The following is a 243,793-nucleotide window of genomic DNA, read 5'->3' on the forward strand; positions in this document are numbered from 1 at the left end:
CAAAATCTGGGGCAGAGGATGCAAAAGAGGGCTCAGGATTTGTCAGGAGGCTGAGACTTTAGGACTGCAACATCCATAATCCACAGCCACCATAGGCGAAGGCGAAGGCTAAGACTAAGACTAAGACTAAGGCTGCGGCTCCTGGGAGCTGCTCTCCATCCACCTTTGAATCATTGTCCATCCTTTGCTCTGAAGCTTCAGTGGAAACTGGGCAATGCAGTCCCAGGGCTAAACTGGACTGACCCTCCACTCTTTGGTCCACTTGCTAAGATAAGACATAAAGATATAAATATGTGAATAAAAGACTTGGCCATTTGCAGAATTTTCAGTCACCTTCATCAGCTTAAATCTACTTTTAAACTCTCTTGCTCTCAGATTGCCTTTTATGTTTTCAGTCTTTCTGGATTAATTGTTTAAATAAAGTGTTGTGGATGGTATCAAGCTTCCAGGATGCAAACATACAGATATGTTCCTAAACCGGTCATCCCATCTCCCATTGCCTATTCCCAATAAGCTTCTCAGGTGTGTGACTGGTCTGCAAATGGAAAAATGATCACCCAAGAAACCTGGCAAAACCAGAAAAGCTCTGGACAGCCTTCAGCAAATCCTTTCTGCTTCTGTTTCAAATTCAGGGGATGAAATCTTGCATGTTGTTGAAACCGATTACAAGAGTTACTACATCTTCCACAGAGAAGGCAAGAACTACAAGTATATGGTACTCTACGGTACGTGGCAAAAGATGGAAACAGTGTCCTGTTGTTACAGACTGCCAAAATAAAGCTGCTTCGGGTCTCTTTGGAGGTATTCTGTTTAAATGATGCATGCATCCTAAGAATCCGGGAGCTGCACCAAAGCTGCACTCCAGTGCTTAGGAATGGAGTGTGGCTTTGGTGCAACCTCCAGACTCTTAGGACCCATGCATCATTTAAATAGCACACCTCCAAAGAGACCCAAAAGCAGATTTATTTTGACAGTCTGTAACAGGCCTATAGCATTATATTAGTCCTCAATGTTCCCAAGAGGAAAACATTGCATTTCCCAGTTCAGCTGAGGCAAAAGCAAACTGCTGCAACCTTTCAACCTTATGACTTGTTCCTCCTTGATATCTACGGCTGCCTTGAGCACAAACTAAGGACGATGGAGAGAAATGAGTGCAAAAGTCTGGTGCAATTGGACAAAAGGGGAAAGTGGCAGGAAGAGCAAGGAATAGAGTGGTCAAGTTACAACTGAATGCAAAAGTTACAAATGAGGATGGAGCCACAAACTGGAGGAGGATGCAGCTGTTTGCTTTTGCCAGAGATGAATGGGAAGGGCAGGTTTCAGCCCCTTCTTTTCCCCCTTTTGTTGAGTTAATGGACTGCAAAGTTCTTTTGCACTTTGGGTTCAGTTTGCATGAATTCAAAAGCTGAGGATGAAGGAGGAAAGGGGGAGAAAGAGAGGAAGGAACTGTGACATTTACAAGGAAGATGGGAAGAGTGCAAGGGCCAAGGGTCAATCGGGACTGTCCTTGTGAAACTGGGACAATGGGAGGGAATGGGTTGGAAGCGTGTTTTGAGAAACAAAAGCCTTAAAATCCTAAATCCCCTGTTTCTTCTTTGGGTTCTCAGCCAGAACAAGAGAAGCATCAGACAAGGTGAAAGAGAAATTCAAGAAGCGTGCCTCATCTCTGGGGTTTCTGGCAGACAAGATTGACCCCATGAGTTTGGCAGGTAGAGAAACCATGGGCCTTTGGGGATGCTTCCTCTTCTCTTGGTCTGTAGTAAAAATAAAACAAAACCCACTTAACAAAGCAATCTTTCTTTTAAAGCCCTCAGGCAAAGAATTGTGTAGAGAGCCACAAAGTCGTTTTTGTACACAGAGCAAAGGAGAGAAAGACAAAGATTTCACAGCCTAGTCCTCTTTGTGGATTTGCTTGTTTACAAGGCTATGGCTAGTAGCAACCTTTTCATGGGGGCAACCTTCCTGGGTTTCCTTATTCACACCCTTTGCATGGTGCCTTGCTAAAACCTGCAAGCCAAACTGCAGTTTATAATGCACAGAGATCAGGAAAAGGAAAGTTGGCAACCTTTTGTGACACTTAAATGAACATCCCTCTGTGATTATGTTTGTCTCTTTCTTTCCACAGCATGTGCAGAGCCAAAAATATACGTAGATTAAATCCATGGCCTGGAAGCCCAGATGTCCTTTTCTGTGTTGTGTTGACATGGAAAGTAGATCCTGACACTGATAACCCCCAAATGGGATCCAGAGTAGATGACCCCAACATTTGGAAAGAAGACTAATGGACCATGAGCGGATTGGAAGGAACCAATTTGGTCGGAAGGGAAATAAAACCAGAAATGACCCAAAAATGCCCACTGTGTCTTTTTGCAACAACAGTAAAAATAAAGCCATAAATGAAATCCAACAACAAAGTTCTCAGTTGCCTTCAAAACATTGTACAGTACACATATATTTCTAGAGAGGGTTTCCATACCAGGTATTTAGAATAGAATAACCATGATTTCTTCATCTACTTTACAGCAGAGCTTGGGAGTGTTGCCTTTTTGGGATTGGGGCTCCCATAATCCTCAGACAGCATGCCGTTTGCTGGGGATTCTGGGAATACTAGTCCCCCAAAGGGCTCTGAGAACATCTTATGACACCTTTGTCCATTCCGGGGACAGAATCCTGTTGGTCAGGAACTAGAGCAGTGATGGTGAACCTATGGCACTAGAGCCAGAGGTGGCACTCAGAGCCCTCTCTGTGGGCACATGTGCCATCATAGCCCCAGCACAGAGTTCACGAGAGTTTGTTACTGGAAAGCCAGGGGGACATGGCACTTTGTGATAAATAAGTGGGTTTCGGGTTGCAGTTTGGGCACTCAGCCTCTAAAATGTTTGCCATCACTGAACCAGAGTAATCCTACTGAATCCATGGGATTTACTTAGGTGCTGAATGACCCATCCTTCAATTGATTCAGTGGTCATGCTCCACTTAGGTCTAACCAACAAGGTCCAGGCCATTCAGGTGGACAATCATGGTTCCCCTTTCTTGGCAGGACATCTGTCTCTGGCCAGAGCGTCCCTGGAGTAGTCTCCTGACCCTTCTTGAATCTTGTTCAGAGGAGAGCAACCAAGATGGCAAAGGTCTGGAGACCAAGTCCATTGAGGAACAGCTGAGGGAGCTGGGTCTGTTTATCTTGCAGAAGATGAAGTGAGGAATGAGTGGGTTCTGGTTCTTGTTGGGCCAACAATGTTAGAAGCTAGAGTCATGCGCTCCTGGAAGGCAAGCAGAGGATGCCAACTAGGATCGCAATGATCCAAAAAGGATAGCAGGCACAGACCCCTCCAGAAGGTCATGATGAATTGATCCTAATGCCAGGACATTCAAGGTGTATGAAAGAGACGATCCTGGCACTGGTAACCCCAAAATGCTGGACATGATCCACAGGAGATGAATGCACACAGGCCAAAAATGCTGGAGACGAGTGTCTTGTCTCTTCCAAAATGTTCTTGGTAGTACAAGATAATAATGCAGGTGGCCAAAGGTGCTAAAGGTGCCGAGGAGCCTTCATCCACAAGCATCTGGCAATCTTGGTTGATGGTCAGATATGGGATCAAGGCGGTCATCCTTGGCGGAGGCAAGGTATCCTAACGTTCCCTCAATATGCTCACCGGCGGAACAAGGACTTCTTGAAATAACTCCATTATGTTCCACCTGTCCGACACCAAGTAATTCATTTCTCAGTTGCCATTGGGTGGAATAATTGCTCGGATGTTTGCTAGGAACTGGAGAAGGGATATAAAGCAGGGCCCCAGTCTCCAAATGCTGCAAAGCGACTGGAGCCGGTGCAAGAGAAACCCTTCCAAAAATGAATGGAGTTCTCCTGAGGCAGATTGCGCTCTTGCTTCCCAGTTACTGCTTCCTTCGGGTTGCATCCGAAATCGCTGTAGTGGCGGACTTTGACTTTGAGAAGGTAACTGTTTCTGGGGTTTGTGCACGGGACTGGTTTCGGGCTGGGCAAAGAAGGACGTCTCCCACATTTCGGGTCCATGTCTAGTAATCCACTAACTTCTTTTTCCTAGTTTTCGGGGGACTGGTATCCGGTGGCAATGATAACGGACCAAGGGAAAGTGAGGGTTTATGGCACCCATATTGTCACCTATGAGGCTGAGTCACCCAGAAAGCTCTTCATGTCTCTGGACTACTGGCAGTAAGTCGCTTCTGAATTCGGTATGCCCTGAATCTTGATGGATTGTCCCAAAATCGAGTAGACCTAGTCATTGTGGAATGATGTGCCCCTGGGGAAGCACTGCACAAAAGGAGAGTTGCTTTGGAAGGTGGGAGGTTCATCACATCCACAAATTATTCCCCCGCAAACCTCCTTGCAAGAAGAGGACCAGCCCTGAAGGCTTGGAGGAGGGCGAGAAAAGGACCCTGTTGCCCTTGATTTCTACTTGCAGGGAGAAATCCAGAGCTCTGATGTTTAGTGTAGGAAGCAGACTCCTTAATAAGGATGCTTGAGAAATATCATGCCTTTCTTCCCAGTAAAGGGCTGTGTCGAAAAAAGTCCTATCGTCTCCACCAGACCAACCACCCGGGCAAATACACCTTGACCAGTAAGTAGGACCATCTCCTTCTCCTTTTGGTTTACGCTTGGTAACAAACCAGAATCGTTTTCTTTTTAAAAGGGTGCATTTATTTATAGGTTGTTCTTGTTGGGTGCCTTCAAGTCTTTTCTGACTTATGGCGACCCTAAGGCAGACCTCTCCTGGGGTTTTCTGGGCACAGATGAGGTTTGCCATTGCCTTCCCTTGAATTTACCCCGGATCACCCACTGGTTTTCTGTGGCCAAATTGGGAAGCCAACCCTGGTCTCCAGAGTCGAAATCCAAGGCTCAACCCATTACACTGGGATCCCAAGGCCCTACTGATCCAGTGGGTCTCCTCTCCCTGGAACTAAGAACGGGGATTTCTCATTTCACAGCTTGCTAAAGCCTAAACCTGGCATGGTTTCTCTTTGCTCCGCAGACGGGGACGTCTTGATCATCATGGAGACGGACTACAAGACCTATCACATCCTTTTCGCCAAACAAAGCAACAAGCGCGCCATGCATCTTCTCAGTAGGTCCCTCAGATATTGGTTTGATTGATTTATCAATTGATTGATTTAAATGATTGATTATGTGTCGTTTTTCAGCCTGCCAGGGACCCCAAAGAGATCTGCTGTCCTCAGACAAAAGGCATTATGGTTGGACCTCCACGTTTGTGGCTTTGACCTTTGCACATTTGATCATTTGTGGTTTGGATTCATATGTCCTCTCTAGGAATCTCTAGGTCCTCCAGTGCAACTCTGCCATAGAGTTGTGCTGGAGGACCTAGAGGTTCCTAGAGAAAAGGCTTCTCTAGGCATTTGTTGGTCCTCCAGCATGAGTCTATAGTCAGTCTCTGGTAGATGTTGACCATAGAGTTGACCTGGGGATTCCTAGAGAAGTGTTCTCTTAGGTAAAAAGAAGAGTCTTCCTTTAATTTGTGTATTTTCCACATTCATGGAGGTCCTTCACCCCCAACCCAAGCGAATGCGGAGCAACCGCTGTATTGAAAACATTAAATAGAAGCAGGTATGGCTGGGAAAATGGTTATTTGAAAAGCAGCTGAAACAGTTTCATACACACACACACACACACACAGCAAAACAACCAGAGCATCTTTCCAACCTCAGTAGTGACTTTCTCCCCGCAATCAACATAGGGCTCAGCTGTGCAAAACTGCACTCTGACACAAGCGTTGTGTAGCACAAGTAACGCATAAGGATGTTTGCAAAGGTTGCAAAGGTACGGCTGTCCTGCTTACCTCTCCTGAGGGCAGCACAGAAAGGGCAGATGCCAAGGAATAGTCCAGAGCCCAGTCCAAATTGCACAGCAAAGGGCAGAGGCAAGAGCATAGTCCCAAGGCAAGTCCAGAGAGTCATAGATCCAAGAGCAAGGGACCCAAGAACAACAAGGCTGTAAGGATCCTCTGCAGCTGGAGGTCTTTTCAAAGGCCTCTGCTTCTCTCTGCTGAAACCTATTACTCTCCTAATAGGAGGCTCCTTGACCTTTCCCAGCACCTGCAGCCTGGAGTCCATAGAGCCTGCTGTTTCTCCCTCTGCAGCAGCTTCATGCTGAGCCTCCTCTGGGACCAGATCTGGCCCTGTCTCAGCCTCCTCCTCCTCCTCTTCCATGTCTTTGGGGTCCGAGTCCTCTGACTGTGCCTCTAAGTCAGGCCCAGGTAGGGATGCTATATCCCGCCTGGGGGCGGGACTTTCCCGGTTTGGGGCGGGTCCGCACGGTCCCGCCCCGGTTTGGCCCCGCCCCCGGGACACCCCCCCTGCGACGGACGCCAGGCAGGGAAAGGAGCCTGGAATGAGCGAGGCCCATTCCCTGCTTGGCCTCCTCCGCCGAGGGAGGCGGCCTGGCTCTGCTCCCCTCTTTCCCGGCCTCTGTGAAGGCCAAGCCTCCACAGAGGCCGGGAAAGGGAGGGGGCTGCCCGCGATCGCAGCGATTGTGGGCGCTCTCCTCCCTCTTTCCAGGCCTCTGTGAAGGCCAAGCCTCCACAGAGGCCAGGAAAGGGAGCGGATTCCTTCTTCGCTTGGGCTCCGTGAATGGAGCCCAAGCGGAGAAGGAATCCTCGCTGAGTGGAGGGATTCTTTTCCCCTTGGGCTCCGTTGGCAAAAACGGAGCCCAAGGGGAAAAGAATGCCTCCCTGGGGGCGGATTCCTTCTCCGCTTGGGCTCCACAAACGGAGCCCAAGCGCAGAAGGAATCCTCCCCTCAGCGAGGCTCTTTTTCAAATGTAGGACCCCCCCCAAAAAAAGGTCCTACATTTGAAAATTTTGTCCTACATTTGTCCCAGTTTGGAGGTCCTGACTAATGGCAACCCTAGCCAGGACCCTCCAGGACACTGCCAAAAATTGAAGGCATGCCAAAGATTTCTAGGCCAGGCCATCCTGTTGCTACAAAGCCCAAAAGACAGGCAGCTGAAAGGACGCTTTGTGCCCAGCATCATGGCACAGTTGGTGCCGGTCAAGGAATGAGAAGGCAGTGGACTGGGCCCTTGCCAACTTCAGCCCTGGCCTTGGGACGCAGGTCTCTCTGTACCCCTCCATCAATGTTAAGATCATCATCATCATCATCATCATCATCATCATCATCATCATCATCATCCCTCTCTCCTCTCTCTCTGTTCAGGCAGGCAACGAGGAGGGTCCCAAAAAATGAAAGACATCTTCAAGAAGCTGGCGACCCTCCATGGGTTCTCCCTAGACAATATTTATTATTCCTACATACAAAGTAAGTACCGAGGACCCATGGGGCCATTATCTCCAGGGATGGAGGAAATAAGACCTCACTGGAGGGTTGGGAATTGCGTGGCCATTCAGATCTCGTTGGACTACAACTCCCAGCAACCCCTATCCACCACTTGGCAGCATCAGAGAGATCCAGGGTACCCAAGCCTAGAGTGCCAACTGCATCCAAAAACCCATTCTTTCTTGGTCTGGGGATGTTTTGCACCCAATGGCTGCTTGGGAGGTGGGTTGGGGGTACATGTGTCCCCCAAAATGGGTGCCAAAGGAAATGAGATGCCATTCTCCATAACCAGCAAAGCACAGCAAGAGAGGGGGCTGTCAGAGAGTTCAGCCCCCCCCCCCCCCCGAAATGCCATGGAAGCTCCTTTCCGCAGGGCAAGGGGTTCTTAAATGCACAGGATCAGGGGCCATAGGAAGCAGTTGGCAACCTGGTGAGATTTTTATTTTGCTCTTGCAAAGGTGTTAACCCTCTCTCTTTAATTCCACAGATCCTTGCTATAGCAGATAGGTTAAATACCCTGGGAACCGCCGGTGGGAAAGGATGCAAAGGCATATATATCATCAGATTTGCAACTTGGATGGTGAAGACGAGGCACAGTTCTTAACCATTCCTAGTTGGAAAGAACGGAAGAAGCAACAGAAAGAACAAAGTCAGAAAGAACAAAGCCAAACCCACCGTCAAACAGTCCTTTACCATCAAGAAGTTCTTTCTGATGTTTCAGTGGGATCTCTTTCCTTGTAATTTGAACACATTGGTTCGTCTTTTAGTCTCCGGAGCAGCAGAAAACACTTTGCGATGAGATCCCTACAGATATTTAAAGATAGCTATGATATTTCCAACCATCTTTTGTCTTCTCTGAGCTAAACATCCCCAGCTCCTTAAATTATTCCCCATGGGGCTTCATGGTTTCCAGGCCTTTCACCATTTTGGTCACCCTCCTCTGGACACACTCCAGCTTCTCCAAACCCTTCTCCAAGCCAGACATCCCAGCTCCTTAAGTTGTCCTCATAAGGCTTGGTCATTTTGGTCATCCTTCTCTGGACACCTTCCAGCTTCTCAGTCTCCTTCTTGAACTTTGGAGTCTGGAACTGGACACAGCAGTCCAGGAGAGATTTGACCAAAGATGGACTACTCCTTCCCTCGATCTGCAACCCAAAGTTGCATTGGCTTTTTGGGCTGAAGCATCACTCTATTGACTTGTGTTTAGCTTGTGATCTACTGAGACCCCTTGATCTTTGTACTACTTTGATCTGTGGCTTAAAAGAAATAAACTATTAAAATACCCAAGACGCACCTACGTACAGCACCCATTATATCTGTATAATCCCAAATTATTAATTTTCAAAGTGGTTAAAGTCATGAACTCTATGACGAGTTTATCAGCTCTCCTCCAAAGAACCTGCCATGAGCAAATCTATGGGGTGCACATTTTTAAGATGTGGGGTTTCGAAGGCCAGGGCCCATCTCTTATCAAGTGCATTCATGGCTCAGATCCAGCATCCATCCTTCTGAACGTTTGTGGGACCGTTGGGTCACTCGTGCTTTCCAAGCCACCTTTTAGCTATGGCATAAATGATTTTCTTCCCAAACTGAGATGTCCCTTTAGATCAGGGATGATGGTCAACTGTCTGAAAAGAGGGGTCACCTCTGAATATAGTTATTATTTTATTTTATTTATTTGGAGTATATCAACCCCATTCTCAAAGCATTCCTAATTTGACAGTTCCCTGCCTTTAGGTTTACAATCCAAATATGCATCCAATCCCAAAACAACAATAGGTCCTCATCTTTGCAACAAATTGCACCTTCTCAATGCAGTTTTGCAAGGCTTGGGGTGGTTTGGAGATACCTGGATCTTGTCGGTTAGACCCAAATGGAGCATGAGCACTGAATCTATTGTAGGATGGGTCAGCTAACACATAGCCAAATCCCATGGTTACAGTAAGCTTATTCTAGTTTGAACTGACCAATAGGATTCTGTCCCTGGAATGGACCAAGGTGTCATGAGACTGTCCTATGAAAGTCAGAGCCCTTTGGAGGCAAGTATTCCCAGAATCCCCATCCAATGGCATGCTGACTGAGGATTATGGGAGTCCCAATCCCAAAAAAGATAACTCTTTAAAGCTCTGATGAAAAGTAGATGAAGAAAGCATGGTTATTCTATACTAAATACTTTCTTGTAGGGTTTCATTCATGGCTTTATTTTAATTTTTGTTGCAAAAGGGCACAGTGGGCACTTTGGGGTCATGTCTGGTTTTATTTCCCTTCAGACCAAAAGCCAAAGCAATGATGCACTCAATGGTCATATTGGTTCCTTCCATCCCCACATGGTCGAATGGTCCTGGTCTTCTTTCCAAATGTTGGAGTCATCTACTCTGGATCTCATTTGGACCTTTGGCGGTTTTCAGTGCCAGAATCATCTCTTTTTCCATCTCTATGACACAGAAAGGCTCTCCTGGGCTTCCAGGCCATGGATTTAACTTATGTACTTTTTTGGCTCTTCGCACTCTGTGGAAGGAAAGAGACAAACATGATCATGGAAGGATGTTCAGTCGAGTTCCAGAAAGTTGCCAACTTTCCTTTAACTGTGCATTAACACAAGAGCTTGGCTTGCAGATTTTAGCATTGCATCGTGCAAAGGGTGTCTGCTGAAAAGCAAGCAATCATTTCTAGTTCATTTCTGTCGACTGTCTTTAGACTCTATCCCCCAAGGTCCACGGAAAGGGCATCTCTTGACCCCACTTCTTCCATTACAGGACTCCGGGACCAGAAGGGAAGGCCAGGGAGACCTCAGGGCCTCCAAACATCAAGACAAGACCAAGCCCCAACTCTGACTTTGCCAGGTTTCCATCTGTGAAATGTTGGAGAGGTCTGTGGATGGCCCACAAAAAATCAGTAGCCGGCATTGTGACTAAACAAGCCCACAATGTTGCCAGTGTGCAAACCTTAGTAGCCAACCTTGCTCTGTGTATTGTGACTCTGCTAGAAATGTCTTTGCCTGCAAGATATGCGGAGGCCTTAAAGATAAGATTGCTTTGATTGCTTTGTACAGTCAAGTTTCTTTCCCGCTCAAGACTGACAGATGATAAAGCATCAAAAAAGACAGATGGGTTCTACCTTCCAAGCGGATGGGATAAATCTTGTACGGAGGGAATCCCAGGGATCTGGCAACGCTCTTGAATTTGTCTTTCACCGTTTTCGACGCTTCCTTTGTCCTGGCTGGGAACCCAAAGAAGGAAAATGGTGAGAAGAATCTGACAGTTAGGATTTCAAGGCTTTTGTTTCATCAAAACACACTTGCAACCCATTTATTCTTGCCTTGCGCCTCCAGGTCGTTTCTCATTTATGGCGACACTATCATGGGGTTTCCTTGGCAAGATTTGAACCCTGGTCTTCAACAAGAGTCATGGTCCAGCGTTCGAACCCCAACACCTTCCTCCAATGGTCCCAGTTTAACAAGGACACTCCTGATTCATCCTTTGCCCTTCAACTTTTTCCATCTGCTTTTTAAATGTCCCGGTTCCTTCCTCTCTTCCTCCCACTTTCCCCCTTCATCCTCAGCTTTTGAATTGCTGCAAACTGAACCCAAAGTGCAAAAGTAGTTTACAACCCATTAACTCAGCAAAAGGGAGAAGAGAAGGGGCTGAAATCTGTCCTTCTCATTCATCTCTGGCAAAAGCAAACGGATGCATCCTCCTCCAGTTTGTGGGTCCTTCCTCATGTGTAGCTTTTGCATTTATTGGTATCTTGATCATCCTTGGCCTTGCTCTTCCTGACACTTTCCAATTGCACCAAACTTAGTTGGAAGTACAAAAGTCATTTGCACTCATTTCATTCCAGGATCCTCAGTGTTTGGTCAAGGCAGCCATAGTTATTACAGAGGAAAAACACATCAGAGGATGCAGCAGTTGGCTTTTGCCTGATCTGACCGGGAAATCCAAGATTTTCCTCTTAGGAACATTGAGGACTAATGCAATGCTATAGCCCCCATATTGCAACACGTACCATAAAGGGACAGAAGCTGGTTTTCTGGTTTTTCTCGATGGTGAATGGCGTAGCTGCTGTAATCGGTTTCAACAATACGGACGACATAATGCCCTGCATTCGAAACAGAACCGGAAAGGATTTTCTGAAAGCTGGCCGGAGCATTTCTGCTTTCCCTGGGTCACAATCTTTCCATTTCCACACCAGTTTCACAATGACCAATAACACACATATATACTTTTTTAATCTATATCTTTATTTGTTATCTTAGCAGGTGGACAAAAGGAGTGGAGGGTCAGTCTGGAGTAGCACTGGGGACTGCATTGCCTAGTTTCCACTGCGGCTTTAGAGCAAAGGATGGACAATGCTTCAGAGGTGGATGGAGAGCCGCTCCTAGGAGCCTTAGCCTCTGGTGATGGTGGATTATGGAAGTTGTAGTCCTACAGTCCCAGCCTCCTGACAAGCATTGACCCCTCTTTTGCATCCTCTGCCCCAGAGTTTGGACAAGTTACTTTCCTGTCCTCATCTCCATCTCTTTCCACAGCTCTCCAGCCATAGATTCCTGCAGCAGCCAAGGGTTGGACTATATGGCCCCAGGGCATCCCAACCCTATAATTCAATGGGGTTTTTAAATAAGAGATGACTGAGGAAATCATCTGCCTTCAATCCCATTCAAAAAGCAGAGGCAAAAAGGTGTTAGACTTACCCTCCATCTTGTATTTCCCCGGCTTCTCAAATTGCATTAGGGAAACCGTTTTCTTTTTGCACTTCGTTTCCTCTCTGGAAATAAAGAGTTGGGGGTTGCTACACTTCCATAGTAAGGCAGCCCCAAGGATGGAAATGGGGCACAGAGAGAAAAGGATCCATCTCTGAAAAGGAGAGAAGCATCCATCCCTCCCTCGATTCCTTCTCTCCTTCTCTGACATCCTCTGGAGCAATGCTTCCCAAATGTTAGTCCTCTGTTTTTGACTTCAGTTCCCAGAAGCCCCATCTGACATGTCCAAAAATCAGGAATTATAGGACCTGAAGTCCCAAAACCCTGGAATCCCAAAGTTTGATAGCCGCTGCTTTAGGCTACACTGTCATATTTTGAAAACCTTGTTATCTACTCATTCATGAAAACTGCTTTTGGACTTGGGGGCACTTACACAGGAGAGTCCATACTCCAGGTCAAGGTGTTCTTTGTCTTGAATTCGAAGACAGGAGCCCCGGCCGCATAGTTTATGGGATGCCCTTTGTTTGCAACTGCTGAGATGGGATACCATTGCCCTGCAAACTGGAAGGAGAAGGAGAAGAAATGGGAAGGATTTGGGCCTCAAAACCAACTGTTCAGGAGATGACCATCCACCCAAGAGGTTTAAGGAGATCCACAAAAACAAGCTTCACTTTGCAAACCTAGAAGCCCATGTCCTGTTTTTGTTGTTCTTGGTTGAGAACAGGCTTGAGGTATCTATGAAATAACTGGTTGGTTTGTCAATTCGCTCATTGCAAAACTTGCTTGCTTGACTGATTAGTCAATGAACGAATTAATGCATTAATGCAATGCATTGCAATCCAATCGAATGGTAGACAGAATCCCCCTAGAATATGCTTTTCCTGTTCCCAAAGCCATATGAAAATAATGGCCTGTTACAGACTGCCAAAATAAAGCTGCTTTGGGTCTCTTTGGAGGTATGCTGTTTAAATGATGCATGCATCCTAAGAATCCGGAAGCTGCACCAAAGCTGCCCTCCAGTGCTTAGGAATGGCGTTTGGCTTTGGCGCGACCTCTGGACTCTTAGTTAGGACCCATGCATCATTTAAACAGCATACCTCCAAAGAGACCCAAAGCAGCTTTAGTTTGGCAGTCTGGAACAGGCCAATGACTCTTCTATTCTAGAAAGAAGTGATGCATTCAGGACAGAAGCTGATGCTTCCTCCTCCAGGAGCCAAATGGAAAATTCAGAGGAAGGAATCCACTCCCGGCTTTGCAAAGACCTCTCCGCATCTTAGAAAAGATATCCAGGGGTAGCCATGTTGGATAAGTACAGTTCATAGCACCATCCAAAACCCACAAAACAGGGGAACCTTTACTGGGCTGACCAACATACGCATGACGTCTTCTGCAAGCCTTTGGAACGCCATTGACTTCTAGCCAGTGCATCTCTGAAAGCTTGAAACGCATAAAGTGTGCGTTTGGGTTGTCCCAATAAATGTATTGTTCTGTGGATTATGGATGATGCCATCCTCCACATCTCTGAAGGGTCTGAGGAAGCTCTCCTGATGCAGAACTGATTTCTCCTTCTGGATCCATGCAAAAGGCCAATGCTTTTCCATTGCCTTCTGCCTTTCCACCTTCCCATCTCAGGACCATTTGGATCTTACCTTTTTGAGGTCAAACTTGGGTTGTATGGGGATCTCAGCCTTGACGCAAAGGAAGCCTAAGGCAGACAACAACAACACAACTCTTCTCAGTGCAACAACATTCATCTTGGCCAGAGCGTCCTTCGCAGGATTTGCATCACCCTTCAATGGAACTGCCTTTCAAAGGTACCGTCTTATATTTTTATGACCTTCCCACGAAGATGGCAACGGTCATCCAAGCATTTCCGCCCAAGAGCCAAGAAAAGCTCTTTATTTCATAGGAGAGGAAGGAGAGAGGAACATAACGGGGTTATTTTGAGTAATTCTTCCTACGCTGGAGTATGTTGAAAACCTAGAACAACCTGCCTTTGAAGGGAACGCTAAGGACCTCTCCTTGATCTGATATCGGCTCCGTTGCAAAGAGAGAATCCACAGACCGATCCCTTTTGCTACATATCCCACCCTTGATGGATTCTGGGTTCTTCCAATATACATACAAGAGATGCTTCACTGTTGGAATAATATTTATTATTATTATTATTATTATTATTATTATTATTATTATTATTATCCAGATGGGACTGCAAAGTCCATCTGTGCTTTTTTGGAAGAGGAAGGCAAGGAGATGGAGAGGAAGCTGCCATAGCCGTCTGCAGAGATGTTGGGGTTCCCTGCGGAAAGAGAGAAAGGAGACCCTGTGATCTCTTCTTTGATTTGAGAGAAGAACTGGTAGACGCATCCCAAAGTTGTGGCACGGCTTCCTTGAGATCATTAGGAAAAGGCCCCCCATTCTTGCCTTAGGAAGGCACCAATTTCCTTGCCTTGCTTTCTTAGGGTCACAGAGATGGGGGTCTCCCATCCCATCTGTCAACATCCCACCCATAATTCTTGGATCGGCCCATTTTTACCTGTGCTTATTCCTGTGGACTTGTGCACAGATCTGCGGAGGAAAAGAGATGGCATGGCATCAGACCAAGGTGCAAAACCAAGCTCCATGGAGGAAACACCTGGCATGGCTGCCAACTCTTCTTTTGAGAGCAAACAGTGCTCCTCTGCCCATAATCTAGAAGGCTGTGAACTGTGTGAGTGTGTTCTGGCTATGCTCCTTTGCCCTTAACAGCCCTTATTTAATGATAAATAATAATAATAATAATAATAATAATAATAATAATAATAATAATAATTGGTTGCCTTGGTGGATGACCTATAGCAGGAGCTGGACAGTTGAAGGCATCCTTGTTGGTCTTTCAGTGGCATTTTGTAACACTGACCAAAGAGCACTGCTGCCCCCCCAACAAACTACAAATCCCAGAATTCCAGAGCACTGATCTCTGGTGGTAAAGCGGTGTCAAACTGGATTAATTCTGCAGTGCAGATGCAACCCTGGAGGCTTCTCCCTTTCTTCGTCCTCCTCTAAGGAACCGTGTAAAGTAACTTCTCTTACCCGCTTCGCGCAAAGGGAAGAGCTGCTCTGGGTTCAGATCCAACAGTTTGACAAAGGTCACAAACTTCTGCTTCACATTGTCAGATACTTCTTTTTCCTTGGCTGAAGAACAACCCGAAATAGAGAGAGTTGGCTTGAAAAATATGGCACAAGGACAGTGGACAAATGGACATCGTTCCCCAGATCCAAAACCGCAGCATAGGTAGCTGAGGCTACCTGGCAGGGTCGTTTTGAGGACAAATGTAGGACCGGCCATGCTTTCTACATCACCTCAATATCTCTATTGAAGATAAGATACCAGCAAATTCTTATTTTAATTCAAATACAGCAAGCTCTTGGTATCTACTTGAGTCTGATTCCAGGACCCAAAGTCCATGGATGCTCAAGTCTCATTAAATACAATGGCAAAGTAAAATGGTGTCCATCTATAAAATGGTAAAATCAAGGTTTCATTATTGGAATTTATATATTAAAAAAAATATTTTCAAAGCATGGATGCTTGAATCTGTTGATACAAAAACTGAGGATATGGAGAACTGGTTGCAGTATTGATCTCCTGGGTGACCGAGCGGTTGTGGTTTTGGCCAGTCAATGAGAGGACCTTTCCAGTTAGGGAACTGGGAAGACGATACCATCTCTGCAGGAATGACCTTATCGCCGTCTTATCTGAAAATGTACCATACAAATACACCTGGAGTATATCCCCCTTTGCGTAGTGGCTGAAGTGGTACGTGTCGTAATCTGTGTCCAGCAAAGTCACAGTCCCCAGGCCATCTATTCAGAGAAAACCAAAGCAAAAACAAGGCACCTGTTAACCCAAGGGCAAGGAAAGGGATTCCTGGAAGACAGACAGACAGACAGACATATGGCCATTGCAAAATCATAGAATCATAGAATCGTAGAGTTGGAAGAGACTACAAGGGCCATCCAGTCCAACCCCCTTCTGCCATGCAGGAAATCACAATCAAAGCATCCCCGACAGATGGCCATCCAGCCTCTGCTTGAAATCAAAGTAATCAAAGTAAATAATACAATACATATACAATTTCCTGGAAGGAAAAAGGTCTTTAGTTTACCTGGCGTTGAGAAGACACCTGGCCGAATCCTGGTCAGGACAGAATTGACCAACTTGCAGCTTCCGTCTCTGGAAAGGAAAGAAGAGCATGTCGGAGTAGTCATGGCTACTCCAGAGAAGGGTCTTGTGGACAAATTGTGACCCAGATGCCCCTAAAACCCTCCTTGGCTTCAGAGGTTGCCACCCTTCCTCCTCTACTTGAGTAGCCATATTGTCAAAGTGGGGTTCGCAGCTAAAGAGAACCCCAAAACGGCCTCTCCAAAATCCCCTCCGAAGCACAACAGAGACACTGACCACAGCCATGGAGCCAACTTACTGGGGGAGCTCTAGTTTCAGAGTAACGTCTCCGTTGGGCAAGAGCTCTATAGTGTAGGCATGGATGGGTATCTTGCCAGGGTCAAGTTTTGCCGTCCAAACGGGATACCACTTCCCGGCCAGCTTAAAAGGAAAAGGAAAATAAAGGAGTGGAGTTATGAAGTGGGTGTCTTCCAGGAAATCTGGTCCCAGAAATCATACTGGGAAGGACAGAGAGATGTTCCTGCATCAGGAAAGAGAAGAGCAGGTCAGTGTCTTTCAACAGCTTCAAAGCTAACTCTATGCCCATTTGAAATGGAAGACTACAGTCATCATATCATAGAATCAGAGAGTTGAAACAGAGAAGAGACCTCAAGGGCTGGATGACCCTTGGGGTCCTTTCCAACTCTTTGAGTCTATGAAGGAGACTATGGTCCTTCAGATAGCCCTGAGACATATAGAGAACCTGATGGTCAGCGTCCAGACCCCCTTTGAGGTCAGTGTCCTTTAAAGGGTCCTTCAGAAGTTACCCGTTGGATGTCCACATCTTCCTTTACAGGGACCTCATCAGCAGCATTAGGTCCACAGAAGCAACCCAGAAGAACGGTCAGCACAGCAGCTTGCATCCTTGAAGCGGCCAGTTCTTTCCACCACCAACTGGACAATCCTTTTCCAACGGGTCAATGATTCTGCACCATATATATATATATATATATATATATATATATATATAAAATCACCTCCACCTCATTCTGAACCCGTCTCTGATCCAATCTGCTCTGTTTCCAAGAAGGAAGTAATGCAAAAAGAAATAGCGGTGGGAGGATAATCAGGTATTTTCAGCTGTGTTCCCAGCTGGGAACATTGCAAATTTTCACTCAAGACGACTGAATGCTCGATTCTTGTCCCATAAAGTGTGGGAAGTTGTGCATCTATGAAAAGAGGTTCACCATGAATGTGACCCACTAATGGACTGTGATCAAAAGCTTCTGGGACGGTTTGGGTATTCAGAGGACGTTCCTCACGATGACCGCTCAAATAATAGGAAGATGCCAGCTAAAGATTAGGAAGGACCTCTTTTCTGTAAGAACTACTCAAGAGTTGACTTTCTTGGAGGAGGATGGACTCTCCTCCTTTGAACACCTTTCTACAGAGGTTGGGTGGCCATGTCTCATTTGTCCTTCCTTTGTGTATTTCTGCATGGCAGAATGGGGTGGGAGGAGATGGCCTTTGTGGTCCTATCCAATGCTGACACTCTATGGCAAAAGACTTTGGGCTTACTGAACTTACACCATTCATGGTCAAGATGCTGGAATAGATGCGCCTTTGATATAATCCTACAAGGCTCGTTTTTTAAAACCCTAGGAATACCTAGTCTGCACTATAGTCTACAGAGGTCAATGGTATACATTCAGTATTAATCTCCTTGATTGGGGAAGACCCATTCAATGGAAAGGACTGGTCAATCACCTCCGTCCAGTTTTGTTGCATGGCTGGAAACATCATGACGCAACTGGCGAGTTTTAGGTTGAAGGGTCAGGGCTCACTTTAGCTGAAGATGGACAGCAATGGGAAAGAAAAGAACAGGGACTTCTCTGCCTTCCTTGGGCCTCAGGAAGGACTAGCACCTTTCCTTGGTAACATCTCCTGCTCTGGCCTGAGATTCACAATGACCTCTCCAAGGTCTGGATCTGGCGGTCTGGATTTTGCAAACATTGCAATGACTGCCATTGACTTGAGGGACATGGAAAGTGCCACCAGGGACCAGAGATGGCCAGAAGGTACTTTTTATGCTAGTCTGCATCCATTCTCCAGAGGTTGCACACTTGCTTTTCGGACATTGTACAATGTCATAAGGTGCAAATTTGTGTCAGCTTTAATGCCATACAGACACCTTTCCCTTGCTCCGGTCCTGACATCTTTCAGAGATCGCAGGGCCCTTTGTGGCACAGACCTGTCTTGTTCATACTTTGCAATACATTGCAACCTTAATCTGTTTGGGGTGTTTCGATTGTGTCTTCCTGCATGGCAGAAAGGGGTCTGTGGCCCGTGTCCTTGTCTTCCAAGTCTATGATTCTATGGAATTGGCTTATGGGCATGCCATTGGGCAAAGGATGAGCATAAAGCAAGGAGTGCGGTCTCCACAGAAGGAAGGAATGAGGAAAGGGACAAACTCTCAGCCCCAGAAGGCTAGGAGGTGCCTATTGTGTGGACACAGCATTGCAAGATACACATATCAACATAGACACACAGTGGAGGAAGCCCATTGCAATGGTGCTTGGAGAAAGTTTACACTCGACATGGTGGTATTCATGGCATAAGAAGTCTGGAGATTTGGGGATCCCCTCTTCTCATGCTTTGTATTCAGAAAGAGAGAGGAGAAGGTGATGAGGAGGAGGAGGATAGAGATGACAAACAATTGATAGACCTCGGAAGAGATAGAAAGAGAAACCACTCCAAGGACGTAGCCAGGATTTTGGGAAGGGGGGGTCCAGACTAAGTGCCACCATTATAATGGGGCTTGGGTGCGGCGGTGCGGCAGCACACACCATTCATTTTATCTAATGGAAGGGGGGGTCCGGACCCCAAGACCCCCCCCCCCCTTGGCTACATCCCTGCACAGACCCTTTCGCTAACCATTCCTCTCTTGATGTATTGTGGATTCTTCCAACACACATACAAGAGAGGCTTCACTGTTGGAACAATTTTTATTTGTATTATTATTCAGATGGGACTAGAGGGCTTTTAGAAGGCAAGGAGATGGAAGGGAAGCTGCCATAGCCGTCTGCAGGCCATTCTGGGAGATGGAGATGATCCCAATCTGGACAGATGTTGGGGTTCCCTGCGGAAAGAGAGAAAGGAGATCCTGTGATCTCTTCCTTGACTTGAGAGAAGAACTGGTAGACATATCTCAAAGTTGTGGCATGGCTTCCTTGAGAACATCAGGAAAAGGCCCCCATTCTTGCCTTAGGAAGGCACCAGTTTTCACAGGGATGGAGGGGACTCCAAGGAGACCCCAGGGGTCATCCAAACCAACCTTCCACTTTAAGACTTCCCTGAGAGGAACTTCTCCCCCTACCTTCTGCTTAAAAACCTCCCCAAAAAGAGAGACCCGTCATGCCAAAGAACCTTTAGTGCCAGGACCCTCTTCCTATTCTTTCCCCAAAAACTCTCAAGGAAAGAGAGCCCCTCAGGAGCTGAGATGGTGGCAGCCATTGAGGAGGACATAAGGAGACCCCCTTTTGCCTTAGAGGCTGCATTTCTAATCCGGGCACCCCCCCCCCCCCCCCATTTTTTAAAAACCTGTCATACATTTCTTTTCTGCTGACTTCTGGTCTCTTTCTCTTACAGTTGCAAAGAGTTTGCATTCCCCAAAGTTGGGACTCTTCTACCCAAGAAACCCAAAAACAGTTTTGCAAAAGCCAACTCCTGGGTCCTGAATGATCTCCCCATCATCGCACCTCTTTCTGAGTAGCTGGACTGGTCCATCTTTTCCTATGCTTCCTTTGGTGGGCTTTTACACATATCTGTGGAGGAAAAGAGACCAAGGCACGGCGTCAGACCAAGGTGCGAAACGTGGCTCCATGGAAGAAGCACCTGGCATGGTTGCCAAATCTTCTTTTGGAAGCCAAGAGTGCTCCTCTGCCCAAAGTCTGAGAAGGCTGTGTGCTCTGTGTGTGTTCTGGTTGTGCTCCTTAACAAGCCCTTATTTACTAATATTTAACAATGTTTATCACACTATATTCTTAAAGTGCTACTATTCCACTTTGACTCCTCTAGCTGCCTCCTGTTGCATTCTGGGATTGGCAGTTTTAAGGAGGGGTATTTAGAATTCTAAGGCAGGGAAGTTCTCTGCCTGAGAATTCTAAATACTCCTCCTTAAAACTGCCAATCCCAGAATGCAACAGGAGGCAGCTAGAGGAGTCAAACTGGAATTGTAGCACTTTAAGAGTATAGTGTGATAAACATACAGATTAATAACGTGCTCTTGTTTAATAATAATTATATACATAGATAATGACAGCAGCAAGATTAAGGGGCAGAAAGAGCATCTGTTTTAATACTGTAATAATTAATCCTGCTTCAGTTTTGCATGTTTTTAATTGCACTGCATTTTTATATTGTGAGCCACTCTCAGCCCCAGTTTTGGTAAAAGGGCAACACACACACACACACACACACACACATATATATATATAACTAAATATACTACTACAGTACTATTAATTCTAATGCTAATAATAATAATTAGTTGCCTTGACGGATGACCGATAGCAGAAGCTGGACAGTTGGAGGCCATCCCTGTTGGTCCTCCTGGACCTTTCAGTGGCATTTTGTAACACTGACCAAAGAGCACTGCTGCCCCCCCAACAAACTACAAATCCCAGAATTCCATTGCACTGATCCCTGGCAGTTAAAGCGGTGTCAAGCTGGGTTAACTCTGCAGTGTAGATGCAGCCCTAGAGGCTTCTCCCCTTCTTTGTCCTCCTCTAAGGAAACATGTAAAGTAACTTCTCTTACCTGCTTCACGGCGGAAGAAAAGCTGGTTTGGGTCCAGCCCCAACTTTTTGACAAAGGTCAAATACTTTTGCTTCACAGCATCGGACACTTCTTTTTTCTTGGCTAAAGGATGACCAAAAACCAGAGGGAGATGGCTTGGGAAATATGGCAGGAGGAGAGTGGACAAAATGGACATTACGCCCCAGATCCAAAGCCTCAAATCCCTGGGGATGGCCTTTGCGCTCAGATGGCCAGTGCTGGGCTCTGGAAGGTGGCCACATTTTCCAGGGCATGCCCTACATTTCCAAAATGTCCTCCATTTGGAGCACGACTAAGAAGCCCATTGAGCAGCACTGTCTTTGCTATTATTCCCCTTCGAGAAATGCATCTGCTTGGCAGCAAATAGGGGAAATAACTTAATACTCGACTGAGTCAAGGGTTTGTTGCTAGCAAAGTACCATTTTAAGCCTTGGTCTTGCTCTGAGTTCTAGATGTCTATTGCAAGGCAACAAGGCATTTAACAAATGCAAGTTCACCCAGAAAATACGTTTGAGTACATAATCAAATATAGTATGTGTAATGTACTATAAGTTCATCAGAAAAATACGGCTGAGTACATCATAAAATATACTATAATAATAATAATAATAATAATAATTTGTTTTATTTATATACCGCTATTCCAAAGATCATAGCGGTGAACAGCAAGTAAGCTAATTAGCAAGTAAGCTAATTTGCCCCCAACAGTCTGGGTACTCATTTTAGCGACCTTGGAAGGATGCAAGCCTGAGTCGAGCTTGGGCCCTTTTGCTGGTCTTGAACTCGCAACCTTGTGTAATATGTTACTATGTGTAATACAGCTACAAATAAACCACACAAAATGAGTGTATATTTATACTAGCATTTTTAGCTTTTATTTGGGAATCTCCTCCAGTTTCCTTGACTGTCCTACGTTTTGAGGTACCTTGTCCTCCTTTGCAGTGAAGGACGTCTGGTCACCCTGATTTTGGGGCTGCGAGTGGAAAGGTCCTGGAGATACCTTTTTATGGTTGGATGGCAACCCTTCCTGGCAACCTTCCGATTTGGGAAACATAGTACATAGTATTATTATTATTATTATTATTATTATTATTATTATTACACACACTGAGGACCAACCCATTGCATTGCTAGACCAATGGTGCTATGTGAAAGCATTCCTCTATGATGTATAGCTGCATAAAGACTACCTCACAGGGTTGGTCTGAGGATAAGTGTAGGACCAGCCATGCCTTCAAAAGTAAAAAGGAGGGGGAAAATACCCTCAAATTCTCATTTCAATGGTAATACAGAGAGACCTCTGATGGGATTTGCTTCTGGGACCCCAAATCTGTGGACCCAAAATGCAATGTGGTATTATTATTATACTGGTCTCTAGGTATCAGCTAGGATTTGGTTCCAGGAACCCCCTCCTTGGATACGAAAACCCATTGATGCTGAAGTCTCACTAAATACAATAGCATAGTACAAGGATGTCCATACATAAAATGACCAAATCAAGGTTAGAATCATAGAATCATAGAATAATAGAGTTGGAAGAGACCGCAAGGGCCATCCAGTCCAACCCCATTCTGCCATGCAGGAATCCAAATCAATTCATCTCCGACAGATGGCCATCTAGCCTCTGTTTAAAGACCTCCAAGGAAGGAGACTCTACTACACTCCATTGAGGGAGTTTGTTCCACTGTCGGACAGCCATTACTGTCAGGAAGTTCTTCCTAATGTTGAGGTGGAATCTCTTTTCTTGTAGCTTGCATCCATTGGGATTTGTATATATTAAAAATATTCCCAAACCAACCCAAGGATAAAAGAATCGGGGGAAACGGAGGGCCGGCTGCAACAGACATATCAGGGCTGTGCATCTTGCCTCTCAGTCAGAGGACATTTCCAGCTGGAGAACGGAGGAGCCTACAATGTCTCTATAGGCATTAACTTATCCCTATTGAGAAAGCGTACCGTACAAATGCAGAAGGTGGGTGCCCCGCTTGAGGAAGTGGCCGATGTAGTACGTGTTGTAGTCGGTGTCCACCAAAGTCACAGGTCCCTGGCCATCTGTTCAGAGAAAGTCAAAGCAAAAACAGGCGTTTGTTGACCAAAGGCCAAGGAAAGGGGGTCCTGGAAAGAGAAGTCTCCTTGGTTTACCTGGGGACTGGAAGACTCCATTCTGCACCTTGGTCACAACAATTCTTTGCAACTTGCAGGCTCCGTCTCTGGAAAGGAAAGAAGAGGAGGTGAAGGTAGCAATGGCTACTCCAGGGAAGGTCACAGATTGTGACCCGGATGTCCCTAAAACCCTCCTGGGCTTCGGAGGTTGCCACCCTTCCTCCTCCAAGTGGGGTGCGCAGCTAAAGCGAACTCCAAAATTGCCTCTCCGAAATCCGCAGCAGAGAGCAAACGGTCCACCGGTTCAGGCATAGAGAGAGAGAGAGAGAGAGAGACTGACCACAACCACGAAGCCAACTTACTGGGGGATCTCTACTTTCAGTGCAATGTCTCCGTTGGGTAAGGGCTCTATAGTGTAGGCATGGATGGGTATCTCGCCAGGCTCACGTTTGGCCGTCCAAATGGGATACCACTTTCCGGCCAGCTTAAAAGGAAGAAGGGAAAGAAAAGAGTAAAGTTACAAACCGGATGCATTCCTGGGTGTTACTTACTTAGCAGGGAATTTGGTCCCAGAGGCAGAAGAACAGAGAGATGTTCCTGCATCAGGAAAGAGAAGAGCAGGTCAATGTCTTTCAACAACTATTTTATTCCAAACTATCTCTATGGACGTGTGAAATGGAAGACTGAGGAAATAGTATCGTAGAACCACAGAGCTGTAAAAGATGACCCTTGGAGTCTCTTCCAATTCTATGGAGGGAAAGTATGATCCTTCAGAGCCATATAGAGAACCTGGCGGCCAGTGTCCTTTGAAGGCTCCTTCAGAAGTTACCCGTTTCATGTCCACATCTGACTTTACAGGGACCTCAACGGCAGCCAGAAGTCCACAAAAGCAACCCAGAAGAACGGTCAGCAGAGCAGCTTTCATCCTTGAAATGGATGGTTCCTTCCGCCACTTGCTGGATAGTCCTTTTCTGATGGGTCAATGGATCTCTGCCTTTATATAAAAGCACCGCCACCTCATGCCTATTCTGAACCTGTCCCCTCATTTAATCTGCCCCATTTCCAAGAAGGCAGGGATGCAAAAAGAAATAGCGGTGGGAGGCTAATCAGATATTTTCAGCTGTGTTCCCAGCTGGGAACATTGTACATTTTCTTTCCAGAGGACTGCATGCTCTTCCCATAAAGTGTGGGAAGTGCATGAAAAGTAGTTCACCATGAACATGTCCCACTGATGGACTTTGATGAAAAGCTTCTGGGACACTTTGGGTAGTCAGAGGACATTCCTCACAATGGCCACCTAAATGACAGGAATGCAATTTTGCCATGCTTGGGGAGATGGTGGAGATGCTGTTGAAGACTGAACCCAGGGCCTTAAGCATGGCAAGTGTTTTCTCTGCCAGGGAGCTACTACCCAGGGCCCCCATTGCCCACCAGCACCATGTTCCCTCTCTCTGCCTCTTTGAGAGGGAAGCCAGGAAGAGGGCAAGGCAACCAAGGGATGCCAGATTCTGCAAGATGATGGAGAGGCATAAGGAGGAGGAGGCTCAGAAGGCCAGAGGGAGGAGATTGGGGCTGCCATGTGCTTAGGCTCTTCTGTTCATGCAGGACTATGTTTAGCAGAAGATGGACAGTAATGGGAAGGGCTCCATTGAGCCAGATCGGGGGGGTTCCCTGTCTTCCTTGGGACAAGGGACTAGCTCCTTGCCTTGGTGATGGTGACATCTCCATCTCTGGCCTGAATGTGGGATGATGGAGCCCATCCAAACCCAGCTTCACAAGGACCTCTCCAAGGTCTGGATCTGGTGGTCTGGATTTTGCAAACATTGGAATGATTGCCATTGACTTGAGGGACATGGAAAGTGCCACCAGGGACCAGAGATGGCTGGAGGGTAATTTTTATGCTAGTCTGCATCCATTCCCCAGAGGTTGCACACATGCTTTTCGGACATTGTACAATGTCATAAGGTGGAAATCTGTGGATGACGCTCTCTTAGTTGCAACTTTAATCCCATACAGACACCTTTCCCCTGCTCCGATCCTGAGATCTTTCAGAGATTGCAGGGCCCTTAGGGCACAGACCTGTCCTGTCCATACTTTGCAAAACATTGCAACCTTCATCTGTCGGCGGTGATTCGATTGTGTCTTCCTGCATGGCAGCAAGGGGTTGGGGACATAGTGGCCCTTGAGGTCTCTTCCAAGCCTATGATGCAATGGAATTGGCTTATGGTCATGCCATTGGGCAAAGGATGAGCATAAAGCAAGGAGTGGGGTCTCCACAGAAGGAAGGAATGAGGAAAGGAACAAGGTCTCAGCCCCAGAAGGTGCCTATTGTGTGGACCCAACACTGGAAGATGCCCATACCAACACATACACCCAGACACACGTTGAAGGAGACCCATTGCAATTGTGTAGGAGCAGGGAAGGTTTCCATTTAACATGGTGGCATTTATGGCACTCAACCCAAAATTAGAGGATAGGAGATTTGGGGAACCCCCTCTTCTCATGCATTGTGTTCAGAAAGAGAGGGAAGAGAATATGAAGAGGAGGGTGATGGGGGTGATAAATATTTGATAGACACGGAGATGGCGCTGGAATAAATAGACCGATCCCTTTTGCTATACATTGCTCTCTTGACGGATTCTGGATTCCTCCAACACACACACAAAAGAAGACAGTCTGGAGAGGCTTCACAGTTGGTGTATATCATTGTTGTTATTATTGATAGAGAGAACATTTCGGCTTTTTTGGAAGAGGAAGGCAAAGACATGGAAGGGAAGCTGACATAGCTGTCTGCATGCCATTCTGTGAGATGGAGATGATCCCAATCCGGAGAGGTTTTGGTTTTCCCTGTAGAAAGAGAGAAAGGAGACCCTATGATCTTTTCCTTTGAGAGAAGAATTGCTAGATGCATCCCAAAGTTGTGGCATGGCCTCCTTGAGATCATTAGGAAAAGGCTACCATTCTGGTCTTAGAGAGGCACCAGTTTTCTTGCCTTTCTTTCTTAGGATCACAGGGATGGAGGGGACCCAAGGGGACCCCAAAGGTCATCCAAACCAACCCTCTACTTAAGCCTTCCCTGAAAGGTACGTCTCTCCCACCTTCTGTTTAAAAACATCTCAAAAAAAGAGAGAACCCCCATCTTACCAAACAGCCTTTGCCATCAAGAAGTTGTGCCTATTCTAGGAGAAAGGTCCCAAGATGGCTGCAACCGTTCAAACGAACATAAGAAGAACTCGGCTGTTGGCTGAGACTTTACGTTTCTAATACAGAGCACCCCCACTTTTCTTTTTATTAAAGTCTAATAAATTTCTATTCCACCGAGTTGTGATTCCTCCTGGTCTAGAGTTGCAAAGAGTTTGCAGTCCCACAAATTGTGCTTCTTCCAGCCAAATGGAATGTTAGAAGAACATCAGCTCTGGGTTCCTGAATGATCTCCCCATTACATCTATCAACACCCCAGTAGTAACTCTTGAGTTGGTGCATTTTTACCTATGCTTTGTGGTGGCCTATGCTTCCTCTGGTGGGCTTATGCACATATCTATGGAGGAAAAATAAGAGACGGAGTTGCATCAGACCAAGATGCGAAACTTGGAGGACATCTCATGCCAAATGCATATGCGAAAGACTCTTTTGAACATTTGCACAGCAATTGGTTGTATCTATTGTAACATATGATACAAAAGCATTTTGGCTAGAGTATTAAAATGTATATCTAAGGAGTTTATCACACTGGGGCTGATTTCGGCATTAAAGTGAGATTAAAGCTCATTTAAAACATCCTGCACATAAAGCGGAAATGGCAAGTAATGGCATGAATGATTATCACACACAAAGTGATATCGGAAATGCATCGTCACTGTAATCCCAGAAGTAAAAAGATGCGTGTTACTGCAGTTAAAAGTGGGGTCAAACCGGATTAATTCTGGAGTGCAGATTCTCCCTTCCTTCGTCTTCCTCCAAGGAACCATGTAAAGTAACTTCTCTTACCCACGAGGCGCCAAGGGAAGCGCCGGTCCGGGTCCAAGCCCACAAACTTGACCAAGTTCAGAAAGGTGTTCATTGCTCCATAGGTCACTTGTCTGTCCCTGGCTGGACAAGAGGAAGAATGACCCAAAACAGAGGGAGATGGCTTGAGAAAGATGGCACAAGGAGAGTGGACAAACGGACATTGTTCCCCAATTCTGAAGCCTCAGACCCCTGGGGATGGTCTTCATGCTCAGATGGCCAGTGCTGGGCTTTGGAAGGTGACAAGAGGTCCTATATTTCCATCTCCTTTCCAGGAGGAATTCCAAAATGTCCTCCATTTTGAGCCTGGCTAAGGAGCCCATTGAATAGCACCATCTTTGCTATTCCCCTTCGAGAAATGCATCTGCTGAAATCCCGAAAGTAAAAAAGATGCACATTGACGCTTCTTTGCGACCGCTTTAACAGTGGGATTTGCACAACGTCGTGCGAAATCATTTCACACATAATTACACAAACCCCCCCCCCCCCCCACGGGACATTCATGGAATAAACTCCTTAGAAAACTCACCGTACAAATGCACAAGGTAGGTGCTCCCCTTTGTAAAGTGGCTGATGTGGTAGGTGTAGTAATCCGTTTCCATTAAGACCACAACTCCCTGTCCATCTATTTGGGGAAGACCAAAGCCAAAACAATGATCTATTAATGCCGACGCAAAGGAGAGGGATCCCTGGAGAGAAACGATCTCTTTGGCTTACCTGGTGTTGTGAAAACACCTGGCTGTTTCCTGGTCAAAACAGCTCTGCTCAACCTGCAGCTTTCGCCTCTGGAAAAGAAAATGGAGGATGTCTGAATGGCAACAACGATGATGATGATGATGATGATGATGATGATGATGATGATGATGATACAATATCTAAAGCACGGGTTTGAGCTCCTTTTGACATGAATTAATGGTCTTTAAAAAGCCTAGATGGAAAGACCCCCAACGGTCTTCCGGAAGAATCTTGCCTTCATTAATAGATTAGGTATAGCAGATTTGTTGGCGATATTTAAAAGAAACCTCTTATAAACAGGAGAGGAAGAGAGCAGTTCCAGAAAAAGCAGGTGTGATGCAAGATGTTTATGGGTAAGGAGGACAACAGGACACATTATTATTATTATTATTATTATTATTATTATTATTAAACTTTATTTCTAGAGCGCTGTAATTATACACAGCGCTGGTCGCTCCTTGCGCATTAGAACTCCTCCTTGAAGGAAGGTGGAAATGTGGGGTGTGTCCTGGGAAAGGAGGACGTTTGGGCCTGAATGCCTCTTGGGACCCTCTTTGGCCTCGGAGGTTGCCCACCCTTCGCCCGCTTCTTGGATAATTATTGTGCCCAAAGTGGGGGTTTGCAGCTTAAGAGACCCCCAATATGGCTTGGGCCTCCAGGAATCTGGGCAGAGCAACCGGATGTCCTAACCGCAAGGGAGGATGAGGCAATGCAAAATTTAGGACATTACCCAACAAAAGCTAAAAATGCTCATGTAAATGCAAATGCATGCTCCTTAGTCGTGATCAAAATGGAGGATATTCTGAAATTCCTCCTGGACTGAAAGCTGGAAGGGAGGACTTCTGGTCACTCTGAGTCCAGGGGCTAGAAATCCCTCCCAAAGCAAAGCGGAGACCAAACAATGTCCATGCTGAATTGCATAGAGACACACCAACAAGAACCCTGAAGCAAACTTCTTCTTCTTATTATTATTATTATTATTATCATTATTATTAACTTACTGGGGGATTTCCAGCTGCAGAATAATGTCTCCGTTGGGCAAGGGCTCGATGGTGTAGGCAAAGACGGCTCTCTCGCCACGGTCAGGTTTGGCCGTCCAGATGGGATACCACTTCCCCGCCAGCTTAAAAAGGAAAGGAATACTGGAGTCAGTTTTCTTGCACCGAGAAAAACCAATCTATTATCTATTATCTCAGTCGACGCGTTTAATAGGAAATTGGGTCCCAGAGGCACAAATCGCACGGGAAGAAGAGAGAGAGGGTTCTTCAACCAGGAAACACAAGAGCAGGTCAACATCCTTCGGACAACTCTTTATTCAGTATTAACTCTATGCACTTGTGAAATGGAAGACCGAGGTCAGGTAAACCAAACCCCAAAAGGTGGTTGGCCATGGTGACCCCCCCCCCCCCCCAGATTTCCCTAAATGCAATCTTAGGAGAAGGGATTGCCTCCTGAGATGCCTACTGAGATGGGATTGCTTCAAATCCCATGTTCCCCATTCCTCCAACTTTGCAAAAGCAAAGAAGACTTTTCCACCTTTGAGGCTGGCTGAGCCAAGGCCTCTGCTGCCAGGGATGATGGTGGTGGTGATAGTGATAGTGGTGATGATATTTATATCCCACCCATCCATCCCCATAGTCCAGGATTCAAGGTGGCCTACAAAGGTTAAAACAAACACAACTCAAAATAATAATTCCACTTCATGCAAATGTGGAAAACACAATTTAAACAAACGATAGAATTAAAAGCAAGGCTGTTGAAAAGAAAACAAGAATAACCCGAACAAGGCATTTATTTCGGTCCTCCTTCTATCAGGGCAATATGGAAACAACCAAGTGGTGGAAACAATGCTCCAAATGAAAGGACAGTGAGGAAGGCAACCCTCTAATCTCTCTGGGAAAAGAAAATGGGGGGGGGGGGGCAATCAACAAGAAGGCCCCATCTCCCAGCTTCCCACCAGATTTGGAGAGACATACTGGGAGATGCAAAGCCACACAGGGAGACTTTGGTCCTTCAGATAGCCCTGAGCCCTATTGGGAACATGACGGTCAATGTCCTGACCCCCTTTTAAGCCTCCTTTAGAAGTTACCCGTTCCATGTCCACATCGTGTTTTACAGGGATATAGGTACCATGACACAAACAAGCATGGCACAAACAAGCCAGAAGAACGGTCAGCAGAGCAGCTTTCATCCTTGAAGTGGCCGGTCCCTTCCACCACCAGCTGGACAATCCTTCTCCAATGGGTCAATGCACCTGTGCCTATTCTATATATATATCTATCATCACTGCCACCTCATGCATATTCTGAACCCGTCTCTGAACCAATTTTCTCCCTTTCCAAGAAGAAATAGTGGTGGGAGGATGATCAGATATTTTCAGCTCTGTTCCCAGGTTGGAACATTGTAATATTTCTTGCCAGAAGACTGCATGCTCAGTTCTCTTCTCATAAGGTGTGGGAAGTGCATGTGTGCATGAAAAGAGGTTCACCATGAACATGTCCCACTGATGGACCATGATCAAAAGCTTCTGGGACGGTTTGGGTATTCAGAGGACGTTCCTCACGATGACCGCTCAAATAATAGGAAGATGCCAGCTAAAGATTAGGAAGGACCTCTTTTCTGTAAGAACTGCTCAAGAGTTGACTTTCTTGGAGGAGGATGGACTCTCCTCCTTTGAACACCTTTCTACAGAGGTTGGGTGGCCATGTCTCATTTGTCCTTCCTTTTTGTATTCCTGCATGGCAGAATGGGGTGGGAGGAGATGGCCTTTGTGGTCCTATCCAATGCTGACACTCTATGGCAAAAGACTTAGGGCTTACTGAACTTACACCATTCATGGTCAAGATGCTGGAATAGATGCGTCTTTGATATAATCCTACAAGGCTCATTTTTATAGGAGTACTTAGTCCGCAGCATAGCCTACAGAAGTCAATGGCATACATTCAGTATTACTCTCCTTGATTGGGGAAGACCCATTCAATGGAAAGGACTGGTCAATCACCTCCGTCCAGTTTTGTTGCATGGCTGGAAACATCATGACGCAACTGGCGAGTTTTAGGTTGAAGGGTCAGGGCTCACTTTAGCTGAAGATGGACAGCAATGGGAAGGAAAAGAACAGGGACTTCTCTGCCTTCCTTGGGCCTCAGGAAGGACTAGCACCTTTCCTTGGTAACATCTCCTTCTCTGGCCTGAGATTCACAAGGACCTCTCCAAGGTCTGGATCTGGCAGTCTGGATTTTGCAAACATTGCAATGACTGCCATTGACTTGAGGGACATGGAAAGTGCCACCAGGGACCAGAGATGGCTGGAAGGTACTTTTTATGCTAGTCTGCATCCATTCCCCAGAGGTTGCACACATGCTTTTCGGACATTGTACAATGTCATAAGGTGGAAATTTGTGTCAGCTTTAATCCCATACAGACACCTTTCCCCTGCTCCGGTCCTGAGATCTTTCAGAGATCGCAGGGCCCTTGGGGCACAGACCTGTCCTGTCCATACTTTGCAAAACATTGCAACCTTCACCTGTCGGGGATACTTCGATTGTGTCTTCCTGCATGGCAGAAAGGGGTTGGTGACATAGTGGCCCTTGAGGTCTCTTCCAAGTCTATGATGCAATGGAACTGGCTTATGGACATGCCATTGGCCAAAAGATGAGCATAAAGCAAGGAGTGGGGTTTCCTTACAAGGGAAGAATGAGGAAAGGGACATGGTCTCAGCCCCAGAAGGCCAGGCGGTGCCTATTGTGGGGACCCAATATTGCAAGATACACATATCAACATAGACACACAGTGGAGGAAGCCCATTGCAATGGTGCTTGGAGAAAGTTTCCACTTAACATGCTGGTATTCATGGCATAAAAAGTCTGAAGATTTGGAGATCCCCTCTTCTCATGCTTTGTATTCAGGAGAGAGAAGAAGAGGAGGTGGAGGAGGAAGATGTGGATAGAGATGGGAAACAATTGATAGACATGGGAAGAGATACAAAGAGAATCCACAGACCTATCCCTTTTGCTATATATCCCACCCTTGACGGATTCTGGGTTCTTCCAACACACATACAAGAGAGGCTTCGCTGTCGGTATACTATTTATTGCTATTATTATTCAGATGGGACTAGAGGGCTTTGTTTGGAAGAGGAAGGTAAAGAGATGGAGAGGACGCTGCCATAGCTGTATGCCATTCTGGGAGATGGAGATGATCCCAATCCAGAGAGGTTTTGGTTTTCCCTGCAGAAAGAGAGAAAGGAGACCCTGTGATCTTTTCCATTGAGAGAAGAATTGGTAGATGCATCCCAAAGTTGTGACATGGCTTCCTGAGATCATCAGGAAAAGGCCACTATTCTGCCTTAGGAAGGCACCAATTTTCTTGCCTTTCTTTCTTAGGATCACCGGGATGGAGGGGACCCCAAGGAGACCCCAAAGGCCATTCAAACCACCCCTCTACTCAAGGCTGCCCTGAAAGATACTTCTCCCCCAACCTCTGCTTAAAATCCTCCCCAAAAAAGGGAGAACCCCCATCATACCAAACAGCCTTTGCCATCAGGAAGCTGTGCCTATTTTAGAAGAAAGGTCCCAAGATGGCTGCAACTGTTCATAAGAACAGGAGAGGAACCCAGCTGTTCGCTCAGGCTCTACATTTCTAATATGGATCACTTCCACTTTCCTTTTTATTTAAGTCTAATGAACTTCTGTTCCACAGAATTGCAATTCCTCCTTTTCTAGAGTTACAAAGAGTTTGCAGTCCCACAAACTGTGGTTCTTCTACCCAAATGGGATGTCCATCGTCTAAAACAGGTTGCAAGAACATCAGCTCTGGGTTCCTGAATGATCTCCCCATTGCATCTATCAACACCCCAGTAGTAACTCTTGAGTTGGTGCATTTTTACCTATGCTTTGTGGTGGCCTATACTTCCTCCGGTGGGCTTGTGCACATATCTATGAAGGAAAAATAAGAGACGGAGTTGCATCAGACCAAGATGCGAAACTTGGAGGACATCTCATGCCAAATGCATATGTGAAGGTCTCCTTCGAGAATTTGCAACAGCAATTGGTTGTATCTATTGTAACATGATAAGAAAACATTTTGGCTAGAGTATTAAAACATATATCTAAGGAGTTTATCACATTGGGGCCAATTTCGGCATTAGATTAAAGGGCATTTAGACCATCCTGCAAATGAAGTTGAAATGGCAAGTAATTGCGCAAATGATTATCACACTGCGCAAATAAAGCGATATAGGAAATGTGTTGTTATCGAAACCCTGGAAGTTAAAAAAGATGTGCATTAATGCTTCTTTGCGACCGCTTTAATGGTGGGTTTTGTGCCACATTGTGTGAAATCGTTATGCGTAATCACACAATTTTTCTGGGGTATTCGCGGGATAAACCCCCAATCATTAAACCCAGCAGCAGGATTACAGGACAGAAAGAGCATCTGTTTTAATACCATGTACTATTACTAATAATGTAATAACTGATTCCTATTTCAGTGTTTCAGTTTTGCATGTTTTCAGTTGTACTGTATATATTTTTAATATTGTAAGCCAATCTGGGCCCCAGTTTTGGTAAAAGGGCGGCATATAAACAAATAAATATACTACTATTAATACTAATACTAATAATTGGTTGCCTTGATGGATGACCGATAGCAGGAGCTGGACAGTTGGAGGCCACCCCTGTTGGACTTTTCAGTGGCATTTTGTAACACTGACCAAAGAGCACCCCCCCAACAAACTATATATCCCAGAATTCCATAGCACTGAGTCCTGGCAGTTAAAGCAGAGTCATGCTGGACCAATTCTGCAATGCAGACACAACCCTGGAGGCTTCTCCCCTTCTTCTTCTTTGTCCTCCTCCAAGGGACCGTGTAAAGTAACTTCTCTTACCCACTTCGCGCAAAGGGAAGAGCTGCTCTGTGTCCAAGCCCACAAAGCTGACCAGGTCCACAAAGGTTTTCATCACTTCTTCGGACACTTGTTTTTCCCTGGCTGGACGAGAGGAAGAGCGGCCAAAAGAGAGTGGACAAATGGACATTATGCCCCAGATCCAAAACCTCAACCCCCCAAGGATGGTCTTCGCATTGAGATGGCCAGTGCTGGGTCTCTATTGGAATGATCTTATCTCCGTACAAACCTATAACATCTCCAAAGGAATTACTATCTTATCACCGTTTTAGGAGCTTATCACACTGGGGTTAATTTCAGCATTAAGGAGAGATTAAAGCGCATTTAAAGCATCCCGCAAATGAAGCTAAGATGGCAAGTCATTGCGCAAATGATTACCACACTCAATTGCGCCAATAAAGCGACATCGGAAATGCATTTGTCGCTGAAATCCCAAAAGTAAAAAGATGCGTGTTAATGCTTTTTTGTGAACACTTTAAATGGAGGGATTTGTGTGACCTTATGCGAAATCGTTTTGCGTGCAATTACGCGATTCCTCCTCCCCGGGGTTATTCGCGGGATAAACTCCTTCGGAAACTCACCGTACAAATGCGCAATGTGAGTGCCCCCCTTTGCAAAGTAGCTGATGTGGAAGGTGTCGTAATCCGTTTCCATTAAGACCACAACTCCCAGGCCATCTATTTGGAGAAGACCAAAGCCAAAGCAATCAGCTATTAATGGCGATGCAAAGGAGAAGGATCCCTGGAAAGAAATGATCTCTTTGGCTTACCTGGCGTTGAGAAAAGACCGTGCCATGATTTGGTCAGGACAGCTCTTTTCAACCTGCAGCTTCCATCTCTGGGAAGGAAAGGAGAAGATGTCTGAGTAGCAATAATAATAATAATAATAATAATAATAATAATAATAATAATAATAATGGCTACTCCAGGAAAGCGTCTTTACTTCTGGACAAACTGTGGCCAGGTGCCATAACTGCAAAGGAGGACAAGGCACTGCAGAAGGCAGTACATTCAAGAAAAATGGAAGACATGCCTCAATAAAACCCAGAAACACTCCTATAAATGTAGATTCGTGCTGGGCTTAAGTGGTGTAGAAATGTACTTGCTATTGCTATTGCTATTGTTATCAGTCCTGAGCAAAGCCAATAGTCATCTGAAACACTGGAGGCTCAGCATATTCCTAATCTCTGCAGCGGCTAGAAGTGAAATTGCAAGATGCTGGAAGACGGGGAATTCTTTTTGCTCCTTCCCAAGGTCTGTTTTGTTTCTATTGCTTGTAAGTTTGTTATTGAGGCATTTCCTGGGAAAGGAGGACATCTGGTCACTCTGAGTTCAGGAGCTAGCAATCCATTCCCAAGCAGAAAGCAAACAGTGTCTGCGCTGAATAGTATAGCTATAGAGAGAGACACTGACCGCAATGCCAGAGCAAACTTACTGGGGGATTTCCATTAGCAGAGCAAGGTTTCCGTCGGGCAAGGGCTCAATGGTATAGGCAAAGACAGCTTTCACGCCGGGGCTATCTTTGGCTGTCCAGATGGGATACCACTTCCCAGCCAGCTTTAAAAGGAAAGGAATACAGGAGTGAGTTTTCTTGCACTGAGAAAAAGCAATCTATATCATATATCTGTATCAGTTGATGAAGTCGATGTGTTCCCAAGTGTTACTCGTTTAATAGGAAATTGGGTCCCAGAGGCACAAATCTCATAGGAAGAAGAGAAAGAGGGTTCTTCAACCAGGAAACACAAGAGAATTAAAAGCAAGGCTGTTGAAAAGAAAACAAGAACAACCCGAACAAGGCATTTATATCGGTCCTCCTTCTCTCAGGGCAATATGGAAACAACCAAGTGGTGGAAACAATGCTCCAAACAATGCCAACGAAAGGACAGCAAGGAAGGAGACCCTCTAATCTCTCTGGGAAAAGGGTTCCAGAAAATGGGGGCAATCAACAAGAAGGCCCTATCTCCCAGCTTCCCACCAGATTTGGTGGGACATACTGGGAGATGCAAAGCCACGCAGGGAGACTCTGGTCCTTCAGATAGCCCTGAGCCCTACTGGGAAGCTGACGGTCAATGTCCTGACCCCCTTTTAGGCCTCCTTCAGAAGTTACCCGTTGCATGTCCGGATCACCTTTTACAGGGATATAATCACCACGACACAAACAAGAGCGGCACAAACAAGCCAGAAGAACGGTCAGCAGAGCAGTTTTCATCCTTGAAGTGGCCGCTCCCTTCTTCCACCACCAGCTGGACAATCCTTCTCCAATGGGTCAATGCACCTGCGCCTATTATATATATATATATATATATATATATATATATATATATATGAAATCACCTCCACCTCATGCATATTCTGAACCTGCCTCTGATCCAATCTGCTCCCTTTCCAAGAAGGAAGTGATGCAAAAAGAAGTAGCAATGGGAGGATGATCAGATATTTTCAGCTGCGTTCCCAACCAGGAACATTGTAATATCTCTCTCCAGAAGACTGTACACTCAATTCTCTTCCCATAAAGTGTGGGAAGTGCATGTGTGCATGAAAAGAAGTTCACCATGAACATGTCCCACTGATGGGCCATGATCAAAAGCTTCTGGGACGCTTTGAGTATTCAGAGGACGTTCCTCACGATGACCTCTCAAAGGATAGGAAGATGCCAGCTAAAGATTAGGAAGAACTTCTTTCTTGTAAGAACTGCTCAAGAGAGGTTGGGTGGCCATTGCTCAGGAGTCCTTAGTTGTGTATTCCTGCATGGCAGAATGGGGTTGGAGGAGATGGCCCTTGCATAGGTACCCAGCATGCAATGGGTAACTTGGGAAAGGGGTCAGGACATTGACCGTCAGATTAGAGTCAATGCTAAGACTTTGGGGGGGGGGATTTCTTGGTGAAAATGTCTGGTTTGCTGCACCATTCATGGTCAAGATGCTGGACTAGATAAGACTTTGCATGATGATGATAATCCTACAAGGCTAATCTTTTAAAGCCTCCGACCCTAGGAATACTTAGTCCACAGTGAAGTCTACAGAATTCAATGGGATACATCCAGTATTCATCTCAAATGGAGTAGACTCATTCAATGAATAGGACTGGTCACCTCAGTCCAGTTTTGTTATATGGCTGGAAATATCATGATGCAGCTGCTGGGTATTAAGGTGGACTTGAAGGGTCAAGCCAGCAGAGGTCATTTAGGAAAGATATTCAGGGGTAGCTGCGTTGGCCATACCAGCAAAATACAAGCTCCAAAGCAAAAATGCTTTGGAAACTTGCAAGTTGTATTTTCCACAGTTTGCTCGACCAATGAAGGGTCTACTCTTTTGCGGTTTCAGATGTGATTTAGTTATGCCCATCTAATTAAAGTAGTCAATGTAAGATATCAATGATGGTCTTCAAACAAATGATTTAATGGGTTAAGGATGGGTGCAGGAGAGATGGTGCACTTTCTTTCTTTCTTTCTTTCTTTCTTTCTTTCTTTCTTTCTTTCTATGCAGTTAGCAATGAGCCTTTCATGCCATCCTCCAAAGCATTTGACCTTTCCTTCAGCTTTGGACACAACGCTGGAAGATGCTTGCACCAAATAGTCTAGACTCTGCCATTCCCTTCCCTTCTGTTTGGAAATTCAGTTTGGAAAGCCAGCCTCAATTCTCCTTGCAGCTTCCAGCAAGAAAGGGGTCATTCCTAAGCTTTAGGATTTGTGGCGCTTGGGTCAAATTTGAAGACTGGACATTTGAAAGCTGCCCCCCCCCCCCATTTTTGTGTGTTCAAAAAGAGAGAGAAAGTGGCCTTTCCTATCACTAGAGCTGGAAGATACATAACTGAAAAGTGGATACCTGCATTCGAATACATAGGGCAGATGTTTCCCACAAAGACCCCTATTTGGAGATGCCTATTTGTAACTTCCACTCTTAGTTATCTTGCAAGAATCTTCCAAGACAGAGCCAAGGAAGCCCAGGGATGTTTCATGAGTCTTTTTATTTATTGATATGGGATTAGAAAGCTCAGATAGGGGAATCTTTGTGGAAGATCATGGGGAAGGAAGCCACCGCCGCTGTCTCTTTGCCCATCTGGAACGGTGCGCAGGTCAATATTCTGGAGACCTTCCCATGTTCCTTAAGGAAAGACAAAAAGGACATCCCGAAAGTGGCTCTTCTGCTTTATTTACACATGCAAGGAAACTATATAGATGCCCATCTCAATGTGGCCACCTATTTCCCTTCGTTCACAACAGATGTGAACCCGACACCATTCTCAAAACACCTCCAACCCACAGATAATGCTCAGCGTTTTACCTATATTCCTTCCAATGGGGTTGTGCACATATCTGTGGAGGAAAAGAGACGGCGTGACATTAAACCAAGGGGTGAAATTTGGCTTCCAGGGAGGAGGACACAACCAGCAGAACTCTCCAGAACCCAATGTAACTGCCAACTTTCTTTTAATTAGTTGGCAACGCTCCTCTGCCCAGGTTCATATGATGCTGCCAACTCCTTTTTTTTTCTTTGATACTGGCTGTACTCCTCTGCCCTTAAGAAGATTCATGGAAAGTGGGAAAATAAAGTTGAATTTATCTTTATGTGGTTGCAAAGTGCAGCTGAAGTTCTACTCCTGCTCCTCCTCCTCTTCCATCTACTCTGGATCTACTCATTCCCACTTACAAAAAAAGCGGTTTGCAATCCGAATCGATGGATCGATTCAACAGCGGAGCATGGTTCCCACTACATTTGCTTCGATTGCATTTTTTTCCACGTAAAATAACCCACTTGCGGTTCACATTCACAAACAAATTGATTCAAAATGGATCCGGTTTAAAAGGTAGTGGGAATGAGTCCCTACTTCTCCTCTTCTTCCTCTTCTTTTCTTCTTTTCCCTCTTCTTCCATCCTCCTCTCCTCCTGTCTTTCTGGCCTCCTCCTCCTTTTCTTTCTCTTTCTCTTTCTACTTCTCCTTCTCCTCTTCCTCCCTTTCCCTCTTTCCCTCCTTCCCTTTTCACAGCAATGAAAGCATTTGCATCGGCTCCTCTTACTCACCATTTGGGCGGAAATAGAAGAGCTGCTCGGTGTTGAACATCAGGTTTTGGGCAATGGCCAGAAAACGTTCCTTCACCTCCGTTGAATAGGCTTCTTCTCTGGCTGGAGAAGACACAACTGAAGGGTCAGCCTTGGTCATCTTGACACGGTGGGACCAGAGCCGTCACCCCAGTCCTCCCAGTCATGAAGTTAGATATTTTTGGAAGGGCAAAGGCACGTCCGTCGCATACCCCTGTGGCACCCATCCCGCCCAGGGAACATACTGTAGAGATTCAATATGCGCTCGTCCTCCATTTTGACATAGCTGATGTGGTAAGTGTCATGATCTGTCTCCACTACGTAGAACTGGGACTTGCCATCTGCGGAAAGAAGACCACAGAAGACCTGTTATTAACCCAGCATTTCATACATACATACATAAACAAACACACATATGGTTCTGCCCATGCTTTGGAGATCTTCCATGGAGGCCCTGCGCTCCATCCCACCATTCTCAATGGGGCTTCTGGAGCGAACATGGAAAACGGGGGTCTTCTTGGTGGTTGCCCCCGGGATCCTTGGAATCTCCTTCCCAGAGATGTTGGACTGGTGCTTTCTTTGCTATCCTTCCCTTTGTAAGTGAAGATGTTTCCATTGAATCATTGAATGCTAGAGTTGGAAGAGACCACAAGGGCCACCCAATCCAGCAGTTCTTTGAGGGCTGACAGCTCAAGAGGAAACGTTCCTTGCATCTTTGGTTGGTTTCCATTCCAAAAAAGGGGGTGTTTGGGAGTTTGGGGAAGCCCTCTTCTCTTTACCTGCCGTCTCAAAAACGCCGCGTCTCACGGTGTACAGGACGACTCTTTTCAGCCTGCAGCCGCCATCTCTGGAAAGAGAAGGATACGGTCATGGAAGAGGATGCATTCCATCTTGGGGAAGATGGCCACCAATGTCCAAACCATCTCCTGGTTGGAAAAAGCCAGTTGGGTCCAAGATCAATGCAGGGCAGAAGGAAGGGATCTTTGGCCTTCTTCATTGTTGTTGGACTCCAATGCCCATCAGCCTGGATAGTGCTAAGGGATATGGGAACTGAATGTCTGGAAAGCCTGCTACTTTTTGAATTTAACCTTCTGCATCTGTCTAACACCTGGACAGCTCAGGCTCACAGAACGGCTGCATCAGCACCACAGAAATAATCCAGTTTGAGACCACTTTAACAGCGATGGTTCATCTGGAAAACTGGGATTTGCAGTTTGTTGTAGAGCCAGAGCTGTCCGGAAGAGAGGGCTAAAGGTCTCACTGAACTACAAATCCCATAATTCCACAGCGTTGAGCTGTGGCAGTTCAAGTGGTGTCAAACTGGATTATTTCTGCAGTGCGGGCGCAACCAATACACGAAGCCCTACTTACCGGGGGATTTCTACTTTGAGGACGACATCTCCGTTGCCTAAGGGCTGAATGGTGTAGGCATAGACTGCTCTCTCCGAAGGGAACTGCTTCACTGTCATAGCAGGATACCATTTCCCAGCAAGCTTTGAAAACAAAAAATCAGTGAATCATTAATAATTTCTTGAAATCAGGGAATGCTCCATAAGGACCGTTAGTGGCACCCTTTGCCCAGCATCTCTCAAGCCTTAGGAAAGCTGATGCAGATGCAAGGACTGGATTGAGAGAGGAGGCAATTCAGACAAAGAAGAAACCACTGGTCTTGGCGCAGAAGGAAAGAGAAACCAAAGTGCCCTTGCAGATGGCAGTGGTGTCCGATCGCGGAACCATAGACTTGGAGGATACCCCCAAAGACCATCCAATCCAACCCCATTCTGGGAGTTGATCTTCTCCAAGCCCCACTTGTCCCAACCCATAACTCTGTAGGACCTGCCACATTCAAACCACAAAAGCATCACCACCAGGAAAGAGGCTGCCTGAGATGAGACCATCTTCCACAACGATGCGCCATCCTGGCCTCCTTGGGAGACCCTTTGGCCATTACCTTTCTCCAGTTGAAATCTGGTTGCACAGGGATGTCAAGCGAAGCACAAAGCAAACAGAGAGAGGAGAGCACAACGCTCAAGAGCACAGCATTCACAGTTGAAATCGTCATTCTTTGGTCTTCCAGCTGGGGAAAACTTTTGCAAATGGCTGAGAAGAACCTCACCGCTGGCTTAATATAATTTCCCAAAGTTGATCTGAGTTGGTCCACCTTATCTCCAGGAACGGAGGTGTGTTGAGAACAAACGGTGGGTGGAGAGAGGCTGTTACTATTGAGATATAATTACTCAGCGGTGGTGGGCATGTTCTAAACCTCCTTCAGGAACATGGTGTGCCCAGGGCAACCCACCTGCTATGGACGCCAAGGACAGGTGCTGTGGTCAGATCTCTCCAAGCCCAGCATGTCTGGAGGGTCAGCGTCAACCTGGAACATGACCAAAAACTTCCCAGTGCTTTGACAGAATTTGGAATGACATCCTAGGGCTAGCATCTTGCTAGTAGTACAGTATAAGTCCACCTTGTATCTACAGTATGCCTATCTAGTGTTTGGTTGTGATGGAGGTGGCTATTCTCTTCCATCCATTGCAACAACCCAGATTTGCTATTGGGCTGCTGCAAGCCCCTCATCTGTAGAATGGCAGAGCATGAACCCAGGGTGGTTTACGTTAGTGATTCCCAAACTTGGGTCCTCTGGGTGTTTGGCTTATGACTAAACCATCCATGGACACCTCCCTGGAGGAACTTGGCAGGAGGTCATCCTTTGGCGTGAGCTTGTTTTCTGCTGCTAGGACACAAATCACGGGGTACAAATGACAAAACAAGAAATCCCACCTAAACATTTGGAAGGACTTCTTGACTATTTGACACTGAAATGCAGACTGCCTCAAAGGGCGGGGGACTCTCCTTCTTTGGAGGCCTTTAAGGTTGGATGGGCATCTTTCCAGAGTGCTGTAGTTGCATATATCCTGCATGGCAAGGGCTTGGATTAGATGGCCCTTTAGGGTCCCTTCCAAATCTATAATTCTATGTTCTTGTGCCTGGCTATAGCCAGATGCCTCCCTGATCCTCCTGCTTTCTACCAATGGCCATTTTGGGGGGAGCTGGAGAGTCTCAATGGTAGGTCCAGGAGTATTGAATAGCCAATTATAGCAGCGTTCCTGATGCAGAACTATTGCACTGTGTTGCAGCAAACTGGGGCCTTAGCCTAGGTACTAAAGCAACAGGGAACAGTAAACAGACAGTGCCAGCGTGTAAGCTTTGCAAACACTCTTTTTTAGAAGCTGATTTTTGAAACTGCAATGTAAATAGTTTTGCTTAATATGCCGGTTTATTACTTCGATTAATATGGACTTTAAATCGAGATGACTCATAGGCAATCAGTAAGACGCATGCACAATTGCACATAGAGTTGATTCGCATGTAAGATACATGTAGGCACAACCGATTTTGCAAATTGTTCACTTATCTCTTGATATAATCACATTGTCCCCTTTTCTTTTCAAAGCCCCTGGAGGAAGCCATAAAAATATATCCAGGCCGAAACGTGTCACCCTGTTTTCAAGAATAAAATCGCCTTTCTTTTCCGCATCCTAAGGTTGTGTCTCTTTTCTACGCCGTGTCAGACGGCTACAAACAAGGGAGCGTGGATGAACTCTGTGCCATCCAAGATTTGTGTCCCATAAGAACGAAGGCCAGCATTGCAGATGGCTAAACCAAGGGCCTGAACTTCATCTCTGAACGCTTGTAGGAATAGTTGTACCCTTTGCCGGTTCTCCAGTTCACTCCATCAGCAAAGGACTGGTGGGCTCCCAGGTAGTAAATCCCATTGAGGTTGGAATTGTGGCAGGCATTGTACCACCAGGCGCCTTTGTACGTCTCAGCGCATTTGTTGTTCCCAGGGTCCTGTTGCTTGTCTTTGGTGGAGAAAGGCATGTTGTTGTGGCCGGACAAAGAGTCCCCTGGGAAGAAAGAGGCGGCGGCGGAAAACACCAGTTACTTTAAGTGCCAACGAAGCATTCAAATCATCACTAAGCTAGCCCTTAAATGAAGCAATGAGTAATTTCTGTAAACGTCTTCCTCCTGTGAGAAAGTTTACAGAAACTGTGAGGTTTTCGTAGACCAGGACTTATTCTGTGCAAAATTCGCACTGCGCAGAAAATGGTATTTCAGCCACAGAAAGGGCATTTTATAAGTTCTCAGTGACAGCATTTCCTACCCAGAAAACAGCATTTCTGCACAGAGATATTGTTTTCTATTGTTTTTTGTGGGGTTTTTGGGCTCCATGGCCATTTGCTGGAAGAAAATAGCCTGAAAAACCCACAGAAAACTATGGATGCCAGCTATGAAAGTCTTCGACTTCACATATTATTTTTGCTTGGAGTCCTATTGTTAATGCTCAACCCATGTCACTATGATGCTGCATCTCAATGGGTACTTTCTTCCTTTGGATCAATCAGAAGTAATTGTAAAATGGCCCGTATTTTTGGTGCTATAATAATGCACATTCTCTATCCTTTCCTAGCCACAAAAAGCGAGGGAGGAAATCCTCCAAATAAGTACCTGCCGTTCCTTCCACAAAGCTCCCAAACGTCAGCCGGTATTGATCCGTTTCTCCCGAAATCCTGAAGGCTATGTATTTGGCAAATGTGTGTTGGTTGTCGAAATCGGTGAGGTCAACGCGCAACTCGTTCTCTCCTATCCAGAACAAAGAGAAAGAGAAGGGAAAGAGTTTAGAGCAGTTTCAGATGAAGTTTTATCACACCGCCATCCTGCCTCAATCCCTAAAGTTTGCAAAGGTTGCCCAAGTCATGCAATCTTCCTACATTACTCCACCGGTCTTTCGGTATATGTTTCCTTTTGTGTGCCATTCAAGTCATTGTAGACTTAAGGCAACCCTATCATGGGGTTTTCTTCCTTCCTCTGAGGCCGAGAATGAAGGAAGAAGAGATATGCAACTTACCCAAAGAGGTCAAGAGGCTGAGGTGGTCATTTCCGAGCCAGAACTCCGTCATCTGGCTTCCAAAGCCCCTTTTGTAAGCGTTCCAATCCCGGTAAAAATCCACAGAACCGTCTGACCGCCTTTGGAAAACCTGCAAGGAAGCAAACGTTGGACCATCATGGAAAGAAATCTGGCACATGGCCTCCGGAGAAAGGTGGCCAAGATAGTGAAGGACCTGGAGACCAAGCCCTATGAGGAACGGATTAAAGGGGTTTGCATAGGAGAAGCCTGGAGAAGAGAAGGCTGAGATGGGACTTGATGCAGCCATCCCTGGAGAAGATAGAGCTAGCTTGTTTTCTGGTCCTCCTGAGACCTGGAGCAATGGGTTCCAGTTACAAGGTTCCACCTAAACATTAGGAAGAACGTCCCGACTGATAGTGGAAACAATTGCTTAGGAAGGAGGTGGTGGACAGGTGGACTGTCCATCTTTGGAGGTCTTTAAACAATAGTTGGGTGGCCACATCTCAGGAATGCTTTAACTGTGGGATTCCTGCACTGGTATAAGGTTGGATTAGATGGCCCTTGGGGTTCCTTTTCCAACTCTATGATCCTATGTTATACATTTGGAAGCATCTTCTCCACTCCTCCCCAGAGAAGTCACTAAGGGCCCACCTTAATTGTTTGAGCAAGGATGCACAGACAAGCATTGATGTGCAAGGAAGGATATGATGGAAGACTTCCACCACTCCTAGAAAGGAAACCATAGACCTGGAAGGAAGTCCAGTGGTCATCCAGTGGTCATCTGGTCTAGCTTGCCTTTTTGAGTTTTTTTTTAATGGCAACATTGTCCAGGAATAGGGCTGGAATTCTTGCCCATGCTCACTAGGAAGTTAATAAAACCCCTTGTCTTTGTTCCCCACCCTTGAGCCACCCTGAACCCGGACTTACGACCCATCCTCCTCCGTCCGTGTCCATGTCGCAAAGCACCGTCAGGGGCTGACAGTTCTGGGGGTAGACAGTGTAGAACCACTCAGAACCACTCCTTTGGCCAAGAGGTCTTTGCAGTTTCTGGCACCTGGGCAAAAGTCACAAGCAACACAACAACAGCCATGATGGGGGCATCTCAACAGGCTCCAGTCCCACTGGCAGCTGCAGGGATTGGAAGAATCCCAGCTTTGGAGGATGGTCAGTTGGGTTGGCCCTTACCTTGTCCACACTGGACTTCATTCAGCTGTTGCTGTGCTGCAAGAAAGACACAACCAGAAAGACTGGAGTTGGAGTCGGAGAGTCCAGAAATAACCATTTAACTAACCAGCAAGCTAAGGAAATGACAAACTAGCAAGCAAAGCAGGTAACTACCTCCTATGTTAAATAAGTGGCAAGATAACTACAAACCTATCCAACCACATAGCTATCTAGCTAATTAGTTAACTATCTAGCTAACGTAGCAAGATGACAGAGTGACTGACTAAATAACTCTAAATGCAACTGAGGAAGTAGACTGAAGCCTAGGAAAGCTCAACATCTTCCTTTCAGTTTGAGACTCAAAGGTGCTACATGCATGGTCTCTCTACACACTGACTAAATAACTATTCACTTAGTGATCTAGCTAATTGGTTACCTACCTAGCTAAATTAGCCAAATGATTGACTGACCGACTACTATCCACTTAGCTGTCTAGCTAATAAGTTAGCTACTTAGCTAATTTAGCTAGATGCCTGACTAGCCAACCAGCCAGAGAAGGAGACCCTGCCATCTCTCTGGCCCTTGGCTCCAAGTCAAGGACCACCGTGGGCCCTCCATATATACTCACCTATTTTCCCCGGGGGTCCCGTCTCTCCCTTTTCTCCTGCAAAGAAGAGGAAAACCCCACAATATTCCTGTCTCTGCTGACATTTTGCAGATGCATGATGCATACACCTCTCCCAACAAATTAAGACCCCAATAACCAAAGCCAAAGCAAAGCTCTCCATTCCTGGACTGAGTCAACCCTTTGCTTTTCCTGATTCTCCCAGACCAGCTTCCAGCTTCTTCTTCAATCTCCTAATGGTCTGAAGCCAGAAAAGGGAAGGGTAATGGAGCAATGCCTTGGAAAGTCCCTATTTTTGGAGAACAGCTCCCAAAATCCCCTGCAATCCCAGCCCCTTAAGTAAGACCTTGGAGCAAAATGGACTCAGAGTGAAACAAGCTCAATTCTCCATCCTTCTCTCCCAGAAGACAGCATTCTTTGGTTACCGAAGCACTTTCCATCCAGTTAACTTCCTTCACCTTTGCCAAATATTGCTAGCATTTCTGCAAACTTTGGGGTTTTCCCCAAAGCAGCCGCAACTTCCTTTTTCTTGGTGTGTATCTGGAGGCTGGAATTGCAAATATGGACCTCTCTGTGCTGCAACAAAACGCTGCAACATGTTGCTCATTGCAAACCAAGGACAGGAAAAAGGAGACTCCTGTCAGTAGAGTGAAGCCTCTGGCTTCATTGCAAATGCAAAGATGGGCCCCAAACTTTTTGGAATCCAAAAGTTGCCTCATTTACTTGTTCTTACCTTTTGCTCCATGGGCACCTGGCTCACCCTTGTCTCCTGCATTAAAGGCAAACAGAGGGGGAAATTAAATAAAAAGAATGGGCCAACATCTCCAAGAAAGGTAACAAGGTATTCTTTCCCCATGAGATCAAATGCTAGCTCTGTATAATCACTTTAATGATATATAAATAATTATGGGATCAGTGAAGGAATACACTTTCCCAAACTCTCTCCAAACTGCATGGTTTTAAAGCATCTCAAACTGGTTTTAAATGGCTTCATGCTGTCAAATTAATACAGGTCGGGTCTCCATTATTATTCTTTATAATGTTTATTATTCTTATAAATTATTTATACTGAATTATTCAATGTTTCGAGTCTGTGCAAATCATGCTTGGTACTTTACATTGTTCTGAACCTCTTTGGATAGATCTGACTTGGATATAGGTTAAGGACATCAATTATTTATTAAGAAATAAGAAAGAAGTCGGTATCTTTTGTCATGTTACCTTTTGATCCAGGAGGTCCACTTTTCCCAGGAAAGCCTGCAGAACCCTTTTCTCCTATTGGGAAGGAAAAAAAGAAAGAAAGAAAGAAAGAAAGAAAGAAAGAAAGAAAGGTCAAAGTAGTGTTTTAAAAGGAAGGCAGGACTGCCGTGCCAGAGAGCATGCACAGAGGGCTTCCTTGTGGTCACTCCATTTGAAACCACTGGAGATGTTTCCTCCAATGTCCACACAGCCTTTCGCAAACATTGCCTTGGGTTCCCAAGAAGCCAGAGACAGGGTCCCTGTCTGAGCCCAGCACCCCTTTATTCCCATTTGGACCCCTTTTGCAAAGGACGCACCTCTTGCACCAGAGACGCCTGGGTCGCCTTGGGGCCCCACTAGGCCAGGGACCCCTGGACAGCCCCTCAGGATGGCCAGCTTCTCTTCTCCGGCCAGACCCACGATCTGCACATCTGTGGAGGGACAACAAAGACCATCACTCCCAGGAAGGGTCCCAGTAATGTCTCCCCAAAACTCAAGGCCCCTCCTTCCCAGTTTTGCATGCGCTTCCTTCCCATCATGGCTGCTGTGCATCCCTCCCTTGGAAACCTGCTTCTGCAATGCAGCGGACAGTCAGCTTTCTCAAGCTTCTAGCTCTCATCATGAGGTTATATGGACAAAGTTTTAAAGAATGAACCCTCTGCATTGTCACAAAGCTCTCATGAGGTTGCATAGATGAAGTCATTTTAAAAATGCAACCCTCTGCCAAGGGGCTCTTGTTTAAAAGGTCTGCAAACTCCTATCCAAATCCCTTTGCAACGTCCATCACTTGGTAAGTTGGACTGCCTTCTCCAAAGGCAGATGCAAGACTCACCTGGGCAGGTGTCACTGGCAAAAGCACCAGCAATGGCTGCCAGCCAGAGCATAGAAAAGAGGTGAATTGGGGCCATGTCTCGTGGTTGCCCCTCGGACGCGTCTCCTGGCATCAACCCTCTTGAGCTTTTATAGAGAAAGAGGAAGGCAATGTAAAGTCAACACAATTGCAGCACCTGGGGCCTCCTCTTCCTTCTTCCTCATCCGCTGCAACACTGACGCAAGACCAAACCATTTGCACACTCGCTTGTGGACCAAAGCCTTCGCGCGATTCAAAACACTCAATCATACTCAGAAGAAAAGAGGGCTCTGGGCCATCTCCCAGAGAGATTGCAAGGGAAACAAACCAGTTGCACGAGGCCAGCTCTATCCACCAACATCTAGACTTCTTTGGGCAAGATATAACCACAGAATCAGAGCTAGAACCCAAAGGCCAACTAACCCAACTCCTTTTCGATGCAGAAATAGCCTTCATTAATGACCGCAGTTGGTTCAATAGTAGTTCTGTGCTCCACAAATGGATCACTCCTGCTATGGTTTGGAAAAAGAGGGGAAGATGCACATCTCATGCACTCTTAGCTGCATGTTTTCAGAGGCTCCAGATAAAAAAGGTTCCCATCTTCTCCCTTGTATATTATTGAAGATAAATATGCTGTGTTTGGTCCATCTCAATAGCTCCCAAACTTTGCTCCTTCAGCTCTTTTGGACTCCAACTCCCAGAGGCCCCAGCTAGCAGGAATGCTGGGAACTGGAGTCCAAAACACCCGGAGGACCAAAGTTTGGGATTCGCTCTCTCTAACGCATTCGTACTGGTTTGGATATTAGAACAAAGGTGGTAAGGGGCTTTTTATAGGGTAGTATATTAGTGGAAATAAGGTGAGGAGGAGGAGGAGGAGGAGGAGGAGTAGAAGGGGGCGGGACCAGACTGGAGCGCACTGGCTGTTGATTGGCTGGAGAGAGAGAGAATGATGGTTGAATGACAGTTGGAAGGCGAGGAATGAGGAGCGGCAGTTGCAGTGTGAAGGTCTGGATCCGAAGGTACAGAGATGGTTCTGGCGGCTGGGAAGAGCAGAGATGGAGTGGCCCAAAGAGGGGCCCAAGGGTCGCATGTGGCCCCCATGGCTAGCACTGTGGCCCTTGGTCCACCAAACGCTCTGGACCGTCCTCTCCTTGGACCAAGGGAGGGATGAAGGGTCTCCAAAGGGGTCTTTTGGGAGGAGATAGGGTCAGAGTCAGGGTCAGCATTAGGGTTAAGGTCAGGGTCAGCGTTAGGGTCAGTGTCAGGGGTCTGGACTCTTAATGTCATGTGATGCTGGTTTTAAAGGGTCTGTATATAGCTTTTGTTCTTTTTAATGTATTTTAATTTTTTAAAATTATTTGGTGGTTTAATTGTACATTTTATACCTTCACAACGTTTATAGTGTAGTTTTAATGTCCACTGTTTTGAAATGCTGCTCCCCGCCTCGAGTCCCATTATAAATTAATAAGGAAATTTACTTCCTAAAGAGAACCGATATGAAAAATGCACGACGATGATTCCCTTTCCTAACCTCCTGTTTTTTTTATCAGCACGACTGGAACCATTTCCAAAATTTCTGCCGCACAGATAAAATTTGGGGATGTGAGGAGAGAGTAAGTCTCAAACCTTTGGGGGAAAAAGGCTCCTCCGCCGGTGGCGCAAGGAAGCAGCGCCTGCAATGATGGGAGTTGCACTCCTGAGCCTCACACTCGCATGGCTGTGTTTGGTTGCCGCGGCCGTCGATGTCCCCGTGGTGGAAAATTTGGATGTGCAAAAGGTAAGGGTTTGGAGCGATGGCCAAAGGCAGGGTTATGGCTGGACATGAAGGAACCAAAAGTAATGACCGCAGGCGACTCACTGTTTTTGCTCCCTTGAACCAATCTGGCCATGAAACCCCCCTTGGAGTTGCCGTATGTTGAAACGACTTGAAGGCACACAACAACAACAGGAAAAAAGGTGGCTCTATGTTCCCAAGTTAATTGACGAACGCACAAAGCAACAGAGGCTGTGGCAGGTTGCTTTTCCCTGAGTCTATGGGAAAGGAGCATGCGCTTTTCATGCCTCTCCTATTCCCCAACTAAGTTAATGGCCTGCAAACTGCTTTTGCAATTGGGACTCAGTTGGCAGCAAAATGAAGGGGAAAGTTGGAGGAAGAAAGAGAAACTGGGACAGTTTCAAAGCAGATGAGAAAATGGGATGGAAAAGGATCAGCAGCAATGGGGACTTTCCCTGCCAAATTGGAAAGTACAAAGGAAGGTCTTCAAACCTTGGAAAAGCAACAATGGCCATCCTAGATGTGCAACCATTGGTTGGTTGGTGTGTGCGTGCATATGCGCATATATATATATATATATATATATATATATATATATATAATTTGCACACCTTCCCTCTTTTCCCAAATGGCCCAGAGTCCAAAGCCAAGCCTTTGCCATTGTTGCTTTGAATGACTTTGGAGAGGTCTACTCTGCCTGAATCTCTTCTGTACTGAGTTGTCTTTCTGGATTTTTATTTTCATTCTTTTAATGTCAGACCCTGCTCTTTTGTCCCTTTCTTTCTTTCTTTCTTTCTTTCTTTCTCTCTCTCTCTCTCTCTCTCTAAAGCTTGCAGGGAAATGGTACCCCATCATCACAGCGAAACGTGAATTCATGCCGAGGCCAAACTACGCATACACAATAGAGCCCTCAGAGAACGGAGATATCCTTCTCAAAGTAGAGATCCCCCGGTAAGTTTTGTGGATGGTGTCCTTTTGTGCCGGTCACCTCCACTGACCAGTGTGCTTTGTGCGTTGCTATGGAATTGTGGGGTTTGTGAGATGTTTACTCTTCTCTCTCAGAGAGCCCTATGGCCCCCCAAGAGACTACAAACCCCATGGTTCCATAGCAATGTGTGGCACCTAACAGCCGTGGCCCTCCTTTCCTTTCCAGATTTGGAACCTGCAAGATCCAAAAGGTTGTTTTGCACACTGTGAGCCCCAGCGTCTTCAGCATGGATGGTAAATGAAGGGGTTTCTCCATCTTGTGGGTCAGAGGAGAGATGGACGCCAGGACAGAAGGCCTGTCCATACCTCTGCCTCTGTCCTCAGCATGGGACCCAAGTATCTCCAGCCGTTCTTGACCATCTTGGACTGGGTTTTTTGGGGGAAGTCCTGCATCCACTTTCCAGGTGCATGGAAACCATGGTCCACCCAGCTCCCCCCCCCCAAATGTCCAATTGCAGCTGGAGGAATATGGTCCCCCAACCTCTTTGTTGATTGACAGAAGGTTGATTTCTAACTTTGGCCTCCTTTCCACAGAGGGGTTGACCACCATTCGCATCGTGGACACTGACTATGACACGTACCTCATCATCCATTTCACCAGCGAGAAGCTCGTCTACCTCAACCTTCAAGGTAGGAGCAGCCAGCACGCGATGCAATGCCATGCCATGCGATGGGCGGCTGCGTTCGCATGCCACTCTTCCCAAAGCACCTATTTTGGAGAGGTTGAAATAGCATAAATTGTCTTCCCGCTCCCAATGTTAATGCCATTGCCCTCAAAATGAGAAATCTGGGGGATTTTCTCACTCCCTAAGGATAACATTTTTGAATTATCTCGCACGATTAAAGGGCATGGACAAATCTAAAGTTACCTTTACAACAACCGTGTGAGGCAGACTATGCACTGGTCATAGGCTATCTGTCCATCCATCCATCCATCCATCCATCTATCCATCCATCCGCCTATCTGTCCATCCATCTATCTACCTATCTGTCTGTCTTACTATCCATCCATCCATCCATCCGTCAGCCCATCAGTCAGTCAGTCAGTCAGTCAGTCAGTCAGTCTGTCTGTCTGTCATCCATCCATCCACCCATCCATCCGTCCGTTCATCCATCCGTCTGTCTGTCTGTCCGTCCATCCAGACCCAGCAACTATAATCTCCATCTCTTTCTCTTTCCCAGGAAGGCAAAAGGATGTTCTAGACCACGTGAAGAGAAAGTTTATGGCTTTTGTGGAGAAGCTGGAGTTCAACCCGGAGCGTCTCTTCTACCGCCATGATATGGGTAAGAGCCGCCAAGGCTTCATTTCGAACCCCCTTTAACCATGTACCAAATAGGAGAGGCAAAAGATAGGGACGTTTTGAGGATTGCAACTCCCAGCAGCCTCAGCTACTGGCCAAAAAAGGGGTTTGTTTTGTTTTTCCAAGAAAAGGTATTTCTGAAAGGCTGAGAAAGACTGTAATGTGAAAAGAGGGAGATAGGCATGCAAAGCAGAAATACAGATGGAAGGGGTAGGCTTTGTTGCAAACAGACTGAACACCAGGGTTTGACAGCCCTTAAAAATGAAGAAGATGGAAATTGGGAGACAATTAGCCCCAAAAATGTCAACAGCAATAGCCCCGCTGGCTCTTAGCATTCAGAGATCCTCACACACATTCAAATAATAATGATGATGATGATAATAATAATAAATAATAAGCATCCACATCTCTTTTAAACATATGCAGTTACTGCTGCTGTTAATAGCACAGGAGCCTGGCCTGTTTTTAAAAGCTGGCAACCTTATTAGGGTCCCACTCCCAGGAGCCCATTTCACATCTTGGTCTCTTTTCCCTTTTGCAGATTTGTGCACCTACCCGCCAGCTGGAAATTAGGTAAAATGAGCAAAAGTCAAGAATGGGGGTCGACATTGGGGGTTTTCAGGGGGAATCCACTGCAGAATCCCGGGGGCAATTTTGGGGGTCAAGGTCCCACAACTCAGTAGAATGCAAATCCTCTACATTTGCAACAATTTGCAATTTTGGAAGGCAATGTCAATAGGGGCATGCAAAAGGTGTGGGCTACAATGGTTAGTACTTTAGATGGGGTTGAATAGCTGGTGGGGCAGTCACTCATTGCCTGTCCCAAGGCCCCTCTACTTTAGATCAGGGCCACCATTGCACTTGTCTATTTAATGGGACTTGAGCATCTGTCCATTTTGGTACCTATGGAGTGTCATGCAACCAAACTCCATCAGAAACCAAGAGCCCATTGTAGTTGAAACATTCTTGGAGGTTCATATTAACACTGACATATGCAAGTGCCCTCCTCTTTAAGCTGCAAGAGACTAACATGGCTAGGACTTTGAATAAAAGAGAAGAACGACTCTTTGTGTCCTTTTGCAGGAAAAATACGAAAGCTCTCTGGACTTCCATCTGCAGACTTTCCGGCCGGACACAGAGATGACCGCAGTGGCTGCGGCCTCCTTCCCCTTTTCTCCTTCCCACCATCTTCCACTTCTTGGCTTCTCTAATTCTGTTTAAATAAAGGAATGATTCATTGGTCTTTGGACGGAACAATAAAGTATCTTATCATTAACTATAAAAATTACAATTACAAAATACAATAGTTCATGCAATGCATTGCTTACCACTGGCTAGTCCCAGAAAATGCAGAATGCCAACAATCCAGAGAAACCAGCAACCACTCTCTCCTATATCTTTCTCCATCTAGTACCTTGTGAGTATATAGAGAGACTCCAACAGCCCTTTGCAACACCTGCTGCTGCTACTACTGAGAGTATTGGCTAAAGCAGGAGGGCCTTGCTTCTGACAAATACTTAGAGAGTAAGCATAAAGGGAAATGCAATAAAGGGAAATGATAAGAAGGACACACTGCACAAATGTGGTAGTGAGGTTGAATAACATATGTGTCTGTAGGGAAGGTTGTTGATATAGCCCTTGGATCTAATGCCTAAAGGAGAACCTCCTTTTACCTGGATGGCTGTGGTGAGACATAAAACCCAGTCCTATGGGTGTGTGTTTTTCCCTTCCATTACTCAAGCGACATGCAAAATATTGACGTTATCAGACATATCAGGAGCTTTGGGCAAGAAGAGGACGCACAGCAGCAATTGTGGCCACTGGACCGTTGACCAGCTGGCCTTGTCTCTATGGGATGCAATGGACCGTAGTGGACACTGTGTCCCAAAGGCCTCCAGATACTAATGCCCACCACTAGCGAGCCATTACTTCTGAAAAGAAACACACTCTCCCTTTTGCAAAACTAGTTTATTGGAGCAGACTGACTTGCATGACCTTTTTGGGAGGAACACTCAAGTGGAGGTAATAAAGCCAGGTGGCATTGAAGGGCTGGGATCTCCGGCCCAAATGTCATAGGAGGAAGGGTTTCAAGGATGGAAGCCAGGCAGCTCTGGAGGGTCATTATGGTCTATTTGTGGCTGCACCAGTGTTCGGCCAGGACTGACATTCGAAAGGTAATGGTGGGTCACTATGGTCCATGTGTGGTTGCACCAATGTTTGGCCTGGCCAGGACAGACATCAGAAGGGTAATGGTGGTTATTATGGTCCATGTGTGGCTGCACCAGTGTCCAGCCCAGGCTGACATCAGAAAGGTAGTGGTGGTCATTCTGGTGTCTGACCAGGACTGATCTAATGGTGGGTCATTATGGTCTTTGTGTGGTTGCACCAGTGTTTGGCCAGGACTGACATCAGGAGGGTGGTGGTGGTCATTCTGATGTCCGGCCAGGACTGATAGAATCATAGAGCTGGAAGAGACCGCAAGGGGCATCTAGTCCAACCCCTGACATAATGGTGGGTCATTGTGGTCCATCTGTGGTTGCACCAGTGTTTGGCCAGGACTGACATCAGAAGATATGGCTAGAACACCATCACCATTTCCCTCCATTTGCTCCTGTTTTTAGCTGACTGGGAAATGGTATCCCATTGCCATGGTAAGAGCGGACGGAATAAAGGAGGAAATGTATGCCTATACGATAGAGATTGTCAGCAACGGCGACATGTTCCTCGTTGTGGAAAAACTCCAGTAAGTTTCTCAGGAGCTTCTGCAAACCTTATCTTCTGCGTTTGTGAGTAAAGTTGGAGCAAATATTCGCTACACTTTGCTTCCTGCAGAGTCACGGGTTTCCAGTCCTGACTCTTGGGGAGATTAAAGGAGCCGTGCAAATTGTTTGCAGTTATTTCAGGGAATTATCCTATGCAAAATAAAAATAAAAATAAACCCTATGTAATTTTCCTGTGCAAAACCCAGATTTTTTTGTAATTCCCATCAGCCCCCATCCGCAAGGCTAAGGGCCTGGGGATGATAGGAGATGTTGTGATCATGTGGGTGAGGCTGTCCTTCATGGAAATGCAATGATCGCTCCTCTCTTCTCCAGACGCGGACGTTGCAAGGAAATGAAGACAAATTTACATGCTATTAAGAAAGTTTTCATGACAACAAGTAAGTGTGATAAAACACGCTTGTGATGAACTACAACCTTGTGTAACTGCGTGTCAGATTGCAAAGTTGTTCCAACTCCATTTCTGCAAACTTAAATCGAATGCAGGTATTATCATACATACATACTTTATTGCTTTTGGCCAATGGCCATTGCAAAATCAAAGTAATAATACAATACACATAAAATTGAATGCAGGTATTATGCCTTGGACAAAACTCAAACCGGTTCCATAGGGGACTCTACATATGAGCGTCTGCGGAAATAACCCAGTTTGACACCAGTTTAGCTGCCACGGCTCAATGCTTTGCAATTCAGGGGGTTGTAGTTTTGGGAGCTATTTGGTCTTCTCTGCTAGAGAGCTCTGGTGCCACAGCAAACTATAAAGCTTAGAATGGAGCCATGGCAGTGAAAGTGCTGTCAAACTGGATTACTTTGGCTGTGTGGATGCGGCCAAAGAGGCATAACTGAGTGCTCTGAAGCCATGCTGAGTCATTTTCCAGCAACATCTTGGCCCCATCCTTCCCCAGTGAAGGTCCTGCAATTTCCACCTCAAATCCCATCTTTCCAGATAAATCAATGAGTGAAAACATTCTGCAAATATTTATCCACATTTTTTCTTATTCTTCTCTTTTTTGGGGAGGAATGAGGTCAGACCTAAGCAGCCTGTCTTTATCTTCGAGTCTTTATCTTCAAAAACATCTTGCAAGGCAGCCTCCATTAAAGTTTTGGGGGGAAACATCTTGCTCATCTCTGAGCAGCCATTTTGTGGCCCTTTTGCTCCGCAGGCGCCAAGGACATCCTGAGGTTCGTGGAGACGGACTACAAGACCTATCACATCGCTCTTGCTCAGCACGCCAAAATGCTAGCCTTGTTTCTTTACGGTACGTCTCCCTCATCCAAAATGTTTGAGACCAGAAAGTGGTTTGGCTTGAGCCAAAGTGGCTTCAAAATGGATCGCTTCTGCGGTGCGGATGTGGCAGAGAAAACACCGTTGTGCCAAATCTGTTGCCTGGAGCACCTCAAACCCAACAAGGTGCAGATTCAACAAAAGCTTTATTTTAATGCATGGGGGGGGGGGGATACACTGCAAGGGAATAGGTTTCCAAAGCAGGCTTCACAGTTGGCACAATGCAAGGAGACGAAAAAGGGGGCACAAACTATCGTCTTTACGTTACTACCCGAAAAACAGGCATCAAGCACAGGCACTTGGACCCTGATATTCCTGGGCATCCGATAATAAACTTACTGGGGTGGTATATTAATATGTACATATATTAATACATATTAATAAGTCTCCACTTAATAGCAATACCCCTGTTATCACATTCCTGCCAATTCTCCTCTCTTGTTGCTTTCTGCTCCTTTGCAGACTAAACTCTGAGCAGCAGCAAAAATAGGGTTTTGCTTTTGGGAAATGAAATAAGCTGGGCCTCTGCAACCAGCCAGATGGGTTTTGGAGTCAGGACCAAGGTCGGGTTGTCTTTTAGCTTTTGCATCGTTGGCTTCTTCAGCTCTGTTTGCTTCAGCCTTGTTGTGTAATCTACTTTGGGAGAAATATTACACAATCCAACAACCACATATAGACAACCAGAGTCGTTTTCCTACCCTCTTGTTGGGCTTATCGGGTTCGTGCCTTGCTTTCTTGCCACCAAGGATGGCACCTTTGGGGCTTCCTTTGGGGACATCTTGCAATGCAAAGCCCCTGGCATCTCTGTCCTCTTGCAATGGCCTTCCATGGTCAGCTCTTGACCTGACACTTTCTTTATGTCTGAAGCCAGGAGAAAAAAGGTGCCGGGAGACGTGAAGAAGAGGCTGAAGGAGCTGGCTTTGAAATATGGGTTCAACCCCAAACACATCGACTACAAACCTCGAGTTGGTAAGAGAGACTCAGCTAAATGCTTGTCTTAGGATTCTTCTCATCTCCCTTGGTTTGCATGGGAATGTTTTAATGAGATTCTCCCATGCTCCTGCTAGCAACAAAAAGGTCGGGTTGCCTCTTCTTGAGTCCCATTCTGACATTATGTTCTCTTTTCCTCTGCAGTTCTGTGCTGAGGTCCGTCAGACCCAAATCAGGTAAAATCGGAGAAACCCTGAAGGTTCAGAGATAATCTGAGAACCCATCATCCAACATATAAAAGCCCTTGCAATTCTTAATAGTCCCTTTTGCTGGAAAAAGGCTGAGAAAGGGGATGTCGCTCTTGTGTGCCTTCAAGGTGTTTCTGACTCTCGGAGACCCTAAAATTGTGGGGCTCCTAACATCTGGGAGGGGAGGAAGATAAAATGGTCATGACATTAAGGTATATATTTTTCCCCCAACATCTGAATTAAAGCAGAAGATACAAAATTGCCCCAAATCTCTTTCTCTTTTTGCAGGGAACAACTGGGAAGTCTTCCAGAGTTCTGCAAAGACACAGAAAACATATTTCTTGCATTTTGTCCCCATCATCTTCCAAAAAGATTTCCTTCTTGGTCTCTGTCTCAGCCCACCTAGACCAATAAAAATCAGTACCCAAATATCTTCCCAGGGTTGCGTTCTTGCATCTGTGTCAGAAGAATCTTGCAAAAGACTTGAGTGATATTCGCAAGAGGGAACTCCTAAAATCTTCCCGTCTTGCGCACCTTCCACTTGTTCCTCACTTATGGCAACTATTACATTGAGCAAAGCAGGACATGATGCTGGCTCTCTAGTGCATTGCGCCATCGCTTATTATCTCTTTCAAACTGCACCATCTGACTCCTTCCTGAATGACAGAGTCCCCTGAAGAATGGTTGGATCGCTTGCATACTATCTATTTCGTTTAAATAATTTCAGGCCACTTCTCAGCCAAAGCCTGCAACAAATCAAAACCAAATGAGAACAATCTCATTGCAACATACAAATGAATAATGCACACAACATCAAAACCGCATCAAACCCATTGCAAGCATCATCATCATCATCATCTGCACGCAAAATGTACCATGCAAACACATACACTTCATCCTCCCTCAAACTTGGTGACCTCCAGGTGGTCAGACAACAAGTCCCATCATCCACAGCCAGCACAGCCATTGACTTTGGGGATTATTGTCTTTCCAATCTGGATGGCACCCTTCTGGGTTGAAATTGCACCCCAGTAAATGAATATATGGGACTTTTCTGGGGCCAACCAAAATGCACAATATAATACACAATGCAAGGAATGGGACCTTTATGGGGAAAACAAAAAAAGTGCAATATGCATCATGCATGGAACGGGACCTTTATGGAAACAAGTGTGGAATAGTGATTTGGGTATTGGATTAGGACTCTGGAGACCAGGGTTCGAATCAGGAATTAAACCTGGATGTCTTTGGGGCAGTGGGATTCCTTTGCAAGGCAGCAGTGGGGTTTGCTGTTGTCTCCATGACTGCCCTACACCAATTTTAATAGTTGCAAGCCTTTGGGGTGTCTTGGTCTTGCAAAGCTTGGAGTCCCTATTTAAAAAACGGTACAAGGCAGCAAATACCCCATGAATAATCACATCCTCAAAAGTCAAACCTGGGAATGCAGAGGTCCGACTGGAAATATTCCTCTAGTGTCACCCAATATATGTGTCACTTTGCATGCCGAAAGGTGTGTTGTGTGGTGCAGCACCCGGACACTTGTCTGCCTTTCCTTGTGCAATTCTGGGGAAGGAAGGCGCAACCTCTGGAATCAAGCAAACCAACTGGATTCCAACCGGCATTCCCAGCCTGAGACCTGTTTCAAAATGTGCTTCCTTTCTGCCTCTCTTTTGCAAAGTTGGGGTGCCCCAGTCTCCCCTCCAAGGCGTCTCTCATGCAACCCCATTATGAAATGGGTTCAGCCATCCTTGCCATCTTTCCAGTCCAACAGCCAGGGCCAGGCGCCGCTCTGGAGGCGGGTTGTGCGGCTTTGCTGGATGCCACAGTTTCCTGAATGGCAACATTGATTTGTGGGCTCACCTTGCAAGTCGTCCTCTCCCACACCTGGAGGCTGCTGCGCCATTTAAGACGCCGACTCCGAGTCTTCCTGGGAAACACCAAGGAGACCCACCTGGAGGAACATCAACCGCAAGGTAAGGAGAATTAGCCCCGATCAACCAATCTCCCCGTATTTACTAACCCCACCACCTGAATCTCTACCTGCCTGGTCTTAGGAACCTGAAAATCTCAAGTAGGATCTGGGGATGCTGGGCTTGGAAATGCAGAGATGTACCCAACACCTTCAGATGCATGGAGTGAACTGGGCCTAGGCTTTGGTAGACATGGTCCACTTCCTCAGATGTATGATCTGGACATAAGCTTTGGTAGACTTGGTCTCCTTCTTCAAATACATGGAGTGAACTAGGCATATGTTTCTTCTTTCTCAGATGCATGGAGTGAACTGGGCATAGGCTTTGGTAGATGTGGTCGATTTCTTCAGATGCATGCAGTGATTTGGACATAAGCTTTGGTAGACATGGTCTACTTTACAAGATGGACCTTTGGTCCTTCCTGGGCACCAGTTCCCTCTATGCATCTGAGGAAGTAGACCATGTCTACCAAAACCTGTGCTATATATCCTTCCTCTCACTTAGTCTCAAAGGGACCAGAAGATCCCTTCGCATGCCGATTTTCCAATGCATTTGCATTCCATCCCCAGAAAGACATTGCCAAGTGAGCTCCATCCCTTCAGCCTTTTGGATTTAGACCAGTTCCTGGTCCAAAGGAGGAGACCCATCATCCACGATATGGAAGCCGTTGTCTTGCTGCTCCTGGGACTCATCCTCCCCGCCGTTCCCCATCTTGTGGCTGGGATCCCTGTGCAGCCGCATTTTGACTACAAGAAGGTAAGCGCTTCTCAGAAAAGGGGTGTCTTTCTTCTAAAGAGGGGTCCAGGGTTATTACTTCTCAACGGAGAACCAGTAGTGGTTTGAGTGTTGGACTGGGAAACTGGGAGACCAGGGTTCGAATCCCTGCTTGGATATGGAAACCCATCTTAGGCAAGTCACACTCTTCCATGTCAAAGGCAAAACTCGAGTTATTTCATGTTATTGGTATTTACTGTAATATTCCCAGTATTTCTCGTCTTATAATTGTCTTTATTTTGTGTCACTTTTGTCAGATGCATGCACAATATATCGAATTTTTCCCTTACATGGTCTTGCACTTGCATGCTCTTCCTTATTACTGCCGTTCTTTGCTTTCAAATATATCTTATATTTGTGTTGGATTTTTCCAGCCATGAACCTGCAAAAGTGCACACATCCCTAATTATTTTCCACCTGGGACCACTACCTGTCCTACTAGTTGGGGGATTCTGGGAAGAGTAGTTCCCCTCCAAAAAGCCACCTTTCCAAGCTCTTGCGTACACAGAATTGCTCTTCTTCCTCCCTTCCTTGCACTTTACAACAGCCCTGCGAGGCAGGCCAGGCTGAGAGAGAAAGCAAATGAATGTGAGAAAAGTGTTGAGCCAGGAAGAACTACAGCCTTCTCTGACATGAAAGACTGGGTGCCGCCACTTCACATACATATTGTGCAACTTGTGTCTCTGGCTTAATGTAATTTATTTTGCATGTTTAATTCCTTGCAAAACCTGTCCTATGAGTCCTGGCAGTCCTTTGCATGGAGCCATCATTGTAAGGTTTTGCAAAGCCTTCCTCTTGTCCTGGGTCCAAACGGCTTTTGTCTTGCAGGAAAAGCCCGTCCTCTCATCCGCCTTGTTGCCTCAAAAGCAACACAAAGCAGAGTGTGAACCATATAAATAGTCCTCTTCCACCACCATTTCATGAGGCACATCCCTGTCACTACAGAAGTAACTAAAATTACAGTTAAATTGCAAAAGGAATGGAGTTATCCCCCATTAAGTTACAACTTTTAATGCAACCTTAGTTATAATGACTCTAGTGGTGAAAGGAATGAATTTAAAAGCAATTAATTATTTGTAACTAGTTATTTTGGACTGGATTTTGCAATAATGATAATGAAAAGAAGAGATGAATTCTGCCAAATAGCCAGGAGAGCAGTTAAGTGTCGGACCAAACCCAAGCAATGCTAAATCCCTGCCAAGCATTGCTCAAAGGAGCCATAAATTATATTTTCAGTGTGCCATCATTATGCAGTTTGATAATACTTTATTTCTCCTGTGGAATCCTGGGATTTGTAGTCTCCATATGGGTCTCTTTGGAAGGATAATGCGGATTCCTTCTTCCCAAGTTGGCAGGGCTTTGGCATCGCCTTGCCATGGTGGCAAAGGGAGAAGACCAGTTCATCATAGGACCTGAAATCCAGATTTCGCCCATGCGGAAAGGAGACCTCTCCGTGGGAATGAACTTCATTGTGTAAGTGGCTTTTTCACTTTGAATTCCTTTTGCATGCATTCAAGGAAGGAGGAAAGTGGGAGGGAGACGGAGAAACCGGGACGTTTTAAAAGCAGCTGGGAAAGTGGGAAGGCAGAGGATTGATTGGGAATGTTTTTGCCAAATTGGAATAAATGGAAGGAATGAGTTGCATAGATTCCTGCAGACAGAGTTAAGCGTTGACTCTGCTACGCAACCTTTGTGCCAAAGTCCAACACTGCACACAAGTCAACATGCCACTGAATGCACAACTCAATGCACAATACAATGCACAAAAGAACTGCATGGAGACAACTCTGTTTTTGCAACCTTGGGCCGAATAGGAGTGTTGTGCATCAGACAAAAATGTCCAAAAACTGAACTTAGGTGTGTATGTAAGTCATTGTGGGCTTAGTGTCCCCAAAGCCCCAGAAAACTCTTTACAGATTTGGGTTTAATTTGCAGGAGATTCTATGGTCTCAAAACAAAACAATTATGGGGAGAAAACCCAAGTTTGGGTTGGGAAAGAGAAAGCAAACCCCTTACTTTGGAGCCAGATGTTTAATGAAAAGTTCTGCATCTCTGTTTCTCGCTTGCAGGAGACTCGCCTGCCGGTTTATTGATTTCCGGTATAGAAACGCCGGCCAACCCGGAGTATTCAATGTTTATCGTGAGTAGCGCCTGCTTCTTCCATAGGGTCACCTACCCCAAATCCCCTACAAATACTGGAAATGCACTACATACACTTTGGAGATGAAAGGGACCCCAAAGGTCACCTAATCCAAACTCTCACAAATGTTAGAAATGCATTGCACACATTTTGGAGATGGAAGGGACCTCATGGATCCTTCCATGTATACCTTTCCTTACTGGGCATCCTGGCATCTCCGTAAGGTGCTTATTACCTTATTTAGAGGCTTTCTATAATGGTAATGCCTTAGAAATTTTATTCCGCCTGATAAATCCTTTCTTCCTTTGGTTGCAGATGCAAACGGGGACCTGAGCACGATCCACGTTGTGGACACGGATTACAACGGCCACCTGGTCCTTCACACCGAAACCGCAGGCAACTCTGCCCTGTCTCTCTTTGGTAGGCTATAAGGATATTCCAAAATATCACCCCCCAAAATGGTCCAAAAAGAGGGCTTCTTGAGTGTCAGGAAACTATGAAGAGCTGAATCTTAAAGTGCTTTGGAAAAGTGACCCTTTTTGGACCACAGCTTCCAAAATGCTCAGCAAGTTGGTTTAGGGGGACTCTAGGGTTTAAGTTCAAAAAATGCAACTTTGCAATAAGGGGCTTGTTCTGCGCAAAAGACACATGTTGAGATTTCGCACGGAAAACGTTTGTGTACCAAAAATAACATTTCAATGCAAAAAACGACATTGACTGCAGAGATAATAACATTTTCCTACTAACCACAGAGAATAATTCAGAAAAACTGTGCAGAAAGCCCCATGCACGCATCCCATCCACGTGCAGAGAATCCCATGCATATTTTGCACAGAACAAGTTACCAATTGCCTTCTAAACAACCTGCGCAAGGCACAAGGGCCAGGCTCCAAATGGTTGAATTTATTTCTCCTTGCATGGAATGACAAAATGTGTGAAGATTGCATCCCTAATGATGTGTAATTTGGAGAATTTTGCAAAGCATCGTGGTCCAAAGTGCAAATTATTGCTACCAAAATTCATCATTCAGGCCTTGGCATCCCAAGTGCAAATACGTTGTGCCAAAGAGCACTGTCTGAAATTAGCTTTTTAATATTTGCACTGCAAACCAATTGCTTTATTGGTCTCTTTTATTATTCTTTGGAGTCAGGGGATCGGACGCGCCGGAGAGCCTGAAGAAAATGTTTGAGGATTACGTCAGATCGCTGGGATTCTCCAAAACGGATATCAAGTACCAAAGTCAAGATGGTAAGAGAAACCCCTCCCTTGTATTTGTTTCCCTTTGGGTTTATTCCACTTCTTTCCTTCTTTGCTTTTGCAGGTTGATCCTTTCTGTCTGTTTTCCTTCTTGCAGAGCAATGTCCGCTTTCTCGGCCGCGGCCAAAGAAGAATCAGAGATGAGATTTGCAACCCTTTCGCCTCTGGATGCAGATGGCCAGAAAATATATCTCTATATATCTCTATGTATATATTAATGTATAATTTTACAATCAAGGGATCAGAAAACAAAACCCAACCAAAACATATATATATATATATATATAGTTTACCAAACTGTTGATATTTTAAAAAGTTATTAACACAGTCTTTGGCTGCGTATATTTCTGCAAGGCAAAGGGAATCGGACTAGTCCTGCGTTTGCTGGATTTGATGCCATTTTGCATTTCGTCCAGAGCATCTTTCCAATTTATTCCACAACATCCCCATATCGGTTCTTTTTCACCGCGGCTTCTGCTGTGTCTTTGGGATTTGAACTCGGCAGCGCTCCCTCTGCAAAAGGAAGAGAGAAGGAGAAAGAAGCATTGCAATCCTTTCTTGCAATCTCACCGGGCAATAATTAGATTAATCTCCTTCTTTATCATTGCAAACCTAAAGTCACACAGGGTTACGTGAAAATAATGATTCCCAAACTTTGGTCCTCCAGATGGTTTGGACTTCAGATCCCAGAATCCCCAGACAGCTTGACCAACAGTCAGGAATCCTGGGAGCTGAAGTCCAAAGCATCTGGAGAACCAAAGTTTGGGAATCACTGAGTTGGAAAGTCCGTAAGTGTTGTTTGGAGAGAGGGTCTCTGCTTGTCTCTTCTTGCAATGATTCCCAAACTTTGGTCTTCCAGATGTTTGGGATTTTAGTTCCCAGAATTCCTGACTGTTGGTCAAGCTGGCTGGGGATTCTGGGAACTGAAGTCCAAAACACTTGGAGGACCAAAGTTTGGGAATCATTGCGAGAAGGGACAACCAGAGACCCTCTCTCCAAACCCAACACACCCACGCAGGGGCTTTGCTCACCTTTGGATGCATTTGGGGGTCTCTGGTAATCCGTTTCCAGGAAGATCCACAAGTCCGAACATTTCTGGGTCTCCCGTTGGGTCACTGCGTAACTGGCGACTGAACCTAGGACTGCAAACAGAGTGTTGATTCGCACAAGGAACCGAAAGGTTTTAAATCACGCTTTTGTGGTCGTGTGCCTTCAAGTCATTTCTGGTGACCCCAATGCAAACTGATTTTAGGATTTTGGGGGGAATCTGAGAGTGTGTGACTCCTGCAAGGGGGATTCAAACCCTGGACTCCAGAGCTGTAATCCAGCACTCCAACCGCTACATAATGCTGGCTTTTTAACCACAGTTCCATGCAACTCCAAAATGACTGGTTGCAAAGCAAGGGAGAAGGGAGGGACTATTGGTCCCAAAATCCTCCCCGCCAGTGTGGATTTGGGGAGTTATAGTTCCAAAAAAGTAACTTTTTCCAAGCTTTGGCTGATTCCCAAGTCAGATTTTCAGCAAAGGAGTTTCAAGTGCAAAATTAAACACTGCAACAATATTAAATATTCATTTCATCTTCAAATGGGGATACTGTGGTTGCTGACCTCAGAACCAAGGGAACAAAAGGTAATTCTTTGGACTCTAGGTCCCATGATCCTTCTAATAAAGTCTCCTGCCTCCAAATCGGGGCCCAGATGAGATCAAGGCTCAAAACCCAAATATTTTAAAGGAAGAGTCCCTCGAAATACTCACCGAATGAGACCAAGATGTTCCAATGGAGCGGATAAGGCATTTTCCGGTTGAGTTTCTGCAGAATGAAGGCCACTCCGGAGCCTTTTGGGAACAAGGGAGAGCCAAGTTAATAACAGCAATAGCACAACAACACAAATATTAGCAGCAATATCACAACTTGGAGTGATGCACCCATCATCCCCAGGATAAGGAAGGAGCAGCTGGATGTAGCCAAAGGGGAAATATGGAATAGGATTGTGGGTATGTTTGTGTAGCTGGTTGCAAAAGGTGGACAAGATACACAGCTGTGGTTGGGATCCTATGGAAAAGGTTGGACATTTTACTCATGGAGTTGGTGCCCTTGCACACAGTTGTGCCCTGGTGCATTGTGAGTCAGTTGCACACGTGGCACTTTGGTTCAGTTGTGCGATGCTGCCAATCTACACAAAAAGTTTATACAGTGCAAATTTGATGCAGGATAGCATCCGACGCTTGCAAGGAAATGGAAGATGTCTGCAAGTCTTAAATTTCTGGACCCAAAAGTATAATGCAGCTTTCCATCCCTAGAATAAGGGACATTATTATTAATAAGGGGCATCTGACAATCCTTTAAGGGACAGACTTCCTGGCCACCAATATGGGGCCTTCCTTCAAATAAGGGGCCCCTGACTGTCCCCAAAGGGACAAACCTTCCATCCTGCAAAAAATACAATAAAATAAGGATATTAGTAATAATAAGGGAGAGTTCTATAAAGGACAGGCTTCCCATCCCTCTATTAAGGGGCAGCTGCCCATCCTCTAAGGGTCAAGCTCTTTGGCCTTTCAAATAATGGCCATTCCTTAGAAGAAGGGGCACCTGGGAAGCGTAACCCATGGACACCTGGTCTCTCCGGCCAGAGTCCACTGAAACCCCAAAGGACCCCGAATGCCAGTCTGGAGAGGCTTCAGCCACCTTTCCTTCCCCATCCGGCAGAGGTGCCAGGCCCCAATATCCGCATGCCCTGGGCCTCACCTGTGACAAAGGCCCCCATGCCCTTCATGAAGGCATAGGACTGGCAGGCGGTGTACTCCTGGAGACCCTGAAAACCAAAGGGACCATCATCATCATCATCATCATCATCATCATCATCATCATCACCATCCTCAGGGTCCGAAATCTCCCCATCGGGGACCCAGTGAGTGACCCACCTTCTCTTAAAGAAGACAGTTCTGCCATATTGTCTCTCCATTTCTGTATCATTGACCAGTCCCAAAATAAATAAGTCTGGTGCCAAGGCGGCATCTAGTTTGAATATTTCCCTTATGGTTGTATGCATTGCCACCTGGAGGTTCTCACTTTGGGGCACTCCCTCCCTCCCTCCCTCCCTCTTCCTTTCTTTTTTCCTCCCTCCCTCCCTCCCTTCCTTCTTTTTCTTTCTTTCCCTCCCTCTCTTCCTTCCTTCCTTCCTTCTTTCCTTCTGGAGCCCTTTCTTCTCCTTGAACCCAGAACTGTCCTCCTCCTTTCGGGGGCGAGAGAGAAAGCGAGAGAGGGACCCACCGGGTGCCTGGCTGCCACTCCTTCTTCCACGCGAGAGATGCCCACGTTCACCATCCTCCTCCTCTTCTGCTGCCCTCCTGAGTTACTGTTCTTTTGCAAATGAAGACTTCAGCTCCCAGAATCCCCCACTCATGCCCAATGGGAGTTGCAGTCCAAATGCCTCACATTGCATTGCATTTGAATGTTCTGCATAACTGTCGTCATCACTAAGAGCTGCTCTTTCTGACGTCATCATCTCCCCAAACCCCTCCCTGACCTGGCAGAGGAAGAGCAGGGCATGCTGGGACCTGTAGGCCTATGCCAGGTGGACCGCGACTCCCAGCATCCCTCAGTGACAGCTGCTGGAGCTGGAGAAGGTGCCTGCTGGGAGTTGTAGTCCACAAGGGCAACTTTCCTTTCCTTGGCAACACTGGCCAGGTGTTTATTGCTGCCTTTGGAGGCTTCTTTCCCACTGGCTGCAAAGCCCTTCTTGCAAAGAGAGAGGCAGAAGCGGGCAGGCATTCCCACGAGACGTGCTGACACGCATCTGCTATGGCTCTCTGGGGCCCCCTCCGAGTGATTGAGGGCGAAGCGGGGGATGATGGGCGCTGCCTCCTCTACCTTTCCCAGGAGTCCCCTCCGAGGATCCAGTGAGTGCCGAAAAAGAACCCCCATAAATAACATCCACACTGCGGAGCTAATCCACTTTGACACCGCTTTAACCGCAGCTTCTGACCCTTTCCTACAGGAAACCCTGGGGCTTTGCAATGCTTTTGCTTTGTTTTGCAGCACTCTTTGGCAGAGGAGGCTTTGCAAAACTACAAATCCCAGGGTTCCCTTGGATGGAGCCACAGCACTTAAAGCGGCCTCAAACTGAGTGATCCCTGCAGTGTAGACAAGGCCAAGTAAGCCTCAGGGGATTTGCAAAAGCTGCCAGAGACATTTGCAAAGAGGGGGATTCAAGGAGCAGTAAGTCCCCCCTCTTGTTAATTTTTAATGCATGCCTGGACATTTATTTGTTTGTGCAAATGTTTGCTTCCTTGTTGATCCTTTGCTATATGCAGCTGATCCCTTTTTTTCAGGCTCCTCTGTTACAATGTTTAGCGTCATTCCAAAGCGAAAGTGTTTTGCATCCAGAATTGTATCCAAAAAGAGCCCTATTGGCAACATAGAGTCAAACAGAAGCCTTTCCCATTAATGGCATCCAATTACTTTAACGTTACTAAGTGTATCTTCACAGGGCTTTCTTTGCAGGAGGGTTGGCTCTCCATTCGGGGATCAGTTCCAACAATTCAGTCAATAATTCAACAATTAATAAATCTGCTGATGGAAGTCATGTCCCAGAATCCTCCGGCAGTCGTCCAACAAAGTAATTTGACCAAAATCTGAATTTGTTATTATCTATCTATCTATCTATCTATCTATCTATCTATCTATCTAATTTCAGCATTGGAGATTAAAGAACATTTAAAGCATCCTGCAAACAAAGCGAAAATGGCGAGTGATTGTGCGAATGATTATCACACACAATTGTGCAAACAAAGCATTGTCGCTGAAATCCCAAAAGTAAAAAGATGCGAATTGGTGCTTCTTTGCGACCATTTTAACAGCGAGTTTTGTGCGCCGTCATGTGACATCGTTTCATGTAACTGCGCAATTTCCCCTTGATGTTCACACTCTCTGGCCTCCTTTCCCCGCAGTCTCACCGACGCTTGCGACTTGTGGAGTTGTGAGATCGCAGCGGACAAACCGGGCGGCAATGTAAGTACAAGCGCTTTTAAATTTCCAAAGCAAGGATCTTAAGTAGTGAGCTACAAAATGGACTGATATATAACTGAATTTCCTTTTTCACATTCAGGACACTATTCTCCGTTTCAAGTTTAAAAAATTGCCTCTTTCATAAAAGGTAGACTATTCCTGCAACTTTAGGCTCCATCCACATACAGTTTTCCAATGGTAATAAATGGAGATTTGAAACCAATCTCTGGACAAAAGTCAGCCTGGTTCAGCTTTTCATTCTGTCCATAATCATAATTAATAAATAATAAATAATCATGCCAATTGTTTTATTTCTTGCCCTTTTCTTCTTGCAGTCTCCTGAGAACGGTCTGGGTCCCTCCAAGGAGAGCGTTTCCAAACTCAGGTGATGCTCTCCAAGTCTTACTACTTTCCCTTTTTAGAAGACCTTAATTCGGATTAAAATCCAGGATATTAAATTAGTAGAGCCTGGAAACTTTGCCTTTTTGTATTTCAGGTCCCAAAATCCTTTGTTTTATTTCTTGGTTGGGTAACAAAAAAGGTTTTTTGCAACCCTAAAAAATGTTAGGTGATCACAAAAGATGGGGATATTGTCCTCTGTAGGACAGGGATGGACCCTATATTTGTATTTTCTGAAGACCCCCCAAAGTCCTTCAACTCACCTATTTAAAAAACCCAACAAAAGCATGACTTTAAGCCAATTTTTGCCCCCAAATCATTGGGAAATCCACCCCCAAATTGCATTAAAACACATGAAAATACTTCCCACTTCATCCCCAAAAGTACCTCCAAAACCCATTACACCTGCTTTCCTCTACAGTCCCTCTCAAAATGGCAGCCAGGAGTTACATGACATCACCTGCTGCCATTTTGGGAAGGATTGCAGAGGGAAATGGAGGTGTTTTAACTTGGACTGGACCTTGGCCCCATGGGGAGGGGACTTCGAAATGAATTGATCTTAATAATTGGTGACCCCTGATCCTACTCCATCTTGAAGTCTCTTTCTAGCTGTGGGCTTTTCCTGAGCGTTGCGCCATGTTGGCCTTTTTCCTTCCGCCATCTTACCATCCTTTCTTTTCACAGAGAGGTCTTGGTGCGCCAGACCCCCACCCTGACCCTCCGCGACTCCGTGGCCACCCTGCGCTTCCAAGATGGCGGCCAACGCTTGGCCTTTGACCTCTCCAAAGTGCCCCTCTCTGAAGCCAGGAAGCCACTCCAGGAGCTGATGTTCGGCTTGGTGGCGCGGGTTCACGCCTTGGAGGAACGCTTGCAAGGTCCGCTTTGTGCAGAGTCACAACGGGAACATCGTCAGGGAGCCTGGCAAAATTGATTGATACAGAACAGATTACCAGCCCTCTTAGCATTTTGGAGATCTGGGAATGTTTTGGGAACCTGGGATTGCCACCAATGGCTTCATGTCAGTTTAGTCCAAACTTTAAAGGAGCGATCCAATATCCTCCAGGATTCAGTCCTAAATGCATTTGTTAGTCCTTTGGGGGGAATGTCACTTCTCCAGGATGCAAATTTCCAAACAGATTGCATTTAGGATAAAAGATATTAAAGTTTTCCAGGATGCAAATTTCCAAACAAATACACTATTTAAAGTTCTCCAAGTTGCAAATTTCCAGATAGATTGCATTCAGGATAAAAGACATTATTTCAGCTTTGAAGAGGCAGAGAAGAGAGAGTTCATTTTCCTTTCACTGATACATTGCAGTTTTAATCTATAGACCTTTCTTTAGCATGGGCTTAAAAGAAATTTGTGAAGCAACAAAACACTGACTATAATGGAGAACCTCAGCTGTGTTTTTTATTCATTGTGATGGTTTGCACTTTGGGCTGTGTCTTGGTTTTGGCCAGTTTCCTTGTGAGTTGCATTGTGTCCCAGTTTTGGGACAAAGGCAAGAAATAGACCAAAGAAACCAATATTTCTGACCGCTTTTCTCTTCCTTGCAGAAAGATCGGCTTCCGCAGCTCCATCACCGGTCAGCAGCCCAGAAAAGGCCACCTTAAGAGGCCAAAGTATCTTTGCTCCAGGTAGGTTTTGGCACCTGCTCCGAACTACATTTGTGTGTGTTTGTGACGCACTCAAAAGGGAGGTTTCCCTGGTTTGCAGCAATGTGCAATTTCTAAAGTGAAATAACCTGGCGACTCCTCTCTGCATTTAGTCAAGAAAGTGCTGTTCTTAAAGAAATGTTGTTGTTGTTGTTGTGTGCCTCCAAGATGTTTCTGACTCTCTTGGCGTTTCCTGGCAAGGTTTCTTCAGAGGAGGAGCATGGCTATTGCCTTCCTCTGAGGCTGAGAGAGTGGGACTTCTTGCCCAAAATAGTAGTCACCTTCCTTCTTCTGGGTTTTTCCCATTGCAACCAGATATAAGCCCCGCAAAGTGCAAGACCGGAGCTGGGCAAGCGTCCACAAAGAAACGGCTCCCGGGAGAATCGCTCATCAACCCTGGGTTCAAAAGGTAAATGCCACTGTGTTGGTGTGCCCTTAGTGCAATGCCACTACATTGTGGTGTTCATAGCACACTGCCACTGTGTTGGTGTGCCCTTATCACAATGCTGTCATGTTGTGGTGCCCTTAGCACACTGCCATCACATTTTGGTGCTCATAGCGCAATGCCACTATCTTCTGGTGTCCTTAGCGCAATGCCACTGCATAGTTGTGCCCTTAGCGCAATGCCACTGTATTGTGTTTGCAACCCTTTCTCTCTCTGTGTTTCACTCTAGCAAGAAGAAGCCAAAAGGAGTGGATTTTGAAGACCCTTGACTGTGCCCCAGATTGATTTCCACATCTGAATTCCCAAAGAGCCCCTTCCTGGGTTAATTTTAATGAGCTGCTTTTAAAATATTTATTGCATAAATGAATTTTTTAGACACGATTGCACACAGCAGAAGACATGTGTGGCCTGTTGCTTATTTTACAGTCAAAGTGGATCTCAGAAGGAACGTCACAAGACGGCCTCCTTCCCTTTTAAAAATGAACGATGTCTGAAGCAATAAAGCTAATCTTATCAATACTTTCTTATCTCAAGTCTGCTTCTTAACCAGATGCGCTACTGCCCTCTAATGGCTGGAAGAAAGAAATCAACAAATGGTGTTGTGTTTTGAGCTTTCGACTATGACTCTGGAGACCAGGGTTCAAATCACGGCTTGGCCATGTCAACGCAATGGAAGACCATGGGCAACAAGCCACACTCTCTCAGCCTCAGAGGATGGCAATGTCAAATCCTGTTATAGAAAACCCACTATAGTTTCTCCTTAGGGTCTCCGTAAGTCAGAAGCGACTTGAAGGCACCCAACAAAAATGCTGGAAAGAGCCCAGGGAAATCTGCAAAGATGCTAAAAGTGTTCCCTGGGAGATATAGGAACAACTCCTTTATTTATTCTAAAGAAGGTGGCATCATCTGCTAGAAGGGTGATGTGTAGTTCCCCAACCATTTTCCTCCATTGTGTGACCATAAGCGTGGTGCAGCCATGATGGAAATGGGGAAATGGTGCCATTGGAAAGAGGGGCATGAGACCGAAGCCGGGTGCCCTCCATCAGTGTCCACTTGGGTCAGTCTCTGTCTGTGGTTCAGTGGCTCTGAGGAAGGTGGCCAGAAGCAATCCAAAGTGACGGGCAGCTTGACCGCTTCTGTTGGCCAATGGCCATGGCTACTCCAGTGGCCGGACCACCCCGCGGTAGGCCTGGATGATCTCCTCAGCATTGGGACAGGTGTACTTGAACTCCTTCACCTCGGCCGCACTGTCCAGGTAACGCCAAACACCGCGCAGCTCCTTGGGGATGCCAGATTGGCGGTAATGTTGGCACACGACCTGAAGGAGGAGAGCCAAAGTCAACGGAGAAGGTGGAAAAACCCCAAATTAAAAAAAAGAACACTATTATTTTTACCTAAGAGAGGACCTCTCTAGGAATCTCCAGGTCCTCAAGTGCAACTCTGTAGTCAACATCTGCCAGAAGTTGACCATAGGATCATGCTGGAGGACCTAGAGATGCCTAGAGAAGTGTTTCCTCTAGGAACGTCTCAGTTCCCCAGCACAACTCTATGGTCAATTTCTGGCAGAATTGCGCTGGAGGACTTAGAGATTCCTAGAGAGAACATATTGGTCAAAACAACAAATAATCAAATCCACAAAAGTCAAAGTCATAAATGTGGAGAGCCAATTGTAATCATCATCATCATCATCATCATCATCATCATCATCATCATCATCATCTCCACATTTGCCCCAGGATGGTCAGCCCATGGGCCCTGGTCAAGGCTGAAAGTCTTACGTGGACGATGTTGAGTTTGGGCAGGAGGCCGCAGTCAGCCAGGGTCATCTGGTCTCCATCCAGGAACCGCCGCCGGGAGACGATGAGGCTGGGGTCCCGGACCAATTCGTAGTCCAGGGGGTTGTTCAGGTAGTTGTCCAGCTTCAGGAGGGCCTTCAGGAGGTTCTTCTGCAAGACTGGGAAAGAAAGATGCAAGTCCATTCCAAGGCCAAAACAACGTTGGACCCAAATCCCCACCTAGTTGTCCACTCTATTCTGGCTTGACACCCAAGAGTGACCAGAAAGCCACCTTAGATCTTTGGAGATCTTAGAAAATTGTCCAAGACTGAACAGGTCCCAGCCTGGGAGAAAGGCATAAAGGACTTATAAAGACATGATTCCCCAACCTGGGACCCTGCCGCCCTCACCTTCGTCCTGTGCAGGTATCGGGTTCTTGATGTAGGCTGAGAAGCGGTGGAAGACGTCATTGCCGGCGATGGAGGACTCTTTGTACCTGGGAACCAGGCTGGGGAAACTGGAAGGGGAGAGAAGATGGGGGAGACCCAGAGAGATTGCAATATGCTGGGGATCGGGGCAGAAGGTGGTCCTCAACCTCCTTGCAGGCGCGGGCGGACATTTTGTCTCATCATGCACAACCTCCACTTTGGGTCCAGCCTTTACAACTCTATGGCAATTTCAGTGCTCAAACCCACTCTGAAGAAACTTCTCAAGAAAAACCCATTCTGCTTAGGGTTGCCATAAGTCAGAAAAGACTTGAAGGCACACAGCAACAACAATTGTGTATTCTTTCATGGCAAGTGGTTGGACTGGCAATTGGTCCTTATGGTCCCTTCCAAATTCATGGATTCTAGGAAATGCTTTGCATTTTCCAAAGTGACATATTCTAAGCATGGCGTTCCAGCCCCAGCTCTACTTCATTTCCTCCCCAATTGCAGACACACACTTTCTAACACACACACACAACTTGGCCTGGACTTGGCTTACTTTGGTGGCCCCAGGGTCTCTTCCAGAAATTCTTCGATTTTGAGGGTGTCCGTTTTGGGCTCTCCGTCGTACAGCAACACGGGGAGCTGGGCTCCGGGTGCAAAGTCCTTCAGCACGTCCAAGGACCTGGAAATGGAGAGCAAGGAAGCTTGGTTTTGGAGGCCAGGAGAACCCAATCAAACCTTCTGGGTGCCGAGTTCCAGGGAAGACATAAAGGGAGACCTGAAAAGCTGGGCCACCGTCTGGACTTTGGTGCAGCTCACAGGCTTTCAGCACCAGTCCTAAATTATTATTATTATTATTATTATTATTATTATTATTATTTGTATCCTGCTCTTTTCCCACAACTGGGACTCAAAGAAGATAATAATAATAATAATAATAATAATAATAATAATAATTCCATTACATCTTTCTTGAACGTCCACTGCGTCTCCTCCTTTGAGGGTAATGGCACCTGGTCATCCTGGCCCAGGTTGGCATGTGGCCTTGGCCTTGACCCATGGAGAGGGGTCTCTCACCTCTTGGTGTCCACTGTGGTCAGCGTAAAGGGCACTCCTTTGAGCAGCAAGATCATGAAGAGCCGCTGGCAGAAGGGACAGTGACCGATGGTCTCTCCATCGTCGCTCGCCTGCGGAGGAAAAGAACGAGGGTCACCAAAGAGCCTCCTTTTCCGAACCCCCCCAAGTTGTTGTTGTTATTATTATTATTATTATTTATAAAGTGCTGTATGTTTATACAATCAATTAAAATAAAATAAAGGCCTGCCAGTGGTGTACTTCCTACAACAAACAACGGGGATTAAGACATATATTAAACCAGAAGCAATTAAATAAACAGCACAGGTTAAAACAGCAGAGGCTCACATTCATGGAAGGCCTGGGAACCCTCCCCTAGAAACAGGATTCTTTGGCATTGCAGCCGCCTTTTCCATTTGGACACCAACAATGTGAGGCCAACAACAACAACAACAACAACACAATGTTGTTTTCTTGGTCCCTTCTGCACTTTCGTATTTCATGGACAGGATGAGAGAGAAACGCGTTTTGCAAAAAATGCTGTCTGCATTTTGGGGAAACCGGTTTGGGCGAGGTTTGTTCCTGTGCGCATCGGACGATGTGGGCAAGGGAGGGTTTGCAAAGCATGCCAAGCGCATGGTCTTTATATTGTATATTTTATTACATGTCTTATTTTATCTTATAGAGCGGGTTTGCTCCAGGGCTGGGCTGGCCTTGCATCCTGCTCTGTAAAACCTATAATCGAGAGGAAGGGCACTTTTCAGAGTAAAGGAAATCATCATAATTATTGTTGTTGTTGTCTCCGCAGAGGAAGTGCATCAAATTGGTCTGGCATTTCATAGTAAATTAAAGCCCAAACAAACAAACAAACAAACAAACAAACAAGGCTCAGGATGAAAGGCTGCAATTAAAACCAGATCCAGATGCAAAAAGGGACGAATGCAAAAAAGGGAGAAGGAAATGCAAAGAAAGAAAAATGAATGAATGGGAAACCCAGGGCCCTAAGGGGGATGATGGGAGTCATGATTCCTTTTTAGGGGCGTCAATAATGGGGTGCAGATTGCACAAATTTTCACTTTAACCAAATGGAACTATTTAAATGCAAACACATTTAGGCCGTGCATATAATATTGCAATTTAAAAGTCTAAGTTTAATTTTGCTAGGCGCTTGCGATGGATTTACGGATCACACAAATTTTCACCTTAACTACATGAAACTATGTAAATGCAAAAGCATTGAGATTGTAGGATATTGCAATTTAAAAATCTAAATTTTAATTTTGCTAGTGCCTTCTGTCACAACGACTGCCATTACATTCAACAATACATGGAAATTATGACATATATATATATATATATATATATCATTTTTTAAAAAACACGTTTCCTATGCTACATATAATTACGATTTATGAGTAACGTTAGTAACAAAAAAGCATTACTATGGGTTCTGTATGGTGTCAAATGGGAGGAGGAAGTCAATGGAGTGACCGCACCAACTGACCCCAACCTTACTGACCGCTACTGGCGACAATCCCTCCATTTCAGAAACATATTGTTGCATGAGATTGCAATTGCAACATTTCTCCCTTGTGGCCACAACACAAAACCGCACACCGTACCAACATTTTGCAAGGAAGCGACGGCTGTTCTTTGTCCCCCGCGGCATCTCTGCATCCCCCCAACTTGTAGTGACCCCAGTTAACCTCTGCGGCCGAATGGTGTGCTCACCTTGACAAACAGCTGGAGTTTGGAGCTCTCCGCCATCCTGAACCCCCGTCCCACCTGCAAAAACGAGGCACCTCTGTCTCAATGTGTTTTTATGCACCGGACACACCCTCCGCAAAGCTCCACCGGCAGCATTCCTGACCTGGCCTTGCCTCAACGCCCTGATTTTGCAGATGCTTTGCTTGGAGGAACTCCCTCTTTCGCTTCTGCCTTGGCAGAATCCGGGGGCTGCTGGCAGAAAGTCCCGGGGATGCAGCCTCCATCGTCCATCCAAAGGGACCTTCGGCCTCCCTTCTGATACTCAAAGTGGACCTTCGGGGTATTAGTGGACCTTCTCCTTTCTTTCTAATAATCAAAGTTGACCTGAGTATTAGTGGACCTTCAGCCTTCCTTTTAATACTCAAAATGGACCTTCTGCCTTCTTTTTAATAATTGAAGTTGACCTTCTGACTATTAGTTGATATTCTGCCTTCCTTCTAATAATCAAAATGGACCTTCTGCCTTCCTTCTACTAATCAAAGTGCACTTTCTGAGTATTAGTGGACCTTCTGCCTTCCTTCTAATACTCAAAGTGTACCTTTTGAGTATTAATGGACTGACACTCTAATCAAAGTTGATTTTTTGGGTATTAGTGGATCTTCAGCTTTCCTTCTAATACTCAAAATGGACCTTCTGCCTCCCTTCTAATAATGTAAGTGGCCCTTCTGAGTATTAGTGGACCTTCTGCCTTCCTTCTAATACTCAAAGTGTACCTTCTAAGTATTAATGGACTGTCTGACACTCTTATAATACTTAATCAAAGTTGATTTTTTGGGGTATTAGTGGACCTTCTGCCTTCCTTCCGATACTCAAAGTGGACCTCCTGAGTTTCATTGGACCTTCCGACATCCTTCCAATACTCAACCTCCTACTTCTCCAGAGTCATGGCAGCAACATGCCTGGCGTTGTGCTTTGACACCAGAGTCCTCCTGCATTCTTCGCATTCCTCATTGCGTGGCTCATGCTCAGTTTCCGTTGCGAGCGATGTGCCATCAATGGGAATGATGAACCTCATACGGGGAACGCAGCAGCCCTGCCTCTCTTTCCACTTGTATATCAATATAAACACACTCCTTTGCCCTGCCTTCTTTCGACTTTCGCCTCCCCTGAAACCAAAAGGGCGAGAGCTACACATCCAGGAGCATAAAAATAGCCATAATATTTCGGTGCTGGATTATGTGACTCAAGCAACCTTTCAAAGGCTGGCAGAGATGGATTTAGCGCCTGGTATAATAATAGCCACAGCCAAAGGTGGTTCAGATATCTATTCTGGGAGGAAACCGGGCCCAGCACTTGCAGCCCTATCACTTGCGCATTACTCTGCCGTCTTTTTTTCTATTCCAGAGGATTTTTTAAATAGAAAAAATATTATAATTCATTAAAAATACAATTCTGTTCCTGACGTCACAAAATGTTAACAACATCCACAGTCAAAGGGAACTCAGATATCTATTTGGTCCAACGCTTGCAATTTTACAACTTGCACATTTTTCTCTCTTTCTTTGCATTGCAGAGGGTTTGTTAAACAAAATGTCATGCAATTCATTTTTAAAAAATATGATTCTATTCATGGTTCCCCAAAGTGAGCCTTTTAGGCCAAAAAAGGGGGTGAGTTGCTTCTCCTGGAAACCTCCAAGGATGCAATTTTTTTGGCAGCCGTTTCCTTTAGAACAGGGAATCATATGTGGACTACAACTCCCATAAACCCTAACCAGGGGATACTGGGAGTTGCAGTCCAAAACCAGGGAACATTTCCAAGATCCCCCTCCCCACCTTGGTCTAAACCCCCTAAAATAAGCTGAAGACCCCCGGCTGGTTCTATAGAAAAACAGACTAGACAGATTTTGCAAATACTCCGGGAGTAGAACCACTGAATAATCAAACTACGATGGACTTCCTCCAGCAAAACAACAAACCAAACCATGATGTTATGCAACCATCTGAGGGCATTTTGGGGAGTTGCATTACTTTCCCCTTTTGAAAGCAACTGTGTTCAATTTCTCACCCTTCTTTTGTCATTCTGTTCTTTCCGGACATTGCAAGGGATGATGGCATTTCATAAGGACTCAGGTCGTCTCAGGTCGGTTATGACATTTTTATTAAAACAATAATGATATATTCACAGTCCGTCTTCTGCCTGGGTCCCATGTCCCTTACTTTTGCCTTTTGCTAGCAATATACAGGCTGCCCTGCACAACAGGGCTGGCGTTCAACTCACCGTCGGATGCAGCAGAAAGGATCCCACATTTTTGCAGACCTGCTTATATAAAGTCAGAGCATTCGAACTCTGGAGTCGAAATATCATATCGTTGAATAACAACAACAATTCAATGATCCCATCCCAAGGAATGCAACTGGCTGGTTGCTACAGATCTCCCTTAAAGGGACCCAGTTTGGACTACAACTCCCAGCATCCTGGTTGCAGGATTCTGGGAGTTGTAGGCCAAAGATAAAAGGAGATGGGTAAACTTTTCCAAGCTTTCTCAATCTCTCTCTCTTTCCACCTTGGTTTAAAACATCGGTTCCCAAACTTGGGTCCTCCAGATGTTTTTTGGACTCCAACTCCCAGAAGCCCCACCATTAGGAATGCTGGGAGCTGAAGTCCAAAACATCTAGAGGACCAAAGTTTGGGGATTGCTGGTTTAAAGCATGAATAAGACTTGTGTCAACCTCCAGATGTTAGTGGACTACCATTTCCCAGAATTCCCCATCACTTGCTGGGGCTGCTGGGAGTTGTAGTGCAACAAGATCTGGAAGGAGTGCATTAATTTCATCCTTGTTGAAATGAAAGTTTCTCTCTCACACACACAATCAGACACACAAACACACTCCTCCGCAGAATAAATAAATAAAAGCAGAAACTTGCACTGGATAAAAATCACAAAACTGTACATAAATGCCTCTCCCACATCTGCCTGCATTGCAAAATATTAAAATACAATTCATAATCGATCAATCAATCAATCAATCAATCAATCCATGTTTTGGAGGAAGCAGCCCCAGTTTGGCACAGAGTGGATTCGTTCTCTAGAAGGAACCTAGGAAGTCGGATTCCTTCTTGCTGGATCGGGGATTCTGGGAGTTGCAGTCCAAAAAAGTAACTTCTCCAAGCTCTGGGTAAATACCGACAGAGGTAGCCCCGACGGTCCCAACTTGTAGTACAGTCCAAAAGAACAACAAAAAGAGGTGGATGTTTTCAACCTGGAACGAACGCCAGATGTCCGAACGATGGAGAACGGAAGAGGATGGATGCCGGTTTCCATGTTTTATTGCAGGGGAAACCCGAGGATGATGCAGAGCAGCAAAGGACGATGTCTAACTAGAGGAGACCCATTGAATCAAGGGGCTGGCTCCCTCCTGATCCAATGGATCTACAACAACAGGGCTTACGTGGCTTTGTGCAACTCTCCTTCTTGCATTTATTGCCATCCACACATGCACACGCGTTGCTCAGGACCAAAGGTGTCAGAGGGACCCTGAAGATCCCCTTTGCTAGAGAGGAATCCCTGCAAAACTTAGCCTCCCTCAAACAGGGACACACAAAACCATCAACCTTTGCACACAACCTATCCCAACATCCACGGGTGCAAAGCAATTCATTTGCTGGAAGAGGCAGTCTTCCTTCCTCCCAATCCCTTTCCTGCTTGCAAGCATCTGAGCCAGTTGCTGCTGGAAACAGAAAAAGGAGAGACTACAAGAAATGGGAGACCCACGCCACCCCTGCGAGGCGGGCCTCTGGAAAACAAGGCCAACGTCTGACAACCGGTCGAGAGTTCGAGAAGCAGGATTGTCACGAAATAGAAATAAAAACTGCTGGTGCAAGGTCTCCCGCCTGCCACTGTCATGCTGTATTGGTGTAACACGTTGCTCAGAGTTTTCAGAAGTGCAAAAAAAGGTCGGCCGGAGGCTGGCAAGGGTCTCCGACGGAAGGCAGGCGGTCCTTGGAAGGATCCGCGGGATCCCAAAGACGGAGCCGAGGGATCCCTTCCAGTCTCGCCCAGTCGCAAAGCCCTTCTCTGGACATTTCTGCCTCCAAAGGAAGCCATTCCAAAAGCAGATACATTCCACGCGTTTTTGGCCATGAGGACTAGTAGCATTAGTAGCTGCTTCTTTTGTTGTTGCTGTTGTTGTAGTTGTTCAATGTTTTAGAAAAAAGGGAAACGGTTTTGAGGAGGAGGAAGATGAGCAGCATTTCATGATCAGTTCATTTCTCTCTCTCCCAAGAAAGAAGCTAGGAAAGAGAAACCAGAGTTGAACCAAAAAGCATGAGATTCAACACCATTTTGAGCAATGAGGCCCAAGTGAGTAAGAGAGGCAGTTTGCAAAAATCTGCAAAGAGCAGACAAGAGAGCAAATCCCTTTTTGCCCTGTGATAAGTCACCCAAAAAGATGGAGACATAGGAGCAAAGGAGGTCTACCTTGCAGGGAGAGCCAGACGATATTTGCTTCATTGTCTGTGTCTTGTCATGGTTTAGCCTCTTGTCCACCTTTTTGGCACCCCAAGCCTTCCTCCAAATCCATAAATGCAAACGATTCCACTTCCCAACTCTTCCTCCAAAGAGCTCCACATGAAAGTGCATAAAATGTCTGTAAGTCAAGCGATGCCGCAGCAGCCAAACGAGAAATGTCCTCAATGTAGTGAAAGACATACATTCCTTCAAGGATGTTCTGATACTTTGGGGGCCATTTTGGAGTGACCTGAAGTGGTGTCTCCTTCACAAAGCCACCGTCCCAAGGACAATTGGTAGGAAATGGACACCAGAAATGCAACACTGGAGCTGACCAATAGAAGTGTCCTTTGGTGTGGCCAAACCATGTGCCTCCCCAAGTGGCCGGAGAATGGAGAATAAGGTGATCCTCTCCTTCCTTTGCTGTGTTTTTGCATGGATGGAGCAGAAAGGGATTGAGGAAGGGTCCTGTGCTCCAAGGTGGTGCCTCATGGTGACCAGCAGAGTAGCCTCTTGTCCAGGGCAAAACTGCCAAGGCTGGACACTTCCTCTGCTGACCCCATTCCTCCTTCCAAGGTTTCAGTGGTGGATGGTGGGGAGGGTCAAGGATGGCCAAGGGCACCGATGGAGGAAGGAATCCGTGGTTCCAAAGCCAAAGAAGGGGCTGTGTCCCCCTCAGTTTCTCAGCAAAGTGTGTCTGTGTTGAAGGAGAGCTGGGCCTGCAAGAGGAGGATGAAGAAGATGGAGGAGAGGAAGAGGAAGGGGAAGAAGGTGCAAAGAAGAGGAGGAGAACAAAGAGGAAGAGGAGAAGCAGGAAGTGGAGGGGAAGGAAGAAGAGGAAAAGGAGAGAAAGGGGAAGGAAGATAGGAAGAGGGAGAGTTTGGTGAGGAACTACAGATCATTGGTTGAGAATTCTAATAATTATCCCTACACTGCAAATCCCCAAATCCACTGCATGGACTCACAGTGAAACCATGGTTCTCTAATGGTGCAGTCTGCAAGGACCCCCAAGAACAGCCAAAGGTTTGCTTCTAGTGTTGAAGACACCTCCAAAGATGCATGCCCTGAACCCTTGCTTTGCATGAGTGCCTCTAGACTCATTCATCCCTGGAGTTTTCCAAGCGGAGTATCAATCTCCTATTAACCCTTCCAGGAACTCCCTTGGGAGCCACCTTCACTCCTAGGGCCCTTTGTGCAGTTTCTCCCCATCCTTCTCTCTTGTTCACCTGCCCTTCCTGCCAAAGCTTCTCTTCATCCTCAAGACCTCTTTGCATTCTGAGTTGTCCCCCTGCTATCCCTGAATTTCTCCATTCCCATCCCACCACCTTCCCTGCGCTCGAAGCCCCTGCTTCCTCAGGCAGCCAAACCAGGCTCCCAGCTGTTTGCTGCCTAAGCAGCCTTCCTGGTGGGACAAGGCAGGGCAGCTCAAGGCGGCGCAACCACCTCCAAAGCCACGTCGGCTGCCTTTCTCCTGGCCACTCACCCTCTCCTCCTCAAAGCTGATCAGTCCCTCGTCGTCGGTCTCCAGATCCTCCGGCTCCTCCACCACAAGGGACCGCAGCTCCGTTGGCGCCGCCCGTGGCCGAAGGAGGCTCAAGAGGCGCTGCAGAGGGGACTCCATCGAACAAGCCGGGCTGCTAGCCTCCTGCTGCTCCAGGTTGTCGCTCTGCTTCTTGGCAAAGTTCACAAAGACCTGGGTTTGGAAAGTGTCAAGAGTTTGTAAAGAGTCAAGCCATCCAGACACAGTTTTCCAGACACTCCACCCCTCCCATCGTTCTCCGTCAGGGTCTTGGATAAACTGTATTTTATTATTTTATTTGCAATCTTTTTCTTTTTAATATTGCGATTTCCCTCGCTCCGTTGACACCTGAGACAGTTCCAGAGAGGGGACCCTACATTTTCCCCGTCCGCACTTACATTGTCCAGTGTGGTCTGGCTGACGGAATAGTCCTCGATGCCCAGGATGTCCACTACTTGCTCCATCTTGCTGAAGACCTGGGCCAGAGAGATCTGCTCGGACTTCAGCTGGTATTGCACTTTTGTGTGGTGCCTCTCCTGAATTGGGGAGAAGAACAAGGAGAGACTAGTCCAACCAGTCCATAGCTGACCAATCATCGGCTGCAAAAGTTCCCTCGCTCTTGCTGTGATGGATGAAGACCCTCCAGAAAGAGCAGAGGAAACCAGCTTTCCCCTACTTGGCACCCTCTGGACTACAACTCCCATGATGCCCCACCTACATCTGTGTTTTGGCCCAAACTTTTAAAAGGAGCTATGTACAAGATGCTGGATGTATGATGAAAACAAGAGTCCAGAAGCACCTTGGATTGCTCCCTTGATGCCAGCCCCTCAATTCCTTTCTCCAAGAAACAAAACCTTTTGGACTCCCTTTGCTCCAAACTGAGCCTCACCTTGAGGATGGCTTCCGGAAAGTTCCGGTTGAAGAACCGAACCACCTCTTTGACGTTCAGGCTGGATTTGGTCCGGACCGTGATCATGTAGCCATCCCCAAACCTGGCCAGGAGGAGATCAGGAAAGGGGGAAAGTCAATACCATTTTCTTTCTATGCATAATGTTTTGTTACGTTGCAGGGAGCAAATCTCCCGCTGGTTTTGTCCTTACAAAACCTGGAGATGAATATTTACAGCAGTTTTCTATGCATAACAATTCCTCTCCAACATTTCAGGACATTCAAATACGGTCAGATGAAAAGTGACCAGTCCTTTGCCATATGCGCCAATAGCATCCTCACCTGGCCCTTCGTCTCACCTGTTCTTTAGATGCTGGATGCTTCCCAGGCACTTCAGCCGGCCATTGACCATGATGGCCAGACGTGTGCAAAGGGCCTCGCACTCTTCCATGCTGTCAGAGACAGGGGAAAAAAGGGAAGGCTTGTATACATGTGGTTTTGGGGGGTTCAGTTGCAAACTAGCCAAACTGGAAAGCCCTAAGGGAACGCCCATCATCTCATATTTTGTGCAAAATGAGAAGTTGGTGGTGGGGGAACCCTAACAATTTTTCTCCCCATTGGACTTTGTTGTCTAAGGTCACCCAAATGGTGCTCTGGGTCTTCAGAAAGCATGAGGGCTGGCATAGGCCTTGCTCACCTGTGCGACGTCAGAACCACCGAACGGCCGGTTTTGATGATGTCCAAGATCAGGTTCCATAGGAAACGCCTGGCTTTGGGATCCATCCCCGTAGTTGGCTCATCCTGAAAGTAAAAGCGACCATAGGGTTGGACTAGTTATTATAGCAAACCCTAAGACTTACATCACTAGGGCAGGGCCCACGCATTTATTGCACATGGAACAGCATCTTCTGCAAGGAAAATAGTACTTTGACACAGAAACACTCTGTGCAGAAAATACTGTTTTCTGCCCAACGAAAGCATTTTCTATGCAAATCATGTGAATTTTATGCAAAACAAATCTACAACTAGAGCATTTTCTGTGCCAAAAGCAGCTCAGGAATTATTATTTCTGCATTGAAATATTATTTTCCACAAATAAAATGCTGTTTTCTGCACAAAATAAAAAAGTACAAACTTGGCACAGAAGCAATCCAAACAGTCATGGTTCTCATCAGCCCAGGATTCTTCTCATCATCTTTCAAATATGCTTCAAATATTTTCTAATATTCTTTCCATGCCTAGGGTCCCCCAATATATAAATATCTAAATTTACTACAATCACTGGGGTTATTATTTGGCATCGGAAAAGCTGGTTTTCGAACCTGTTTCCTCTGTAAATGAGAAAAAAATATTTTGTCTAAGGTGCTGCAATCCAACGGTTTTGCCACTAAATGTCAATAGAGAGCTGCTGGGTTCAATTTGCGTAAATTTGCACCGATATGAGCTCCAAGCAAAAAGAACAAAGTATTGCAAGACTGGTCATTCCTGAGCACTGTAAATGATGGTGCTGCCATGCGCCTCGCCACCCTGACACCTTTGTTCCTCACCAGGAAAATGAAGGCCGGGTAGCCGATCAGGGCGATCGCGGTGGAGAGCTTCCTCTTGTTGCCCCCACTGTAGGTACTGGCAGGTTTGTTAGCATATTTGCTCAACTCCAGCTTCTTTAGTGCCCATTTGACCACCTGAGGGGAGAGAAACCAAACGGTCAGCCAGACGTTACACCAGTTCTAGGCTCCAGACCTTTCTCAAAGTTAGAGGTGGACCTGGTTCTCCTGGCTTTGGGCAATCTGGATTAGATACATCCCAAACTAAACCCTTCACTCAGCGTTTACTCACCCGTTCCTCGTCCTTCCAGGGAATGCCCCGCAGCCGGGTGTAGAGCTCCAGGTGTTCCTGGGCAGTCAACTCGTCAAAGAGGGCATCAAACTGCGGACAGTAGCCCAGGCTCTGCTGCACTTGGAGAAGGTCCTTCAAGATGCTGCCAAGAAAGAGATGCTCAGAAGATGCCCAACGCAGAAGCCAACGCCATTTCCTTCAAAGGAACTCAAAATGCGTTCTAATGGTCAAAGTGTATCTCTTCCATGCTGCATGCATTCCCCATAGGGTCATTTTTGCAACCCCTTAGTCTGCCATCTCTGCCCTAGAAATACCCCAAGTAAGAGAGCCCTAAAATTTGAGGTCAAGGTGTGCATTGTAAGACACTGATAGAAAGCAAGAATGCTGTCTCCCAGTCCTTCTGCGCCACTTTCAGAAGATTGCTACCAAAATGCCTTGGACATCTCACAGGCAAGACATGAAAGCACTAGCATGAAACCCCTTTCAACCCCCCTGAAGGTCTAAGTCCAAGTCAAGTGTTTCTAATCAAGACATTGGTTTTAACCTATATTTTGACTTCTATTTGCCCCTTAAGAGCAACTGTTTGGTGGAAAGTTGGGAACACATGTAATGAAGAAAGCAAAGCATGCATCCAATTGTTGCCACATCTTGTGGCAGGGAGTTCTCCCCAAGAAAATTATGACAGGTGATGAAAAGAGGAAGCACAAATCATTCAGTTTTGGGAGGAATCATGGCAACATTTGGTTTGATTCCCCCAGGAACAGGGTGCGAGAGACCCAACTTCTTCTCTGTGGTTCCTCAAAGACGTACCTGTGTCCATTGATGAAGGCCTCGCCACCGGTCGTGCTCTCGTCCCCCGTCAGCATCTTGAAGGTGGTGGTCTTCCCGGCCCCATTGACCCCCAGCAAGCCAAAGCATTCTCCCGGCCGGACGCCCACGCACAGCCGGTCCACCGCCAGGATCCGGCCAATCTTGCGGGATTTGTACACCTGCCACCCAGCAAACGGAAGGAGACAAAGGAAGACCTTGACGTTAATTGTGTTTCTCGCTCAACGCGTGTCCCTCACATGATTCACCATGATGGAGAGGAGAGGACGACAGACCCTCACCTTGGTGAGGTTCTCGATCTTGAGCATGTCATTGTCAGCGTCTCCCCGCAAGACGCGCCGACGCTCGTTCGCCACATCTATGTCATCTTCGATGGGTTTGGTGGACACCGGAAGGCGCCTGGGTTGGAGAATGCGGAGCCAAAATGTGGAGGTTGAGGGGAGGATTTGCACATTGTTGTTGTGTGCCTTTCCGACTTATGGCGACCCAAAGGCAAATCATGGGCTTTTCTTGGCAAGGTCTGTTCAGAGGAAATTTGCCATTGCCTTCCACTGAGGATGAGACTATGTGACTTGCGCAAAGTCACCCAGTGGGTGTCCATCTCCGAGCCAGGATTCGAACCCTGGTCTCCAGAGTCTTAGTAATCCAATGTTCAGACCACCATGCCATGCTGGACATACATATTATTGAAATATTTCTGGATTTAGGGGTGTGAGGACAGCCAAAAGTGCCCCATCGCTCTCAGAGAAAGAAAGGAAAAGACCACCCCAATGTTCACTATCGTAATTCAACCAACCAACCAACCAACCAACCACTTATTGACAGAATAAAAGCATCTGAATTAAGGGTTTGAAAGGTTTACTTTAAAATAGTTTGGGCCCTTTTGCAAACAGAATGCCATGCTTTTAGGATCCTGAGATGGGCCTCCTCCTTCTTCATGGCTTTATAGATCATAACAGGACAGACTATAGAAGACAAAGGAGGCTCCAGCATTTGACCAAGAAGACCCTTCCCCAGCCTGGAAGGGTCTCTGCCCTCAATGGGGAAACTCACTGTGGCTTTCGTAGGAAATTATACTGGCACATGATGGTGATGAAGAAGCCCACAAAGCCTTCAATGGTCATGGCAACCAAGCCCCGGGTCACGATGTCCCACTCGAACGGTGACTTCATCTTGTCAAATTGACCTGGAAGAGGAAATAAAAGGAAGGGAAGGGGAAGACTCAATGGGTGTTAAAATTTCAAATACAGTGCGCCCACATCATATACAGATGCCTTTTATGCGGCCCTGTGCCATTTACTGTATGGCGCGCATGCCCATGTTGGGCAACATACCAATCTTGGCATAGTATTCGTTGATGTATTCGTTGTAGGCCATCTCCATCAGCCCATGGCCCAAGTTGTAGTTGGGGAAGATCAGGAAGCAGCTCTTCAAATAGCTGTTCACCACTTTCAGGTCCTACAGAAAGAGGTCATAACGATTCAGGAACGTTAGAGGGATGCTAGAGAGAGCTGACGGTTCCATGATGCTAAGGAACATAGAGGTTGTAAAACATCTACCAGCACCCCATTATCTGAAAGCCATCATGGTGCATTGGATAAGGGCTGTAGTCAGGGACAGCAGGATTCGAACCCTGCCCTGGCATGGAAACTCATCCTAATGGAGAGCGACCACAAGTCAGCATCAACTCATAGGCATATCACAGCAACAGAAGGCAAGTATCTAAATTATCTGTGACTTAGTGCTGAACTTTGGCCCCTCAGATATTGGATTGCAATTCCCATAATCTGTGACTACTTCCTCCTTGGTGCCCTCTGCTAGCAGGGCTGGTAGGAGTCAAGCTCATCAATATCTGGAGGGGGCTGGAAATTTCCATCCAAAACTAATGGCATCTCCATTTAAAAGAAATTGTTTGGTTTATTTTTGTTGCTCTGTACCAATGGCTCTCACTACATCAAGTGGCAGGGAGTCCCATGCGTCCACTGCTTCCTGTACAAAGAAGCCCTTTGCTATGTTGTCAACCTCCACCTAGGCCTCTCCAGTCTTCATCTCTACCCTTTGCCAGCAAGGAAGGGTTGGGGCCCTTCTCACCTACCCACCCATTTGCCTTGCCAACCCACCATGCCCACCATCATCCCCATTCACCTTGTCATGCTCAAAGAGCTGCAGGAGGAAGGTGGCCACGGTGGCCGTGATGCCGATGAAGAGGTTGATGACGATGAGGAAGACGTAGGCGGAACTGGGCACCTCGAACCAGAAGGACGCCGGGTACATGATGGGCGTAATGGACCAACTGGAAGGAAGAGGAAGGAGAGAGGCATCAAACACTCCAAAGTCTCAACGGCACCTTTCTCCACCACAACAAAATAATCTCCAAATTTTATCCACATTTCTGTCCAAAATTAAGAGCTCTTTCTTTCCCCACCCGCCCCATTTGAGCAGAATTATGTAATTCTCTTTGTCAGCTTTCCAAAACCAACCAAAGGACCCTTGTTCCTAGTTCCCAGGGGGGTCTTGGTGCTGCTCCCCGCACCCTGCGTATCCCAATCCCTTGCAACCTCTTGGAGGGCAAAACTATGTCTCCCTGCCCCTGAGAGTGCCTTGGCTTCTAAAGTTGACATACCCATAGAGTAGGAAGAGGGAAAGCACGGCCGGGAAGTTGGTGGGCGAAGTGTAGGCCGGTAAGTCAAAGACGAAGAGGATGATGATGCAGCAGGTGGCCGGGACCAAGTAGTTCAGCTGCAAAGAAGCATTCACAACCAACAACACAAAGGCACTCAAAATGGGAGGAAAATGTCAGAACAGGCAGGCAATTTGATAGCTGCTTCGTGCCTTCCCAAAATCAGATCAGGACCTTTGTATGTCCCTAGAATATGAAAAAGTTCCCCCTCCTTTTTTGGATAACAACTCCCAGAATCCCCCATCCAAAGGAGACATGCAAAAGTTGTTGTTGCTGTTATTATTAGTTTATTTTCTTATATCCCATCTTTCTCCCAATATAGGGACTCAAGGCAACATCTATAGGGTTGGAAAAGTCCCCCTCCCTTTTTGAATGACAACTCCTAGAGTCCCCAGATGACAGAGGACATAATCTGCGGGATTACGGAGGTTGTAGTCTTTAAAGAATAGGAGGGGGGCTTTTCTTTAAAACTCTGAGCTTTCCTAAGGCTCTTGCCCGCCCAATGCCAAAACCCAGAGCAACCCTTGAGGAGAGCCAGCCTGCAAAAGTACCATGTCCCAGACATAGTTGGCCAGCCAATAGATGACTGGGTCACAGCCGCTGACAAACTGGAGGTGCTTGGCTTTGGTGGACTTCTCGGCCACCAGGAAGACCACGAAACTGGCTGGTACAAAGGACATGGCCACAATGATGAAGATGGCAATGACCACGTCGGTCCCTTGGAGGCTGCACAGAAGAGAGAAAGGGATAGATAAGGTCAGTTGGGGATGGTCAGCTGGGCCTGGCTGTCACAACTGACCAAGGAGTTTCTGAAGCCCAGTGCAACTCTATGGTCAACTTCCAGTAGACATTGGCCATAGAGTCACAGTGGAGGGCCTCCAGATGCCTTGAGCGGCTAAGTCTCTAGGCATCTGGAGGTCCTCCAATGCAACTCTATATAGTATGTAGAGAGATCTTGTAGCACCTTTGAGACTAACTAAAGAAAGATGTTGGCAGTGTAAGATTTAATAGACGTGTCTACTTCCACAGATGCATTCGGTCTGAGGTCTCAAAGGTGCTACAAGGTTTCTCTGCATACTATTCTACAGACTGCAGAGCAAAACGATCAATGGGATACATACAGGTAATCCAAGGAGAGGCTGGCGCTGGTTTTGTTCATGGGGTGGTTGGTCAAGGTGATACCTGGAGCAGAAAAGGAGATGATTTATCTGGGAGAGCTGTTTTGTGCTCTAGGCAGAGCAGGTCAGTTACGAAACCACCTTTATCTGTGGTTTCACTTTCCATGGTTTCAGTTCCCCGTGGACTGAAAATAATACATAGTCCTCCCTTATCCATGGTTTCACTCTCCACAGTTACCCACAGTCAATTGCAGCCCCAAAATATTGCTAGTATGGCATTTGGGACTATCCATGCTTTCGGGCACCCACTTGGGGTTTTGGGAACGTTTTTCCCATGGGATTACCATACCAAATAAAATACCAGGGCTCCTTGGGTATGTTAGTTCCTATGTTCCCAAAAGTATTGGCTTACCGTAGGCAGCAGGGTTCCCCCTGCTCTTAGGCAGGTTGGCACGAAGGATGGCATTGTTGAGGGTGTTAAGGTAAGTTGGCATACTGTGGTAGCCCTTGTTGTTGTAGTATACCTGCGGAGAGACCAGGAGATGAAACAGATTATAGTTCCTTCATTCAGAGTACAGTGTTGGATGAGCATCATGTTAGGTATGCTATGTTTCATGCAACAACGCTGCAAGGCAGGTTAGGCCCAGTTAGGGTTAAAAGATCAATACATCTGTGCCTTCCAGTTGCCTGTTGACTCATGGCGACCCCACAAATCTCATAGGGATTTCCTAGCCTGAAGATTTACAACCAAGTGGCAACACAACTGGGGGTTTCCTACCTGGGCGGTTCTCCGGACGGCGATTTTCCGAACCATAGGAGGTGCCTTGACACCAAAGGATGCTGGGATGGCTTTCTGGATATTGCCAAAGGTCACTGCTCCGTACCTGTCAGTGAAAGACGGGCAGAATGGGAACCCATTTTTGCAAAAGTTTGCAAATCTGGCGAGCAGGGGGATAGCCCTGGCTCTCCTCAAATTGGGCAGCCTTTCCCCACTACCGAGGGATGGGCAACTTGGGGGGCTAGGAGGATACATTAGTTCCCTAAGAAACATTGTGAGGCTACATGTCGCACCATATCCCCCACTGCAAATACAGAACAGACCCCAAGCGCACACAAAAAACAATCACCACTGGTTTACTTCCAGTTTCAACAAAGACCTAATAGCGCAGGATGGCTCCAAACCATGACAAAATTGCTCCCATGTGGACATTGAATGCCACAAAAATGGCCATGAGTCCACATGTGGTCCATAGGCTGCACCTTGCACCATTGCATACCTGTGCAGCCGAAAGCGATCTGAAGTATAGAGCAAGTACTCGGAGACATTGCGCCCTGTGATGTCCACCAAAATGTCTCCAGTGACCACTTTCATCTGGGGCGGGTGGCCACCGACTCCACTGGGGCAGGAGAAGCCAGTGCCCTGCATGGAACAGGTGCACTTGATGGGTTCATGGACGATGCTGGGCAAGGAAGGGGCAGAGGTGACCGTCCCTGGAAGGAGAAGAGCAAACCAGGAGGACTTACAGCCCAAGGAGTCCACATTTATTTAGTTCATAACCCACCTTTCTCCCGACACAAGAGTCAAAATGGCTAACCAAAAAGGATAAAACAAAATGGGGCTTCAAATCTAATGATAAAAATAAAAGTATGCAGAGAGATCTTGTAGCAACTTTGAGACTCACTGGAAGAAAGAAGTTGGCAGCATGAGCTTTCCTAGGCTTCAGTCTACTTCAGAAATGCATCTGAAGAAGTAGACTTTAGTCTAAGAAAGCTCATATTGCCAACTTCTTTCTTTTAGTAATGCACCTGGGGGAGTAGACCTTAGTCTAGAAAAGCTCATGCTGCCAACTTCTTTCTGCCAGTGAATCTCAAAGGTGCTACAAAATCTCTCTACATACTCATTCTACAGACTAACATGGCTATATCTTTGATAAAAATAATAACAATCAAACACCATTAAAAAAGCTTTCGTATTACAGTGTCATTAACATGTTAGTGACTACGATGGTGCGAGAGGCTTTCAAATCATAGCAACAATCCTGCCATTAAAGCAGCATTGCAATAACACAAACTCCTGTTAATGCAAAATGCCAGCCAATATTGCTTTAATGATGGGTTGAAGACGGGATCTGTGCGACGCCATCTGAATGTCTTTTGCACAGTCATGGTCAATCATGCTATTTAGATGGAATCTGTGCGACGTCGTCTAAAGGTCCTTCCTGCGATTGCATGGAAAGGACAGCACAGGAACAGGACAAGGATGGGATAAACCCCATATGATAATCTCCATTGTGTTCGAATTCTTGGCTTTCGACTAATTGATTTCGCCCATGAACAACTTCTAGATGGGATGTCAACTAGGCTGTTTCCCCGCTTTTACCTTTGATGGCGGAGGGGTACGGAGTGGAGTTCCAGGCGCGGAGCAAGTCCTCATCCAAAGAGAAGGGGTAGTCAGAGGGGGCCGGGGATGGAGGTGGTGGGACGAAGTTGGAGAGCGGAAGGCCCTGGGTGAAAGAGTCCACGCACATGGCATCAAAGTACTTGGCCGCCAGCATCTTGGACTCGTTGCTGTTGAGGTTCAGGGACTGGACCAGTTGGTCCAAAGTGCTGTTGAAGGCCGTCTTCAAAACACAGGTGGCCCCGACTCCGGACGGTAAGTGGAAGGTCCCCACCAGCTGCTGGGGGCTGGCGTCTGGCGACAGCTTCATCCTGGGAAGATTTTGGAAGGAGCGTTGGGTGGTTGTTGTTGTTTTCACAAGAAAGAAGAACATCATAGTGCAAGATGGTCATCACCCATTTTGCACCGTTTTCTAGTACTCAACAGCTAGTTGTTGTGTGCCTTCAAGTCTTACCTGACTTATAACGACCCTAAAGTGAATCTATCATGGGGTTTCTTGGCAAGATTTGTTCAGAGGAGGTTTGCTAATGGCTTCCCTTTAGGCTGAGAGTGTGTGACTTCACCAAACTCACCTTCCAGTGGGTCTGGAAGCACCACTGAGCCACACTTCTGCCCAGCAAGCACCCTCTGGATACTTTGGACTGCAATTCCCATTCGAGCTTGACAGATTGGTTTTGTAGTCAAATACAATAACTGCACTTTTTCACCCTTTAAAATATTTTGTGCAAAGTATGTTGGGCTTTGCAAAAAAACACACTTCTTTGTCAGGGAAGTTGGGGAGCTATTTGCAAAGTCGTGAAATGTGAAAAATCTTACAGGAGTTAACCACTTTCTCAATGAGAAAAATCTGATCAGATCTTTACATCTCTAACGTGAAGCAGAAACTTATTCAGAACATTTCTTTCCACGAGGAAGAATTTGCAACAGGAACAACTCTCCTCCCTATGCCTGCAAGCCCTTAGATGCCATCAGAGCTGGGATGGTAAAGAAAAGAACGAGGAGCCCTCCTTACCGGTATTCGTGACGTTCCTCGTTGGCGTAAGGGATGAAGTTGCCCTTGGGTTGTGTGTAGTTGTGGTATTGTGAGGGCGAGAGGGTGAGCGGTGGCAGGTCTCCTGTGGAGGAAGACAGGTTGGGAGACACACAAAGTCCATCACCTTTGACTCTCTAGGACAGGACAGGAGTGGACATCTAGACACTTTGTGCCTTCCTGGTGGTTTGCATTATGCATTTTGGCATTCCCAGAGTAACCCAACATGACTTCCAGCCACAATCATGGCCAATTTTCAAGCATTTACATCTATTTTCCTTATGCTTTTGGGGGGTTTAGTGGGCTTAAGGGAAGCAAACCATTGCACTTTGGACACTGACTCTTTTCCTTCCTCTAGAAGGGCATCTCTTGACCTCTGGCTTCCCACACATTAATGTCCATGCAAAGACCCCGAAGCTAACATGGCCTTGGAAGGAGACATGCAACACATCTAGAGCTGAAACTGGGCTCCACCAGTTCAATTCCCAGAAACCCCTGCCAGGAATTCTGGGAACTGTAGTCCAATGCCATCCAGAGGGCCAAAGCTTCTGAGACCCTTACTCCTAGTGTGCCAAACTTTGGACTAACCCAATGGGGGACACATACCGATCTCCGGCACAGAGAGGGCGACGGTCATGGCCACGCAGACGAAAAAGGCGGGCAGGAGGATCTGGGAGAAGAGGGCCTTGGTGTTGCGCTTGGCGCAGTGGAACCGCTTGACAATCAGCCCGTGGAATTGACGCAGTTTGAGCCAGGAGCCCTCCAACTTGAAGCTCCCTTGACCCACCAGCGTTTGCTCCTCTTCCAAGTCGGCCTCTTGGTCTGCAGAAGGAGAAGAGGAAAGGAGGAGGCATGGCAGAGAGACAGACGGCGGAGCCCAGTTTCAGCTCCATTTGGGCTGAAGGTCTCCTTCCAAGGCCATGTTGGCCTAGGAGAAGGAGCTTCAAAACTCAAAGTCAGTCAATAGAATATGAATCAAATAAATGTACAGTGGTACCCCGGGATACAAATTGACCGCGTTACGAAATTTCCGGGGTACGAAAAAGTTAGATTTAAAAAAACTGTTCCGGGTAACGAAAGATTTTTCGGGTTACGAAATTAATTTCGGCGCGAAATTCAAATCGGAAGCGTGGCTAGCGGCTTTCCAGCGCCTTTTCGGGTTGCGAAATGTATCGGGTTACGAACGGTGCCGCGGAACGAATTAATTTCGTAACCCGAGGTAGCACTGTATTAATAAATACAACTCCTCCATCCCTAGCACTTCCAATGAGGAGGGACCAAGGTAGCTTAAGTCCAACCACATCTAGAGCACTTTATGAAACCACATCCCTTTAATAAAAGAGCATTTTATTGCCTCTTCTTACAAGGGCTGTAAAGGATAACTGTATGCAAGAACAGAATATCTTCTGATAGTGTGAAATCGCAATTTTCCCTGATTGATTCGGGTTTGGAGAAGTCTTCCTAGAAGCACCAGACATGTCCCTCCTGCTCCCAGTCTATGACTTTTAATGACACATGCCAATCAATCAAGTCAGCCAAGTTTCCTCCAATTAACCTTCCCAATTGAAAAGATTTTCACCAGAAAGTCAAGGCAGTAAAAGATACAGTCCCGGGTTAGTTCCTACTAGACTCGATGAATCAACTGTTCAATGGTGAGTCAATATTTGCACAAATATTGACCCAATAGGCCTACTTTAGCTGGAAGTACTAATAAGGCTGTCCCCCACACATCCATCCATCTACTCCCCCACCGCGTCCCGCTCCCAGGGAACACGCGAGGTCTCTCACGTGTTACCAACCTTGCAGGCTGATGTTATCAGGGTCTTGCAGGTTATCAAACAACGGAGAGTAATCCCCATAGAACTCCGAATAAGCCCCACCTTCATCGCCGCGCACGGAGCCGGCCGAAGACGAGGAGCGCAGCGACGTCTGAGACTGGCTGAGTTGGGAACAGGTCACCAGATTGCCCCGATCCGCCTCCGGTTTCTCAAGCGTTTCTGAGCCCAGAAGGAGCTCGCCATTGGCTTCGGGTTTGGGACCCAGCTGAGGGTCAGGGAGAGGCAGGGCATCCTTTTTGGACTCTTTGACATCTGCGAGGAGTAGAGGAAGAAAAAGAGGAGGGCATGAAACATGTTGAAGGCATCAACGGGAGCCCATAATGTCCATGGGGAAACCAGAGAAGTCCATGAGAAAGTGGTGCATGAGGAAACCACAAAGGTCCATGGGAAAGCTACAAGGATCCATAGAAAAACTAGAGGTACCCATGAGAAGAACCACAGAGGCTCCACAGGAAAGCCACAGAAGATCACGATAAAACCAGGGAAGTCCACAGGAAGACCACAGGAGAATAGCTTGTTTCTTACCCACATCACTGTTTTCAAGGGATTGGTCTTCCTCTGAGACCTTGAGGAAGACCTCTTCCAGCGTTGTGTCCATCAGGCCAAAGCTGGTCAGCTCCAGGTCATCCAGGCTGTGCTCCAGGTGCTACCAAATGGGGAGGAAGAGGACAAGAGGAAAGTGTGGGGAGAGCCAATTCCAGCGAGACCTACACAACCTCCAACCAGTTGGGTCAGCAGGGAACTTCAGGAGTTGTAATCCTCCATTGCAAAGCTCTGATTTTTTGCACGCTGGTCCAATGCAAGCCTACCTGGAAGAGCCTTTCGAAGCACCCCTTCTTGACCGCCTCACTGGGAAGGATGTAGGAGAGCTCGGTGTTGGTGTTGGAGATCAGGAGACACGAAGCCACGTATTTCTTGATGAACTGGGTGACTCGCACTTCGGAACAGGGGCTGACGGAGGACTGGCCTTGGGGGCTGTGGGTCTGTCCGGAGTCTAAAGAAAAGACAGGAATAAGAGAGAAAGAAAGACAGAAGGAGAAAGAGACATTACTTAAAGCGGCCTCCACCTTGCCAAGTGAGCTCTGCTTGGGAGAAGTAAACACATTATTGCCTCCAGGTCGTATGGCGATCTGAACAGCCCAGGACTGGTCGCACACTGACCCGTGTTCATCCGGGAGTCTGACTGCTTCTTGACCACGGTCAGCTTGTAGCCATCGCCGTAGGTGCCCTTCAGAAAAAGCGGGGAGCCGCAGCATTTCAGCTTCCCGTGAGAGATGATGGCGATGCGGTCGCCCAGAAGGTCAGCCTCATCCATGTGGTGGGTTGAGAGAAGGATGGTCCTTCCTATTGGATGGGGAGGAAGATGGATTAATCTAACGAAAAGGTGTGGAGGTGGACACCTTGGATACAACACCCTTTCAAGTTTGGACTACAACCCAGAGCAAATTCACCCACTTCACTATTATCGGGGGTGGGTATTAGTTGCTACTAGAAGAAGGAAAGCATAAAAGGAGCCAATGATCCTTGTTTGATGAATAGGTTATCTATCTATTACATACCCCACTGTACCCCAATGCAGGTCCTGGTAGAGGTCATGATCTATCCGCTCTCTTACCTTGCTTATATTTGAGAATGATGTCCCAAATAGCCCTCCGTGCATAGGGGTCCACACCAGCAGTGGGTTCATCCAAGATCACTGCCCGGGATCCCCCCACGAAGGCGATGGCTACCGATAGCTTCCTTTTCATCCCCCCAGAGAGCGTCTGCACCAAGGAGTGGCACTTGTGGGTCAGCTCCAGGTCTTCGATCATTCTGGAGGGAGAGAAGGAAGGGAGAGAGGTGGTTGTCCATTTGGAAATAATGAACCCTCGGATGTTTCTGGGGGGCTAAACACAGTCTCACCAAGTCTACACCCCTCTCCCAAATCTGTTGTAAGGATCAAGGGGAAGCCAGTGTAGACATCTGGGGAAGCTTAGAGAACTGAATTTGGGACCACAGGATGTGGCCCCTACCCCAGAGTCATGGGGAAGGTAGGGGGGTAGACAGAGAGAAAAAGAGGGGTGGGCCTACTTGTCCATCTCCTTGCGGATCTCCTCTTCAGCCATGCCCTTTAGCTGTGAGTAGAACCACAAGTGCTCCTCCACCGTCAGCTTGTCAAAGAGGACATTGTGCTGGGGGCACATGCCCAGGTTCTTCCGGATCTCGTCCATCTCTGTCCGAATGTCATAACCGTAAATGGTGGCAGAGCCAGAGGTTGGAGGGAAGAGGCCGGTCAAGATGGACCTGCATGGAAAGAAGGAAGGAAGTGAGGGACGATGAAGGAAGTGAGGGACGATGCTATTTTTAAGATGGACCCTCCTGCCACCATCTTGTGTTCAGTGCTCCTAGTAATGTGCCTCCAGTCTCTTACCAGACATCATGGCCTTAGGGGAGGACTCCATCAATGAGGATAGGTTTGAGCCTCCAGAAGTGGAGAATGGAGAAAAGATGGTTGCTATCCACCCACCCAGGACCCTTAAGGTGGGTTAGAGGCACCAGACTTTGCACTCCTAGATGGAGGCAGATCTCCTCCAAAGGTTCTTCCTGCAGGGACTGGATCACCAAAGAAGAGGACCATGGATGAAATCACTCACATGGTGGTGGTCTTGCCAGCTCCATTATGACCCAAGAAGGACACCACTTGGTTCTCGTAGAGGTTGAGACTGAGCTTGTTCAGAGCCATCTTCTTGTCCGTCTTGTAGATCTTGGTCAGTTTGTCCACGCAAACCACCAGAGGGAGATGGGTGGGCTCCTCCTCAATACCCCGGGTCTCCTCTGCAGGAAAATAACAAAAACCATGGAACCCAGAGTAAGTATATAAAAATGGAGCCGTTCTGCATAATACTACATTTTTGTGCCAATTTTCGTACACTTTTTAAAAAAATATTGGGTAGTTCTGGAAGTGACTTTTTTGGCACATGCAGCTCATGGGACACAAAATTCCCAGCCAGCCAGTCTCACCCAGCCTCCGGTTCTCCATGGCACATGCTTGGTCTTCCTCCATGATGCTCAGGCGCGTGGTTCTTGACCAGGGCCATGTCCACTCCCACGTCTCAATGCGCCCATTTCCCAGCCAGTAGGACTTCTGCAACGGGAAGTACCAGGGCCGCGGAAGGCCATACATGCCTAGTGGAAGGGAACAGAGCATCAGCATGAAGCACAAAAGCACACTGGTCAATGACTCCCAAACTATGTCCCTAAAGGTGTTTTGGACTTCAGCTCCCAGAATCCCTGGTTACTGGCCAATCTGTCTGAGGCTTCTGGGAGCTGAAGTCCAAAACACCTGGAAGTACAGAGTTTGGGGATCACTGCTGTAGATCAATATATGCAAGGCAGGCCTATACAAGACCATCTCAAGTCTCAGAAGAAGATACAGGATTATGGGGACTCCAGTTCTCACCAGACTTCAGGACCCTCAAATGCTAGATGTCCCCTTCAAGACAGGACATCTCTTTAAAGCCAACATGAGTATACTTTGGATGCCCATAAAACATGGGAATGCCGCCCATAGTTGACAATAGCCAATGGCATCAGAATGCGGGCAGACCAGTCCCATGCACTGGGCAAGCAGATTCCAGTTTTAGTCCAAACTGGGAAAGCCTTCCACCCCCAAACCCTCTCTCCAGACATACCTGGGTGCACAGCCTCAATGTACCAGGTGAGCACCCCATAGACCACGGCGTCAATGATGAGCATCATCATGGAGAGGAGGAGGTTGAAGTCGTCCCCTTCGACAGGTGACTGGCTGAAGGTGTGCCACTGGATGCCCACGCCAGCCACCTCATAGAGGGCAAAGTACTTAGAGCCCAGGCCAAAGGCTGTGGTGGACATCAGGGACTAGGAGGGAAGATGCAAGAGTCAGGATGGCGCCATCTAAAGAATCTGCATTTGATCCCAAGGTTTTTTTTAACTCACCGCAATGCACTTCTCAAAGGCGGTGATCTTATCGTGGGCCACTTCTTCCCGGATGGCAACGTACATGTAAGGGACGTAGCTGAGGAAGTAGATGATGCCGCCGCAAGCCGAGGCCAGCTTGGCTTTGGAGTAGAGCACAGAGATGAGGAAACTACAATGCACAAAGAGAGAGAAGTGCAAATCAGACAAATCCACCATCTTCCCTTGGATAGGTGGATCCATGAGGATATGGGTTTGAACCAGTAACCAAACTCAAAGCTATCTATCCATCCTAGGTCACTGGAAAATGTCCATTGCAAGAAATGGAGCTTCCAGACAGTGTTTAAGCGGGTAGCCCCCCATAAGAGAATATTGCAATAGTCAAGATGCAACTATTTAAGTGAAGTGTGCCAGCAGCTCCCACATCCTCCATGGCTGTCCATGTGGTCACTCATACCCCATTCTTCCCTACACTCACCAGAACATGATGGTGGCCACAGCGTAGATGGCCAGGAAGAGCCAGATGATGAAGACGTCGCTGTGCATCAGCACCTTCCCATACTTGAGGATGGCAGTCAGAGCGGTGACCGAGATGGACAGCTGGACAAAACCCGTGATGAACCAGGCCACCCAGTGGACAGCATTGTTCAGGCCCATCATCTTCATCACCTGGTCGAGGGGGAGACATGGGCAACCTCCTTAAAGTTTAGACTAGAACCTTTTTTAAACTGTACCAACTGTTCAACCAAGGAACAGATTGCCTTGGAAGATGGTGGATTCCACTTCTTTGAAAGTCTTTAAACAGAGGTTGGATGGGCATCTCTCAAACATACTTTAGCTCTGAATCCTTGCATGAGTGAAGAGGGCTAGACTATATGGCCCTTGAGTCCCCTTCCAATTCTTAAGATCCTAAGAGTCTATGAATGTGCACCAAGTGTGTCTGTTGCCACCTTACATTCTGGGTCAAAAGAAAGCTAGATTTCCAAACGGAAGCATCTAAGTTCACAGCTCAGCAATATTTTTGCCATTCCCTGGGGAGAAAATGCAACCCAAAAACCCAAATCTAGGCCATTAGGCAGTCTATTTGTTCCATCGACCCACCTGCATCCCCAACCGCCTCCTCTCTCATCACTCTCACCCAATTCTGTCTCCCAAAGGCTGAGGTCAGCAGACAGCTCAACAGAGACAAGGCCTCCAGCTGAGCTGGCATTCAGCAGAAAAACCAGGATATTCTTGGCAAAAACAAAATAATAATAATAAAGATGCACAGGAGACAGTTTTCAGGACTGGCTGCAGATGCTCTGGAGGCTCTGCTTAAATTGTTCTTTAAAAGCATCAAAGGTGAGCTTCCGTTCTCCTTGTTTGTTTTGCTCCAGTTCTGTCTCAGTTTTGCTCTGCAAAAGGAGGAATGTTTCGAGAGATTGGGGTCTCTTGGGAGGAAAAAAAACAAGGCAGATCTTTGCAAGAGGGATCACCATTTGGCTCCCAATGCATGGAGAGAATCTGCAAAAGTTCCTTCTACTGGACAATATTCCTCAACCGATAAGGAGAGCGTCAGGCACAGTCGCGAAGATGGATTTGCCCAAGGTAAGGGATTTTAGGAGTGAGGGTCCCAATAGATTTTCCCATGCTTTGGACAGGACTTACAACCAGAAACTCAACGCAGTGGCCAAAAGGACCCTCCTTTGTCCTATCAACCAATTCTCCTAAAAGATGAACACTGATCCTATCCTTTGGTCTCTCAATCACTATCACTGTCCTACATAAACTCAATGAGAGGCCATTTTTCCAAACAGTCCCACGAAAACAAGTCTTGAGAGCATCAGAATAGCCATGCTGGATCAGGCCCAAATTCCATTTCATCCAAAGCTCAGAAAAGTGACTTTGGGAGGACTAAATGCATTCATAATCTGCCAGCAACAGCGCTCATGCTCAGACGCCAGTCAATAAAGTAATGTTCCCAAGCTCTTCTCTAGGAATGGAAGGCATGAAGGCAACACAGGTGGCTGTCCCATCAATTGGTATTCAAAGGTTCCCATGAATTGGTATTCCCATTAATTGATATGCCAATTGAATACCCATCAACTGGTATGCAAAGCTTCCCATCAACTGGTATTCAAAGGTATACTGCAAATTGTTGGGACATGAAGCATGGAATATGGAGCAAACAAACATGGAGGTTGCATTGAGCCGCCATGGGCATCGTTGGCGTTAGCGGAGATCCTACCTCTTTCAAGCGGTGCTCCTTCTCGGCCACAATGTGCTGGATCATCATGGCCACTGAGTAGACCCAGGAGATGACCATACAGAGGGGCATCATGTGCTCTATGACAAACAGGAAGCTGTGGGGAGGAAAAGGCGGGACATCATCCTCAAGTCCTCACAAGGGTCCTCAGAGAGAGCCAACTGGCCAAACCAATCTGGCAAACTAACCACTCAACTAGCAAGAAAAAGCTTGGAACTGTATCCCAGAACTTGAAAACAATCCATTATTAAAATGTCATAAACCACTCCTAATTCATTAAAGCTGTGTTTATTCATTTCATCAACCATGAACAAGTGACATTTTTCATTACTTCAAGTAGTTGCTGACCATTTCTGGACTTCATGTTTCTTTTAAAAGCAATGCAAGGTGTCAACAAATTAGTCTCATGAAGTTATTCATTTATTTTATTTATCATCCCATCTTTTCAACCAGAGACAGCTTTTTACATCATCTCTCTCCATTAATTCTTTTGAACATTTAACATTTTATGCTCTCATGCCAACAATAATGTTTCCAAGCTCATACCCAAAAGCCTACATGGCTTTGCAAAGAGGCACTTTACCTTCATCCTAGGGTGCATCTACAATGCAGAATTAATGCACTTTGGCACCACTTTAAATGCCATGGCTCCATCTTACAGATCAGAACACTTTGGCAGAGAAGGGTTGCAAAACTACAAGCCCCAGGATTCCATAGTATGGAGCTACGGCATTTAAAGTGGTGTCAAACTACATTATTTCTGCCATACAGATGCACCCCTAGTTTGGAAAATTAGGAATTAGGATGGAGAAGAGGACTTGTACAGGGTCTGAATTGGTACTTACTCGTCTCGGGTGTAGCAAGGATACGGAAACATCTGCACATAGTTCCCGGGTTCAACAACGTCGTGTCCTACAAAGGTATTGATGATCGCTCTTTCCATCATATCTTTTGAGGAACAGAGAAAGAAAGCAAAGCCTTGACAAAAGGTTTATCATCTTTCCTCCCATTAACATCCATCCAGAGAGTTCTCAAAACCCATAGTTTTGCATGAATCAATCCTTCAGCCATGGAGGAAGGAGTGTATATGGGAATTCTGTATCATAAAAGACCACAAGGACAGTCTTGTCTGCAATTACAAACCTGTTTTTGAAGGATGGAGAAGAGGAGATGCTTTTGGCCCAAGCGTTTGGCTAACAAGAGAAAGGCACCCAAGAAGGAGCTCTCACCTTGGATCCAGACGAAGCCGTAAAGGAAGTAGAAGCGCCCCCCTGTATTTGGTCCAGGCCTCCAATATGCACGGCGGATCTCATTGGTCTTCTCTGTGAAGCTGGAGTTTTGGCGGATCTTGTACATGACGTGGGGAGGGAGGGTGCCGTCCTTGTTGGTCTGGAAGATCACACCTTTAGAGAGAAGAAACACAATGAATGCCACGCTGGAAGCCCATGAAGCGCCAACTCAGTCTAAACAAAGCTATATAAGAGAACTGCCTATCTAAGTCCACATGGGACTTTCCTATAATGGTCAGCCAGATGTCTCAGGGAAGCCCACATGTGGGGCATGAGGACAACAGTGCTCTCCCACTTTTGTGTCCCAGTGTTTTGGTGGTTGAAAATGGGAATCCAACATGCCAAGTTGAAGGGTCCCAACCATACATCTCAGTGGTAGCAGGATGACAGATCTCAACCACGGCTCAAGGATTGCAATCACAGAGCTCAATGAAGCCAGGTCAAAAGGATTGCAACCATGATGGAAGGACCTCATCAGAAGTTGAAAGATCTCAACCATGGATTTCACTGGTGGCAGCTCACAAAGGATCACAACCATGGTTCATGGGTCTCAATGGTGCCATGTCACAAAGGATCACAACCATGGTTAAAACATCTGAACCATAGTTGTAAGATCTCAATCATGGATCTCAATGGCACCTCATTAAACCATTCTTGAAGTATCTCAACCATTGATGCCAAAGTCACTAAAGTGATGAATCTCAACCATGGTTCAAGTGTCTCAGCAATGGATCCCAACGTCCATAGTGGTTGAGGATGGTGGAGTTGGTCTCTAAGACATTTGGATGGTACTAGGATGAAGCAAAGCTAGGGAGAAAACTCCTTTTAATCTGCTTGCGCTGCCACAAGGCAGAGCTGCTACCAACTGCATTCTGACTTGCGAAGAGGCAATTTCTTAAATAGGCCTGCAATCTAGTCTTTGGAAGGGAAGGGAAAGCCATACTGGCAAACACTGTGACGTTGTCTTGGTAGGCTTGGTTCAAGGTGTAGTTCACGATGCTCTCCTCATCTGGAAAACCCTTGAAGATGTCCACACTGACCTGGCAGGGAAGAAAAAGGAGATTTTGTCAAGTTAGGTTTCCTTGCAAGCAACAAACCCAGACCCAAACAAATGGGGCAAATCCATGTGAGCCAGCAAACTCTGGACAGCAGAGATGGACAAAGGGCAAACCCACCTTGGACATGAACTGGATCCAGCCGCAGGCGGCATTGTCTATGGTGTCCAGCTGGGACAAGAGAGTGCTGGTGTTGGGCAAGGAGAAGTTACTTTCCATGAAGTTGTTGAGCAGGTCGCTGTCTGAAACATTGAGGATCTCAGGGTGCTTCTGAAGATCTGCAGCGATCTGCGGATAGACCACAAACATAGTATGGAGAAGATCAACAAGGAGGTCTTCTCTATGGACACTTAACCCCATTATGGTGCAATGCAAAGGTGACATCTTTTCAGCTTTGGGGCTGCTGCAAAATGACCCTGAGTCCCAATTGTTAGTGTTGCTCATGACTATACTTTTGCATTCCTATTATAACACTTTGCATTCCTTTTCGCTTTTCTTTTCTAGCTGCAAAAAAAAAAATGAACACTAAGACTGAAAGGCATAAATATTGATCGACACCTGTCAAAATCACCTTTAAAATGCAACAAAGAAAACACTGCATATCACACCAAGGGAGTAGCATCACTCCCATTCATTGCTTTGCTTTGGAAATTAAACTTTGCTTTGGCCCTTGTTGCAAAAGGTCAAACAGGACAAATTATTGGTTAATGTGTTACTTCCACACCGTAGAATGGGAGCACCGGGTGTTTGTTCTACTGTTTCTGGGGTCATCCTGACCATGGGACAGCGTACCTGCCGCAGCCACCGGATCCGTTGTTGCAACTTGCCCTCCTCCAGAAAGCCGCGGATCTCGGCCGAAACGTTCAGCCAGACCTGAGCGTAGCGGGTCACATTCCCCACGAATGCAAAGGTCTCATTGGCCTGAGTCAGAAGAGCAGAAGGACAAAGGACCGGAGAGTCAGAGCTGAACTACACCTCCCACAATCCCCTTCCATGCTGGATAATGGATCCGGGAAATTCCCTCCCAAGAGTGTCTCGGTTGGCCCCTTCTCTGCTCTTTTCCACCAGAAGGAAAAGTCCTTTCTATCTGGACAATCCTTTGGCTCCTAGCTTCTTGCAGCAGAAGGCTTTGAACAAGGTGCATTGTGCAAATACTATCAACCTCTTTTTTGGAAACCTCACCTTCAGGATGACCTTGTCCACTTCAGTGCCGACGGGGGAGTATAGGATTTTGGGGTTACTGGTCATGAGGTGGACAAGGAGCCCCAAATTCCGCTGCTCTTTGCTGGTGAACCCCAAAGAGCTCATGTTCCCTTGTTTCAGGGCCTCTGGCTCAATGGTCCTGCAGAGGAGAAAACAAAGGGGCAAACTAGGATTGTAGTATTGTTGTTGTCGTATGACTTCAAGTCATTTCCAACTTATGGCAACCCTAAGGCAAACCTATCACGGGTTTTTCTTGGCAAGAATTGCCCCAAAGGAGTTTGTCTTTGCCTGTGGCTCTGTGACTTGCCTAACGTTTTAATGGCTGAGCAGAGATTTGGACCCCAGTTTCTATAGAGTTGTAGTCCACCACATTGGCTCTCTAGGAATTGGGTAGGCTATTCTTAAACCAAGGTGTGCAAAGTATGGTCAAATGGGACCCTTGGGACCCATAAGTGCTGCACCCAAAGCCCCCCAGAAGTGACCTCTAATTTAATTTTGGGGGGCATTTTTTTCTGCAGAAAACCAGCCCAAAGCCTGCCTGCAAATGACCTGAAAATGCAGCAGCCGGCTTCCACCAAACCCTAGCCCCCTTTGCAAAGTCAACCTGGAACCAAATGTCCAGTACTTCCAAGCCCCCGAGGAGGAGACCTTACCGGTTGTTGCCGCAGAGAATGGGCTGGAGCCCGGCCCAGAGCTGGACAAAGGCCGAACACTGGCCTTGGGGGTCCTCCGTGGGGGTCTCACCCTCCCCCTTGCCATCCTCCAAGCTGGAGTTGGTGCCCGAGGTGAAGTTCCCTCCAGTGGGACTGGTGGCATTGGAGACACTGGGGGCCACTTTGGCGGCACATGCCCCCTTGGGCAGCAGCTTGGCTAAAGCTGAGAGGATGTCCACCTCCTTCAGGACGTTCTGCATCTCCATGAGGTCTTCCAGCAAGGTGTGCAGGCGGCTCCGTGCCACCGTGCCATTCACCTCGTCGAGTTTTAGCTGCCGTGAGAAAGAGATGGGAGCCATGTAAGAATCTACAATGTGTAATTTCACATCAGTGCACATATGCAAAATCTGAAGAACTGGCTTTAACAAGGCACAACACTTCCTCGACCATATGCAATTCAGCTCAACAAGTGGACCCACCTGGCCGGTTGGCAACCATCCCAGTCAGCTACCAAGATCCACAGTTTTGCATCGATGCCAAACGCCTGGCACAGATCCCAAAGGAGTGATGCTGCCAGGACCCTGGGATGACCGACTTACAAGGTTCTCTCGTCTTTTCTGCACTTACCTGGTTGATGATCTTGGGTGCATCCAGCTGTTCCTTCAACTCTGCTGCCAGCTGTCCAAAATAATCTTTGCGCAGGCTGACGCTCCGGTTGCAGACAGCCGCCTGATACGCTCGCAAGAGCGGACGCTGCCTTTCTGGGACCATCAAGAGGCGTTTCAACTGGCCCGGATGGCAAGTGAGGCTCTCTAGCACGGCGGGCGTGAAAAGGATATTCTAGGAAATGGGAGAACAAACGGATAATACGGATTCTTGGCCCTGCCTCCCGAGCCGCCATTTTGTGTGTGACCAGTTGCCCATTGAAAAGAAATCCGTTCTCCTATTTGAAAGGTCCATGAGTGGAAGCATCTCCACTATATACAATCCTGACTCTAAGTGTGTTGAGATCCTTAAAAGAGATGGAAAGACAGTAGGACGCAGTGGTTTGAGCGTTGGGGTATAACTTTGGAGACCAAGGTTTTCTTGTCTATGGAAACCCATTGGGTGTCCCTGACCAAGTCATATTCTCTCAGTTTCAGAAGAAAGCAAAGGCAATCTTCAGTCTTTAACCTGAGCGAAACCTAGGAAGCCCCCAAACAACAATGCCATAAGGAAGGAGGGAGAAGGTCAATCCTTGAGGTTTCCTACAAACAGAGAGCCCTTGGAGTGGATGGAGAGGTCCCTCGAACTTCCAGAAATGATATGCTTGAGCCCATCTTGCACCAAATCTGCACTATTAATGGTGTGATGATCACTTGTGTTGGTGGTCATCAGTTTCAGTCTAGAGGAGGGTCTCAGGAGACCCTACCCAGAAGACCCCAATAGCTTCCTCATCGTTTTGTCCCCCAAGAGCCCTCTTTGTAGCCTCACCTCCATGTCCTTCACAAAGGCTTGAGGGCCATAGGGACTGGTGGTCTCTGCCGCTGGACTGGGGAGGCCAAAGGCCTGGGAGAGGAGGTGGATCAGGGCCTTCTTGTGCGAACCTTCCTGCGGGTATCGCAGCGCTTGGCGAACGAGACCATCTTCGGTGTTCCTCAAACTTCCCAGGAGGCCTTCCTGAAAGAGAAGTGGGTTTCAGAGAGAGAACCCATTGGGTGTCCTTGAGCAAGTCACACTTTCTCAGCCCCATAGGAAGGCAATGGCGAACCCCCTCTGACCAGAGTGACCAGATGTCCGAACCATAAAGGAGGACAAGGCATTCCACAAAAATGGATGACATGACCAAATAAAAGTTAAAAGCACTCATATAAATATAAATGCATGCTTCTTAGTCTTGCTCAGAATGGAGATTTTGGAATTCCTCCTGGAAAGAAGGGTGAAATGGAGGATGGGTCCTGGAAAAGGAGGACATCAAGTCAACCTGCCTCTGACCAAGAAAACAACATGACTGGTCCAACCTAAAGTCACCATGAGTTGGAAACAACTTGGAGGCACACAACAAAAACAACAACAACAGCAAAAGTTACAGTTTGCTCAGAGAGTTCCTCCCAAAATGGCTTCTCAAGTTGTGGTTTGTTAACAGCCATGAAGTCAGCTTTTCTGGTGACCCTAAGACTGAGGGACCCCCAAGCCAACTGGTCATTGGCAACCATGCTTATGTCTTGGAAATTCAGGATAGCCGTAGTTTCCTCAACTGGGCCTATAGCCACCCCTTGAATCTGCACCCATAAACCCTCCTGGAGACACGGGGCATTTTTCTACCCTGCAAGGAGTGCGAAACCTGAGCGTAACCCAGGAAGCCACCAAACAACAGTGCCATAGGAAAGGGACCATGGCCACCTGGGATGGAGGTTTCCTATAAACAAAGAGAACCCTTTGTTTATTTGCCTGGATTTAAGGCTCCCAGAAAAAGCTGAGGAGAAACAAAACAAGGGGTCAATGTGGTCTACACTAAGACTCTGAGCAACCCCATCTACTCATAGCATCCTCCCTGGAGTAACCAAGAGCAAGTAATGGGGGTTTCCTCTCACCTCCAGGTGAAGAAGCTTCTCCGCTGCGTTGAATCGGTCCCAAGGCTCTTGAAATGCATCCAAAGAGCCAGGCGATGTGCCAAAGAACAGCCGATACACCTGAGAAAAGAGAGCCAGTTTGATCGCGTTACTCGGGACCTTTGGTTTCCAGTTCCTAAAGCAAGGATGGAGTCAATGCGGAGTAGGACTTTGAGAGCTGGAATAGGATTCCCAGTTTGTCTACACAACTATATGGAGATAAGGTTTTGAAGTGCAATGTTCCCGCGTACCTCTTTGAGATTCACCCTGGAGCCGGTCAAGAGTTCGGCCGTTTCATTGGACAAAGAGAGGTTCTGGGTGAGAAACCGGTGGAAGTCTATCTTGTCCTTGGCAGCCGAGTCCAGCGTGAAGCCAGGAGCTGATGACCAGGATGGAGAAGAAAACACAGGAAGGAAAACAGCAGTGTTGGACATCACTGGACTCTGTCTGGGACTTAAGGCTGGTATTTACTACAGGAAAGTAAGTGCCGAATTGCAAGCCACTCTGAGGCTGGGCTTGCTGGTTATCAGCTGAGTAGCAACCATCCTCTGGATCAGTGGTTCTCAACCTTTGGGCCTCCAGATGTTTTGGACGTCGATTCCCAGAAGTCCCAGTCAATATGTTCATTGTTCAGAAATTCTGGGAGTTGAAGTCTCAGCAATCTAGAGGACCAAAGGTTAAGAACCACTGCTCTGGATGCTTGCCCAGACTGTGGTCTCCAGGAGAGGAGGGTCTTTGGCATCGTCCGCTGTCGGACCCTTTGCACCAGGGACCCCTGCAAGGGGCTTAACCACTCAGCCACATGGTCCTTCTCCCCAAAACCTACCGTCCCGATTGCTGAAGTGAGTCTCCATAGCAGTGGGTTCGTTGCTGCCCAGAGACTCCAGGTGACGCCGCAGCGACTCCAGCTCCTCTTCCAGTCCGGCGTGATCCGGATCGAACAAGTTACTTTTCTCCACCACTTCATTGAGCCGCTCCAGCAGCTGAGTTACTCTGCAAAAAGGGAGCAGCCAAGCATTATTCTTTCCAAAGCCATATGTTTGGGAGGTGGTGGGCGCAAGGATTATTAGTAACTAGTAATGAACCCCGTAAAAGTGAGAAAATCGTAAATAATGTAATACCGCTCTAGGAATCCCTAGGTTCTCCAGAGCAACTCTATGGTCCACATCCATCAGAAGTTTATTTCAAGTTTTATTTATTTCAAAGATTTATATCCCGCCTTTCTCCCACAATGGGCTCCAAGGCGTTGACCATGGCATCATGCTGGAGGACCTATAACTGCCTGCAGAAGTGTTTTCTCTAGGAACATTTAGGTCTTCCAGTGAGACTCTATGGTCAAGGTCCAGCACAGTCACACACTGACTGGAGGACTCAGAGATTCCTAAAGAGAACATATTGACCCAATCCATCAATAACCAAAGCTGCAAATGTGGAGGGGTTATAATGTACAAATAAAAATGCATAAGCAATTCGGGAAAGAAATGGAGCGGGACTCACTTGGAGTTGGAGTACTGCAAGAACCCAAATTCGTCTCGCTGGCCGTCGGGACACAGAGACTGCATCACCGGCAGGATCCCGGCGGAGGTGAGCGGTGAGGCTGTGTAGAAAGCTATAGAGAAGAGGAGGGTCGGGGCAGAGATCGATAGAGAGGCTGCGGGTCGGGAGGAGGAGGCACACCGCCGGCTCAGAGAGTAATGCAAGCGCCAGATGAGTACCACTACTGACTAGTTAAGTCCCGACAGAGGGCTGGTTAAGGGCTGAAAAGTCAGAGGTCACCCTGTTTGCCCAAACTCTGCAGCGGATTTTCCCAACCCAGCAGACTCAATGTAAGTTGTGCCAGGAGTTGAAATGGTTGCATCCTGAATTTTAAAGCAACCCCCCATTTTTATTTTTTGCAAACAATTTATAATTGCATGTCATTTTAGAGCGATGCAAAAAAAGCCACGAAGCAAATTTTGTCCAGGAAAGGTTCATAATCAGTCCTGATACGGATGGGAAAAACGGGTCCAAATCTTAGATGTCCAGGGATCGGCCAGAGTCCTGGATCAGCTACTTAGTTAAGCAGACTTAACTAGTTCATCATTAAGTATAAGTATAGTCTCTAAGAGACTATTAGTGCACAGTAAGTATACTTAACTAAGGCTGCATCTACACTGCTTTGACTGCTACAGCACAATGCTACGCAACACTATGCTTTCTACACAAATCTGCTGCGTTTTCTACGCAAATGTGAATTTTGAGCAAAGTCCCCAATTACAACATTTCCTACACAGGAATATTCTGCCAAATAGATAATATTCCTGCATAGAAATATTATGTTCTGCATTGAAAATGCCATTTGCTGGGCAGAAAAATGCTTTCTTTGCAAATCTCCCGCGGGCGAATTTTGTACAGAACAAATCCTGAACTGCGAAAATTCTCTTAAGTCCAGGATTCTTCCCATTAAGTTTCTCAACACTTGAAAAATATGAGTTTATGACAATTTCCCCAAATATTTCCAAATATGCTTGCCATCCTGAGTTGCAGTCCAAAAGAAGTAGCTCTTTCCAGGGATGGTAAAGTGACCGCTGACCTTTCAGCCCCGGCTGACCATTGCCTTGCTGTGGCCAGTTGGTTATATAGGGATATCCCATTGCAGGAAAGGTGAGTTAAAGAAGACAAAGATAGATGGAAAGCAAGGGATCAGGAACTCTAAGAAGACTATTAGTGCACAATACAAACAGCTTTCCAAAGCCTGGATTGCTTTGGGTGCAACTCTCCAATATATTCCCCCTTGACATCCAGGAAAGAAAATTCGGATGGGGAAGAGAAGTCGACACAAAGATATAAACCACAGATTAAGGTTCAGAAAGGTTAATGGGTGCTGGTTATGCTTTGCGCATGCCAAAGGCTCCATTTTTAAGGTGCTTTCGGATCAAACAGTTGCAAAGGATGCTTAAGACCAACTGAATTTGGGCTCAGCTCTGCATTCAAATATTGGCAAAAGTTGAGCGCACAAAACATTTCAACAGCATCAGGGTTATGATTGTGGACCCAAGGAAAATGAAAGCGACACGGAAGGCTGGAAAGGCGAAGATTAAAACCAGTTGTTCTATTCATAGCATCATTTAAAATGTGAGAAAGCAGGAGTTAAAATGAGTATTTAGACTTTAAAGCACTGGTTTGAGGTTCAAATTTAGATGCTTGGTCAAAGAGTTGTCCCATTTAGTGTGCAATCTAATAGGACCAAGACCGTAGTAAAGCTTTGGACCTGATCCGTCTACTCCACTGAGTGAACCAATAATAATAATAATGTCAAGAATGCATATCAATACATGAAATTTGGACCAACCTTGAAGTTGGTTGGACTTAGGTTGACATCTCTAATGTTTCCTGCAAGTTCAGGACCAATCTGCAAAACTTTACCATTGTTGGCGTTGGTCCATTTTGCCCAGTCATTTTACCAATTGCAGCTGCTGCCAGTCAAATATTCGTTTCCTCCAAATTATAAGTGAAATCCTCAGCCTCAACCAGATAAATTTCTTAGGATGCCTAGATCTACTTATTAGTCCAAAAAAGATGAGGTCAAGATGGCCGCTGGAGGCAAAAAACGGAAAGCAAAAGGGCAAAGCCCAACTTACAGACTGCAGGGACGGATGTGAAAGAACGCAAAGAAAAGGATGACGGATTGGTGGGAAAGAAAGAAAGAAAAAGGAGGAGAAAACAAAACAATGTAAGGATGGGGAGGAGAGAAGACACAAAAAATATTATGCATAAGAGAGAAAATAAAAATACAACTCAAAGCACCAACGGCTATCATGAAGACGTAACTCAGATAATGGCGACGGATGGGTTGAACCCAAAATGGAACCATGGATGGCTTCTTGGTAATCCAGCACAACCCAAGCCACCAAATCGGGGGCTAAAGTGGTGTACGACAATACGGCAAACCCAATTAAGACTTCTCAAAATTAAGACTTATCAAAATTAAGACTTATTAAGTAGCCTTAAAGCCCAGAGCGGATTCCTTGCATCCATCTCTCACTGACTTGGGAACCATGACAGCAATGAAGTTGGTTTAGATATCTGCAAAGACTTTCATTCTTTTGAGACTCATCTTTGCAATTTAAAAGAAACAATACAGCTAAAAACAGACCAAACGAAAGCGAACATTGAATTAAATTGTTCACGATATTAAAATGATTTAAGACAGCACTGGAAAAGAAGCTGAAATGTGCCTTAAAGGTTAAAAAAAGCACTTAGAACAATTCAGTTAAAAACAAAAATATGACTTACTACTAATATACTGATTGATTGATTGAATTGGTCTGCTGAGTATTATTAAAAGATGCATGGCACAGTATTGCAAAGGGCTTTACCTGTTGAGTTTCAACCTGTGTCCATGCTCTCTTTGGGTACTTACAACACAAAATGGAGGCCGTTTTCCCCATTCTGGGATCCTCAAAATGGAGGAAACCGCCGCCTGGGATGGTCTCCATCCTTGGAAATGGAAGGTGTTTTGTCCGCCGGAGCTTACCTTCTTTGACGGGGATGGTGGGCTTCTTCTGCCGCAGACCCAGAAGGATGAAGAAGAGGACCAAAGGGATGAAGATCTCAAAGGCCAGCACTCCCTGGAAGGAAGGAAGGAAGGAAGGAAGGAAGGAAGGAAGGAAGGAAGGAAGGGAGAAAAGAGTCAGTGAAACCAAGACATGCAGAAGGACATGGTCAACGGTGGTCACCAACTCCTTCCCATAAAAAAACAGGACACGGAATAAGAAACTGGGACAATGACCAGGTCACCCAAGGTGTTTTCATGGCTCAGTTAAGATTTGAACTCAGATCTCCCAAACCATCCAACTGCTAGGCCATACTAGCAATAAGAGGGGATTTTAATGGAGGATACAGTGAAGGATGGATGAAGGCAGAGCAGAGGAATCTCTGGGCAACGCTTGCGCCCATCTCCTTGCAATAAAAACTGCGCCGGAGGAAAGACACGCATCCACGCTTTTGCCCTTTTCAAAATCTCAGGTGCTTCCTAAATTATGCATCGCAGCAACGGCACACGACGCAAAATGGGTCAGTCTTTGGCTGAGATTAGAGAGCCTTGTTTAGGTTGGAAACCTGGGCTTCCTTCCTCTTTTAGTGACCAAATTACCCTCAAAGCATCTCTTTTGCAAATTGAGGAAGATGAGTAAAGACTGGTACTACAACTCCCATGGACCACAACAGCAGCACACAGTTGCCTGAGTCATTTTTTGATATGTGACCACCTCTACGGAAATTAATTTCGCTCTTTCTATCTGCGTATTCATGGTTGATGAGATTTGGTTGGATCCCAAAATCCATGGATGCTCAAATCCCATTATAGACATCAGCGTAATATAATGGGGTTCCTGGTTCAAATTAGCAAAAAATCCCAAGTTTGCATTTTGGAATTTAGATCTTTTTTGGAAGCTGCGGAGGGTTGAACGCATGGATGAAGCATGGATACGGAGGGCCAACCGTAATGCAACCATCTTCTATTATTATCTTCCTCGGGCGCCAAAGGAAATGTTTTAGCACACAAATTGTCTTGAATAGTCTTATGGCTCTAAATAATTTCAATTTCAAGCACCTCAAACTCTGACTTTGCTTGCCTTTTTTCCCCTTTTGCAAATGCTTTCTTCCTCCAGAACTGCACCCCTTTGAGGTCTTTGCAAAAGTTGCAAAAGTCATTCTAAGGATCGCACAACTAAATCCATTATTGTGGGTTCTCTCCCTCCAGAGATGAGGAATTTGGAGACGCTCTTCTTTAAAAACTGGGGGAAGAGAGGGAAGGAGGAAGAGGTTTCACTGGAGGAGGATCCGCCAGGATTGTTGGCTTAACTTGGAAGGATTGCTTTCTTTCCCAGAGGCACCGTTCCCTCCCAGACACCTACAAGGACTGCAATGACTCAGACAACACACACACAAAGCACACAAAAACACAAGGAAACTCCTGGCCCAAGAAGCATGGGTGCATGGGAAGGGTGCAACAATTTGGACGGCAAAGGAAAGGCGGACGGATAAAACAAGGGTCATAGAGGTGGAAGGGATCCCAAGGGTCATCCATTCCAACCCTTTTCTGCCATGCAGGAATACTCAACACACTCCTTGAAAAAGCCCATCCCAACCTCTGAATAATAATAATAATAATAATAATAATAACAACAACAACAACAACAATAATAATAGATCCCCAAATCCCATAGCACTGAGTCACGGCAGTTAAAAGCGGTGTCAAACTGAATTATTTCTGCAGTGCAGATGGAAAGCAATGGCGACCATCTTGGCGGACGCGGTGCCCAAACTTGGGGTTATGCCAGTATCAGGACATTGTGGGTCATTGTGCAAAAGGAAGCCAAAACCTCATTGTGGGATGACTTTTCCCTGGCTGTGCAATTTTGGGCAGGAGACCAGGGTGCAAATTTTCCAGTTTTGGTGGTAAATTGAATCCCGTTTTGGAAGAAAAGGGGGATATAAGTCCCATAAATTGAAATAGTTGCTCACTCGACCCATAAAGTATGCACCTTCATTTTCCACACAACAAATAACAGGAGAGTGCAAAACAAATTGCACAAAAGGAGAGTGCATACTTTATGGGCCGAGTAAGCAACTATTTCGATTCATGGGATCCATGGCGTTTGCACCGGTGTCCATCCATCCCTCGCCCTCACGATGGACACTTTCCTTCCACAATCTCCCTCCAAATCCCAAATTTCTCAGGCATCGCCTCCGTTCTTGGGGAATTTCCTCCTTATTCCCCTTGTTTACTCGCGCAAGAGGGTTTTTCCCTATCCTCTCGACAACAATTGTCACTTTGTCACAATGAGACATTGACACCCCTTTCCTTTGCCAGCTCCTACCAGGCGGTGCCAAGTTCACGGCTGAGCAAAACACGCGGTTCTTGTTTCGAGGTTTCGGGAGACATCGCTCGCAGTTTTGCAATTTGGAGCTGCTCCGTTCCAAAGAGCAAAGTTGTTGTTATTTTTAGGCCTTCTTCACTTTTCTGTCTTATTCTGGTCCCCGCATTACCCTTGCAAGGTAGGATGAGCAGATTAAAATGGGCAAACTTTGCCATGAAAACCCCATGACAGGTTCACCTTAGGGTTGCCACAAGTCAGAAATGACTTGTCCAGAGGAGGTTTGCCATTGCCTTGCCCTGAGGCTGAGAGCTAGGAATCATACATGAATTTTGTGTTCCGACACGGGTCCCATCTCCAAGATCTTTCATTATGAACATATGCGCAAATATATGTACAGTCGGCCCTCCATGTCCATGGGTTGCTTATCCTCAGATTCAACCATCCATGGTTTGAAAAAACTCATATATATATATATATATATATATATATATTTCCAAAAAGCAAAGGGACCACTCTATAATTTCCAAAAAGCATACCTTGATTTTGCCATTTTATATAAGGGACACCATATTACTCTGCCATTATATTTAATGGGACTTGAGCATCCCTACATTATGGGTATCCATGTTGGGTCTTGGAACCAAACGCCAGTGGTCAAGGGACCACTATATAAACTTCCAAAAGCAAACCTTGATTTTATCATTTTAGACAAGGGCCACCATTGCAGTGCTTTAATGCATTCAATGAGACTTGTGCACCCATCAGTTTTGGGTATCGAAGGGGGTCTTACCAAACCCCAGCAGATACCAAGGGTCCCAGTATATTCCAAAATGCAAAATAATCCCAAATGCAAAACATTCCTGGTCCAAAGCATTTTGGATATGGAAGACTCAGCCCTCTGGTCATTCTGCGAATGCACCTTCCTCTTCTTTTTGCTTTCCAAAATATGGTTAAATTGTATTTTAAGATTCTTATTACATAACCTTCCCAGAGTCTCTGGGTAGCAATAGTCCCCCGTCTGCATTGGAAGGGGCTTTTTACCACTGGCCCTTTGCAAACCTTCTTTGCAACAGACAGACTCTATTGTGCCAAACCACCAAAACCACCCCAAATGGGGGCTAGAGATGGAGAAATTTGCCCCCCATTTGCTCTCTTCCTCCTCTGCAACGTCTCTGCTTTCTCCTTGCTTTTTCGCTCAGCGAGGAGGAAGAGATTTCTTTGCCACATTTCCATAGCAACAGAAACAAGTTGAGAATTGCAAGCAGCATCCGCACCGTTTCCTCCCCAATTCTTTATTTTTATTTCAGCCCAAAATAAATTAGGAGCGACCGACCTTTCAAAAAACAACAACAACAACTGCAACAACGCACAGATAGCGAAAGCACGCAAGGTATATTCGGGTGGTTTTCTTAAATTATTATTTTTAGACTTGGCAAAAAAGCAATAAAGGAGCATGAAGGAAAAAGTGGAGAGGGATGGGTAAGAGATGGAAGAGACAGGTAAGGTTGCCAACTGCCCCCAACCTGCCCTGTTTCTGTGCTTGCAATGGATGCTTAAACCCAGACTTAAGAGTTTAATAGTCTGTCTCTTGCACAGCAATGAAACAAATGCTCAAAAGGAGAAAAGACATGCCCAGATTTAAACATCCAGGTTTATTACATCTTCTGTTTCTTGCAAACAGTGTTTCCCGGAGGCCAATCCCTTTCACAGGTGCACCTTCCGTGCAAAAGCAACAACACACCTGGGTTTTATGGCCAGAAAAAAGATTACAGGAGAACACATTGTTTACGAAAACAAAGCCAACATTCGGGGAAAGGGATCAGAGAGGGTTCTCTGCTTCTGCCAGGATACTCCTTCGGCACACCTGGAAGTCTTTGCAAGGTTTACTCCTTGAAGGAAGAAAGTAGTAAATTTTAGCCATGTTCTTTCCTGCTGTGAGAAAAGTCTAAAGAAAGCACGCCATTTTCCAAGGCGGTTCGTAACTTGGGGCTTATTTTGTGCAAGGTCCGCGTCCGGTTTCTCTCTGTGTCAAACAACCCCAAGTGAATTTCCTGCACAATGAATCCCGAATTGCAAAGATCTCATCAGTCCAGGAATCTTCTCTTTGGTGTTACTCAAAACACACTTTTTGACCATACTGGAAATATTCCAAGGAAGCAAATCCTTGCAGATACAAAGGTCTCACTACATAATTTCCAAAAAGCAAACCTTCATTTTATCATTTTATGTAAGGGTCACTTTTACACTGCTCAACTGCATTTAATGAGACTTGAGCATCCATGGATTTAGGTATTCATGGAGGGCCCAAGAACCCTGCAGATGCCAAAGGCCTGATATATAAAGTCCCAAAAGCAATCCTTGGTTGTATCATTTTAGATAAGGAGCACCACTGCACTTGCCTCTTGCATTTAATGGGACTTGAGCATCTATGGATTTTGGCATCCAAAGGAAAGGGTCCAAGAACCAAATCCTTGCAGATACCAAAGGCCTGATATACAAATTCCAAAAAGCAAACCTTGACTTTGCCATTTTATATAAGGGTCACCGTTGCACTGCTTCATTGCATTTAATGGGAACTGAGCATCCACGGATTTTGGGACCCAAGTGGCTCCAGGAGCCAAACTCCAGCGGATCCCAAGGTCCACTTTCTGGCCCAGACTATGCTTCTCTCTATCCTCCATCTCTCATCCCTAAAAGCCAAAGATCAGTGAACAAGACAGGCCCAAAAATTGAAAAGGGGGAATGATACCTGATGCTGTTTGTTATAAAGGCGGCGCACGCACTTTGCTGGCGGCTCAGAAGCTAACAATTAACCAGAACAAGGAACTTGGGAGCATTTTTAGAAACGTTTGTTTGCTCGCTTTCTGTAAGCAGTGGCAAAGAACACAAAGGTGAAAGGTAATAATATACACACACACACACACACACACATGAACACATGCAAAAACTGCACCAACTGTGCCTTTAAATGCCCAAACCAGCCCCGCCGGGGAATGCAGCTTTTGCTTTTGGACAGACAAACCCAGCCTTTGTTCCTTCGCTGCAACTTCTGGCAAATGGAACAAAAGCATCTTCGGTACCCAAACTATAAAAAAGCCACAATGTGCGTGTTGTGTGTTGTGCGTAGCGAGATTAGGTGGGTGTTTGAAGCCTGAGCTAATGCTCCTTTCTTTTTCTCTGGCTCTCCTGGGTTTGTTTGCTTCTTAAAAAATATTGTGCTCCAAAATCTTCCAAATTTGATGCCCAGGGTTCTGCAAACGGAAACGGTCCATGCAAAAAAGATGGTGGTGGAATGCAAAACCTGCTTTGGTTCAACCGCATAAAAGAATCCAGAACTTGGACACTTAATTTTAGGGCAACCATTTCCAGGTGGCAAACTGCGAGCCGAATGTGAGCCAGGATTGTGATGCAGTGGCAAGCAAGGGCCAAGACAATCCAAGGCAGTGTCGACCGAAGTGTCATGTTAATTATAGCATTAATTAATGACTGCTCTGCGCTGGATTCTATGACAGAGGAGAGGAACTGGCAGAAAGGGCCCAGTCTCCCTGACGCTGCAGATTTGTCTCACCCAGAAGATGCAAAACTGGCCTAAAAAGCAATGAATCCAGTGGCATATATTAGATTTAGAGAGGGCCATGGATTCCTAGAAGGGACCCCAAGGGCCATATGGTCCAAGCCCTTCTGCCAGCAAGGAATACATAGGATCCTAGAGTAGGAAGGGACCCCAAAGGCCCTACAGTCCAACCCTTTTCTTCCATTCAGGAACACATAGCATCCTAAAGTTGGAAGGGACCCTTAAGGGTCAACCAGCCCAAACCCTTCTGCCATAAAGGAATACATAGATTCCTAGACTTGGAAGGGATCCCAAAGGCCATACTGTCCAACCCTTTCTGCTATAAAGGAATATATAGCACCCTAGAGTTGGAGGGGACCCTCAAGGGTCATCAATCCAAGCCTTCCTGCTATAAAGGAATAGATTCCTAGCATTGGAAGGGACCCCAAAGGCCATACAGCCCAACCCTTTCTGCCATAAAGATGGCTGTCCAGCTAGAACTGAATCCAGGCCCATCCCTCAAAATCCCCCTTTCCAAGCTCAGCATGATCCCAAATCCATCAATCAATCCTATCCCGACGCTGCCAGACTCTCTTTCCTTCCTCCGCAGAGTTAATCCCACAGAAGCCAAAGATGTCTTGGGAGGGAGGAGGAGGAGGAGGAAAGAGTCCTGCCAGAGTCCTTCATGATGATGCACATAAATTAAGGAAGGGGATAAAAGGAGGAGAAGGGATAGAAAAATAAAAGAAGGAAAGGAGGAGGAGGAGAAATCAATGCTTCTTGGAGGCTCCCAGAGGCAGAGAGATCCAGGGCAAAGGAGGGAAAGGCTTTATTTGCTGAGAAGGTGAAAAACATTTTTAGGATCAGACAAGACAGGAATAGAAATTGGGTGGAAAAACACCGAAACACAGGAGTCCATCTGCACTGCAGAATTAATGCAGTTTGGGGCCACTTTGATGTCTGTGACGCAATGCTACCGAATCCTGGATTTGCAATTTCGGGAGATATTTAGCTTTCTTGGTCAGAGAGCTCTAGTGTCACAACAAACTGCAAATCCCAGGATAGGACAGAGCCACAGCAGTTAAAGCAGTATCAAACTGGATTAATGCTGCAGTGTGTAGACCCTAGATTTAAGCTTCACTTTACTCTGCTACAAAGTGCCCCTGTGCATGCGCAGAGTGTTCTTCCCTATCCCTTGGAAAACCACAGCCAGCTCCAACCCCGGAGGAGCAGACGACTGTGTGGTTCTTGCCGGACTGCAACTCCCAGAATCCCCATGGCCAAAACTGGAGTCCAAAACACCCCAAGGACCAAAGTTTGGGAACCATCGCAAGATGGAAAGACTTATTTCAGCATAAATACTTGGAAAACCAAACAAGGAGGAATTTTCCAGACTTCCCGGAGGGAGAAAAGGAAAGACTATAGTCTCTCTCTCTTTAAAAACCGGACCACGAGCCAAATCACTCCAAGGCCCATTTGCCTGGCATCCTAACAATGCTGCCTGGCCAATCGGAGGCCTCCTCTCTGGAGATGCTCAGCCGCAATGCATTGTGGGAGTATCCTTCCCTCCCTCTTTTGCTCAGCAACAAGTAACTGGACATTTAGGAGGAGGAGGTCGGAGGGGACCATGAAACAAGCCGCTGATAGTATTTTTGGTAGTGGTTTCAGCGTTGGACTGCGACTCTTATAGAGACCAGGGTTCGAATCCCATGCAAACCCATTGGGTGCCCTTGTGTGAGTAACACTCTCTCAGCCTCTGAGGATGGCCATGGCAAAACTCCTCTGAAGGAAACTTGCCCAGAAAACCCTATGAGATGTTTGCATTAGGGTCAGCATAAGTCAGAGACGGGTTGAAGGCAATGCAAACTTATAATGGGCTTTTCTTGGCAATGTTTCTTCATCTGGGGCTGAGAGAGTGTGACTTGTCTAAGGTCACCCAGTGCATTTCCATAGATGGGCTGGAATTTGCCCTTATTCTCCAAAAGGAAGGATGTGTCTGCCTCTCCTGGGAAGCCTCTGAGCGTTGCATTTCGCCTTTTTAAATGACCCACACTATTTCATAACAACCTATTTGCTATTTCACAACAAAAACCTTGCGCCGGTTTGCAGAAAGAGGAGCAGATTTCTTGGCTTCATGGGGGAAGGTTTGCAATTCTGGCCATCCCTGTGGCCCTCCAGAAGGTCCAGATTTGGTCCCTTTGCAAATCCTTGGCCTTCTCCTTCTCTGGACCCTTGGGAAGGAAGGACTTTGCCGCAGCATCACAAGGCAGGCAGTTCCACAGGTTAACACTATGCACTTTGCAAAGATTTGCTATTTTAAAACTTCCTCTTGCAACCTGTTGCCTTTTGCAAACAGCTTCCAATTTGAGGATGCGCAGACATCTCCTTTTTGGACCCTGTGCAGAGAAACCGTCTTACGCAAACCTATGCTAAACGCAGGAGCATCACAGACTGATGGTGCACTAGTAATAATAATAATAACACTAATGGTCAGGTTGATTAATGTTGGTTAATCCCCTTTGGCAGATTGGTTGCACAGACGCATGCGACCCAGCCATCGCCGCCAAAAGGTAGGTCTCAATTCCCTCCAGTTGAAGTCATTTATTGATTGCAAAATACAAGGCGGGATTAACCAGCATTCATCAATCTGGCCAGCATTGCTCTTCTTGCACATTACAATGCTGGCCAGATTGATGGATTCTAGTTAATCCCCCCCGTTTTGCAATCAATAAATGACTTCAACTGGAGGGGATTGGAGCAAGGCCTTGTCCAGGGTCCATCCTGAATGACAACCAACAACCCCACACACCCCAAAAAACACAACTTAGCCCCTTAAGAACATGTCCCATCATCCACACAATGCACAGGAGAAACCATACATACATCTTTCTTTTGTCTTGTAATGAAAATAAAAGGGAAGGATAGGTATTGGAATCTATGAAATATACATATACATATACATATACACACATTTAAAAAAGCAAGTGTTCAGGAAGACTTATATGCGGAGGAAAGACCCCCTTCCCCAAATGGGAAAGGGGTCTTTCTCTCCCTAGCTCTCCTCCAATCTCTCCATCTCTCTGGAGGCCTTGGCATTCCTCTTGGAGGAGAAGGGGAGCAATGGATACAAAGACCACCCCCCAAAAAGATAACCCACACACACACACAAATCCACAACCACAACCTGAGTCCTCCCACCCATTAAAAATCCCCTTCCTCCCTTTTCCCTCTTGCAAGATGTTTTTAAAAACAGGTGGAGAAAGGGGGAAAGAGCTAAAAGAAAAATGCATTGATCCTATGATAGCCCCCCAAAACACACACCGAGAGAGAGAGAGAGAGAGAGAGACAACACACACATAGTGATTGTGTCCCCCATACATTAAAAATCCCCCTTTTCCCTCTTGCAAGGATTTTAAAAGCAGGTGGGGAAAAGGGGGTGTCCACAAAACAAATATGCATTGATCCTATGATACCCCAAAATACACACAGAGAGAGAGACATACACAACACACAATGCTTAAGCCCCCATTAAAAATCCCCTTTTTCCTCTTGCAAGGATTTTTAAGAGCAGGAGGAAAAAAGGGAGGAATAGATTAAACACATAGGAATTAATCCTATGACACCCCTCCAAAGATACAGAAAGAGACACAACACACACACAACACACACACACACTGCATAACCCCCATTAAAAATCCCCTTTCCCCCCATTTTCTCCCCTTTCTTCCCCTTTTCCCTCTTGCAAGGATTTCCAAGACCAAGTGGAAAGGGATGGACAGATAAAACAGACATGCATTGATCCCGTGACACCCCAAAACACACACAGAGAGACACAACACACAATGCATAACCCCCCATTAAAAATCCCCTTTCCCTCTATTTGCACCCTTTCCCTCTTGCAAGGTAAAACATTTAAAATGGATAGGAAAACATGCATTGATCTTAGGACACCCCCCCCCCAAAAAAAAAAAAAACAGACACGCACAATGCTTAACAACAACAACCCCATTAAAAATCCTTCCCCTTTCTTTCTTTCTTTCTTTCTTTCTTTCTCTCTTTCCCTCTTGTTGCAAGAATGTTGAATAATGTTGCATTGCCCCCTAAATATTTGGGCTCCTCTGCAGCAATGTTGCTTCTCCTCTCACCCAAAGCAACAAACATCCCTCAAAATGGCAAAGATGTTGCCTCTCACCCAAAGCAAAAGAACCAAGCCCCACTACAAATCCCATCCTCCCCAAATAAGAACAACCACCCCCCTTTTTAAATCCTACTCACTGGGCTCCTTCTTTTGAGGGTGACATTCTTCCAAAGGAGGAGGTAAAGCTGGTGCAAAAACCCCATCCTGAGCCCAGCTTTGCAAGCAAGGCATCAGCTACAAGGCATTTGGGGGGGCTTTTTGGGGGAGGGATTGAAAGCAAGGGACAAAGACCCCAATTTCAAGGCCTAGAAGGAGGAGAGGCTGAGCTTTCTAAAGCCTTTGCAAGAAGGAAGGGCTCCAAAGCAAACCGGTGGCAGCTTTGCTGTCTGCTGCAAATGGGGAGGAGGGGGCTTGGGAGGCAAAGGCAATGGTTCCAGATTCAAACAGCAGCCCCCCAATATTAATTGATATTCAAAGAGGAGAAAGATAGGCGTCCAAAATCCGATGCAATTTATTGATCCCCCCTCTTTAAATGCAAAAAATATGATGATGTTGATGATGATTATCTTTAAAAGGGGGGCGTCTCAAAGGGGCAAAGGATCAACTCCTGCCTCAAGGAGCCTTGCCAATAAAGTAAATCGAAATATCGATCTGCGATTGCTTCCAAGCCTCTGCCTTTTTGTAAAATGGTCTTCTTTTCCCAGTTTGCCTCTGTTGCTGCAATGCAAGGCAAAGGCAAGGCAAGCCCTGGCCATCCCTCCTCCTCCCACAAAGCCCTGGGCTCTTAAAGGGGAAATTCGGGTTTAGAGAGGCACTGGAGGAAAAGCAGCCGGCTGCTCCTGCAGATGGAGGCTCGACCACCTTCCCTCTGGGCTTGCCTTCCATTTGCAATGCCTTCCTCCTGGACATCGCTTTCCTGATTTAAAAAAAAGGATCTGCAAGAGTTTTCTTTGCTAAAACCAGCCTTGCAGGAACTAAATGCCTTGCGAAGAGCAAGCAGGGCTCCCTCTGAATCTGATGCCATGCAAAGCCATTGCCTTCTTTCCCCCTGTTTTACTATGTCAGAATGTATGCCTCTGGCAGGTCTCTCTTTTCTTTTAACTTAATGGGTTTCTCTGTGCAGCACTGTCTAAATTTACCACGCTTTAGAAAGACTACTTCATGATGATGATGATGATGATGATGAAGAGACTTGTGGGAACCAAAAGGCTGGCACAGTTGGTTGGGATTAAGCTTGCATTGCATGGACTGGAATCCCTTCGCTATTAATATTGGTCATAATTTAATGGTCAGAACCCTTTCCTATCAATATCAATATTCTATTGATGTATTGGTTCTAACTCCTTCCTGTCGATATTAATATCCTATTGATTTATTGGTCCCAACCCCTTTCTATCAATATTAATATCCTATCCTATTAATATTAGTCATAATTTATTGTTCATAACCCCTTCCTATCAATATTAATATTCTATTGATGTATTGGTTCTAATTCCTTCCTATAGATATTAATATCCTATTGATTTATTGCTTCAAACCCCTTCCTCTAGTGCCACAACAAACTACAAATCCCAGGATCCCATTGCATTCAGCCATGGCAGTTAAAGTGGCGTCAAACTGCATTAGTTTTGCAGTGTGGCAGCAGACTCAAGCACTTGGGGACCAGGGTTTGAATCTCTATTTGGCCATAGAAACCCACTGGGTGACATTATTATTATGTTTATTATTATTATTATTATTATTATTGCGTTTACTTATATCTTGGGCAAGACGTCACACTCTCTCAGCCTCAGAGGAAGGCAATCCTGGCAAAGCCTGGCAAACCTCCTCTGAACAAATCATGCCAAGAAAAAACCCAGGACAGAGTTAGCAGAAGTCAGAAATGGCTTTAAAAGCACAGGACAATGACAAAATAATTGTATTTGAATTACTGGGGATGCCTTCCTTTTTAGAAAGCAAACCTTGCAATTGTCAGGTATAGGATTTTAAAGGCTGGTATATATATGCATCTATATGCATGCAACTGTTCTCCCTTTCCCTTTGCCCCAGTCTCCTGTGTTTGTTTTCTGGGCCCAGTATATTTATCTTTGATTGCAATAAAATGCAAGCGCTGCTGAGAGAGGCAGCAGCATCATCGAAGAGGAGGCTCAACTGCATCAGGACTCTCAGGATCTTGCAGCATTTTAGCCCTAATTACAATACATTTTGCACATTTGGCAACACTAACAAGAGCCAAGAAACTGTCTCCATCTTTCTTGTTTCAATCCTACTTTTCCTTTCTGGGTCGACTCCATTAGGAAGGCCACAGCTACAAATTGGCAAGGCCTAAGCATAGGGGGGCTTGCAGGTCCCATCATCCACCAATTTGCAATGAGTTGGGGTCAACTTGCATCCTGAGAGAAAACCAGTATGCAAACTGGTTTCCCAGTTTGACCTGTGCTTTGGAGATATGGGACATTCACACTCCAGAGAAAGAGATTGCTTTGCTTTCCTTTTGTATGAAGTCCAGGAACCTGAATGAAACCCTTTGGGAACCCAAGTCTAGAAAGTCCTAGAGCTCCCTCTTGGGAAACGCCTGAGAAATGCAAGGAAATCCCAAATCCACAAATGCAAGCTGCGACACATGGCTCCCCACACTTTGGTCTCAAGACGCTTTGCACTGCAACTCCCAGAATTCCTGACCATTGGCCAAGCTGGCAGGGGCTCCTGGGAGTTGAAGTCCAAAGACCTTTAGGACCAAAGTTGGAATGCACTGGGCTACAGCATCATAGGATCATTGGAAGGGAACCCACGGGACATCCAGTTACAACCCCATTTTGCCATTGGGAGAACTCGCCATTGAAGCACTCCCAACAGATTCCCGTCCAGCCTCCAAAACCTCCAAAGAAAGGGACCCCAACATCCTCCGAAGCATCCTCTTCCACGGTCAAACAGCTCTTACTCTCAGGAGGTTCCTCCTAATATTGAGCTGGGATTTCATTTCTTGCAGCCTGCATCCATTGCTCCATTGGGTCCTGTTCCCTGGAGCAGCAGAAAACAAGCTTGCTCCCTCCTCAATATGACATCCCTTCAAGTATTTCAACAAGGGCTATCATATCACCTCTTAACCTCCTCTTCTCAAGACTAAGCATCCCCAGCTCCTTAAGTTGTTCCTCAAAGGGCCCCATGGCTTCCGGACCCTTCACCATTTTGGACACGTTCCAGTTTGGCCACATCCTTCTTGAGTTGTGTCCAGAACTGGACACGACAGTCCAGGCGATGAGTGTCCAGTTCTGGGCAACACAATCCAAGGAGGACGTGGACAAGCTGGACCTTCTCCTGTCTTCTCTGCTCTTCCTCTTTTGAAACTTTGGCCATCTTGACCCCACTCTGGTTTTTGCATGGTCACTTGTGTCCTACGTTTCCTTCCATGAAACGTTGGAGGACATATCTCCATCCAGGAAAGGTCATCGCCGATGGAGGACTTGAAGATGTCTCCAATGGAGTCCACCTGGTTCTTGAGTGATGAAGATGGACAGAGGCAAAGTAAATTGACCATTTTTGGAAACAAATTGGCCCCTTTTTGCCTGTAAAAGGAGTTGCTTCCTTCTGCAGAACCAGCTTCTGAGGCCCTTCCTTTTTGCCTGAGCTGCTGCAAAGATTTCTTCTAGGGTTGCAAGAGAGATAAGGGCAGGAAACAACTGCAATCTCGTCCTTCCTTCCTCCATCGTCTTACTAATTTTGAAATACTCACTTCTAATAAATGAGGTTTATGGTGATCCTTTCCAAAAGTGCAGTGAGTTTGCAAAGGCACCGCAGGTGAGTGTGAAGCCACACCAGAGAAAAGACTATCCATATATATATATATATGGGGTGATGATTGAATCTTAGCCCAAAGGAGAAGAAGGGGCTAGAGAGGTGCCCTTTTCTGCTTTTTTTGCTTTCTCCTGGTCCTAAATAAAGACTTTTCTGAAGACGGACTCCGCGAAGATCCTGGTTTCCATCTTGAAAGTTGATTTAAAGAAGACAGAGGTAACTTTGCTGCTAAGATTTTGGCATAATGTCATAAAGAGCTGATGCATTTCTGAGACTTGGAGGTTAAAACACCAAAGCAAAGCAAACTGTAGACATTTCATTAAAATAAATTGCAAGGGTCTGGGTTTTTTTCAACTACAAAGTAAATTAATTCAAAGTTAATTCTGATTTCCGATGCTAAGAAGGTGAGCTTTTTAGGTTCATCTTCCTTGGTTTTTCTGCATGTGTTGTTAAAACATCCCACAATTTATGCACTTTTGCAGCAATAGATATAATGGGAGTTGACATTTTTGCAAGTGGACTTACCTCTAGAAAAATGGGAAACTGGGAAGTTGGATAATGCGTTTATTTACTCAGGAGAAGCTTGTCTCTTCCAGCGGGTTTAAACAGATGATTTTTAAACTGTGAATTTCAAATGTGAATGGTTTCAAGATGTGTACATCCTATTTGTCCTTTTAAACCAACAAGTGTTTTAACTGATGTTGTGTGTCAATTGTTGTTCTTCACCTCGATTCATGGGGAGAGGCAAGTAAGAAATAAATGTTATTATTATTATTATTACCAAAACTTGTGCGACTCGAGTGCAACAAATAGAGGAAGAATAAAGGCCATTCCTCAATGGCCCTTCTTGGAAATGGAGAGAAAGAAAAGAGGAAGGAGGAAAAGAAAGTCAGCAAAGGCTCCCTTCTGCATCAGACTCTTCCAAGGTTTGCATTTGGAGGGTTGTTGAAGGAAGTCCCTCCTTTGTCCTGGATCCCTAGAAAGAAGCCGTGAGTCAAAGCATCACCATCGTCGTCTTAATCCATATTGTTGTTGTTCTTATTTAAACCCCTCCTTTTTCACAGGAATGGGACTCAAGGTGTCTTATTAAAATGATTTCAATATATAGTGGACCCTCCACTTTTGCTGGGGCCAGGGACACAAGACCCCTGTGAAAGTGGGAAACGCATGAAGAAAAGGACTATGTTCTTAACCTGAGAGAAGACCTTTCCGGGAATCTCTAGGTACTCCAGTACAACTCTATGGTCAACATCCGCTTGAAACTGGAGGGCCTACAAATGCCTAGAGAAGTGTTTTCTGTAGTGGTCTCCAAGTCCTCCAGTGCAACTCTATGGTCAACATCTTCCTACAAATGCCTAGAGAAGTGTGTTTCTCTAGCAATCTCTAGGTCCTCCAGTGCAACTCTATGGTCCAGCGTCTGCCAGAGGTTGACCATAGAACCACACTGGAGGACCTACAAATGCCTAGTGGAGTGTTCTCTCAGCTGAATACATACAGTTTCATATTTATTCATTTACAGTTTCCCCACTTTCATGGGGGTCCTGTGACCCTAACCCCAGCAACTGTGGAGGGCTCAGTGTATAATAAGGTGGATTTCTAGAACGTTGCAACATAAGCAGGACTTAGCAAACCGGAAAGTCCTTTCACAACTCTGTCCTTCTCTCTCTTCTCTCTTGCAGTTCCCACCCTGATTGAGAAAGACTCACGAAAGGAAGACAACCCTGGACTCTCCAACCCAGAGTTGCGAGAAGACCCACAACGAGGAAAGAGCGAAGGGTTGACGGCCATACATCTCCCCATTCTGTCCATAGAGAGATTCCTTGGCATGACTGTTGGGTGGTCCATGTTCTGGAGCTTCCTTGCCATGGGTCCCTTTGCGGATGTTCAGACCCTAGATGAGCCGCTGATGGTCCTGATTTGGGACTGGCCATATGGTCAAGCTCTGAACCTCTCCGGTGATGTCTGTGCCACGCTTTACCAGATTGAGGGCTGTCGGTTGACCGGAAAGCGGAGCCTCTATGACCAAGCAGACGTGGTGGTCTTCCATCACCAGGAGCTCCAACGGAGCAGATCGAGTCTCCCAAGAGCAAAGGCCCATCCTAGGCAACAATGGCTGTGGGTCTCCCTGGAGTCCCCCAGCCATGCCAAAGCCATGAGCGGCTGGGAAGGAACCGAGTGGAACTGGGTCATGACTTACCGGCGGGACTCCGATATCTTCATCCCTTATGGCACACTCATACCAGAGCCATCAGGGAAGGAGCTGGACATCCCAACCAAGACCGGCTTGGTGTCCTGGGTGGTCAGTAACTTCCACCGCACCCAGGAAAGGGCACAGTTCTATCACAACCTCTCCAGACACATCAGGATTGATGTCTACGGGAAAGCGGCCCAAAAGCCGCTCTGTCCAACTTGCCTGTTGCCAAACATCTCCAAATACAAATTCTACCTGGCCTTGGAGAACTCCATCCACCGGGACTATATCACCGAGAAGCTGTGGAGGAATGCCCTCCTGGCGGGCGCTGTCCCCGTGGTCATGGGTCCTCCCAGGGCCAACTATGAGGAGTTCCTGCCCGCTGAGGCCTTCGTCCACGTGGACGATTTCAACTCCGTGAAGGATCTGGCGGACTACTTGGCCAACATGAACGAGAGCCACTACAGGAGCTTCTTCACTTGGAAGCGCAAATACACAGTGAAGGTTTACGACGATTGGCGGGAACGGTTCTGCACCATCTGCCAGCGGTATGCCAGCTTGCCTCAGGGCAAAGTCTACCCAAGTTTGGAAAAATGGTTCCGGAATTGACCATAGGGACTGAGCAGGAGCATCCTGGGTGATGCACTGCTGCCCCCTTGTGGTGAGTCTTGAGAGTCATTATGGCCAGTCTTCACCCAAAATCCACAAAGGAGTGATACCTTTGTCAGCCAACCCAAATGCACAAAGCCATGTTGCAAGCTTTTAAAGCTCTATTGGCTTCTTAAGGAGCACAAAATCCATGCTGCAAAGTTTCAAAGTTCCACCGGCTTCTTAAGAAAGCTTGCCACATGCATTTTGTGCAATTTGGGTTGGCCAATAAAGGTATCGCTGTTTTGTGAATTTCCCTGCAGTCTATGGAGCTGGCTTGCAACCATTTTAATACTATGCATTGGCATAAAACACCAGGGCTTTGCTTTGGACTACTACAACTCCCATGAACGATTGGGAGAGACTACAAAGCACCATTGGACATAGGAGAAGCATTGCATGCCTCCCTCCCAATTAATCCTCTGCAGTCCCACTTTTTCAGCTGCTTTTAAAATATCCCAGTTTCTTTCTCCTCCTCTTCCCATTCCTCCCTTCTTTATCCTCAGCTTACTTCAATTGCTGCAAACTAACTGAGTCCAAAGTCCAAACATAGTTTTGGGGGAAAGACGGGTCCAAGTCTTGCCCTTCCCAGTTGGTTCTGGCAAAAGCAAACTGCTGCAGCCTCTCCTGACTTCTCTGTTCCTCCTCTTTAGTAACCTTTGCCATCTTGACCACATTCTGATATTGCTTGGAAAAGAAAGGAAAGGAAGTCACCCTCCTGAAAGGGAGATAGGGGCCCATTGCTTTTCCTGTTTGCACAACTGGGGATGGCAGCATTATAATAATAAAATAATAAAAGCTTTATTTTTATACCGCCCTTCTATCAATCAGGGCAGTGTACAACATAAACACATAATACAGTGCAATAATAATAAAAATACATTAAAATTACATTAAAATACCATTCTAGCCAGTTCACCATTGCCGTCGGGGGGGGGGGGGGGGGACTAACTAGGACTTATTTCGGGGAATGCTTGCTTGAACAGGAAGGTTTTTAGTTCCTTCCTGAACTGTGCCAGGAAGGTGGCCAAGCGGAGCTCTATGGGCAGCATGTTCCAGAGGGTTGGGGCCGAGATGGCGAATGTCCTCCTCGCAGTGGAGGATAGTCTTGCCCCTGGGACCCTCAGTAGCTGTTGCCCAGATGTTCTGAGTGTGCGGGGCGGATTGTATGGGGAGAGGCGGTCCTCAAGGCATCCTGGGCCCAAGCCAAGTAGGGCTTTATAGGTTATAACCAACACCTTGTATTGCGCCTGGAAGCGAATGGGCAGCCAATGCAGATCTTTAAGTACAGGTGTTATGTGACTGGCCCTGGGTGTACCAGTGACCAGTCTGGCTGCCATGTTCTGTACCAATTGTAGCTTCCGGGTTTGGTACAAGGGTTGCCCCATGTAGAGCGCGTTGCAGAAATCCAGTCGAGAGGTTACCAGAGCATGTACCACCGTTTCAAGGTCCCTCTGGCCCAGGTAGGGACGCAGCTGGCGGATCAGCCGAAGCTGATAGCAGGTGCTCCTGACCGTCGCATCCACCTGAGATGTAAGGTGGAGCGATGAGTCAAGGAGCACCCTCAGACATTGAGCTCTTCGTTCGGATTCAACCCCTGTGCAATGTTTTTTTTAAAAATGCATATATTGCAATAGGCCTCTGCATAGGCGTTACCCTCCATCCTCTGCAAATCCCCCTTCCTTGCGCTGCTATTGTCGTCCCCACCATCTTTTTATGAAAAGATAACTATTGTACTGAAGACAGATAATGTATGCATGCATGTATGTATATATATTGGTCTCAGCTGCCTTGAGGTTTGGCTCTTGGGTGCCCTCTGCTGGTTAGAAGCAGATTTCACAAACTTCAAATTGCAAACCAGAAATAAGTTTAAAGTGTGAGATATTCAGGGGTGCAATTACGGAGAGGGGGACAAAATGAGAACATTGCACCCCCAAAATAAAATTGCAAACCTCCCCAGAAAGATATTAAAAATGGGATATATTCAGGGTGCAATTACTGGAGGAACAAAATAAGGCCATTGCACCCCCAAAATAAAAATCCTGCCCTTCCAATTGAGAGGAGTGAAAATGGAGTAACCATTGCTTTCTGCTTCTGTAACCTGCTTGCTTCAAGGCCTAGAGGTTAACGGACCAAATAAGGTAGCAGGAAACCAGAGTGAGTGTGCTCTGAGAGGCAGAGAGCCATGAGAAAGTGGTGTGATCAGCACATGTAAATTGCATGCAACCAATTAACTGCTGCCATTCAATAAGCCAATGAAAGGTTAGTCATGAGAGCTGCATCTGAATAACTTTGTAACAACGTATACTGGTGTATAAATGACACTGAGAAATGGAAAGGAGTTGCGGCAGCAATTTCATTGCCATCTTCTGGCGTGCTGTTGTCTTGGCCAAATAAACAGCGTTTTGTTATGGACACTTCGGTTTCCCGTGTCTTCACTTCTGGGCGCTCCTTTCAAATGATCTTTTGGGGAGTTTCCCTTACACAATGAGTTACCCAAGATACAGACCATTCCTCCTACAAAGAGTAGAATCAACAATTTGGTATTTACACCAAAGAAAATCACCCAAATATTGGAGATATACCATTCCAAAAAGGGAAAGCAAGGAGGACACAGAGGTCTTGCCATGTGCCTTCAACCCAAAGAGATTTGTCTTATGCACCTAGACATGGATTTTACAAAAAGGAAGAAAAAGCAAGCAAGAATCAGTTTGAAATTTGGTCATTTAATAAAATTTTGCTCTTCTTAAAGTCATACTAAACATAGTCGGTACAAGAATCGGTTTGGAGTGAGTGAATGAAAGAGAGAGAGAGAGAGAGAGAGAAAGTTGCGTGTAACAGAAAAAGAGAGGAAGAAGAAAGGATTAATTGAACGTGGCGTTTTCGTCCCTCCACCCCATGTGCCAGTAGCAACATTGGTGCAAACAATGCTGTGTCACTGGTATCCCAAAAGTGGGACATCTGGGACAAAGAAGGGTCTATCAAAGCTCAGAGGGAGGCTCAGGATAGGTGCGCAACTGAGCATGTGTGCATTTGCTCACTCCCCACCATCCTGGATTAATAGGAGCCACAAGTCAAGATCCCATATGGCTTCAGAGTAGCAAAACTACCAGCTAAGCTTCCATTACACAAGGGTCAATGGTCAGTGCGCATGGCTGACCACCACCCATGGTGCAATTGCAATGCCCAATGCACAAAGAGACAATGCACATTCACACGCTGCTTTACTTTAATGCACTAACGGCCACACAACAGTCCCTCCTGCGCAACTCCACTAAACACCACTGTCACCTGAATACAACTCTTCCCAAAGACACACACTCCACATGCACACATTGCATCTTCTCTCCCATGCGCTTCGGGGCTACAGAGATGGACTTGCCAGCTGCGGGTTCAAGTCCCATACTCTCCCATATTTGGAACTGTAATTATTTGGAAGCCATTTTGTTTCGTGGAGGGAGTTTAACATTTGGGAGCATTTTGCAAAATTCAAAGCAAAGAGGGATCGGAAGAGAGGAAACCGCCTTTCACGGAGTCAGGCTTCTGGAGGTCCATCTGGACCATTATGGCCAAGATGTGGGTCTCCATACAAGCTCTTAACTATGATGAGCTTCTGAAACCAGATCATGGAAAGTGTTTTTACCCTGAATTAAACCCTTGCTCCATGTATGGTTCAACAAACTGGGGAAGTGGGTGGAGGGGGAAACACCCGTGGATTTATGCACATATGAAGCACATTGGTGTCCCAATGCTTCCTTTGCTAGGAGCTCCATTGCTAGGTTGAAGCTGGAAGTGAGGAGAAGGAAGGAGAATGCAAAAGAAGAGAAGTCAGATTAGAGACCAGAGTCAACCCTCTTCCCGTTTCTTCCTCCATTCCCCAATTCTCATATCTTCCCAGCCAAGTGAAATGCAGGACCGGCAAGAAGAGGCTGCAGCCGTGGGAAGCTGAAGCGTGGGAAGGAACGGCACCCAGGATCCAGAAAACGGGTTTATTTTCCAAGACGACTTTGTGAATCTTTTTGCAGGCAGGGATGGAGTTAACAGTCAGGAGTCCAGACATGCTACTGCTGCTGCCGTTGGGGTGGCAGTGGATGATGGGCTTGCTCTCTCCGGAGGAGGAGCAGGGTCTGCTGAGCATTGGGGCGTCTTCCTAGAGGCAGAGACAAGTCCGTGGAAAGCTCTCGGATGGAGGTCACGGGTGCAATTTGGGGGTCGGCGGGTGCAGCGAGGAGTCGTCAAAAAGCGGGTTCCTGACTTCCATTTCGCCAGTCTGCAGGAAGGGAGGAAGACGGGTGAGAAGGGCGATTTGTAAAATTAATTTTATCTACTAAAATATTCATTACCTTGCCCATATAACGCAAATGCTCAGGGCAGCATGCAAATTACGCACTGATGCTAAGTTAGTAGTTGGCTCTTGAGTTATTACCATTAGCAGTAGCAATAATAATGGCAGAGAGAGGGAAAATATGATGAAATGCTGAAATGTTGAAAACTGCGCAGAGAGATTGAGCACTTCTGGGACATCTGGAACAACGGTCGTTCCAAAAGTGGGACAAAACATTTGGGGCCAAGACATGATACAACACAGACTCCATAGAGTTGGAACAGACCCCCAATGGTCATCCAGTCCCCTTCCGCCACACAAGAAGACACAAAGCCCTCCCAACAGATGACCATCCAGACTCTGCTTAAAAGATTCCAACGAAGGAGGCTCCATCGCCCTCCAAGGCAATGTCTTCTACTATCAAACAGTTGTTACCATCTGGAAGTCCTTCCTAATGTTTGGATGATGTGGAAATACTTACGGGAGCCAAACCGGGACACTCATACACTGTGAAGTCTCCGTCCTCATTCTCTTCATCTGAGGATGCAGATTCAGGGACTTTGACCTCTTCTTTATGCCTACGGATCAGGACCAAGGAGGAGAGAGTTTGGACACCAAAAAGACGGAAGGTTATGGAGGGAGATGGACCATGTCTTCCATCTCTCCCCAACTGGGAACGGCTGAGGTGCTTCCTTCCTACACAACTAGTCCTTGCGGAAAGCGGAGGAACCGCTTCACACCAAGAGCCACATTTGATTCCAGAGAGGTCCTCAAAGGCAAAAGCCAGAACACTTTGGGTTGCCTTGGGCTCCATATTGGGAGAAAGGTAGGGCAGTCAATAATTGAATGAAGGGATTTTGCTGTGTGCCTACAAATGGTTCCTGACCTATGGCAACCCTATGGGGTCTCTTTGGCCAGATCTACTATTTGGAGGAGGTCTTCCCTAGCCTTTTTCAGAAAATAGGAGAGTGTGACTTGTTTAAGGTCACTCTCAATGGCTTTCCATGGAGTCTCCTGGAGTCCTAGTCTAACCACTCAAGACCATTATACCATATTGACCCCCCTGTTATGTGTCCAGCATAGAGTGACCCTCTCCTAAGCTCCTCTTGGCAAGATTTAGTGCTCAAAAGGGGTTGACCATTGGCTTCCTCTGGAGCCAAGAAAGTGGGGCTTGCCATAGGTCAACTAAAGGGTTTCCAGAAGTGAATGGGGATTTGAACCCTGGTCTCCCAGAATCCTAGTTCAACACAAACACCATGACACCCCAATGGCTCTCAATGAAATCTGCTAGTATTTTTGGCACCTCCAAAAATACTAGCATATTTTTAGCTTTAAGCACCATGTTCTAGTTGTGTGGATTTTGGTTGCAATCATGTAGGAAAGAGAAAAGCAAAGAAATACACAACACACAAACACACACACAGCAGAGCTACTCACTTCTCAATAGAGAGCATCTGTTGCTTTTGGTGTTGATAGTGGTACATCTGAGCGCTCTGCGCCAACTTTTTATCGCCGGGCTTGGAGACAAGAGAGACACACAAAATAATTGCATGATAGGAATTATTGGTGCGCCAAACTCAGAAGCCAAAAACGGACAACGTAATCGCAACCTTAACTCTTCAGTTTCCAAGCAAAACAGGCAAGGTGTCCTACCGAGATTTTGTCGTAGGACGGAGGACCGGGGAGACTGTGAGCCAGGTAGTCCGCTTTCTGAGCAAGCTGGATCTCCTTCTGAAGCCTTCAAGAAACACATAGACAAAAATTAAAAGGTGCCTGGATCATGCTCCGAGTGGGTTTAACCCACCCTTGTTTGCCTGAGAAATTAATGACAGGTTGTTTGTTCTTTACTATTTATTTATTGCAATTATATCCCAACCTTTCTCCCAAAATGGGGGAAACCTTGGGGAGCAGGAATGGATGGAACGGCCAAAGCAAAGCAGCTTTCTCTGCAACAGATCCAGTATCCACTCCTCAAGTTTTTGAGAGTTGATCTGACTGTTGACAAGAGTCGTTAGCTTTCTCTGGTTCCCAAATCTTCACCAGAGCCTTGCACACGCTTGTGCAAAATGCCTCCGCGTGAGTTTACCTGCACCAGCAAACGGCTGCCACCACAAGAGCTGCGATTCCCGCAGCCGTGCAAACCACGATCATCCCTGCAAGAAAGAGAAGGAGAAAGGAAGTAAAGGATGCCTTTCTGGATCCCCTCAGATGGAGCTACAGCACTTAAAAGTGGTGTCAAATTGCATTATTTCTACAGTGTAAAACAATGGTTCCCAAACTTTGGTCCTCCAAATGTTTTGGACTTCAGCTGCCAGAAAGCACATCCAATTTGACCAACAGCCATAAATCCTGGGAGCTGAAGTCCAAAACATCTGGAGGACCAGGATTTGGGAACCGTTGGTGCAGACGCACCCTAAAAGTTGAGTATATTTAACTAAGTAGTGTCTCCTGGTCCGCCCCAGTCTTGCCTTAATGGGAAGCCCATCTTCACCAGTCGAGAATTTCTCTCTGGTCATCCAAGATGGATATAAAATCATGTTTTTCAGACCTTACCGAGTATGAGAGCATCGTTTGAAGACACGCGCAGCGACTCCATCGGGGAACTTTCAACCCCTCCGGAGGGAGAGCGAGGGGTTGCGTCCGCCGGGCTATTCTGTCTGGAACCTGATTTTGGCACGCCGACCCTGGAGTGCAGACTTGTAGGGGCTGCAGTGTCTGTGAAATGCAAATACGACTGTAAGAGAGATGGAAAAGAGAAGGAAAGGAAAGATGGAGACAAGCAGAGCGGATGCCAGATTTGACCAAAAGCCAGGTAAGGTAGATTGCTCACGGCTCGGGATGATGGGCATAGAGCATTGGCCATTGTGCATCAGGATATAACACTTCCCAATGCACAACAGATGCCTATACTTTGAATGCAATATCACAGCAGTCGCTCGGTGAATATGGATATTGCAAACTCAAGGCCCAAGCAAAATGTCAGCCCCTGTTAATACAATTGAAAAGGATAGCTTCCCTTTCTGTTGGAATAATGCACTTTTGGGAGGGGGACACTGCAAAGGAAGCTCCAGATCTTAATACAGCATGGCACCCACCTAACCCTACATGAATGCACTCCCTTCCTTCCAAAAACAGGGCCTCAAAACCCATTGAAAATCCCAGCGAACATCCATTTTTGCAACTCAGGGAAGGCTTACCATTCTGGCGCAGTCGCGGCTGGCTGGCATCCTCCTGTCTGGAGAGCGCATCCGCAACTAAATCAATTTCTTCGTCTAAGTTGGGAAAAGCAGTTCGACCTAAAGTATAAAAGTACAAAAACATGTTTGAAAATGGCACAAGTGCAACCCAGGTTTAATGGATTATGAGTACCAGAAAGCTAGATCTCCCAAGTACCAACCCAATGCTCTCACTTCTTAACCGGCGGCTCACCTTCCAGGTTGCACTTCCCAAAATTAATCCACATTTGCACACATTTGCAGCTGGATTTAGGAACATCCCTGCAGCCTGAACAATCTTTTGAAAGTGAATATTTCATGACCCTGCTGGGTTTTCTTGATGTTTTATTGCCCAGGACATGAAAACGGTCTTTAATAATGCAAGACCTTGCGCGGAGTAAAGAATATGCGCCAGGCAGCTTTTCACAACGAATGCTCCTCTGTTGCAAAATAAAACAGCTCTCTCCCTTTTCTCTTAAAACAATAAAGGATGGAAGAACGAATCCAAGAGGTATGCATTAAAGTGTCACTCTCTCAGTCCTTTTGGGGATATTTCAAAATCCCAGATTAAGGAAGACTCAACCTGTAGTATTAATGATCTAAGCCACCTTTTCTCCCCCCTGAAACCAGCTTACAGAAGAATTTTAAAAACATGGCATTAATGCACAAGATGCAAAAGTTAAAACCAGCCTCCCTGAATTGTCCAGCTGGATCCGGGTCTCCGGGAAGGAAGAGACACTAGCCATTCCTAGTGTCCATTCCTTGGGTCAGAGGCCAAATAGCTGGACGCATCTCCAAGGCATGGGAGCCAAATGCCTCCATCGCTTTGGAAGCCGCAAGGGGCAGATAATCTCTCAGTGGCTGAAATGCAAACGCCAATCCCTTCCACAACTCCGCTCTTATGTAACCTCCCATCTGGCGTTAAAAAGACTTCTCCGCTTTGCAGAAAGTGGCAGTGGTGATGGTGGGGTTTTGCAAGAAACACTTTGCAAAGCCACCAACCCACCCCCCACTTTTAGCAAAACGGGGGACACTTTTAATGCTAGATGGGAGGTTGCATGCAGTTCCCATCAGGCTATTTGTGAAGAGCTTCCCTCCCCATTCCTCCAAAAAGGCTGCTAAAAAGTTAAAGTACTAAAGCAAAATGTTTACCTTTACCTTTGACATTGGGACTTTGGCTGGGGTTTGATTCCAAGACCCCCATAGATAGCAAAGTCCATGGCTGCTCAAATCCCATCAAATACAATGGATAGTAAAAATGGTGACCCTTAGGTAAAATGGCAAAATCATGCTTTGCTTTTTGGAATTTACATATTCTTGGAATATTATCAATCCCTGGATGATTGAATCCATGGCTAAAGAGTCCATGGATACGGACCAATGACTGTCATTTAAATTGGGAGCTGCTCAGACTCCCAAACCGAGTAAAAGGTGGGATAGGGATACTAATAATAATAATGATAATAATAATGATAATAATAATAATAACAACTTGGCCAGAGGTAACCAAAAATTACCTGCTGCTTGCCTTCCTCATTTTCATGTTAAAATATGCTAGAGAAAGAAGATGCCAAAAGATGCTTTGATATTGATCAGCCAAACCGATTGCAAGGTCTATTCCAGTGATGCAATTCTTATGGTGTCTGCTGCTTTTGCCAACTTTTTTGGGGCAAGCGGTCTATATAACTATTAGAAAGGGATAAAACGAACCCGTACCGCCAGCCGCCCGCGTCTTGGGGATGCATCTGCCTTCTCCATCTTCCAGGAACTGAGGGAGGCAAGGGCCGCAGGCGCGCGATCCGGGGGGGCAGAACTCTCTCCGCTGCAAAGTGCAATCCAAGCTCCGGGGGCAGGAATCTGTCCAAAGACACACAAAGGAAGGAAAACATTACAAATGGATCAGATCGTTGTATGGTTTTCACATGCAAAAATCCAAAGGGTCCTTTCCATTACTGCGAGATCACCGGAGCCCAAGGACACTTGGTTCAGGACCCAGCTTCATTGGAAGTGGAGCGTGTCCAAAATGGTGGAAGGTCTGGAAACCATGAAGACCTATGAAGAGAGACTTTGGGACCTTGGTATGTTTAGCCTGGAAAAGAGACGGTTAACAGGTGATATGATAGCCCTGTTTAAGTGTTTGAAGGGATGTTATATTGAGGACGGAGCAAGCTTGTTTTCTGCTGCTCCAGAGAATAGGACACAATGGAGCAATGGATTCAAGCTCCAGGAAAACAGATTCCACCTCAAGATTAGGAAGAGCTTCCTGACAGTAAGAGCTATTTGTGGATGGAAAACACTGCCCTGGAGTGCAATGGACTCTCATTCCTTGGAGGTCTTTAAACAGAGGCTGGATGGCCATCTTTTGGGGATGCTTTGAATGAGAGTTCCTGCATGGCAGAAGGAGGTTGGACCAAAAGGTCCTTTTGGGGGTCTCTTCCACCTCTATGACTCTATGATTGAGGTGAAGAACAACAATGAGCAACCTTAAAACACATTTATTAAAAACCTTGCAATGGTTTAAAAGGGACAAATAAGACTTGCAGGAAAACAGCAGAGGCGGCTTTAATGACGGCTGGAGAGAAAGGCAATAGCAACAGCCGTTTCCACCCACGACGGACACAGGAGCCGCACCAAATAAACACCGTAATTGGATTTCCGGCATCGGTGCCTTCAAACAGAGAGATAATAATCCGTCCGCAGAGCAAGCCAAGAGCCATCCGCACAACCAAGTCTTCCAAAGCCCCACTATTTCTCAATCCTATTTGCAATTCAAGATTTAATTTGTGCAAAATTCACATTAAGGTGTCTTTTTCCCCTTGCAGAAATATTATTTCCAGTGCAAAAAAAGGAGGCTGTTTCCTGCAAAGAAATGGTTGCTTTCTATGCAAAGCAATCCCATGCAAAACAATTCCACAAATATACACTTTCTGTGACTGGAAATAATGTTTCCTAATTAGAAAGACTGTTTTTGGTGCAAAGCAACCGCAAGTGAATTTTGCAAAGAGGAGAGTAAGCCCCGAATTGCAAAGATTCGCATCATATCAGGATCGACTGGATCAATTTGTTTTTGTTGCATGCATTCAAGTTAACTCTGACTTATGGCAACATTCTCATTGGGTCTGGCTTTCGCAGTGGCACACTTTTCACAGTCTGGGTCAGGGTCTGGCTTTCCCACTTTGGTAATTTCTTTGGAAGGGGGACCCTTGGGGTCTTCCCCATTTCTTCTTATCCTTGAGCCCCAGTCCTTTTTCTCTTGCAGAGAGAGGGGTCTCCCATTGCACCTTCCTGGCCCTATTAGCCCTGCTTTAGAGGATAATGTAGCATTTAATGTGCAATGTGCCATAAATGTTCAGCCGGCCGGTGCCTCCCACTTCTGTCCCTGGGCTGCTTCTGCAGATGGTTTTCCTTCGCCAGCCAGCCCTGACTCACTTCCTTTCCTCTTCCTTTCTCCCCCTCCTTCCCTGATTTTCCTGTTTTGGGTCCTCTGAGGTCCAATGTTCTCTTGGAGGGGCGTTTAGTGTTTCATTCCCCGGCCTTTCGCTACTAATTGCAATTTGGATTTTGCAAAGGCAATTAATTCCCTTCCTAGCAAAGCCATCTCTGGGGTGAATTTGAGTTGGGGATGGAAAGGAAGCGCGCCCTGGAGACCTTGCTTGGCCTATGGAGCTCATGAGAGCCAGCCAAGGATCTCTACTTGCTGCTGGTCTTCTCCTGGTTTTATTAGGCATGGTTTCTTTATCGCTTGTGGTCAATATCTGAATTTCTATGGTTTTGTCTCTGCCCAGAAAAGTGATGTTTTTTTAAAAAAACATTGGATAATTGCTTATTTCGGCCCGTTTTGCAGGCGCTCCGTGTCACGCTTCCTCAACCAAGAAGGGACTTTTGCAGTGACGGAGAGGCTGATCTGCCTAATTGCCGTTCCAATAAGCTTTGCGAGGGCCATCTGCGCATCAATCCTAATGTCACAACAGAGACCACTCCTTCACGAAGCCATTAAGCCTCCGTCCGTTTTGCGAGTGATTAGTAGCGCCACCGGGAACCAAAGAGACCTTATTTATGGGCCTCTTCAGGCTTTGCAATGGCAAAGGAGCCCTTTTTTCAAAAATGTTCTTGCAAATGGGATTTGGGCCAACTTTGGGAAATGCATGTATTTCCTTCCTGCTATTAGTCAAGCTAGGCACAGACTGTGAGAGAAGTGGATACTCCTGGTCTGGAGGAACATGAGGAAGCTAGTTTTATTTCAGCAATGAAATGGCTGTTTGGAAAATCAGCCATAGATTCACCCTGGAGGACCCACAAATGCCCAGAGAAGTGTCCTCTCTAGGAATCTCTACATCCTCCAGCATGACTCTATGGTCAGCCTCTGCCAAACATTGACCACAGAGTTGTGCTAGAGCTTCCGAGAGAGAACATTTCTCTAGGCATAGGTAGGTCCTCCAGTGTGACTCTATGGCTAATTTTCAGCTGACATTTGACCATAGAGTTGCACCAAAGAATAAGCTCCAAACCCAAACAGGTGAAAACGACATACAAGAAGAACAGGCTGGATTTTAGCCTGGAAGGAGCACAACATTTTTAGGCTCCTGCATTTGATCCAAAAATGCAACCAAGGCTCAGCTTATAACTCTGGATTTGACTTCATCAACCAATGATGCTTTGGGTTTTCTTGTCTTCTCCATCCTAGCTTCCTCCTCCTCCTCTCTTTTTGCACAGGTGTGCATACACACACACACATACACGCACAAAGGTGGAGAAACCTGGGTCCCAGAAAATGCCCAGTGCACCTTTTGCCAAACTGAACTGACCAGTGGCAAATGCAGAGGAATGGGAAGGTGGCCCAGAGGAGAGGAGGGCATGCGCCACGTCAGCCGTGCCACGTCAGAAAGGCACTCCGCGGGGGAGCCAAAGGGAAAAGCCAAGCCAACCCAAACTTCTGCAGCCCTGCCAGCGCCAGCCTTGCAAACAAACCAGACAAAGCCGTCTATCGCCCTTTTGAAATAAAACACACATATACAGGTAATTTGAAAACAAACAGGACTTGGAAGACGTTTGCTTTGGATCCCAGAAGAATACAGTTAATCACTATACACACACACGCACACACACACACACACACACAAGTATACAGTGGGCCCTACACACTTGCTGGGTTTAGGGGCTCAGGACCCCAATAAAAGTGGGGAAATAAGGCACTACTATGGCTTTTTTCAGCCTCTCTAGGAATCTCTGGCCCAACTCTATGGTCAACATCTGTGGGAATTTGACCAACGAATCATTACCAAGCTCTAAAGTGTTTGCAAACTATAGGGGCATTTACATATAATGCACTCTTGGAAACAAAACCCGGCCCAATATATATACTGTATGGCCGTTTTTTACAAGAGTACTATATACATATGTATGTGTATGTATTGCATAGAGAGAGAGAGAGCATGCAATATATACACACACACGCACACACACACACACACACATACACACACACATATATATATACTGCACTCTTGTAAAACGAATCTGCCCAAAGCACCAGCCTTGTTGAGCATAAGACTCTCCACCAAGACATTGGGAATAAAAGGAAAAGCAGATAACATTGAATTTCCACAAACACACACTGCCTTTGAACACTAAGCATTCCTTTTTCTTCAGGTTCAGAGAGAGCATCTGGTTTAAATCCCATGTTTTCCAGGGATCCATGGCCATTCATTGGGGCCTTGGCCAAATCTGTCCCACAATCTGGGCAAACAGGAGCCAAGGGCCTCTTGCAAAAAGTGATTTAAGGTATTTTGCAAAGGAATCCTTCCAGAGGCGACGGTTGAGAATCCTGACACCTGTCCAGTTATGGTCAAACTGTAACTCCCAGCATACCTTGCCCTTGGCAACACTGGCCAGGGGATGCTGGGAGCTGCAGTACAACACTATGGGGAGGGTTGCAGGATTCCCACCCGCGACTTAATGGGAAGGTGAGCTGAGCACGGCTGCAAAGCGGCAACAGTCACGGTGACCTGAGCCGGTGTTTGTTTTTGCATTGGAAATCAGAATTGTGGATAAAGTTAAGGGTGTGGGTATGTTTATTCAATTACTGGCCTGCAATCTGGCCAGAGCCTGAAAGAATAACAGGGTTTTTGGACTGCAACTCCCATGTTGGTTGGAGGATTCTGGGAGCTGTTCTCCTTGGTTTCGGAAAGGTTTTCACTTCAGTCTCCAAAATCACTTTGCAACTGCTGCTGTTTGTTGTTGTTGTTGTGTGGGCAGTGTCTATTTGTTGCATGACGCAAATGCTGCTCTGCTCAGATTGATCTGTATCTTGGGTTTTATAAAATGATTTAAGATACGTAGATGATGCTCAGGAAGGAGAACAACAAGGACACACACTTTACACTAAAACCATCACCACCAGAGACTGGAAAAGTTCCTTTTTTGGGACTACAATAAGCATATATACATATATGGAGTTTTCTTTCCCTACACTTTGGAAATATATATATATATATTTCCAAACAGCAAGACGATGGGAATGCTGAGATGTTACGCACATTACGCTGCAACATCCAGCCATCACACAGTTGATAAAGAGAGGGGGATGAAGCTTAAGCAAACCCTTCTTCCATTTTGTTAGCTGGGCCACAGCTAACAAAATGAAATTCAACACGGAGAAATGTAAGGTATTGCACTTAGGGCGGAAAAATAAAATGCACAAATATAGGATGGGGGACACCTGGCTGAATGAAACTACGTGTGAAAGGGATCTAGGAGTCCAAGTAGACCACAAGTTGAACATGAGTCAACAGTGTGATGCGGCAGCTAAAAAGGCCAATGCAATTTTAGGCTGCATCAATAAAAGTATAGTGTCTAGAGCAAGAGTAGTAATAGTGCCACTGTATTCTGCTTTGGTCAGGCCCCACCTAGAATATTGTGTCCAGTTCTGGGCGCCACAATTCAAAAAGGACATTGAGAAACTGGAGCGTGTCCAAAGGAGGGCGACAAAAATGGTGAAGGGTCTGGAAACCATGTCCTATGAGGAACGACTTAGGGAGCTGGGGATGTTTAGCCTGGAGAAAAGAAGGTTAAGAGGTGATATGATAGCGCTATTTAAATATTTGAAGGGTTGTCATATTGAGGAGGGAGCAAGCTTGTTTTCTTCTGCTCCAGAGAACAGGACCCGGAACAATGGATGCAAGCTCCAGGAAAAGAGATTCCACCTCAACATTAGGAGGAACTTCCTGACTGTAAGGGCTGTTCGACAGTGGAACACACTTCCTCGGAGTGTAGTGGAGTCTCCCTCCTTGGAGGTCTTTAAACGGAGGCTGGATGGCCATCTGTCAGGGATGCTTTGATTTGGATTTCCTGCATGGCAGGGGGGTTGGACTGGATGGCCCTAGTGGTCTCTTCCAACTCTATGATTCTATGATTCTATGATTTGCTTCCCAACGGCGTGATATACTCCTCCAGAACACAAAGGCTCCATTTTTTCCCCAATCGGTCGTAACTTTTACTCAAGAAATAAACCAGGCCAGTTTCCTTTTCCAAAGGCTGGGCGCATGGAGTGGGGCGCAGCTGGTTTCTGCCTCCTTGCGTCGCCTTTGACTCAGCTGGTTCAATATTTGCACAAACCCAGCGCACCGCTTGCGAGCGAACGCATACAACGCCTGTTACACACAATATTCCCTTCTCCTTCAACAGGAATGGCTCTGCTACCCAAAACAGAGTCCATCCTCCAGGCCCTGCGAGGCAGACCCAATCTATATAAAATGGGGGTATCCTGGACCTCTTGGTGAGGGACAAGACAGAAGCCACAATCCTTGGCCAGAATCCATGAGCACTGCAAGAACAGCAGGTGCTTGCAAGGGAGGAACCCTGCCAGGGAACCAGGCCCCAGATGCTCATCTTGCCCACACATTGCGCTGTTTTCATGTGACTCACGCAATGACAAAGCCCAGTTCTCCCACACGTTGCAACAACGAAGCCCAGTCTGCCCCATTGCCACCAAACCAGCTGCCCCTCCAGCATCTGTGTCAACACCCACCTTTGGTGCCAACCCAGTAGAAAGAAAGGAGGAGGAGGAAAAAATGCTAAAACGGGATGGATGGAAAGGGGAGAGGACCACCAAGAGCAATGGTGCAAGACAAGGATGGTGGGCATTTGGAGCCAGAGAGAGGGCCATGCTAGGGGTTGCAAAGGGGTATAGCTTTGGACATGGCACTGCAGCAACCAAAATGAACAAATGTTGCTGCCACTGGATGAGTTTACCTCTTTATGCCCAGAAGAGAGCAAGATACCTGGAGGACCCAAGTTTGGGAACCACTGGGTGAGGGTCACCTAAAACAATAGGTAGAAATAATAGGGGAATGGGATGGACAGGTGGATGGAAATTAGGGAGAAGCCCAGGAGCCATGGTGCAAGACAAGGCTGATGGGTGTTTAGAGCCAAAGAGAGGGCAGTGCCAGGGACCCATGCCTTGGGTTGCTCTCAAAGAAGAAGGAGAAGGGAAGAGTGCAAGAATGGGATATATGGATGGATGAAAAGGAGAGAGAAGACCTGGAGCAATGGCGCAAGATAATGCCAGGGATGTATGCATGCCTTGGGTTGCCCTCACAGTGTTTGCAAAGGGGGCCTATTTTGGACATGGCAGCAACCAAGGGGAAGAATAAAGAGAGATGCACACAAGGCAAGATGCAAAGAACCCCAAACCCACAAGGCTTCTCTCCTCCTTTCCTTCTCCCAGGCTCAGGGCCCTGCCCTAGAAACCGCAGATCAGGGAAGAGGACGGCCGGATTTAGGGGATCACCCTCCTTGGCTCGGGATTAGGACCGGTTTGCGAGGTGGCAGCCATGGGAGGCCCATCTCTATAGGAAAGACAATGCTTGAGAGCCTGCTTAAAGGATTAGCCAGAAAGACTTGGCAACCCAGGCAGTGTCTATAGAGAGAGAGAGAAGGAAGGGAGGAAGCTAAAAGCGGCCTCCCTTGGCATGGTTTCAGGGCGTCTGACGGACATTTTCAGTGGGATATCCATCCTGAAAAGTAAAGCATGGAAGCCTCTCCAACACATGCATCCCATTAATATAGAGGCCTAGCATCCTCCAGTTCTCTATCCACTTTTGAGCCTATCATCCCCAACTGGCTCTTTTTTAAAAATCGGTTTAATATTTCTGCCCCACTTTCCTGTTAAGTATAAACCCTAAATCAGTTGACAAGGAAATACACAACGCAGAAAAAGCAACAAAACAATATAATCTTTAACACTTCAAGAGCCCAAAATGTTGAAGCCCCAGTAATAAAGAGAGATGTTTTGAAAGCTAGATCTTCTGGTGGGTTAAAGTGGCCTTAGTGGGGATCAGAAACCTAGATCTCCCAAGACGCAAAGCATATTATTATTGTTATTGTTATTGTTAAGTTTATGTTTATTATATCCTGCCTTCCTTCCAGTACAGAGACTCATTGCACCAGAATGGCTCTTTCTATTCTTTGCACACTCCCAAAGGTGCAAACCCCATTGATTTCAGTGCGGACGCTGTTCTGCTTTAAAGAGAAATGTGCCTGTCTCTGGTATAAAGAGTGGAAAAACACACTCAAGATTGTGGACTGGATGCACCAAGGTTGTTTTCCTTTTCCTGGAAGGAAAATATTAGCCTGTTTCCAAACAGCTGGGCATGTTTTCTTTGGGTCTGGCGTTGCTTCCTTGTTTCTGAAGGACCAACTCTACTTCCTTGCCAGTGCAACAGAGTTTTTGTTTTGCAGGAGAGCTTTTGCAAAGACCAGGACAATGTCTGAACCACTGCCATTAAAAATGAAAACAATAATAAGGATGATATTATATGCTCTGTTCATGTCATACAAGCCGGTGGCGCATCAGCTGTGGACCTTTGGCCTCTGGAGCGGCGTTTTCTGGAAAAGCAGGTTTAGCAACCCTCCGAAAAAGAGAGAGACGCATCTGCCCGTTTCCTTCTACAGGAGGACTTTCATTGTCTCCCTCGCTACCTTTACGCAGCGCTGCCTCCAGCAATAACCGGCTCAAGACCAAACCAACAAAGGTTTTATATGGAACTCTTGAGACTAGATGCAAAGTGCCCATAAACAACCAGGACTCCTTGCAACAGCCCAGTAAGGTAGGCCAGTGTTGGGCCCATATTGCGGAGAAAGAAGTGGACAGGTCCTCCAACGCAACTCTATGGTCAGCATCTGCCAGACGTTGAGCATAGACTCATGATGGAAGACCTATAAATGCCTAGAGAAGTGGTTTCTCTAGGAACTTCTAGGTCCTCCAGCACAACTCTATGGTCAACCTCTGGCAGAGTTGCACTGGAGGACCTAGAGATTCCTAGAGAGGACATATTAATCCAAACCGCAAAAGTCACATCAAAAGTGGAGGGCCAGCTGTATTTCAGAACAAAAGAACTATCTCCAAGTCTTCCTTGGCTAAGAAGGCCAAGCAGGGACTTTGTCTTCCCCAACAACCCCCTTTTTCTGCTCCTGCTCCATGGAGCCTCCAACCGGGCGCATGCTGTCCTGCTCTGGGGTGAAATCTTCAAAGGCTGCCATAATAAAACCCAAAGTCTCTGCTTTTGGCCAGACATTTCCAGCAAGCGAAAGCCACCCAGCCTGCAAAGGAGGGCGTCGCGGATCAATGAACTGCGTCACCCACACAAACAGACACAACAACATCACAAACACACAGAGACATACAAAGGAGGCATTCCCACCTTGACACCGCTGCCCTCTTGCAAAACGCCTGCAGGGCCAGCTTCGTCTGGAGCAGCTGCCTCTCCCCCCACAAAGACAACACAAAAGGGAATTTTCCAAGCTCTGTTGCAAAACAGCCCAGTAATAATAATAATAATAATAATAATAATAATAATAAGTGTGTGTGTCTGTGTGTTGTGTGCCTTCAAGTCATTTCTGACTCATGGCAAGATTTCTTCAAAGGAGGTTTGCCATGGAGGCTGAGAAAGTGTGACTTGCGGCTGAATTCAGGAATCGAACCCAGGTCCCCAGGCACCCAAACCCCCGCCGTGCCAAAAATCATCCCCAAATCTTTATACTTTGTGTTTAAAAAGAAGAACATTGTATTGTGTTTGTGGATGTATGTCATGGATGTGTATGATTGGTCTATGGAGAGAGAGTGTGAATGTAGTGTGTATGTATATTGTAAGCACTGCAAAACATGAAACCAAAGGTTTGTGTGTGTGTTTGTTTCCAAATCGACCTTCCCCGTTTATTGTTCTGCATGGCCACTATTTGGGATGATTCAGGACGGAAGAACTGAAGGGGAAGGAAGGAAGGAAGGAAGGAAGGAAGGAAGGAAGGAAGGAAAAAATAAGAAAGGAAGAAAGGATGGAGGGAAGGAAGGAAGTAGGGATGAAAGGATGGATAAAAAGGAGGAAGGAAGAAAGGAAAGAAGGAAGGTGGGATGGATGAAAGGATGGATAAAAGGAAGGAAGGATGAAAGGAAGGAAGGAACAATGAAAAGAAGAAAGGAAAAAAAGAAGAAAGAAGGAAAGGATGGAAGGGAGGGAGGGAGGGAGTCTGCCAGCATCATGTTCAGCCACTGGAAGAGATGATGTCATTGTTGGGGGAAAGAGAGAGATCCGGGAGAGAACTCAGGAGAGGACTTCATGGCAAGAGATCTTCATGGCAAGAGAGAAAGGGAGACATGTTTTAAAAATGGAAAGCCATGAGTAAAAGCTCCAGCAAAACCAGGCAATGGGGCTGAGGAGGCCAGAAGGAGTGGAATATCAATCAATCATCATAATTCCTCTAGTGCTATGGTTATTTTATGACATCCCTCTCCATAATTCTAATCGTGATGATGTATGGGAAAAGGACGATGACGATGATGCACAGCCCTCAACAACAGAAACCCCTCCAATCCATCTCAGCACAGAACAACAACAACAACAACATCATCTTGACAAAATGCAGTTTTGGGATTAACATTGTCACATATATATCAACAGGGATATACACACACACACACACACACACACACACACACATATACATGTGTGTATATATATATATACGTGTGTGTGTGTGTGTGTGTGTGTCTGTCTGTGTGTGTATATATATATATATATATATATATTCTTTCCCCTGTATGACTTCTAATGCTTTTGCCTGAGGAAGAAGCAAGTGGCGCTTGGAAAGCTTGCACATATCATGCATTTTGGTTCTTCCAGTCAAGGCATCCCTGTTTTGTGGATTCTGGATGTTATTGCGCCTCAATAATATTATTGATAATAACAGTTCTCTTCTTGTAATTATCTTCTTTATGTCTTTTGTGACATATACCCCTCTCAGACCATATACTTGAAATGCATGTGCAGCTTAGAAAAGGTGCAACATAAGTAAATTATACCAAATCATCTCCATTTTCAATACATACAATGCTCCTTCCAATGATACACAATGTTGCTGTGGTTCATTTCTCAAGCAGTGGCACCAAAGTTTTGCAAAAGTGCTACAAGATTTATCAAGAAGGCTATATAAAATCACAATTGCAATTAATGAGTCCCTCCATTAATTTGACAGCATGAGTTGCAATTGTGTAGATAGATCTCGCCCTCCAAAATGAAGAAGGAAATTCTGCCAGGTGCATTAATGGTGCTATATTAGTACATTATCATAAGCGATGCTTTCGTTAGATATCTATACTCTCTTTTGGAGTCTTTATTTAGACTTTGGGAAAGGATGGCAAGGAAAACAATGGAGCTGGAAGGGCAGCTGGCCTTCCTCTGGCTTATGGCCTTCCTTTCTCTAAAGGAAAAGCAGGAAGGAGGAGGAAGGGCCCAGGTGGCATCCCTGCATTTAAATGCACAGAGGCACATCCATGTATCTCTTTTGCAAACAGGCAGAGAACCAAGCCTTGCCCTGACTGCCAGCATTGAAGAAGGGGCCCAGTTTGCATGTATGCATATGCATATACACAGAAATATATACATATATATTGAAAGCGGGGAGAGAACCAAGAGACAGCCATGACTGCCAGCACTGAAGAAAGGGGCCAGTATACACATTTACATATACATATGTGTGTGTGTATACATAAATATACACATACATATATGACTGCCAGCATTCAAGAAAGGGCCACTTTGCATGCATGCATATGCACATATACATAAATACATACATACATGCGTGTATGTGTGTGTGTGTGTGTGTATACACACACACACACACACACACATATATATATATAGGGGAGGGGGGGAGAGGCCCAAGGCTTGCCCTGACTGCCAGCATCATCAAGGGCCCAATTTCCCTATGCCCATAAATACATAGACATCCACATAGTGTCCCTGTCCTACATTCCAGGGGGGTGTCCTACATCGCAGGGGGGGCACTTAGAGGCCAGAGGGGTCTCCCCCCCCAGGAGGAGGATTTTGTGGGAAGCGAAGAGGCTTCCAAAACGGAGAAGGCAACTGCAGGGGGGGGGGAGAAGTCTAATATTAGAAGAGGGAGGGGAAGAAATGAGAAGAAAGGAGGGTTCTTTGGGTCAGGGGCGTCCTCCATTTGTGGGGCGTCCTACATTGCAGGGGGTGGGTTGGGGCCCAGAGGGGTCTTCTCTTTCAAGAGGGAGATTTTGGGGGGAGTGAAGGGGGTCTTTAACGATGGAGAAGGCGATTGCAAGGGGGGAAGGAAGGAGGGTGGCCTGGGCCAGCCTTGTCCTACCTCGCAGGGAGGGCTGCCAGAAGGACTTACCGAAGGGGCTGGCCAAGAAGCCCGCCGCCCAAGGGGCCCGGAGGCAGAGCAGGAGGCAGCAGAGGAGAAGCAGCTCCGGAGGAGGGAGGCTCATCCTTCAGGCTCCTCCTGGGCCGAGCATCGCCGCCCCACTGGAGCCGGGACTCAGGAGGAAGGGAGGAAGGAAGGCGGGAGGAGGAGGAGGAGGATGCAGCTGCTGCAGCAGCAGGAACAGGAGCAGGAGCAGCGGCCCGGGAGGGGCGGGGCTAAGGCAGCCCGGGCCGGCCAATGGCCTCGCCCCATCCAGGCCTAGGCCCCGCCCACTCCGCCCACCTGGCAGCAGGTGCGCATCATCAGCATCCCTGGAGGCCACTGCGCCTGCGCAATGAGGCATCCCTGCCCCACTCAGCCCCTGGGGGCGTCTGCACTGCAGGAATAAAGCGGTTTAGACACAGATTTATCAGGGGATGTCGCTCCAGGATGGGACCCAGGGCTTGGCACTTTCTCCAAGGTCTTAAGGCGCCCCAAAAACATCCCAAGAGAGCGATTGCAATGGTGAATATATACTGTATATATATATAAAATCATAATTGCATTTGCTCTCTTAGGGAAGGTACAGACAGGCTAAAATAAAGCTGCTTCGAGTCACTTTGGAGGTATGGTATTTCAATGATGCATGCGTCCTAAGTATCCAAAAGCCGCACCAAAGCCACGCTCCAGTCCTAAGGACCGGAGTGCAGCTTTGGTATGGCTTTTGGACTCTTAGGACTCATGCATCATTGAAATACCATTCCTCCAAAGTGACTCGAAGCAGCTTTATTTTGGCCTGTCTGTAACAGGCCTTAGGATGTTTTTTGGGGCAGAAAGATGAAGATGCCTTTAACTCTGGCTTCAGAATGTGCAAAGTATGTGCAGAGATCTTTTTTCCAATGGTAGGCTTGGACTCCCTTGCAAGGCTGTTGTGTGGGCCCACCATTTTGAGCATCCCGGGAGATGCAGCAGAGAAGGCAGAAAGAACAGGAATAGGAGGAATGACAGCAATACGACTGCTTTTAGGTACGCAATGGCGAGACAGTCGTGATGCCACCCCCGTGGGGACACACTGTGGTTGCGCACAGATTGTGCACATTGACACTCCAAACACCCAAATGAACAGAAATAAAAAACCAGAGTCATGGCTCCATCTGGGACTTATGGGCTGAGAGAAAGTGACTGACTCCATGAATCACCTTCTGGGCTCTTAACAATGCCTCCCTCTGGCCAAAAAAAGGGGGAGACATTATCTCCAGGAAAAGGAAATATAGTACAGCAGGCCCCCCAGATCCCCTGAATTAGAGATGCAGGACCCTCGTGAAAGTGGAGAAATCACACATCAAAAAACCCCACTATTATAATTATTTTCCTCTCTGGGAATTTCTGAGTCCTCCAACATAACTCTATGGTCAATATCTGCCCAAAGTTGACCACAGAATTGCACTGGAAGACCTACAAGTGCCTACAGAAGGGTTATCTCTATGAGTCTCTAGGTCCTCCAGGGCAATTCTATGGTTAGCATCTGCCCAAGGTTGACCATAGAGTTGTCCTGGAGGACCTTTAAATGCCTATATGAGGGTTATCTCTAGGAATCTCTAGTTCCTCCAGTACAATTCTATGGTCAACATCTGCCCAAGGTTGACCATAGAGTTTTGCTGGAGGACCTACAAATGCCTAGAGAAAGGTTCTTGGTAGGAGCCTCTAAGTCAGTGATTCTGACTTTGGTCCTCCAGGTGTTTAGGACTTCAACTCCCAGAAGCCCCAGCCATCTTGGCCAATGGTCAGGAATTCTGGGAGATGAAGTCCAAAACATCTGGAGGACTGAAGTTTGGGAATGACTGCACTAAGTCTTGCATTACAACTCTATGGTCAATGCAACTGATCTTGTTTGTTGTCGTTGCTTCCTGCCTCAATCTATTTGGTGGCTCATTCTTGGCAGGAACCAGATTGCGGAGAGATCACTGCAGCACAAAGCAATCAATAATTCCTCCACGATGAAAGAAAGGCCCTCGAGGCGGAGAAATAATATCCACGTGAGGTTTATTTTTAAAGCCAATCGTCACTTTTTTCTTTCCTCCTTGAAATGAGAAACCGATCAAACGCAATCCCAACATTCTTCCTTTTTGCAGAGGCGGACCATCTTTCAAAGGTTACGGTGCAGATTAACCTGAGTGGGAGGAACCCAAGGGAAAGGCAAGGAAATAATGCAATAATAATAGTAATCTGGTAAAAGGCAATGCTTTCGGAAATCCAATTATTTTTAAACTCCAATAGTTTTGCTAGGATGCACCCACTCTGCAAAAATTAATCCAGTTTGACACCACTTTAGTGCTACTGAATTCTGGATACTGTAGTTTTGTGAGACATTTTAATCTTCTCTGCCTGGTGCCACCACAAACTACAAATCTCATAATTCCATAGCATTGAGTCATGGCACTTAAAGTGGTGTCAGACCAGATCATTTGTGCAATGCGGATGCAGCCAATAGGACAGTAGTAAGGTCTCTTTGCAGGATTTCTTCAAGGAGGCATTGCAAAATATATTTATACATTTGGATATGATTAGATCACGCCGATTCCAATATCCGCAGGACATGATTTTATTTCTCAGCTGGGTCTCAAATCCATTGTGTGTCCAGCCAAACAAACAAACAAAGACATACACACACACTGCATTAGTCTGGCCTAATAAAAAAAGCCTGCAATCCTTTTGATAACCAATTTTTAATATAAGGCACCCACATTTTTGGAGGAGGGTTGGCAGCAACGCAGTCTGTGCCTTGCTTGCGGTTCGTCAATGCAGTTCGCCACACATCCAAAATGCAATGAAAGCCAAAAGCCATCGCTTCCCAACCTTCCCCTCCTTCATAAGGGCTAGACTATGTATTTGGTAGTAGTCCATGGTGGGTGCCATGAACCAAACTCGGGATCCCTGAGTCTCAGAAGAGGAACGGATAAAAACAACGAAGTCCTTGGACGTGTGGAGACCGTGCGGTGGTCTTTGCTGAAGGCTTTTTGGGAGATGGAAAAGTAGGCAATGACCCCCCAGGTTCATTTCCATCCATACCTCCCTTCTCCTAATGATCCGAAGGATGAACAGCCAAGAGTCCAGGGAGGGCTGGGATTGTCTGGTGTGTATAAGAGGCTCAAGTGAACGAGCCAAGCCACACCGTCAGGGTCAGTGGAGACTCCTTGTCCTCCACGTTTTGCCCCTTCTACATGGTCCCGCGTCCCTTGGAGGATCTCAGGAGGCACAAGGTGGCCACCAAGGACACCAAGACGATGGCCACCAAGAGCAGGACAAGGCCAACCCAAGGGCCGTATGCCGTCCCTTTCCAGAAGCCGGTCTCCTCCGCAGGGATCATGTTGGTCAGGTTCAGCATGTAGCCCAAGGCCCAGCCGATGGACGTGTCGCCAGCCTGAATGGTCAAAGAGAAACACCTTTTCTTAAAATAGGAAGCAATTAAAACAATGCACACACAAAAAATTGCAACCAATGTCTTTTTAAAAACCTTTCCCCCCAAGTTATTCGTGTCACAGTGGCCTCACCTTTTTCTGGAAGGTGATATCTGGGAAATTGGTGTCATTAAACTTGTAGCCCTCCATCAGGATCAAGTAGACGAAGTTGGCCATCGGACAATAGTCGGCCAAGAACTTCTCCATCTTCGGTGCTTTTGCGTAGAGCTGGGTTTGCAAAGAGAAAAAGGAGGCGCTTGAATTACACTCTCCGGGTCAAAATAGTCCATGTTTTATTTCCCATGGAGGCTGGTGGCTTACAAACCTGTGTGAGATGGGGCAAAATACCCAAAGATGGGCTTTGCACATGGATGAACAGTAGAATTCAAGATACAGCCATGTTAGTCTGTAAAATCAGGATGCACAGAGATCTTGCAGCACCTCTGAGACTCACCGAAAGAAAGAAGTTGGCAGCTTGAGCTTTCATAGATTGAAGTATACTTCCCCAGATGCATTTGGACCAAATGCATCTGAGGAAGTAGACTGAAGTCTATGAAAGCTCATGCTGCCAATGTTTTTCTTTCAGTAAGTTTCAAAGGTGCTGCAAGGTCTCTCAACAATGATGAAGAGTGTTGCACATTATTCATTGCAGGTGCAGGCACACATATGTTCATGGACAACTGCATGCACAGTCAGTTGTGCAATGCCAGAGTCCACCAACAAGGTGGCATTGCACAACTGTTGCAACACCAGTTAATCTGAGAGCTCAAGTTTGGCTTCTCAGAGGCAGAGAAAAAGACCACTCGACTTCTGCATCCGCAAAGTCTGGCGCAGGACAAGACCCACCTCGGACCACGTAGCGTTGCAAATTTCCGCCGTGGCCTCTTCCAGATCGCTCGGGGTGGCCACCCGCCGCTTCATCTCCGACTGGATGAAGTCCACCGTGTAGAAAAAGGCTGAGAAGGCCTGTTGGGGAGCAAAAAGGAAAACATGCAAGGGAGGGGAAAAAGAAGAGGAGGCAGGAAAGGAGTTCAGTTTTGTTAGTGATGCAAGAACACTTTGGTTTTGGCAAAAAAAATCCTTTGTTGGAAAAAGCTAGAATGAAATAAATGATTGAGATTGCTAGTTACTGATTTAGCAAAAAGTAAAACAGTCGGCAACTTTCATGCGCAGAATCAAAAGCACCTCAGCTAATGGATTTTCTGAAACGATACAGAACATGGGGTGTTATCCTTACATTGTCCAATAGGGGGAGGTAGTGCTCCTAGTCTGAATCCACAAAGTGCAGAGTTTGGAGAAAGTTGGAGTTTGTGGTTTCAAGGGCATTCCTGCCCATCTGGCTTCCAGAAAAATTGCCCAATAAAATACAACTTAAAAAAAGATTTAAAAACTATTTGTTTAAAGCCCATTTTAAAGTACAAAGTCATTATGTTCCTCTGAAGCTGAGAGAGTGTGACTTGCCCAAGGTTACCTAATGGGTTTCCATGGCTGAACAAGGATTTGAACGCTGGTCTTTTGGAGACCTAGTCCGACACTCAACCCATAACACCATAATGGTTCCAACTCTTTTCTTTGCTCTATTTAGAGGGAGTTTGCATTGGCCTCCTCTGAGGTTGAGAGAGTATGACTTGCCATAAGGTCAGCCAAGGGGGTTTATGGCTAATGAGTGGGCATTCGAACCCAGGTCTCCCAGATAAATCTGCCCAAAGTATAGTGCTTCTGGAATGGCTACTCACGATGAAGTCCCCGGTGACGCTGGGCTGGAAGACTTTGTCAAAGGAGCAGCGGGAATAAGGGCAGTCCTTGAAGGCGAAGAGGCTGGCCACGTGCGCCTGGCACTGGTCCGCGTTCCCAGAGCCGCTCATGTTCACGATGGCCATGGGGAAGTAGTTGGGGGGCTTCTCGCTGGCGGTGCAAGGGGAGCTGTAGACGCTGTCCATGCTGAAGCTCCGGCTGTAGCCCCTCGGCCAGCAAGGGTTGTCCGCCTTCAGCGCAAACCGCGCAGCCTGCGGACGACGGAAAGCGTCACCATTAATGGCTCCGACAAAGGAGTATAAAGAAAGCAATGCAATGCAGCCAAGCGCTGGTTCACTGAATTGGGTCACATCCCACTTTTGGCCCCCGGAAATGGGAGGCACAGATGGTCACAGCAAGCTAATGGCATTTATAAAATTGGATACAAATGGGTAACACACATCAAAAAAAGGGGCCAACGCACATCAAAAGTGGCCAAGGCACATCAAAAGTGGCCAAAGCATATCAAAAATAAGCAGCACGTATCAAAAAAGTAGTTCACACATTTCAGAAGTGGCCAGTGCACATGAAAAGTGGCCAGTGCACACCAAAAGTGCCCAAATCCTCGGCCACTGGCTTCTGGTTTCCTCTGTAAAACAAGTAAATGGAGGTCCCCACTGAAAGGCGGGCCTTTACCTTCAAGACCCTGGAGAGAATCCTCTTGAGGATCTGGTCCCGGCCGTAGCAGAGGAAACTGTGCGTGTAGACCTTATAGTTCTGGCCGTAGAGCCGTAGAGTGACCGCATTGGCCGGCCGGCTCTCGATCTCCTCGGGGGTCTCAAAGGTGATCTGGGTGGAGGCCCCTCCAAGGTCCATGGCCCCCAGTGTCGTCTTCTTGGGACGGACCCATTGCCCGATCCATCCGTACTAAGCAAGGAAAACCCAAGGGAATAAGTACATCATCAACGTCTTACTGGACTACAACAACTCCCATTATCCCCCAGGGCTGGCCACAGTGGTTGAGGTTGAGGTCTCACCTTGATGAAGTTCTCAAGAAGGTAGTTTGCCGTGACCCAGCCAAAGACCCCTTCGTCTTCTCCGCTCAAGATCCGGGCTCCGCGGAAGTCGAAAGGGTATTGCTTCAGTGTGGAGGCCACGGCCGCCAAGACATGGTCCGAAGCCTGTGGGTCGGTGAGGCTGCGCAAATACAATAAGATGAAATAAATGGCATGGTTTGGAAACCAGTGATTCCCAAACTTCGGTCCTCCAGGTGTTTTGGACCTCAGGTCCCAGAATTCCTGACTGCTGGCTAATAATTAGGAATTCTGGGAGCTGAAGTCCAAAACATCTGGAGGACAAAAGTATGGGAATCTGTGGATGAAGAATCTGTGGATACAGAGGGAGGGCTGTATGGACTCTATAACAACCATAATTAATAATAGGAAAGGGCCCTTTTGGGAGAAGCTCACTTGAGCAGCCGCATGCCGGCCGTGGCTCCGAGGTAAAGAGGGGTGACCGCATGCCTCTCCTTTGGGACAGCGGCCACGGCCTGGTTGAGACATGCCTTCAAACTTGCGCCTGCGTCCGGCGGGTTTTTGGCGTAGCTGGAGATTCCTCCTCCTGCGGATCCAAGGAAAGAGAAGGGGCAATCAGAAATAGACTTGGGTCCCATCTCCAAGGTATCGCATAATGTAGCTGCAAATATTCCAAAATCTCAAACGCTTCTTGCATTTTGGATAAAGGAGGCTCAACTTGGAAGGACCTAGAGATGCCTAAGAGAACACTCCACTAGGCAAATACACCCATCCTTCCACATTTGTGGCTTTGACTTTTGTGGATTTGATTACTCACGGACTTTATTAATATGTTCCCACTAGGAATATCCAGGTCCTCCAGTGCAACTCTATGCTCAACTTTAACCTAAAGTCTATGCACCGAAGGACCTGGAGATTCCTAGAAAGAACCTTCCACTAGACATTTGTCACTCCTCCAGTGCAATTCTATGGTCAATGTCTGGCAGGTGTTGATTGCAGAGTTGCACTGGAGGACCTAGAGAGGTTACAAACACAGTTTCTTTCTAATTTGTGATTTTTGCACATTCACAGGGGTCCTGTGCCCCTAAGCCCAGTAAATGTGGCAGGACAGAGTGCGCATCCCTCCCAGCTACACAACCCACAACAATAAAATGAGATAGCCAGAAATAAGTTGTGCCCATCGCATTGCTTGTGGCACACCCAGGTTGAGCATCTCTTAGATCCTGGAGCCATTTGGGATGGGCACCCAATTCATGGGGCATGAATGCCAAGCCTCCCATTCTCTGTCTTTCTTTTTCTTTTTCTCTTCTTCTTCTCCTCCTCTGTTTGGGAAAACAAGCACACCTGGCCCTTTTGTGCTCCTTTGCCCAGCTGGTGCCAAGCACTCCCAGGGAGGGCACACTGGTCTTTATTTCACAACAACAACAACAATAATCCTTTAGATTGAATGCTTTTGGCAGGGCTGGCTGTTATTTGTGTTATTCTTTTACTTCTAAAGCACCATATACAGCAAGGATGCTATACAAATAAATGGTCGCGACAGTAATAATAATATTGAAGAGGATGGCACTGCCAGTTCTAAACTAGAAGATCAAGTGCAGAGTGGGACAGTTCTTTGTCTGAATCAGTTAGATGTGTGGAAGAAGAAGAAGAAAGCATAAGGCAAAATCCGTGGGATTTGCACGCTTACCTTCCACGTCGCACATGCTGTGTTGACTCACAATCCCCGTGTCGTTCTCCTTGTCCGCCGGCCATTTGTACACAAAGAGAGCCGTGTGCGAGGATCCGGCATCCAGGACGATCCCATACTGCGTGCACAGAGAAAGAAATTTGGGAAGCGGGTGCAAGAGAAAAGGAGGACTAGTTTTTACATTCCCATCCTTTGCCATTGCCATCCTTTGCGGCTGAGAGAGAGTGACTTGCCTTGGCCGAACCGGGTTTCAAACCCTGTCCAACACTCAAATCATGATGCCAAGCTGGCTCTGAGATACAAACTAAGATATGATGCAAACTAAGAATTTGGCAGGATGTGCTTGTACAAATCGAGGGGAATTACAATGGAGCTGCTTGGAACAAATCCCCTGGTCTTTGGCTTTCATGACGTATTTTCCCATTATGTGCCTCCAAGTCATTTCCAACCTGAGATGAACCCTTCAGGGGTTTTTCTTGGGGTTCAGAAGAGGAGCTCAGCTCAGACCAGAAATCCCAAACCTCCCTGTCCCTTTGACCATCTATGGGTTTATGAGCCACTTGCTATAAATAGGCCTCCTGGCTCTTGGCAAACATGCCGAAGTTGGGCAGCCAAGTGAAGGAGCTTTTTCCTAAGAAGGGCTCACCTGAGACCCACAGAAGCATTTTCGTATAACACCGGGAACGGAGGGACGCGCAGTTCCCACGGGGATTTGCAGAAGGTTTTCATCTTGCATGCCCAATTTTGCACAATGTTTTCAGAAAGCTGAGAAGGCCTTTGCTCACAGCATTATCCTCTGTGTCACTATTCCCCAATTTGCTTTTAAGTTTTATTTTTAAATGCATGGCTGCTCCCCAAAAGAGGCTGAAAACAAGGGATGTAAAGTAGAACCAGCAGTTTGGCAAAGATATCTTTTTCTTGGGGTACAACCTCCAAGTTCCTCCAAACGATGGCTGGGAACATTTGGGGGCACTTGGAGGTTGTACCCCAAGAAAAAAGGATTTGGTCAAGTTATTTGGGAAAGCTCAGGGATATAGCACCAGGGATAGGAAACCAGTGGCCTCCCTATATGTGACTATAACTCCCATGTTCCCTGATCATATGGCTGGGGCTGATGGGATTGGGAGTCTAGCAGCAAATGGAGAGCCCTTCCTGAATTGGAAACACTGGGAAAGTCCTGGTCTACAACCCTAACCCTATCTATCTATCTATCGATCGATCAACTGACCGACCTACCGACCTACCTATCTACATACAGATCCTTCAACTTCCCAATTCATTCTTAATAATTCCTAATTAATCCTCCGCCGTCCCACTTTCTCAGATGCTTTTAAAATGTCTGGTTTCTCTTTCCTCCTCCCATTCTCTCTTTTGTCCTCATCCTACTTTATTTGCTGCAAACTGAAGTTAAAGCAGTTTGCATTCAGCTAACTCTATAGCGGGGGAAAGGAGAAGAAAGAGAATCGCCTTTCCCTTCCCAGTTGGCTATGGCAAAATCAAACTGCTGCAGAATGTCCTGGTATTAATCCCTTATTATTCTTTATTAATAACTATTGCCCTCTTAGCCAAACTCTGACGTTCGTTGGCCACATGTGCCCCAATTCTCCTCTGTGAAATGTTGGAGGGCATGCCTTTGCAAACTCTCTTGTTCCAAGTTTTGGAGCAGGAATGCTCTCTGCAACACAAGTCCAAACAGGAACCAGAAGTTGGTGATCGGCTGCCAGAGGAGCACAAAGGAATGAAATCATGTCTCTCCAGAGCCTTGGCATGAATGGGGAATGGTGCTTGGCGGGGGTGGATGATGGGCCATGTGTTTGCAAGGACAAAAACCCAGGTCTCCTCCAGGACAAGAAAATGCACGTGAATCCATACTGGGTTGCAGGGAAACTCCATGACAATTGATCTCAAAGGTATATGAAGGGTCTGGGGGAGCAAAATGAAGGCATTGCACCTCCAAATAAAATTCTGCACCTGCATTAAATTCACTTGTAGGTCCTCTAACATGATTCTATGGTCAATTTCTGGCCAATGTTGACCACAGAGTTGCACTGGAGGAGCTGGAGATTGCTAGGTAAAAAGGTAAAAAGAATGGCATATATTTTTCCCCACATTCATGGGGGTCCTTCACCCTGAACCCCGTCAAATGTGGAGGGACCACTATATTGCCAAAAAAGCCCATCCAGGTAGGCAGCCAGTCCCACAAGAAGAACCCATCCCAATTCTCCCAGGCTAAAATAATTCAGCTTTAGTGGATATACTCCATATGGTTTAAATATTAGAAGAGAATGAGAACAATCTATTTTTTGCCTTATATCCGTCACGCCATTTCCAGACCCTCCCGCCCTCCTCCGCGACGCAACCTCTCTCACAATCCGCTGCCAACTTCGCCACCCCAAGAGGGCCTTGTTTTGTTCCCCTTCTGCATCTGATATCAATCTGTAAGTGCCCCAACCTCCCTTCCTCCCTCCTGCCTTCCTCTTTCTTTTTTAAAACTTTGGTTCCCCTGGAGATGATTTTGCAATGAATATACAAGGAAGGCCAAGTCTCTTTCCATAAACAGTGTCTTGGGGCCTCGGAAATGGAACAGACCCACAAAGACATCCAGGAGACCAACACACACACACACACACACAGACACAAAACTCCTGACTTCCTCCACAGATGGAGCAAAAAAGAAGCCAGTGCAGCTTCCAAAGCTTGCAACATGTATCTGGTGCATTTTGGTCAATCCCATAAAGGTATCCCTCTTTTGTGGATTCTGGATGGCATTGTACTTTTTTGCTATGTGGCCAATACCAATGCATGGTTTTCTTGCAACACCTGCAATGCGTGGTTATTCTACAATACCTACCTGCACTGTATATTTTTGTTTATTTGTTTGTTTGTTTGTTTGCAATATCTGCAATGCCTGGATATGCTAACTTTAGTTATGGTTATTCTCTGGGCTTCTCACTCGCCATCAGGGTGGGAGATTGGAACCTGGACCTCCAAAGTCTCGGTAATGCAACACTTTCTATACAGTAGTTGCAGCAGAGGCATCATCTTGCAGACCCCCCAAGAAAAGAAAGTGATTTGTCATTAATAAACCATTGCATTAATGAAAAGGTCCATGCAAAGAAAACCCCAACTTGTCTTGTGTGGCTTTGCATTTCTGAAAAGACCTTTCTGCTTCTTTTTGACAAAAGGAAGTGGAAGGAAACCACAGCCGGAAGCAAGGAGGTGTTCCCCACAGCTTCCAGCCCTGTGCTGTTCGTCCTTGATCAAAACCACTGCAGTCCATCACCAGAAGGTTCAAGATAGAACCAAGGGAAGAAGGAAAAGAGCCCAACGTCGACCCTGCAAGGCGGGACAGCCACCTTGATGCACCATGAGAGCCGAAACAGATTCTGGAGGTTGCAAAAGGCCATCAAAATTCTTAATTATCAATTGGAATTCGACATCATCACCTAAGATACATCTCTGCCTGCAGAGTTGTGTTAGATTGGGCTGCACAAGCCTTGTGTTCCATGGCAACGTCAAGCAACCGAATATGTGCCTCAATGCACACCCACATGCGCAAGGGAAGCACACGTGTAATGCCCCTTTCACACCCTTGAATTGCATGTGGCGGCTCCACATTCTCGATGATGATGATGATGCAGCAATAAGAAATGCAGCACTTGGAACCCTCTGGGAGTCTTCTTGCTGTTGCTGTGTGCCTTCAAATCATTTCCAACTTACGGCAATCCTATTTTTGTGGCAAGATTTGTCCAGAGAGGCTTTGCCTTTGCATCCTTCTGAGGCTGAGAGAGTGTGGCTTGCAAGGCTGGCAAACCCCAGACTTGCAGCACTGCAATCCCAAAAGAGGATTGTGCCCAATAAAGGCCATGAGATTTCCTTGCCCAAGAGGGACTACAAGGCCCATCCTCCTTCCCCGCTTTCCCATCTTGGCCTCTGGGATAACAATGGCCGGAGTACATTTTTTGCCTGGCTTGAAGTCATGTTCGCTGCTGGGATGGAAGCACATTAGGTCAAGCTTGGCTTGTTTATAGGGCAGCTGGGCAGAGATCCAGCTCAAAGGGAAGAAAACCAAGGGAAGAGAGAGAACAGTCTTTTATGCAGCTCATCCCAAAGGACCTGGATTTAAATCCAGGGGAAGGGAAGAAGAGAAGTCTGCAAACTCACACGGAAATGCCAGGAGGAAGCAGGTACCTGGGTTGCATCCGCACTGCAGAAATAAACCACTTTGCCTCCCATGGCTCCATGGTAGTTAAAGTGGCATCAACCTGGATTCTTTCTGCAGTGCAGCTGCAGCCTTAACCTCTCCAAACAAGGCATTGCAAGACTTAATTGGGCCTCTTTGTATGACAGGGCTGGAGAAATTTAGGAGGCCCCCCAATCTCTTGGGCTCCCAATCCAGCTGTTCCCCAAATGCCCCCTTCTCTGTGGCACCAGCCTCCAATGGTTTTCTAGCTTTGGAACAAGTTGTTCAAACTTCTCCAAAGGCTTTGGCGCTGTCAGTTAAAGCTTTTAATAAATGGTAACCCATGCTAGTATTTTGGGGAGCATTGCCCTTTCTGCCTTTGACCCCAAAAGGGGTCCTTCTCTGAAATCGAAAATGGAGAAGATCTCCAGAATGTGAAGAAATTCCACAGAATATGAAGATCTCCAGAATGTGGAGAAGAACTCCAGATCTTCTCTGGAATCAAATGTGGCCTCAAACCATGAGGACCATGAACTTGTCTGCTTTTCTATATAGCGAGTGTGTCTGGGATTTCTCCAAGATGGGATATGCAGTTAGTATTGCATGTCCCATGCTGGAAAAATCCCAGCCACACCTTCCTCATAGAAAAGCAGACCAGTCCCTGGCCCTCATGGAGACAAGGCTCCCTGAATGCAAAGCCACCTTCCTCCGGACGATGTCTCAGCACTACTAAAGCTTGTAAACCAGGAGAACGAGAGTTATTAGGCATACGAGAGCTTCGCTTAATGAGATGGAAGCATTCATTAAGACTTCCTAATCCCAAAAGCAGCCAGGGAAGCTTTGCAAGCCAAAGAGGAATGACTCTTCCCACCAAGAGGTAGACTGCCTTTGATAATGGAGGCTTCACTTGAGGCTGTTGAGAAAAGCATAATATTGTATTTCATGAGTACGTTGCCCTCTTATAATACCAAGCAACTAAGCAATGCTAGGTTGCAGGTCATTGGTTTCATAAATGGATCCTTTACCCCCAAGTGAAACAAACCCTGGATCATCATCATCATCATCATCATCATTTTGCTCAGCTCCAGCATCCAGACTGAGAGAAGCAGCTTCACAATTATACCGTGTAAGGAAGAATCTAGAAATGCAAAACGGCTTTGTTCCTCTTCTTTTTGGAGTGAAGGGAGAGAAGCGAGGTCAGATGTTCTGGATGGAAACCCAGATGGTGTGGCTTCTACCCAGGGACTGAAAGGAGATCTGTGTGTCTAAGTGTTTTACAACAAACCAGCAAGCAGCCCTTCCGACAAGTCTGTTCTAGACCCAGAAGGAGACAGTTCATCACTAAACAGAGAGATATATTCTCTGCAACCATTAACAAAGAGAAGAACTCCATTGCAAAACATGTGGCCTTCAGAGAAGCTCAAAATAAATGGGAGCTGCATCCAAGAGCTGCTTGGAAAATCTGCTTTAAAGAGCCATGAAAGTCACACTCTCTCAGCCCCAGAAAATCTTGTGGCTGTTGTGTGTTGCAAGCTTTATGAAGCTCCCTTGGCTTCTTCGTCAGGCAAAGAAAGGATACAGAAGAAAGCAAGAGCTAGTCACAGTCCTGCATTTGGTCAACCACAAGTTGTGGCTGTTGCCCTCAGTTCAGAGGGCAGCTTTTTCTTTTGCAGTCAGTTTAAAGTTCTATTCCCTGGACTGAATGTCCCAGTATCCCCAGGGCCAGCTGCATGAACCTCCCTCCAGAACCTGAATCTGGACGGGGAAAGCTTGCAAAAGGTGTCAGGTGCATTTGGGTTGGTCCAGTGATGGGGAAATGGGATGGATGGATGAGAGTGCCCTCTCTTCAAGGGGGTCAGGAAGCCAAGTTGGGGGGGGGGGTCCTCTGAGGAGAATGAGGAAGGAAGGAAGGAAGGAAGGAAGGAAGGAAGGAAGGAAGGAAGGGGAAAAGTGGGATGGAAATCAAGGAAGGAAGGGGGAAAGTGGGATGGCAATGATTCTCTGATTCTAAATCAAGGAATGAATCAAGGGGGGAAGGAGAAAAGTGGGATGTAAATTAAGGAAGAAGAAAAGGGGAGAAAGAGGGATCCCGGTGCAAGCCCCCCTCCCCCGGGCCATGCCCCCCTTCCTGGGGGGGGTTTCCCTGGGAGGAGGCCAGTCTCACCTTGAAGCCGGGGGTCTGCCGGAGGTCCTTGGCCGGGAGGCAGAGGAGGAGGAGGGCGGCCAGGGCAGCCAGGGCCAGGGCCCCCAGCAGAGCTGCCGCTGCCCCCTTCTTCTTGCCCCCGGAGGAGCCCATCATCCTCCTCCCTCTTCTCTCCTGCTGCTGCTGCTGCTGCTGCTGCCCCAAGGAGGACCCAGCAGCAAAGGCAAAGGCACCGAAGGAGGCAAAGGCAAAGGCAGGCTCCGCCTCGGCTGCAGAAGGGGCCGATCCGCCGCTCCTCGCCTCTTCCTCCTCCTCCTCCTCCTTCCTTGCAAAGCTGCCCAGTCAGCTCCAGAGAGCAGCCAGGATCCCAACCGCCAGGTCGACCTTTCAGGTATCATTCCTCCTTGGGAATCACCTGCCTGCCAAAGGAGTCCCATTGCAATTCAGCATGGCATGGCATGGCATGGCATGGCCCCAGACATGGCCCCCCTCTCCTTTCCCAGGGAGCTGTCCTCCCTGCCTCCCTTCCCAGGAGGAAGCCCACAAGGCTTGCAGCAGGGCTAAGAAGCCACATTGCCAGGAGGGGTCTCTCGGCTCCTGTCCTCCATTGAAACTCCCTTTTTGTCCTCCTTTTGTGAGGTGATGAGGACAACCCTGCAAACATGGAGCCAGAGGGGTCTTCATGGATGGCTTTGGGCTGAGCAGGTTCACCATTCTGGAAAAGCTTGGGACCACTTTGAGGCAGCCCTTTGGGGAAGCTTTTCTTGGGAGCTCCACTGTCCAAGGTGCTGGACCCCCAAAACCTGTCAGGGTCCCCTGTGGGTCCAAGGTGACCCATGTCCTGACTGCAAAGGAGGACAAGGCACCCCCCAAAATGTGGGACCACCCAGAAAAATGGAGGGCGTGACCCAAGCAAAGCCCCAAAGCCCTCATGTCAATGTCAAGGCATGCTTCTTAGGGATGCTCCAGGCGGAGAAGTTTTGGAATTTCCTCCTGGACAGAAGGCTGAAAATGGAGGACTTGTCCTGGAAATGGAGGACTCCTGGTCACCCTGGATGGGTCCTCCTTGTCTTCATCTGAGCTGGAGGGGACCCTTGGAGACTACTTTCTTCTCTAAAGCACTGGTGGCCTAGTGGTTTGATCGTTGGAGACCAGGGTTTGATTCCTGGCTCAACCATGGGCAAGTCACACTCTCTCAGCCTCAGGAAAAGGCAAGGGCAAATCTCCTCTGAACAATTTGGGCAAGGAAACCCTATGATGGGGTCTCCATAAGTTGGAAACCATTTGAAGACACACAGCAACAAGAAGTGGTTTCCAAACTTTGGTTTCCCAGGTGTTTTGGGGACTTCAGTTCCCAGTATTCTTGACTGTTGGCCAAGCTGACTGGGGCTTCTGGGGGTTGAAGTCCAAAATCCCTGCATCACCAAAATTTGGGAACCATTCTAAAGTCTCGCTTCCACCAACCGAGGATGAACAGATCACACTTTAGCAATGCATCCAGACCTTGCTGGGGAATCCTGCTGTTTAAAGCCCTGCAATGAAGGTCCTTAAACCCCCCAAAGAGCTCTTATATAGTCAAGGAATCCTTCCAAATGTTTAAGGGAAGCCTCTGTCCTTGTAATTTGAATCCATGAATGGAAAACAGAGGACTGCTCCTCAAAGTCCTTACGAAATAGGGCTGGCCTTCAGACGATGGCCACCAATGGCTGTATTAAGGATAAATCCATTTTTGCAACCTTTCCACTGGAACAAACAACATAGTTGTATTACAGAGTCTGATGCCAGCCAACAAGGGATGAGGATGGGAAAAGAAGCATAAAGCCCAATATCCCCGCAATGCATACATAAACATCTGAATAGACATCAGAATAGCTAATTTTAGCCGTCTTACCCGTTTAGTCAGTTGGCATTTTGCATCCTTCGCCCACCAACTGCTCTTGGAAAGATCTTGCAAGGGCTTGCTTTGCTTTGTGGGGTGGTCTGTTGTCCTTCCGCTGGCATTTTGCCCCAAATGGAAAGTCTAAAAGGCCCTGCGAGGCCATAGAGACAATGGTCACCAGTGTCCAACTGAACACAGGACAGAAGGGGGACATCTGGGAAAGAGTGCCTTCTGGGCAAACAAGACCAGGTCCAAAAAACGGAGCCTGGTTTCTTTGAAGAGCATCCAACCATCTCTCTTCTCCACTGAAAGCACAAAGGGATGGCCTTTCTTTTGGGGTCAAGCCAAGGTCCATCTGTCCACCGCAAAAGATCTCTTCCCAGGATGCCTGCAAGGAAGTCTCCCAGCCAAAACAAGAAGGGCTCACTGCCCCATTTTGGTTGCCATCCAAAATTTGGAAAACACGCTGGACGGCCTCTTAAGTATTGTCCAAAAATAGGGAAGAAGAGGGCAGCTATGGGTGCCAAACTTGCCCAAAATATGGCCGAGAGAAAGATCGGACAAAGTGATAGATGGACAGATGAATGAATACAACAGTTGATAGGGAGACGGATAGACAGGTGCCAATCTAGGTATCAAAAGAACAATTTATATTATATTTAAGGGGTGGTTTAAGTACATCACACTTTTGTTGTTGTGTGCCTTCAAGTCATTTCTGACTTATGGCAACCGTAAGGCATAAAGGGGTTTTCTTGGAGGGGGTTTGCCATGGCCATCCTCTGAAGCTGACTTGACCAAGGGTCACCCATTGTGTTTCATGGCCAAACTGGGAATTGAACCCTCCAGAGTTGTAGTCCAATGCTCAAACCACTATGCCACTGGGTGACCCTGGGCAAGTCACACTCTCTAACCCTCAGAGGATGGCAATGGCAAACCCCCGTCTGAAGAAACTTTCCAAGGTCCTATGATCCTGGGTTCAATCCTGTCCAGCCATGGAAACCCACTGGGGGTCCTTAGGAAATCCAAAGGAGGCCAAGGTGGCATCTTTCCAAGAAAACCTTATGATAGGTTCACCTTAGGGTCTCCATAGTTCAGAAACGACTTGAAGACACACAACAACAAGAACAACTGCTATTCTATTATACTTAAGGCTAAGGGGCATTTGAGGTCTTGTTTATCCCCAGCCAAGAGAGACAGATGTTTAAAGGTGGAGCTCTCTGAGTCATTTCCGAATTATGGAGACCCTAAAGTGACATTATCATGGGGTTTTCTTGGAAAGATGCCGCCTTGGCCTCCTTCGGTTTTGCCTAAGGACTGCCAGTGGGTTTCCATGGCTGAACAGGATTTGAACCCAGGATCACATCCCATTGCTGAGACCACTACACCAGCAACCTGCCTTAAGGCCCTTATTAAAACCAGCCTTTTGCATTATACTCAGAACAAACTGGGTACCAACGGTGCGCTTTCGGAGCTGGCATAGATGTGTTGTTCTTCCTTGTGAGTCAGGATCCGTCCGCAGGAGGAAACCAGGCACATATCTGAATAAATAAAGGCAGCAGCAGGGACCTCTTTATGGCTTTAGCAAACACGTTTTAAACACTCCAGGCCTTCTTGCACAACCGAAGGGAGCTTCGTCCTCACCACACCCGGCTTTGCTGGAAAAACAAAATGATCTGCTCTCTCTGGATCCAGAGGCAGAAGTTTATGGTGTGTTTTAGCAGATTGCTTTGCAGTTGTTGAGGAAGGACAGCGTTTTGGGAGGCTTGCAAAAATAATGCCTGCACCAGATCCGCCGCTGTGATCGCTGTTCCCTCCCCAAAAAGCATGTGGATTCTCACAGTCGGGAATAATAGGGGAAAGATGAATGGGAGGAGAAGTGAAAGGAACCATTGATAGGGCTTGGTCATTCATTTGGCACACTTGGCACAGGTCTTGGCATTTAATGGGCAAAGTTCACACATGGGCTCTTTTTTCTGTCCTGAATTTTGGATTACGACTCCTGAAACCAGGGTTCGATTCCCAGCTCAGCCATGGGAAAGTCACACTCTCTCAGCCTCAGGGCAAGGCTCCTCTGATCAAACCGTGCCAAGAAAACCCCATGATAGGGTCACTTTTGGGTCTCTGTAAGTCTGAAATGACTTGAATTCACTCAACAAGTACTATAACAATGTAGTATGATAAGGATCCTAGAGAGATGGTGACATATTCATAGATAGGTGTGTCTAGCAAAGCATAATAACATCCAAAATCCACAAAACACAGATACCAAAATGCATTTGAAAGCTTGCTAAGCTCCAGCAGCTTCTTCATCAGAATCATACCAAGGGAATAAATTATATCAGAAATGGATAGTCCCAGGCTTGCATTTTTTCAAGGCGTTGCTCTTTGGAGGGATATCTATGCAAGCAGGTTCCTCTTATTTCTGGCTGTGTGTCACTAGGAACAAAGTTTCCCAAAGCCCAGGAGATAAAAATCAAAATCGCAAAAGGTTACTTCTTCTGAGATCCTTGGTCACAAACCCCTTCCATTAGGCAGAGACCTTTGAATCATTTCACGGTTTTGCATTAGGAACATTGTAGGTAACACATGCCAAACGTAATCCCAGGACTTAAAAAATTAAAAAGGTTCCACCTTTGTTGGAGGTAGAAACCCTAAAAAAATTAAAGTCCCAGTATATTGGCTCATTCTTTAGGATTTAGAGAGTCATCATCTCTCCAAAAAGAGTCCTTTTTGGGGATTTGATGGGGACCCTTCCAACTCTATGATAATATGGATACAAAGGATGGATGGATGGACAGAAGTTTGAACTTTGGGGTAACAGGTTGAGGGCATCCTTCCTCAAATGTGTTTCCACCAAAGCGCATGGTGTGCAAAAGCATCAAAAGAGATTGAAGTTGCTAATTCTGCGGTTCCTTTGAAAAGGCAGTGAGTCACCCTGAGAGCAATTCCTTGCAGATGAAGAGGAAAGGGTTGCCCCAGAGAGGAACTGAAAGCAAGAAGGTGAAAGGGCACCCGGTACACAGAGTGGAAAAAAGAAACTTCAGAGCATAGAGATGGAAAAGATAAGAAGTCTGAATTGGGGAAGAGAAAAACCCATTTCCCCTGGAGGGACCTCAGAGAGATCTGGACCTCAGGGACTCCTGTTCTGGCCCATCGGTTCCCAGTTGAAAGGATTCATTGCAAAGCTCACCTCCGTCTTTTGCAGTTTGGACGGGGAAAGGTGGGTTGCGAGAATTAGCACAAAGCCCGACTCCATCTCCTGCAGGAACAACAAAAGAGGAAAATGGCAAGAATTCAGCACAAAATTTGTTTACAACCGAAACAAAAGCTTTTTTGTATCTCATCAGGTTTGAGAATCAGCTCACCTGCAGCAGAATGTGTGTCCCCACCGAACGACGCAATGTCAACAATTACCACGTTGGCATTAAAAATTGGCGTTTGTCCATTTTATTTGGGCATTTTGAGCTTTATTGCACTGTTTACTATACAGAGGCTGCTGCAACCTGACAGCAAAAAACATGCATTTCTCCATTCTTTCCATGCAGATGCTGTTAAGGAAGAAAAAGAGAAAGAGGCTGCATAGAAGGGACAAAGACTTTGCAAAAAAGACCTTGTTTGTTAGAGACTATACATTGGAGTCAAGGCATTTCTCACCTCCCTCCTTAAACTTTTAATCCAAGATGGAAAATGCAGGCTCACAACTTTCCCCCCAACTTGCCAGGTATACTGTTTGTGTATTTCTACAGACATTTCAAAGACAACGCAATTGTGTTGGTTACAACTTATTTTGCAAACAAAGGAGGCTGCCTGATCCTCGGAACAAACGCTTCGTCTCACCTGGATCTTTCTTTCCAGTCTCCGGGGGTTTACTATGGGAAATAATATTATCCTTTGATTCTGTGCCCAAAAACCCTCCTGAAGAGACCGTGCGCTTGTTTTAAAAGACCTGCAATGCACCGGGGTCAAAAAACATCCCACATGAAGCCACAGTTGGCTTTTAACTGGCCTCAATGAAGATTAAAATATACCTGCAGCAACAATGCACAACAAAAGAGGACAGATTTTGAGATGGGTAGCAGAAAACAAAGAACTGGTCCTGGAAAAGAGAGATCGCTAGGCGTTTGTGCCAACCTGCCTATGCCAGGTACTTGTTGAGGCAAGAAAGAGGATCAGCAGACAGTTGGCAATAAAACATCTCTATCATTGAGCCAGAGATTGCCCACAATTAGGCAATTTGCCTAACAGAACAGCCCCATTTCACTCTAATTCCCATCAGCATGCCTGGTTACTGAGAAAAATGGGATTTATAGTCCCAGACACATAGGGAAGGGGATAGGTTGCTTTGCTTTACAGTGCAATCCAATGCATGTTTAGGAGCAAATTGTCTCATATCCATTGGAGGACTGTCTCCCATGTTTCTACAGCAGCCTTCAGCAACCTCAAAATGTATTGGATTACAAGTCCCATAATCACCAGGCAGTTGAGGGAAGCTGCGATGCGCCCCTAAAAGCAATCTCTCATTGAATGGCTATGGATTTACTTCTGAACATTTATAGAAACATCCTTCAAACAAACGACTGCAAACCTATGTTTTAGTTAGGAAAGTCTGCCATCTTGTGACTGAAGATGGCACTACAAGCTTCAAACAAATGCATTTTAAAGACAAACTAACCCCCAGGTTCTCATTTGAAAAACAAATAATCTACTTTTCCCAAATAAAGTAATAATAAACTTTAGTAAGAAAGTTTTTAGACCTCATACATATCCTTTGAGCTACGACACAAACAGACATGCATCCTCTTGGTTTTAGATATTATAACAAACAACGATTGCAGTTTTCAGGCTCATTATATCATTTATTTTTTGTGGGTGTGAGAGAAGGATGGTCCTCCATGATGACAAACATTATCAACAAGTATAAAAAGGAAACCATTTTTAAAAATGCTACATACAAGACCAAAAACTAGCTATAAAAGTTTCGATGTAAACGCCTCTGGGGAGGAAGAGGGTTGAAGGCCAAAATGCCCGCTAAAAAAGAAGGAAGAGATGCATCTATAAAGAACCTTTGCATTAAGGCATAAAATGGACTCTTGGGGGAAGAAGAGTCAAAAGGTTTGAAATAAAAACGGGGAGCAAAGAAAGAAAACCGTAAACCAAAAATGTAAAGGAGGCTGCATAAAGTTGCATAGGCTGCATATATTCAATCCTGTACCTGAATACTTCAGTATGCATAGTATATTCACACACCACTTCGTACAAATGACTTTCATGTGAAGCAGGCTCAGACTTATTAGTAACTTTTACCGTCTTGACTACATTTTTGATATCGCTTGGCCACACTTGTCCTCATTTTCTTCTGTGAAATGTTGGAGTGCATGCTATTAAAGTTGCTTTATATATATTTATATATATTTTCTAGTGGATCCTCTGCATCCGCTGGGATTTTTTCCAAGACTTCCCTTGAATACCAAAATCTGTGGATGCCTAGGTCCCATTATATACTATGGCACAGTACAATGGTGGCCCTTATATAAAATGGCAGAATCAAGGTTGTGCTTTTGGGGATTTATATCTTTTTAACCGTGGATGCTTGCATCCATGGATAAAAAAATCAGGGGATATGGAGGGCTGACTGTATATTTGCTATAACCATCAATGGTTAATAATTTTTAAAGCAGCCCTCCACTTTCTCACAAATTAACTGCAACTAAACGCAATGCTATTGGTAGTCGCAAAACTCCTGAACACATGCACACACACCCCTTGTAACTAGTTTTTATGTTTAGAGTTGAAGTTGGGCTTTACCTTGTAACTATAAAAGAAAATAATAAAACTCGTTTGCAATTACACCGAGTGACGCTGTCCTGCGTAGCCTTGATCTTAATTCTCTGCACTTACTATAAAGGTTGCAAATGAAAATACAGCACTATAAGAGTCTGAAAGGCGATTTCACAGCACCCCCTGCTGGCAAAAGCGGGTTACGTTCAGAGAATGGCTGCTCTATATCAGGAATGAAGAGTGCATTGGACCCACAAGCTTCTTCTGCTCTTATCTCACATCAGTGATAGCTTCTTATCTCCAATCACCGATTAAACAACAACAGAACTTGAGACAGATTTCAGAATATGCAATTCTTTGTACAATACATAATTAAATTTGTGGAACTCCTTGGCACAAAGGGAACCGGCTCCCAAAGGCTTTAAGGGAGGTTTTACAAAATCATAGAGTAAAAACTCACCATTATTAGCACATAGAGTCAGCCCTCCACATTTGCAACTTTGACTTTTGTGGATATGATTAATATGTTCTCTCTAGGAATTGCTAAGTCCTCCAGAGAAATTCTGCTGGATGTTGACCCTATTGAGTTGCACTGAAGGACCTAGAGATTACTAGAGAAAGCACTTCTCTAGGCATTTGTAGGTCCTCCAGTGTGATCCTATGGTCAAATTCTGGCAGATGATGACCATACAATTCTGCTGGAGGAACTACAGATTCCTAGAGAGGTGTCCTCTCACATTAAAACAGTTGTTTATCTGTGGTTTTTCCACTTCCACAAGGGCCCTGTGCCCCTGTCCCCAGCAAATATGGAGAGCCCCAATTTATAGAGCTGAGAAATGCAAGGCTGATGGTCATGTTGGATGGGGGATTCTGGGAACAGCAGGGTATTTGGGGGGACAAGATCAACAGCCTTCACACTCCGTTCCTTGCAAGGCACAAGATCCCATGGAGTCAACTGGAATAAAGTGGTCCAGATGTAGATGGAGGACTTCTACTGGTTTCAGTGAGGACAGAAGAGCGCCTCTGTAAAACTTCCGAGACCATCTTGAGGTAGAGAGAGGTTGGAGAAGATCCCTGGCAATCCTACCCTTCCAGAGGTTACCTTGGGTTGCAGCTCCCATGTGTCTGGCTGAGGATGATGGGAGTTGTAGACGCAACATCTGGAGGGCAGGAGCGCCAGGTCGAAACAGTCAAAAGGATTCAGCTCTTCATGTCTACAGTCTTGGTCATAGCCATCTTGGCCCAAAAATGTCCGCCAAGGCAACCTGCAAAGAAGAGATCCCTGTTCTAAGTAACAAGCTGCTACGATGACCCAATGGGACCTCCATCTTCCAAGGCAGTCTATCTGTTGCATTCAATTTGATGCAGAGAGCAAGTGGGTTCCTGTGTTCACATCCTGGAGACAATCCAGCTGGCCTGCGTCAGAAACAGAACCCAGCATGTGACCGACTATGGACCCCAAATTTGCAGAAGAAAACAGGTAAAGGCCTGGAAGAGGTTTAAGGATGACCTGGAATCCAACTGAGACGAAGGGAGTGCTGGAGGGAAAAAAGCATTTTGCCCACAATCAGAGGCACTCTTGGAGAAAAACGGCAAGTCTTCACACCGGAGTGAAAAAACAAGAAAGTAAAGATTTCCAGTTGCGTTCCTTGCTTTTAGAATATGGGTTCATAAGGCAAAGTACAGTCCCAAAATTTGGAGTGTTGTCAGAAACGTTTTAGAGAAATGCAGCCATTTAAGTTCCTTTCTCGTGCCGAAGAGGAGATTTCTGGAAGCAACAAGAACAGAGGTTTGCTCATTTTGGATGTTGGCACTGAGACAAAGGACGCGCGTCGAAAGAAGAATGAAATGAAAAGCAAAATCTCATCCTGGAGTGTGTATTCCTGGATAACAAACTTGGTTCTGGGAAATGTCCAAATGGAAAACAATGTAGGCCTAGGTTTGAATGCTGCTTCCCAACAACCAAAAAAGGAGCATATGCCTCTCATCCTCAGGCCTTTGTCAAAGAGAAGCAGGTTGCAAATGTACCATCTAATATTTGCAAATTCCAGACCTGAAATCTGCACGGAGTTTGCAGACACAGCCTGTCTGCCTGTCTGTTGTACCCTAATTCTTCATGCCACCCCAAAAAGGTGGGCATCAGATGAAGGTGGAATCCAGGAGGTTGGCATCCCGGTTGCTTTGGGCACGAGCTTCAAAGAGCTGCTTGATCAGGGCAGATTTCTCTTGCTCCAGCTGAGTGATCCGGTCGCTTTTGTCGGTCACCTCCTGCAAAAGAATATAAACAATGTCACGCGGCTGGATACCTCCAACCCAACACTTTGCAGTGTTTGGGTCAATTACTTTTGGAGGATCTTGGCTCACTTTCTCCCTCTTTCTCCCAGCCTGACCGACCTCGCAGGGTTGTTGTTCAAGGGAGTATAACACGCGGAGGAAGAAATACATGCCACTCTTGAAGCGCCTCAGAGGAAAACCAGGATATTTTTATACTTATCTCTCAATATATTAATACTGAAATATACTTTCACTTTGTGTTTTTAATAGAGTACTTCTTTTTTTAAAACCCTTTCATATCATATAATAAGATCTTTTAGTTACACTTTGCTTTTCATTGCAAGGTATCCTGGGTCCCATAAGCCTAAATGGGTATATAAGCAGAATAATATTTGGCGTAATAAATATAAGTGCAAGGACTATATTATTATTATTATTATTATTATTATTATTATTATTAGGTCAATCAATAACATATTGCCCTCAGATCCTTTTCTCTTTCTCTCTCTTAAGGCTAAAATGGCTGCCAATGGATGCTACTGAGAGGCAGACTGCCTCTGAATATGGAAGCTCTACTTGTTTCTAGTTACTTATAGCTGCTGGAAATCCTCCTCCTCTGTCCTTCTCCTCTTCTCCTTTAAATTTTTCTAACCCACATTTGGAAAAATTCCTCTTTTAGACTAACTATAGTCATTCTGTGTGTCCCCTCATAACATGCAAGTCTTCTCCAAGCACCAAGCTTTCACTTGGATGAGGAAAATACAGAAGTTGTCCTTTGCTGTTTACGCACCTTAGTAAGGAGCCAGTTCTGTTCCTTCAACATATTGATGGTCTGTTGTGGCCCAGCCAAAGGAGGGGAGGTTGTGGCAACGGACATCGGGACGTTTGTGGCCGCGGGACACGGACTCAAAGGCTGTAGGAAGAAGGAAAGTTGGTTTATTCCATACTGTCTACCCGGCCTGATCTTAGTTCCTGACTGGCATCCTTTTAGTTCTTGTCTAAGGCAACAGAGACCTCATCAAGCAGCCAATGCACCCCAAAAACCTGGATGCCACTCTGCTATGGCTGTGGTTGCACCGCCGGATGTTTGTCCTCCTCCATGTCGGAGGACTCACCTTTGCCGAGAAGGAGAGCAGCTCTCTGAGACATTGGTTCAGTTCCTGCAGTTTGGGCAGAAAGTGGTGGAGGTGACTTTGGCTCCCTTCGGCAAGGACCTCCTGAGGGGGGAAAGGGGGAAATGGGGTAGAAAAGCAGGGGGAAATCGCAGAGGAGTAACTAGGTGCATTGCAAATTACATGGGAAAAATCCCTCCTCCCCAGGGCCAGGTGTTGACAAGGTATCGACAAATCCAAAAAATAGAGGTATTGACAAAAGAAGGTACTGATAAATCAAAATAAGGCAGTGAGAAAATAAGGTATTGACAAATCTAAAAGGTATCCCGTTTCGGTGGAGTTGCAGGATCCTGCTTTTTCGCACAAAGCTTTCCCAGCCTTGGTCAGAGCTGAGAAAAATTCCTCTTTTTGGACTACAGATCCCAAGGCTGAGTAGAGAGTCAGTGCCTGGCCTCCAGAGCCAGCAGCTGAACTGTATAAGCACTATGCTGGCTCTTAAAAACAGGGTTTCTTGGCAAGATTGATCATTTAGAGGAGGTTTGTGCCTCCTTCCTCTGAGAATGCCTGGGGCTTCAGCTCCTCTCTTGCGCAGGGTCCCTCCTCACCTTGTGGGCCTTGCTTTGGGCCAGGTGCTTCTGCCGCTCCTGGATCCGGTGGATCTGGTGGCGGTACCAATCCCGGACCTGCTCCACCATCTCCAGCCCCTGGAGCAAGAAGTCCTTCTCCTTCTCCATCTCCTTCATTTGCTTCAGCTGACAAAATAAAAAGTGGAGACGTTTTTGATTGCAGCTCCCCGGATCCCTCCGCCTCCAGTGGTAACACATTTGGGCTTTGCTGCCTATGGTTTGTTGACTGAAATAAAGGCATTTGTTCATTTGGGCTGGGGGATTCTGGGAGTTGCAGCCCAAAAAATAATGAATGACGTTTTCCTTTGCAGAGCAAGCTTCCCTCTCTACCCTAAAGAAGACCGGGAGGGAAGTATTTCTCCACCCCCCAAAACATGTCTCAATGTGCCAAGAGGGCGGCCGTACCATGCCGTAGTCCACGCCGTTGGTGATGGTGTGCCTGCGGTGCTCCCCGCGGTTTCTCGTCTGACGCCGGGTCTCCAGGGCTCCCTTTGCGGTGGCATCGTTCTGCGAAGACTGTGCCAACATCTGGGTCCCACAGGTCTCTGCGGCTGGAGAGGGAACATGAGAAGCCCAAGGCACATGAAACAGAAGGCCTTTGTTGGTCCAGATGTCTTTTCTGCCAGTGGGGCAAACCGGTGGCCACAAGGGGCAACGCAGACACAAATACCCGTCCTCTTGTGCCGCTGACACAGAGAAGGCTCAACCTGCCTCTGATCCTGGAAAGCACCAAATCTCCCCCCAAATGGCTCTCCCCAGCAGGAGGGTGGCAGTAGCAGCCCACAGGGAAACCCTGGGGAGCCCTTGCCCCCCATTTGTTTCCCTGCGGGGAAGCCCTTGCCTTAGTTCCCTCCGGCCCCTCGCTCACCGTGGTCTCTGCGGGAGGCCCCCCTGGCCCTGGGCCCCTTCTCCTCCTGGTTTTCCGTGGGGCTGAGGAGGGAGGCCCTGAGCCCCAGGACGAACCGAGGGAAGGTGAGGCGTCCGTCGGGGGGCGCGGCCCTGCGGAGCCCCTCCAGGACCCCTCGGGGCAGCTCGGCCTCGGCTCCCAGCCACCGGGACTCGATCTCCCGCAGAGGGACGAAGCCCCGCCGCCGGTCGTCCAGGATGTCGAAGAGGGTCCGCAGGCTCTGCAGGAAGGCCGGGGGCAAGGCGCCCAAAGCGGGCTCCGGAGGCAGAGGAGCCATCCCTGCGAGAGGAAAGCCAGGGGAAACCCCCCCGGAGAGCCTCCAACGTTCCCAGGGATTGAATGGGGCTCCCTCTGCCGCCTTTGTGACGTCACCGCCACCAGTCCAAAGGACTGAATGGGGGGAACGCCCCCTCGGCGACGTCGGCGCCGCCCTCCGCGCCTGATTGGACGAAGGCTCCAAAGTTCCAACTAGGAAGGTTCCAACGTTCCAAAGGAGTCAAAGGGACTCTTCCTTGGTGACGTCAGCGCCCCTCTCTCCGAGACTTCCCATTGGACAGAGGAGGACGGAGCCCTGGGAGCTGATTGGCCGAGGCGCAAAGCGAGCTGGTTTGATTTTCTTTTTCGCCCCGCCCTCCGCTCCTTCTTCTTTTATTTTCTTCCCCCCCCTTTATACTATTTTTAAAAGTACCACGAAATGTTATATTATGATATAAAATATTGTGCTTTGGACTGCAGCTCCCAGAATCCCCTGGCCACTCTGCTAACTGCTGGAGGATTCTGGGAGTATATTTATCATCATCATCATCATCATGAAATATTATTATTATGAGATATTATTGTATTTAAATATACTCCCAGAATCATCAGAATGCATCATCGTCATCATTATGAGATATTATCATTATAATTATATCATCTCTAATAATATTAATAATTAGTATAGCTTTGTCACAGATGCTGTCCCATACTGTAAAAAGCGGAATATAAATTAAACAGAGAACGGCTTGTGGATGACAATTCTGGACTCCATCTCCCAGAATCCCTTGCTGATGCTGAGCTCTAGCAGTCTGGGGGGGGAGGGGGAGACCTTTTTGCAAGTCCAGCCCAAAAGGGAAGCCCCCAAGTTCTGCCCCAAGTGCATGAAGGATGTGATCATGGACATGGAAACAAGCCTTGAAGCATGACTCTCGGGGCGCCGGGAGGGCAACCAAAGGCCCCCCAATGCTCTGGAGCCCTGGGTTCGGATCCTGGCCTCAGCCTGGCTGCTGCCGAGAAAGGGAAGAGGCAGCTTCCCTCTTGGGGTGGGCTGCTGCTGCAAGATCCCAAATCTCCTCCTCTTCCTCCCAAGGGCTTTTCCTTCCTGAGCCTTCGTCGGAAGAGGAGGACGCGTGTCTTCGGGGCCCGTCTGAAGGCAACCTTTGCCCTTCGGGGCCGGGCTCTTTCTGCCAAGAGGAGGAGGAAGGATGGAGGCGGTGGAAGAGGAAGAAGCGGCCCTGCTGTCTCAGCTCCGCGGCGCTGTGTCCGAGTGCGGCCAGGGCCACTTGCTGGGCTTCTGGCCGGAGCTGGAGGGCCCTTCGCAGCGGAGGGCGCTGGCCGAGGCCCTGCGGGGGATGCTCCTCCTGGAAGGCGGCCAGGCCCTCAGGGACCACTGCCGCAGGGCTATGGAAGCCCATCGGAGCCAAGGGGAAGGAGCCCCGCTGGAGCCCCGCAGGATGGAGCCCCTGCCCGGCCAGTTCCTCGGAAGCGCCCCCAGGAGCCCCCCGGAAGAGCTGCGAGCCTGGCAGCAGGAAGGTCCGGAAGGAAGAAGGGGGACCCCCGAGGGACACCCCCCTTCGACCAGGAAGGAACCCCCATCCACTCCAAACCCTCTTCTGCCATGCAAGGATACATAGGGCCCTAGAGTTGGGAGGGACCCCCAGGTCTCTTCTGCCAGATAGGGATATCGATCAGCCTAGACTTGGGAGGGAACCCCCAAAGGTCATCCACTCCAAACCCCCTTCTCCCAGGCAGGGATCCAGAGGGCCTTAGCCTTGGAAGGGACCCCCAAGGTCTGTCCAACTGGACCCTCTCCTTCTGGTCCCCATTTTTCAGCTCAGGCACCAAAGACAAATGACTCTCCTTCTCTTCTCCCCAGGTCTCCGCCAGATCTCCCAGAACAAAGTGGGGGTCCTCCTCCTGGCCGGCGGCCAAGGGACGCGCCTGGGGGTGCCCTACCCCAAAGGCATGTACGACGTGGGGCTGCCCAGCCACAAGACCCTCTACCAGATCCAAGCGGAGAGGATCCGCCGAGTGGAGCAGCTGGCCGGAGAGAGGTTTCAAACCCAGTGCACCGTCCCATGGTGGGTGGCGTGGCGGCTCATGGCACCTTAAAGGCCGGGGAATTACATGGCACACACCTAGTTTGGGCATCTCTTGGGCTGTTAAAAAGAGAACGAGAGGAAGGAGAAGATGTTCTCCGGAAAAGGAGAGTAGAAAAACCTCTGAATGGCGCCACGGCTCACCTGGGCACCTTTGTTGTATCTTCGTTGCAGGTACATCATGACGAGTGAGTTCACCTTGGGGCCGACGGAGAGGTTCTTCCAGGAACATGGATATTTCCACCTGGACAAGTCCAACGTCGTCATATTTGAGCAGCGGATGCTGCCAGCCGTGGGCTTCGACGGGAAGGTCATCCTGGAGGAGAAAGGGAAGGTGGCCATGGCTCCAGGTATGGGCCCCCTTTCCAACAGAAGGACCTGCTTAGCTTCCAGGATCGGAGGACGTTAGGGCATTTAGGCCTGCCCTGAATAGGGTTTTCTTGGGTAAGGAATCCTCAGAGGTAGTTTTGCCAGTTCCTTCCTCTGAAATAGAGCCTACAGCACCTGGGATTCATTGGTGGCCTCCCATCTAAGGACTAACCAAAGCTGGCCATGCTTAGCTTCCAAGATCAATTCATAGGGTTTTCTTATTCAAGGAATCCTCAGGGGTGGTTTCACCAGTTCCTTCCTCTGAAACAGAGCCTCCAGCACTTGGGATTCGTCCGCAGTCTCTCATCCAAGGATTAACCCTGCTTAGCTTCTGAAGCAGAATCAGGTGCCTTGGGCATACATTTCATTACACTCCATTATTATGTTATTATCCCGGCTTTCCTCCAAAGAGCTTGAGGCTGGGTGCACCAAACTCATTCTTGTCCTCACAACAACCCTGAAAGGTAGGTCTGGAGAGAGAGAGAAAAACAGCTGGCCCAAAGTCACTCAGGCTGAATGGGAATTAAACCTGGATCTCCAAAATTGTAGTCCAAACGGCTTGGATTCTCCCTAGCATTGCAGGAATGCACCCACAAACAGAGACAGCCAGTGGCTCCCATGTCAGTGGGGTGGTGAATCCACTCCAGTTTTTAGCTTCTAAAGTAGATCTCCAGAGTGCTGAACAGTTAATTCACTTCTTGCTTTGTGTATCCAGATGGCAACGGGGGTCTCTACCGGGCCCTGATGGATCACAAGATCCTGGAGGACATGGAGCGGCGCGGCCTCCAGTACATCCACGTCTACTGTGTGGACAACATCCTTGTCAAAATGGCTGACCCCGTCTTCGTTGGCTTTTGTGTCTCCAAAGGGGCGGACTGCGGAGCAAAGGTGATGCTCTGGGGAAATGGTGCATGTTTCCTAGTTCCTTTAAATGTCAGTGGGGTGGTGAGCCTGTTTTGTCCCTTCTTCTGGGATCACCGCTCCCATTCCCTGACTCTACTTGTCCCGAATGTTGGTGCTTTGTGCAGGTGGTGGAGAAAGCCTACCCGACCGAGCCGGTTGGGGTGGTGTGTTGCGTGGACGGGGTGTACCAGGTTGTGGAGTACAGCGAGATCCCCTTGGAATTGGCCCAGAGGAGGAACCCAGACGGACGCTTGACCTACAGCGCTGGGAATATCTGCAACCACTTCTTCACCGTGGACTTCCTTCGGGCTGTGGGAGAGTAAGTCCCATGGGTCTCCATCCTCAAAGGGCTAGCAGGACCAAAGCTGTTGTGTGGTTGCCAGGTCTAAAAGTGGTATACATTTTCTGTGTCGTAGTAGTATTTCTGTGTAGTAGCCACATCCAAACTTTGTGCATAAGCCCCAAGCTGCAAAGATCCTCTTCAGTCCAGGATTCTTCTCATCAGGGTTTCTTCAGGCTCGAAAAACATGTTTTTTAAACCATCTTCTGGATATTTTTCAAAAACCTTTTCCATTCCTAAACCCAGATCACTGATAGTCTAAAAACCCCGTCAGTAACACCTAACAGACTATAATACTAAAACGCCTTTGAATTTTCTTTAAACCAAGCAAGTTTTTCAGCTGTGAAGAGCCAGGAATAGGTTTGTGTGCAAAAGGACAGGTGTGCAAACTCTGATTGTGATTCCATTTAAAAAGCAATTGTCATGAAATCTGAAAACAGCTGAAAGAAATTAAAACAACAAGAACAAATAGAAGTCCAGCGGTTTCTATAATCCCCGTTTCCCCTGAAAAACGGTTTTCACTGCTTGTAGGACAATGGCTTTTTTCTTGCTGCCTGCTAGGCATTTCTAAAAATCCACAGAAATGGCACCAACATAGTTGTTTCTAGAACACTCTCCAAAGGTTTCCAGGAAGTGTCCAGCGACCGAGCCAAAAATAACCGGCCGAGTCAGTTTGCAGGAATCACGAGGAACTTGTTTCCCTTCACCTGAAGAGAAAGCCCTCCGTCAGCAGTTTTCTTCTTTAGTGTCCTTACTGTCTTATCAGATATGCCATAAGTGTGAAGATGTCTGGTTTTGCCCGATGGTTTTCAGATCTCCCCATCCTGCAGAAAAATAGGGCGAGGACAGAGTCAAAATCCCAAGGGAAAACCATCCCAAGGACCCTTGGAGTTTAAAAGCCTGGAATGGATTCACCGCTTCACAGAGAGAGGACCGAACCACCCTGCGTTTCTTTACAGATCCCTTCTTCCCTCTTTTAGGAAATTTGAGCCGCAGCTGAAGCCCCACTTGGCCATCAAGAAGGTCCCTTGCGTCGACAAAGAGGGAAATTTGGTAAAGCCGCTCAAACCCAACGGGATAAAGCTGGAGAAGTTTGTCTTTGATGTGTTCCAGTTTTCTAAGTTAGTGCTGGATGCAGGTCTTCCCCCCTTTCTATGCATTTCTTGTCCTTTTATTGGGGAAGGAAAGGAGGGAAGAGTGGGGGTACCTATAACCACCATCCACATGATGTTGCACTCCAATTCCCATCATCCATCCATCCATCCAGCGTGGCCCAAGGTTCTCCAGTATAGGATGTGTATCCAACCCAGGAAGACGCTTTGTGTTCCACTCTTGTTAATAGGAACTTTGTCGCCTTTGAGGTCCAGAGGGAAGAGGAGTTTTCCCCTCTTAAAAATGCTGATACGGCCGAGAAAGATACGCCAACCACAGCTCGGCGGGCGCTGCTTTCCCAGCACTACCGCTGGGCCCTGAAGGCAGGGGCCATATTTGTCGATAGCTGTGGGGAACGGATACCCGAAAAGCGGAGGTAGGTTCCTAAGCAATTCTGGAAAGTGTAGTTTGGCAAGGACGGGGTCTCAATGCAGTGCTGGGGGTGACTCCCGTGTCATTGGTGAATTGGCTCTGGGTTTTAGTTTGTGCACTCTGCACATGCTCTGGCACAGCATTTGCACAGAAGATGTCTGCCAAGAGCCGTTAAGGCATTTTTCTATTCCCCCAGTTTCGGAGAGGATGAAGAACCACCTGCCGTGTGTGAGATTTCGCCTCTCGTCTCTTACTTCGGAGAGGTGAGAGTCTCCATTCCTGTGAAGTTTTATATACGATTTATGGATCAGCCTGAAAGGAAATCAGGGTTTGAATCCCTCTCGGCCATGGAAACCCATGGGCAAGCCCCACTCTCTCAGCCACAGAGGAAGGCAAAGGGAAACCCCCTTTGAACAAAGAAGACCCTTTGATAGGGTCACCCATAAGCCAAAAATGACTTGAAGGCATAGTGGCAACAACAACTTCAAGGGAAACCAACAGACACTTTTCTTGCATTGGTTATTCTGCTATTTAGGGAGACCAGGGACAGCCAATTCACCACTGAAGATTTTGGGTATGGTTTAAGATCCCAAAACCCTTCAAAGGAGTGTGAGTTTGGGCTGAACAGAAAAGGCCACTCAGTACCTAAACAGAACAATACTTAAATGCAATATACAGATAAAACTCTTCCACTCACTGTTAAGACAAGTCTGCTCTTGACTAAAGTCAAAGGGAAATGATTTGTCTCTTCTCTTCTCTTGCAGGGTCTGGAAAAGTACTTGAAATCCAAAGAGCTCCAGTCGCCTTTCCTTCTGGACGAAATCAAAGCAGAAACATTAGAACAAGCTTGAATGAAGGATTTTTTTTTTGGGGGGGGGGGGGGCTACATTTTGGAAGACATCCCTTTTTTATTTGAACAAAAGACAAAATAATTTAGGAAAATAATCAAGATAGGTGCTTGGACCATGAATGGAAGGAGTGGGCTGCAATTTGCTCCTCTTCCTCCTCCGTTCCCCTCTTCTCCTTTTTCGTATGTGAAATTGCAGCATAGATTTGTTGAACAGTCTTGTTTTGAGAGCCGTAAAGTCTTTCTTTGCCCTGCGTCTCTCCAGGAAGCGTTCTTTGGCTCATGTCAGAAAGAGTATATTGCTTTTGAATTTCTTTTATTAAAAATATGTTTATCATTTCATCTCTTTCCCTTCCTCGGTCTCTCTTCCTTTTTCTCTTTCTCCGAAGTGCCTTTCAATCATACTGTATACACTCTGGAAAATGTCTGCAGTGTCTTTGTAATCCCAACACATTAAAGAGCTTTTTAAGTACAAAGTGTGGCATTCTTAAGCTTGCTTATTTATTCCATCCTGCATTTCTCTGTGTCCCAGAATTCCACAGTGTTGAGCTACGGCAGTTAAAGCCATGGCAAACTGCATTAATTCTGCAGTGCGGATGCAGTTTATGTACCCTGGGAGACCAAGGTTCGAATCCTGCCTCTGGTTAGCCCTGGTGAATAAACCCTCCTTGGTGGCCATGGGCAAATCACACTGAGGGACTTTGGACTTCAGCTCCCAGAATCCCAGACTATTGGCCAACGTGGCTGAGGCTTCTGGGAGCTGAAGTCCAAAAAAAACCTCTTAAAGGACAGTTTGGGGACCACTGCCTTAAATCATAATTTAAACCAGGATACCTTAAACCATGGTTTAAACCAGGTTAGTTTAAACCATGGCTAGATTACTTTAGTTCTGTTAGGGTTTGATAAACCCCCCTCTCTCTTGCTGCTCTTCCTTTGGCTGGGTTGCCCCCCTTTTCTACTCCTTACTTCCTCTCCCCACCTTCCCCTTTCTAAGTTTTGGCACAATAACAGTGCACCTGCAAAGTCAAGGCCAAGCTGACCCAGACAGGGAGGGAGATAAATCAGTCTTCGGTGCCAAATGTTAAGACATAGAGTTTCATTCTCATTAAATGTTAAGAACACACTTTTTAATTTGGGTTATTGAAAGATTAGAAGGAGGGTGCCCACTTAAGAAACGAAACTTAAGCACTGTCTTCTGTATAAAAGGCTGCTCTCCGCTTTGTCCGGGGGCACAGTTTGGTAGAAATGATTCCCCTGTGTTCACTTGCATGCAAAATAAAAAGCCATCTTGGATCATGGACTTAGTTTGTTTGTTTCTCCTGATTGGTACCTTTACAGTTCGGTGGTCCCAAAACTGTGCCCTTTATGGGATTTTGGACTTCAGCTCCCAGAATCCCATATGGGGGGGGGGGGGCTGAAGTCCAAAAATGTCTCTTAAAGGGCACAGTTTGGGGACCACTTTTGTAAATAATCACTCGATTGTCTTCTGACAGAGAGGCGGGGTAAAGCTGTTTTATTATTATTATTATTATTATCATCATCGTTATTACTATTATTAAGCATAAGCAGAAAGTGCCTCCATTTCCCTGAGGAGGGAGGCTTCCCTGGCCATTGCTAAGGGAGGCCTAGCGTCCTCCCTTGTTGCTAAGGGGCACTATAGAGTCTCCCCGGAAGGAGAGCTAGAGCGGCCGTGGTTCCGCGTCCGCGCTAGGCCCTCCTCTCTACGTCCAGCGCCGGAGCGGGAGGAATGATGGCGGCTGGCGAAGGCGAAGGCATACAGAGGGAGGCCGCCGCCGCTGCCTCCTGAGGGCCCTCCTCCGCCATGTACGCGGCCTCCTCCCCTCCGTCCTCGCCGTCCCCGCGGAGGGACTTCGTCTCGGTCTCGCTGAGCCCCGGAGGCGGCTACCAGAACGGCAAGGCCTGGCGGAGGCGCTCCTGCTGGAGGGTGAGCAGCGCGGGCATAGAGTCCGAGGAGGGGGCGCCTAGAGCGGACCGAAAGGGAGAGGATGCGGGGAGGGAGCGCCCTCTGCAGCCTGGAGTGGGAAGTGCAGCAGCAATCACAGCTGCTCTGTTTCTGCCTCTCCTTTTTCAAGCCTTCTTCCAAGCTTTTTTAAATGGGGGACCCCCCCCCCCAATCCCTTTCCCCTCCCTAAAAATCCAAGGGGCCAAAGTCAGGGCTTATATTGTTTTTAAGTTGTTGTCCGCCACGTTGAGTCCCTATAAAAGGAGAAAGGCAGGATGATGATGATGATGATGATGATGATGATGATGATGATGATGATGATGATGATAGACAGTTTACATTTCCCTTCTATTCTCCCTTACTTCCAGTTTCTAATTGTTTCAAATTTCCTTTTATGAAACCCCGATCAAATGGACCAAAGTCAGATATTCCAAGGTGTAACTTTAGAGAAGGCTAAATGGCTGACAGAACTCCATTTCCCATAGCAATGAGCTGTGGGAGTCAAAGTGTTCTCAAACTGGGTTATTTCAGGAGAGCGGATGCAGGTTTAGGAGGGCCTTTGCTCTTATCTAGCCAGGCTTTGACTTGACAACACTTTCCCCCACAAAAACCCTGATGTTTTTAAAGCTAAGCCCTCATTCATGATCCCCCAACTGCATCACAATCGAAGCTGATGCGACATGTTGGCTTGTAATTGAACCCTTGTCATTTCCTCTTTGCCCCAGACTGTTAGTCAGTTCCTTGTGGCAAGGGGTTGTGGTTTTGTGTGTGTGTTAACACTTCCTTGGTCAAGTGCCACGTACGTGAAATCAACGCTGTGTAAATAACCGTGGTGGAAGTGCCTTTGCTTCTCTGACTGCCACTTGAGGAGGAAGGAATCTGGCGTGTCGGAGCGCATGCCGGACGGACATGGCGTTGATGCGCGTCCCCCGCGGTTGGCTAACGGCATTTCCTCTCATCTTGTTTCGCTGCCAGAAATGGAAGCAGCTCTCCCGTCTCCAGCGGAGCGTCATCCTCTTCACTTTCGCCTTCGTGGCCGTCTGCGGGATCATCACTTACGCCAACATGGCCGAACCCTGGAAAAGTAGGTCTGCTGCCTTCTTCCGGAGTTTGTGGAAGTCTTAAAACAGCAGATTGCTCATTCATGACACCCCATTTGCCCTGAAGCAAGTCCTCCTGAGATCTGTGGGGCCAGGATGACCAGGCATGGCCTCCTTTCCCAGGATAAGCCCTACATCTCAGCCAGGAGGAATTCCAAAATGTCCTCCATTCAGGGTGACCAGATAGCATCTGTTCCAGGACATGGCCTGTATTTCATCCTTCGGTCCAGCAGGAATTCCAAAATATCCTCCATTTTGAGCATGACTAAGAAGCATGCATTTCTATTTCTGTGAGCCTTTTGAGCTTTCATTTGGTCATGTCCTACATTTCTCTTGAATGAACTACATTTTGTGGTGCCTTGTCCTCCTTTGTGGTCAGGACATCTGGTCACCTTGCATGTGAGCACCACCATCTTTTGCAAAAGATACTGGGAAATTCTTGCCCCTGTTGCCTTTGGCCATGAATAGGGGGGCATCCTCTCAGGTACAAGACTGAAGCCTGACTCTTTGCCCTGGAAGCTTCTCAGGGCAGGGACTTCTCCCGCACCATGGTTTATATTAATCAACAGCATAAGATAGCCACCAACATTACTCTGGTCCTGATATCTGTTTATTGTCACAAGGATTGGAACAAAAATTTAAATCTATTCCAGGCTGTTTTGTTCCTGAGTTCCCATGAATACGCTGATGCCAAGAACCTTTGTGGGGGCTTTGTTTGTGAGGGCAAAATGGGCTGAAAACAGGCACACAATGTGGCTCTCATACAAACGTATCCCTCGCTGCAAACACCGGATGAGATCCTTGCCTTGGTGGCTCATTTCACAGCGCTGCGTCAGGCAGCCTTCACTGTCATCACTGCCGCTGTTGTTGTTTTTCACCCATACAGGCATGGCCAACCGATCTTTGGAGGAACAGAAACCTGACCTGGAGATCCCCGGATTAAATCCAGCAAATAAGGCAATTCTTCCCATTCCTAAGAAAGCCGACGGCAACCTCGGAGATTTCTCGCTTCAAGTAATCACTCCTTCCCCTGTGAGCTTTTCTTATCACTTACAGGATTAGGGGGTCTCACCTAACCCCTGATAACTAGCCAGCTAATGGTTGATAAATGCAACAGGATCATTCCAGCTTTCATTCTTTCAGGCCAAGGGCCAAACTCTGTGCCAAATAAAACGCTTGGGGGGCGCATTCCTTTGGTGGGTGAAAACAAAGGGAAAGGGGGTGAAGCCAAAGTGGGACCCCTTTCTTGCCCTCTTCAAAAAGGATAACCATTTGCCTTCTTCTGTTCCCTTCACTTAGAAACCTCCCAAGTTGCCTCCTGCCCGTCGTGGGCCTCCTATCCTCCAGATCAGGCCCCCTCGAAAAGAGGCGAGGGTGACTGGGCTGGACAGAGCAGCCAAGCCCAAGGGGGAGCCCAGCCAGGCTGAGAGAGGTCACAGAACAGAGAAGTCTGTCATCAGGTAGGTGGGCACCACTGTGGTGCCAGAAGACAGCTGCTCTTAGGAAGAACCGGGAGAGTCAGAGTAGCTGGATTCATTCTCCTCTTTCTTTTCCTTCAGCTGGAGGGGAGCCGTGATTGAGCCAGATCAAGGCACAGAGCTGCCTTCCAGCAAAATAAAGGAACCGGACAAACTCTCCCCGGTGGAACCTGAAGAACAAAAAGAGCCAGGTACTGAGCCAAGACAGAGGCTAAACCCCGAGGGCACTCCTTCCTCTCTTAACCCAGCTCCAGCATTCACATGCTGCCCTCCACATTTGTTGTATTACAACTCCCATCGCAGCCTGCCTGTGCTGAGGGAGATGGACTCTGTAGTCTAACATCTGAAAGGGACAAGGTGTCAGTAGGAATGGGTAGTGTTGTCTAGCCATTGATCAAGCCTGGGAGACATGTATAATCCAGAATCCAAAGACTTTTGGTTGCTGTTGGGACCTTGGACTTTCCATTTCCCCTCCATTGCAAATGCACCTTGTGACAGTCTTCTCTCTTGGAAGAAAATGAGTGACCTCAGAAGGACTCCCACTTAGCAGGCCAGCCTGCTGCATCCCAAAATTGTAACCCCTCTTTCTTTCCACTTCTCCCAGTCCCTCTGAATGAGCGCCAGATGGCTGTGATTGAGGCATTCCGCCATGCCTGGAAGGGCTACAAGGAGTTTGCCTGGGGCCACGATGAGCTGAAGCCCATTTCCAAGTCCTTCAATGAGTGGTTTGGCCTCGGACTGACCCTCATCGATGCCCTGGACACCATGTGGATCATGGGCTTAAAAGAAGGTTGGTGGCTCTTTCTCCTCCTTCTTCGTCCTCTTCTTTTGCTTTGCACCAGCTTTTAATCTTGTTGTGAGCCACTAGAAGACACACTTCTGTGACAAAGGCAGGGGAGAAACAATGAAATGTGGCACAGTGTTTTTGCCTCTCCAGAGCAGCTTGGAACATATAGTGCTGACACTCTCTGGCCACCTTTCCTTTGGTGCAGAGTTTGCTGAGGCAAGAAACTGGGTCGCCACCAAACTCAGGTTCGATAAGAACGTGGACGTCAACCTTTTTGAGAGCGCCATTCGGATCCTGGGCGGCCTGCTGAGTACCTACCATCTCTCTGGGGACAGCCTCTTCCTAGAAAAAGCGGTGAGCAACTCTCCCTGGATCTTGGAATATGTGTGGACACACAAATTGGACAAAGCCTTTGGACTTGTGGATCCTGCAGGAAACGCTTTGTGGTAGTCAATGTAAGTGTGATATGGTTGAACGTGATTCTTCTCCTTTTCCTTCCCTCCATACCTCCATTCAGAAAGATATTGGGAGCAGGCTTATGCCAGCCTTCAACACCCCTTCGAAGATTCCCTTCTCAGATGTCAACATCGGCCGGGGTACAGCCCACCCGCCTCGCTGGACATCAGACAGCACCGTGGCTGAAGTCACCAGCATCCAGCTTGAATTCAGGGAGCTCTCACGTCTTACTGGGGAAGAGAAATACCAGGTACTGGTCAAAGCTTCTTTTCTGTCTTTCCCTTTAGGATGCCTTCTTTTTTGAGGGATGGAGCATTCATGTCCTTCGTTACTTAAATCCAGTCCACCAGCTTTGTATGCAAACACATGAGAGTCCTTTCTTTCTTTCTTTCTTTCTTTCTTTCTTTCTTTCTTTCTTTGCTCTCTTAGAAAGCTGTTGATGGGGTGATGAATCACGTCCACACTCTGGCCGGCAAGAACGACGGGCTGGTGCCCATGTTCATCAACACCAACAGCGGGCAGTTCACCCACCTGGGGGTCTACACTCTGGGTGCCCGGGCGGACAGCTACTACGAGTACCTGCTCAAACAGTGGATCCAGGGAGGCAAGAAGGAGAACGAGTCAGTGCTTCTTTCCTTTTCATAAGCTCTATCATGATGGGTGTTTTCAGTGGGAAACTCCAGGGCTCCCTATAGCATGTGTTGGGGACCTCAGGCCTGCAACATCTGCATGAGATGATTTCTCAGTTTTTGACCACGCAGTCTCCACATCACCAGTTCCCGGAAGGTTGAAATGCTTGCTGCTTATCAGGCTTGGTTTCTGTCAGCTTAAGTGGGTGGTAATCATGTCAGCCCTCTAGAGGTCAGTTTTTATTCTCACTGAAGATTGAAGGCTTGATTCAGTTTAAGTCAGGATTGAGGAGTCATGGCCCTTGGGACCTAGAAAGTCACCCTCCTTTTTGCCCAGGAAGCCAGATTCTGGTTGTTTCCCAGTTGTTGTTTTCAGTTAAATTCTGTTCTAAGAGATTGGATTCTATCCCTCCCTCTCTTGACAGGCTTTTGGAAGATTATGTGAAAGGCATTGAGGGAGTGAAGATGCACCTTCTCCGGAAATCCCAACCAAGGAGACTAACTTTTGTTGGAGAGCTTGCTCACGGCCGCTTCAGTGCAAAAATGGTAGGCTTACATTTTGGAGTGCGTGGTTTCCCTGCTTTCTTTTCCTCTAACAAATTCTGTTAATTGTGGTGGATGAATTTAGGATTCAAGAGGAGGCTCTGACATGCCTGGCTGTTCATACCGTAGAGCTGTGGTTTTGGGGCTGTGCTCCAGGGGTGGGATAGGATGGGTTGACATTGGGGCTCTTTAGAAACTTTGCTGCTCAGTGAGAAGCTGCATCATGTTGTATCAGCTCTCATGATACAACTGGGCTGCGTTGCAGAGCTGCAGAGAAGCCTTAGGATCTAGGCTTAGGTGTTTCTCTACTCTCCTCTTCCATCTTTGCTCACTTCTGTGGTGGGAGTGAGTACCCCCATCTTGCCAAAGCGTTTGGCTCTTCCTCACTTGCTGCCCTTTACATCATTTTTCTTGTTATTCTTACTATTTATGTTTCCTGGGCAGGATCATCTGGTGTGCTTCTTGCCTGGAGCCCTGGCGCTGGGGGCTCACAACGGCCTCCCCGCTGACCACATGGCCCTGGCGGTAGAGCTGGCAGAGACGTGCTACCAGATGTATGCCCAGGTGGAGACCGGCCTGAGCCCAGAGATCGTCCACTTCAACATGCATGCCCAGAAGGACCGGAAGGATGTGGAGATCAAGGTGAAGGCATCTCCCCTGGCACGGTCTTGTGCCCACTTAACAGGGCAGCAACAGGTCTTTCCCGCCTCTTAATTTCATTTCCTGATTAATTTTCCTCCCCTTCCATTCCCCAGACGGCCGACAGACACAACCTCCTGCGTCCGGAGACAGTGGAGAGCCTTTTCTACCTGTATAGATTCACTGGTGACAAGAAGTACCAGGATTGGGGCTGGGAGATCCTGCAGAGCTTCAACAAATACACACGGGTAAATCGGGTCCCTATGGTGGGAAAAGGAACCTGAGTTGGGTGATCCTCTCCATCAGGGGCCCTGCTTGGCTCTCAGGAGATTTCTGTCCCCTAGCAAAAAGAGCATTATTGAGTGGAGAGAAGGGCAAGTGCAGGGGCACAATTAATCCTTAGTTTAACAGAGTTAGTGTGTTCCTGGGCATGATTTCTTTAAGAGAAAATCTGGTACCAGAGGTAGAAATAACAGGGAAAGAATAGGAACAGGTCCCTGCACAACAAAAAAAAGAATAAGGAAGAGTAGGTAAACATAGTTCAGCAGGCTTTTTATCCAAACCTAAAACATGCAGACGTGAAAGGCAACAGTCAGATCACAGATGCCTTGCACGACTTCATCAATGCCTTACCCTTGACTTACTTACCAAACTAAAAACGAAATGACAGGCAGTCAGGCAAAGGAGATATTTTCCCCAAGGGGAAGTCCTTTCCATTCTTTTATAACGACTCTTCAGTAAGGCTTTTCATAGCCTACCAGTGGTGGTCTTTTGTTTACATGTGCTTTAGGAATGCAACTGCAGGGGAAACGTTGTTGGGGGTTGTTGTTACTCTTTCCCTCGTTGTTTCTCACCCGACTGTCCTCTTGGGGTTCCTCTCGTCCAGGTCCCTACTGGCGGCTACACCTCCATCAACAACGTCCAGAACCCCAGCAATCCTGAGCCAAAAGACAAGATGGAGAGCTTCTTCCTGGGGGAGACGCTCAAGTACTTTTTCCTCCTCTTCTCGGACGACGTCAACTTGATCAACCTTGACAAGTACGTCTTCAACACGGAGGCTCACCCCCTTCCTATCTGGCCATCGGCATAAATGAAAGGCGTGGGGCGCCCACCGTTCCCCCCCAAATCTCAAATGTGTCCCTGCTTGCTGGGGTCTGAAGGGAGGTGCCCAGGATGGCACAGGTTCGCCTGTTGTGTTGGAAGGGAAGTTTGGATTGCGGAGGGTGAGTTTTCTGCCTGGCATGAAGACACTCTCACTGTCTCATACACACAAACACACTTGTGTCTTACCTCCCTTTGGTGTCTAAGGCACAGATGCCCATGAAGCCAGTGGTGGGCAAGGAGTAGGTTGCTCCCTGCTTGGCCCACAAGAGATTTCTAGAAAGAGCAGGGCTCGCCTTTAACCTGTGAGCGCCACTGCGTTTTGCCATGGGAAGTCCCTCTGCTGGGAGACCCCTGGCTTCCCAAAATCATTCCATTGGACAAGCCTGTACTGTGTCTGTATGGTGGGGGCATATAAAAAGGGTGAAACTTAGGTGCCCTCATTCCACATTTAAAATGCCAGGGCTGTGGGCAAAGGCTGTGATCCTCCAGCATCATTCCAAGCACTGGGGCTAGTGCTCTTGGCAGGACAACAACATCACAACACTTTTACCTTTCCAGCAGCCTTATACCTCTAGCGGCATGCTAGTTTTGACAGAACACTCTGGACCATCTTGCAGAATTTGTAACTCGTTGCAAATTGTGGAAGAACGCTAGAAGCGTAGAGGTTGCTGGTTTAGGTGGAGAGTAGCATACAGACCGATGGGTGTGGGTCACTGCTATGCTGGCCTCCTGCACCACCACTTAATTTATCTGCAGAAATGCAGGAAAATAATGTGAAAAAAAATTGCATTCTTGAAGAGGTGAAGGAGGGAGGGAGGGGGAAGATAGCATACGCAGGAGTTTATATACACACATATATGTATATGTAATATAAATGATGTTTTGGCTCAGGTATTCTAGACTTAACAAGCTGCTTTCTTGAGGCTGCAGGAGACCTGAATAACGCTGTGGGTCACTGTGGTTTCCATCCCCTGTATCAAGACTGAAATAGTAGCTGAGACAGTTGTTCTTTTGTGGGAATGGTGTTGGAATATATTGGCTCACATTTTGCCCTCCCTTGAAGGAAGACTTGTCCTGCCTTGAAAACCAGAAAGAGGTTTTCGGTATCCAGTTTCAGCAGTGCAAGAGGCCATCCCTCTTGAGGGAGTTGAGTAATAAAAAGGCCCTTAGTAGGAAATAGATCAATGCAGAATGCGTTATTGAGTCTATTCTCCTTGACCACTCTGCGTTCATTTTGGTTGTCTTCAGTCCAGATGAATGGATCAAACACAAAAAGAAGCCCAGTGCCCTGGTGGTTTTGAACTAACAGTGGAGAAAACAAACACTGGGAGGTGCATTTTTTGAGGTCCTGGGGGGGGGGAGATTTTGAGGGAGCAGGGCTTCGTTTGTGTCATGCATACGAATGCAGCTCCTCTTACTGATTCTGTTGGGAGAAGCACATCTCTGGAGTGAGAAGCGTACAGTGGCCTTGTCTGCCTGCGTTTGCTCCACAGAGGCTTTCCTGGTCTGCCGAGGTGCTTCTCCCGACTGCTTGGTCCGAGGATCTGCTCTGCAATGTCCAGCCATTCTTTGTTTTTTCCCACCGTTTGGACTGTCGGTTGCATAGCACTGCAAGCAAATAGTTTCTGAGGTTCATTCTCCAGTTCCTTGTTTCCAAACAGCCCCCACCATTTAGTCCGTCATGGAAGTATTCCCAGTCCATATCCTGGAGGGGAGTCTGACCAACTGAGATGGATCAGCTTCTAAATATATATATATAAGTGTTAGGGGACAGGGGACCAAATTGGCAGAGTTTTTTCCTTTGCCAGCCTTCTTGGGAAGGAGAAGAGCCACACAAGAGAACGTGTCTGGAGTTGGCACCGGAGAACTGGAAAATGTTTCTGGGATTGAACTCCTTGCAGATATTTTTTATTAATCATACTTTTGGGGAACTGTGGCAATAGTTTGTAAGAGAGAGTCTTATTGAGAGTGGGTACTCATGGAGAACTGGCTTTGTCTTGAATGAGAAAAGTGTGCACCTGTTAAAAAGTCCTCTTAAGCCTCGTGGGTCCAGAAGGCAAGTTTTTCAGAGGCTGCTTGACCAGCGGCCATGAGTCCGATTGGTGATCCAGGATGCCCATGGTCCTGGTTTCACTTCTGTCACTGACTTGCTGGGTGGCAGCAACCCTCAGCCCCCAAAAAGGACAAGAAAGATTATGCTAGCCCTATCTTCCAGAGTAATTGTAAGGGTTCTTCTTTTTTTTGTCCTGTCTCCTCCTGATGAAACCATGGACTTTCAGAGAAATTTATGATATATCAATTGTTTTCAGCGACATCTCTGTTAACTCTTGCGAATTGGACTGGGCCATAAAGCACCAACTGAGCAGAGGTCCTTGTGCATGCATCACATACAGGGGCACATCTGTCTCCCAGATGCCCACATATGTTCACTGTGGAATTTAAAAGCCATATTCTATCATTGGGCTCCTGGCTGGCGCTTTGCTTCGAACTGGTGCCTTCTCTGTATGAGGGGGAAGAGGGGGACGGGGAGACTGCAGAGTGAGAAGGCAAAGGCTTCCCCTTGAAATCTAGTGGAAGCAAGGCAAGGGAGCTACAGAAGCATGGCCAAGTCTCTTTGGGACTATTGGGGAAACCTCTGCTGGAATGGAATCTCACACTCCTGGCTCATACCCTGAGGGTGAAGGCCAAAGAAATAACCTGCCAGTACAGAATCCTGAATTCCCACTCTTCCCCCTGTGAATCCCAGCTTTAATGAGTAAGCTCCATGTTGTGTTTCCCACAAAGGTCAAAGCTGTGCTTTCATTCCATTCCTGAAACTCAGCATTTCAGGAAAATACAATCTCTGCTTTCTCTTTCTTCCTTTTTGCATTTCCGAGGCCTGCTAAACATTCCCTGTTGATTTTTCCACATTTCAGTATGGGCAGATGGGGTGGAGGTGTGCAACCAGCGATGTGTCTTACTTAAACACATTGCTTATTCTTCCTGCGTTGAAAGGACTATGCAAAACAACAGTGCATGTTGGCAGGAAGCAAGAGCCCACATTTTAACAGCTGCCCAAGCTTGTGCTGCCATGTTTGCTGCTTTGTGGCAATGGAGCTGAGTGTGCTTTCCTGAGTCTCTCTCCTGCCTCATTTCCCTGCAAAGCTGCTTTAAAATCATTTGCCTTCCTTCTTCCCCCCAAACCCAAAGGCATATTACTGAAGCCTTACTGGTGTGTTAACTGGTCCACCGTACTTGTTTCAATAGGAGAATCCACCCCTTGTGAATGTGCAAGAGATTTTAAGTGTACCTCACCCTTTTCCCAAGAGGTAGGAGAAATACCCTTTTAAAAAAGAACAAATCAGATCAGATTCCCTCTTGTATTAGCCAGAAGCTAATCTGCAGAATTCTGTTCCACTTTAATAAACCTGTAATTTATTTTGAAATGTTGTGTTTTCTGTCCATATGTTCCTCGCGGTGGAGGTTGGGATAGACTCTGTTCCATAGTATGCTAAAACATTCAGCCTGACTCTGTGCCATCTTCAAACAGTACTTTTCCACTTTATTCAGAGTGACTTTGGCCAACAAGAGAACTGAATAATTGGCGTACTGTTATCTTTTGCCCCGCATCCTTTAATAAACGATGGGCTGCAAGCCAAAATTAATTATAACCGAAATGGTTGTTTCTAGCCTTTGTCTTTGGCATCTCCACAGTCAAAGTTTGCTTTGTAACAAGTAACAAGTTGGCTCGTTAAAAAATGAAGCTGAGTTGAAGAGCCTCAGTCTGTAATTAAGAACAGTCAATAGCAACAGACCTGTCTTCTTGAGAGAAATGGATCAGGAGTAGGAAAGACCAGACTTGTAATACTGGAACTGGACACTGCCATGGCCAAAGAGGGCATGTGCCATCTCTGACATCCAGAACATTCATACAAAGTGGGGAACAGAGCTCCTAATGGGCTGTTTCCACCTTTATTTTGGCATTGGCAACCTGTGGCATGAAAGTGTCACTGCCTTGGCTGGACATGTTGCCAGCTCTTCCGCAACTTCCTTCTCAGTGTTCCAGCGCTCACCAGTACATCCAGCTGGTTTTGGCACCCACATGTGGCATCCTAAACTCCCGTCACAGGTGGGCACGAGAGCGGCGGGGGGTCCGTCCGCTAAAGCCTCCCAAGGACCCAGTTCCATCCCCGGCTCCCCTGATGGTGGCTGATCTCACCCAGTCAAGGATGATGGTTGCTTCCTGGAGGCGAGCCTCTCTGACGGAGGGCGGATCAGCTGGGTTTGAACCCCTGTAGCAGAAGAGTAAGCCATAGGAGATGGGTCCCTCCGTCTATGCCTTGAGATGAGCCAATGCCCCAGCCAAAGGATCCCATCTACTGCAGTTATGCTGGGACATGTTGCTCTGGAGCACTGCCTCAGGGTTTTGTGCCCACTGACTACCACTGTTCCATTCATGCTCTGGAGTGGACCCAGCTGGGAGATATGACCTGCTAAGGCATTTTGTGCTACTTGCAGAAATGGAAGACTGCCTTCGAAAGCCTTCTGGAAGCGTAATTCTAAATGCTATTCCCCAGTGTGCACACACTACCACTTGTAGTCCGAATTGCTTCTCTGAAACTATCTGAAGGGACAAATATAGCACCAAGGGATCAGGTGGGAAGATGTTAGAATGCTAAATGCTAAGCCCTGTCTCAAACAGTCCAAAATTCATTCATCATCCCTGCTGTTCCTACCTGAGGTCCAGGTGATGGGCACCTCCCACAATCATGATGGCGATCAACGAGGAGCTCAGGCTCTTTCTGACCTAAAAAAGCAACAGGGGAAGACGGTCATACCTTTTCCAGGCCACATATAAGAGCAAAGGTATACAAACTTCGGTCAGACCTTTGAACCGTTTGTACGTTGACCCAGGGGTACATCTTCCCAGGGGCACATCAGTCTTTTATTTCCTGAGTGGATCTGAGCCTTAACCCTACTAGCACAGGCACCTAGAAAGCTTTCTATTTGGCCCAGTGGTTAAGAACTTTTTAATTTCGGTCTATTAGGTCAGGAGTTTCAATCCCACCTCTCTTTTTTTGTCCAGTCTGCCACTGAAATTTAAGACTACCTGCAGGGCTGGCCAGCAACTGCATCCAGAAGAGCATGTATGTTCAAGATGGCAGACCAACAGCCACCAACCCATTTTGGAAAGTGTTATGTGTGTGTGTTGAAAAACTTACTCCACCGCCTGCCCAGGGATCCAGGTCTCCATTTGAGAAGATGATGTTGGTTGCAGCGGCCAGATCTGGAGATATCAAATGAGATAATGAAGCTGACATAATTGTGTTGACACACACTGTAGAAAAGTGTAGCAAGTACTCTTGGGAGCTCTCAGGGGGTGGCTTTTAATCAAATGTGAGAATTGAGGTTGGTTTCCCCAACCATTGTCCCTCTGGGTTGACAGCCCAGCCTGAAGGCAACCCATAACCCTTAAGTTTGGCCCAAAGGGCCTCTGGTTCCAGCTAATAAGAGAGTGAACAAAGGAGGAGTGACCACTGCTTACCGCTGCCCCAGAGGCTGGTCCGCAGCCACAAAGGCCTGGGGTGGACCCCCCACTTGTAGGAGCAGTATGCGTCTCTGGCAGCCTCGGTGAAGGGGATCTCCGGGAACATGTCAGTCACATTGTTGCTGTCAAATGTTAAGTTGATCTCGGTGCATGCCTGAAACGAAGCAGAAGGGTCCTGAACAAGCCACGTGAATCAGGCAGAGCAGGGATACAACAATTGGGGCTGCATCCACACTATGGCCCTTTACTTCCACCTCTATTTTTTGTGGTGTGCCTTCAAATAATTTCCTATTTATGCCAACCTTAAGGCAGACCTATTCTGGGGTTTTCTTAGATTTGTTCAGAGAAGATTGGCCACTATTGCCTTCCTCTGAGGCTGAGAGAGTGGGACTTGCCCAAAGTCACTCAGTGGGTTTTTGTGGCCAAGCAGGGATTTGAATCCTGGTCTCCCAGAGTCCTAATCCAACACTCAAACCAATACACTACAATGGTTCTCCACGGCCGTTGCTTCATCTTACGGGGCCTTGGGATTTGTCATTTCATGAATTACTTGGAATTCTGTCCCAAAGAGTTCTGATGCTGTAGTTCAGGAGAGTGGCCTCTTACAGCAAAGGATTCTGGGAAATTCACCAACCGAAAAATCCCAGGATTCTGTACAACAGAGCCATGGCAGTCAAGGGAAAGAACCAGGGACTAGACATCTGTTTAAATGCAATTATCGCATATCACAAAATCAAAGTGTCTATGCCTTTATACAATCTATGGTGGAGCCAGTTTTAGGCTAGTGTGGGCAATTTGGGTCAGTCTCTCTCAAAAATGGCACCATGCAGATTGAAAGAAAAAGGGGGGAAATATTGGGCACATAATATAGGTGGAAGGTTGAAATACCATCTCTGCAAGGAAAGGCTGAATGGTTTGGGGGCTGACATTTAGGAGGAAAAAGCTCGCTACAAGATGTTACGGAGCAAGGACAGGGCAAGGCTGGAGGCTCCAGTTCATCCCTCTTCTTTTTCTCTCGTACCTGATAGTCCCATGCCTCGGCATTGGAGCCCGTGCCGCAGCCGGTTGGGTCAGCGCATTTCCGGTATTGCTTGTAAATGTCAAAACATGGAGTGGTCCCGGTGGAGTTGTAGAATAACCCTAGTGAGCAAAAGAAAGGAGGCCACCGTCATTTTAAGGAGAGGCTGCCCATTCTTTCTTGGGCAATGTTTAGAGACTATAAAAGGCCACAAGAAGAAAATCAATGGAATAAAAGGTGTGTGGGCTAGTTCCATCTCATAAAGCAGCCCTGCCTAACCTGTTGCTCTCTGGATATGATGGGCTATATTTGGCAGTAGATTCAAGACAAGGAAAAAGTACTTTTTCACCCAATGCAGGGTTTCCTGAATCTGATGCCACAGATTAACTTGGAGAAAGAGAGCAAAATATAGTAGAAGAGAAACATCAGCCATTGCGGGTGGTACTAATTCATTTCAATTCCACCTTTCCTCCAAAACTGGGATTTCAAGGCTGCCTACAAACCTTAAAACAAATGCTAATAACAAGTCATGTAAGACATTACATTTCATGTTCATATAGGAGCATTACATTTTAAAAATGCATAAGCTATTAAAACAATGCAGCTGAAGTAGCCTCAGAATTAAAACCACTTCAAACAAATCCTTGAAAACACAAGAATAAAACACCACATTATTCAAAGTCCTGATAAATGGAACCTCCATATCAAGGTGCAGTCTAATGGGCTGAACAAGAGGCACCTGTTCCTTTCTGTTTTAAACCTCCCGGAGGCATTTGAGAATCTGTGCTTGAAAAACAGAGGATGCTGGACGGCACAGACTTTGCTTGCAAGCCTTGGATCTGCTTAGCCCTGATTCAGATGCTGGAGAAAGATGTTGGGAGCCGAATACTTACTCTGCTGCCTTTGAGCCACAAAGGAGCCTCGCGTGCTGCACACAGTCCTCCTCTGACTCCAGATTTGGAAAAGCCACAAAGGCAAGCCTGGACTTGCTACCTAGGCAGCTACAAGAGCCACTTCAAGCGTAACTGAGAAGCTGAGCAAAGGCTGCACCTTTGTGGAAATGGGGAGGTCTGGTGTCTTGACAATGGCACATCATCTGACCTGCTCTCCCTGGCAGCCTGGAGGGAAAGTAGGACAACACTGCAGGCAAAACATGAGCAAAGCTGAAGGGAACAGGCAGCCCCACTGGTTATCTTTGAAGAACCGGGGTTCAAAAACTCTAGACCTTAAGGGTGAACCTCTGAGTTGAGGGAGACCTCAACTTGTCTCAGCCAAGAAGCGATTATCTTGTGGATTGTGGCACAGCTTCTCTGGTAAAGGGGATGATGTCTCTCAGTGACCAGGTTTCGGCCAAAGGCCAGTGCCTTTCCTCGGATGTCTACCTGCCCAAACTCCTGGAGGGGCTGGGGAACCTGCGCTCACAGAACCTCCTGTGCGACGTGATGCTGGAGGCTGAGGGAGCCTCCTTCCCTGCCCACAAGGCTGTCCTGGCTGCAGCCAGCAGCTACTGCAAGATGCGCTTTGCCGGAGACACCTCCAGCCACGACTCCCTCATCAAGGTGTCCTCTGCCACTGCCTGCGGTCTGCAGAACGTCCTGTCTTTTGTCTACTCCAACCGGCTGGCGCTGACCCTCCAGACCGTCGAGGAGACCTTCCATGCGGCTGAAGTGCTGCTGGTGCGTGAGGTGATGGGCCTCTGCTTCCAGTTCCTGGAAGAGAGCCTGAACTGGCACACTTGCCTCCTGATCCTCAACATCACCAAGAGGCTCGGCCCAGAGGAGCTGAGGGAGAAAGCGGTGAGATGCGTGAGCAGGCATTGCAAAGAGATCCTGGCAGACCCCTCACGGCTGAAGGAGCTGGATGGAGCCACCCTACATGAGGTCCTGGACAGAGAGGATGTTCAAGGTCTCACTGAGCTGGACCTCTTCCACGCAACCGTTGACTGGCTGCACCAAGACGCCACACGCCTCAAAGATGCGCCCAGTCTCTTAAGGTGCATCCGGTTTCCCCTTATACCTCTCAAGGATTTGCAGACATTTGTGCAGAAGGAGTCCCTCATGAAGACGGACCCTGTTTGCCGCTGGTACCTTCAGGAGGCCTTGGATTATCATTCCCAGCCATATGCGCAGCCATCCCTCCAGAGCGAGCGGACACAGGTCCGGGGCGGTGCGGATAGGTTGCTCGTTCTTGGTGGCAGGTCTGCGGACAACACCATCCACGACGAAGTGTGGGCTGCGGATCAAGGTTTTCGTTTGTGGAGAAAGATCAGGAAACTCAGTGGGCCTGTGTATAACCACTCTGTCGCTGTGATCAACGGCTTTGTCTTTGTTATGGGGGGCCAGGACAAGTTTGACCCAAAAGGACAGTATCCTTCAAACAAGGTAAGCACAAAACTTGAGGAGCGTACAGTCGCTCATTCCTCCCAGGGTGCTCAAATGATGCTGCCCTGCTGGCCACATTCTCTGTCAGGCAATAATATAGAACAAAATCAGGTCCAGGTTAATGCAGGTAGTGCAGACTGGTCCAAATTCTTCAGGAGAAACACATGCTTTGTCTCAGATGGTCTTTTTCACCTCCTTCCAATTTGGCTAAAATTTTCTACCTGAAAGCCCTTAAGCTTCCCCTCCAACAAAATGCTGAACGCTCCCCTAGGAAACGGAGCCAACTAATCCCATTCTTTCATCCTTTCGTTTCCTTTCTCCTTTCCTTCCTTCCTGCTTCAGGTGTTCAGGCTTGACCCCCAGCAAAATGCGTGGATCCAAGTGGCAAGCATGCAGGCGCGGCGGACCCGTTTTCATGCAGGGGCCCTGAATGGCCGCCTCGTGGCCGTGGGAGGGGGGACGCTGCTGGGGGCCCTCACCAACACAGCGGAAGAGTACTGGCCGGCCGAGAATGAATGGCGGAGCATCACGCCTTGCCCGCTGCCCGTGGCTGACCACGCGGGAGCCACCCACAAAGGGATCCTCTACATATCAGGTGAGAAACTGACACTGGTGGTCCTGAGGCTCTTCTCTCCTGAAGAAGTCTTCCCTGCCTTACCAGTCACCTCCTGCATTGCAAGGCAGGCCAGGCGCAGGCACATGCTGCTTTATCAGTAGTAACTGCCACTGCAATAGGAGGAATTCATGGAGTGATGTTTCCATAGTTTTCCAGGGGAATGAGGCACCCTCGATCTGCAAACCTCCCTTTGTAAGCTGGCAGGTGACTCTTCTCTTATTCTTTCATAGGCACAGAGAAAATAAATCTGTCAGTGAGCCTTTCTTGGTGCAGGGTTGGAGAACCACAGGCTCCAGGGCTTAGCTCTGCTCCCCTGGAGTCCCAATACAGCCTTCTGGGCTTCCCAAAGTGTCTTTGGAAGCCTCCTCTTAGCTGTAGGCGCCGTCGTTTTCTGTGTTCACACTTCAGCCCTTGAGGAGTCAGGCAGAAAAAGGCACAAAGGGAAAGCAGGTGGATCCATGCCCAGCTTAAAAGGTGGTGTCCTCTCTTTTCGCCCATCTGCGCCAGGGGGATTCGCCAGTGGGAAAACCTTACCAGATACTTACAGCTACCTCTCCCGCCTGCGTCGGTGGGTTAAGAACCGACCAATGACTTTTGCACGTTGTGACCATGGGATGGCAGCTTCTGAGGACAAAATCGTCTGCATTGGAGGACGGGCTTTGACAAATGTAAGTTGATTTAAAAGTAAAATTATGGCGGTGAATCAAACGTCCAGGCTATTCATGCTTGTAATGACCCCGTGAGATGCTCACAGGTAAGCAAATCTGGTTCTCCAAACAGTAACCGTTCGGTTTGTGCCTCTGTTCCTTTGTGTCTTTGCCTTCACTTTTCACTTAATACCATGGGTGGGCACACTGCAAACCACATATGGCCCCATTTGCGGTCCTGAAGCCTCCAACCAGTAGAATAATAGAATCATAGAGTTGGAAGAGACCCCAAGGACCATCCAGTCCAACCCCATTCTGCCATGCAGGAAATTGCAATCAAAGCATCCCCAACAGATGACCATCCAGCTTCTTTTTAAAGTACCCTATTCTGCACTATTCTGGGTCATTTTGCCCCAACGCCAAAGATGAAAGCACCCCCCGCAGCTTGTGAAAACATGCATAAATATCTCCATCCCACACAAGCACCTCAAAACCTTGGACTACACCCAAATACCTCCCTTTTCCTCAGCACTCCTTCTCAAAATGGTAACAGGAAGTGAGGTGATGCCACCTCCTGTCTCCATTTTGAGGGACTGCAGGGGAAAAACAATGGTACTTAGGCTTATTTTAGGAGGCAGAGTGTGGACCACCAGTAGGCCTGGGGGAAGAATTGACCCATGCCCACACTGGCTTAGCCAGCAACAGAATCCTCCCCTCTGATGCCTCTCTGCTCCTTCTGGTCCTTTGCAGGCTGGAGAATGGGTGCCTGTCAGCAAGATGGAGTCCTACTGCCCAGTTTCTGATCAGTGGACACTGCTTGACCTCTCTGCCTTTGACCTCTGCCAGTTTGGCCTTGCCATGCACCAGCAGCAACTATACATCACTGGAGGTGGGTCGCTGCGCCAGAGGACCAAAGAGGAGGGTGTCTTTGTCTGCAGCCCAGGCAGGAAGGTGTGGGCGAAAGCAGGGTCCCTACCCATGGCTTTGGTGGATCACGCCTCTTGCTTCGTTCGCCTCCCATGCCAGATCACCAGCAAACAGCAGAATGGGGGAGAGCCACCAGCCCCCGGCAAGAAGAAATCCACCCTCAACTTGTTCATCACCGATGAGCACACAGCCCAGCCTGCTCTTTAAAGAGGGACTCTGGAGAAAATCCAGCAGCAATGCGTTAGCAGAAGCCCCCGCTGAAATTAAGAAAGGAAACGCAAGCCGGATTTTTCCAGGTCATATTCAAATAGTTTCCACAAATCCTGAGGGGTTCCCTAAGTTCTTGAGATTCACATGCTCCTGCCTCCAAGTATGGGCTGAGATCAAAACTTCCCAATGTTGCTTTGACAGCAGTTTACAATTCCTACTCACCACTAAGAGCTGCCAAGCCTCTGACTGGGTCCTTGTTTGCCAGCATCAGCTCACAACCGACCTGCGTTCAGACACACACATGCACCGGGTGAGGTTTTGAGACAGGTACAGAAAAATCAAGACGCAAGAGTCAGAACAGAAGGGTTAGTTTTCCCTCAAACAGCTAATGGGGAAGGCATGCTCACCTTGACAGGATTGGCAGGAAAGTGGCCCATAAAATCAGTCTTGTAAGGGTAATCCATCATGGCCAACATAGTGAAGGCATTGCGGGCAAACTCAAAGAGCTGGTAGACGTCCTCCTTGGAGGAAAGCTTCTCACAAGTAGACATCCTGCTGCTGATTTCTTCATAAGCTGAGTGCAGAGACAAAAAGGAGAGGAAAAGCACATTCTGGAGGGTCTGTTGAAACTCAAGACAGAAGCCTCATTGGGTGGTTGCTGCAGTCAGGTAAGTGATGGGAGCAAGGGCCCTTCCCAAGGCTTGGTAGCTGCCAGGCAATAGGAGAACACAGAAATATGTGTGTGGAGTGTGTAACAGCCTGATCTGTGAACGTCTGGGAAGATTGTTCGCCCATTTCTGCTCCACAGCAGCAACTTTATCTTTGTAACCATTCCCCAGCATAAAAATTCTCCTTTCGTAAGTTGTCTCTCACCAGACAAGTGTGTTCACTTTACCTCCAACCAGGTACAGGTCTTTGATTTGCTGGAATGCTTCCCGCACAACTTGGGCACAGTTTGGGCTGTAGTTCTGGAAATCCTGAAAGAAAAAGACCACAGTTCCCCCCCCCCCCCCCTTTGATTCAAACCAGCAAAGAAGAGGAGGTATGCTTGAGGGAACCCAAGACCCTCCCACTAATTTTGCAGCTTCACAGAAGCCAGAGGTGGGATTCATTACTCCCATGAATGTAAGCTTTCCTTTGGGAGTGGGAGTCTCATTGGGGGATGTGAACCCAACCAACTCATCCTCCTCTTACCGCTGTGACATCCTTAAAGAATTGGTTGGAGTTTCCGATCCCGGCCACAGAGAGAACTGGGGCGCTGGCAGCTAGTGCACCGGCAACAACGTTGGGGTACTTCATCCTCATGTATGCGCTCAGCATCCCACCATAACTGCAGAGTCGGAAAGGAAAAGTAAAGAGGCCAGGCCGGTGATGCAATGGACAAGGCGAGAGACTTTGCAAAAGAGCTCGCTGGCTTAAAAGAAAGACAAATGGCTGCACTTTTTATTCCACCTCTGATCTTTGGCCCTAAGGAGGCTGATTTGGTTTAAAAACAAACTTAAGGTCAAGGGGGGAAAGTCCCACAATATTTCTTTTGTTCTGTATAATCCCGCAGGGATGTAAGAGAGGAGCAGCTCTCCTTTTGGCTGACCAATTATAAGCTGCTGAGGACCAATTTTTATTCTCCCTCCCAGACCTGTTTTGGCTGGGATTAAGTTAAAGCACAAACAGCAGAGGCAATCTACACACAACTCAGCATTTGGTGCTTGAGTGTATGAACACTCTGGCTCCCAAACTATTTTGATGGTGGCTGTGAAATGCCTGTTCTCCTTCCTGCAGAGAACAGATCTTGATATTCTCCAGCTGGGTCAGAGAAAGCGAGAACATTCCCCCAGCCTTGTAGGGAGAATGGCAAAGCCAAAGGACGCTCACCTGCCTCCAAAAGCAATGACCGGCGCGTCCTGCGCCCCGTACTCTCCCTTCAGTTCCGTAATGAGCACGGCGTAGTCGGCCAGGGCTTGCTCCACGCTCAGCAGACCTGCGTTCTCCCTTTGCAGCGACGCTGCTCCAAACGGGAGGGACTTCCCATAGTACCTCTGTGGGGGGAAAAACCCCAAAAAAATGACCCTAAAAGACGTGTCAGGCCAGCAGAAGAAAAGACGGGAAAAGGGAAAGCAAAGCTGTGTGCCGCTCCAAAGAGGACACTCACATGCTCTGCAAAGATGACCAGGGCTCCTTGCTGCTCCGCCAGTTCCAGGATGAAGCCGCAGTTCTGAGCAAATTCCCAGACGTCTCCCTCATTTCCGGTGTAAAAAAAGATGGGTCCGGTTCCATTTTCCCAGAATTTCTCTGTGTGGGGCAGGCAGAGGAAGGACGTTCAGGCAACGGAGAAGAAGGGGAGCAATGAATGCCCAGGACCCGCAAGCAGGACTGGGACCCCATGGAGGCAGTCAAGGGTTGTTTCACCTCCTTTCTATATCACCACACTTTTCTGACATTCCCCGGCCTGCCCTCCCTGACACCATTGCCATGGCTCTAGCCTACAGAATCCTATTGTATTTGTATTAACTTGTGATGTTACCCGCCTCGATCCTCTAAGGCAACCTTTTTGAGCCGGGGGCCGGGTTGCTGTCCCTCAGACAACTGGCGGGCCGAAGCCAAAAAATAAATAATTAAATAATTTTTAAAAAATTAAAATAAATAAATAAATCAGGACAAATGTAGGACAAAATTTTCAAATGGTGGACACTTTTTTTAAAAAAGTGGAGGACACACAAAAAAATTTGCTGATTTTTAAAAAAATGTTAACATAAATGCATGTTTCTGAGGCTTTTATAGACAATTGCCCCTGTGCACGAGAGGCCAAAGGCCCCGGTGGCAATCGGTGGCAGGACCGGGCTGGGGCCGGTCCCAAGGCCTTGCCGGGCCACAGGTTGCCTACCCCTTCTCTAAGGGAGAGGCGGGATACAAATAATAATAATTATTATTATTATTATTATTATTATTAACCTGGGATTTGTAGTTTGGCAAGGCTCCAGAGCTCTCCAACAGACCAGGCCAAATACCTTACCAAATTAAAAATCCCAGAATTCCATAGGATGGAACCATGGCACTTAAAGTAGCATCTAACTGCTTTATTTCCTCAGTGTGGATACAGGTTGTGTGTGCTGCTTTTATTAACATGCATTGTGTGCTTGATGTGTTTTTAATGATTTGATCAGACAGGTCCAAAAAACACTGCAGAAATAACCCAGTTTGAGACCACTTTATATGCCTCTGACTCAGTGCTAAGGAATCCTGGGAATTGTAGTTTATTGTGGCACCGAAGCTCTCTCGGACAGAGGCTCGATGTCTCACAAAACTACAGTTCCCAGAATTCTCTAGCATTGAGCAGTAAAAGCAATCTGAAACTGGATTATTTCTGAAGTCTGTTTTGGACCATTGGTTGTTTAATTTATTTTAACTTTAATACCACTTTAAGCGCACCCGTCACGAGGTATCTCTGCAGAAAGGTTTTGTTGCTGTAGGTTTGGAGGTTGAAGTGATCCAACCATTGCTCAAAATATTTCTCTTCCAAGTCCGGCTGCAGAGTCCTGTAAGCTTAAAACAAGAAGAAGCAAAAGTTCAGTGTAGCTGGTTTTTAAAATGACCATAAACCAGTTTTTACCTCTGGAAAAGAAACCACCTTGGCTTTATTATTGCCCCATTCCCATTTTTTAAATTCTTTCTATCATTGTTTATACTTCATTTGTGGGCGGGAAGCTTGGATTTGTTGGTTTCTGTCATGTTGCTGTGGAGAACCTAAAAATTCTGAGGTAAAAGTTGCCTGAAACATGACATAAAACGTATAAATTGGTGTGTTGTGAAAGCTAAGGCTTGCTACAATAAAAAAAATCACCTCAAAGAGGTAAAAAGTTTCCCTCAGATTGAAGCTAAATTATTCATACACCAGAAACATTTAGCTGGACAAATTAATCCTTTTACCTCAGCGTTTAAAATGTGGGATAGTGGCCAATATCTTCCTCATTTGACTTTCAATTTGAAGTCAGGGTTCTTTAATTCTGCCTCCCTTCTTTATTATTCTTCACTTGTCTTTCCTTTGTCGCCTCTTTGGCTTACTTTCTGCCCCATTCCCTCTTTTATTCTTTATATACATTTGTGGGTTTGAATCTTGCACTTGTTTGTTTTTGCCACATTGCTGTGGAGAACCTAAACATCCTGAGGTAAAAGTTGTCCAAAATATGATATAAAATGAATAAATAAGTGTGTTGTGGAAACTAGGCCTTGCTACAATGATAAAAAATCGCCTCAGAGAGGTGAAAAGATTTCCTCAGGTTCACTGTATAAACAAGGCCTACTCTTGACAGTGAAGCCATCACACTTTTACAAAAGCAACTGTTGCCAAACAACCTCAAAATCCTGAGGTAAAAGTTGTCTGAAACATTATATAAAATGTATAAATAAGTGTGTTGTGAAATCTAGGCCTTGCTACAGTGGGAAAATTACCTCAGAGAGGTGAAAAGTATCCCTCAGGCTGAGGCCAAGCTACTTTGTATGAATGAGGCCAATTCTTGACATTGAAGCCATGACATTGACAGAAGAAACTGTTGCTAGAGAAACTCAGGCCCAGCACTCCTTAATGTGTTGGACTACAACCCCCACCATCCCCATCCACCGCGGCCAGCGGCCATTGCAGTTGAGGACGGTGGGGGACTCATCATTATCCACCATATTAGACTACTCTGTCAGCATTTATATGGCTGAAGGGGATCCAAACAGGACGGCTTTTCATTGGCTGCTTGCCAACGTTCCGCCAGCCCTTATTGGTTCGTAGCCATGGACCAATGAGTGTGCTGGGTTTTGGCGGGCTTGTCAGTGATTGGCTGAAGGGTCTGGGCTGGGACTGTATAAAAGGGGGTCCCCCCCAAGCTGCCAGGGGCCATTTGGAGCTGAGCTGCCAAGAGCTGAAATCACTGAAGGCAAAAGATGGGAAGAAGAGAGAAGAAAAGTTGAAGGCAGAAGGTTTGAGGACAGTTCCAGAAGGAAAGCCTGGGATGAAGGCAGAAGGAAAGCTGGAATCCCTGAAGGCAGAAGATGGGAGGAAGAAAAGCTGAAGGCAAAGATGGGAAGAGCTCAGCCAGAAGACCCTTGGAAGCAGCTGGAGGGAAACCCAAAATGGCTGAAGAAAAGGATCATTGCAGGTATAAAAAGAAGAAAAGGTGCAAAAAGTGCTGAAGTCAGTGTGCCTTGAGCCTTGTGAGTTTATTATAATGGGTGGTGTGTTACTTAAGGGACAATAATGGCCCTACATTGCCAGCTTCACACCTCGGTCAATACACAACTGATGGCACTTTTCTTTAGCTTTGCAGAGCATGGTACCATGCATGGTTCTTGTGCTTGGCTTGGCAAGTCTGGGTTTCAGTCTCTTACCAAGGCCTGGTAAATGAGGGGGTGGTTTTGGGCAAGTTAGAAGGTTGCCAAGCCTATTCCATCAACCAGAGTTCATGTGAAAACCAATAAGAGCCACATAGATCCTTGCAATACTTGGGTTTAAAGAGGTCTCCCAGGCCTAACAGACGCTCAAGAGCTAAACCCTGCCAAGGTCCCTGAGGCCTCTGCCCTCCTTCCATGGTCGATGGCAGAAACAGAGAACTGAATTAAAACATTTCCCAGCTGTCCTTTTTTCCCCTCGTTGCTTTGAAGGCCAAGGGTGCCTCTGCGCATGTGAAGAGCTCATTCCGCCCACAGGCAGCCAGGTCTTTAAAAAGCCGTCCCCGGAGCATCTGCAGAGTCCCTTCCTTCTTACCGGCCGGCGACCCTTCTTCCAGCGCCGGCAGAAGGAGTAGAAACAAACCCAGCAGGAGGCGCAGGGAAGCCGTAGGCCGCGTTGTTATGTCAACCGCTGCGCCGGGCGCCCCCATTTTGCCCAGCGGGATCACGTGCGGAGAACCCCGGCGCATCACGTGAGGGGTCGCCATGTGACCTTTGCCTGAAGGGGCGGGGCGGAGAGGCGATAGAGGCCCAGGTACTGTTGCTATAGTTACCGAGGCGCCGCCGCGGCCGCCATCTTGGTTACTAAGGCTGGATGGATAAATAAAGGCCAAAGTAGGACCACTTGCCTCGCTTTCGCCGCCTTTGCTTTTTTGGGACTATCGATTTGTCTAATGATAATGCGGAAAACCCACGAAGCCTAACAAAAACGCCATGTTTTTACCTGAGAGGACACCACTCTAGGAATCTCTGGGTCCTCCAGGGCAACTCTGTGGTCAACACCTGCCAGACATTGACCATAGAGTTGCTCTGGAAGAGCTAGAAAGGCCCAGTGGAGGGTTCTCTCTAGGAATCTCTGGGTCGTCCTCCAGGGCAACTTTTGCTTAAAGTTGGCCATAGAGTTGGGCTGGAGGACCTAGATATTCCTAGAAGGAACGTGAAAGTCAAAGCCTTGGGTGGCGTCTTCCTGCGGAGCAGAAGAAAGGCTTGGACTAGATGGCCCTCGGGGGTCCCTTCCAACTCCAGGAGTCTCTACATTCCTTGATGGCAGAAGGAGGTTGGAGTGGGTGACCCTCAGGGGTCCCTCCTTCCCACTCTGTGATTCCAGAGGGTTTTCTTGGCTGCTTCCGCTGAGGCTGAGAGAGAGTGAGATGGTAGAAACCTGTCTCTAAGACCCTCTCTCTGCAATGGGGCTGGTCCCTGGCAGAGGAGGAAAGGCAGGTGGGAAGCTGAGCCTGGGGCTCTGGGGAGGGAGGCAGGGAGGGTCCGCAAAACCTGCAACCCAACCCCAAACCCTGCCCTCGGAGGCGGCCTGAGTGGCAGTCGCTGGGTCTCCCTTGCTGCCGCTCGATGGGCATCAGAGGCGCTGCTGAGCTTTGGGCACCTTGGCTGCAAGGAAGGAAGCGGAGGCGCTGCGCTTGGCTGGGAAGAGAAAGAGGAGGAAGGAGAAAAGGAAGAAGGAGAAGAAGAAGAAGAAGGGGGGGGGCAACTGGACATCTGACCCTCCTCCTCCTTCTCCTCCGGCCAAGGCTCAGGTGAGTGGGCTGCCCAGGAGGCCCAGCAAGCCCCTGCCTCCTTCCTTGCAGAAAGGAAGGTGTCCCTTCTTCGCCTCCAATATGGGGAGGGGGCATAGCCACCTGGGGATAAGGCAGGGATGGACCCAGCCCCTGGCCTCCCCCCCCCCAGGCAAGGACGGGTCACCTTTAAAGCCCAGCCTCAAGGTGAGCATCCCCAAAGGGAGGAAGGGATGGATGGACACAGAGGAGAGAAAGAAAGAGGAGGGGGCTTCCAGGCTTTGCCTCTTGCGGGGCTTTGATGGCTCTTTGCAGCCCCCTCCCAACCTCTGTCCCCCCAAGGATCCCTTGCAGGGCTTTCTTGCCCAAGGGAGGCTCTCCTCTGGAGCATGCCTTGCAGGGGCTGGCTCTAGGTTCAAGGACTGTGGGTTACTATTAGTATCATCATCATCATCATTATTTGCTTCCAAGACCCCCATAGATACCCAAAATCCAGGGACACTCAAGGCCCATTAAATACAAGGGCATAGTCACATGGTGTCCCTTCCATAAAATACCAAAACCAAGGCATTTGCCAGACGGAGGTACATTTTGCTTAGGATTTAAATGGAAAACATCTGACTCGTGGCTCCTACAAAACTCCTTAAACCAAGTGAAGGTTCCTGGCCATCTGCAAAGATGCTCAGGAAGGATGTGAATATAAACATAAAGCCTTGGTCAGGATTCTGGATCCTGGAGGAGGAAAAACCAAGCCAGAAAAGCAAAGTGTTTCTTTGGAAGCCATCCAAGATCACTGACGGATCGGGTGCCAGATCTCTGACTCGGTTCCGTCAGATGGATGGCATGCCAAGCGCGGGCGCTGCGTGCGATTGAGCGTGAAAATCTGTCTGACTCTATAGACAGACTGGCACATCAAACGCCAGGAAGAGAAGGTGGGGGCGGCGTTCCTGAAAATCCTTTTTTGGAGGGAACAATTTTGTTATTTGGTGATGGATCATTTGATTTCGCAGTTCAACTAGTGGTTCTCTTGGAAGGACTTTCCATTGCAAAGAACATCAAACTGGGAGCCACTTTGGTTTGAGGGCTGCACTGGGACATTGGAAGACCCGGGTTCGAATCCCCACTCAGTCATGGAAACCCATTGGGAGACCTCAGGCAAGCCATGCTTTCCTCTCAGCCTTGGAGGAAAGCCATGGCAGGAAACGGAAGACATCTTGCAGAGCCATTGAGGCGCATGGTTTGGCTTCTTCCTAGGAGACCCAGGTTCAAATCCTCGCTAAGCCATTGAAACTCCTGCAAGTGACTTTGGACAAGCCACTCTCTCTCAGCCTCAGAGGAAAGCCATGGCAAACCTCTTTTGAAGATATCTGGCCAAGAAACCCCAAGGAGACATTCACTATGGTCCAAAACACACTGCAGAAATAACTGCCCTGGCTCAGTGCTATGGAATTCTGGGAACTGTAGTTTTGTGGCACATTTAGCCTCCTCTGTCAGAGAGCTTTGGATTCCTTAGCACTGAGCCAAGGCAGTTAAAGCAGTCTCAGACTGGATGATTTCTGCAGTGTGTTTGGGACCATTAACCTGGAGTCAACAAGAGCAAAAAGTCTCATTAGGGTTCCTATTTCCTTTGTCAGATGGATTTGCAAATGGAAACAAAAGGCCCCCGGGATGTTTGCACCTTGCTCCCTGCAACAAAAATTGAAATGAATCTAGAAGAAATTCACGACCGATAGGAAGATCATCCCAAAGATAAAAGCAGAGGATAAGCAGACGGCCTTTTGGCGCTGGCTGACATTTGCTTTTGTCGGTTGTCGTTTCTCCTCATTTTGGATGCAATCCGCACATTCTTCCCATCTCAGATTCTGCAGACTGGGAAACACTGGCATGTATTTCTCCCCAAAAGCCGCTTTTTATAGTATGTGGGATAATAGCAGACAAAGGTCCTGGTTTTCTTAAGGCAAGATGATGCTGATGGTGTTTTCCAAAGGAGGAGTCAGGGTTCCCGGATTGAGCTCCCAAAGGCATGCCATCAAGGCAGACCTTTCCTTCTCCTCCCCAAAAGGATGCCATTCTCTCCTTTCTCGTCTCTCTCTCTCTTTCCTCTACTTGTCTGAAGGGTGTCTTTGGCCATTCATTGGCCTTGAATAAGCCATTAATGGAGAGGCTTGTAAAGCCTTGGCATGCATTGGGCTGAATGGCTTTGGAGGAGGAGGAGGAGGAGGAGAGGCATGAGAGCGGGTGCCGGGTGTGAGTTCAGACAAAAAGCGCATTGAAGGATTTACGCACAGCCAGCGGGAAGCTGAATGTGGGAAAGGCTGCAAAATTTCATATATATATATATATATATATATATATCAGAGCCAGTAGTTTGAGAGCTTGAACCTCCTGGAAAAGCAAGATTCCTCCTCTTCCTCTCCTTCTTGCTGAGCTCATTGAATGCAAAGGGCTTTTTTGCAGCAACTGATGTAAGTTTGAGGACGAAGGAGGAAAGTGGGAAGAGGAGACATTTAAAAAAAAGCCGGAAAAGTGGGAGGATTAATAGGGACAGTTGGAAGGTATGTATGAATCATGGCATTCCTCTTAATGGTGCTACAGGATATCTCTGCGTACTGCTACTACAGACTAACATGGCTATATCCTTTCATTCCTCTTAATGTGTTACTTTCAAGCCCAGGATGTGCTGGAGGTTCTTACAAAACTTTGCTCTATGGGATTAACCGCAGTCAGCCTTGCAGGGTTGTTTTTCCTCTTTCTTACCCTGACATTGATGCTCAAGATAAACAAGAATAACGAATAAAAGCAGAGGTTGTTGTTATTTTTCCAGCTGCTGGAGATAGCAATGAATGGACCCCCTTTGTCTCTCTCTTTGCAGGGCCTGCCTCCCATGATGTGTGACATGGGCCTGGTCTCCCCAGAGCTGTCCAGCCTGGCGCCCTTCTATGCGGAGGCCCCCGACGCCTATTGCCAGGACGATGACCGCTGGCAGAGGCTGCGCACCGCCGTCCGGAAGCTGGAATTCTGGGAGAACTTCGACGCTGAGCTCATCGGCAGCGGCTTCTTCTCCAAAGTGTACAAGGTGACCTTGCCCAACTGAAGCACAAGGCAGCCCTTCATGGCTGACGGTGGCCTTTAAGCTGGGATGGATCCGTCTAAGAATCCATTTAGGAAGTAGGAAGGGTCTGTTTCTGGTTTCCGCTCAAACTCTGGTAGGCGCTGCCCAAGGTACAAAAACTGTTTTGGGAATACAGTGGGCCCTTGGTATCTGCTGGGGTTTGGGTGCAGGACCCCCATGGATACCAAAACCCATGGATGATCAAGTCCCATTATATGCAATGGGGTATTAGTATTAGTATTAGTATTATTAATTGAGAAGTTCAATTTGGAACTTCTCAATTGAGTTCAACTGAGACTAGGAAACTAGATGGATCAATGCCCCCTGATTCAGTCTATGGAAGCATCCTATATTTCTGTTTAATGCAGTTTTTTATCCAGAAGCCATAGGAACTGGAGCCTTTATTTGTAGGTGAAGCACAACAGCTTGGCAGCACAGCTTTGCATGTAAAACATCCAGGTCCGATCCCTGGGATTTCAGGATAGGTCCTACTACGGCTCTTCTCCAGTTGAGACCCACTTATTCAACTATAAGGACTACAATCTTACCTTTGGAAGAAAGGCAATTGCTATTAACAAAGAGGCTGGCTACAGGGAAGACGTGATTCCTTGGCTGCAACTGCTCCAGTGGTTCCCAGTCTGTGGGGAAATGCCTAATCCAGAAGGATTTGGGGATCTGTTTCAGAAGGGAAAGGGCTTCTGATTGTGTGCTGTAATCTTCTGGGTTGCTATTGTTTTTTGCCTTTGTAAGAGAGATGTTTAAATGGCTTTAATCCCATATATTACATGCTAAGAATAGCCTCTTGTGAGGCGTTATATGAGAGCCAGCATTTGGTTTTGCTTTCTGTATGCTGGGCCTGGACTCTGGGAGACCAATGCCTGGATCCCTGTTTTTCTATGGGAAACCCTTGGGTCACCTTGGGCAAAGTCACACTCTCTCAGCCTCAGCCTCCAACTCCCTTTGGGAAAGATCCCCAGAGAAAACACACCGTGATGGGACCGTCTTATTGTAAACTGGGAATGCCTTGAAGGCACAGCAAGAACAATAGCGGTGTTGCAGATGTGGGTTTGTCTGTTAATGTTTGCAAAGCTTCCTTCCATCCTAGTTCTGGAGAAAAGATGCAAAGTGATGGTGTTGCTGTTGATGATGATGATGATGATGATGATGATGATGGCATCTTGGTAGGAGAGGGACTGCTTTTCACACAGAAGGGTCCCTGGCATTGGAAGAACGGCTGCTTTTGGGGATTTTGGCTTGGGTTTCTTGAGCAGAAGCAAAGGTTACTGATGACAGTGAAGGGAAACCAGCCGTAAGAGAAACCCAGGCGCCTCCTGCTTGCGTTTGGGAAGGCTGACAGATCTGGATTCATGGCACATTCTTCCCTTCCCGGACCTTCTCCCCGGCGATCCTGGACTGGTTCCCAGTCCGTCCTTCCCATTGCCATCTCTGCCCTTCCTGTCCTGGTTCCCTCTTTTGCAAATAGGCAATCTTTGTGTTTCTCAGCCTTCACCCACTTCTGCCTGGTATTTCGTAAAATTGGAAAAGGGGAGATTCCCGGTTTTGACAGCTTTTACCTCCCTGTTTCTGGAATCCTACTAACTGGGAGCGGCGTGGAAAGGATTGTGGCAAACGGTGGAAACCTGCAGCATTTGTGTGCAAAGGTTTAGATACCTATAAGTCGACGTTGTGTGTAAGCCAAGGGCAGGTTTTGGGGCTAAAATGATGGATTTTGATATGGCCTGTGGGTAAGTCGAGGGCAAAACGTAGGCACAGGTAATGAAGGATGTAAAGGAAAATGGTGCCAAAGAACTTACAAAATGTTCTTAGTCATTACTGTTTGCTCTCCTAAGGTTGGATGGAAGAGCGAGTGGAAGGGGGCAAGGGCTTTCGGGGCAGATTAAACTCTTGCCTTTCACCAGAGGATGATTTTATACACACACACACACACACACACACACACACACACACACACACTTTCTGCCCCAAAGCCCTTCCTCCTCCTCATGAGGCTCTTCTCGGAAGGGACACAACTTTCCTTTTGTTGGGGAGTCTTCCTACTCCTCCAGGACCTTTTGCTTTGCACATTTCTTTCTGCTTTCTTCCTCTCCGTAGGCGTTATGGCCTTAGACCGCAGCTTGTCCTTGGTTTCTGAACCTCTCTTGGCAAGGGGTTGTTGTTGTTGCTGTTGTTGTCATTGTTATGATAACACACAGCTGCATTGTCTCCCAGGTCTTCCTGGCTCAGTCTTGGACCATCCATTGTGCAGGTTTTATCCCAGGATCTAGGAATTGGGAAGGTATTGTCGGATAACATTATGGCACATTTGTGTAATTGCACACTTGGGTCCCTTTGGGTAACTGTGCTCTTGCAAGCCTGTCTGTGGCAGCCGTCTGAATAACTATCTGTAAGGCACTAAAGAGCGGGGTATAGCTACCATAAATCAATGTCATCCAGATGTGTTTTGCCCCTTCGCTTGGCATTGCCCCAATCATAATTCCATTTGTTTCATTTTGCATTTGCTTCTTCCTTTGCCCTTTTTGTCACGGGCAGCAAACTGACAGAACAATTTGGACAGTCCCAAGGCTAAAATAAAACTTAAAAGAATAGTTTAAACAAGAGAAAATCGTATTAAACAATTCGAATAAGGTAAGTCACTTTAGAAAGACTCTGTGTGTGTGTGTATGAATGATGGATGTGCTTAAAAGTAAATTAGGCCCAAAGGCTTTAATAAAAATATGTATCTGGTGCCAAAAGGTCACTAGTGATGGCACTAATCTGACCTTCAAAAGGAAGACATTATACATGTGTGTGTGTGTGTTTCCACAGCTGTATTTTCTCCTCTTCCTCCTTTCAGTTTCCTTTCTTTTCTAAGACCTTTCAATGCAAGTCTAAAAGCCAAGCCAAACAATGGACCGACTATTGCCTCCAGAGCCTTTATGAGCCGCTTGGATGCTCTGCTCTTGTGAAGCCTTTTGTCTTTTGTGTTTTTGTGTGCTGGCTTTTTTAAATTGTTATTTTTAGTTGACTGTGTTTGGGAGAGACTTCAGCCTTTCAGGCTCAGATGGGGCTTTTAAAGGTCCTCCAAGTGGAGCAGGTTCAAAATGGCGATCACATTCGATGTAAGATGGAGATAGGGCTCAGGACCAGATCTTGGGGGAATAACCATTGTTGTTGTTATTTTGCTCTACATCTCCCAGGATTCTGCCATCCAGCTGCGTCGACTGTGGCTTGCTTGGTTTTGTCAAGACTCAAACCCAGTGGTCCCCAAATTTAGGAGATTTGGGACTTCAGCTCCCAGAAGCCTTGGCCACGTTGGCCAATGGGTTCTAGCCCTTAAAGCCCTTGGAAAAAGGGACTGTTTTGGACTATGTTTTCCTCAAATGGACACTGCCCTTTCCTCATTGTTTGTATGGTGCTTTGTATTTTGCATTTTGTTTCCCATTCTGAAAAGTTTGAAATGCCTCCCCCGAGCCTCAGTTGTGGGTTGTTAACTTTCGGTTAAACGATGCTGTTGCTGTTCTATCTCTTTGCCCCATTCCTTTTTGCCTTTGGCTTGACCCACTTTGGCAAGGCGAGCCCTGACAACTTCAGAGTCATAGAGGTTTGCAGCCCCTGAAGGAGAGGAATATGGCCCTTCCCAGGAGGTCCAGGCAGCAGCAAACCACTCTATATAAATCCTGGAAATAAATACATAAGTAAACGTATCCTTTCCTAGATTGTATGTGGGTTTCCCCCCTCATTGGACATACACACCCCAGTTTCCAGCTGGGAAATGTTGGAAGGCGCTCATCATCTGGTACGTGTGATTGAATCTGAATTATTGTACCGGTTTCTGCAAACCCTCCCCACATCACGCCGAGAGTTTCTGCTTTGTTTGCCAACATAGCAAGGAACAAGAATACAAACACGAGATGTTTGTGCCTCAGTTGAGCAGTCGGCGGCTTCCTCCATTAACCTTTGCTTTATGCATCTTAATGCCAGCTTGATGTAAATCCTCAATGACTTCTGACGCTCTGTGCCAGGAGCATTGATGTTCCGCCAGGCGCCCAAAGGCCCTTCTCTGTGGCAGGTGAGGAACATAAAGAATAAATACTAAAACTTTTATTTATACCCTGCTTTTTGTTAAAACAATCAAGCGGGGTACAAATAAAAGTGTTATTATTTATTATTTATCCTATAGGGTATGTACCCCATATATACACCCCACAGTCTTTTGGGTTGCCAGCTTTGGAGAAAACTGGCAACCCAAAAGTGGAAGGAGAACTAACAAAAGCACAATTTGGGTAAAGAGGGAGGGAAATGTCACGCGATGGCATTAAAATCCGTGGGCGACAGCAACGCTATTAGGAGCCATGCCCACAGACACCCTTGAAAAAATTACTTGGCAATTCTGCATCCATTAGATGCGGCATAATGGGTGTTTTATGGAGCCGCGCAACAGCTGGGCTGCCACCATCCATCTTGTTTGGAAGCAGGGAGGCCACTGTAATGAATGAGATAGAGCCCAGCGAGAGAGGAAGGTCAGGCGCTGATAAGGGCAGCGCTAAATACGGGCACCGCTTCGGTCAATTAAAAGGCATACGGTGGAGCCACCAGTTCATCACCCAGTTTCTCATTTGCCTGGATGGCATTTGTGTTTGTCAGACCTGCAGGAGACGAGGAGTTGTCAAGCTCACACCCGCCATTGCGTTTGTTTCTCTGAAATGCCCTTTGCACACGCTTGTGCGCATGTTTCTTTGATGCAATTCCTTAAACTTGGTTTAAGCTAGGTTTTTAGAATAGTTTTGCGCCAAGACCTACAATACAGAAGGGAATGTTTAAACAAAGGTCCTGATAACTCACTGGGAGCGACCCAATCTGTACCATTCGGTTTCCATTCACCCAGAATGGCTCTGGGTTCAAGGAGATGATGTCCTTCCAAAACCTTTTGCAAATGTGATTGTGTGGAAGGGGAAAGGACTCCTGCCGGAGCTTTAATATATGTTTACTTTTGGCTCCATTCAAAGATTAGAAGTGGCTTAGTCTCCATCTAGAAGCAGTGATGGCTGGCTGTGTCTGTGCCAAAGGGAATGGCGAACCCGCTCTGGGTTTGAGTCTGAACTTGGAGACCTTTAACCCCAACTCCCAAATAGGTTCAGTTCCTTCAAAATCCAGACTAAAAACCATTCATCGCCTTTCCCCTCATGGAAGGCACTGCCACCTAGAAGAGCTGAAATCCAAAACATCTAGAGGACCAAAGTTTGGAAGCCAGTGGACTAGATCCTACTTCTTCACATACTGTATAGGCCTAGATCAGTCATTCCCAAATTTTGGTCCTCCAGATATTTTGGACTTCAGCCTCCAGGAGCCCTAGCCAGCTTAGCCAGCAGTCAAGAATTGTGGGAGCTGAAGCCCAAAACATCTGGAGGACCAAAAGTTTGGGGACTGCTGGCCTAGATCCTACTGTCAGTCCCATCCATTGACTCCATCGACTCAATGCCTCCTCATGCCATCTTCTTTCATAGTGTCTCCTGGACCTTAGACCTCCTACAAGGCAGGATCAGGCCTGACCAAAGGACGAGAGATGGTTTTTGGGAAGGATGTTAGATGAGCTCCTGGGTGGAGAAAGGAAAGGAGAACCTTGTTTTGGCAACATTGTGGAGGACAAAGTGAGAATGGCTCAGTGCGGAGATGAAACTCCCTCCCCGCAATAAACGATTATGTTCCTTTATGGTTCACCCTCCACTGCGTCCTCTTGGAACAAAGACCCATCTTGCTTCAAAATCTTGCACAATGCTCTTTGGTCGCTTGGAGACAATCTCAGATTCGTCGTCGGAGGTGGCCGGGTGAAAGGCTGCCTCCATGCCTGAGTGAGCAAAGGCACAGGTTTGGCCTGAAGCTGCTGCGGAGATGTATTTCCCCTAATCTTCTGTTTTTGGTGCTTCCTGCAGGTCGCTCCAAGCTCCTGCAATGGCAAAGCGATGGTGGTGAAGATCTACAAGAACGATGCCGACCAGGAAGGGATTGTGCGGGAGATCAGCTTGCTTCAAAAGCTCTCTCATCCCAATATTGTCAGGTGAGAGAGGTTCAGGGATGGGATTGATTGACTGATTGATTGATTGATTGATACCTTGACACCCGGAAGAGCCAACCATCACAAAGCCAAATGGAATCCTAGAAGCCTTGAGTTAGAAAGGTCCCTTCCAGTGTATATAGGCCTATGGTTCTGACCTCATCCAGACCCCTGAAAGTCAGATACAGAAGATATTGGGGCCACATTTCATTCTTGGCCAGGGCTGAATACAAAAGGAGTGGGCCCATAAATACCAGCATTGGTTTGAAGCACTTTCTGACAGTAGCTTAACTTTAGGAGAAGCATTTCAGCCTATTAGGATGAGGAAGGAAACCATAGAAAATCTGGGAAGCTATGAAATAATGGCGTCACGGTGAAAGGAGCATGGCCATGTTCTAAACCCCAGAGAGCTGAATGCAGCCCTGGGGCTTGTTCTTTCCTGTCCCTTTTGAAGAAAAAGAGGTGCAACATTTGATTTTTCTCCAAGAGACCCTGAAAATTAGCTCTGTTTTTCCTAATGCAAGTCGAGAAGGTCTGCTTTAAATGTTTGTCCCCATTTTGAGGGTGGAAAGCATCTGGCTGTAATTAATTTTTCTGGTCCTCTTTTCTCTCTCTTTCTCTCATTGAAAAATAAAGGTATCTTGGGATCTGCGTGAAGGATGACAAGTTATACCCCATTCTGGAGGTAAGGAATGGTTTCTCTGTGATGGCTCTTCATCTTCGTAATATCCTTAGTAATCATAAGGTTATAAATGATGACTCCCAACCATCTCCTACTCTGCCATCTGTCCGATGATGGATTTCTGGCTCCTGATGGCAGACAGTTTAGAAGATTCTCAGTCTTTCCAGTCAATTCTGGTTGACAAAACCCTCCGTTTGGGGAGTGAGGTGGACATGTCCCTCTGCAGACTAAAGCTCCCAGCATTCTGTGCTAACCAGAGAACTGATGGGAATTGCAGTCGAACCAGTCTGGAAGGACACAGTTCCCACTCAAACCTATGGAGGATGTTATTCTCCATCATTCCCAGAAAGCCTACACATTGCGCTGGCTGGGGACAATGGGAATCCATCCCGCCTAAAAGGGGTCCATCTTGAGACCACGCAGTGAGAATCTGGATTCCCTGTGAAGCTCCTTCCATTCTCTTACAAAATTAACCCCCCATCTTCCTTTCCCTTCCTCTGCCTAATAATAGTATGTGAACGGCGGGTGCTTGGAGGAGCTTTTGGCCTGCAAAGACATCTCCCTCAGCTGGAAGGAGAAAGTGGACCTGGCTTCAGACATCACCCGAGGGATGGTCTACCTGCACTCCAAGAACATCTACCACCGGGACCTCAACTCAAAGGTAGTCCAAGGGGGCCCACCATAGAGAGCGGCAGTCTATCTCTGGGAGTTGTAGGGAGGGAGAACTGCAGCCAGGCAAAGGCTATTGCTTTTATGTCTGGCCGGGAGGTATCTGGAGGTACCCACCCCATGCGTGCCTCTGTTTACCATCTTAATTTGGACCTGAATTTCAGAACTGCCTGATCCGAGTGACCCCGAGGGGACGGGAGGCCTTGGTGACCGACTTCGGACTGGCCAAAGAAGTGGTGGAGGTGGCCACTAAGGACCCAGAGAGGAAGCTGTCTCTGGTGGGCTCGGCCTTCTGGATGGCCCCCGAAATGCTGCGGGGAGAACCTTATGACCGGAAGGTACACCGCCTCTCTCTGTACTCCATCATGTTTAAAATGTGTATGTGCATTTCTGGAAACAGCACCAGAGGAATAAAAGCTAGACTTTGCTTTCACTTCTGGTTGAAAGCTTGATTTTATTTATGCCAGGACTGGCCCTGACCTAATCCTCTGGCCCTTTGGCGTTCCTAGACAGCCGTGCCCCTTTCCCTTTCACCAGAGAACAAAGCAGAGCAGGCGAAGGAGTGTGGGATTTCAGGTTTCCCAGCAATCGGTCCCATTGTCCTTCCTTGCTTTATTATGTGGACCTGAATTGGTTCACCTGGATTGCCCTTCTTATTGATGCAATAGTTACCAATACTCTTATCCTTAACAATAACAACAACAGAGTTATTTATCTCAACGCAGGTGGACGTCTTCTCCTTCGGCATCGTCTTGTGTGAGATTCTGGGGAGGATCCCCGCTGACCCTGAGGTTCTGCCCCGGACACAGGTCAGTCTCCTTCTCTCCATCTTGCATCTCAAACTTGAGATTTCCCTGCATACCTCTGCTTTGTAGACTATAACAGTATTACTTTTGCTATTGCTGTCATTAAAATATTTATTGTTCTGGTTGTGCTGTCAAGTCAACCGACTTTCCAACTGTCCCAATTTGGCAGGGACAGGCCCAATTAATCCTCTGTTGTCCCATTTTTCCCTTTGCCATCCATCCAGTGTTGCTTGTTGCTGTGTCCTGGTTTCCATCTATGAAACGTTGGAGGGTATGGGTTCGACCCTATGGACCTGGGAGCTCAGCTGTGCCCTTTTTCTGAACCAGACACATGAAAATGGGAATACATTTCTATATCCTCTTTCTCCCTCCAGGATTATGGCCTGGATGTCTCCGCTTTCCAAGACTTGGTAGGGGAATGTCCGAAGCAAGTTCTGGATTTGGCTTCCAGCTGTTGCAGAGTAAGTTTATCCATATTTTGTCTGGGTTTATATTCTTAAGGGTCTGATGAAACGTAGCTGGCAGCAGATCTAGGGCTGGAAGAGGCCTTCCCTCAAGAGACATGGAGTTCGTTGCCAGTGAAGCAGAGGTAGCCATGTATCTTAAATTCCATTACTGCGTTTGTCATGTTCATAATTCCAACAAGCCTCCGCCACGTTGGCCAGTAGTCTGGGATTCTGGGAGCTGAAGTCCAAAATCCCTTCAGGGCACAGTTTGGGGACCACTGGGTGAGATGGACGCTTGAGATGCTGGGTGAGAAGGACCCACCATGACCAAACCCACCAGGCTTTCTGTCCGTCCTCCTTCCTCATTTTCCATCCAAATTTCTAATGTCCGGCGATGCAGAGGAGAATTGAGACTCAGCGTTAGTGGCAGCTTTTGCCGTCTTCTGGCTCTTTCTGCATTCCTTGCCCGTTTCGTAAACAGAAAGATTTCCACACCTTGCCTTTAGGCCTATTCCAGAATTTTGAGACAGAAAATGATCAAAGCAACAGAGCATTTGACCTTTTGCGCTAATCTGGCCCAGTTTCGCTTCATTTTTTAAAACAAATCAAAACAAAACCCTTGGCTTGGAAGCATTATGGCAAAAAGCAAACACACTGGCATTACTATTTTACTAAAGCTGTTGCTTGTTGTCGCTGTTGCGTGCCTTCTTTTCCGACTTTTGGCAACCTTGTCATGCTTTTAATAGCATGTGTGTTGCGTGCCTTCAAGTCATCTCTGACTTATGACAACCTTATCACTGGGTGTTCATGGCAGGTTTCTTCAGATGTTTGCCCTTGCCTTCCTCTGAGGCTGAGAGAGTATGACTTGACCAAGGTGACCCAATGGGTTTCCATGGCTGAGCTGGGATTTGAACCCAGGTCTTTCAGTGTCTTAGTCCAATGCTCAAACCATTATACAAGGATTTTATTTTTAATTGCTTACAAAAATCCTATTGAAGAGAGGTTAAAATGGCAAATAAAATACGCATTCTACAAATGATCTTCCCAAACAATGAAAAGGAAGCCTCCTGCTCCTAAGAAACTGCAGTTTAATTCATAAACTCATCGACTCATGGAATCGTAGAAGGGCCATCCATCCCAACCTTTAATTAATTAATTAATTAAGTATATTTATTTGTATCCCACTTTTCTCAGGATTGGGACTCAGAGCGGCTTCACAGCATTAAAAACAGTACAATTAAAAATACAGTTAATTGTATTCAAAGAGGAAGGGAGAGCCAAAGCTAACAGGTGAACGTATGTTTTTTGGTAGCAGAAGAAGAGTCTGGTAAATTTGAAGCGGTTCTTGTTTTGCTAGAGCTTGGAAAAGTTATTTTTTTAAAGTAACTTAAATCATTAGAAGAGCGTTGGGGCTGATTGCAGGCTTCGCATTCTTTGGTTTTTCAGCCTGGAAGAGGCCAGTGCCTGCCACCCAAAGACCTGACTGAGAAAACCCATTCCTCAGCCTCTTATACTTTGTTATTTCGTTTTCCTGACCCTTGCCAGGTGGAAGCATTCAAGCGCCCTTCGTTCTCCGAACTCCTGGAGGAACTGGAAGACACAGCGGAGCGGCTGGAGTCGGCCGCAGTGGACAGCCAGTCTCCTGGATGAAGCGTCCGGCAGAGCGCTGGACTCTAAATGGACATCTGTATATCTCAAAAGAAAAGCAGGGAGAAGGGTGCGAGGGACGGAGGACTTTTAGGAAGACGACATCCAGGATGCCTTGCTCTCTATTGGACACAAACGGGTGGACCATCTTCCATCTAGGAAGGAGCATCTTCACAGCCAGACAGCCTCCCATCTCAACCTTAAAGGCCCCTGGAGGTCACTTTGCCCAGTTCTGGACTGTGTGCTATGAGAAAGAGAGAGAAAATCCAATTATTCAAATACTGGACCAGTTAGATGGCTCTAGCCAGCAAGCCAAGCTGTGTGCCGCTGGAGTGTTTCCATTGCATAGTTGACTCTTTTTTCCGCCTTTTCTTGGTGGCCACTTTGGCCATATATTGTGCCCATTCCTCACTTCATGCCTAGGTCGCCCTTGACTCCACTTTGGCCATCCGACCCCATGAGCAAAACTAAGGACTTAATACTTGCAACATGTAGTTATAATTCTTGAAATGTGCCATATAGAGTGGGAAGAAGCCTAGTTAGAATTTTTTGGGGGAGTATGGAGGAATGGTGATTGATTATAGACAAATTCATGGGAATGCAGGTGCTTTAGGCCATATTTCAGAGGAAGGAACTGGCAAAACCACCTCTGAGTATTCCTTTCCTAAGAAAACCCTATGAAACCTATGGGGTTGCCATAAATAGACAGCCATGGCTTGATGCTATGGAATTCTGGGAGTTGTAGTTTTGTGAGACATTTAACCTTTTCTGCCTACTTACGGCGACCCCTATTGGCCCAAACTGGAAAAGCCTCTTTAAATATATAGTAGCGCATTGCAATTTTGTTGTGTAATTATTGGAGAGCTTATTAAGGAATACAGACGCTTCTTCCCTGAATTGTCAGACTGCGACTCCCATCAGCCCCAGTGGCAAAGTATTATGGGCGCTGTAGTCAAAAACAAGTGCAGAGCCCAAGCTTCCTGCTAGGAGAAACCCTTTTATTTTGTTTTATTTCCACAGGTTCATATAATATTTTATGCATTTTATTTTTTAAAAAGCTGTAGCTATCCAGAAAGGCTAGGAAATTAATCCCTTTTCCCCTCACATTTTGCCTCCTTTTGCCCTTGGAGGCATTTCCTGAGAGGAAAGAAACAAAAAGGAGAAACAAATCTGCTCCATATATATATATATATATTAAATGGGAATATTCTCTCTTAGAGGATTACTATTTGTTAGCTTATCTCTGGGCAGATAATGTTATTTGGGATTCTGAGGGAAGGAAAAAGATGGGCCTTAGGTTTCTGAGGGGGGAAAAATACATCTTTTTGGTTTCTGAGGGGGAAAATATGTCTTTTTGGTTTCTGAAGGCACCAAATATATCCCTTTGGTTTCTGAGGGAGAAGCATAACATATTTTACCTCAGAGAGGGAAAACCAAATATTTATTTTTTTCTCATCATACAAACACAGAGCTCCCTATAAGTTTGCTTCAGTTTCTGAGGGAAATGGAGGAATTGTCTATTGTTGTACCATACACACAAACACACAAAATGCTCCCTATAACCTTGGTTCAGTTTCTGAGGGAAATGGAGGCATTGTCTATTGTTGCAAAAAATACACAAAATACTCCCTAACTCTGCTTCAGTTTCTGAGGGAAATAGAGGCATTGTTGGTTGTGCCATACACACAAAATTTTCTGAGGGAAATGGAGCAACTGTCTATTGTCGCAAGTACAGAAGAACTCCCTAACCCTGCTCCAGTTTTTAAGGGAAATGGAGGCATTGTCTCTTGTTGCAACACACCCACAAACACACACAATGCTCCCTATAACCTTGCTTCAGTTTCTGAGGGGAATGGAGGCATTGTCTATTGTGGCAACACACCCACAAACACACAAAAGAGCTCCCTAACCCTTCTTGAGTTTCTGAGGGAAATGGAAGCATTTTCTCTTATTGTACCACACAAACATACACTGCTGTGTTTGTACAGTAATTTTCTTTTGGTGTATTTTGAGATAGCCCCATTTTTGAGGCATTTTTGAGGAGGAATGTTCTAGAAAGCCAAATGACTTGCCTCAGATTACGCAATTAGCACCAGAAACTTGGACAGAAACGGCCTAAAAATCCCATTTTCCATCTTCCTCAACTAAAGTAAACTCACTGAATTGACTTACATTACATTAATTTAGGTGAGATTGGTCTCACAAAACGACATTGAATGTCCCCTTTATATTGAAGATGCATATGTGTATTTTTCTCTCTCCTTTTAGTATAACATTTTAAATTGTTTCCAGTGCTAACTGGCAGCTTAATGACCTTTTCCACAATTATGTTTTGTGTATCTGTATTGTGTGTGTTCTGGTTCCTTGCCATCTCCAGTCTTTGATCTGGAGGAAAAGATGTAAATACACAACAACAATAACATTTCCATTCATCAAAAGTAGTTCAGCAAGTAGGAATTAAGTTACTGCGTTCGACTAACAGTTTCTAGTTATTTGCTGGAATACAATTAAAATTGTATTTATTGCAGTAAACCCACGCAATTCATGGCTTAAAGGAGTTTTTGGTAGTACTGCTAAATAAGTATTCTTTGAGTACCAGACTTTCTTGGTTAGTCTTTTTTTTTTTTTTGTTACTTGGTTTAGAGTACTACATTTCCCTTGTTGGACTCCCAGCAAACCCGTTGTTGTGCTGGCTGCGGCTGATGGGAGTTGCTATCCAACGCAACTGGAGAAACACACAATTCCCACCTTTGTTTATTGGCAATTTTAGAGAATTTCTGACAGGAAATGTTCAAGTTTTGTGCCATTTGTAAAAAATGTCCAGGAAACGAAAGTTAATGAGCAACATAAGATATATGCACACACACACATATATACACACATACAAATGCAATGTGTGTGTGTGTGTGTATATATATATATATATATATATATATACACACACACACACAATTAGTAATATTAATAGACTCCTTTTCAAACATTAACAATGAACCATTGCAACACATCATCTTTAAAAAGCCATTTTCCCCAGCTCTAACTGCTAGGACACATTTTTTCAGGCTACTTTGCAAGGAATTTTTGGTATGTCTGTAGAATATTGAGATTTCTGCAACTCAGAGCGATCTTCAGCTGTGTTTTTCCAGAGGACTGACCTCACTTTATTATTTTATCTCGCCACAAAGCCTTGCTGCAGTGCTTTGCATATTCCTCTGCTGCAAGACCTGAGACTGCCAGCCCTGCGCCCTTCGAGAATATAATCATATCTCGCCTTTTTAATGGTGGTCTTCCCACACGAAAGCTTGCAAGAGAGACCTTGGATGAAGAAAGCTAGCCCCATGTTGGGTTTCCCTCCCCAGCATTTAGTACTTTGCAATCTTCCCCTTCATATCGTACTGTCGAGGGCTGGAAAACAAGTTCACACTTGCTTTAGTATGTGTGTGTGTGTGTATATATATATATATATATATATACACACACACACACACACATATATATATATATATCTGCAAAAATGCAAATATATACATGCAAATACACACACACATTTGCATATATATATATATATATATATATATTTGCACACACACACACATATAGCTACAGACATACATATGTGTGTGTATATGTGTGCGTGTCCACATTTGTGATCTGTAAAGCCATTAGCAAGTAACCATTGGGTCCTTGTTGTTCGGAGGAAACTACACATTGCAGATTTCTTTTTTAAATAATGATTTTACTTTTCACATTATACACAAATAAATGCACACTACTTTTAAAAAGGGTGTCTCTGACAAATGGGCACAAACAAGACTTTAGTCCAGGGGTGAGCCTAGTGTGGGCACAGTCTCCCATGAAGAACACAAACACCAGTGCAATTCTTGTCTCAAAAGTCACACAGAAAGCACCCCAAATATGTGTGTGTGTTTGGGAGGGGAACCTCACAAATACCCCCACTTCACCCCTGAGAACCTTATACAATCGCCACATACTTCCATTTTTTCCTCTGCAAAATGGCAATGGGATGAGAAATTATATCACTTCTTGTTACCATTTTGAGGGGGGACTGCAGAGGAAAAGAGGAGTCTTTGGGTTTGCTATGAGGCCTGTTGCCCACAAAAGGGTCAGAGGAGGAGAGTTGTGTAAAAATGTCTACAAAAAGTGTACACATTAATAAGGGGGGGGGAATCAGTGCAGAAAGTACATACATGAAGAAAAGGGTGCACCCAAATACAAATGTTTGTGCAAACCTTTTGGAGAGTTTTGCATCCTGGTGTGAACCAAGCATGCAGGCGGGATTGAGAGACATGCAATGAAATTGTGATGGAGAGGTGTGTTGCGTTGTTTCCAGTTCAGTCCCATTGTTTTTGCAATTTAATTTCTCCTCTCTTTTCTTTTACGTCTTCCCTTTTAGAGAGGTTAGGATGGAGGCCATTTGGGGCTACTGTGGGCCACACCAATTTTGCCATGCCACCATAAAAGGGACCAGAACGGACACCTGGCTTTGCACCATTTTGCACCCCAAACGCTCCGTCCGACACGATTTCCTGAGAGCAGCAAACAACCACAACTGTCCGCACCGACACCAAAGGCCCGGAGGTCCTTTTCAGGTACGGCCGTCCTGCCATTCCTGTCTAGTCCTTCCAGGCTTAGAAGAGAAGCCTTCACAGTTTGAGAGAAAGGATGGGACACCATTCCACAGTTTACATTTTGGGCAAGAAACTCCTCTTTCAATTCCATGCAAACTGTGGCAGAGAGGAACAGCCTCAGCTGCTCTTCGCCGCACAAAAACTGACAAGTCAGTCATAATCCCTGACCTCTTCGTACTCTTTGGGCGACCAGGCCAGCTTGACCGACTGGATTTCCTCGGGGATGCCGATTTTATAATCCCAGCAGTACTCCGGGGATAACAACTTGGTGGGTTTGTTGAGCAGGTAGTACTTGTTCAGGTGGCTTTCATCGTGCCACACGGCCTCATAGTTCTGCCTCTTGTCTCTCCGGATGCCTTCGTAGCATTCCCTGGTGAGGTTCAGGACGCGCATAGGGGTCCCCCCGAACACAGCCCCGTGGTAATAGTAGTCCCCTTCCCCATAGGGGATGTAGGCGGCCGACTCGGGGTTCCTCTCGTAAGTGAACGACTCCTTCTCCTTCTTGTAAAACCAGGCGTGGAGCTGGGCCACCGACTCGTCCAGCGCCTCCACGCCATAGTCGTCCTCAAAGATCTGGTCCACGTCCATGCAGAAAAGGAAGTCCACCTCGTGGCGGATGTGGCTCTCGATCAGGTCCGCGATGACCTTCATCCGTATCATGCTGATGTCCTGCCACCGGCGTTGCCGGCTGATCTGGAAGACCTTCATGGTCCGCAGGGGCCCCAGCTCGACTGCAGGCACTTTGGAGGGGTCGTCCACCATGATGTAGAAGACCACCTTGTGGCCGGCCATGAAGAAGATGTCGGCAGAGCTCAAGAAGTTGTTCAAGTATTTGTCCAGGTACCTTGGGAAGCGGGGATGAGAAAGAGACACATGAGTGCTTTCCGTGATAGGATCCTCTCCTTACCTGGGAGGATTAGACACCATTTTGGGCAAGGCAATGGGTTCCAACTCTTCTTGGTGCACAGAGTTGGGGAAAGCATGTACAGAGACCTTGTAGCAGCACCTTTCGGACTAACTGAGGCCCCATACAGACAGGCCAAAATAAAACTGCTTCGGGTCACTTTGGAGGTATGCTGTTTAAATGATGCATGCGTACTAAGAGTCCGGAAGCCACGCCAAAGCAGCACTCCAGTCCTTAGGACTGGGTCATGGCTTTGGCGCAGCTTCTGGACTCTTAGTACGCATGCATCATTTAAACAGCATACCTCCAAAGTGACCCAAAGCAGCTTTATTTTGGCCTGTCTGTATGGGGCCTGAAAGAAAGAAATTGGCAGCATGAGCTTTCCTAAACTTAAGTCTACTTCCTCAGATGCATTTGGTGGCGTGGAAGCCAGGCATAGACATATATATATATATATATATATATATATATATGCCACAGGTATGTGAGGATGCCAATACAAATTGCATATCCTTTGTGTATGGAAAATTCCTTTTAAACACTGCAATACAGTGCAGACCCAAGCCATTTGATGGATTCTTATCTCCCTACATGAGTGCTTCCCAAACTTTAGTCCTCCAGGCATTTTGAACTTCAACTCCCAGAATCCCCAGCCAGTTTGGCCAACAGCCAAAACATCTGAAGTCCAAAACATCTGGGAAGACCAAATTTTGGGAACCACTGACCAATACAATCCTATTTGAGCTCTAAAATCTTTGGGAGAGATCTGAAATCTGTCTGAATCTCCACTGCAGAAATAATGCAGTTTGACACCGCTTCAACTGCCATGGTTGCATCCTCCTATGGAATCCTGGGATTTGTCGTTTGTTGTGGCACTGTCCCTGAGGTTTGTGGCTAAAGCCGTGGTCTAAGGCATCTTTATAGCCCTTGAACAGAGCAGTGCTGACTCCTCTGAGCAGAACTTACTTCCCAATGGCAAAGACGGTCAAGCCAACGGTGATTGGGTGCTTCTTGTAGTAATTCTCCAAGGCCGGTTTCTTAAAGGTTTTATCCCAAATGATGGGGGCTAACCAAGAGGTCAGGGTGGGATTCTTCCTTTCTGCACTGCAAGGAAAGAAGAAGGGTAGGGAAAGACGGGGGCAAAGACTGTGAAAATCCCATTTCAAGTCTAACTCCTCTCCTTCTCCAGGGCCCACAATCAACGGCAGAAGATTAAGCGGCTCCAAACACTTCCAAAAGCCTTGGTGCAAGCTCTTCCATGCACCAAGAAGACAACAACACAAACACTTCTAACCATTCAAAGGTTAACCTAAAGCAGCAATTCCCAAACTTTTGGTGTTTGGGATTTTGTGTCCCAGAAGCCTCAGCCATCTTGGGCAATGCTCTGTGATCATGAGATCTAAAGTCCAAAATACCAGGAGGACCAGAGTTTGGGGATTACCGACCTAAAGACTGGGGGACCTGAGTTTCAACCCCCTCTTTGGTTGTGAAGCTCATTAAAAGCCCTTTTTCGATCTACTCCTCATGACTGCTGGAAGGACAGAAAGGGAGAGAACTCAACCCCTTTATCCCAAGACTTTAAATGTCATAAGTTCATAAAGGATCCAAGAAGTCCCTTTTGAGGGGCATGCCTTTCTCCCTGTGCCCAGCAGATGGTGCCAACGGAGTCTGCAAAGCAAAGTCAAGGCTTTCATGGCTGGCATCCATAGGTTTTTGTGGGGGGTTTTGGGCTATGAGGCCATGTTCTAGAAGAGCTTATTCCTGATGTTTCCCCAGCAACCAACAGTGTATATATGTGTGTGTGTGTGTGTGTATCCCACTCTCTTGCATGCCAGCATTCTCTGAAGATGCCAGCCACAGATGTTGGCGAAACATCAGGAAGAAACTCTTCCAGAACCTGAAAAACCCACAAAAACCTAGAGTCTGCAAAGCCTCCATCAAAACCAGCATTTACAGTATCTGCCCATTGCTACAGCCAGTGGCCAGCATGAAGAAAGTTGTGGCCCAATTTATCTGGACGGCGCCAGTTTGAGAATGGGTGCAAGCAATGGCGTCACCCGGTGCAGGAGGGGCACCCACCTTCCCTTTCTCCAAAGCGGACCCCAAAGAAAAGGCACTGACCCCAACCAGTGTCCACTGCTTGAGAGGACAGTGCTGCGGCCTTTAAATGGCCACCCAGGGAGTGTGGCGCTGCTGCTGCTGCTGCTGGATATGAGGTGAAGTCCCCCAAAAGAAATGTTTCCAAGTTCTAGTTTGGAGGCAGAAATTCAGGCTTCCTTCTCCAGCCCTGGCTCTGCTCCTGAGGAGGAGACCTAACTCAGGGCTTCAGGGCTCAAGGCTACATGCCCTCCAAATGGGAAGGGTTTGCTGGACTTGCTATAGGAACCCTTGGTAGCCAAGGGCCAAGGTGTGCCATGCCCTCCTGCCTCACTCCAGGGCTAAAGCCAACAGCAGACAGTCCCTCTGTGCCCAGCAGGGTCTGGGGACTGGTCTTAACCTCCCCCCCCCCCCCCTTTTCCTCCTAATCTCACTTGCAAGATGGTGGCACCATGCTCCTGGGTTGGCAGGGCTAGGATCTGCCAAGGATAAATAAGGTTTATTCCTATCAGCGGCAGGCGGGAGATAACTATTTAGGAGTGGTGCTTTATCTAGATGTCCCTGCCTTTGGGGAAAGAGAGAGAGAGATTGTGCACAGGTTCATTATGGCTCCCAGCTAAACCTATGACTCCCTTAAATGCTCTGGCTTGTTTGTAATGCGCCCGGTCCAGGTTTTATTTGCTAATTTTAAAAGTATACCATTGTACCTGCTATTTTTAGCCTACCACTTTGAAAGAGTATGGTTTGGACAAACTGCTTTAACATTCAGACTTCTATATTCATTGCAACAAACATAATGCCTTTATGTATTTTTAACAAACCTTATGCCAGGACATAAATCCCTTGCCATGGGAATCTTTCCTGTTTCCCTCGCTAGGCTGCTGCCTGCTTTGGCACTTCCCACAAATACTGGGGTTACACTTGCTTTCCTCAGAAGAGGATTCAAAGTGAGCCGGTTCCCAAGGACAGCCAACAGCATGAGTTGCTTCCCTGCTGTGTTTCTTGCACAATTTTAGAAGGCCAGAGATTTATGGTGAGGGGAGAAGCAGGAAAAGGAAGGAAAGAAATGGCTTTCTTAGTGCCACGTGCCCTAAAACAAAGCCCCATTAAAAATAAGTTTTCAGTTCTTGGAGGCTTCCAGGAGCAGTCGCTTTATATACTGTCTCCAGGTCGAGACCCAACCCGCATCCTTTACGTGGTCATTTGGCTACTTCTAGTTTATTTTGGATTTGCTGAAGATTTTAGGCCAAGGGCAATCTGGTGCAAACTACCTGAGGCTTAAAACTGCTTTCCTTCTGCCAAAGTTGCCCGCCCTTCATCTAAAGCAGTGATTCCCAATCTCTGGTCCTCCAGATGTTTTGGACATCAGCTCTCCAAAGCCTCAGCCATCTTGGACCATAGATTCTGGGAGCCGATGTCCCAAACATCTGGAAGACCAGTTTAGGAGTCACTGAGTGCATTGATCACACAAATAATAGAGAATGCTGCTTTAGCTCAGCCCAGATTGTCTTCTCTGATGAACAGCAGAAGCAAGAATTCTCTGGGGTTTCAGGCAAGAAGCTCCAAGCTTAGAAGATGCTTCCAAAAAGGTCCTCTCCTATGTTTCCACCAGATGTGCCTTTGAAGGTGGTGGGCCCTCCTGCAAAGGAGATACGGTCCTTCAGTCAACTTTCTTATGGCACTGCTCCAGACACTCTCATATCACTTGTTATTTGCCATCAGACTTTGACTTATGGTGACCCTTTGCATGACAGGCCTCCAAGAGTCCTAAACCTAACCCTAACCCTGCTCTGGTCTTGCAACCTTAGGGCAGATGTGGCTTCCTTCGCTGAACCAATAAAGGATTGATTTCCACACTGCGAGAAAGGTGGGATACAAAATGAAATGAAACAAAATGACTAAATCCTCTTTTCCAACTGCCTTCCACCTTACCAAGCCTTACTTTTTCCAGCGAACCACGTTGTCTCAAGCACAACAGCCTCAGTTTACTCATCTTTGGCTTCTAGGGAGAGTTCAGGCTTGCTTTGCTCTAAGACCCATTGAATATGCCTTTTTGGCATCCCATTGTCTCTGCAGAACTGTTTTCCAGGCAATGGGCTTCAAATGTTGATTTTCCTCCTGCCTGCTTTCTTTGCTGTCCAGCTTTCACTACCAGGCATAGAAACTGGAAATGCAATGGCTTGGACGGTCCTGACTTTGGTATTTAGCGATGCGTCTTTGTACTTTCAGGCCAGGTCACCAATCCATGGCGCAGCTGAGTGGATCCATTAGTTAAAACTAGACGGCAGCCCAACACTGTTGCAACAGCTGTCCAGGATTTCAGGTAAGAGGACTCTTTCCTAAGATATTTAATGGAGAACCCACTTTCTGAATGCTGAAAGGGGTGCTCTCCTACCCTTTACTTCCACAACAAGGAGACGCAGCCACACGTCTGATTGGGATTTAAGAATATTCAGGAGCCACAGGTCAGTTGGGGTCCCTGGTGTCTCCTGTAAACATGGGTGTTTTTGCTCTCCAGCCCTTACAAGGGTGTGTGGGGTGCGTGTCCATTCAGGAATTTAGTCTGGCCCACACCTAGGAATTGTTTGCCACATCGAGACTTGGGACTCTGCAGCCCCAAAAGCGTGTTAGAACATTTTCGCTGGGGAGTGTCAGGAAGTGCAGAACGTTTGCCTGACAGAACGCTAAGTGGAACCAGATGTTCTGAAAACATCTGCAAGATTTTTTAAACACACAACACACAAAGACACATTTCCAGCTACTCTTGCCTGGATTTAATTTTAGCAGGCTATATTCAGCCTCTGTGAGTTCCAGCAAAACCTAACTCTCTTATAGACACACATATCCAAACCCTGAATAAAAAGGTTCTAAAACTGGGCTCGTTCCCAGATTTCCCTGAAAACCTGCTCACTCCAAGCGCCTATGAGAAAGCACATTTTGAAACCCCTGTTTGCAGGTTGTTTTGAGTCTGGCGCATGGTCTTTGCTCTTTAAAGGTGCACTTGTTCCTCCGCATGCGCTGGGGTTCGGGGCACAGGACCCCATGAAATAACAAAAACACGATGGTTTTACCAGAGAGGACACTTCTCTAGGAATCTCTAGGTCCTCCAGTGCAACTCTGTGGTCAACATCTGCCAGAAATGGTTTCCCCCCTGATTGTTAAACCCAGGAGTTCCTCTTGGCCAGGTAATGCAATATTGCAGAAACGTCTGGTATCTGTATGGGAAGATGGCTGTTTGTAAAAGGCTTAAGCAAGGGCCCTTGGTGTTGCAATCTCAATGAACAAGCATCCCATGGGGAAACTGTTCTGGAGTTTCAAGATGACACAAAACGTCTGCCTTTGCTTGCCTCATGGGCTTTTCCTTTTCGGCTGGGTTGAACTTCCTCAAGCTCCAACTCAGCATAGATCTGAGCTAATGAACTATGCATAGCAAGGAGGAAGGGTTAGTAGCTAGAAAGGAGGTTAAAGAATAGTTACTGTTTGTATGAAGTCAAAGGCTTTCCTGGCTGGCATCCATAGAGTTTTGTGGGGTTTTTGGGTGATGTGGCCATGTTCCAGAAGAGTTTGTTTCTGACGTTTCAGCAGCCATAGATGCTGGTGAAACGTCAGGAATAACCTCTTCCAGAACACACAGCCCTAAAAGCCCACAAAAAACTATAGTTACCATTTACTTTAGTCAATGAACTAGTTAGTAACTCTTTAAACCTCTCCATGGAGCCAAACAGCAAAGACTCCCCAACTTTGTTCCTCCAGATGTTTTGGACTCCAGCTCCAAAGATACCTGGCTGCTGACCAAGACGGCGAGGGCTTCTGGGAAATGAAGTCCAAAACACCTGGATGACCAACATTCGGAAACCACTGAGCAAGAATATTGAAAATCCAAAATGCTCTTTCTTACCGTGGCTCAAACCAGGCAGTCAGCCGCAGCCCCTTTGGTTCTTTATTGGCGTATTTGTGCCTGTAATAAAGCAATGACAAGAAACTGAGATCCCACTTGCTGGGAAAGGTTGCTTCTAAACATCAGAACCTGTCTGTGCACTTGCTGCCTTTCCACAGTTGGATGGAGTGGAATGAATCTTTGACTGGTCAGCTATTTAACATCCTGGTATTCACCGTGGCTCTCACAAAGATGAATGTAATACTAAAATGCAGCTGTAGTAGAAACCATTTGAAAACTACAACTGGCATCACTGCTTGGGAATGACATCTTTGCAAGTGGATTGACACCTGAATTAAGTTGTTGGGTATCCCAGCCACTTTGGGCAGAAACTTTCACCTCCTAGGAGCAAAATGGTTTTCTCGCCCTTCACTCTTCTATGCAGCATCTTCATTAATGTCCTCATTTTATTTTGGACCTTATCTCCTGAATCGATTTTAATTTCTAGGGATGAGCCCTGGAGTGGCAGAAATTATAAGGGTGCCTTTGAGCATGTGTAGAGTAGTTATCAAATTGTATTTGTTTGCTTGCTGTACTTGGATGTATATGCAACCTGGCCTTCCTTTTACCTCCTTTTGTACTCACAGGCCTGGCCAGCCTACTTGGGCTTGGGCTTTTCAGTTTTATTTTTGCTTGGGTTTAAACTGTATGCCTTCTTCTTACTACCTTGGTTCAAACCATCTGGGGATGGCCAGCCACTGCTCCGATTCGTTTTTTAACTGGATGAACTTTAGGTGCCTGCAAGAAACAGTGAAGAGATATATATATACATATATGTTTAAAAGGACATGGAAATGATTGGTTAAACATGAGTTATGCCAGGAATAGGATTCTGCTTTGCATGCAGCAGTTTCAGAATCAATCATGGGAATCCCAGCTGAAAAGGGAACTTGGCTAATAGTCTGTGGAGAAAGGTTAGACCAATACTTCTCAAAATGTGGGGGACCTGCCAATTTTCCCCCAATCTGGTGTCACATATGTGTCCATTGGCCACAGCTGTCTCTTTCTTTCCTGGAAACTCACTGTGTGATGTTCATGGACCAACACATCACACTTTTGAGTAGATTACTTAGGGCTAGTTGGCCAAACTATGTGCGCCAAGAATGGAGGCTTGCTTTTCAACCCCCTGAAATTGCATTCCAGAGAAGTTCTCTCAACATCCTTGTTCCAGATGGGCAAAAACAAAACACATGCACACAACCCCCCCCAAAAAAATAACCCCCCACCTCTCCCCTTATCCCTGGCAGCAGGAAAACCGTCATAACAGCAAGGAGAGAATACCAATTAGCAACCGGCTGCCCTTCCATGACTCCCAAAATCTGTCCCTGTGGCTACCCTACTCTGCCTTAAGGCCCCCTCGGCCCAGCCAAGGCGGAAGGGGAACGTACTCATTAGATTCCCACACAAGGAGGTATATTTAAACCTCACAGACAGACGCTGCCCAACTGGTGTCACAACAGTCGGCGCAGTGAGCGGGAGTCTCCTCTTGGGTGGTGACAGCTGTCAGTCATCCCCTTCCCCCCTCCAAGAGCCCCATTTTATTTTACTGAGGGTCCTTGGTATCTGCTGGGGTTTGGTTCCAGGGCCCTCCATGGATACCAAAATCCATGGCTGTGCAAGTCTTATTAAATACTCCATAGGTACCAATTTTTAAAATTTATTTTGACCTTAGATAACAATCTCCAACATTACATCGTTCCAAATATTCTTAAAACATAGATTTAAATATACGTATTTACAATTTGACTCCCTGCAGTTCATCCAGTTTGTACAAACCTTTATCACTTAAACCCTAATGTCTTCAATACAGCTGCAAAATTTTTCAGTCCCCCGAGAATTAAAACTTCAAGCTTAATTTATTTGATCATTCTATCTCAGTCCATATTATCTAGTGTCTCTATAGGCTTAACCCTTTCCTTTTACAATACAACAATATCGGGGCTCAGTCTTGCTCTACTTGCTGTGTATTTTGTCTTTTCAGTCTGGCAGTCAGTGTATCCATACTCGTCATAGCTAAAGGTTTCCAAATCCAATCCTCTACTGAGGGTACTTCTGTTTTCTTCCAATTTTTTGCTAAGCGTTTCAACACAACTTTGTAGCACTTCTTCTTTTATCCTATATCTGTCTATCTATCTATCCCTCCAAAACTGCACTTTGCTTTAGTCTTGTTGACTGACACCTTGTTTAGCGAAAGGCAAGATATAAATCAGTAACTCACAACTGCCAACCAAAAAGCAGTTTTTCCTAAAGACTAGCATGGCTGTTGTTTATTAAAGAGAGAAACCTGGGGAAAAGAGAGAGGGACATGGAGAGAAACCAGGGAAAAAGAGGCTTCGTGTCTGATCTGATGTTGCAACTCCTTCCTAAAACAGTGAGTTACAGGGAGAGGAAGAACGCAATGCTGCGCTAGGTTTGCACATGGAGAGGATGAGCAACTGCTGTCTTTATGTCTTTTGTGACCCATTGTCAGCTGAACATGTTTAATGAATATAACATCTCTAGTCATGCTGTGCTTATTATGACTCATGGGCAAGTTTGCTGGATTCTTGTGGCTAATGTCAGACTCAGGCCACCCTTGGTATTCTCTCAATAGGACAAAACAAACGCCCATGCAGATCCACACAGGCTGCGTGCCTTTTTTGGCAATGAAGCAGACACAAAGCTTAGGGGGAAAGGTGGGTTGGAAAAGTACCTGGAGTAGTAGTAGTAGTAGTAGTGTTGCAGTAGTAGTAGTAGATAGCAATAGATTCACCTGAAGGTTCGCCCTAAGTCAGAAATGACTTGAAGGTGCACAACAGCAACAATTGTATGTAAAGCGCTGTGTAAATTTACAGTCCTCCATAAATAAAGCTTAATAATAATAATAATAATAATAATTAACCCTAACATAGCTCTATGTGTGTGAATTAGTGCCATAACTCAAGAGAGTGTAGTAGTAGTAGTAATAATAATAATAATAATAATAATAATAATATCCTGCCCTTCTCCCAGGACTGGGACTCAGAGTCGCTTACAACATTAAAGACAATGCAATTGAAAACATGCACAAATAGTACATTAAAACTGAATTAAATCAGTACAATAAATCATGCCAGTTCAGTTTAAAACCCCTTGGCATCTTGAAAGCAGAGCTTGTAAAATTTTACTTTCCTATCCAAGAGCCACTTGCTCCCAGTTGGAGTAGATCCTCATGAGAGAGACCTTTTGCACATTCAAAGCAAGCGAGCAAAAGTACGGCCTGCCATTTACCTGCTGTTGTACATCCACATCAATGTGTCATCCCTGTCAAAACAGAAAGAAAAGGAAAATGAATGGACTGCATAACATCCAAACCTAGGCTGCAAGTATCATGACTGGACTGTGACACACAGACTGGGAGGATACATTGCAACCCCCCCCCAAAAAAAAACCCACTGAGCAAATCCATGCTTTCATGCGCAAAAGTGGTTGTGATGTTAATGCATCTCCACCTGAGCTTGGAAAGTTACTTTTTAATATTATTTTATATTATATTTTATTATTTTAAAATAAAGAAAAAAGAAATGAGGAATACAGGAAGCTTCCATGAAAGAATACACTTCGGAACAGAGAGAGACGAACATAAGACTTTATCACATGGAAATGTAAAGGGGGACTATCCCATGAAAGCCACCCAATTCTCAGCCCCATTTTGAAGAGTGATTTGGGGAGCCTGCGCATGTCCTTGGAAGGGGAAACGACCACAAAACACCAAGGACCCTCTCCTTACCTGTCCAAATACACAAAAAGGGCCAGCGATAAGAGCACAAGGAAGGAGATCCATAACAGAACCGTCTTTTCACGGGAGAAGGTCATCCTTTGCAGAACAGACAAGAAAGCGGGAGGGGAAAATCAATTCAAAGCCAATAGAAGAGATGCTAATAACAGCAATGAATACCCAGCTGAGATGAAGGGCAATAACATGGAGGTATCCTGAATGGGATCATCTCAGCTCAATGGCTAAGCTTGCCCAGCTCCAGAACCGGTTCCCAGTGCCAGCCAACAAACCTTGGAACTGGGGGTTATTTTTATTTCCAGCTAGCACAAAAACTGGTAGCATTTGCCATGCTTGCCATTCACAACCTGGATTTGTATTAATAGTTGTGTTAAGGAGGGAAAGAGAGGGGGACTTGTTAATAATGTAAGATCCGCCCTTTGCTTTGGATTCCCCTCTCCAGAAAAAAAGGTTCACTTCTGATAAGGAAAATAGACAGACAGTTCATGGGGGAAGTATTCAGCTATAGGTGCCCAAAGACATCCCTCTGCCAGCCTCTTTCAGCATAACAAAAGACACAAAGGAATCCCCTCGCACCTCGGAGAATCATTGAGAAAAGGACATTCAAAGTCCTTGTTCTTGTCATGTTTAAAACCGCTTACGTTTACCTCTCTTCCGTTGCTTAGCTTTTGTCCCCTGCGTGGCCAACATCAAGGGCTTGAGCTGTAGGTTCAAGTGACAACGGTCCTCTTTTCTTCTTCTGAAAAGGAATAAAATGGGTGAGCCCTGCTCAGAATGTTGTTTTTTCAAAGTAATGAGTTAATGATAGGTAACAAGTTATCCTGAGGACTTAAGCAAAAGTAGCTAGTAGTTGCAGGGTTTGTGTTTTCCCCCCTCCTCTTTAAAACCATCTTTCCTTTCTCATTCTTCAAAAGTAACATGAACATTGTACTGCTTGGTTATTAAGAAACTGAGTTACTTAGTAGTAGTTAAGAGGATGAACTGGTGGAGGAGAAAACTGGGGAGTGAGAGGTTTGTGTGACTGGAGTTGGCCTGTTTCTTACACACCTGCATCTGTTTCATTGAGGCCCATGGCCTTAAACGCATCCTTCCCCTTGAAAGGCAGGGTTTGTTTTTAATGGAGAGGGATGCAAAGTGCAGCAGTGAGGATGGAAGAAGGGCTTATAAGGAAAGGGTTGGACTCCCTCTTCTAGACCTGCAATTATGGCCCACAAAACGAACTGCAAGTCCCATCTGCATCTGATGCTAGTTGCTTTTGTAAAAAAAGAAAGAAGCCTGCATCCCAAATGCAAGCCGGATCCATTTTGTTTTTAAGCTCCAGCCTTCAAGGAATGGCTACAAGCAAATCTCTCTGCTCAGAAGTCAAGTGAAGATGCACTGGATGCTGGCGCATGCCCTGCTTTTACATGCATGCAAAAGGTAAAAAGATGTATTTTGGGTATCATGGACAAAAACTTGTTAAACTTTGGGTCTCTAACACACGGCAGAAATAATCCAGTTTGAGGCCACTTTAACTGCCCCTGACTCAGTGCTAGGGAATGCTGGGAATTGTAGTTTATTGTGGTACCAGAGAACTCTGACAAAGAAGGCTAAATGTCTCATATAACTACAGTTCCTAGGATTCCCTAGCATTGAGCCAGGGCACTTAAAGCAGTCTCAAATTGGATTATTTCTGCAGTGTGTTTTGGACTCTGAAAAGTTACACCCCACCCCACCTTAGAAGCCAGCATGGTGAGTGTTCATTCATTCACTCATTCATTCATTTGGAGTATTTGTACCCCGCTCTTCCTCTAGAGCAGCTTACAGATTGTGAATGAGACAGTTCCCTGGCCTCAGGCTTACAATCTAAAGGAGACATGGCACAAAAGGAGGGGGGAAAGGGGGCCAGGCCCAGCAGATACTACCGGTTCTTCTCTCCCCCTGAGGCCAAGACAGTGGCAGTTGGAATGGAAGAAGGGTTCTTCATCTGTCCCTGGGCTAGGCATGGCGGAACTGTGTCCATCTCTTCTTCTCTCCCTCCAAGGCCAGGATGATGGGAGTTGGAATGGAGGAAGGGTCTTTCATCATCCTCAATGCTAGGCATGATGGAGCTGTGCCTGCCCCTTCTCTCCCTCTGAGGCCAAGACAGTGGCCCTTGGAATGGAGGGAGAACCCTTCATCTTCCTTTATGCTAGGCACGATAGAGCTGTGCCTGGATCTTCTTTCCCCCTGAGACCAGGACCATGGCCCTTGGAATGGAAGGAGGGCCCTTCGTCTGTCCCTGGGCTAGGCATAGTGGAGCTGTGTGGGACTTGGTGGTATCTCCACACCTCGGGTCACCCAGGGCGAGGGACAAGGGTTCCAGGGTCAGCATGTGCTCCCACCCCATGCTGCCCCATCCTTTTCCTGATGATGGGGAGCATGCGTGGGGATGGTGCAACTGAGTGTCACCCCTCTTCTGGGGTCTCTCTGGTGCAGTCTGCACCATGACCCCCCCCCAAGTGATGCCACTGTTGGACTAGGACTCTGGGAGGCCAGCGTTCAAATCCGTTTGGCGTTTTGATGCCGCCAGAGAAAAGATACCATCCACAGAGTCCACTGGTGTGTTTCTGGTCAAGTTGGGGTTGGAAAAGCACCCAGAGCAAAAGCTCCAAAATGCCCAACAGGTTCATTGCACACAAGTCTGTGATGAGTCTTATGATACTTCTTTGGTCCTGGATATCTTTGCTGTCTTTGAAAAATGTCAAACCCTGGCCTTTGAACTGAGCTGGGAAACAAACTGGTGAGTGGGTCAGTTGCAGGAGTGTCTTTAGTGTTTTACTGTTGTTTCTTAAGCTGACTGATAGGAAAAGGAAGACGCTGAGCGGGGGATTAGATGCAGTGGGCAAAGTGTGTTGCAATGAAAATACCGGTTGCAAAGAGAAAATGGCAAAGGAAGCAGAACGTCATCCGCCTTCCTTTCCATCCCGTCCCAAAGGAAGGAATGGTGGCAGGAGCTGAGCCTTTTGCCTGCTTGGTGTGTATGATCCTGACAATAGGAAAGACAACGGACAGAGCGCACACTTTCCTATGGCAACCTTAAGAAAGACCTAAATAGGAAGGGAACTGATCACGCAGACTAGTGTTACACTTCATGATACACACACACACAAGTCCATCATACAACTTTGTAAACTGCTTAGTATACCAGTAAGCAGTATAGAAATGTACTTCCTATTGCTATTGCTGTGAACAAGGCTGGTCCCAGGATTGCTACAAGATCCCTTTGTATGCCGATAGAGACCAACACAGCTAGGTCTCCACCGTCCATGTGCAGCTTGCAGCAAGTGTGTGTGTTGGCAGGGTGTGTGTTTATATTATCTAGTATCCCAAATGACTGGGGCTGTTCAGCTCTGTTTGAACAGACTAATAAGTCAGAAGCACTTTTGCCGCAGGCCAAAAGAAAGCAATAACATAGCCATTGTCTTAGGATGGTGGGAAACAAAGAAATTCCTCCTCGGCTGCGAAACCCACAAGTCTGGTGTCTGGTGGAACAAGGCACTAGCTGTCAAGTAAGCCTACCTTGCAGGGCTGTCCTGAGCCTAAAAGCCACTGGGTCTGAACTCCTTGGGAGGGAGACAGACGAACAGAACAAGAGTTGGGCGCTTTCCCTGTTCTTTCAAAGACCCCTGTTTTCCAAACTGCAGTCTCCGGGAGAGAATCATGCACCTTGTGTCTAGAGCGGCCTTTTCACCTTTTCCGATGGCTTTCCATATTCTTAAGGAAATTGACCCCTTCCTCAAATCCATTCACAGCAGCCACAACACAGAACCATTCACATAAGCAAAGAAGCAGGCTGTTTTTGAAAACAAGAGGGAAGCACCTTTGCATTAAAGAAGGGGGAAGAAATAGGCCAGACGTAATAAAATAAATGGATAAACATAAGAGATAAACACTATTGCATCGTGTGGCTAAAAACTGAAAGGACAGAGTGAGAAAAGGGAGCAATGAAACAATTAACAGGAACATAGAGAAATGTGCACGTGTGTGTGTGTGTGTAAAAGAGAAAGACACACACAGATTGTATGTTGTACAACATTTTGCTACAAAGCACGAGAAGTTTAGTAGCTCAAGCATATACGTACCTTATGGCCAGATGTTGCGAGTCCTCTGAACTTGCAAACAGGAGGGAAGAGGATATATATATATATATATATATATATATATATATATATAGTGTGTGTGTGTGTGTGTGTGTGTGTAACCTGCACAGTTTATAATCTGCTGATCCCCGCTGGACTTGCATGAAAGGAAACCGTTCCAGCCCTTTCTGTCCAAACTAAGCCCGGTTTTGTTGTTTCTAAGAGGGATTCTTCTGGATCTGGCATCCTGAGCTGTGCCAACAAGAGCCTTCTGAAATCGGAGGCAGGGCGGCTTTTAAAAAGGCAAAACAGTGGCACGGCTGGCCATGACGCGGTCGGTGCAAAGGAGCAAGGCTCCAGAATGTTTCTTATTTCTCTTTCTTATGTGCCGCTGTTGCTTGCTTGCCACGTTTCCTTGTTTTTTGTGCTTGCAAAGAACTGGCGAATCACGTTTCTGTTGGGCGATGGAGATGGGGGAGAAAAACATAGTTTGAAGGTGGAGCCTTTTCCTTCCTGACCAAAAAACAGGGCTGTGGTCAGTAGGGTTTTGAAGACGGGAGCCAGTGTTTGGCAGGAGGCAAGGAATACATTTTTATTCTCCCTGGAGTTCGTAAACGTTTTGGTCTATGGACGTTATCACAAATTGGAGGCAAATTGGTTAAATCCCAACTAGAAGTGGGGTTTTTAAATCCTCAAAACACCCAATGAGAAAAAACGTCAATGAGAAACAGCATGACATTAATCCGAATGCAAAGTCAACAAAATACAGTCCTTTTTACTTTTGAGAAGTAAAAAGGAACAGGTTTTGTTGACTTTGTGTTTGGATTAATGTTGCATTATTTCTTGTTGACTAAATGTCATCGGAACAACTTTTGCTGGCTATTTCTAATTTCCGTTTGGGTTAACCCTGAATGTTGTGCGAAAAACAACCCACTTTTGCAGGTTTTTCCCCACTTTAAATCAAGTTTTTGCACGGGATCCATTCTGTGTGATGAGCTCCTGTGGCATGTTTTGGGATGAGACTTTTTATCACGCGGTCAACCCTGACTCATTCATGAAATTGTACAGAGGATGCAAATGACAATGCAGATATGGCATTCGTGGTTTCGGACTCTGGGAATGTATGTTTGTGCGGATGCAAGGGCCAGTTGGCGAAGGACAGAAAGAAAATCAACTCATTCGAAATGTGGTGCTGGAGAAGAGCCCTTAGGATGATCCCATGGACAGCCAAGAAGACCGA

The 243,793-nt window shown here is 46.7% G+C and overlaps 17 protein-coding genes and 1 long non-coding RNA gene across 30 annotated transcripts; 7 read left to right on the forward strand and 11 right to left on the reverse strand.

The window, feature by feature from the left end:
- Nucleotides 1-9,758: 9,758 nt before the first annotated feature.
- LOC149307915 (lipocalin-like) lies at nucleotides 9,759-15,356 on the reverse strand. The gene is made up of 8 exons (XM_089536832.1): nucleotides 15,317-15,356; nucleotides 15,101-15,202; nucleotides 13,678-13,733; nucleotides 12,462-12,589; nucleotides 12,020-12,093; nucleotides 11,335-11,427; nucleotides 10,447-10,548; nucleotides 9,759-9,837 (listed from the first exon to the last, which is right to left on the reverse strand). The coding sequence occupies exons 1-8, from the start codon at nucleotides 15,354-15,356 to the stop codon at nucleotides 9,806-9,808; spliced, it is 627 nt and encodes a 208-aa protein (XP_089392958.1). The 3' UTR covers nucleotides 9,759-9,805.
- Nucleotides 15,357-42,195: 26,839 nt separating this feature from the next.
- On the reverse strand, nucleotides 42,196-47,134 carry LOC149307916 (ficolin-1-like). The gene is made up of 9 exons (XM_089536966.1): nucleotides 47,045-47,134; nucleotides 46,710-46,763; nucleotides 46,222-46,257; nucleotides 45,492-45,527; nucleotides 44,885-44,920; nucleotides 44,627-44,753; nucleotides 43,700-43,829; nucleotides 43,300-43,434; nucleotides 42,196-42,698 (listed from the first exon to the last, which is right to left on the reverse strand). The coding sequence occupies exons 6-9, from the start codon at nucleotides 44,651-44,653 to the stop codon at nucleotides 42,448-42,450; spliced, it is 543 nt and encodes a 180-aa protein (XP_089393092.1). The 5' UTR covers nucleotides 44,654-44,753; nucleotides 44,885-44,920; nucleotides 45,492-45,527; nucleotides 46,222-46,257; nucleotides 46,710-46,763; nucleotides 47,045-47,134; the 3' UTR covers nucleotides 42,196-42,447.
- A 1,404-nt stretch (nucleotides 47,135-48,538) lies between these two features.
- LOC149307917 (epididymal secretory protein 4-like) lies at nucleotides 48,539-52,872 on the forward strand. 2 transcript variants are annotated; one of them, XM_089537093.1, is made up of 8 exons: nucleotides 48,539-48,596; nucleotides 49,128-49,354; nucleotides 50,181-50,302; nucleotides 50,505-50,572; nucleotides 50,873-50,968; nucleotides 51,521-51,622; nucleotides 52,181-52,212; nucleotides 52,723-52,808. In XM_089537093.1, the coding sequence occupies exons 2-7, from the start codon at nucleotides 49,256-49,258 to the stop codon at nucleotides 52,210-52,212; spliced, it is 519 nt and encodes a 172-aa protein (XP_089393219.1). In that variant the 5' UTR covers nucleotides 48,539-48,596; nucleotides 49,128-49,255; the 3' UTR covers nucleotides 52,723-52,808. The 2 variants fall into 2 exon arrangements, with proteins under 2 accessions (XP_089393219.1, XP_089393218.1); XM_089537092.1 differs by lacking the exon at nucleotides 52,181-52,212 and having other exon boundaries at nucleotides 52,723-52,872.
- An 8,813-nt stretch (nucleotides 52,873-61,685) lies between these two features.
- Nucleotides 61,686-66,537, reverse strand: LOC149307918 (transmembrane protein 141-like). The gene is made up of 5 exons (XM_089536967.1): nucleotides 66,299-66,537; nucleotides 65,774-65,840; nucleotides 64,783-64,863; nucleotides 64,058-64,168; nucleotides 61,686-63,539 (listed from the first exon to the last, which is right to left on the reverse strand). Exons 1-5 carry the CDS (start codon nucleotides 66,350-66,352, stop codon nucleotides 63,457-63,459), a joined length of 396 nt encoding a protein of 131 aa, XP_089393093.1. The 5' UTR covers nucleotides 66,353-66,537; the 3' UTR covers nucleotides 61,686-63,456.
- Nucleotides 66,538-66,622: 85 nt separating this feature from the next.
- Nucleotides 66,623-71,048, forward strand: PAXX (PAXX non-homologous end joining factor). Its single transcript, XM_089534641.1, has 7 exons — nucleotides 66,623-66,927; nucleotides 67,978-68,038; nucleotides 68,371-68,420; nucleotides 69,119-69,309; nucleotides 69,992-70,072; nucleotides 70,406-70,499; nucleotides 70,765-71,048. The coding sequence occupies exons 1-7, from the start codon at nucleotides 66,830-66,832 to the stop codon at nucleotides 70,802-70,804; spliced, it is 615 nt and encodes a 204-aa protein (XP_089390767.1). The 5' UTR covers nucleotides 66,623-66,829; the 3' UTR covers nucleotides 70,805-71,048.
- CLIC3 (CLIC family member 3) lies at nucleotides 70,873-77,563 on the reverse strand. 3 transcript variants are annotated; one of them, XM_089534639.1, is made up of 7 exons: nucleotides 76,482-77,563; nucleotides 75,547-75,600; nucleotides 73,819-73,928; nucleotides 73,298-73,423; nucleotides 72,721-72,827; nucleotides 72,314-72,489; nucleotides 70,873-71,853 (listed from the first exon to the last, which is right to left on the reverse strand). In XM_089534639.1, the coding sequence occupies exons 1-7, from the start codon at nucleotides 76,524-76,526 to the stop codon at nucleotides 71,692-71,694; spliced, it is 780 nt and encodes a 259-aa protein (XP_089390765.1). In that variant the 5' UTR covers nucleotides 76,527-77,563; the 3' UTR covers nucleotides 70,873-71,691. The 3 variants fall into 3 exon arrangements, with proteins under 3 accessions (XP_089390765.1, XP_089390764.1, XP_089390766.1); XM_089534638.1 differs by having other exon boundaries at nucleotides 75,696-77,563; XM_089534640.1 differs by lacking the exon at nucleotides 76,482-77,563 and adding an exon at nucleotides 75,686-75,777.
- A 102-nt stretch (nucleotides 77,564-77,665) lies between these two features.
- ABCA2 (ATP binding cassette subfamily A member 2) lies at nucleotides 77,666-122,422 on the reverse strand. Of its 2 annotated transcripts, none has more exons than XM_089534637.1 (49): nucleotides 121,826-122,422; nucleotides 111,651-111,744; nucleotides 108,632-108,743; nucleotides 107,961-108,127; nucleotides 107,386-107,513; nucleotides 107,117-107,215; nucleotides 106,017-106,202; nucleotides 105,171-105,383; nucleotides 104,544-104,875; nucleotides 103,870-104,029; nucleotides 103,480-103,608; nucleotides 102,808-102,975; nucleotides 102,576-102,672; nucleotides 101,573-101,746; nucleotides 101,189-101,291; nucleotides 100,326-100,440; nucleotides 98,577-98,767; nucleotides 98,120-98,270; nucleotides 97,837-98,041; nucleotides 97,166-97,330; nucleotides 96,799-96,979; nucleotides 96,236-96,448; nucleotides 95,781-95,977; nucleotides 95,327-95,509; nucleotides 94,975-95,159; nucleotides 94,691-94,811; nucleotides 94,208-94,417; nucleotides 92,934-93,149; nucleotides 92,310-92,412; nucleotides 91,280-91,608; nucleotides 90,177-90,390; nucleotides 89,678-89,783; nucleotides 89,312-89,423; nucleotides 88,903-88,963; nucleotides 88,333-88,507; nucleotides 87,725-87,840; nucleotides 87,247-87,394; nucleotides 86,436-86,559; nucleotides 86,155-86,287; nucleotides 85,383-85,500; nucleotides 85,084-85,262; nucleotides 84,274-84,415; nucleotides 83,985-84,119; nucleotides 83,135-83,238; nucleotides 82,797-82,889; nucleotides 82,439-82,541; nucleotides 81,948-82,085; nucleotides 81,514-81,723; nucleotides 77,666-80,749 (listed from the first exon to the last, which is right to left on the reverse strand). In XM_089534637.1, exons 1-49 carry the CDS (start codon nucleotides 121,889-121,891, stop codon nucleotides 80,714-80,716), a joined length of 7,440 nt encoding a protein of 2,479 aa, XP_089390763.1. In that variant the 5' UTR covers nucleotides 121,892-122,422; the 3' UTR covers nucleotides 77,666-80,713. The 2 variants fall into 2 exon arrangements, with proteins under 2 accessions (XP_089390763.1, XP_089390762.1); XM_089534636.1 differs by having other exon boundaries at nucleotides 94,127-94,417.
- A 4,874-nt stretch (nucleotides 122,423-127,296) lies between these two features.
- Nucleotides 127,297-128,490, forward strand: FUT7 (fucosyltransferase 7). The gene has a single exon (XM_089537085.1). The coding sequence runs from the start codon at nucleotides 127,309-127,311 to the stop codon at nucleotides 128,281-128,283; it is 975 nt and encodes a 324-aa protein (XP_089393211.1). The 5' UTR covers nucleotides 127,297-127,308; the 3' UTR covers nucleotides 128,284-128,490.
- Nucleotides 128,491-131,028: 2,538 nt separating this feature from the next.
- On the reverse strand, nucleotides 131,029-149,745 carry NPDC1 (neural proliferation, differentiation and control 1). 2 transcript variants are annotated; one of them, XM_089534642.1, is made up of 9 exons: nucleotides 149,563-149,745; nucleotides 137,572-137,718; nucleotides 135,844-135,942; nucleotides 135,200-135,361; nucleotides 134,733-134,799; nucleotides 134,300-134,384; nucleotides 134,084-134,163; nucleotides 133,128-133,224; nucleotides 131,029-132,592 (listed from the first exon to the last, which is right to left on the reverse strand). In XM_089534642.1, exons 1-9 carry the CDS (start codon nucleotides 149,654-149,656, stop codon nucleotides 132,515-132,517), a joined length of 909 nt encoding a protein of 302 aa, XP_089390768.1. In that variant the 5' UTR covers nucleotides 149,657-149,745; the 3' UTR covers nucleotides 131,029-132,514. The 2 variants fall into 2 exon arrangements, with proteins under 2 accessions (XP_089390768.1, XP_089390770.1); XM_089534644.1 differs by having other exon boundaries at nucleotides 137,578-137,718; nucleotides 149,563-149,744.
- Nucleotides 149,746-151,608: 1,863 nt separating this feature from the next.
- Nucleotides 151,609-164,013, reverse strand: ENTPD2 (ectonucleoside triphosphate diphosphohydrolase 2). Its single transcript, XM_089534645.1, has 9 exons — nucleotides 163,835-164,013; nucleotides 157,488-157,605; nucleotides 156,233-156,383; nucleotides 155,801-155,960; nucleotides 155,460-155,690; nucleotides 154,766-155,035; nucleotides 153,876-153,995; nucleotides 153,123-153,257; nucleotides 151,609-152,992 (listed from the first exon to the last, which is right to left on the reverse strand). Exons 1-9 carry the CDS (start codon nucleotides 163,967-163,969, stop codon nucleotides 152,789-152,791), a joined length of 1,524 nt encoding a protein of 507 aa, XP_089390771.1. The 5' UTR covers nucleotides 163,970-164,013; the 3' UTR covers nucleotides 151,609-152,788.
- Nucleotides 164,014-166,242: 2,229 nt separating this feature from the next.
- On the reverse strand, nucleotides 166,243-169,184 carry LOC149307925 (uncharacterized). The gene is made up of 3 exons (XR_016282204.1): nucleotides 169,058-169,184; nucleotides 168,883-168,951; nucleotides 166,243-166,320 (listed from the first exon to the last, which is right to left on the reverse strand). It is a non-coding gene; the product is annotated as an uncharacterized LOC149307925 (long non-coding RNA).
- Nucleotides 169,185-170,544: 1,360 nt separating this feature from the next.
- On the reverse strand, nucleotides 170,545-176,666 carry SAPCD2 (suppressor APC domain containing 2). The gene is made up of 6 exons (XM_089536833.1): nucleotides 176,351-176,666; nucleotides 175,888-176,033; nucleotides 175,462-175,608; nucleotides 174,860-174,961; nucleotides 174,535-174,657; nucleotides 170,545-173,738 (listed from the first exon to the last, which is right to left on the reverse strand). Exons 1-6 carry the CDS (start codon nucleotides 176,664-176,666, stop codon nucleotides 173,610-173,612), a joined length of 963 nt encoding a protein of 320 aa, XP_089392959.1. The 3' UTR covers nucleotides 170,545-173,609.
- An 833-nt stretch (nucleotides 176,667-177,499) lies between these two features.
- On the forward strand, nucleotides 177,500-183,185 carry UAP1L1 (UDP-N-acetylglucosamine pyrophosphorylase 1 like 1). The gene is made up of 9 exons (XM_089534669.1): nucleotides 177,500-178,180; nucleotides 178,524-178,728; nucleotides 178,921-179,096; nucleotides 179,831-180,003; nucleotides 180,144-180,337; nucleotides 181,339-181,479; nucleotides 181,701-181,886; nucleotides 182,079-182,145; nucleotides 182,647-183,185. The coding sequence occupies exons 1-9, from the start codon at nucleotides 177,853-177,855 to the stop codon at nucleotides 182,731-182,733; spliced, it is 1,557 nt and encodes a 518-aa protein (XP_089390795.1). The 5' UTR covers nucleotides 177,500-177,852; the 3' UTR covers nucleotides 182,734-183,185.
- On the reverse strand, nucleotides 180,238-208,669 carry DPP7 (dipeptidyl peptidase 7). Of its 3 annotated transcripts, none has more exons than XM_089534668.1 (14): nucleotides 208,501-208,669; nucleotides 206,181-206,294; nucleotides 204,904-205,043; nucleotides 204,627-204,790; nucleotides 203,949-204,084; nucleotides 203,650-203,731; nucleotides 203,162-203,328; nucleotides 202,977-203,037; nucleotides 197,977-198,095; nucleotides 196,953-197,109; nucleotides 196,630-196,694; nucleotides 196,144-196,214; nucleotides 182,580-182,694; nucleotides 180,238-181,182 (listed from the first exon to the last, which is right to left on the reverse strand). In XM_089534668.1, exons 1-14 carry the CDS (start codon nucleotides 208,652-208,654, stop codon nucleotides 181,168-181,170), a joined length of 1,560 nt encoding a protein of 519 aa, XP_089390794.1. In that variant the 5' UTR covers nucleotides 208,655-208,669; the 3' UTR covers nucleotides 180,238-181,167. The 3 variants fall into 3 exon arrangements, 2 of the variants coding, with proteins under 2 accessions (XP_089390794.1, XP_089390793.1); XR_016282087.1 differs by lacking the exon at nucleotides 180,238-181,182 and adding an exon at nucleotides 191,979-192,178 and having other exon boundaries at nucleotides 182,630-182,691; XM_089534667.1 differs by lacking the exons at nucleotides 180,238-181,182; nucleotides 182,580-182,694 and adding an exon at nucleotides 194,289-195,699 and having other exon boundaries at nucleotides 208,501-208,655.
- MAN1B1 (mannosidase alpha class 1B member 1) lies at nucleotides 184,441-194,853 on the forward strand. 3 transcript variants are annotated; one of them, XM_089534655.1, is made up of 13 exons: nucleotides 184,441-184,674; nucleotides 185,668-185,776; nucleotides 186,679-186,824; nucleotides 187,092-187,252; nucleotides 187,352-187,461; nucleotides 187,875-188,060; nucleotides 188,263-188,411; nucleotides 188,575-188,763; nucleotides 188,943-189,133; nucleotides 189,568-189,688; nucleotides 190,130-190,327; nucleotides 190,441-190,572; nucleotides 191,211-194,853. In XM_089534655.1, exons 1-13 carry the CDS (start codon nucleotides 184,552-184,554, stop codon nucleotides 191,412-191,414), a joined length of 2,019 nt encoding a protein of 672 aa, XP_089390781.1. In that variant the 5' UTR covers nucleotides 184,441-184,551; the 3' UTR covers nucleotides 191,415-194,853. The 3 variants fall into 3 exon arrangements, with proteins under 3 accessions (XP_089390781.1, XP_089390782.1, XP_089390784.1); XM_089534656.1 differs by having other exon boundaries at nucleotides 186,679-186,806; XM_089534658.1 differs by lacking the exons at nucleotides 184,441-184,674; nucleotides 185,668-185,776 and adding an exon at nucleotides 185,824-186,082.
- LOC149307930 (kelch-like protein 9) lies at nucleotides 199,147-202,831 on the forward strand. Its single transcript, XM_089534665.1, has 4 exons — nucleotides 199,147-200,354; nucleotides 200,697-200,949; nucleotides 201,478-201,638; nucleotides 202,368-202,831. The coding sequence occupies exons 1-4, from the start codon at nucleotides 199,296-199,298 to the stop codon at nucleotides 202,749-202,751; spliced, it is 1,857 nt and encodes a 618-aa protein (XP_089390791.1). The 5' UTR covers nucleotides 199,147-199,295; the 3' UTR covers nucleotides 202,752-202,831.
- Nucleotides 207,420-225,712, forward strand: LOC149307931 (dual specificity testis-specific protein kinase 1-like). Of its 4 annotated transcripts, XM_089534671.1 has the most exons (10): nucleotides 211,338-212,012; nucleotides 212,063-212,253; nucleotides 212,571-212,774; nucleotides 218,741-218,865; nucleotides 219,499-219,547; nucleotides 220,056-220,205; nucleotides 220,378-220,551; nucleotides 220,939-221,022; nucleotides 221,394-221,480; nucleotides 223,011-223,115. In XM_089534671.1, the coding sequence occupies exons 3-10, from the start codon at nucleotides 212,583-212,585 to the stop codon at nucleotides 223,113-223,115; spliced, it is 966 nt and encodes a 321-aa protein (XP_089390797.1). In that variant the 5' UTR covers nucleotides 211,338-212,012; nucleotides 212,063-212,253; nucleotides 212,571-212,582. The 4 variants fall into 4 exon arrangements, with proteins under 4 accessions (XP_089390798.1, XP_089390796.1, XP_089390799.1 ...); XM_089534672.1 differs by lacking the exons at nucleotides 211,338-212,012; nucleotides 212,063-212,253 and adding an exon at nucleotides 207,420-207,895; XM_089534670.1 differs by lacking the exons at nucleotides 211,338-212,012; nucleotides 212,063-212,253 and adding an exon at nucleotides 209,005-209,719 and having other exon boundaries at nucleotides 223,011-225,712.
- Nucleotides 225,713-227,711: 1,999 nt separating this feature from the next.
- On the reverse strand, nucleotides 227,712-242,582 carry GLT6D1 (glycosyltransferase 6 domain containing 1). The gene is made up of 8 exons (XM_089534674.1): nucleotides 242,557-242,582; nucleotides 239,101-239,192; nucleotides 238,448-238,534; nucleotides 237,949-237,981; nucleotides 235,366-235,437; nucleotides 234,661-234,720; nucleotides 229,632-229,769; nucleotides 227,712-228,605 (listed from the first exon to the last, which is right to left on the reverse strand). Exons 3-8 carry the CDS (start codon nucleotides 238,531-238,533, stop codon nucleotides 227,912-227,914), a joined length of 1,083 nt encoding a protein of 360 aa, XP_089390800.1. The 5' UTR covers nucleotide 238,534; nucleotides 239,101-239,192; nucleotides 242,557-242,582; the 3' UTR covers nucleotides 227,712-227,911.
- Between the last annotated feature and the right edge of the window lie 1,211 nt (nucleotides 242,583-243,793).

The sequence above is a fragment of the Sceloporus occidentalis genome, unplaced genomic scaffold, assembly GCF_023333645.1.
Source record: "Sceloporus occidentalis isolate IW3139 unplaced genomic scaffold, rSceOcc1.0.p SCAF_8, whole genome shotgun sequence".
Lineage (NCBI taxonomy): Eukaryota > Metazoa > Chordata > Lepidosauria > Squamata > Phrynosomatidae > Sceloporus > Sceloporus occidentalis.

Bases quoted from the DNA above. Each gene is read 5' to 3' on its own strand.
- LOC149307915 (XM_089536832.1), bottom strand. From the start codon at position 15,356: ATGGCCGGTCCTACATTTGTCCTCAAAACGACCCTGCCAG. The intron at 15,203-15,316 runs GTAGCCTCAGCT...GTTGTTCTTCAG, and splicing joins CCTCAAAACGACCCTGCCAG to CCAAGGAAAAAGAAGTATCT. The intron at 11,428-12,019 runs GTAAGTCTAACA...TTTCGAATGCAG, and splicing joins GGGGAAATACAAGATGGAGG to GGCATTATGTCGTCCGTATT.
- LOC149307916 (XM_089536966.1), bottom strand. From the start codon at position 44,653: ATGGACACGGACGGAGGAGGATGGGTC. The intron at 43,830-44,626 runs GTAAGTCCGGGT...GCTTCCTTGCAG, and splicing joins CGGACGGAGGAGGATGGGTC to GTTTTCCAAAGGCGGTCAGA. The intron at 42,699-43,299 runs GTACTTATTTGG...CTTTCTTCCCAG, and splicing joins CTTTGTGGAAGGAACGGCAG to GGGACTCTTTGTCCGGCCAC.
- LOC149307917 (XM_089537092.1), top strand. From the start codon at position 49,256: ATGATGGGAGTTGCACTCCTGAGCCTCACACTCGCATGGCTGTGTTTG. The intron at 50,303-50,504 runs GTAAGTTTTGTG...TTTCCTTTCCAG, and splicing joins CTCAAAGTAGAGATCCCCCG to ATTTGGAACCTGCAAGATCC. The intron at 50,573-50,872 runs GTAAATGAAGGG...TCCTTTCCACAG, and splicing joins CAGCGTCTTCAGCATGGATG to AGGGGTTGACCACCATTCGC.
- LOC149307918 (XM_089536967.1), bottom strand. From the start codon at position 66,352: ATGGTGAACGTGGGCATCTCTCGCGTGGAAGAAGGAGTGGCAGCCAGG. The intron at 65,841-66,298 runs GTGGGTCCCTCT...TTTGGTTTTCAG, and splicing joins GAGTGGCAGCCAGGCACCCG to GGTCTCCAGGAGTACACCGC. The intron at 64,864-65,773 runs GTGAGGCCCAGG...TGTTCCCAAAAG, and splicing joins CATGGGGGCCTTTGTCACAG to GCTCCGGAGTGGCCTTCATT.
- PAXX (XM_089534641.1), top strand. From the start codon at position 66,830: ATGGCTCTCTGGGGCCCCCTCCGAGTGATTGAGGGCGAAGCGGGGGAT. The intron at 70,073-70,405 runs GTAGGTTTTGGC...CATTGCAACCAG, and splicing joins CCAAAGTATCTTTGCTCCAG to ATATAAGCCCCGCAAAGTGC. The intron at 70,500-70,764 runs GTAAATGCCACT...GTTTCACTCTAG, and splicing joins ATCAACCCTGGGTTCAAAAG to CAAGAAGAAGCCAAAAGGAG.
- CLIC3 (XM_089534638.1), bottom strand. From the start codon at position 75,806: ATGGAGGCTGCATCCCCGGGACTTTCTGCCAGCAGCCCCCGGATTCTG. The intron at 73,424-73,818 runs GTGAGAGACCCC...CTCCATTTCCAG, and splicing joins ACCACAGTGGACACCAAGAG to GTCCTTGGACGTGCTGAAGG. The intron at 72,828-73,297 runs GTAAGCCAAGTC...CTCCCCTTCCAG, and splicing joins GAGACCCTGGGGCCACCAAA to TTTCCCCAGCCTGGTTCCCA.
- ABCA2 (XM_089534636.1), bottom strand. From the start codon at position 121,891: ATGGGGTTTTTGCACCAGCTTTACCTCCTCCTTTGGAAGAATGTCACC. The intron at 96,449-96,798 runs GTGAGTGATTTC...CTTTCCATGCAG, and splicing joins GCTGGCAAGACCACCACCAT to GTCCATCTTGACCGGCCTCT. The intron at 82,542-82,796 runs GTGAGACGAAGG...CCTCCTGGCCAG, and splicing joins ATCCAGCATCTAAAGAACAG to GTTTGGGGATGGCTACATGA.
- FUT7 (XM_089537085.1), top strand. From the start codon at position 127,309: ATGACTGTTGGGTGGTCCATGTTCTGGAGCTTCCTTGCCATGGGTCCC.
- NPDC1 (XM_089534642.1), bottom strand. From the start codon at position 149,656: ATGAGCCTCCCTCCTCCGGAGCTGCTTCTCCTCTGCTGCCTCCTGCTC. The intron at 134,800-135,199 runs GTAAGGTCTGAA...TCTTTCTTGCAG, and splicing joins AAACGATGCTCTCATACTCG to GGATGATCGTGGTTTGCACG. The intron at 132,593-133,127 runs GTAAGTATTTCC...CCCTTCCTGCAG, and splicing joins AGTGTCCCGGTTTGGCTCCC to ACTGGCGAAATGGAAGTCAG.
- ENTPD2 (XM_089534645.1), bottom strand. From the start codon at position 163,969: ATGATGGGCTCCTCCGGGGGCAAGAAGAAGGGGGCAGCGGCAGCTCTG. The intron at 153,258-153,875 runs GTGGGTCTTGTC...TTGCAAACCCAG, and splicing joins GCAACGCTACGTGGTCCGAG to CTCTACGCAAAAGCACCGAA. The intron at 152,993-153,122 runs GTGAGGCCACTG...TTGACCATTCAG, and splicing joins ATATCACCTTCCAGAAAAAG to GCTGGCGACACGTCCATCGG.
- SAPCD2 (XM_089536833.1), bottom strand. From the start codon at position 176,666: ATGGCTCCTCTGCCTCCGGAGCCCGCTTTGGGCGCCTTGCCCCCGGCC. The intron at 175,609-175,887 runs GTACGGCCGCCC...TTATTTTGTCAG, and splicing joins ACGGCGTGGACTACGGCATG to CTGAAGCAAATGAAGGAGAT. The intron at 174,658-174,859 runs GTGAGTCCTCCG...TTCTTCCTACAG, and splicing joins TGCTCTCCTTCTCGGCAAAG to CCTTTGAGTCCGTGTCCCGC.
- UAP1L1 (XM_089534669.1), top strand. From the start codon at position 177,853: ATGGAGGCGGTGGAAGAGGAAGAAGCGGCCCTGCTGTCTCAGCTCCGC. The intron at 178,181-178,523 runs GTCCGGAAGGAA...TCTTCTCCCCAG, and splicing joins GCGAGCCTGGCAGCAGGAAG to GTCTCCGCCAGATCTCCCAG. The intron at 180,338-181,338 runs GTAAGTCCCATG...TCCCTCTTTTAG, and splicing joins TTCCTTCGGGCTGTGGGAGA to GAAATTTGAGCCGCAGCTGA.
- MAN1B1 (XM_089534655.1), top strand. From the start codon at position 184,552: ATGTACGCGGCCTCCTCCCCTCCGTCCTCGCCGTCCCCGCGGAGGGAC. The intron at 186,825-187,091 runs GTGAGCTTTTCT...CCCTTCACTTAG, and splicing joins AAGTAATCACTCCTTCCCCT to AAACCTCCCAAGTTGCCTCC. The intron at 190,573-191,210 runs GTAAATCGGGTC...CCTCTCGTCCAG, and splicing joins GCTTCAACAAATACACACGG to GTCCCTACTGGCGGCTACAC.
- LOC149307930 (XM_089534665.1), top strand. From the start codon at position 199,296: ATGATGTCTCTCAGTGACCAGGTTTCGGCCAAAGGCCAGTGCCTTTCC. The intron at 200,355-200,696 runs GTAAGCACAAAA...TTCCTGCTTCAG, and splicing joins GACAGTATCCTTCAAACAAG to GTGTTCAGGCTTGACCCCCA. The intron at 200,950-201,477 runs GTGAGAAACTGA...CATCTGCGCCAG, and splicing joins AGGGATCCTCTACATATCAG to GGGGATTCGCCAGTGGGAAA.
- DPP7 (XM_089534667.1), bottom strand. From the start codon at position 208,654: ATGCGCCGGGGTTCTCCGCACGTGATCCCGCTGGGCAAAATGGGGGCG. The intron at 203,038-203,161 runs GTGAGCATGCCT...GTCTGAACGCAG, and splicing joins TTCCTGCCAATCCTGTCAAG to GTCGGTTGTGAGCTGATGCT. The intron at 196,215-196,629 runs GTAAGTTTTTCA...TTGCTTTTTTAG, and splicing joins ATCCCTGGGCAGGCGGTGGA to GTCAGAAAGAGCCTGAGCTC.
- LOC149307931 (XM_089534672.1), top strand. From the start codon at position 212,583: ATGATGTGTGACATGGGCCTGGTCTCCCCAGAGCTGTCCAGCCTGGCG. The intron at 219,548-220,055 runs GTAAGGAATGGT...GCCTAATAATAG, and splicing joins AGTTATACCCCATTCTGGAG to TATGTGAACGGCGGGTGCTT. The intron at 220,206-220,377 runs GTAGTCCAAGGG...CCTGAATTTCAG, and splicing joins ACCGGGACCTCAACTCAAAG to AACTGCCTGATCCGAGTGAC.
- GLT6D1 (XM_089534674.1), bottom strand. From the start codon at position 238,533: ATGACCTTCTCCCGTGAAAAGACGGTTCTGTTATGGATCTCCTTCCTT. The intron at 235,438-237,948 runs GTAAATGGCAGG...TGTTTCTTGCAG, and splicing joins ATGTGGATGTACAACAGCAG to GCACCTAAAGTTCATCCAGT. The intron at 229,770-234,660 runs GTAAGAAAGAGC...CTTTCCTTGCAG, and splicing joins ACTGCCTGGTTTGAGCCACG to TGCAGAAAGGAAGAATCCCA.